Source organism: Erythrolamprus reginae, chromosome 3 (assembly GCF_031021105.1).
Source record: "Erythrolamprus reginae isolate rEryReg1 chromosome 3, rEryReg1.hap1, whole genome shotgun sequence".
NCBI classification, from domain to species: Eukaryota; Metazoa; Chordata; class Lepidosauria; order Squamata; family Dipsadidae; genus Erythrolamprus; species Erythrolamprus reginae.
Window position 1 is genome coordinate 48584038 of NC_091952.1, and position 226410 is coordinate 48810447.

Genomic DNA, 226410 nt, shown 5'->3' on the forward strand with positions numbered 1-226410 from the left:
GGCAAGTCTACATAAAGATCAAATATTAATGCAAACCAATGCATTATATGTGACTTGCTAACTTCCAAAAAGTGCCATTAGAGATTGACTGAATAAACTACACTTAGCTTATTTACACTTTTAAAAAGAAGCAACCAAATGTGCAATTTCCTAATTCACTAATAAACTGAATTTTAGGCTATGTTAAACCAATCATTGTCAAAAATATGCATTGTTTTCTCAGATTCCTACTATTATTTGTTTTGTAACGAAGTACAAATTTTTATTGAAATACTATTAATGTATTTTCTTTAGGTGTTAAAAGACTATGGAAATCTGAAAGAAATAGAGCTGGAGATATTATGGAGATAAACACAGAGTGGATATGTACAAATATGTAAGTATTTTATTTGCAACACTGAACCATTAATCATGTAAAAACAAGAAGAAAAGGTATTTGTAAAACACACTTTATTCAAACAATGTATCATAAGTTTTCATGTCCTTGACTTTGAGAGATATAAAATGAGACCAAGAGTTAAATTACCATCAATATAAATGAGTTGGTCCTAAATTTTATATTTTATAAATGATATTTTATATCATTACATACTAAACAAATGGTGGAATGAACTCCCTATTTCTACTTGGAACATTCTAATCTTACTTCAAGAGGCATGTGCAACCTGCACTAGGTTAACAGATATTTATGATGACTTGTAAAATACTACACGTTGCCTGATTACTTCTGGGCATTTAAAATGTTATGTTTATTTATTCATGTGATTTGCTACATTCCAAATGAAACATAAGTGGAAGACAAAATTATGCTATCCACAACACTTATCACACCTTGATGACATTTACCCATTACAAATACTGTAGTTCAGGAACCTCTTGATTATTTAGCGTTAATAAAAAGGCTAATGGTGAATCCTGAAGGTAATTTTAGTAGAGGTTACTTTGCAAGTAGCTGGCAAGTATGTCTTCGCGCACAGCAGTTTTGGGTTGGTTTCTTTTGAAGAGTCTACATGTAACAATTTTGTGATTTCAGTCTAGCCAGATGGAAAAACTTTCAAAAGCTTTACATCATCCACGGGACGGTCTTGCGCGTTCGTTTCCACCATGCCCACTCTGTTGATTAACCCAATGCCCTGGCAAACACGACCAAAGATAGTGTGCTTGCCATCAAGCCACTGGGTTGGTGCTAGTGTAATAAAGAACTGGCTTCCATTTGTATCTGGGCCTGCGTTTGCCATAGCAAGGATTCCTGCACCTTAAGGAGGCAAAAAATATGACTGGTTTATAATTTCTAAGTTACCTGTATCAAATGAGCAAAGAAAAACAAATGGTGGCACTCTGCTGGATCTTTATGGCACATCACTCCACTGGTATCAAAAGTCATAGTCAAATCAATAGAATTTTTGTACTGAGATTCTAGGACTGCTTATGCATTTCAGATGGTTTTTACACATATCAATTATTAAGATACGGATTTAAGCTCAGGAGATGTTAAGGAGACATTAGTAGTTAAATGGATATCTTTCTGTGAGTTACTACAGGTGACCAGGAAAAGGCACAACTTCATTAAGATGCCACTGAAAGGTACAACACACCCACTATTCTGCATCTAAAGTACATTTCCCACTTTTTACTCAGATACCTGAGCATCTCCATTGACTAATAACTGCCATCCACAAGCCTTTGTAATACTAGATGTCTTTCGCAGCACTTTCTGGAATGTCCTATGTGTCATTCTCACCACTTTTAGGGTATTTCTGTAACTAAAATGTTCAGGTCTCACCCCATTAAACCTAGGTTTAAAAGATGAAAAGATTTTTATCATTCAGTGCATGAAACATTGGGATTGCGTTTTTCACAAAACTGAATGATGCAACTTCTTCCCTTGCTTGCAATGATGAAGAGGTAGGAGGAGGGCACCGAATATCTACAGTGGCAGGGGAAGGTTGAACAGGTCATTACCATAGCAAATGACAACTGTTCAAGCTTGGTCAGACTTAACAGGACCAAATTAGTATTTAGATGAGTTGGACCTGATTACATTAGCATTTTGATGAAAACTCTTGGCTGTGACCTAGATTAGGAAATTGAAAAAAAATTGATAAGCTACCTTTGTAATTTACAAAAAATATATACAGTATATCCATATAGTCACTAGGGGTTGAATACATGTCAAAAGAGTTTTTACGTTTTCATCCCTTCCAGACAGATAATTATTTTGGAGCACTGCATTTCCCTTCCAAGTTCAGAGAGCATTCTAGATAATTATTCATTCCTTTCTAACCTCATGGTTCAATTACTGCAATGAGGTCTACACAGGTTGAAGACCATTTAGGAATTTCAACTGAAATTCTTAAATGGAATGTAAATAATGATGGGCTTGCCTTGGCATGCCCATATGACCTCCCTCCTACACACACTAAACTAGTGGCCAGGTGTGATTCAAAGTGCTAATAAAGCTACATGGCATATGGGCAGGTTATCTGAAGGACCACTTATTTACAAAAGTTTCTACCCAGCCTGTACAATCTAACAGTGTCATCAATCAAGATTCCAGAATATGTAACTTCTCTAAATGGTCCCTATGCTTTGGAATGAGATAGAAACATAGAAACATCGAAGACTGATGGCAGAAAAAGACCTCATGGTCCATCTAGTCTGCCCTTATACTATTTTCTGTATTTTATCTTAGGATGGATATATGTTTATCCCAGGCATGTTTAAATTCAGTTACTGTGGATTTACCAACCACATCTGCTGGAAGTTTGTTCCAAGGATCTACTACTCTTTCAGTAAAATAATATTTTCTCATGTTGCTTTTGATCTTTCCCCCAACTAACTTCAGATTGTGTCCCCTTGTTCTTGCGTTCACTTTCCTATTAAAAACACTTCCCTCCTGAACCTTATTTAACCCTTTGACATATTTAAATGTTTTGATCATGTCCCCCCTTTTCCTTCTGTCCTCCAGACTATACAGATTGAGCTCATTAAGTCTTTCCTGATACGTTTTATGCTTAAGACCTTTCACCATTCTTGTAGCCCGTCTTTGGTCCTGTTCAATTTTGTCAATATGTTTTTGTAGGTGAGGTCTCCAGAACTGAACACAGTATTTCAAATGTGGTCTCACCAGCGCTCTATATAGCGGGATCACAATCTCCCTCTTCCTGCTTGTTATACCTTTAGCTATGCAGCCAAGCATCCTACTTGCTGTTCCTACTGCCCGACCACACTGCTCACCCATTTTGAGACTGTCAGAAATCACTACCCCTTCTCTTCTGAAGTTTTTGCTAACACAGAACTGCCAATACAATACTCAGATTGAGGATTCCTTTTCCCCAAGTGCATTATTTTACATTTGGAAACATTAAACTGCAGTTTCCATTGCTTTGACCATTTATCTAGTAAAGCTAAATCATTTAACATATTACAGACGCCTCCAGGAATATTAACCCTATTGCACACTTTAGAGTCATCGGCAAATAGGCAAACCTTCCCTACCAAACCTTCCCCTACGTCACTCACAAAGAAGACTAACAGCAGAAAAAGACCTCATGGTCCATCTAGTCTGCCCTTACACTAAAAGGCTTTTGAAAATCTGGCAATTTTCCCAGGTGTTGGGCTAGGTTGGCTGGATTTGTGCATTATTTGGATTGCCATCTGTAACTATTTTGCTGTAGTTTAACATTTATTTTTTTACTGTATTGTTATTTTTTTATTTTGTGAGCCATCCAGAGTTAGTTCAAGTCAAACAAAATAAAAATATCCTTAAAAATAAACAAATAATGTTAACAGAAATTATAACAAAAACCTATTGATTCAATTTGAGTACAATCACTATAAATTTATTTTTGTAAGCCATCTGAGTCTGCAGAGACATAGAAATCCAACCAAATAAATAAAAATTAAATACGTTTGGCCATCCAAACTAATTGAGGGAATAATAATGTCAGATGTACTTTAAAGTACAATCTTACCCAACTGATTTGACTTCAGATGTGAAGCATTTATCTAGAGCATATAAATCCTTTAAAAAGATTACCTACCTGTAAACTTCAGTTCTGGGTGCAGTTCATCTTCAAACTGCTTGCCATAGATAGATGCTCCTCCTCTTCCTATCACAATAATAAGACTAAATTAATTTGAAAAGCCAACACAGAAAATGTCTCCGCAAATTTGTGTTTCTAGGATACCTAGATTTAATAGGACTGGAGAAATTTGGGGAAAAACTGAAAAGGACAAGCTGTGCAATATCTCATTGTAATATCTCATTTATATTATATATTAGATTTTATCAGCATTTATTAACACAATATGTAATAAATGTATTTTGAATGTGTTCTTACCAGTTCCTGTTGGATCACCTCCTTGGATCATGAAATCTTTGATTATCCTGTGAAACTTGGTGCCATTGTAATAGCCTCGTCTGGAAAGCTCAGCAAAATTTTTGCAAGTTTTAGGCGCATGCTTCCAGTATAGCTCCAAAATCAAGAGCCCCATGCTGCAAAACAGAATTCTTATACTATTTAATAAAATGAAAAAGAAACAACATGATATAATACAGCACCTTCATATTTCACATTTGAAGCAGCAGAATAGAAAAGCTTCTGATGCTTTTGAGGCAAAATCCAGAGCCAGAGTCCTGGAAGCAGTTCCTGACTGTGTACAGCCACGTTCTGACTCCTGTGACATTCCACTGGATTATTTCAGAGACCTGGAGAGGGGGCACCTGCTGCTTGGGTAACAGTGTATCCTCCATACTAACCTATCCAGGCCTCCTGCTCTGGAGAAGTTACACCAGCTTTGCATATGGCATTTTAGGAACTCTTTCCAGAGCATAATACTATAGTGTTTCAAGACTGAAGGATGCCAATGATGAATGATGCTGCTGCTTTTGAACTTCAGTATTGGAGAAGAGTCCTGAGAATCCCATGGAGAGCCAAGAAAACAAACAAATGCATGACCCAGAGTTCTCACTCAGGGTACTCATTATCCTATTCAGACATATTATATAGAGCTTCGGTGGTGCAGTGGTTAGAGTGCAGTACTGCAAGCTACTTCTGCTGATCACCGGCTGCCAGCAGTTTGGCAGATCGAATCTCAGTAGGCTCAAAATTGACATCCTTCCAAGGTCGGTAAAATGAGGACCCAGATTGTTGGGGTCAATATGCTTACTCTCTGTAAACTGCTTAAAGAGGGTTGTAAAGCACTGTGAAGCTGTATATAAGTCTAAATGCTATTGCTATAATGCTACATTATACAAAGACCCAACTCACTGGTTGTAATAATAGGAAAGATAGCAAATAAACAGTAATATAACCAGGAGTAAGGAGGATGGACTCAATTACACTGGTGATGAGTGCACCATTGGGGACAGATTGTCGCGGGCAAAATTTATCTTTTAAGATACAGTATGTGGACTTCAATTCCCAGAATTCCTCACTCAAAAATCCTGGGCTATCAGCACCTCTAAACTCTTTTGCAAAAACAGCTTTTAAGGAAACCTAACCGGAATCGATCTATCAAGACTGCAATGGTTCCCCCCGCAGAAGTTTCCCCCGAGTTTTTCTTTAGCCGGTGCTAAGACCAAACCTTGCACCTTCCCTTTATCCCGCGGCCACGCAAGCCTTTCTCACACCTACGTGGTTTCCATCGAAACAGTCGGCGGCTGCCAAGTGTCCGGAGGCACCACAGCCATGCTGCCTTCGTCTGCCGCTGGGGGACTCAAATCCCCGCGGCACACTTCCGGTACCACCGACTTAAGTCGTCCCTTCGCCAGAGGAAAGGCGAAAAGGAGGGCGTGGCTGACGGGACTCCGCCCATCTTGGGCCAATCGCTATAAAGGAACGCCGAACTCTATTGTGACGAAATGAAAAGGGGGATATTCGAATTTGCTTTCGCCTCTCTTGTTTTTTGTGGGGGGTCTTGGCGCAACGGAAGAGCTTTGCGGTGAGAGCCTGCGGGGAGATGGTAACGCTGGAGGCGGGGATGGGTTGCATGTTTGTTGCATGGAGGGACGGATAGATTTTTCTACGCACGAAAGGGGCCCAAACGAAGCCGCACTTCGTAGGAGTTCGCCGAGGTTAAGAACGAAACGGGAACGCGTAAAATCATTGCGCAGAGACTCCATTTGTACCTTGCTCTTGTTTGCAAATTTAAACGCCCGCCTTGAGCTCCTTTACTCAGGACTTAAAACTTGCAATGTTAAGGTATCAGGGAATCCATCCCTCCTCCTCCTCCTCTCTGAGCAGAGGGAGATTTTCCTCCAAGCAAAGTAAAACTCTTGCCTGCCTCCCCGTTAGGGTTGCCCTCGATTTTTGTAAGCTGTTTTCTTTTCTTTTTTTTAATAATAGTAATAATAATAATAATAATAATTATTATTATTATTATTATTATTATTTAGATTTGTATGCCGCCCCTCTCCGTAGACTAGGTTTAATGGTTAAAACAAAGGAGAACTTGGTTTCTTTGCATATAATATAATAATATCTTTGCATATACTATAATAAATATAATTAGATAATATATAATATAATTTATTTGCATATAATATAATTAATATAATGTAAATATGCATATTGCTCAAAATGGCTGCAATTTAGTTACTATAGTCAGAGGATAGTTAGACTCAAAAGAACTTCCCTCCCAATCTTGGGATACACAAAAGAGAGTCAAACGCACATTGGATACAGATGGCTTCATTCTTGCCTGAAATAAACTGTGGCCAGGGCTATGCTGTTTGGAAGCTCGCCGATTCTACTGATTTCAACCCTGGCGATATACAAAAGCTGCTCCGAGGTGGCATTTATGCTCCACGTCGTTATTGTGAGTGTCCTTTTGAATAATCAGAGTAGAGAACTGTTGAGTTCTATCCCTAAATTGAGAAGAAAAAGCTGCAGTCCTTTGGATTGCCTGAGAAATTGCAACCCAGCATTCCGAAGTCTTTTGTTTCGAGTTCTTCCCTCCCACTTTTCTGCCTGCATTTGTCAGATGCTGGGTTAATAATGTAATGAAACTACCCTACAATTTGTAACAATTTTAAGAGCAAGAGGTTTCTAATATTTAATGTAACCACATTAAATGTAACCACTTTCAAAGCACAGAATAAGGAGTAAGCAAAAAAGGGCAAGAAAAAAAGTAAAAGATACTGTAACTAAATAAGTTGATATCAGCACCATTTTGTTCTCCACACTTTTCTACCCCGCAAAGTGTTCTTGCCTATTCTTAAATTTCTCCCCTCTTTTTGAAGATTTCATCTATTCCGTCCAATCTCTTGGTCTTCTCTTCCATTTAACCCACTTCCTTTTCCTTTACTGCATGTGTTTTCTCTGTAGCTCAGTCTTCATTATATCACAAAATTACTCCCCCATATTTCATACAATTCATTTAATATTTGCTGAAAATCATGGGTATTTTCAGTCAATAACAAACAGGAGCTACATGCAAAAATACACAGCTATTTCTATTCATAATCAATCTGCCTTTAATATTGCCACAAGTATTATTTATACATATATTCAAGTACATTAAAAGGAAATTATTCCCCACTTATTAGGAAAGAGTTTGCTAAGCACTCTGTTCATTCTTATGCACATTTTATTTCCAAATGTCACTCTTAACACATTCAGCAACTATCTTTCAGTTCCATTTCCACAAAAATTGGAAATTTTTGTTCTAGGCAATTGGCTTCCTTGTCTACTTACACATATTAACAACTCTACAATAAATCATCTTTCTCACACTCATACATTTCTCAGTGAACTGCTGAAAAGTAAGATCTAATCTGTGCAACAACCCCTGCCTTGTGTAAAGCTGCCCTGCACTTCTTAGATTCTTCTCAGATAATAACATTCAAGGAGAATTCTGCCAAACACTTTCCCAGGCATCCTTAATAAACTAAACTCCTTGTAGTTATGCATTCACTCTTCCTACCTTTCACTTTTCATTCTTTCAAAGGTAGGCACAGATGCATGTCTTTTGCATACAAATGAACAAGTAGCACAGTCACTTCATAAGCAAATCACATCCATAGTTTAACTTCCCTACATTTTTCAATCTTCTCATTGTGTTTATTTTTGTCTATTTTTTCTGGACTGCTAACATTTACAGCATTTGTTTCATGTGTCTCTTTCATGTCCACACAGATCTCTAAAATATACCTTTCAAAACTTCAGTATCATCCCAGAGCATTTTATACCCAATTCCAAAACTCTTTCGTTCAAATATTTCTGTATTTGCTAATCTGCACTGGTTCTTGCTCTCTCTGATTACATTCCTAGTCATTGTGTTTTTATATACAAATTATAGAGTATTTTGAATTCTAATTTTTGAAGCACTCTTGTATTTTTTTTCCTCATCTACAATTGTTTACACTGTATTTCACTAAGCAGGCTTTTTCAATCTGCCATTAGTGAGATTTCTGTAACCTCTGTACCATTTGTTGAGTAGGCTTTTTCCAAATCCCAATTTTGCAGAATATAATGTTATCGATAACGACTCTTATACAATTAACACACATACATTATTTTATGGATTTCATATTTTTAAAATAAAAATAGTGGATGTCAGTTTTAAAGTTGCTATTAAATTATTAAACAATGGTTTTGTGTGATCGAACCAGGATTAAACTTTCAAATAAAAACTGTTTGCCTGAAAACCTGGAATATCAAAGCCAATAATCTGAAGATAACAGCTTTCTGTGTTCTCATTGAGTTGTTATTTTTTTAATATGTAAAACTAGCAGAATACATCTCCCTTAACATTCAAGATGTATTTAACTGTTATCTTTCCACTTCGATTATATAGTAGTATCCTGAGATAATTGCTAGAAAGAATGGAATCATCAAAGGGTGAGTACAGAAAGTCAGTGTCTATGCATTTAAATATATGCATGAAATTGTTCCACACCATTTGGTCATTTGGACCAGAAACATTACAACTTGTTGCTAAAATTTTATAATATCAGTCTTCTTTGTAAAAGTCCCCTTTCAGGATGATGTAGAAACTTTTTTAACACTGTGTAATACTTGGTGTGAAGCTTTCTGTACATATAAAGAATTGTAAGTTTATTCTGGTAGATTTCATTTGGTATAAATATGCCTAACTACTCATAATTGTCTAGGTCAGGTTCCCCATGACATGTATAATTCTCAGAAGATATTAAAGTCATTAGTAGCAGAATGATTAATAGACAGATGACTTTATTTTTCTGTTTTGCCACTAATTTTCCATGTGATTCAAACCACAAGAATTAACATATTTTGTTTCTATGCAGTTTATAAGGGCTTTAAGAAGCTTTTTCTTGAGAATATACTTCACTACAAAGTACAACGAATAGAGCGCTCTCCCTCCCTCTCCCCCCCTCTGTCTTTGTCTCTCTCTCTTTTTCCTTCCTAGGTAATATTTGTAGTGATGGAAAAGGTTAAATATTTAGGTTACATCTTCTAATCAGGGGTGGGTTCCAAAATTTTTATTACCACTCTGTGGATGTTGCTTGATTTTGTGGCAGTGGCTTGACAGTCATGTGACATGGTGAGAGTGGCTAGGCAGTCATGTGACTGGGTGGGAGTGGCTTCATGGCCATGTGACTGGATTGGCAGGGCCAACTCAATGTCACTCATGTCAAGAGGTGCTTCGCCTAGCTCCTCCCCTCCCAGCCATCCCTTGTCACACCCAAGGTTTTTATAGATCTGTAAAAATTTTGTTCACTTTATTATCTATATGTATAGATGTACTTTCATGGACCATTGAAAGGAGTAAATGGCTCACATGCTTTGCCCAAGAGTATGATAGACCAGGGGTCTCCAACCTTTTGGACCTCAGGGACCACTAAATTCATAATTTTAAATCCTGCAGACCACTGGTGGTGGGGAGCTTAGCCACTTTTCAGGCCTACTTGTCTGCTTCTGCAAGGCCTTGGGTAGGAGGTCCAAGAGAAAGTGCCTGTTCCTGGAAACCTGTATTCCTTCTCTCAAGAAGCTTGATCAATCTGAGTGAAGGAAAACAAAGATGGGCAGACTGATGGTGGCTTGCTGATGTTGGTGAGAAAGTCAGTCCCATATTCCAGAGCTGTAGCTCCTCCCTTCCGTTCCCGTCTTTCCTTTCCCTCTCCCCTTTCCTTTCCTTCTTTTATGTCCTTCCTTCCTTCCTTTTTCTTTTTCTCTTCTCGGCAGAGGGAAGAGGAAGAAAGTGCTCTGGGAGGGCTGTGCTACCCTGGAGTGTGGTTGCCGCCACAGCTGCTCCTCTCGCCTTCCTGGCTTCGGCTCCGAGACCAGCAAAGAAATGTGGTTGAGCAGGGCTGGGGCGTTAGTGGGGGAGCAGCGAGCTCAGGGCAGCAGTAGTTCATCTTCATGCGGGGAGGGGAGGGGAAGGGGTCCCCCTGCTGTTCCTCCTTTGCGTAACCTGCTGCTGCCAAGTGCTCCCCTCACGCTGCCCACTTCACGCATGGAGCAGATGGGCTGGAACTTCTGTGCTTCTTTGCTGATGTGGTGGAGCGGGGCCAGAACCATTCCCCCCCAATTCGCCCTGTCCAAACATATAGCTGCCGTGCCCGCCTCTCACCTGTTGTGGCTCCAATAGTGGCAGCTTTGGGAGACACGGACTCATCTGGAGCTGCTCCCCTGCTGTTTGTCCCTGCTGTCCCCAGGTGCGAGGAAGAGGGGTGGGTGAAAGGCAGTGGTATGTTTAGGCATAGTGGGGGGGGGGAATAGCTCACCTGGAGCACCTAGTTATAGTTACAGAGTTGGCCTTCTCCGGGTCCCGTCGACTAAACAATGTCGTTTGGCGGGCCCCAGGGGAAGAGCCTTCTCTGTGGCGGCCCCGGCCCTCTGGAATCAACTCCCCATAGAGATTAGAACTGACCCCACCCTCCTTGTCTTTTGCAAATTACTTAAGACCCACCTGTATCGCCAGGCACGGGGGAACTGAGACATCTCCCCCAGGCTTTTAAAAAAAATATTTTATGTATGGTATGTGTGTGTTGCATGGTTTTAAATGATGGGGTTTTTAGATGTTTTTAATATTAGATTTGTTTTATTGTAATATTGCTATCATTTATTGTTTTTTATTTTTATTTTTATTGATTTATTTTGTCCAATACACAATGAAGGTTATAGAGGATATAGTAGAGAAGAAATACGAGATATAGGAGAGACTATAGGACAGGGGATGGAAGGCACTCTAGTGCGCTTATGTACGCCCCTTACTGACCTCTTAGGAATCTGGAGAGGTCAACCGTGGACAGTCTAAGGGTAAAATGTTGGGGGTTAGGGGATGATACTACGGAGTCCGGTAATGAGTTCCATGCTTCAACAACCCGATTACTAAAGTAATATTTTTTACAGTCAAGTTTGGAGCGGTTAATGTTAAGCTTGAATCTGTTGTGTGCTCTTGTGTTGTTATTATGTTATTATTGTTGTGAGCCGCCCTGAGTCTTCGGAGAGGGGGGGCATACAAATCTAATAAATTATTATTGTTGTTGTTGTTATTGTTATTATTGTTGTTATTGTTATCGTTGTTATTGTTATAGTTATAGTTTATTAGATTTGTATGCCATCCCTCTCCAAAGACTCGGGGCGGCTGGCAACATAACAGTAATACAATACATTACAAATCCAATAGTAGAAAAATGAAATCAGTTTAAAAAACATTAATAACATAGTAAAATCCCTAACTATACAATCATACACATTCAACCTAATCCATCATACAGTAAAAACCAGTGATGGCGAACCTATGGCAGGGGTGCCACAGGTGCCATGTGGAGCCATATCTGCTGGCACACGAGCTGTTACCCTAGCTCAGCTCCAATGTGTATTTGCAAACCGGCCAACTGATTTTCGACTCACCCGGAGATTCTGGGAGAGCATTTTTGGCTTCCGTAGAGTCTCTGGGGGAATGGGGAACGGCATTTTTGCCTCTGGAGCCTGGTGAAGGCAAAAAACTAGACTATTGGACCCATCAGAATTTGGAAATGGGCTGTTTCAGGCCTCCAGAAGGCCTCCAGGGGGACATTTTTGCCATCCCCAGGTATTGAATTATGGGTGTGGGCACTCACACATGCGCGATAGCACAAGCAGCTACGGAGGCCACAGTGGGCAGTGGAAAAAAAGGTTCGCCATCACTGACCTAAACTATGTTTAAGCAAGGTTGTACTTGGCTGTACCTGAATCCAGCTATAAAGAACCTGGCCCAAAGGCATGGAGCAAGAACTCCAGCTCCCCCTCCCCTCTTTCCTACCAATCCCATTGGTAGGATTCAGAAGAACGGCAGCAAACCACAGAGAAAAATTGACATTAAAAAAACCCTTGACTAATAACCATATGGGTAGAGTTAGTACGTGGGGCAGCAAAAATGACCCCAGGGTTGGACTAAACGGTGGGCTAGGGGGTCAGCGGTTGCAGCAGCGCTCGTCCTCATCTAAAGGCGTTCACATTCTGAGTCCTTTTTGCCCCACCGTGGCCTCCGTAGCTGCTTGTTACCCTGGCGACAGGCTTTTGCCACTACCAGCCGAGGCAAAGCGGCTCCTGTCTTTTCGACCTCCGCACTGTAGTCTTTCCCTTCACCTCAGCCCATTGGTGAACACAGGGGTCTCCAACCTTGGTGGCTTTAAGACTTGTAGACTTCAACTCCCAGAATTCTGGGAGTTGAAGCCCACAAGTCTTAAAGCCGCTAAGGTTGGAAACCCCTGGGTGAACAGATTGGCTCGCAAGGTCCTCCTAGCTCCCGCCCATTGTCCCCTTGCCTTCTCGGCTAGGAGGGTGAGCCATCTTGGGAGCGAAGAGGAATACAACCTAGTATCCACACAGACAGACACACACATACAGTGGGGGGGAAAGGATTTAGTCAGACACCAGTTGTGCAAGATGAGAGAGGCCTGTAATTGACATCATAAGTAGACCTCAACCATGAGAGACAACATGAGAAACCACATCCAGAAAATCACATTGTCTGATTTTTAACGAATTTATTTGCAAATTATGGTGGAAAATAAGTATTTGGTCACCTATGAACAAGCAATATTTCTGGCTCTCACAGACCTGTAACTTCTTCTTTAAGAGGTTCCTCTGTCCTCCACTCATTACCTGTAGTAATGGCACCTCCTTAAATTTGTTATCAGTATAAGACACCTGTCCAGAATCTCAAACAGTCACACTCCAAACTCCACTATGGTGAAGACCAAAGAGCTGTCGAAGGACACCAACAACAAAATTGTATCCCTGCACCAGGCTGGGAAGACTAAATCTGCAATAGGCAAGCAGCTGAGTTGCATCCAAAGAACACCATACCTACTGTGAAGCATGGAGGTGGCAATATCATGTTTTGGGGCTGTTTCTCTGCAAAGGGACCAGGACGACTGATCCATGTACATGAAAGAATAAATGGGGCCATATATTGTGAGATTTTGAGTGCAAACCTCCTTCTATCAGCAAGGGCACTGAAGATGAAATGTGGCTGGATCTTTCAGTATGACAATAATCCCAAGCACAGCGCCAGGTGAACGAAGGAGTGGCTTCGTAAGAAGCATTTTAAGGTCCTGGAGTGGCCTAGCCAGTCTCCAGATCTCAAACTTACAAAAAAATTTTGGAGGGAGTTGAAAGTCTGTGTTGCCCAGCGACAGCCCCCAAACATCACTGCTCTAGAGGAGATCTGCATGGAGGAATGGGCCAACATACCAGTAACTGTGTGTGGCAACCTTGTGAAGACTTTTCAACTTACAAACCTCATCCCGGAACCAATTATGTTTGTAAGATGGGGTATCACTACTTATTTTCCACCATAATTTGCAAATAAATCCGTTAAAAATCAGACAATGTGATCTTCTGGATGTGTTTTCTCATGTTGTCTCTCATGGTTGGGGTCTACCTATGATGTCAATTTATTTATTTATTTATTTATTTATTTATTTATTTATTTATTTATTTATTTATTCATTCATTCATTTGTCCAATACATAAATACATAGGAAGCCTCTTAGGAACCTGGAGAGGTCAATCGTGGATAGTCTAAGGGAGAAATGTTGGGGATTAGGAGTTGAGACGATTGAGTCCGGTAATGAGTTCCACGCTTTGATAACTCGATTGTTGAAATCATATTTTTTACAGTCAAGTTTGGAGCGGTTCGTATTAAGTTTGAATCTGTTGCTTGCTCTTGTGTTGTTGCTGTTGAAGCTGAAATAGTCATTGACCAGTAGGACGTTGCAGCATATGATCTTGTGGGCAATACTCAAGTCGTGTTTTAGGCGCCGCAGTTCTAGGCTATCTAGGCCCAGGATTGTTAGTCTATTTTCGTAGGATATTCTGTTTTGAGTGGAGGAGTGAAGGACTCTTCTGGTGAAATATCTTTGGACATTTTCAAGGGTGTTGATGTCTTACAGGCCTCTCATCTTTTTAAGTGGGAGAACTTGCACAACTGGTGTCTGACTAAATACTCCCCCCCCCACCGTATGTAGGGAGCATAAACTACTGCAGAGAAATTTCTAGAACAGAAGTCTCCAATCATGGCAACTTTAAGACTTGTGGACTTCAACTCCCAGAATTCCCCAGCCCAGGGGTAGATACAGTTGGCTCTTCTATGACTTGTGGACTTCAATTCCCAGAATTCCTGAGCCAATCAGGCTAGCTCAGGAGTTTTGGTAGTTAAAGCCAACATGTCCCACTTTGCCTACCCCTGCCCCAGCCAGCATAGCTAAATAAATTAACTTTGTGCCTCTGCCTGCCCACCCTGGCTATGCTGAGAAATAAACATTACGCGAATGCACCGTAAAGAAAAATGCAGGGGAGGGGGGAAACTAAGCAGAATAAAAGATGGCGATCGCATGCACAGTGCTGGAACTAGGCTTCTGCACGTGCTCAGAAGGAATATATATGAACATACATATGAATTGTAATATGTAATACATATTACACGGGGCAAAACCCGAACTTAGAACAATCTACATACATATGAATATATATATAAATATATATTTATATTATAAATATAAATATATATTTATAAATATAAATATATATTTATAAATATAAATATAAATATATATTTATATTATAAATATAAATATATATTTAAGTTGTTGCCCACAGACCGGCCCCGACCTATCTGATTTGGTGATGTTATTGTGACATCACCAACGGGTCACTACTTATTCCGGCAAACTGGGAGGAACCCATCCCTGCTTCTAATGGTTATGATTTCTTATTTTCAGATATAAAATTTATTGCTGATGAGACTCTGGATTTTGAACTGTTTTCTCCATTGGATGGGTAAGGCTAATAAAATCATTACCGACAATTCATAGAAGCTATCACATGAGTAAATAGCAAATGTCCGAAGTTGATAAGCAAATACCTTCACAACCACTAACAGTGTTCTGTTTTGTTTTTATTAAACCTGGAATTAGTTACTTTAAGGGCCTTGAACTCAGGTCCAGTCCTTCCTTGTTATTTTGAGGATCAAACTGATGGTCCTTCTAAGAATATTCCAATAATTTCCTTGATGCTGCTCATTCAATTTTTCCATTAACTTTCCATTCTTTTATTTCAATCAATCTTGCTATGCACAATAATTTTTTCTAGTTCATCATTCTTTTACATTACATGTTCAAAGTTTATCTATAAAATGTATGAGTTTTTACTCGGTGATCAGAATTTTAAAGGAGTCTTTACTTTGTCCAGGACCAACTGACAGGCTTTTTTTGTTTTGTTTTTTAAGTAGGTGGCACTACTCTATCAAATCCTTTCTCTTGATCTATTACAATATCTAGCTTCCATATTCTTATGTTATCAATTGGGGAGGGGATTGCTTTAACTCTTGTCATAGAAAATATCCTTAATCTTCACATCTGTCTAAATTCCTCATTGTTTTCATTGCTAGGATTACATGGTTCTCATAACAGGTCTACAATAATAAAAATATGAAACTTTATTTTGACTTACATGGCTGTTTCCTTGAATGTGTAAATGTGTTTCATATTCTCTCTCTTTCTCTCCACTGTTTGCTGCTATAGACAAGAAGAGGGAGAGTCCGTAACTTGTCCTGTTGAACTCAGTGACAAGAGTGTGGCACAAACAGTTGATCTGAACCCCTTGTTGGAGCAGTATGATGGAAGGGCCAAAAAGTCAACTCCCCAGTGGAGTCCCCTGACTCCAATGAAGCTGGAGGAGGTCATGAAAGAAGCTAACCAGCTGGCTATGCAGCTTGAGAAATGTCAGCTTCTGGAAAAGAAGAAGAGTTCTGAAACAAAGCTTGGGACAGTTCTAGAACATGAGTGTTTATCCCCAGTCAGGTTCTTGTGCACGAAGACTAAGAGCACCCGGAGAAGAACTTTCAATGTGAAGGACAGTCCTCTGCAAGCTCTGCTCCCAACAGTGGACCCAATTACCTGCTTGGCCCAAGGTTCCCCCAAAACTCTGGTTTCCAAAGATGAAAGTTCTTCTTCCCGCCTGGTGGACTTGCCTAGTCCCAGAAGATGCCAAAATACATCTTACATTTGCAGCCCTGATGTTCCCCAAGCTAAGATCTCTGAACCCAAGGCTCTGAAGACAATGACATCTGGCAATAAACAGGTATGGTGGCAGGACAGAAGCTCATCAATAAGGCATGCAGATCGCGAAGGTTGTGCTTAGGAAACTATTGGTTTTGATCCTGATTTCTTCCTAGGCTTATGCTTTATTATCCTTAGTCAGCCTTTCCCAACAGCCTTTCAACTCTGTTAAAGAGTTACAGCTCTCAAAAAAAGATTGCAATGTCAGGTTCGCTAACTGAAAACGTTTGTAGACATTTTGTCTACATATATTGCACATATGATGGCTTTTTAAATCTACTATATAATCCCCCACTCCCAAATTTCTGGACTGCTAGACCCAAAGAACTAAGGGATTTGTTTCTTTTTAATATTCTAAACTGAGATGGCACAGTTGCAAAATCTTTTCCCCCATATTGCAGTAGTTACACAAAGATCTTTAAGTAGCTCTGCATGGTGCTTATTGGCATTACCTTCCTATTACCATATAACAAAGAGGATGGAATAGTTCATTATATGGATTGTGACAATATATAGCATTTCTCTACCAATTTCTCCAAGTACATTTTTGTGGTAATCTATTCACTAGCCCTGTAAAAGATCGCTTAGCTTTAATCGTTTCCATTTTGCAAAATGGAAACTGCAAATTCAGTATTGTGAAAGAAAATTCCCATCCTGATATCTTCTTTCTCTACCCAGCACCTTCTTATTTGAATAACACAATTTTGCAAACACGCTCTACATGGGGCTAGCCCTGAAGAGCATTCGGAGAGTACAGCTGGTCCAGAACGCAGCTGCACGAGCTGTTGTGGGCGTACCTAGGTGCACCAACTCTCCGTGAGCTGCACTGGCTCCCAATTGGCCACCCATGTGACCATGTGGGAGTGGCTTGATGATCATGTGACCAGGGGGTGGCTTAAAGGTCATGTGACTGGCTTAAAGGTGGCCAACTTGACGTCACTCACGTCAAGGGTTTGGATTAGGGTTAGGGTTCTCCTCGCCTCGAAGAGATACAATTTCCCCATCTATTTACTATTACTGAGCATCCAAAATATACTATTTCATTCTATATACAGTATATGTGCCATACGTGTACATACATATTACAGACGGACACACAAAAATATACATTATCTATTTCGTAAACTACTCAAGACTCACTTATACCTCCAGGCTCTTTTATACTTTGTTTTATGTTTGGTATGAATGTGTTGTTTGGGGTTTTTTGTTTTGTTTTTAAAAAAATAATGATAGGGTTTTATATGTTTTTTAATATTAGATTTGTTCTACTATAATATTGTTTTTATTATTGTTGTGAGCCGCCCTGAGTCTTCGGAGAGGGGTGGCATACAAATCTAATAAATAATAATAATAATAATAATAATAATAATTATTATTATTATTATTATTATTATCTACTATATAAACTGTATGTGTATGTACACATGCATACACAGCTCTTCTAAAATTTTACACATTCAATGTCATTTAGAGCAATAGGAAAAACATGCCCAGAAGGGGGAAAAAGAAAAAAAAATTGAAATTTTTTATACCGGTTCTGCATACCTGACCGTATCCGTATGAGCCCATCACTGCTCCCCCCACCAATAGAAAATTTGTGTAAAATGTTTTGGTGAATTTTCTACAGAATAGTAGTTCTGTTCAAAAGCTGCAGCTGTTTTATTTCTGCCTTAAGCTTCAGGCAACCATCAGGGACAACAGAACAGAGAAAGTACTTGTCCTCCCCACTACCACAAAAGGCCCACAGCCATTGGCGCATTTGAAAACCCTCCCTCAAACCACCACAAGGAAAATGCAAAGAACAAAAGATGCGTCTGCTAAAAAGTCTCCTGATCGAGGCCTAAAGGTATTGCTGAAGGGCTGTGGGGAAGGGAGGAGAGAGAAAGGGGCAGATCGTTAAGAATGTACATCAGATAAAAGTTGTGGCTAACTTTTGCATGGTTCTCCAGGCTGAAAGGGTGCTTAGCCTATCTTTGTATCGATGCAAGCTAAGGCTATAAACCCCTCAAAAAGCACCCGTGTAAATTGCACAATTATCGTATTTTTTGGAGTATAATATGCATACTCCATATTTTCCCTCCCTAAAAGAGGCTGGAAATTCAGGTGCCCTAAATTTTTCCCAGCCCTAACTAGATGCTAACAATTTTCCCAGGTCTTTACCTTGCAAGTTCTTTCATTGTTACTCTTTGCGAAGAATGTTTTCCAAGCCCTAAGTCTTTGCAGGTTTTTAAAAATTGCTCTAACTTGCTCCAAATGTTTCTTTCCAGCCCTAACCAGGTGCTAATGATTTCCCCAGCTCTTAACGGCTTGCAAACTCTTTCATTGTTACTCTCTGAATAAGATTTTTTAAAGCCCTAACCAGGGGATAAAATAATGTGCTGAAGCTGACCATACTAAGGATGCTAGCCAGATGAATATCTTGTAAGGAGAGTATTTTCCTCTCCAAAAACTAAGTTACATCTTATGCTCTGAAAAATACGGTAGCCTTCATATACAGTGATACCTTGTCTTACAAACCCCTCGTCATACAAACTTTTTGAGATACAAACCCGGGATTTAAGATTTTTTTGCCTCTTCTTACAAACTATTTTCACCTTACAAACTCACCGCCGCTGCTGGGATGCCCCACCTCCGGACTTCCGTTGCCAGCGAAGCACCCATTTTTGCACTGCTGGGAATCCCCTGAGGCTCCCCTCCATGGGAAACCTCACCTCCGGACTTCTGTGTTTTTGTGATGCTGTAGGGGAATCCCAACAGGGGAATCCCAGCAGTGCAAAAAAGGGCACTTCGCTGGCAACGGATGTCTGGAGATGGGGTTTCCCAGCGAGGGGAGCCTCAGTGAAATCGCAGCATCGCAAAAACACAGAGGTCCGGAGATGGGGTTTCGAGGACTTTGATGTTTTTGCGAGGCTGCGATTTCACTGATGCTCCCTTTGCTGGGAAACCCCACCTCTGGACTTCCGTTGCCAGTGAAGTGCTCGTTTTTGCGCTGCTGGGATTCCCCTGCAGCATCGCAAAAACACGGAAGTCCGGAGGTGGGGTTTCCCATGGAAGGGAGCCTCAGGGGAATCCCAGCAGCGCAAAAATGGGCGCTTCGGCTGGCAAAAGGGGTGAATTTTGGGCTTGCCCACATTAATCACTTTTCCACTGATTCCTATGGGAAACATTGTTTCATCTTACAAACGTTTCACCTTAAGAACCTCGTCCTGGAACCAATTAAGTTTGTAAGACAAGGTATCACTGTATATTCATCCATGGGAGGGTGTGCATGTGCATGTAGGACCATATGTTTATTTTTCATGCACAGCAGAAAAGTTCTGAATTTATGGAGCACGAGCCATCTTTATGTTAGGATGAGACAATTATAAAACAGTGGTCTCCAACTTCGGCCACTTTAAGACTTGTAGACCTCCACTCTACAAGTTGAGAGTTGACGTCCACAAGTCTTAAAGTGGCCAGGTTTGGAGACCTTTGTTATAAAATGTAATTTCCTCTGGAATCTTGCTGTGTATGTATGTGCAGGTTTCCTCTAACCAAAGGACAGTGCTCACTGCAGAAGTGAAAAGAAAGCCAAATCCTCAGATGCGTCCACGCCGAACCAGCCCTGTGAAAAAAAATCCAGTTGCTCCAGAAAAGACGGCACCTCTCCAAAAGACAGATGCCAGTAAGTGAAAATAAATTGCTTGTAATTTGCTTTATTTCCTTGATCAGGTTTCAAGGAAATCTTGGCAAGATTTCACAACTGGTTTGTCATTGTCTGCTTCCTAGCACTGAGGAACTGGCCCGAGGCCACTCAGCTGACTTCATGCTTAAAGTGGACTAGAATCCACAACCTGCTATGTGGCAACAAAAGATAACCTAGTTTATAAACAGTTTTTTAAGCTGTTCAGTCTGGGTCTTCCCTAGATTGAAATTTAAGTGTTATCTACATACCACATATTATTGACCCATCATTAATGCCCGATTCTCTAGCTCAGGGGTGGGCAATTAATTTTGCCATAGGACCGCATGAGAAATTGGGATGGTTTTAGAGGACTAATATAATTAACTCAGTTCTACCCAATACTGTATATAGTATACATATGCTATCTTTTCATAAACAAACAGTATGTTAAACAATGCAAAGATTTACAATACAATGAAAACATGGAGGACCTAATTACATCATTATTTAATGATGAGATGATGAACTGCAACCAGCAGGAGATACAAAAAAATAAAAAAAGAAAAGTGTTTGGTTCAAAGTTCTGCTCAGATTAAAGAAATTGGAGTTTGGGAAGGGTTGATTCTCAGATAGCGGGCGGGCCCGTCACAGACAGTGGGCGGGCCGCATGCGGCCTGTGGGCCGCCCCTTGCTCAGGTCTGCTCTAGCTGATAGGCCAACTGTTATCAACATTAATTCCAATGTTTAAAGCTCACCCATTTTCCCCTTTCACTATGAGTTGCCTTTGTTTCATACTTCATTCCGGTGGTGGGTTGCTAACAGTTCTCCCCCAGATCAGGCGAACTGGTAGCAGAGGTGGGGGGAAGCTCCACCCACCTGCCTGGATGTCATCAAAACTGCTCTGTGCATGCGCAGAAGGCTCTGCACCCCACACGCTCCCATTCAAGGTAAGTGAAAGTCACCACTGCTCCATTCCTTGCTGTGTGACTGCTGAATGGCAGGAGGGGGACTTCTAAGTACTCTTGAAAATTCATATATACAATGTGCCTATTTATTGGAGTACAGTGGTAGCTCAACCTACTAGCACCTCGACTTACGAACTTTTCTAGATAGGAACCGGGTGTTCAAGATTCTTTTGCCTCTTCTCAAGAACCATTTTCCACTTACAAACCTGAGCCTCCGAAACTGTAACCGGAAAAGGCAGGGAGAAGCCTCCGTGGGGCCTCTCTAGGAATCTCCTGGGAGGAAACAAGGTTGGAAAAGGAGGGGAGAAGCCTCTGTGGGGTATCTCTAGGAATCTCTTGGGAGGAAACAGGGGCAGAAAAGGTGGGGAGAAGCCTCCATGGGGCCTCTCTAGGAATCTCCTGGGAGGAAACAGGGCCTCCACACTCCCTGTGATTTCCCCAATCGCATGCATTATTTGCCTTTACATTGATTCCTATGGGAAAAATTGCTTATTCTTAGAAACTTTTCTACTTAAAAACCTGGTCACGGAACAAATTAAGTTCGTAAGCAGAGTTATCACTGTATAAGACACGCCTTTTTCTTCCCTAAAAGAGGCTGCTAATTTGGGTGCGTCTTATACTCTGAATGTAGCTTGTTTTTTTCCAGCCCTAACTAGCTGCTAACAATGTTCCCAGCTCTTACCTGCTTGCAAGCTCTTTCATTGTTACTCTCTGCAAAGAATGTTTTCCAAACCGTCTTTGTAGGTTTTTTTTTTATTGCTTTACTTGCTCTGAATGTTTCTTTCCAACCCTAACCAGGTACTAAAAATATTCCCAGCTCGTACCGGCTTTCAAGCTCTTTCATTGTTACTCTCTGCAAAGAATGTTTTCCAAGTCCTAAATCTTTGCACGGTTTTTTCCATTGCTCTACTTGTTCTGAATGTTTTTTTCTAATGATGTTCCCAGCTCTTTCATTGTTACTCTTTCCGAATAAAGTTTTTTTAAAAGCCCTAACTAGGAATAAAATGATGTGCTGAAAACTGACCAAACTAAGAACGCTAGCCAGATGAATTTTTTTCCCTATTTGCCTCCCTAAAAACTAAGGTGTGTCTTATACTCTGAAAAATACGGTATCTTGGCCCCTATAACCTACACATCTTTTTACATTTAAAGAATTAGGTAGAATCCAGTCGCTATGTCTAGAAACATTTTGCTGATTTTCCCTTAAATATTTTTTTCCCCATCCCAGGTAAGGTGAAAATTATGGGAGGCAAGGGCCCCAAAAGACAACCCACCTCCAAGCCTCATGGTGGTTCTGGTCAGATTCAAGCAAGACTAACTGCCACACTGGCAAGCCAACTCCCAATGCCAAAGCCAACCAATCGTACTGCTGTTTCAGGCAGATGCACAGTTCCTGGGAAATCTAGCCAGTTTAAACCAGCGAGTTCAGAAATATCTGGTGGGCAGAGATCCACTAAGCCAACTGCTGGGATTGGGAAGAAAGGTGAGTGAATGTACAGAGACACGCTAAAGCAGTGATGGGACACCTTTTTTTCCTCAGGCGCCAAAAGAGGAGTGGGTACGCACTATCATACATGCACGAGTGCCCACACTTATAATTCAATGTCTGGGGAGGGCGAAAACAGCTCCCTCTATCCCCCTGGAGGCCCTCTGTAGACTGGAAACAGCCTGTTTCCAAACTTCTGGTGGGCCCAGTAGGCTCGTTTTTTGCCCTCCCCAAGCTCTAAAAGTTTCCCTGGAGCTGTGGGAGAGTAAAAACAACCTCTCCCATTCCTCCAGAGGATCTCTGAAAGCCAAAAACGCCCTCCCAGAGCCTCTGTGGAAGCCAAAAATCAGTTGGCCGGCACATACATGCACATTGGAGCTGACCTAGGGCAATGGCTTGCGTGCCAGCAGATATGGCTCTGTGTGCCACCTGTGGCACCCATGCCATAGGTTCGCCATCACTGCGCTAAAGAGTTTTGCAATTCTGTTGAAATGCATTGTTAGTAAAACTATACACAGGGATAAGATTGTCCTCACAGGCCATTTCTTCTATTAAAATGGTAGGCATGTGTGTCCTCAGATTGCATTCGTGAGAAGCAAGTTCTTAATCTACAGATAACATGAAATAAACCCACCTGGGTCTTGTTTAGATAGTTCAGGTAGTCCTCAATTTAAAACCATTCACTTAATGATAGAAGTTACAACGCACTGAAATCACACTAACGTCCATTACAGCAGCCTCTTTCATGTGATCAAAATTTGGATGCTTGACAAACTAGCATGTATTTATTATAATTGCACTGTTCCAGGATGTAATCAGCATCCGTAACCTTCCCTGAAAGTAATTAGGGTTCCGTTAGGGTCATAAGTTGTAAAACCAAAATACCGTTACATCATTCCTCATTACCACAATTCTTTATCATCTTGAAATGCCATGAAGTAGGACATTTGTATTCATGCCGGATAATGGGCTGCAAAACCTGGTTTATAGGTTATTTGCTTGGTGTTTCCATTAGCAGCACATGCACTAAACTAGGAACGATAGAGAGAAAATTAACATGACCTATGTACAAGGAAGATATAGAATTTCTATATTCTGGATGCCAGGACAATCACAGGGCACACAGAAAAAAGCGTTTGCAATTCCAACCTAGAAGATCCTTGAATTTGGGAGAAGATAATTTATAGCATGCCGCATACCTGCCTTTGTTTTGACTGGTGGATGAAATGGGCTTGATCATAAATCTTGAATGTAACCCGTTCACAAGCAGAGCACTGACTCTGTAAGAGAAGTCCTCTGGTGAAACAGGATGACCTGCTTCTTGCACTTTTACAGTTAACATATTTTCGTACTGTGTAGTGCTTTCCTTCCCAAATCTGCATATGTTGTCTGATGTGTGGACTTCAGCTCCCAGAATTCTCAGCAACGGTCACCACTGGTAGCACTCGGGTTAATCTAAGTGGGCTGCCAGAGTTTTGCTCGCAATACTGCTTGATATGTAGAGAGGGAGGTTAATGCTACTTCAAACAATGGGATTTCCCATATGAGAATAACACAGGATTAGAGTTCTGGTTGATTCGGTTTTCTCCACTCAAGTTCTAGTCAAGAATTGTCTGACCTTTTGGGAAACATAAGTTTCCTCCTTCGGAATCCCAGCAACCGATAAGGTCCCACAGAGTTGGCCTTCTCTGGGTCCCGTCGACTAAACAGTGTCGTCGGGCGGGTCCCAGGCGAAGAGCCTTCTCTGTGGGGGGCCCGGCCCTCTGGAATCAAACCCCCCCCAGAGATCAGAACTGCCCCCACCCTCCTTGCCTTTCATAAGCTATTGAAGACCCATCTATGTCGTCAGGCATGGGGAAATTAAAATACCCCTGTGCTTATATTGTTTATGTATGGTGTGATTGTGTTGCATGGTTTTAATAATGGGTTTTTAGATGTCTTTTAATATATTGGATTTGTCACATTGTTGTTTTTGTTGTGAGCCACTCCGAGTCTCCGGAGAGGGGCGGCATACAAATTTAATAAATAAAAATAAATAAATAATTGTTGTGAATGGTCCATGTCTGCCTCAGCTGGTCATGGGTTTTGAAAACCATAAGATGGGAGTACTGGCATCACAGGCCAGTGTTCTTGCCGAGTCTGAGAGTGAGAATGAGGAAGGGTTAGGGACTGAGGAACCACCGGAGACTGTAGAACCCCCAGTTAGGGTACTGTCTGAGTCAGACAACGATGGGGACTTTAATGATCAGGACCCGTTAGATGCAAGAATAAGGAGGATGAGATCCAGAAATGAATATCTCTCTAGAAGGGGTTGTTAGAGTTGATTATATCTATGGGACATTTAACCACTCCTTGGGAGTATATAAAGACAGCTGCTGGGAAAGGGGGTTGGGCAAACAACATTCCCCAACATGGAAGACAGTGCCTGGGATCTGAGAGACTTCTCCTCCTCCCATGGGCTTTGTTTTTGGCTTTTTGTATGAGCTGCTGCAGCCTGATCTGTGAGCGTGGTTAAACTATCAGAGGCACCTCAGTGGAGATTTATGACTTTAGCTGGCGTGCGTCCCGGACTGTCTTGCTAATTAGATAACTGTGGCCATCATGAAATCCCTTGCGTTCATCATTGTATAAAACTGCTTTACCAATAGACCTTGCTTATTGAGACTTTGGAAACAGCGTGTGTGGGTCTTTATTCCTGATAACTGATCTGGCCAGACAGAACACATGATAGAATTATAAAATAAATAATGAATTAAACACATTTACTTCTCTTCTCTCTCTCTCCACCTCCTGCTACAGCTGCATGTCAGAAGCTAAACCCACCGGGCACGTTTCAGAACAGCCGACTAAGACTGCCAAAGACTTACAGCAATTTAAAATGAGGGGATGGATCCCTGGGATTTGAAGCCATGTAAGTGTCCTACCTCACCAGTGTCAATGGAAAAACATGTGTGGATCCGATGATTAGCAGCTGAAAATCTATCCACATTGTTTACAAAAACAAAATCCCAATCTTCAGGTTTAAAAAAAGTACAATCCCACCCACGGGATTGGCAGCATATAAATCAAATACATTTGATTTATATGCCACACTTGGAATACTGCATTCAGTTTTGGTCGCCATGATGGAAAAAGGATATTGAGACTCTAGAAAAAGTGCAGAGAAGAGCAGCAAAGATGGTAAGATGACTGGAGGCTAAAACATATGAAGAACAGTTGCAGGAACTGGACATGGCTAGTTTAATGAAAAGAAGGATCAGGAGGGACATGATAGCAGTGTTCCAATATCTCAGGGGTTGCCACAAAGAAGAATGAGTCAACCTATTCTCCAAAGCACCTGAGGGTAGGACAAGAAGCAAGGAAACTAAACAAGGAGAGAAGTAACTTAGAACTAAGGAAAAATTTCCTGACTGCCAGAATGGTGGATCAATGGAACAGCTTGCCTCCAGAAGTTGTGAATGCCTCAACACTGGAAGTTTTTAAGCAGGTGTTGGATAACCATTTGTCTGAAGTAGTGTAGGTTTTCCTGCCTAAGCAGGGGGTTGGACTAGAAGACCTTCAATGTCCCTTCCTGTTCTGATTTCTGGTAGAACTTTAACTATTACAAATAACTCTTACTAAATGCAGTATTTCATAAACAAAGAAACTCCATCTTTATTCCTCTTCCCTTCCGTATTCAAAATACAGTTCATACTAGCACATTCCTCTCAGCCCGTTATCTTTCTTAATTGCATTCCTCATACATTCCTCCCAGCCTTCTCCGTTTAACAAGATTTATGTACTCACAGCATGATTCAAAAACAGCAGAAATGGCTGTAAAATAACACAGAATGCATTTGCTTGCTTGGGAGCTGAACGGAAACCTTTCATTTTTCACCCTACAACATTGAAACTCCACCCTTCTTCCCCACTGACCCCCTGACGTACCAAATACATCACTCCAATATTTAACCCATTCCTCCACTTAATATCTAATTCCAAACACCTGTTCTTTACGTTTTTGGGCCCTTCTGAATTTAGGATTGTCCCAGCGAACGTCTGATTCTTCCTCGCTAGATTCTGGACTCATAGCCACATCCTGTGGCTGGCCTCCCACCTGTTCTACTACCTGTAACCCCAGGCCCACCACTAATTCATAAACACTATCTGTATCAGAGTCCTCAATTTCTTCATCATCCTCCAACTGACCAGGAGTATGTACAACACTTCCAACTCTGTTATTATTATTATTAAATTAAATTATTGATTGGCCTAAATCAGGGATGGGTACCTTCCCCATCATGTCAGAAGTGCATCACATCTTGCAAATGACCCTCTGCACATGAGCAGAAGCCTCCTGTGTGTGGGGGTAGGGTTCTTTCCAAGCTGCTTCCAGGAAGCGGTGAATGGAGGACCAGTCTGGGGGTGTGGCCAGCCGGGGCTAAATTCCTACCACCGGTACAGGCAAAGTGGCCTGCAGAAACACATCACTGGTGTAAATAATGAAACAGAGTTAAGGTGTATGTGAAAAGTACAATGTAGGTAGCCCTTGACTTACAATTATTCCTTTAATAAACATTCAAAGTTACGACGACCCTGAAAAAAATTGAATTATGACCATTTTTCACACTTACGACTGTTGCAGCATTTCCTCTCCCCGTGGTCACATGATCCCCTGTTGTGATCATCTGACAAATCAAGTGAATGGGGAAAGCTGGATTCACTTAACGACCATGTCACTAACTTCAGTGATTTCACTTAACAACCGTGGCAAGAAAAGTCGTAACACGGGGCAAAATTCACTTACCGAATGTCTGGGCAACAGACAGGTTGGGGTCAATCGTGGTCACAAGTCGAGGACTGCCTGTAAAAATTAATATTACGTGCATACTGATTTCAAGTGTTTGTAGACCTTGTCCTAACTACTTACTCCATCTGTCCTTTAAGATAACGCCACCAGCCTTTGCTATAATCTTGGGGACAAGCCAGAAAAAGCTGATCATCTCGGATGGTGCCTTCCTTTTGAAGATAAACCTGTTTTGGTCTCGTGGAAATCACTCCTTTCAAGGGAACTTTCAAAGCTTGCACTGCGCATTCCCTCTAATGTGATCACAGTTTGTGGTTTGATGATCCTGGAATAAGGAAGCAAGGACCACTAGTCCTGTCCTGTCATTATATTCCTTAGACTTATAAATGAAATTTGTGTGGGCTAGAAGAAGCTGAGTTGCGGCCTATGAAAGGATCATACAGCTCAGAAGCAGAAGATTCCCCTGACTTTTTGATGGTTGGTTTATCCCCAAACTTGGCAGAGTTTAAGAGTTGTGGACTTCAATTCCCAGAATTCAGGGAGTTGAAGTCTACAAGTCTTAAAAGTTGCCGGGTTCGAAGACCTCTGGTAGCTTAAAACTTTATTAGATTAAGGACAGCCTTACTGGAGCCCAGTGGAATATTTAGTCTCTTATAAGATACCCCAACCACTATGCAGCCTTGAGCTGTAAAGAAGCATTTATGTAATACTGAGTAATGTATGCACTGTTGATAATTTTGATATTACTTTAAAAGTAAACACTAACATACACTTTCAGTTCTTATATGTGAAGTACTTTTTTCTTTTGGCTAAACTAATTCAAAAGTAAAAAAGCTTTTGATTCTTATCAAAAGAAAGCTTAAGAAAGCTTTTGATCCTGTGTTCAATTCTGGAGACCTCATGTACAAAAAGATATTGATCAAATTGAACAGGTCCAAAGACGGGCTACAAAAATGATGGAAGGCCTTAAGCATAAAACGTATCAGGAAAGACTTAATGAACACAATCTGTATAGTCTGGAGGACAGAAGGAAAAGGGGGGACATGATCGAAACATTTAAATATATTAAAGGGTTAAATAAGGTTCAGGAGGGAAGTGTTTTTAATAGAAAAGGGAACACAAGAACAAGGGGGCACAATCTGAGGTTAGTTGGGGGAAAGATCAGAAGCATTATGAGAAAATATTATTTTACTGAAAGTAGTAGATACTTGGAACAATCTTCCAGGAGATGAGGTTTGTAAATCCAGTCACTGAATTTAAACATGCCTGAGATAAACATAGATCCATCCTAAGATAAAATACAGGAAATAGTATAAGGGCAGACTAGATGGACCATGAGGTCTTTTTCTTATAATCTTCTATGTTTATTGTGTGAAAGACTACACAACTCCCATTTCAAACCTTTTTATCTTTTCATTATTTCTCCATTCCGCCTCTTTATATTAAACTGAGGATGGTCAGTGTTAATGTTGTTAATCCACAGATTTCCTGTGCTATTAAGAGTTGCGTAAGAGACAGAAACCTAAACAAGTGAAAAAAACCTTAATTTACTGTTAATGATTTACCCCTAAACACAAATCACACTCATAAAATAGTATTTTAATACTATTCTTGATTATTTGTAGAGCATTAGTGGCTTAGGTAATGGAAAAGCAGTACACAGTACTGAAAATACTTGTGCTTGTGAGCCAGTTTCATACTATTTAGACCTATATAAAGATGAAATAATACTTCTAAGCTGGTGCAGTGGAATTCTTAGAATCTCAGTTTTGGACAGCTCAATCTGCCTGCCTTCATCATCCATCTACTTAAGCAACAATCTAACCCAGAGAAAAATGCCTTGATCAAAAAATAAACAAATCTTCAATTCCTTATTCTAAATTAAACGGTGCTTCCCTGTTGTATAATAAAGTTTTAAGTGAACGTAGTTAAATCTATTTAACCAATCTCTGCAGAAATGGTTTAATAACGTGTTAAGCACTGCAACACTCAAGACTATAGCCACAGGCTCTGGAGTGATTCCTGGATATATAGACATTCTTTCTCCAGCAGATCCTAATGGATGGAAGATGAATTATTTGGATCTTAAGGAGTTGCAATAGTGAATCCTTATGTCTTGCACAAGTTTGAAGGAACAAATGCTGGGACAAAAATGCAGTATCAATTCTGCCATTATATTCATGTATGCCGTATTGAGATTTTTCTAATTTCTGAAAATATATATGCCTTTCTAATAAAAACACACATCTATATAATGAATTGTAGGAAAACCAATTCCTGGAGTAACTCTATTATTACCTCTTGATGATTACCTCATTCAGGGATAAGAGAACCAATACTGCAATTCCATTACAGTAACAGAAGCTTGGGTTTTGTCTCCTTTTGACAGAGTGAATGTAATGTCTCCAGATAAATAGATAAACCATGTACATACAGTATGTTCAGCACAGCAGGTAAAAACTGAATGAATTACAAAACCTTCAGTTCTTCATGTTTCTGCAAAGACTAAGGGTTTCTCATAATTGATAAATCATTATCAGAACAACTGGGGACATTTCTCCTTATAATTGGAAGCGAAGAAATCTAGATGCCCCTTCAGAATGCTTCTGCCCAGTAGCTTCAACTCTTTCTATTGGATTCAGGTACTTGGTCTTCCCTTTCCCTGCTCAATTTTCTAGTAATGGTAGACAAAGCACTGAAATGGAGCCACCTGCACGGAACTATGGTTTTATTATTTAGGAAAAGGGGTGAGCTCTGTTATATCTACATTAAGAATCCTTCCCTGTGCACTTCAGATATCTAAATCAAAGGGAAAGCCTATAACCCACCCAGTATTAAGAAAATAGTTTGTTCTTCCCCCAAAATTAAACCGTCGGATCTCTTCCTGTGCTTTCCTCTTTCATCAAATTGGGCTTTTTAAGGAAAAATAAGGTTTGTTTCCTTGGCAATATTCCACCAACTTCAAGCAGAAATCCAAAGACTACCATTTCCAATTCAGTAGATGAGGCTGTGACACAAAAGCATTTATTTCTTGAATTTCTGCATGCATCACAGCTGCTCAAGACTATGGAAACAACTGTACATGGCTGTAGCTGAGTTCTGCTGGAAATGACTTCACTAGCTAGTGAAGTGGAAAAGAATGGATGGGTTCAATGGGAATTCGTACCAGAAGACAAGAACCTTGAACCTACAATGGCATATGTTTAGATCTGGACAATGGCGGTGGCGATTTATTGCCTAGGAAATGAAAGGTGTGCTCAGTTGTAAATATGCATATACTGTACATCTTTAAAAAATAATAAATTAAAAAGCAGACATGTCAAATACATCCTTTCCACAGTTAAAACAGCTAATTAGCTCTTTATAGACAGCAGAGGGACACAAAAAAAAGTAATTGGCTGCAGTGATGAAGCAGAAGCTGAACTCTTCACATCAAGCTCCCCGTACAAGACAGTTTCTCAGTCTTTTAATACAATTAAGGTTTAACACTTCCTTGGTCACGAATGGAGTGGCACAACATTCCCCTCCAATTCTGTCCCACCTGGCACAGGAATAGGTGGATCAGCTTCTTTCCCTGGAAGTCACTGCTGTTGTAGAGAGCTTAGTTTGAATCCTTTACTACCACTGCTTTCAAGTTTGTTTCAATTAATGGATTTGCCATATAAGGAAGATTTTGCATAGGAAGTTATTGTAGGCTAGTTTGTGCATTTGACGTACAGTCTTAAAAACTCAGCATTTAGAGGTACTTGGGACTGGGATGATGGAGCAGGTAACCAGTGCTTTTGTCTGGTAGAAATCTAATACTTTGAATGGTTTCAGAGAAGCCAAAATGCAGGTAAGTGAAGATGTTCCCAATAAGGAAAAATTCCCAAGGCTTCATTTGTTTGATAGCTGCCTTAATGGAGCCCTGACATAAAATGTAATGCAATGTTGCTTGGAGGAGAATGTAATTGAAGCTTTATGGAAGACACCGTAGAGTAGCCATTGATCTTTCCTTCCAACCTTTGTTCAGCATACCAAAACAAAATAAAGATATTCAGGAATAAACTAGCCTCTACCTTAATAGGTGGCAATTTGAAAGGGAGCCTTTTTGGTTTGCCTCTCCTTGTCCAGGAGTAAGACATGTGTAGACCTCCAAATACAGCTAATAATTCCCAGCTTTTATCATCTGGGCTGGGGGTGCCTGGAACTATAACTTAGTTACGTCTGAAAGGCCTCCTGTCCTAGTGACTTTCTCTTCTGATCTTCTTACTCTTAAAACCTTTGGCCTTTCCCAAGTAGATGCCTTTCAGATACATTGGACTACATTCAACAAATCCTAACTTGCATGACTAATGGACCATACTGGTTCTGGGTAACGGGACTTGTAGTTCAGGCACATCTAAACAGCAGAGGGCTGAGGAAAGCCATTATAGATTTGAGATAGCCAAAAATGTGTCCGATGGTCTGCATTTGGAAGCATCACTTACCATTTTGCATTCACCTATGAGTCAAATGAGGGAAAATGCTTCCAGGGCAACATGGGAAACCCTCCAAGTTTAAATACTCCTCCTTGCTGCAATAACTGCAACAAGCCATATATTAGGATGCCAAAGTGGTCCCTGCCTGCCTGGATTTCATCTCCATAATGAATCTCCAGTTTGTTTCAGTATGAGAAGCAGGAATTGACCAAAACGGCATTGAACACAACAACAATACAGGGTCCAGGAGGAGTTTGGACAAATGGCTCCTCTTTTGTACAGACTTTTTGGATTGGGGGGGAGATCAAATGGTTCAGAAGGAACACTCAATGGAAATAACACAGTAGTAGTAGATCACACACGCTGGTCTTCATCCCCTGCGATCTATTGGAAGGGGACAACTCACCCACAGCCAACTTGCCATGGCCAACTCGCTGCAGGACAGTTCAACAATTCAATTGAATTCTTTAAAATAATTTTTTTTAAAAAAATTAATTTTTGTCATTCGTATTTCATTTGGTCCCTCCTGTGGCATCCTTTCTTTAATGGTTCTATTCCACTATTTCTTCAATATTAGTGTAACTCCTAGTCTTGCAGTGAATTGTCTCTTGACACGTTGGCCATGGCTGCCCCTGGTGATTTGGTCATGGCGAGTTGGCTGTGGTGTGTTGGACATGACAAGTTGCTGTAGATCTACTCAACATTGTAGAGGCCACTGCCACGCCAAGTTGACCTTATACAGATTTCAGAGAATCACATTCTATGTGTCAGAACATTCCAGGAAAGGTTTTGGAATTGGCAAGTACAGAGGCCACAAAAGGCTAAAACAGTAATGGACAATATTACTGGTGGTGTTGGAAAGAAAAGCCTCGTTTTCAGAAAACCCCTTTCTTTGACAAGCCAGGCCAGGACAACAGTCAAGTCCCAATTAACCCCTTATTGTGCAAACCATGGCTATGTCAATATAAAGCGCATCGGGTTCTGCACCCAGCTAACAAGATTTAACATATAGCGTGAACCCTCCCACTAGGGATTTTCAGCTATTTAAATTAGAACATCCTTCAGCAATGGTCAAATGAAAAACAAAAATTAAAAACAAGTCAAAGTAACAGTGCCTTCACCCTCCCCAAGCTGTCCCCCTTTTCCCACTCTCCCTTAGCAGAAAAGTCTCTTTCCCGGTGAACGTCGTTATAAAAAAAGTACTTTCCAAAAGGACCGACATGAAAAATCCCCCGTTGTGAGCAGGCATCAGGACTTGGCTGAGTGTAGAAAAAAATGAAGGCTTCTGAGGCAGAAAGGCAGCAGCCTGTTGGCGTGAGAGCCAGGCGCTTTCGGGAGACATCAAGGCAGCGTTCCTGCTCCAGCCACAGTAGAAATGGGGGGGCGGGGGGACGGGACACACGTGCTGACTGGCTGGGAGGAGCGGGAGGCGGGACTTTTTTCTTTTTGTCATTTTCTACGAAAATAATTGCAGCATGGACTGATGGCTCAGCAGGCCACGCCCCCGTGGTGCTCAGCACCTTCAGGGCTGCCTCTTGGGAGCGTTCCGGTGGGGCCAAGTTACTGGAATGGTGAGCTGAGCTTGGAGAAGTGTCTGTCAAAGAAAACAGTTCGAAAGTAACTGTGATCCAAGGAGGAACATTTCCATCGATGCCAGTGGATAGGCTGGTCCTGTGACCCTGGTCTCTCACCGCAATCTGAAGCACCGAGGCTGGAGTAAGCAACTGGCCAGACACGAACAAGATCCACAGCTGACACCAAACTGTACAGCCCATGAATGTAGGCAGCGGGATGGCAATGGACACCCTGGGGAAATGGCTAGTAGGTCTGGAACAAGCCTACTCTTTCAACACTTTTTTTTTTTTTAAACCTGTCCTTAAGCCAGAAAAGTGCAAGTTGGAACTCGTGCTGCCCTGCAGAACAGCAATGTACTTCTACAGCATTCTGGAAAAGCTTAGTTGGATGATGGATTTCTTTCCTATTCTATTAATTGCTTAGTATGGCAAAACCAAGATGTCAGGCTCCCAATTTCTGTGCTTGCCAGAGAGCCCGAGATTGAAGGGCACCCTGGATTGAATATGTTCAATTGCACCTTGGAAGGTGTGTTTGGATGCACACCGCTGGACCAGAGAAAAAGCACGACCGTGGCTGGTGGTCACACATATACTGCAGAGGGAGGCTCTGGGTGGTGCCCTCCAGATTCCACGGCAAAGCCAGCTGTGGTTCTTAAGAAACGTCGCGCATAAAGTAAGTCTTATGTGCGTCTTCTGCACAGCCAGGTCTGCTATACCTTCCAGCTTCCACTTCAAAGGTGCTATTTCCCTCCGTCCAAGGAGAAGCCCAGGATGGTGTCCTCCAAGAGTTGGGCCAATCCTGGTTTGTCACTCAAGTCAAAACGTACAGTTCTTGGTGGCTCCTAGTTGCAGCCCTCTTCAAGCACACCGGTCCCCCCTAGCTCCACCCCATTGTCAAATATTCAATGAAAACATCTGCACAATAATACATGTCCACATGGCGGCTGCTGAGGCTCCCCCAGACCAACTTTGATAAAGAAAATATATATATGTATATATATATTCCAGACACGCAGCACTTCCAGACTGGGCAACAAAGCATGAAAATCCCTGAAGACGTGGAGGTGGGTTAAGTTTTATGTTCTTTCAGTCCATTTTAGAATGATCCAAAGTGCATCTGTTCGACAAGGTCCGCCTCCTGGAACCTGCTGTGTCCCCCTCCCGGGGGTTGGTGGGGAGGGGGGGGCAGGTCACTTTTCATTTGGCACTACATACAGTGGGTCCAGCTCCCTGGGCCAGGCCGGGCTGACGGAGACGACATTCCTCGCTGTGGTTTGAGAGCCATCCCGGCTCCCAGGCTGGCCAACGCGTGCGAGAGGACAGAGAGAGTCTGGTGCGTGCGACATCAGATTGAGGTTTCATCGCTCCTGCTCAGTGATCAAACACAAAGCGAGACAGGACAGGGGGAACACAAACGCATGAGTGTGGTCATGAGCAGGTTTGAGCAAAGCACCCCCCCTGGGGCTCGCGTGTTAATGGAGGAAATTAAAAAACAGAAATCTGGGCGATTGATAAGCGAGAGGTGAGAGAACGAGAAACAGAGGAGAGGAGGAGGAGGAGAAGAAGGGGGTTAGTGCAAGAGAGCTCAGGAAGAAGTTAGAACAGGGTAGCATCTCCCCACCCCCACCCCTCCCAAAATTCCCCCCATCACATTGCAGTATTGCCCCACAGTATGCCCCACAGTATCTTGCAGGAGCAGCTCAGTACTTCTCAGGGGCTTTAATTCTGACATGCTCCTCTGCCCCTTGGGCAAGCTACAGGGCAACCCTGGGCTTTAAAAAACCAAAACAACCCTTTCCCACCTAAAAAGGTGATGGCTGCATCCTGCCATCTGAGCTCCATCCAGATGGAGCGAAGGGGTTGTAGTCTTGAACCCAAAGCCAGGGGAATATATTCTCCAAGAATGGGAACCCTACCACCACCACCACCACCCCGTCCAAAGGCCAGTGAAATATTAAAGGATTTTTATAGCACAACCATTGAGAAGAATCTAGGGCAGTGATGGCGAACCGAAAGCACCTGTGTCTGTCCTACCGTGTTTCCCCGAAAATAAGACACCGTGTTATATTAATTTTTGCTCCAAAAGTTGTGCTACGTCTTATTTTCGGGGGGTGCCTTATATTTCTCAAATTAGACAACTTCACAAGCAGAAAAACTGACATCCCCAAAGAAAGTGTACCGTACGGTATACTGATTACGGTACGGTACCTGTCAGTATGGCACACACACACACAAACGACGGCACTTATATGGTGCAACAGTATACTCCCGCTATTGCAGCTTCCGACCACCAGAGGAACTACAGTCTACGCACTGTAGTGGAGATTGTAATGGCGGTGAGACAGCAGCAGACTGTGTCTGCTGTACTGGACGGTACAAAGCAATGGAAGGGGCCAGCAGGGGACGCTACATTATTACGGTACCGCTATGAACAGCTTTGAATGGTACCGTATGTTTTTCCACCGTACCGTATGCAAACTTGACTACGCCTTATTTTAGGGGGGTGCCTTAGATTAGCAAATTCTGCAAAACCTCTGACATGCCTTACTTTCGGGGTACGTCTTATTTTCGGGGAAACAGGATATCACACAGGCGCGAGTGCCCACATCCATAATTCAATGACTGGGAAACGGTGAAAATGGCTCATCCTGCCCTCCCTGGAGGCCCCCTGGAGATCTGAAACATCCCATTTCCCAAGCTCTGGTGGGCATGTTAGGCTCATTTTTCATCCTCTCCAGGCTCCAGAGGCAAAAATGTCCTCCCCCAACCCCTCGGAGACTCTCCGGAAGCCGAAAATGCCCTCCCAGAGCCTCCAGGCGAGTCAAAAATCAGCTGGCTGGCACACACATGCACACTGGAGCTGAGCTAGGGTAACGGCTTGTGTGCCAGCAGATATGGCTCCATGTGCCATCTGTGGCATCGTGCCATAGATTCGCCATCACTGATCTAGGGAATTGTAAGCGGATAAGACACTGTTCTTAAAAGGCACAGCCTGGGAATAAAGGTGGGGGCAACTATGAACTATAACAAGATATCAGCCTGAAAGATCGGAAGCAACAGATCTGACGTGTGGACAAGAGGCTTCGCGGAGGCAGCGAACTGTCCCATGCAAACCAAGGACAGGCGAGCAAGCAGACAGCTCAGCCATACTCACTCGGAGCCTGAAGAGTCCTCGTCCACTGTGCCAGTCTTTATGCTCATGGTGATAGGTGTAAGGCCATTGAGCTGCTCCTGTAGGGTTTGTCGAGGTCGGGGTACCCCACCCCCACGGCTGCCATCGCTCCCCGAAGAACCATGCAAGGACACCATCCCTGAGCGGCAGCTGGAGAGCTTGTTATGGATGCGTTGGATGCTGCTCTTCTCACTGATGGGTGGCAGGTATTTTTTCTTTAAGATGCCTGAGGGCAGAAGAATTCAGAGTCAAAGGAAAAAAAACACACCATTCCTTGCAACGGTCAGGAAACCAAGGCCAAAGGGTATGACTACTTGTCATTATACTTTACTCTTGGATCAGTGTTTCCTAACCTTGGCTACTTGAAGATATCTGAACTTCAACTCCCAGAATTCCCCAGCCAGCATTCGCTGGCTGGGGAATTCTGGGAGTTGAAGTCCAAATATCTTCAAGTGGCCAAGGTTGGGAAACACTGCCTTAGATTATCCACTGTTGACCTCTCCCGATTCCTAAGAGGAGCGTGCACCAGAGTAGGAGATATAGGAGAGCAATAGGACAGGGGACGGAAGGCAGTCTAGTGCATTTGTACTCGCCCCTTACTGACCTCTTAGGAATTTGGATAGGTCAACCGTAAATAATCTAAGGGTAAAGTGTTGGGGATTTTGGGATGACACTATGGAGTCCGGTAATGAGTTCCATGCTTCGACAACTCGGTTACTGAAGTCATATTTTTTACAGTCAAGTTTGGAGCGGTTAATATTAAGTTTAAATCTGTTGTGTGCTCTTGTGTTGTTGTGGTTGAAGCTAAAGTAGTCGCCGACAGGCAGGACATTGCAGCATATGATCTTGTGGGCAATACTTAGATCTTGTTTAAGGCGTCTTAGTTCTAAACTTTCTAGGCCCAGGATTGAAAGTCTAGTCTCGTAGGGTATTCTATTTTGAGTGGAGGAGTGAAGGGCTCTTCTGGTGAAGTATCTTTGGACATTTTCAAGGGTGTTAATGTCTGAGATGCGATATGGGTTCCAAACGGATGAGCTGTATTCGAGGATGGGTCTGGCAAAAATTTTGTAAGCTCTTGTAAGCAGCGTGAGATTGCCAGAGCAGAAGCTACGTAGGATTAGGTATATCATGTACTGTATATAAATATTATCTCTTTGTATACCACCAATACGTACTTGACAAAACAAACAAATAAATAAATAGAGGTGAGGGCTCCATGATGTTCGACTTCAAAGGTGTCAAACTTGATTCCACAGAGGGCCGCATCAGGATTGTGTCTGACCACAGGGGGCCGGGATGGGTGTGGAAGAATGGCTGTGACCTGCTCATGTCGTGGGCACCTGTGGAGGCCCAAAGACTCTGCCAGTGAAAAAAGGCTCCTCAGCTCCGTTTCCAGCTGTGCCCTCTGCCAGTGAAAAAGGGGCTTGGGAGGGCCACGAGCTCCATTTTCGCTGGCAGGAGGCCACTGCAGCCAGAAACACAACCTTGGGATCCCATTTTCACTGGCAGAGGCACCATGGGCCAGTCTCTCACAGGGTGGCCCAACAGGCCAGGTTTAAGCACCCCGTTCTACTTGTAAAAAACAAAAAGCAGAGTTGTGTCCCATTTTAATCTCCAAACCTTAAAGGCACCAGGATCCAATCATCTCGGTAAATTAAAACGATCCTGAAATTAATGACTAAAGGCTATCTGGTTTTATGTATTTTCTTTATCATATTACTACATCCCATGGTCTTGGCCCATCTAGTAGCAAGATCTTAAAAGAAATCAGATTTTTTTTTGGTGTGTGTGTGTGTCTCATTTCTAAGCTGGTAATTTGGAGAATGTTCATTCCAGTGCAGTCTTTAACTTTACAAGAATTGCCATTGCCAGCTTACTTATCTAATGTATACAAACACTTATAAATTAGTATTGTGGAGCTTTCCCACCCAAGGCGGCAATGACACATTATTTCTGCTCAAATAGAGCTAGTTGTATTAACAGGAAAAATTAATCATAACCAATATATCACCCCCTTAATATGTATCAATAGGCACTGCAGTTTAGGCTCTATAAATGAATTAGTGTGATGCTTAAATTTAATATATTTATATTAAAATATATTGGTAATTGAGCTCTTTTCTTTTATTATTAACTGTTTATGCTATCTGAACAGGATTCCAAGAGGCATTTAAAGGATGGAGGAACAGCCTGTTCCCAGTGCTGTCTATAGGTCCAATATTATTTTAGCTCATCCAGGATGAACACCAAAGAATGACACACATTAAATTCGTTGATTAAAAGGTCATGGCCTATAAAGCTAAATTCTGTACTACTGTAGCACACCAGAGAAAACGCTTATTTGCAAAACAGTTTTATACTTTTTTAGTTGCTTATTCCAGTCATACAGAGAGGCAAGAAATTATTTCCAGGAATTCCCACAATTCACATTGCATTGGCATCCTTCAGCCTCGAAAGACTCCCCACATTCACATACACTTGGTCTATATTTATCTGGTCTGAGCGACATAAGATGCTGAATTCACTCCTGAATAATAAGAGCAATTGCATAACGCAACTTGGTATTTTAGTGCAATTCAAGAGAAAATTGCTAGGGTAATTAAACAGACCAGCTGGTGTTACAGTTCCCAGAATCTAACTTTTTACCTTTCTGGGGCTGAGCAGTGGGGTGAGGCAGTGAGCCCAAGATGCCCTCTCCATTCTCTCTGGCCAACTCCTCTGTCAGTCCCAGCCGGTCATTCTTACCCATTGGTTCTACCCGCAGCGACTCTGAGCCAGGATGGCCATCGCTCTCACTGGCAGTGGTTACAAAGTCACCAGGCCAATAAGGTTTTCCAGGTCCAGAGATGTTATCTACTGAGAAAGCAGAAGGACATTGTGGGTTTCAATGTTTGTCCCTACATCTGCTCTCCTGACGTTTTAACAGCCACACCAAAGAGCACTGCCCAGGCAATATAAAAATGCCCAGGCAATATAAAAATGCATAACCAGACCCAGAGAATAATTATACTGAAGGAGTCTTGTCCTGTCTTCACTACTCTGGAAAGCAATCTTAGTGAGCAAGCTCTGCAGGGTATTTTATCTCCCTTTGTCACATCATTAATGACAATCATTAAGTGTTGTACCTCATGATTCTTGACAAATCTATATTTTCTTTTATGTACACTGAGAGCATATGCACCAAGACAAATTCCTTGTGTGTCCAATCACACTTGGCCAATAAAGAATTCTATTCTATTCTATTCTATTCTTTATTTTTTTATTCAACTTCTATGCCGACCAATCTACTTACAACAATAATAAACTGCTTACAACAATAATAAAAATTCAATATACCTTTTTATCACACAGTGATAAAAAGAAGTCGAACATTATCTAAAACTAAAACATTATCTGAAACTTAAAACCCCATTAAAAAGTTGTTTAAAAAGTTTAAAAATGCAATAATGAATGGGATCGGTACGAATGGGATCAGCGATCCAATAGGACTTTTTAGTGGGTTCCGGAAGCCGGTGCAGGCGTATGCCTCCCCTTGCCAGCCCCAGGATCCCTGTGCCAGTAGGAAAAGGTAAGTGGAGTCCTTCACTGATTACATGTATATATCAGCTCTCTTTAGCAGCTCTTGAAAACATGCAAGGAGAAGAGACACCAGGGCCACTGTTGAGGGTTATGGTAAGTCACAGGTTTCACTGATAGGGAAGAACTAACAATAAAGTGGTTTGCATAAAGAAATAAATTTGCTCTGTACGTAACTGAGATTATATCTGTTTTATCTCAATTGACAATTTTGCATAGTTTTAAAGCATCTGTAACTTACAGGAGCTGACCTTAATTATAACCTTACTCAAGCATTATAGTTAACTGAGGTCACTATAGCAATGGTCTATCTACACCACAATCACAGACATTTTAGAATTATGAAGTTGAGTTGAACCAGGGGTGAAATTCAAAAATTTTCCCTACCGGTTCTGTGGGTGTAGCTTGGTGGATGTGGCAGGGGAAGGATACTGCAAAATCTCCATTCCCCCCCCCCCTTGTTATGTCGGGCTATTAGCAATTATTTATCATGAACTCATTAGCATAATTACCCCTTGAACAGGTGTGCTCTCTTATCTTCTGAGACGCTTGCGCAACTGTTCCCTTCGTGCCACAAGCCTGTGCAATGGGCAACCACAAGTGGGTCCTCCTCCAATTCTGATGACCCCCTAATTGGAGCACTGACTGGTGGGCTGGCTGCACCCATCTCCCTTTCTGTCTCCTCTCCCCCACTGTGAGCCAGCTTCATTGTCCGATTCCGCTGGCAACAAAACAGGTCTCTGATAAACCGAGGATTCCCATAAATCAACATCAAAATTCCCAGCTGCAGAAGCTGGCCCAGAGCCAACCACAATACCCACTCTGGGGCCAACCAGAGGGGGCATTTGGCAGTTCTCCAAACTGCTCAAAATTTCTGCTACCAGTTCTCCAGGTTTTGTCAGAACCTGCTGAGTTTCACCCCTGGTTGAAACTTCTTTGTAATCTGTATAAAGTCTGATCTGGTGTTGGCTCCATCCCTTCCTCCAGTTTTAGTGAGATATTCATGGAGTTGCCCATGTCTAGCATTACCCTTTGGAGTGCTGAGTGCTGGCAGCTTCTCATTGTTAGGACACAGTAAGTTCTCCCAGCAAGGCTCCTTGGGAAATTCTTCATCCTCTTCACTGTCAGAGGAATGGGTAGAAGCAAAGGAACCACTTTGGTCATCTTCCATGGAAAGGTCACTGTCTGAGTCAGTATCACGTTCTGTGCCCAAAAAGTGCAGGGAGAGAGACAAATGGTAGTCAGACTGCATTGATAGTGCATCCTCTTTTATGGCATTGGCAGATATAATATGTATGTAACATAAAATATACTAAGCTGCACCTTTATGGATCTACTACAACCTCAGTCCTAGCACTTATTTAACTTTGACTACACTCTGCAAAACATAACAAGGAAGAATTGTGAATTTTTTTTGTTCACATGTAATCACCATAGGTGTCCAAAATATAGTGATGGAAAACCTATGGCATGGGTGCCAAAGATGGCACACAGAGCCATATCTGCTGGCATGCAAGCTCAGCTCTAACTTGCATGTGTGCAGGCCAGCTGATTTTTTGCTCACCCAGAGGCTCTGGGAGGACATTTTTGGCTTCCAGGGAGCCTCCAGGGGGATGGGGGAGGGCATTTTACCCTCCCCCAGCTCCAGGGAAGCCTTTGGAGCCTGGGGAGGGCCAAACACGAGCCTACTGGCCCCACCAAAAGTCGGGAAACAGGCCATTTCCGGCCTCCAGGGGACCTCCGGGGGCGGGGGAAGCTGTTTTTACCCTCCCCAGGTATTGAATTATGGGTGTGGGCACTCATGCATGCGTGATAGCACACACCCATGCTTTTACGGCACCTGAGGAAAAAAAGGGTCACCATCCCTGTCATAGAGCATTTAAAGATCAGAAAATAGAGAGGGGGGAAAACAAGAAAAGCACTACATGGAAATGAGAAGCACTATATTGTAGCTTTAAGAAGCAAATTATAAGGCATGCTATCAATTGACAGCAATTCATAAGCCCAGAGAGGTAGACAATTCTGTCCAGAACTTGTCCAATTCCCTCCCTCTCACCATTGTTCTGATCCTTGTCTTCCAAGTACAAAGAACTGGGATCTGCAGGCCCAATGTGTACCTGGCTATTGTTCAGGCCAGACTCCTCCCTGTGAACAGAAAACAGAGAATTTGGTAGCTGCCAAGGTTCCACAATACAGAGAGCAATACAACGGGGCAAGGAAAGAGTTACACATTCTTTACATTAGTATTACCTGAGCACAAAAGGGATGTAGCTGTGCTGACTCTTGCCTGACCGGACGGTGCTATGCAAGGAACCAGTGGAGTCCCCAAATGGCGTATGATACAGTTGTCCATCCACATAGGTATTGTTGCAAATATAAGCCTGATGACATCAGAAAAAAAATAATATTTATATATTTATTTAATTAATTTATTTATTTATTACAATATAATACAATATAATCATCTAAATCCAATTAATTTAAAAAACTAAGTATACTCATCTATAAAACCCAGTATTCGTATAAAACCATTCATACCCACTCACACAACAACCATATGTAACATTCATCAGCCAGGGGGCTAGAGTCTAATTGCCCCAAGCCTGGTGGCATAGATGCATCTTAAGTCTCTTGTGGAAGGCGAGGAGAGTGGGAGCAGTGCGAATCTCTGGGGGGAGCTGAATCCAGAGGGCCAGGGCCACCACAGAGAAGGCTCTTCCCCTAGGCCCTGCCAAGTGACATTGTCTAGTTGATGGGATCTGAAGAAGGCCGACTCTGTGAGATCTAACCAGTCACTGGGATTTATGTGGCAGAAGGCAGTCCCGCAGGTAATCTGGCCCAATGCCATGTAGGGCTTTATAGTTCATTAGCAACTCTTTGAATTGCGTCTGGAAACCAATTGGCAACCAATGCAGTCCGCGGAGTGTTGGGAGAAACATGGGCATGTCTAGGAAGGCATTTTGTACAATTTGTAGTTTCCAAACACTCTTCACAGGTAGCCCCATGTAGAGAGCATTGCAGTAGTAAAAACTCAATGTGATAAGGGATTTTATAATATTGGAGAGAGTGAGCAATTAATAGCAGCAGAGAGTCAAGGGGTTACTTGATGAGTCCCTTCAATTTTATTTTTTTTGTGTTTTTCACTTAGACTAGAGATCTGAGTGTTTTCGTTAGTACACCTCTCAGTTCTGGACTTCATATCTTCCATTGTGCCAACATTGCTCATCTACTTGACCATTCGTCTTTTTTATATTAGGAGTCTCTTGTCTCAATGCTAGCAGTGTGTTTCTTCTCACAGGCATTCGTTCACTAGTTGTTCCTTGGAATCTGTTGAGAAAGCTCATCTTTGCTATGAGGAACCAGACCATCTTTTTCCTGTTATATTCTGGATATAAAAATTCAGAAGATGACCTGAAAGCAGGATATAGAACATTGTGCATGCAATCTGATCTAAGAAACACAAAAATCAGAGATGAATCTCAGTTTTCATGAAATTGCTGTGTTTTAAGTGAGACAGTTGGTTGTGAAAAGATGTGAGCGTTCAGGCGGTCAAACCTGGGGATTGTATATAATTTGGCTTTCATAATACTATTAAAAGGAGAATCAATTAGGCAAAACACGAAAATGTATGCATGTCTGCTTCATTGCCAGTAGTTTCATTGTCATCTCTATGTAGAATATGACTTTAAAATGTCAGTTCCAGGTCAAAGTTTTGTTTATTTTGCCTTTTAAGATCAGTGTCAAATTCTGCAAAAAATACCCATAGTTTTCTACTCAAAGGTATTATTGGCCCTCATTGAGCCTTAAGAAAGCATGTGCCTTGAAATACTCACTGCTGTCAAGGTAGATTTGGTAGTGAGTGTAGGATCCGTGCTGTGCTTCTTTCCGCAAATAGATCGGAGAGCCTTCCTCACTTCTTTACATAAGATGACACAGAGGAGAAAGATTAAGGGTCCCTGTGGAACAATGAGAGAATACGCAATGAATGACAACCTCATGGTTTCCAAGCTTCACAATGCTTATTTTTTATTACCTCATGATTCTTGACAAATGTGTATTTTCTTTTATGTACACTGAGAGAACATAGGCACCAAAGACAAATTCCTTGAGTGTCCAATCATATGTGGCCAATAAAGAATTCTGTTTTGTTCTATTCTATTCTATTGTTTCTTAGACGTACCGTATTTTTGGAGTATAAGACGCACCTTTTTACCTCAAAAAAGAAGGTGAAAACATGCTGGGTTTCCAAAGCATTATAGTAAGGGAAAGCCAGTAGCCTAACTTACAGACTTGTTTTCTATTTTCAATCCCACATGGTCTTTATTATTTTTGGTTCATATCTTTCTTCCCACTCAGAAGCAGTAATTTTTTTCTTCTTAAAAAATTGCAAAAGGTTGTATTAAACTCTTTAAGATTTGACTGGGATTCATCAATTTATATATCAGGAATAATTGCTGCTTTTATTAATAAGACTTGCTCTGGTAGGTGTTACCTTGGGAAAATAACAGTAGTTGTAAAAAAGAAAAATGTTCCTTTGGAATGTTTCTATTGTGACTTAGAAAGCAATAGCTTGGGTAAAAATCCCATTTTAAACCATTTCCTAATTATTTAGTGAAAAAGATCTCTTGACATAGCAGTAGAGTATGGACCTATATAAAATCTATACACATCCAAGTACAGTGGTACCTCTACTTACGAACTTAATTCGTTCCGTGACCAGGTTCTTAAGTAGAAAAGTTTATAAGAAGAAGCATTTTTTCCCATAGGAATCAATGTAAAAGTAAATAATGTGTGCAATTGGGGAAACCACAGGGAGGGTGGAGGCCCTGTTTCCTCCCAGGAGATTCCTAGAGAGGTCCCACGGAGGCTTCTCCCTGTCTTTTCTGGCTTTGTTTCCTCCCAGGAGATTCCTAGAGAGGTCCCACAGAGGCTTCTCCCTGTCTTTTCTGGCTTTGTTTCCTCCTAGGAGATTCCTAGAGAGGTCCCACGGAGGCTTCTCCCTGCCTTTTCCAGTTACAGTTTCGGAGGCTTGGGTTTGTAAGTGGAAAATGGTTCTTGAGAAGAGGCAAAAAAATCTTGAACACACGGTTCTTATCTAGAAAAGTCTGTAAGTAGAGGCGTTCATAGGTAGAGGTACCACTGTATTTAGAACAACAGAGAGAAGTAGAAAAATAACAACAATTAAAATACTGTTGTTCCCTAGGACTCAATCATTTTGAGAGCCAAAAGGGCTGAAGAATATAAGGACTGATTTATTTCAAAGGTCTAAAACATGTGGTCCAAATGCTGTGTAAATTCTATTTAAGTTTCCCAGTGCACCTTCAGAAACTCTTCCATCTTTTAAAAGATTCAAACCCACTAAAACAACTAGCTCTTCTTCCCTTGCCAATTGGAAAGCACTTGATGTGCCTGATGCAGCTTCATGATCAATAAAATCTGCATGCTCCTTGCTCCAATTGCCAAGCAGAGATCCATCGCACTCAAAAAGCCACATGAAATACTAAAAAAAAAAAAATCCGCCTGTTCTTCAATTTCTATTACTGTATAAAGTTGAGATAAAAGAGTTCTTTGAGAAAAGGGGGAATGGTGAAAACAAAATTGAATTGGGGAGACTTGATAACAGCTCAGTATTATTCAGCAAATGTTGACTCTGTCCTGGGGAGATTCCACACCAATGTGTGCTATTGTGCTATGTCCTGTTACCCAAATTACCTGGAAGCAGTTGAAGCCCACGAAGAGATAGTGGAAGAGGATGGCATCACTGTTGATGGACAGCAGAGCCAGCAACCAAGTGACACTCATGATCAGCAGAGAGATGAAGCCCGACCGTAGACCAGAGCTATAGAAGACAAAGAACACAGTCAGTGTAAAAAAGAAAACACAACAACAACAACCCCAAAGTCTCGTGGGTAGAATATGAATAAGTTCCTGGTTCTCTTGGCCTGACTCTGGAGCGTGGCCTCCATTGACTTATTACCTAGTTTTGCACCTGTATAGGACTGACCCCACAATTCCAACCAAAATATTGGGATACATCAATGCTAAGTCAGAAAATGGAAAGCAGGAGACAGAACGACTTAGTAGGATGAGATACAGTGGAGGCAATAACAAGGGTGATAACTCAGAGGAAAGGCACATAAGACCAAAAAAGAAGAAATCACAATGCAATGGAAGAATAGTTAAATGCTCATAATCGGTGAAAAAGAGTAGTTGTGCATGAACAATACCAGACTCACACTGTCCCCTTCTTCTCAAAACCTTGCTGTTGAGCTGCACAAGTGGCCTTGGTGGCTAGGACATAGAGGAAGACACTCATCTATAGAATGAAAGAGAGAGAAGTTTAATACTAAATTCCTCTCTGGCTAATAGTGCATCCTCCAAACCTGAAATATTTTAAATACTGTGTAAGTCCCTTTTCCTTGGCAGTGCCCTTTCCTGGTTCTTGCAAAGATCAGTTTTATAAGAGTCATATAACTAGCACTAGCACTGATGATGATACCTCATTAGGGTAATGAAACAGCTGCAGGAAAACAAGCAATATCAGAGCACACCAAGGACCCCTTTGAAGGATATAATGGAACTGGAAAAGGTGCAAAAAGGGGCAACAGGAATGATCAAGGGAATGGAGCACCTTCCTTATGAAACCAGGTTGCAACACCTTGGTGTCTTCAGCTTTGAAAGATGGCGTTTAAGGGGTGACTTGATCGAAGTGTATAAAATCATGCATGGGATAGAAAAAGTGGATAGAGAAAAATTCTATCACACAATACTAGGACGAGGGGGCACTCCCTAAAGCTCATAGGTAAGAAAGTGAGGACAAATCAAGGGAAATATTTCTTCACCCAGAGGGTCTTGGTTTATGGAATTCACTTCCAGAAGAGGTCGTGACAGCTGTCAACCTGGATAGCTTCAAGGCAGGATTACACAGATTCGTGGATGCCAAGTGTATCGGTGGTTATTGAAACGGATGTCCATGTGCTGCCTCTATGTTGGCTGAGGCAGGTAGGATTCCCTTGAGTACCATTTGTTGGGGGTCAGGGGAAAGGGAGGGTTTTGCCTTCTCTTTCTGCTCAAGATCCCCATGGACAATTGGTGGGCCACTGTATGACACAGAACGCTGGACTCGATGGGCTTTGGCCTGATTCAGCATGGCTCTTCTTAGGTTCTTATGTTCCCTCAATTTTATTACAAGGGATTGGGGTTGAACGATTGGGAAACTCAAGTAACCCATCATCTTGGTCAATTGACTGAAGAGGGAATGGAAGGCTGAGAAGACTCCTGTTGCAGCAAGGGAAGATCTGCAATTCTGGGCAATGCTTCTCAGCCTTCCATTCCATCTTCAATCAGTTGACCAAGAAGATTGTTTTCCAAGTTATTCAGAGTGTTTCAGATGGAAAAATAAAATGGCAGCACTAGGCAGTCCTTGACATGCAGGATAAGAAAAATTAAACCCTTACGTGAAAAGTAATAGTTGCCATGTCCATCCTAATTAAAAAAAACACACACTTCTCTTTTTCATCATGCATTTATAATTTACATCTCATGTAAACCAAGAGTAGTCATATGGAACCAGACAGCTATCCCGATAATGTGAAATGTGGGTCTTTTGCCTTTCCTCCCCATATTCCTTTGCTTCTCTACTCACTGCAACAGCAAAAGCAATGGGACCAGCAAAGCTCCAAATCAGGGTATCATAGATGGAGAGCCAGCAAAAATCTGGGTTCCCATATCCTTCGGGATCCAGGCCCACAGCAAGTCCTAAGGAAAATAGCATGCAAAACAATCAATAAAGAGATAACTTAAGTCCTTAATCACTTCATCTACCCTATAGCTAGAAGACTGTCACCTAGACAGCAAGGAATTGAACGAATTGTGACAGAACAGTAGTAAGGTTTTGGTTGTCCTCTTTAAAGCTATGCATGGCATGGGTCCAGTCTACTTGAGGAAGTGTCTACCCAGATGAGACTGGCCTGCTCCACTTTTGCCAACAGAGGAGGCATACTGTGGATCCCCTCAGGCCTCAACCCAGTTATTTCAACTGGTGGGATCCAGAAGAGTCTTCTCCGCGGTGGTTCCTGCTGTCTGGGACATCTTCCTCCCTGAGATGAGATTGGCTTCCAACCTCCTGACTTTTTTGTAACAGTCTTAAGAGGTGATCCTGCCAGATGGCTCTTCCAATGGGAGACGTTCACACTGGAGGTGATGGACCAATTAAAGCCTAATCCTACTTCCCCCTCCCCCGTGTATCTGGTTCCCACCTCTGCCATCTTGTGTTTATGATTTTATCTGATTTGTTATTTTATAACTGAATGTTTTTATGTTTTTATGTTGTAAGCTACCCAGAGTCCTTGGGCATGAAATGTGCAGCAGATAAATTTATAAATAAGTAAGTAAATATAAATATAAATAATATAAATATAAATATATATAAATAAAGCTCAATACACTCCAGCCCTATCTTTAGGTTTGGCCAGTTATGTCATCCAGAAATTGATTCAGTTACCTGTTAGCAGGCTAGCAGAGGAAGGAACCATTTTATTTTAATAAATTAAGCTATTTTCTTTTTAATAAAATAAGGCTCACAAATATAATGGTATCATAATGGCCATGATTATATGAGTCACTACTCACAGTCACTCATGCTCTCATCACCTCGAGGCTCGACTACTGTAACGCTCTCTACATGGGGCTACCTTTGAAAAGTATTCGGAAACTTCAGATCGTGCAGAATGCAGCTGCGAGAGCAATTATGGGCTTCTCTAAGTATGCCCATATTACTCCAACCGCAGTCTGCATTGGTTGCCGATCAGTTTCCGGTCACAATTCAAAGTGTTGGTTATGACCTATAAAGCCCTTCATGGCACCGGACCGGAATATCTTCGGGACCGCCTTCTGCCGCACGAATTCCAGCGACCGGTTAGGTCCCACAGAGTCAGCCTTCTTCAGGTCCCGTCGACTAAACAATGTCGTCTGGTGGGACCCAGGGGAAGAGCCTTCTCTGTGGTGGCTCCGACCCTCTGGAACCAGCTCCCTCCTGAGATTAGGATTGCCCCCACCCTCCCTGCCTTTTGTAAACTCCTTAAAACCCACCTCTGCCGTCAGGCATGGGGGAACTAAAACATCTCCCCCTTGACCATGTTGTTTTGCCGTTTGATTGATTGTGTGCTTGTTTTTTATTTATATTGGGATTGTTTTATGAACTTCTTAACTTAAAATTGTAATTGGATTGGTGGGCATTGGATTTGTCACTATGGCTTTTTACTATTGTTGTGAGCCGCCCCGAGTCTGCGGAGAGGGGCGGCATATAAATCCAATAAATCTAATCTAATCTAATCTAATCTTTAGTGCAGGCCTCACCTGTGATGAATGCTGGCACACCCCATCCGACCATATAATAGAAGCGCATGGGGCCATAGTTGATGTCTCGCACTTCACTCAGCATGCGGTAAATGTGCAATGCTTCTAGCAATGCCCAGGCAAAGGCGCACATGTACAGAAAGTGCAACAGGATAGCAATGACGGTACAGGCAAACTATCATGGAAAGGGACAAAAAGAGCAGGATTAGAAACTTGTTCCAAATGTACACAAAATCCAAAATGTAATGAACCATTTTACTGTATATTCAGAATTCAGATAGGATATTTTCTTATCTTTGATTCGCATTTCCAGGAGCTCCTGTTATTAATTTAAGGCAGTTTTCTTGGCTCTTAAAGGCACCCAAACAAAGAAGGATGAGCGAATGTCAGGAGAAATGGGGTGTCTGATTATTCATTAGCAATAGATAGCAATTATTGCATTGATACTTAGTAGATGTGATCATGACTATGAACGTAAATCTTTTTAGCAGAGTTTTTTTCTTTCCCACCCATACAGATGCTTACTGGCAGATCAGCCTGGTTGATGCCCAGCAGGAAGACGAGTTCAGAAAAAAATAGCGCAATCACTAAGTTCTTGCGGATGCTTTGTTGATTGGACCGCAGAGTTCGCAATCCAGCCAGGAAGAGGAAAGTAAGGAGGAGACTGCCCAGGGTCACAGCAATGGAGATATATGTGATGGTCTTCAGGGGTAGAATCTCACCATTCTGGGAAGAACAGATAATGTATTAATGGATACCCATGCATAGAAACATAGAAGTCTGACGGCAGAAAAAGACCTCATGGTCCATCTAGTCTGCCCTTATACTATTTTCTGTATTTTATCTTAGGATGGATATATGTTTATCCCCTACCATGTCTGCTGGAAGTTTGTTCCAAGGATCTACTACTCTTTCAGTAAAATAATATTTTCTCATATTGCTTTGGATCTTTCCCCCAACTAACCTCAGATTGTGTCCCCTTGTTCTTGTGTTCACTTTCCTATTAAAAACACTTCCCTCCTGGACCTTATTTAACCCTTTAACATATTTAAATGTTTCAATCATGTCCCCCCTTTTCCTTCTGTCCTCCAGACTATACAGATTGAGTTCATTAAGTCTTTCCTGATACGTTTGCTTCTTATTATTTGGTCTGCCTAAATGCAAAAGCAATTTTACAGTGGAATCAAATATTTCCCTTTACTAAATGTGTTCAAACAGAGGCTAGATAGCTATTTGTTGTGAGTTCCAGCAGTGAGTAGGAGCCAGGCGGTGCTTCCTACCTTTCGCCACTACCGGAATGGCCTGGAGACCAGTGGGGATGTGCACATGCCTGGCGTGCGGGCGTGCAGGCACGTTGGCACAAGATTTGACTTCTATGCATGTGTTGGAAGCCAAATCTCGCGGGAGAATGAGATTTCAGTGATTTTCCCTGATATTTTTGCTTCTGCGCATGCGTGGAAGAAAAAGATCAGCAAAAATCGCCGAAATCTCACTCATGCGCACGTCCTCACATGAGATTTGGCCTGTGGTGCAGGCGCAGAAGCTGAATCTCACATCAATATGCATGCCTGCCAATCAGCTGGTGCTGTATGTGCAGGTCCATTTTCACCACCGGAATGGCGATCCCCCCCCCCCCCCCCAATTCTGGCTGCAACCCATTACTGGTTGGAAGTGTACTTGATGGCCCAAATAGCTGTTCTATCAGTCTATCATCCTTAAGGAGCCAAAACCTAACTTCTGCTACTATGTTATGCTCCCTTCAGGATTCTGCCTTGCCTGATTCTCCTATCCTCAAAGCAGAGTCCTTATTTTTCTCACCTCTCTGCGGGAAATGTCCATCAGCACAGCAAAGCTTGTCATATGATTACACTGGCAGCTGACATGGGTTTCATTCCTGAAGACAACTTCACAGCCTTTAGCTGACCAGCCACCAGTCCCACTGACCCTGAAAAACAGCAGAGTCAAGATGGAGCTGTCAGCCTGAGGAACCTCGCCCCCACTCCCAACCCAATATCGATTGTTCCCTCTCTGTTCATTATACGGCGGTCGCAGCCGTTTTGCCTGGGAAATAGAGCTCACAGGATGGAGTGGTTCCAGAAGACACAAATAGGCTTGGTCCGCTCCTCAGTTTCCAACATCCGAAATTGCACCGTGATGGGTTTCTCAAGGGCGCGTTGCATCAATGCGTCATTGTCATGGATGCTGATGCTCACCACCGGGGTGTTGATGATAGGACGCTTGGGGACTCTGTGGTGACAACAGGGCATTTATTTAGTCATATATTAATCTATTCATTTATTCCATTTCTATAGCTGCTCAACTCAGCCAATGACTCTAAGCGGCTTATAATTCTAAAATTCTAAAATAATTCAAAAGCATCAAAACAATAAAAGCATCCACAAAGTAATTACAAACATCAGCCATGATGATTAATCAACTTGCAGTAAAGCCAAATGGCAGGATCCTAAACATACAAATCAATGCAATATATTTACTCAAATCACAGTTTTCCTTCTGTAAAGTTGAATTCTGCTTACTATCACCCTCCTCCCCATTTAATGTCTTCAGACATTTGTTAGATCTTAAAAAAAAATAAAATAAATAAACTCTCTTTCAAATCAAGCTTGGTTCTTGGAGATTTCATGATTACATTGATATCCTTTTTTTTTTAAGCAACACTACTGATAGAGCTTTGCAATTGCTTCAGGGGATATTTTTTCAGCTTCCCAGTCTTGGGGTTCTTTAGTGGTCCCTCATCCAAGTAACTACTAGCCAGAATATGCCCTGATTAGTTTCTAAATTGAGACAAAGTCAGCCAGGTAAATAACAAAAACCATTTTGTGGATCAGACAATCATGAAGCTACTGAACTTTCAACAACCCTTTCAATAAACAACTTTGGGGAAAACCCCAAAGAAGAATTTATTTATTTATTTATTTTATTTTTATTTATTACATTTGTATGCTGCCCCTCTCCGAAGACTCGGGGCGGCTCACAACAGTAATAAAAACAATATAGTAGTGGAACAAATCTAATATTTAAAAACATATAAAACCCTATCATTATTTTAAAAAAACCAAACAGCACATTCATACCAAACATAAAACAAAATATAAAAAAGCCTGGGGGACAGGTGTCTCAACTCCCCCATGCCTGGCGGTATAAGTGAGTCTTGAGTAGTTTACGAAAGACAGGGAGGATGGAGGCAGTTCTAATCTCCGGGGAGAGTTGGTTCCAGAGGGCCGGGGCCGCCACAGAGAAGGATCTTCCCCTGGGGCCCGCCAAACGACATTGTTTAGTCGACGGGACCCGGAGAAGGCCAACTCTGTGGGACCTTATCGGTCGCTGGGATTCGTGTGGTAGCAGGCAGTTCCGGAGGTACTCTGGTCCAATGCCATGTAGGGCTTTAAAGGTCATGACCAACATTTTGAATTGTGACCGGAAACTGATCAGCAGCCAATGCAAGCCATGGAGTGTTGAAGAAACGTGGGCGAATCTTGGAAGCCCCACGATGGCTCTTGCGGCTGCGTTCTGCATGATCTGAAGTTTCCAAACACTTTTCAAAAGTAGCCCCATGTAGAGAACGTTGCAGTAATTGAACTTCGAGGTGATGAGGGCATGAGCGACTGTGAGCAATGACTCCCTGTCCAAATAGGGCTGCAACCCAGGCGAACCTAGGCAAACACCTTCCTTGCCACAGCCGAAAGATGATGTTCCAATGTCAGCTGTGGATCGAGGAGGACGCCCAAGTTGCGAACCCTCTCTGAGGGGGTCAGTAGTTCCCCCCCCCCAGGGTAATGGACGGACAGATGGAATTGTCCTTGGGAGGCAAAACCCACAGCCACTCCGTCTTGTCTGGGTTGAGTTTGAGTTTGTTGACACCCATCCAGGCCCCAACAGCCTCCAGGCACCGGCACATCACTTCCACTGCTTCGTTGGACTACAACACAAGCATTGAGTATCCAAACATTTCTACACCTTCTACTAATACATCTGTACATTGAGGTGAGATGCAGACATTACCTTAGACTCCTTTTATCTGTGTCATACTGCTCTGGAAGCAGATTTGCCAGGTTGCGGTAGATGATCACACTGGCAATGGCCTGGCCCTCACTTAGATCTGGATGTCTCTTCTGTCTTGTCATAAGGGCATGTTCCTCTTCTTCATTGGTCCCTGGCAAATGTTTGGCACTGGCCAGAGAAGATTCTGAAAAGGGAACATGAAACATGGAGCCACATTTTATGTTGCTAGAGCAACACGATAAACAAGAATTCACTAATATTTATTTCCAATATTTGTAGTCAGCTTGTTTGGGGAAACAAGAAAGAAGTCGACATTTTTCAGGCGATGTGGAAATTTTTCATGAAAAGACTGGAGAACAATTTGTTCAAGGTGGTTATAAGGCAGTGATGGCGAACCTTTTTTCCCTTGGGTAACAAAAGAGCATGTGCGTGCGCTATCGCACATGCCGAGTGCCCATACTCCATAATTCAACGCCTGGGGAGGACAAAAACAGCTTCCCCCACCCCACGGAGGCCAGAAACAGCCTGTTTCCCAAATTCTGGTGGGCCCAGTAGGCTCAGCAGGCTCCAAAGGTTTCCCTAGAGCCGGGGGTGGGTAAAAATGTCCTCCCCCATCCCCCCGGAGGCGCTCTGGAAACCAAAAACGCCCTCCCAGAGCCTCTGTGCAAGCCAAAAATCAGCTGACCAGCACACACATGCACGCTGGAGCTGAGCTAGGGCAACGGTTCACATGCCAGCAGATATGGCTCCGTGTGCCATCTGTGGCACACATGCTATATGTTCGCCATCACTGGTATAAGGTCTCCTGCCTTCAAGATGGTGTAAGGTTTCCTGGAAGACCTCTAAGGTCCTTTCAAGCTCTATTACTTTATGTCTATGTTTTATGAACTTATTTCAGTAAATAATTAGATCACCATTAAACCATCATGATATGGTCCCTATTTCTATATGACCACCACTTCCCTTCTAACAAGTGATTAGATTGCACTAAGCCATAATGTAATTTATTTTAGTGCAATGCCAGTTTTGCTTTATTCAGTGAAATTTGGTAAATATTCTACAGCTTAGCTTGGTGGATAAAACCCAATCATTTAAGAATTTGGGAAGTGTCATACAATAAGACTTTGGGAAAAGGCCAATTGGTTAAAGGAAAGACCTAATGAGCCCAACCTTGTGCATTCTGATATAGTCAGGGTATTATAGATTATATGTATACGTGATAATATGTCTTCTACTGCTCAAGAGCCTCAGCAGTAAAAAAAAAAACCCAACTCTTTATTGTATTGACCAAGATTCCTCTTCCTCGTCTTGTTTATAATATCAGGAAATTTCAGCCCTATGCCCAAAACTCACGTTTGCCTTCTGGAGCCTTGAATACACTTTCAGGCAGGATGACAATAGTTTCTATATCAGCTGGTTTCTCACCACGGAGAGCTTCATAGTGGGGCAGTTTGGCACCCGCAAAGTTCATTTTCTCTAGCCTCACCACCGAAATAACTGCCAATGTAAGACACAGATAGATAGAGACCCGCATATTCACACGCGAGGCATGAGAGATCAATGAAATCGAGTTTGACACCTCTGTTCTAGACAGTAATTAACTAAATAAAGTTAAGAAAACTCATTTCAGCTCCCTATTTTTCGGAGTACAAGACGCACTCCCTAAAAGAGACTGAAAATTTGGATGAGTCTTATACTCTGAATGTAGCTTTTTCAAAGCTTCCCACCTGCCCAGCCCTAACGAGGTATTAACGATCTTCCCGGCTTACAGCATTTTTGTATTCCTACTCCCTCCGGAGTAGTTTTTTCCAGCTCTAAGTCTTGGCAGACTTGTTTTCATTCATACTCCCTCTGAAAAGGGTTTTTTCAGCCCTAACCAGGGGATAAAATAATGTGCTGAAGCTGAACAGATAAGGACACTAGCCAGATGAACCTGGTAGATAGCTTTCCCCCACCCACCCAATTTTCCTCCCCCCAAACTAAAGTGCGTCTTATACTCCAAAAATACAGTAATTTGCAGATAATATTCTAGGCGTATCTTGCATTAATTGGACATTTATTGGACTATTATAGAAAAAGAGCTATAATGTCTGTTTTAAAAAGCATTTATAGTTCAATATCATGTTAGATATTTAGTTAAATAATTAATTTAAATCCTTTTGATAAAATAAATTTGTATTTCTACCACCATTTCTTAATCAAGGTAGCATTTAGAGCAAATTATTGTTGATTATTCAAATATTAGGACTTATAGAAACTAGTAGCAAGCATCACTTTTTAAAAAATAGCCTTTTACTCCCAAATTTACAAGAAAATACCTTTTCCAAGATGATGTCTGCTATAAAACACACATGGGTGCTTCAACTGTATATAACTACAAAATACCACTTTCATTGAATTGAGTGAAATCCATCTTGGAAAAGAACCGTTGTACCTACCTGAACGGTCTTCTCAGTGCACTGGAAGGAGAGTCCAATATGGGTTATTCTCAATCCTATTGGTCGAGACTGAGTTTAAAATTAACATAATATTAGGCACCGCCCCTTGCCTGCCCCCAGTGGGCTCAGTTTTAAAAACGAAAGGTAATATATCCAACACAATTTTATTGAACCAATATATATATATATATAACATTAACCAAAACCAACCGAACCCAGCTTCCCTGAAACAATCCAATGCCGGGTGGGTTTGGCCTCTCCTTCCAGTGCACTGAGAAGACCGTTCAGGTAGGTACAACGGTTCTTCTCCATTGCATCTGGAAGGAGAGTCCAATATGGGATATACCCAAGTTCCAAGTTAAATGGGAGGGAGATTGTTAAGTCAGGGCAGCTAGAGAGGAACAAACCCTCTGTAATACCCTTCTCCCAAAAGATGCCTCAGCTGAAGCATAGGCATCCAGTCTATAATGTCTAGTGAATGTAGAAGGTGCTGTCCAAGTCGCAGCCCGGCATATGTCCTCGATAGAGGCTTGAGTCCTCCAAGCTGCTGACGTGGCTGCACTGCACGTAGAGTGCGCCGTGACCTCTTGAGGGGGATTCTGAGCTCTAGCCTTATACGCCTCCCCAATGCAGTCCCGGATCCATCGACTGATTGAACTGGGAGAAACGCCCAGGCCCATTTTCGGCTCTGCAAATGAGACAAACAACGACTCAGACTTCCTAAAGGACTCGGTTCTTCTAATGTAGATTTTGACCGCTCGCCTAACATCTAGTTTGTGCCACCTAAGTTCTGTAGGGTGGCTCCCGTGCGAGCAAAAGTCCGGCAAGATCAGCTCCTGCTTCCTGTGGAACAACGAGTTGACCTTAGGAAGAAATGTCGGGTCCAAACGTAGGACCACCCGGTCCGGATAAAAGATGCAAAGGTCAGGTCTGGTGGATAACGCCGACAAATCCGATACACGTCTGGCCGATGTGATGGCCACTAGAAAGGCCGTCTTGATGGAAAGGAATTTGAGCTGGATGGATCTCAAAGGCTCAAAGGGTGGACCAGTCAGAGCCTTCAACACTAGGGATAAGTCCCACGTTGGGAATCTATGCAGTGGTGAAGGGTGCTTATTCATAGCACCCCTGAGAAAGTCCCGTATCCAAGGGTGAGTAGCCAAAGAGCGGTATTCTGGTAACCGAATGACGGTTGCCAACGCCGCCACCTGCCTCCTCAGGGTGTTTGGAGTGAGTCCTTTTTCGAGGCCCAATTGTAAAAATTCTAGTACAGTAATTATTTGAGCCCTTTCCGGTTCCATATCCTTTCCGTTGCAGAACTTACAAAAGGCCGACCACGTTGCCTGATAAATCCTGGATGTGGATGGCCGGCGGGCAGCCTGCATTGTGGTAATGATACTGTCTGGTAAAGATTGCTCCCTCAGCTTGTTCCTTTCAAATGCCAAACGGCTAATTGAAACCATTGCGGGTCTGGTTGATAGACTGACCCTTGGCTGAGTGTGATTATCTTGTCCGGAATCCTCCAAGGTGGGGAGATCGACAGAGCTATTAAGTCCGAGAACCACGGGCGGCGTGGCCAATGTGGTGCGACAGGCAACACTTCCGCCTCCTCCAGTAGAATTTTGTCTATTACTCTTTGAATCAAATTCGTTGGAGGGAAGGCGTATAAGAGGCCGCGTGGCCAGCTCGACCTCAGGGCGTTGACTTTCTCCGCCGTGGGTGAATGGAACCGAGAATAGAACCTGGGGAGCTGTGCATTGGTGTGAGAGGCGAACAAGTCCACCAGCGGAGTCCCGAAACGAAGAGTGATCTTGTGGAACAACTGTGGATCCAGTCTCCACTCCGTGGGGTCCAAGGTGGTTCGGCTCAGCCAATCGGCCTGGACATTGTTGACTCCTGCTATGTGCTCCGCAGATAGAGAAGCCAAGTTGTATTCGGCCCAATTGAAAAGAGCCATGGCCTCCCTCATGAGGCGTGGTGATCTCGTGCCTCCCTGGTGGTTGAGGTAGGCCTTTGTTGCCACATTGTCTGTTAAGACTAGCACGTGTTTCCCCTGAACCAAAGGTGTAAAGCGTTGGAGTGCTAAGAACACAGCCCGGAGCTCTAGAAGGTTGATGTTTACCGGGCTGAGGTCCTCCTTGGTTCAAAGTCCTTGTGCCACTTGGAGGTCTATATGCGCGCCCCAACCCGACAAGCTGGCGTCTGTAGTCATGACGACCTGATCGTGGGTCTGGAACGAACACCCCTGAAACAGGGGTGACGAAGTCCACCAGGCCAAAGACTTCCTGACCCCCTGTGGGAGTCTGATTTGCTTGCATGACTGGCCCAGTTTTGCTCTCTGGGCCGGAAGCAGAAACCCTTGCAACGGGCGGATGTGATGTCTGGCCCAAGGCACGATTCCTATACACGAGACCATGGTCCCCAGCAGCCTGGACAATGAGGCTAGGGAGACCTTCCGTTGTCTCTGGATGGAGGTTATCAAGGCTATGATGTTGTCCTGCCTGTCCGGTGAAAGTGACACTATGCTCGTAGTTGTGTCTATTATCGAGCCCAGATGTAGGAGCCTTGTAGATGGTTCCAGTTGGCTCTTGGGGATATTGATTGTAAAGCCGTGTTCTTCCAGAATCTTCCTCATAAGGTGGAGGTCTCGGTGCACCCCTGCCTGGGACTTGGACAAAACGATTATATCGTCCAAGTATGCCATCAGGCGGACGGACTGCGCGCGCAGATGTGCGGTAAGCACATCCAGCAACTTCGTGAAGGTGCGAGCGGCCGATGACAGGCCGAATGGCATGGCCCTGTACTGATAATGTGTCCCCTCTACACAGAATCGTAGAAACTTGCGATGTGGTGGGAAGATCGGCACGTGCAGATAAGCCTCCTTCAGGTCTAAGGAGGTAAGGAAGTCCCGAGGGCGCACTGCCGCTAGGATGGTATGCAGAGTGTGCATCCTGAATCTCCGGTAAAGAATGTATAGATTCAACTGTTTCAGATTCAGAATTAAGCGACACCCCCCCGATGTCTTGGGGACTGTGAACACCATAGAATAAAATCCCGTGCCCTCTGTGTGTTTGGGCACAGGCTCTATGGCCTGGATCTCCAGGAGGTGGCTTATTTCTTGGTCTAGTTCCTTCCTTTTGATGGGGTTCCGTGGTCTTGGGCAGTGCAGGAATCGGTTGGGTGGGGGCTGAATGAACTCCAACCGCAGTCCCTGTGTCACTGTAGATAGTGCCCATTTGTCTGAGGATGTGGCACGCCAGGAGGTACTGTAAAGGTGGAGTTTCCCTCCTACTGGCTGTGTCATGGGAAAGTCATTTGGGGCGTTTAAAACCCCTCTGGTTGGAACCACGAAATGGGCGCCTAGTAGGTTGATATCCTCTTGTCCTGTCCTGAAAGGGCGCTCGGTCATTCCTGTAGGCATTTTGGTTGAAATTGCCTTGAGAGAAGGGCCTAAACGTCTGGCTTGACCGTGAGGTGTCCCAGCGAAAGGACTGGCGCCGATTGTAAGGATTCTGGCGGCGATCTTGTCCCCTCTTGGACCTGGGAAGTATCTTCTGTTTGTCCTTGTCCTCTATGAGGACTTTTTCCAATATGTCTCCAAATAGTTGAGACCCCTGGAAAGGCGATGAGGCCAGACGCCATTTTGATTTAGTGTCTGCTTGCCAGCTGCGCAGCCACAGTAGTCGACGCGATGCAAGGGTGGCGGGCATCCCTCTGCCCGCGAATTTGGCAGCATGTAAGGTGGCATCGGCTGAAAATTCCGCCGCTGCCAACAACTTACTAAGATCCTGGCGCATTCTCCCTTCCTCTGGCCCCAGGCGAGACAGCATATCCTCAATCCATACTATGGAGGCTCTGTTAAAAAAAGATGCAGCCGCTGCTGCGCGGAACCCCCATCCGGCCATCATATGTGTCTTCCTCAGAAGCACCTCGGCTTTCTTGTCCTCTGGCTTCAAATTGTCTCCCATCTCAGCAGGAACCAGAGCATTGGAAACCAGAGTTACAACCGGCTGGTCTATAGGGGGGAACTGAAGCAGGGCCTCCACTTCATCGTCAAACGTGTAGAATTTTCTTTCTACCACTGATGGTCCCTGGGCCGCCGCCGGATACTGCCACGGTCTTTTAATGCTTTGTACAAAGATCTCTGATGCCGGGACATGGTCTGTTTCAGGCTTAGGTTCCTTCAACAGAGTAGAGGATCTGGATGGTATGGCTTGTGAAGGTTGAGCCGGATCTTTTAACTCCATTGTCTGCTTTGCCTTATATAATAGTGTCCTGAAAGAGGATTGTTTAAACAGACCCGCTACCAGCGGCTGTTCTGGAGGTGTTTCATCCTCTGACATATCATAGTCCTTGTCACTATCCTCCATTAACACTGGCTCTTCAGTCACAGATCCTAAACCTGAAAGGGGCGGTGCAGACCAGAGATCCCGGCTTGTGGCTTGCCTTGGTTGTTGAGGCCCTTGTTGTGCTCCAATTGCTATGCCCTGTGAGTAGGCATTAGTAATTAACTCCTGAATGGCCGGTGACATATCTTGCCACGTATTAGGCTGAGCCCTGAGTCCCACAGCTGTAGGGGTGAACGTAGCCGCTGGAACCATTTTGGCCTGAGGGGAAAACCCCCACACTGGTCTCTCCTGACCCACTGATCCCGGCCTGCTTCTAGGAATGGGAAGCTGAGGCAGTGCTTGGTGATCAGGAGACCAATCCCTATCGACTCTAACCTCCCCAGGAGCTCTTGGGGTTGGTGGGCCAGTCACCAGATCAAGACCCAGCGATGGTCCAGACTTGGCCAAAGGAGCAGCATTGAGGGCCGCCTCCAGCTTTTGTTCAAGGGCCTGAATTCGCCTCTCGGCTTCCTTGATAGCTGAGGAAGATGATTGAGATGATTTCACTCTTATCTTCCTCTTATCTTTGGGCTTGGGCACCGGGGTAGAAGCTGCAGATCCCAATGGGAGAGCTTGATCTGCATTGCCACTTGCCTCCATAGTACTCACAGTGAAGCAGAAACGGCAGCGAAAAGGCAAAGAAAGGGCACGGAGCTCTTTTATTACTGTTTTTTTCTCGACTACCAATCTCCTTCAAAATGGCCCCCCGTGCCTCCTGTGGAGTGCGCCTGCGCCTCCCAGCCCTCTCAACCGTTCTTCGCGCCTTGTTCTGGTCGCTGAAGGACAAAACAGGCGGGGGAGGGGTTTTCCCGCCAACCGCCAAAATGGCGGGCGTGGAGCGTTTGTCTGATTAATAAGGGAAACGAGAGGGCTGCTGCCTTACAGTCCCCACCGCCAGCCTCAATTTGCAGGGGGATCATGCCTCCGCATTCCCCGCGGTCCGGGTGGCCGCTAACCATATGTGAGGAAGACACCCTTCGCTGCAGCGCTTGACAGGTCAGCCCGGCTAGGCTCTCCTCTTCCCCTGGCTCACCCGGCGTTTTTTTAAGGCTCGCGCTTGGCCGCCGAACATATGGGCGGCGGTAATTGCCTCTTTGAAGTCTGCCGCGTTGTTCCTAAACAGCGGCTGCGGCGCTGTGCCTTGGCGGCTTCAGAATGGCCCATAAATCTATTTTATTTCCCTCGGATCTGCTTAAGCCCACTGGCTGCTGAGGGAAATTAGATTGTCTTCGGGGGACTCCGTGTCCCCGAGCCTCCCAGTGGGGGGGGAGGCGGACCCCCCCACCTTCGGCTCCCAGCCGAGTTTGGCCACGGAGGCCAGTGACCCCAGGCTGATCCCCTTTGTGGGACGGTACCCTCTATGAGGGAAGAGGTCTCCTGGGGAGATGTCGATGGGGGAAGCTGCCCACGGAGGGCAGAAACCCCTCCTGTCTTCTGCAGCATCTGCAAAACAGAAATAACAAGAAGAGAAACAGTTAAACAAGTTAAAACAAAATAAAAACCATTTAAAATAAACCATTTCTTTATTACAACTAAACTCATACGTCTCGTTACATGGACTGAGTTTTTAAAACTGAGCCCACTGGGGGCAGGCAAGGGGCGGTGCCTAATATTATGTTAATTTTAAACTCAGTCTCGACCAATAGGATTGAGAATAACCCATATTGGACTCTCCTTCCAGATGCAATGGAGAACAGCCATTCACTTAACATCTTTTCAGTTTAACCCCGAGACTTCCTGAGGAGAGGAACGTACTTACTAGTGGCTTGACCATTAGTGATCCTTCTACCAAAGCAATTGGTTGTGATTCTGAAAGACGTACCTCTGCCCTGTATCAGTGGGGATGGAAAGATTCCCCTTGTTGGGATTGAGGTGCTGATGTGCAAAGTGATCGGCATATTGTGCAAGATTGTCTATGATATGCATTATTTTGTTTCTTAGAAGAGCTACATGAAACAACACCAGGATAGCTACACTGGACTAATGTCATACCCCCATATAAGTGTTATTATAATTACGGGGCTGTATGTATGTATGTATTCTTCTGTTATGTTTTCATCATATGCTAAATAATAATAATCAACTCTTTCATTTATCATTGTTGTTATTCACATGCAAATTAATCTGCTGTAAGTGGAGTAGTACCTTGGTATTCATCCTTAATTGATTCTGGGAGGAGTGATGACTGAGTACTAAAATCAATGAGTACCAAGCAACTTTTTCCCATAATAAATAACATAATGAGCCACAAGGCAGCCAAGACCAACAAGTTCTAGCTTGTGTGTTGAGTACTAAACAAATGATGAGTACCGGGGGAAAAATTCATGTCAAAATGTGTTGAGTATCAAATTTGATGAGTTTCAAAGTAGTTGAGTACCAAGTACCAAAGTACTTAACTGCTTTGAAACTCATCAAATTTGCTACTCAACATATTTTGATTTGAATTTTGAGAACCAAGGAACTCAACTGTATAATTATCTAAAATTATCTAGAATTGAGCAACTACTATTTTGTTAATTATTATTATTATTCTCTCACCAATGTTTGGTGTGATGATGGTAAATGGACTCAAGTACGTCTTGCGCATGTTCTGGGCCAGAGTGCTTGCATAGTCCTCGAAGTGTCTGAGCAGCTGTGCTGTGCCACCTTCTGTCTGTTGGATCAGTTCCCAATGATGCTTGTTGCTGTTGTCCAGTAAAGCACTGCCTACCTTAAGCAAATTCTATTGGACACAAAAAAGAATATGAGACAGCTAGGAGTAGCTTCTGATAACAAATAAAGTAATAGCTTGCTTCAAGGAGCAAGACTGGTATCCAGGAAGGCCAAAAAAGTTACAGGAATCTAAGGCAAAAAATATTCATTGCTGGTATTTCTTGCAGGAAACATTTGTTTACAATATGTTTGTGTCTTTTAACAAACCACATTTATTAAGAAAATAATCTTCACTGAAGAACTAACTTGGGCATTGGATTTATATAAGTTATGCTTTAGCATTTATTTTTATTGATCTCATTTCTATTTAAAATACCTGTAGATAAAATTGTGATCATTTAGGATGAAGCCTAATTTATCAGTTGCTATTCCTTCCACAATGTTCATCTGTGCTAAACAGATCTGTTCCTCCATTAAGCTATCAGTGAAAGCACCAAATAATTTGCTTCTCATCAAACAGGGGTGTCATACTTGTAGCCCCTTGGCCAGATGTGTCACACGCTGACCACATCCATCCCTGGTTAAGCGAAGAGGAAAAAAGTTATGATATATCATGTGATGATGAGGTGACAACGCAAGTTTGACAGCTCTTTCTTAAGAGATGCAACAAAATATGTGCCAGTTCTCTTCCACTGAGCTATGTAGTGCTCTATAAATTCCCATACTCTAAAGCAGGGTGCCAAAAGAGCGTGCACATGGACTATTGCACATGCACGAGTGCCCACACTCATAATTCAATGCCTGGGGAGGGCGAAAACAACTTTTTCTGCCCCCCTCCCCCGCAGGTCCTCTGGAGGTTGGAAACGGACTGTTTCCCAACTTCTGGTGGGCCCAGTAGGCCCATGTTTCACTCTCCCCAGGCTCCAAAGGCTTCCCTGGAGCCAGGGGAGGGTAAAAATGTCCTCCCCCATCCCCTTGGAGGCTCTCTGGAAGCCAAAAACGTCCTTCCAGAGCCTCTGCGTGAGCCAAAAATCAACTGTCCAGCATACACATGCAAGTTAGAGCTGAGCTAGGGTGACGGCTTGCATGTCAGCAGATATGGTTCCATGTGCCACCTGTGGCACCCATGCCATAGGTTTGCCATCACTGCTCTAAAGAGTAGACCAACCTAGTATCATCAGATCAAATTAACGTTTGGTCTCATCAAAGAAACCCTGGTTTTCTTTGGTGACACCAGACGTTTTCAAACTTGCTTTGCTTGCTTTAAAAAGTGTGTGCTGCTCACAAGTTTTTATTTCATCTAAACCTAAGCCGATGGACTTACCTCAGTGAAGTGAACATCCTGGGTAGCAGCCAAGCCAAAGCCTTCTTGGTTGCTTTCATGCTTCAGAAGTTGAGCTAGGAGATGAAAAGCCACTTTGACATCACTGCCAAAGAAGCTCTCGGTGTTTTGTGTAGCGTTGCGAAGCTGGAGAGCTACCCGCTGAGACTGCTCTGTATCCAAAAACGATTCATTCCGCAGCAATTTTTCTGCCTGTTCCACAGGAGAGATTAAGATATTTGGCAAATGCGCTTCAACAAAACAATATAAGTTAACCAAACGTAGATTCTACTGGACATTTTTCCCCAGAAGTTTTGCTTTCTGAATTTTTTGGGATGATGATAGACCCCTTCAAATGGAACATGAATATAATTTCAGAATGTAGCACGTAGGAATCTTGAGAAATATTTTTAATTTCTCTTTTAATTATTATGTTTTTTAATTGCATAATGTTTCTGGCATGTTGTATGAGTTCAACAGGGCTAAAAAAAAATTGCTGCTGATTTTCATTTGTAGTCAATGTCTGATGCAACTTGTGGCAATGTCCAACAGTTGTCAGTCAGCATTGATTGATTCCAGTTGCCCTGATACCATTTTTCCATTGGGGCAAATGTCTTGTGAAACCTTTTGCTACGTTCATCATTGACAGACTTTCAGGATAGAAGCACAAATGTGAATGCAGAAAATGATTATTCAGTGACATGTCGCACTTCATAATCTTACATGTTCTAAGAATTTTTTCAAGCAACTGAATGTAGTTTGATGCTCTACAGTTGCCAAGAAAATTCTCATCTATATCCTTGAATGCTTTCCAGGTGATTTTCTCTGACTCTATTAACAGATCTCTTAACTGCTTGTCATTGGTGGTGTATCTGATCTGTAGACCAACAAAACAGCCTTCCTTAATCTTGGCATCAGAAAAGTCTTGAAAACATCTTTTGAAATAACGAAAACTCTCAGCTTCGTTGTTCATTGCTTTCATATATGTTTTCATTAGTCTACGTCTATGCTCCAGTACTGAATTTAATACTCATCCCAGAATTTAATACTCTGAAAATCTCTTCCTTCAAGTTTTAGTCCCAGGGCTAAAAAAAATAACCTGAAAATGTGACGATTATACCAGCTGAAAGAGCCAGAAATGAAAATGATGGAAGTCTTATCAGCTATAGGCAGCAACTGACAGCACTTAAAGAAAAACAACTCATGAGGAGACAGCTTGTTTAAGCATTCTCTCCACTCTGTGAGGAGGAAAGAAAGTGGCCAGGCACAGGGCAAGGTATACTAACTGATTATAATGGTAAACATGTGACTGACTCATCACCTCGAGGCTCGACTACTGTAATGCTGTCTACATGGGGCTACCTTTGAAAAGTGTTCGGAAACTTCAGATCGTGCAGAATGCAGCTGCAAGAGCAATCATGGGCTTTCCCAAAAATGCCCATGTAACACCAACACTCCGCAGTCTGCATTGGTTGCCGATCAATTTCCGGTCACAATTCAAAGTGTTGGTCATCACCTATAAAGCCCTTCATGGCACCGGACCAGGGTATCTACGAGACCACCTTCTGCTGCACGAATCCCAGCGACCGGTTAGGTCCCACAGAGTGGGCCTTCTCCAGGTCCTGTCAACAAAACAATGTTGTTTGGCGGGCCCCAGGGGAAGAGCCTTCTCTGTGGCGGCCCCGGCCCTCTGGAACCAACTCCCCCCGGAGATTAGAATTGCCCCCACCCTCCTCGCCTTTCGTAAGCTCCTTAAAACCCACCTCTGCCATCAGGCATGGGGGAACTGAGATATTCTTTCCCCCTAGGGCTTTACAATTTATGCATGGTATGTTTGTTTGTATGTATGTTTGGTTTTACAAATAAGGGTTTTTTAATTGTTTTAGTATTAGTTTTAGTATTGGATTTACATGATGTTTTATATTATTGTTGTTAGCTGCCCCGAGTCTACGGAGAGGGGCGGCATACAAATCCAATAAATAAATAAATGAACTCTAGAAACACTAAAAGTTGTAAAAGTGCATCTGCCACAAAGTCGGTTTTTTTTAGCACCAGTGTAACTTTAAATTTTGTAAGAGTCTCTTGGTAGAGAGACGAGTGGCATACAGATTTAAGGAATAAAAAATGGTTAATGCATGAGGCAGTTGGTAAACTATGTCTCCTTGTACTTATTCATATTGCTGTCCCATTTATCAATCCAGACAATAAGAGGAAATGCTCCTGAGAAAGCTGCTGTCTTTCTATTTTTACAACAATACAGGCCTAGTCTCCACAGGTTTGTTGTGAAATATCTTACAGAGAGTCAACATCTTCTCCCTGGCTTATAGTCAAGAGATGGTAATTGGCAGGACTGGGGAGTCTATGAATGAAACCAACTAGAGCGAGGACAAAGAGCTTGTATCAAACAGCCATTGCTTTTTAGAATTTTGGTGAAATAAAAATCAACTATTTGCATTCATTTATACATATAGAAAATAGTAAATCCATAAATTCCTGGTTTTGCTTTGGAGCAGGAAAATGAAAGAAAAATACTTACAAAATCCTTGAGCACAGCAAAAGTCAGTGAGGTACAGTTGAAAAGATTGGGTGCCAGCCAGCCCTTGTGTTCATCACAGTGCCGTACAGCAGTTCCTGTGGAGTAAAAAAAGAGGAGGGGATAATTTGTGTGACATTGTGAAATTAGCTCACAAAACCAAATGCCACAAAATATTAACTTGCTCAGCCTTTTTTCTTTTCTTTTCTTTCTTCACTTCCTTCCTTCCTTTCCTTTTTCTTCCTTTCTTCCTTCCTTCTTTTTCTTTCTTCCTTTCTTCTTCCTTTCCTTCTTTTGTTTCATTTTGTTTTCTTTCCTTTCCCTTCCATTTTCTTTCTTTTTTTCTTTCTTTCTTTTCTTTCCTTTTTCTTCCTTCCTTCTTTCCTTTCCTTTCCTTTCTTCCTTCTTTCTTTCCCTTCCTTTCTTCCTTTCTTCTTCCTTTCCTTCTTTTGTTTCATTTTGTTTTCTTTCCTTTCCCTTTCCCTTCCCCTTCCTTCCTTCCTTCCTTCCTTCCTTCCTGATTGAAACGTTTGTCTTTTAAACACATCTCACAAAGAGAAGAATGGGATTGGGCTTGTTTTTTTCCTTTTTATAATGTGGAATATTCTTTTCTGGACACAAATCAGATTGTCATGATGCTAAGAGGAGATAATGGCTGACACAAAATGTGGTCCAAACAGAGAGAAATACTCTGCAAGGTACGTTGTGATGTTAACTCCATATCAGAGGGGTTTTTTTTTAATGATGAAGATTAGAAAACCCTAGGATGTCTATTTGAGGAAGACTACTTTCTTTGGCCACCTATGACAAGTCATAAACAAAGTAGGACAAAGAACAAAGAAGCCTTTATCTGGAAGCATCCAAAGACCATTTAATAATCCAATTGATTATTATATGTACACAACTGCATTCTTAAAGATATTTCATTACCTACAGATCCCCGAGGACAAGGTGCAGCTGCAGGTAAACCAAAGCGGGTACGTGGCCACCAAATATCAGCTTCAATGGCACGTGGGCAACTATCGTAATTCACTGCAAGGCAAGGAAAAAACGTTAAAGAGTCTGTGAATAGTAATTTGCTCTATGCAAACTCAGTGTGCTCCTTTCAGTAGCATGTTTAAAAGGGAAGGTAACCAAGGTTTAATACTTTTACAAATAATTGCTTTGGAAATAAACTGCATACAGAAAACAAATCAGGGTGTCCAGGGAGAAAGCATTTTGAAATTCCCTGATATTTCCTTGACATTTCCCTGTAACTTGCAATCTAGTTAAGGCACGGTCGTAGTTGACATTATACCAAACAGCTAAGCCATTGAGAAATATCAGTAGCGGAGGAACAAGTTGTTGCCACAGTTGTGCTCATTTTTGCTTGACTCTGCCAGGCAGCGCGATTCTTTCTTTTTTACATGATTTTCCCTGACTTTTAAACATATTTATTTTTTTATTCATTTATTCATTTGTTTATTTGTTTAATTCGACTTCTATGCCGCTCAATCCCGAAGGACTCATTTTAATACAGTTTGATTTTTTCTTCTTATTTATTCCGGTTTTTTTCACGAATTCCTTGATAATTCCCTGATATTTCCCGAACTGCCAATTTGCCTGATAATTCCCTGATTTCCCTATTTTCCATGTTTGTTTGACACCCTGAAGAATGCACTCTGGTCATATAGAAAACAACACTCCACCCCCTCCAAGTAATCTGATGTGTATGAATCACATGAATCAATGCGATAGTTATATTGCATTATTCCCTTTCATTGCTGGGAGCTGTTTACTTCAGAAAATTGGTGAGCAAAAGTAAGACTTTCCTTTGAATCAAACTTAACTTTGATTCGAGTCTTCAAGTCTGCAGAGAGGGGCAGCATACAAATCTAATAAATAATAATAATAATAATAATAATAATAATAATTATTATTATTATTATTATTATTATTATTATTATTATTAACTTTGTCTTCTGTTTACTTCATAGGCATATCCATGTAGACTAGAGGTGCAAAACTCGATTTCACTGAGGGTTGCATCAGGGTTGTGTTTGACCTCAGGGGGCAGGGGTGGGTGTGGCCAGAGTGGGTGTGGCCTGCTCAATGTCACTCATGTCAGGGATGCCTGTGGTGGCCTGAGTGCTCTGCCAGCAAAAACTCTGCACACACGGCCCTCCCAAGCTCCATTTTCATGGCAGAGGGTTTTAGGCAAGGGTGGGCTACTGCCCGGATTGTGGGGGGGGGACGCAGTAGGGTAGTGAAAATGGAGCTCCATCCCAGATTACCCAATTTGCACTGGAAGCCGTTGAAAGGAAATGCAGGGGGTCCTGCATAAGCCACACCCACTGTGTGGTAGTAAAAATTTTGGTAGCCATTCACTGGTTGTAGGAGGCCATCACAGCCGGAAAGAGAGCTCAGGAACCCATTTTTGGTGGCAGAAGCACCGCAGGCCGGTTCCTCACTGTTCCAGGGTGGCCCCACAGACCACATCTAAGCACCTCACAGGTCAGATGCAGCCCACAGGCCTTGACTTTGACACCCTTGATGAAATATTTTTTCAGAACTAGCACAAAGGTTGTCTGCAATTGTGTTCTTCCAAGATTTCTTTTACACACATACACACACACACACCAAGTCTTGCCTATTGCTAGGGTTACATGGTGGCCTACCATTCAAATCTCATTCCCATCTCATTAACCCTACTCCATTCTTTGGGATCCGCTAAGGTTGCAGTCGCAGTAGACAAATTTGACCCAATCCAAAGCGATTCGCCTGTGCTTTCTGCCCACGGAATATTTCTAACCTTCACAGCCGTTGATGGTAACTTCTGCAAAAGGATTGTCACAGCGGTCACAGCGGCGTCCGATGACACCTGGCTTGCAGGAGCACTGCCCAGTCTCAGCTTCACAGGTGCGAGATAAGGAGCCAGTATGGTAGCAGTCACAGAGGAAACACGTGGCACTATCTGCTGGACGATAGTGATTGTCCTATAGAATAACAGAGAGAGTTCTGTCCATTTTATTTGTTATATATATATATACTCTGTGTGTGTGTGTGTGTGTGTGTGTGTGTGTGTGTGTGTGTGTGTGTATACTGCTCCCAAAAATAAAGGGAACACTCAAATAACACATCCTGGATCTGAATGAATGAAATATTCTCATTGAATACAGTGGTACCTCTACTTACAAACACCTCTACTTACGAACTTTTCTAGATAAGAACCGAGTGTTCAAGATTTTTTTGCCTCTTCTCAAGAACCATTTTCTACTTACAAACCTGAGCCTCCGAAACTGTAACCGGAAAAGGCAGGGAGAAGCCTCCATGGGGCCTCTCTAGGAATCTCCTGGGAGGAAACAGGGCTGGAAAAGGCAGGGAGAAGCCTCTGTGGGGCCTCTCTGGGAATCTCCTGGGAAGAAACAGGGCTGGAAAAGGCAGGGAGAAGCCCCAATGAGGCCTCTCTAGGAATCTCCTGGGAAGAAACAGGGGCCCCACCATCCCTATGGTTTCCCCAATTGCACACATTATTTGCTTTTACATTGATTCCTATGGGAAAAATTGCTTCTTCTTACAAACATTTCTACTTAAGGACCTGATCATGGAACGAATTAAGTTCGTAAGTAGAGATACCACTGTACTTTGTTCTGTACAAAGTTGAATGTGCACAACAGCATGTGAAATTGATTGTCAATCAGTGTTGCTTCCTAAGTGGACAGTTTGATTTCACAGAAGTTTGATTTACTTGGAGTTATATTGTGTTGTTTAATTGTTCCCTTTATTTTTTTGAGCAGTATACAGTGATCCCCCGGGTATTGCGACCCCGATCACTGCGAAATGGCTATATGGCGATTTTTAAACCCGGAAGTAAAAACACCATCTGCGCATGCGCGCCCTGTTTTCTATGGGCCCGCATGCGTAGATGGCGCCGGGCAGATCAGCTGCTGGGCGGCTTTCCTGGGTCTTCCCCCTCTTGCTGGCGGGAGGGCGAGCGGCGGGCATTAGCGAGGAGTTTCCCCACCGCCCACGCAAACTCCTCGCTGCCGCTCGCCCGCCCTTCGCCCGCCCACGCCGTTCGCTCGCGCTGCTTCCCAGCTGGGAAGCGGCGCTGGGGGTGTTACCGGCCACTTGTCCGCCGCCTGCCTGCCCACGCGCCCGCCCTTCGCCCGCCCACGCCGTTCACTCGCGCCGCTTCCCAGCTGGGGGTGTTACCGGCCGCTTGTCCGCCGCCTGCCTGCCCGGTAAGACACATGCGCAGATGGTGTTTTTACTTCCGCAGCGCTACTTCGTGAAAAACCGGTCATTGCGAGGGGTCCTGGAACGGAACCCTCGCACTGATCGGGGGATCACTGTATATGTATATAAATATATACAGTACACATACGGATACCAAACAACAATACACACACACATACACTCACACATATACACCTCTTGACCAATCCAAGACCTAGTGATTGTCTTATACAACAGCATTAAGACTTCTGTCCAGTTTATTTGTCATAATAATCACACACACATACACACATACACAACACTTGGCCAGTCTAAGACCTTTACCAGATATGTTGTTTCCTATTAAATTTTCAACAGTTCACTTGCACACTCAAAGAGGACAGACTTGCCAAGATACTATGATGATTTCTGTCAAATATGTCAAATTCAATTCCATATTAATTTGAGTGATCATATGCACATGTCAAAGCAAGTAACGGTTAAGCATGATGTTTATGAGAAGCAGCAAGCACCAGCACACTCTCAGCTTTTACCCCCCTCTGCATTTCTGGAAGCAAGTCAGAAGTGTTTGATTTCCACTAAAAGCAGCATCTGGAGGGAAAAATCTATGGTTTATGTTACGGCTAGATTCAAATAATAGAAACATAGAAGACTGACGGCAGAAAAAGACCTCACGATCCATCTAGTCTGCCCTTATACTATTTCCTGTATTTTATCTTACAATGGATATATGTTTATCCCAGGCATGTTTAAATTCAGTTACTGTGGATTTATCTACCACGTCTGCTGGAAGTTTGTTCCAAGGATCTACTACTCTTTCAGTGAAATAATATTTTCTCATGTTGCTTTTGATCTTTCCCCCAACTAACTTCAGATTGTGTCCCCTTGTTCTTGCGTTCAGTTTCCTATTAAAAACACTTCCCTCCTGAACCTTATTTAACCCTTTAACATATTTAAATGTTCGGACATTTTAAAAAAATATTGTTAAAACCAATTTTAACTAAGGATGTTGCCATTATTTATTTAATTTTTACTTCATCAAACTCCTCAGCCTGAAGATGACTCAAATAAAATCACAAAATGCATAAAAACAAACATATAAACTAACCAGTATAATAAAAACCATAATTATTGGTCTGGAAAACAGCAAATTACTGGTTGGGAAAAAAAGCAAAATACTTTGTATACACAAAGATACCCACACTTTTTTTGTCTGGTGTGTCATAACTTTCCTTAGTAGGCAAATTCATTTGTTAATGTTTTGATGTTAACATTAACTAATGAATTTGCCTACTAAGGAAAGTTATGACACACCAGACAAAAAAAGATACAGTGTTCCCTCGATTTTCGTGGGTTCGAACTTCGTGAAAAGTCTATACCACGGTTTTTCAAAAATATTAATTAAAAAATACTTCGCGGTTTTCCCCCCTATACCACGATTTTCCCCACCCGATGACGTCATATGTCATCGCCAAACTTTCGTCTGCTTTTAATATTTTTTTAAATAAACTTTAATAAATAAACATGGTGAGTAATAATCTAAATGGTTGCTAAGGGAATGGAAAATTGCAATTTAGGGGTTTAAAGTGTTAAGTGAAGGTTTGTGATACTGTTCATAGCCAAAAATAGTGTATTTACTTCCGCATTTCTACTTCGCGGAAATTCGACTTTCGCGGGCGGTCTTGGAACGCATCCCCCGCAAAAAGTGAGGGAACACTGTACAGCAAGACGATACATATAACTGTATAAGATGATTAAGTTATGAGAGAAATGGGATATTTCTTTTTAACATGTAGAGGTCTCAACATGGGGTGGGGTAAGATTTTACAGTTACAAATATAGATATACATGTCGGCATATCTTTTTTCTTTTGTTTTTCTTTGTTTTTCTCTTTTCCTTTTCTTTCTTTCTTGTTATAGCTGTATGGCTTTGTTTGTTTCTATAATGCCGTGTTTCCCAACCTTGGCAACTTGAAGATATCTGGACTTCAATTCCCAGAATTCCCCAGCCAGCGAATGCTGGCTGGGGGATTCTGGGAGTTGAAGTCCAGATATCTTCAAGGTGCCAAGGTTGGGAAACACTGCTATAATGTACTATTTTTGTTTCTAAATTTCTTAATTTAAAAATAAATCATTTGTTAAAACCATTGAAGGCAAAATGTTTAATAGCCCAGCTATTAAAACAACGAGTAGCAATAAAATATCAATGCAGAAGCAGAAACTGTTTGATCAATCATTCCGCATCCTCTTTGATGATTCTTTAACTCCAGATTGTAGGTGTCTACCCTTAACTAGATAAACAAGCCAAAGCTCACCTTGCAGTGGCACTCTCCATTAGTTTTGTTGCAGTCGGGGTCAAATCCTTTATCAACATCACAGTTGCAGGGGCCACAAATAGGATGCCCCCACCATCCCCGTGGACAGGGCTGGGCTAACCTAACAATGAAAACATGAGGCCTGTTTAAGCATCTTTCAATTATAGAAGAGTATAGTAACTTCTTCATTTAAAAATATGGTATTATTACTGCTACTACTGCTACTGCTTCTACTACTACTACAAATACTACTACTACTACTACTACTACTACTAATAATAATAATAATAATAATAATAATAATAATATAAAATAAAGATAATGATGATGATGATGATGATGATGATGATGATAATAATAATAATAATAATAATAATAATAATAATAATAATAATAATAATAATATTTATATGCCACCCCTCTCCAAAGATTTGGGGCGGCTCAAAACGTATTAAAAAATATAGCATACATCAAGATATAGTTAATTTGAATGAAAAGTTACATTTTAAAAAGTTACATTTAAAAACCAAAGGGAAAAAACTATTAAAACACACACATATCCATTCATACAAACTCATTATACATTCATTGGCAAGGTGGGGAAGAATCTAATAACCCCAAGCTTTGGTGGCATAGGTGAGTCTTTAGACTCTTTCCAAAGGCGAGGAGGGTAGGGGCAATACGAATCTCCGGGGAAAAATGATTCCAGAGGGCCTGGGACTCCACAGAGAAGGCCCTTCCCCAGGTCCCGCCAAGTGACATTGTCTAGTTGACAGGATCTGTAAAAGGCTGACTCTGTGGAACCTAACCGGTCGCTGGGATTCGTATTGTCTTTTCTAATATCTTCCATTCCTTTACACATGAACGGTGTCATAATTTACAAGCTTTCAACAAAGAGAAAATATCTAAAGAAATGTCAGGACGTTTTATTTCGGATTTCCACAAATTTGTTATATTGATGTGCATGGTAAATCACATTATTAGAAGTAATCTCCTTGGTTGGCATACACATATACTGGTACATCAATCATGGTATGTTAATTATGTACTGCATGTACACTGTATATGCAAGCCAATATCACTGCATTCATGCCTCTCCCATACATGAACCAATGTTACACACTGTTAGGATGACATTTTATTTGCACATATATACCCAGATGTAAATGCCTGAGATGTCTATTAATATCTGCAATATGGATCCAGCACTTCCACATTTCAGTTCTACAAATACTGTACTGGAAAGTACCAATACACACTGGCACATAGAAACATAGAAGACTGACGGCAGAAAAAGACCTCATGGTCCATCTAGTCTGCCCTTATACTATTTCCTGTATTTTATCTTACAATGGATATATGTTTATCCCAGGCACGTTTAAATTCAGTTACAGTGGATTTACCAACCACGTCTGCTGGAAGTTTGTTCCAAGGATCTACTACCCTTTCAGTAACAATATAACATCAGTAACATCACAATAAACGTAAGGGAACTTTCTCAGACTCACTTGTTCTCGCAGTATGGCCCGAAGTAGCTATCAGGACACTCACAGGTGTAGCCATGGGAGGAGCTGGGCTTGCGGACACAAATGGCTTGATGCTCACAGGGGTTGAAGGAACAGACATTGGCACAGCTGTCTCCATAATAACCTGGGCATCACAGGAAGAATTCTGGCAATGATCTCCAACCTGAGACTAAATCATAGCCCAGCCAAGCACGAGATTCTGGAATAATCATTCTCTAATCACAACTGAGCTAAAGGCTGCATGTGGGAGGGGTGGCTTGAAAGATAGAAATGACTATGGTGCCTATCTCGTCTGGTATAAGTGAAGTGCTGCTCTGTTATAGAGAACTTTGTCCTTGTATTTTAACTTTTTAATAAAATAATGAAAACCAGAAACAGGCTAATATTATAGGAAAGGGTATATATATACATGTACATGTACATATATGTATGTACATCTACCACACACACACACATACGTGTTGTTGTTAGCTCTGCCCCAAGGACTGAGGAGGTGGATGCAGGGGAAACATCAACATGTTATAGGCCTGTTTTGCTGCCGACAGAGTCAGATGGTGAATTGTCCTCTGCAGAAGGAAGTGACGGTGAGATGGAGGAGGGGGGCTTGGAAGATAGCCCAGGAAGAAGTCAATCACCCTTATCTTCCTTAGATTCGGATGAGGAAATAATGATAGACCCACGCATGCGTAGAACTATGCATAGGAGTGAACAGCTTTAAAAGTATCATAGGAGATTAATTGAGTCCACCTGTGGTTGGGTGGGGTTCAAGTAATTAGGGCTGCTGTTAAATTGGCAGCATGTTGGCCTCGCAATGTGGAGATTATCTGATCGTACTGGTTTGGGACGTGACTTGCTGTTTCAGGACTCTGTTGATTTTTCAAGACGTTGAAACCAAGGCAGAGCAAAGCGTGTGGAAGAAGGAGGGCTGTGACGTTTCTTCACAGCTGCTAGCTAAGTACTTAAGGACTGTTTAAGGGGTTTTTACAGCCTACAAGGTTGTTTTGGGAAGAGAGCTCTTTGCAATACAAAAAGGGTGCTTTGTTTCTTTTGAATTTTGTGATAAAAAACATTGTTTTTGAATTTTCACGTGTGTGTGTGTCTGAATTTTTTACCCTTGAATTTTCGGGAGGCTCATACCATAGAGCTCAGCTGAGCACACACGTATATGTATGTGTATACATGTAAGTATGTATGTATGTACAGTATGTATGTATGGAGGATAGACTGTACCAAGGATGCCAATGCAATGTATGTATGTATGTATGTATGTATGTATGTATGTATGTATGTATGTATACGTTTATATGTATGCAGTGGTGGGCTACGAGCCGGAACACGAAATTGTGCTCGCTGCCGTGGCTAGTAAGTTCTTGTGGGACCAGCGTGATTTTGCTGCTGGACCTGTGAAGGTAGCAAAATTGTGCACGGAGCCACAGGTAAAACCTCGCTGAAACACAGGTGCAATTTTGCTACCTCCACAGGTGCAGCAGCAAAATCGCGCTGGTCCCGCAAGAACTTACGAGCCCCCGCGGCAACTGCAATTTAGCGTTCCGGCTCATATATATACTGTATATGTAACATATTTTTGCTGAATTGAAAATGAAGGGAGACTAGTATAGATCTATTTTCAGGTTGTTTCCTCTCATCAGCTAGCCATGCCCTCCCTGGGATTTGAACCTGTAGCCTCTGCCTTGTAAGGATTGTGTCAAGAATTCGACAGAAAAAAACATATGCATATATGCATATATACACAATCCCTAGTAAGAATATTGGCTTCTGGCCCAACCTCAGTCTTAACTATTAAATAATGAAATAACAATTGTTTATTTATGGTAGTTGTTACATTTTGTATAGTATCCTGATTAGGTGTAATGTCTAAGTACTACTGTGAATAATGTATATATATTTCATGTTATTTCAATAATTATGCTAAGATAACAACCTTCATTTTGCTGTATAATAGCTATTTAATTAAGGAAATTATCAAAAACAAACTACAGTGGTACCTCTACCTAAGAACTCCTCTACTTACAAACTTTTCTAGATAAGAACCGGGTGTTCAAGATTTTTTTGCCTCTTCTCTAGAACCTTTTTCCACTTACAAACCTGAGCCTCCGAAACTGTAACTGGAAAAGGCAAGGAGAAGCCTTCATGGATCCTCTCTAGGAATCTCCTGGGAGGAAACAGGGCCGGAAAAGGCAGGGAGAAGCCTCCATGGGGCCTCTCTAGGAATTTCCTGAGAGGAAACAGGGCCTCCAACCCTCCCTGTGGTTCCCCCAATCGTACACATTATTTGCTTTTACATTGATTCCTATAGGAAAAATTGCTTCTTCTTACAAACTTTTCTACTTAAGAACCTAGTCATGGAACGAATTAAGTTCATAAGTAGAGGTACCACTGTATATAGGATTAAAGCAAACAGCATAGAAAGTCCATATATTGTACAAATGTATCATAAGAAAGAACAGTCAAAACACAGTAAATTTATAAAGTACCTTTCCATCAAATCAGGATGAATCAGAATGAATCAGAATAAATTCAGAGGTTTAATAATACTACTATTTCAAACTCTGACTCAGCTATTACACAACTTAGAATAATGCTTTGAGTACAATGCAGACATTATTTACAATAGTTAGGCCCATTACATATCATACATGGCAAATACTCGGTGCCCTCCAGATATGTTGGACTTTAGCCACCTAAATCTTAAGCAGTATTATAAAAATTTTAGAGGATTTTAAAAAATATATGTATACACTGAATTTATATGGCAGCCCATCTTACGGTACTCAATTCTAGGCCACCAACGAACCATAATATGGAGTCTGCTTCCCCATTACAATCACACTGTCCCTTCCACTGACCTGGATCACAACTGCATGAATAACTATCCCAATCATCGTTGCAGTAGCTATTGAGAGGACAGGGATTGGAGTCACAAGGGTCTGGGATACTGCAGCCATACTCCACATTCACTTTCTCAGCCTGGTTTACATTAAAGTTGATAGCACCGCCTGATATCTCTCCCATCCTTACACCCTGGAGGATCCAAGCAAAAACAAACAAAAAACAAAAAACCAACAATAAGGAGAAGATTAGCTCTTAAATACATAGATTATTCTTTTGCACATTTATTTCTTGCTTTTGATTCTCAGTGAACCTATGAACTCAGTGAACTATGAACCGGGAACCTTAGTGAACACAATTTGTAGCTTATTTATACCAACAGCCTTCCAATTCTAATTTTAGGGAACTAAAAAGCTAAATATAAATATCTTCACTCAAATCAGCCACCTATGAGATCTGCAGCCCCTAGATGGTGCTGCATTGCTTAAAATAAACACCATTAATACTTGACAGATCGGTACAAATGCAGTTGGTTCCAGTATTCATTGAATTCAAGATGCTATATACTCAGTCCCCATTCATAAATGGGAAATACTGAGCCAGCATGACTATTCAGTGGGAAAACTGGAAAAAAAATGCTGTTACAGAATTGTGAATTGTATTCTACAGGCAGTCCTTGATTTACAACAGTTTGTTTAATGATTTTCTCAAAACTGAAAAAGTTTTGACCTTCACATTTACAACCATTGCAGATGGTCACGTGATCAAAATTCATACACTTGGGAACTGACTCGTTTTTATGACAGTTGCAGTCTCTTGGGGGTCATGTGATAACCTTCTGTGACCTTCTAACAAAGTCTATGGGGAAACTATATTCACTTAACACCATGTTACTAACTTAACACCTGCAGTGATTCACTTAACAAATTTTGGCCAGAGAGGTCATAAGGTCATCTCTTTCTTAGCAATAGAAATACTGGGCTCAACTATGGTCGTAAGTCGAGGACTACTGTATGTGTTGTTGGTTTTATTTAAGATCCGCATAATGTAGAGATGACTTAGGACCAGTGATGGCGAATCTTTTTTAACTCAGGTACTATAATAATAATAATAATAATAATAATAATAATAATAATAATAATAATAATTATTATTATTATTATTATTATTATTTATTAGATTTGTATGCCGCCCCTCTCCAAAGACTCGGGGCGGCTCACAACAACATAAACAGTGTACAAATACAATTTTCAAATACAATTTAAAACCCTTATAATAAAATAAAATAATCACACAACCAATCAAACCATACACCAGCCTTGACAATTGGGGTGTGTGCTAGTTTCCCCATGCCTGGTGGCAAAGATGAGTTTTTAATAACTTACAAAAGGCGAGGAGGGTGGGGGCAATTCTAATCTCTGTGGGGAGTTGGTTCCAGAGGGCCGGGGCCGCCACAGAGAAGGCTCTCCCCCTGGGTCCTGCCAGACAACATTGTTTAGTCAACACGACCTGGAGAAGGCCAACTCTGTGGGACCTAATCGGCCACTGGGATTCGTGTGGCAGAAGGTGTCTCAGAGGAATTCTGGTCTCATGCCATGTAGGGCTTTGTAGATCATAACTGTTTATGAGTGCGAACCCACACCCATAATCAATGTTCCCATGTGTGCCCACACCCATAATCAATGTCTATATGTGCTCTACATGTGTGCACGACTCCGCTGGGCTGCCCCATCCCCCCATGCATGCACGCACAAACCCCCTCCCTGCTCCTCCAATAGACCCATTTTTCACCCTCCCCAGGCTCCAGAGGCTTCCCTGGAACCTAGGGAGAGTAAAAATGGCTTGAAGGCCCTCCGGAGGCTGAAAATGCCCTCCCAGAGCATCCACATGAGCCAAAATTGAGCTGGCCAGCATGCACATATGTACTGGAGCTGAGCTAGGGACATGGCTCGTGTGTTGGCATATATGGCTCTGTGTGCCGCCTGTGGCACATGTTCCATAGGTTCGCCATCACAGACTTAGGACCTAAAAGCATGCCTGCTTCATTCAATTTTCAGCAAAAGCAGGCTGCAGGATGGGACTCATCAGTACACAGCTCTGGTTCCTGGAGATTTCCAGATAGCTTCTAATTTATTTAAATATATAGTTATACTTTGTGTATAGTTAGACACAGACACATGCTCCACAACAATCTCTCCCGGTTACATAATTTCTTAAGGATGTCAGTTACGTTATGCACTTAAGAGTGATGTGATCTAATCAGTTGAGCCTACCTTTCCCGAAACGTATGTCTATATAAAAAGCACAGAAGAAAGAAAAAAGAAGTGATGGAGCCTGCACCTGAAGGGTCAATCATGGTATGGCCCATTGGCCCAATGACATCCGGAAAGGGCCATCCAGGCTTGGTCTTCACCCACTCACCTGCATACAACCCCGGAATCCATGCTGCAGGTTTCCCTTCTCCCCCAGTACAGCACCAATACTCAAATTCCGCATTTTTAGTCCACGAAGTTCACTACTAATATTGGCCATCACCTGGAGGATAGAGAAGGCAAAGCGGAAATTGTTCTTCCTTAATTTCTTGATGAGAACACAGTACTTATTTGTATAATGTCAAGATCAGATGTTACAAACCATGAGGACAGTGGTGAAAGCCAAGAAGAGGTGGGCTGGAATAAATCATTAAGATAGCTGTAGATTGATACTGAAGAATTTTAAAGAATTAATTAACTATAACTGAAAATCTACAGAAAAGGAGCTTAGGTATAAGAATAGTCAAAGAGATTAGTGATAAATTGTATTAGACTACTAGGAATCAATTTAGATCCATCCCATAGGTAGCGTTAGTTCCCCTGGATTAAATTATGCTACAAGTGTTACATCCTTGGAGAGGGGTGGCATATAAATCCAATGAATGAATGAATGAATGAATGAATGAATGAATGAATGAATGAATGAACGTATGAATGAATGAATGAATGAATGTACGTATGAATGAATGAATGTATGAATGAATGAATGAATGAATGAATGAATGAATGAATGAATGAATGAATGATTCAGCCATTAGTGGACCATTGATATTGAGTTCTAGAGCTCACTGTACCTGGTGCAAACCATAATCAAAAGCCATTATGGCTAACCACTGGGCTTCTGGATTGTCCCAGCTGCTATGCAGCTCCAACTGTAGGTGATGCCAGTCACCATCATTCACTTTCACCTGGTGTAACCTCAATGCTGAAATCTGGCTGTTGGCTCGGTACACGGTCATCAGCACTGTACCTTCATTTAACTGAGGAAAGAGATAAGAACAGAATGAGTTTAGTTTTGAGCCATGTTTTCACTGTGGAAGGCACTACCTGTAGTTTCATTTACCTTTGCTACTGGCTCGGAGATGTGCATGCCTAGATGCTTGCTTCGCTCACGCACGCACCGTTTCCGCACATGTGTGAAGCTTTTGCGCATGCACAGATAATCTGTGATGACGTAGGGCGGGTGGGTGGAGCCTCCCGCTGTGCTACTGATGCACCCGAACCAGGGAGAACTGGCAGCAACCCACCACTGGGCACCACCCATTTTTCTCCATCAAATCCCCCCACCTAGAGTCCAGAAAGTGCACAGTTCCATTTCTGCCCTTAAGAGCTACATGGAGACGATAACTCACATTGCAGTTTGCTGCCACTGCAATTGGAATGGAAGACTAGACCCTTCTCCATGTTTTAAAATCCCCCCCCCCCAACAATCCTATGATATGGTGCTCCAAAATATACACATTTTACCAATAAATGTTGGTGGGATATTTTTCAGAACGCTAGGAGGCCATGGGACGCAAGGTGCCCTGGTGTGTTGCAATGCAAATTGATTTTCTCCAGGCCACTAATCTGCAAGAGGTAAATGTAAATGCATAAAGTGTTGCCCGCTCACCCAAAGTGTTATGGTAGAATGCTGCCCCGCTGCAGCACGCAGGAGGACGCCGTTGCTCTGCCTGGTACGAAACATGAGTCCAATGTGCCATGGAAGCGTGATGATCAATGCCAAATTACTCCAAATCACCATACTGTTGCCCAAGAACCGCTGAGGACTTGCCATTTCTTCACAGAGAAAGAAAAAGGAGTTCAACAAGTGTGTAAAATATTGCAGAACTATGTGTGTGTGTGTGTGAGAGAGAGAGAGAGTGAGGTGGGTTCCTGCCGGTTCAGACTAGTTCTATAGAACCAATAGCGGGAATTTGTATACTCTGAAAAGTATGGCATATAGCAGTGATGGCGAACATATGGCATGGGTGCCACAGGTGGTAGGCAGAGCCACATCTGCTGGCATGCAAACCGTTGCCCTGGCTTAGATCCAACGTGCATGTGTGTGCTGGCCAGCTGATTTTTGGCTCACACAGAGGCTCTGGGAGGGCATTTATGGCTTCCAAAGAACCTCCAGGAAGATAGGGGAAGCCTTTGGAGCCAGGGGAGGGCGAAACATGAGCCTACTGGGCCCACCAAAAGTTGGGAAAGTAGCCTGTTCCTGGCCTTCAGAGGGCCTCCCTGAGGAGGGGGAAACTGTTTTCATCCTCCCCAGGCATTGGATTATGCGTATGGGCACTCGCACATGCACGATAGTGCACACCCACGCTCTTTCGGCACCCAAGGAAAAAAAGGTTCACCATCACTGGTATATAGAATTGGCTTGCCACTGCCTTTCATAGTATTATATACAGTGAAGGGTTGCAATAATTTTTATTTTGTAGGTGTGGTTTGCTGGCCATGTGACCAGGTGGGAGTGGCTTGACAATCATGTAACCAGGGCATGGCTTAAAGGTCATGTGACTGGCTTAAAGGTGGCCAACTTGACACCACTCACATCACGGGTTTGGGTTAGGGTAAGGGTGCCTGGCCTCTCCTTGCCTCAAAGAGATACAATTTCCCTATTTACTATTACTAAGCATCCAAAATATACTATTTAATTCTATGTATATATGCCATATGTGTACATACATATTACACACAGGTATATAAAAATATACATTATCTACTATATAAACTGTATGTGCATGTACACACATACACACACACACACAGCTCTTCTAAAATTATACACATTCAACATCATTTACTGCGATAGGAAAAACCATAGCAAGAGCTCAGAAAGGAAAAAAAGGAAAAAATTCCAAATTTTTCTACTGGTTCTGCGTACCTGACCGTACCTGTAGGAACCATCACTAGTTATATATTTGTACATATGTCACAAAAAGAGAGGGAAAACATTTTTATATTATTTTTGTAGTTTTGTTATATAAGACTCAAGAAGAGGTAAGATGGCTTGCGCCATTTCTGCAGGACTGCTAGAGCCTACTATATATGCCCACATTACACCAACACTCCGCAGTCTGCATTGGTTGCCGATCAGTTTCCGGTGACAATTCAAAGTGTTGGTTATGACCTATAAAGCCCTTCATGGCACCGGACCAGATTACCTCAGGGACCGCCTTCTGCTGCACGAATCCCAGCGACCAGTTAGGTCCCACAGAGTGGATCTTCTCCGGGTCCCATCAAATAAGCAATGTCGCCTGGCGGGACCCAGGGGAAGAGCCTTCTCTGTGGCGGCCCCGGCCCTCTGGAACCAACTCCCCCCAGAGATTAGAACTGCCCCCACCCTCCTTGCCTTTCGTAAACAACTTAAAACCCACCTCCGCCGCCAGGCATGGGGGAATTGAGATCCTCTTTCCCCCTAGGCCTTTACAATTCTATGCATGGTATGTATGTATGTATGTTTGGTTTTTTATATTAATGGATTTTTAATCATTTCTAATACCAAATTACTATTGTACACTGTTTTATTGTCATTGTTAGCCGCCCCGAGTCTCCGGAGAGGAGCAGCATACAAATCCAATAAAGAAATAAAGAAAGAAATAAAGAAAGAAAGAAATATTGGTTTCTTGATTGCTGAAAATGTGAGAACCAATAAACTCATTTTATAATTATCAACATTTCTAGTCATTAACATGTGGAAGGATGATGACAAGGAGGTGAGGACCCAGTTAAAAAAAAATCCCAGGGGAAATGGATTATGCAGATCCCTTCTAAGTCAGGATTCAGGCTCAGGCATGGAAAAGAAACGACACTTCTTCCTTAAAAGATGAGCTATTTTGGAAATCTGGATGGGTGGCGTGTACTCTTCTTGGCTCTATTAAATCTTTCAGTAGCATTCCACAATGTAAAGCATAGTACTTTTGGAAATGAAGAATGCGACAACAGAGAATGAGGTGGCTCGATGGAGTCACTGAAGCAGTCGGCGTGAGCTTAAATGGACTCCGGGGGATAGTAGAGGACAGGAAGGCCTGGAGGAACATTGTCCATGGGATCACGATGGGTCAGACAAGACTTCCCAACTAACAACGCTCTTTGGGGCTGCTTGCAAGGGCAATAGTTTCACTCCTATCTAAGCAAATGGATATTTATTTTTATTTACTTTATTTATTTATTAGATTTGTATGCCGCCCCTCTCCGCAGACTCGGGGCGGCTGGCTCACAGCAATGATAAAAACAATATACAGTAAGAAATCTAATATTAAAGTTTAAAATAACAATTTTACATTAAAAAGCCTAAAAACCTCAGTATATAAAAAAGCATGCACACAAACATAACATACATACAGCTACATAGGCAAGGGGGGATGTCTCAGTCCCCCCATGCCTGACGGCAGAGGTGGGTTTTAAGAAGCTTACGAAAGGCAAGGAGGGTGGGGGCAGTCCTGATCTCTGGGGGGAGCTGGTTCCAGAGGGTGGGGGCCACCACAGAGAAGGCTCTTCCACTGGGTCCCGCCAGACAACATTGTTTAGTTGACAGGACCTGAAGAAGGCCAACTCTGTGGGACCTAACCGGCTGCTGGGATTTGTGCGGCAGAAGGCGGTCTCGCAGATATCCTGGTCCGGGGCCATGAAGGGCTTTATAGGTCATAACCAACACTTTGAATTGTGACCGGAAACTGATCGGCAACCAATGCAGACGGCGGAGTGTTGGAGTAACATGGGCATCCCTACGAAAGCCCATGATTGCTCTCGCAGCTGCATTCTGCACGATCTGAAGTTTCCAAACACTCTTCAAAGGTAGATATAGTGGACTGTTATAGTATTCAAACTCTTGTTTGCCCTAATGTGTGGTACCCTTGAGCTTTGTGCTCTCCCTGTATTATTTAACATTTATATGAAAACTTGGGAGTGGTCGTACATTGGCTCAGGTGAGGTGTCACCCACATATTCCATGGAAGTCTTGAACCTCTGCTACTAAACCCCGGATAGAGCAAGACCTACTCAGATTAAGCCTTTTTCTGTTTTTGTTCCACTCCTTGTTATAACCAACCAGACATGTGGGAGCTACCATCCTAAATAAAGGCTTGAACCATTGCTTCTCTACCCCTGCTAATTTATATTGGAAGATATAACCACTTTAGAAGAAAGTGGTTTCTTTTGTTAACTTTTGAGTCTTTTGATAACTTAGATCCGCAGGCATTTGCAAGGATGGATCAGCACATCTTCTCTCTCTATTTTTTTGTACTGGGAAAAAAAAGAGAGCGGGAGGGGGGGAGAGAGAGAGAGAGAGAAAGAGAGAGGGGGGGGAGAGAGAAAGAGAGAGCTCCAGGAAGTCCTAGAACGTTAGCATCCCCACCTTTTCTTCTATTTCTTCTAATAATTAGAATATTGTAATTATGTATTTTCTCTTTCTGTGGAGCTAGGAAAGGTGTGACTTCCTGATATAGTTCCTGGCAATTAGCACATGTGTCATTCCTAAAAAGCACCTTCATTAGCAGCTCCCATCTTTTACCTTGTTTGCAGTCCTTGCCTCCAAAACCCAGGGGACATTCACAGGTGAAAGTGTTCCACTGGTTGACACAAGTTCCACCATTATGACAAGTGTTGCTATCACAAAAATTCATCTTGGCAGAGCAGCCTGAAAAGAGAATGGAAGAACGCACTGGGGAGGGTAGTAATAGAAGATTCTCCAGGGATTAGGAAAGAGTTTGCTGAATTTGCTACTGAGTAATGAGGAGCTAAGTCATGAATGAAAGTCATTCCTATGGATGTGTTATACTTTAGACCAGCGGTCCCCAAACTATGGCACGTGGGCCACATGCGGACCGCTGAGGCCATTTATCCGGCCTGTGGGTGAGTGACAGGAGCACATCTAATTTTCCATGAATAAAATGCGGTATTTTGTTAGTAACTAACATCAATCATCAAAAAAGTTGCAAAAGTTTTTTTTCTAATTTTGTCATCCAGTTACATTCATTTTCTTTTAATTAAATTCCCTCCTCAAAAAAGTACAACACCAATTAGATTTCTAACTTATTAACCATTATGCCAAAGTGCTTCCTTCTTTCTTTATACATTTTTCTATAAGCCAAGAAAACCTTGTACGTATAGCCAAACAGATGTTAACAAAAGAAAATTAAAAACAAAACATAAACATATATGAATTTCAGACTTCTTTCCCCACCCCCTCTAAATAGTACGTTCCCATTTTGTTTTTTACTTTAAAATAAGGTATGTGCAGTGTGCATAAGGATTTGTTCATAGTTTTTTTTATAGTCCACCCCTCCAACAGTCCGAGGGACAGTGAACTGGCCCCCTGTGTAAAAAGTTTGGGGACCCCTGCTTTAGACAATGGCTAAGGCCTGTTGAGATGTTCTCAATAGGTGGTTGTCTGTTTGCCAATTTCCACCCACAGGAACTCCCACCATTTGCGTAAACTTTCAATTTCCCCCAGAATTCATCATACCAGGCAAAGTTCCATTATTTGCAATGAAGTCAGCCAGGTCTACATCTTGATTATCAATCAGGAAGTCTCTCATGCAACCTATAAAATGCCGGTTCCGTACTGGGAAACTCTCGGGAAGATCAGGAATGCCACCCAGTAACAAGGGACCTGTCAAATCCAAGGATCTGTAAAAGTCAAATTAGAGTTACTCAAGAGAAAAACATGGTCAAGGAAAATAAATATATCTGCTTGAGAAAGTTATTCTGGCCTAAACAGATTTAAGCTGTCATCAACCACACATTATATTAAAAGAGTAGACTTGTAGACTTCAGGTCTACAGTCATAGAGTCACTATGAATCCAATTTTATAGTAGAGGTTTATAGCAGAAGTTTGAAATGTTAACAAATCATTATGTATGAAAAAATGCAGCAGTAGAAGATAGCCTAAACAGATTTAAGCTGTCATCATCACACATTATATTAAAAGAGTACACCTGTAGACTTCAGAATCACTATGAATCCAATTTTATAGTAGAGGTTTATAGCAGAAGTTTGAAATTTTAACAAATCATTATGTATGTAAAAAAGCAGCAGCAGAAGATAGCAGGGAAGGCTAAGGAATATACACTGATCAAAAAATTAAGGGAAACGCTTAAACAACACAATATAACTCCAAGCAAATCAAACTTCTGTGAAATCAAACTGTCCACTTCGGAAGCAATACTGATTGACAATCACTTTCACACAGTCTCCACACATTCAACTTCGTACAGAACAAAGTATTCAATGAGAATAGTTCATTCATTCAGATCTAGGAGGTGTTATTTGAGTGTCCCCTTTATTTTTTTGAGCAGTATATATATCATCACCATCTCAAATGTCCTGCCCTGAATGTATTCTTCACTTCTCAGAATTTTCAGCAATAACCAAATTGACTGGGGTATTTGGGAGTTAAGGACTGTTCATTCAATCCAGAAGACTCTTGGGTTAAGGGAGACTACCGTAACAGCTGAATAGTATTTAGAAAATAGAAATAATGTATTTTGGAACATACAGTAATATTAGTCCTTATGATGGTTACGGGCTTATGTACTATATAGGCATCCATGCAACATGTCAAACTACCAGCTTCCTATCTCAATGAATACCAGTACATTATAGCAGATGACCAATAAAATCTATAATACTTCACATTCTCATATAGGGTGAAGTTGAGCCAGGGAAATTAATAAAGTTAATTAGAGCCCCACGGCTTATCTTCCTCACAGCCATTTCCCCACTGAATAACTCCTGTAAAGTCAATCTGCTTTCACCCATCTCTATTCCATACTTATGATTATAAGCTCATCAGGTGAACTTAATAGTGCTTGTAAAATTCTCACTTCTTTGTGCCTGATTGGGTCCCTTGAGCTGAACAGGAATAGTTTCCGAGAATAGAGCCAAATTTCAAGGCCACTGAAGTGTCACAGTCATCCACTGTCACCACAGCTACTTTCTCATCGGAAGGCCCCTGTGGAATTCCAGACGTCCCCAGGACAGGCTGTGAAAAGAAAGCAGAAATGCTGTCATTAAACTTCAGGGCAGTTTACAGTTACGACAGAAAATATTGACCAGAATACTGACCAAAACCTACCGAACAATGCAAATGCTCTCATACAGCTGCTCCCAAATTAGAATGAATCTAGCAAAAAGGCCCATTTCGAATTTGCACTTTGCATTCTCTCTTTGCACCCCTCTACAGTTGACTCCAGATACACCCATGATAAAGTGGCTTCTTTCAAGGTGGTTTTTTTATTCCACATTTTTATTATTATTATTATTATTATTATTATTATTATTATTATTATTATTATTATTATTATTAATTGGATTTGTATGCCGCCCCTCTCCGTAGACTCGGGGCAGCTAACAACAGTGGTAAAAACAACATGCGACAATCCAATACTAAAACAGCTAAAAGCCCTTATTTTAAAACCAATCATACATACAAACATACCATGCATAAATTGTAGAAGCCTAGGGGGAAAGAATATCTCAGTCCCCCCATGCCTGACGGCAGAGGTGGGTTTTAAGGAGCTTACGAAAGGCAAGGAGGGTGGGGGCTATTCTAATCTCTGGGGGGAGTTGGTTCCAGAGGGCCGGGGCCGCCACAGAGAAGGCTCTTCTCCTGGGTCCCGCCAAACGGCATTGTTTAGTTGACGGGACCCGGAGAAGGCCCACTCTGTGGGACCTAACTGGTCGCTGGGATTCGTGCGTTCAGACCTGTTTGTCTGAACCTTTTTTAAGGGGCTTTTTAAAGTCACTTTTTTAAGGGACATGCATAAGTGCATCAGCTGCCTACCATCCCTGTCCTAATGTTACATAGAAACATAGAAACATAGAAGTCTGACGGCAGAAAAAGACCTCATGGTCCATCTAGTCTGCCCTTATACTATTTTCTGTATTTTATCTTAGGATGGATATATGTTTATCCCAGGCATGTTTAAATTCAGTTACTGTGGATTTATCTACCACGTCTGCTGGAAGTTTGTTCCAAGGATCTACTACTCTTTCAGAAAAATAATATTTTCTCAGGTTGCTTTTGATCTTTCCCCCAACTAACTTCAGATTGTGTCCCCTTGTTCTTGGGTTCACTTTCCTATTAAAAACACTTCCCTCCTGAACCTTATTTAACCCTTTAACATATCTAAATGTTTCGATCATGTCCCCCCTTTTCCTTCTGTCCTCCAGACTATACAGATTGAGTTCATTAAGTCTTTCCTGATACGTTTTATGCTTAAGACCTTCCACCATTCTTGTAGCCCGTCTTTGGACCCGTTCAATTTTGTCAATATCTTTTTGTAGGTGAGGTCTCCAGAACTGAACACAGTATTCCAAATGTGGTCTCACCAGCATTCTATATAGCGGGATCATAATCTCCCTCTTCCTGCTTGTTATACCTCTAGCTATGCAGCCAAGCACCCTACTTGCTTTCCCTACCGCCTGACTGCACTGTTCACCCATTTTGAGACTGTCAGAAATCACTACCCCTAAATCCTTTTCCTTTGAAGTATTTGCTAACACAGAACTGCCAATACAATACTCAGATTGAGGATTCCTTTTCCCCAAGTGCATTATTTTACATTTGGAAACATTAAACTGCAGTTTCCATTTCTTTGACCATTTATCTAGTAAAGCTAAATCATTTACCATATTACAGACGCCTCCAGGAATATCAACCCTATTGCACACTTTAGAGTCATTGGCAAATAGGCAAACCTTCCCTACCAAACCTTCCCCTATGTCACTCACAAACATATTAAAAAGAATAGGACCCAGAACAGACCCCTGTGGCACACCGCTTGTAACCTGACTCTGCTCAGAATACTCGCCATTAACAATAACTCTCTGATGTCTACGCTTCAGCCAGCTGCAAATCCATTGAACTATCCAGGGATTAAGTCCAATCTTCACTAATTTATCTATCAGCTCTTTATGTGGAACAGTATCAAAGGCTTTGCTGAAGTCCAGGTAGGCAATATCCACGGCACCACCTTCATCCAACACCTTTGTGACATAGTCAAAGAAATCAATGAGATTAGTCTGACATGATTTGCCTTCAGTAAAGCCATGCTGATTTGGGTCCAATAAGTTATTGTTTTTTAGGTGCTGATTTATCCTCTTTTTGAGTAGAGTCTCCATCATTTTAACTACCACTGATGTCAAGCTAACTGGCCTGTAGTTACCAGCTTCTTCTCTACTGCCCTTCTTGTGAATTGGCACAACACTGGCCATTCTCCAATCCTCAGGAACTTCTCCTGTTAACAAGGATTGGTTAAACAAATCAGTCAGGGGGGTAGTAATGACAGATCTGAGTTCTTTAAGAACTCTGGGGTGGATGCCATCTGGACCCATTGCCTTATTTATCTTTAATAGTTCAAGTTCTTCTAAGTCATCGGCTTCTAAGATCACTGGAGCTGAATCCGTACAGCTGGAAGCAATGCTATATCCCTCTATAGTATTATTTTGTAAGGTGTCTTTTGAGAAAACTGAACAGAAGTAGCTATTGAAATGGTCAGCGATCTCCTTATTCCCATTAATGCATGTACTACTCCCAGTACTAAGCTTCGTGATGCCGCAGTTTTTCTTCTTCTTATCACTAATATATCTGAAGAAGGTTTTATCCCCCTTCTTTACAGATTTGGCAATTTCTTCCTCTTTTGAGGCTTTAGCAGCATATATTATCTGTTTCGCCTCCTTCTGTCTCATTTTATACACCTCCCTATCAGCTATACTTCCAGACTCTTTATACCTCCTATAGGCAGCCTTTGTTTCATTGACTATAGCCCTTACATCATTGCTAAACCATAGCGGTTTCTTCTTCCTTTTACCTTTAGTTATTTGTCTTACATACAGTCCAGTGGCTTTTAAGATGGCCTTTTTTAATACAGTCCACTGGATGCTCGCTCCTGCCATTTTATCCCTCCCCTTTAATTCATTATCTAAATATTCCCCCATTGCATTAAAATTTGTTTTTCTGAAATCCAATACTTTGGTTGCATTATAGGATTGCTCACAATGAGTTTTTACATCAAACCACAAACATAGATGGTCACTGCAACCTAAATTCTCTCCCACCTTGACATCTGAAACCCAATTCCCATTCGTAAAAACTAAATCTAGAATATTCTCCCCTCTAGTTGGTGTCTTAACCAGCTGTGCCAGAGCTGCTCCTGTAAAGGCCTCTACTATATTCTTACTTTTGCATGTAAGGGCACTGGGGATATTCCAGTCAACATCAGGCATGTTGAAATCACCCATAACCACAATATCTCCCTTTACTGCCATTTGGGTAATTTCATCCACCATCTTGTTGTCATATTCCTCGGATTGCCCTGGAGGCCTATAGATCACCCCAATTCTAATGACAGAACCTTCTTTATTTTGCATGCAAATCCAGAGAGTCTCTAGATCTTGACACGTATTTTGAATTAGTGTTGTTTTTAGACTTTCTTTAATATAAATGGCTACTCCACCTCCCCTTCTCTCTATTCTATCCTTCCTATACAGTGTATATCCTGGTATGGATATTTCCCATTCATTAGAATCCTTAAACCATGTCTCAGTTATGGCAACCAGGTCCAAATTATCTCTAGATATTATGGCCATTAATTCACAGAGCTTGTTGCTCAAGCTTCGAGCATTTGTGCACATTACCCGAAGAACATTATTTTCGTTATTAGTTTGCCCCTTATCATCAACAACTACATCTATATTATTTGCAGCTCCCTTTTCATAAGCTTCCAAAAACTGCTTTATCCTCATTGGTCGGGGACAGAAATCACCCACATCAGTTACATCTCTGTCCCCTTTACCTAGTTTAAATGCCTGTCCAAAAAAGTTCTGAATTCCTCACCGAGCACCTGGGTACCTCTGTATGATGGATGCAAACCATCCCTCTTAAACAACTCCTTATTAGACCACCTACTGACATCATGACTTACATAGCCAAAACCTTCAGCTTTACACCACTGCCTTAACCACACATTAAACTCTCTGATACACGTTGTTTTATCCTCTTGGCCACAAACCGGTAACACCTCTGAGAAAGTCACTGAATCAGTTATTTTACCCAGCTCCACACTTAGACATTGAAAATCTCTTTTTACTACATTAACATTTCTCTGGGACAAATCATTTGTGCCAAGATGCACCACCACATCAACGTTATTACCTTTACTCACAGTCTTAACAATGTTTGTAATCCGCCTCCTGTCCCTGCTGGCAGTGGTCCCTGGGAGACACCTCAGCACCTTCACCACATCCTTGCTCTGTCCCAAATCAACACCTCTAACGGTCGAATCACCCACAAGAAAATGTGTCCTCTTTTTATTTCTACTAACTGTACTTGATGGTTTGGTGACATTTACGACAACTTCCCCTTTGAACATCCCCTCATTCTCTGCCTGAGGGACCTTGCTTCCCTCTTATTAGTACCCATATCATGTAAACCCATATAAACAGTGTTATATCTATGTATACTTGAATGAATGAATGAATGAATGAATGAATGAATGAATGAACATGGAGCAAAGTTAGCCTTTTTCCTGTGAAAAGTGAACAAGTTGGTTTTCTTCTGACTTTGCTATTCTTCAACAACACCTGTCAGCTCTTGGCCATAATTAAGTATTTTGCAGCACCCATTTCCTTAACTGTTCTGAGAAAGGAATTTAAACAGCCCTATCAGGCAACTCAATCTAAATCCTTCTGTTCCTTTCTTAGTCAATATGAGAAAATATGAGAAAAAGAAATCAACTTTCCTCTGCTTGTATAATTTCTAACGGGGTCTTAACACTTGTTTCACTATCACTGCAAAAACATTTCCTGGGTAGGTTTTCTGTTTACGTAAATAAACAACATGAATGGAACTGAAGTGAACCCTTAGTCTCTCTACCATCAAACGCATGAAAACCCACAAACATACCTGTACAAGGTGTAAACCACAAATCACAACTAGGGTTGGCTCTATTATGATAAATATCAAGTTGCAAAGATGCCACCTCGCCACCAGTAGCTATGTGTATAATGAAGAGTCTATTTTCCCAAAATAGTTGGAAGATACTCTTCCGCAAAATGCAATTACAGAAATAACACCTCTGAGTGGATTGCACCGACCCGTTCAAGACAGAGAAGAGGGAGAAATGAAAACATTTAGCAAAAAATACAACGTAACATAACAGACTATCAAATTTTAGCAGCACAGCTAGAATAGAATAGAATAGAATAGAATAGAATAGAATTTTATTGGCCAAGTGGGATTTGACACACAAGGAATTTGTCTTGGTGCACATGCTCTCAGTGTACATAAAAGATAGATTCGTTAAGAATCGTAAGATACAATACTTGATGATAGTCCAGGTACAAATAAGCAATCAAATCATATTAGGAACCAGTCAATATAAATCATAAAGATACAAGCAACAAAGTTACAATCATACAGTCATTTGTGGGAGGAGATGGGCGACAAGAATGAAGAGAAGATTAATTGTACAGACTTAATAGTTTGACAGTGTTGAGGGAATTCTCCAGGTTCCTAAGAGGCCAGTAAGGGGCGTACATAAGTGCACTGGTGTGCCTTTCGTCCCCTGTCCAATTGTCTTTCCTTTCTCTCACTTATCATATATATTTTCTTCCTTTCAGATGCCCTCTCCTCTAAGTTCACTTTTACCCTTATGTATATATTACTACATGTCTATTTTTCTTCCTATGTATTTGTGTATTGGACAAATGAATAAATAAATAAATAAATTTATTTGTTTAGCAGAGTGATGGCATTCGGGGGGAAATGTTCTTGTGTCTAGAAGGAACAGTGTCCTGACAAGAGTCTAATTTCATTCCCTCCAAAGCAGTTAAGTTTATTGCAAATGGTCAAATACTGTACACCCCAAAAAACATGTATACCCCTAAAAATATGGTATGTGGTCACAAAGAAACAACACCAACTTGATGGCACACAATCAATTCACAAGCAGCATCCTTTGCGAAATTAGATTTTTTTTTCAGCAACAGTGGGCAGATATTGATTTTGTAAAAACTACACTGTTTGCCGATAATAAGTAATCAAAGCTATGGAAAGATACATGTCTGGATGCAATGGAATATATTGCTAATGAAGACCTCAAGCAGCATGTTATTTACAAACACAAACCAAATTTCAAATAAAACTCTCAAAATGGCACAAATACCTGCTTAAAATCAAGCCTTTAATAATTACACGTTCCAGAATGAGAAGAACCAGAGCTGGGATAAGTGATTAGCAGCTGACAGCCACAGCAAAATTTATTTATACCTTTAAATTTCATATGCTGTTGTGAAATTATTCTTTATTTTGATTTCTAATTTATTTTAGTTCTTGTTATGCAATTGTCTTTTTCGTTCATGAAAATTGCAGAAAAGGGAGAAGGGGAACCAGATGATAACTTCCTTTAAGTAATCCTATCATCGTAGTTTGCATTCTTTTTTCCATTTTTTTCCTTACCGAAACCCCATTCAGAAACAAGGAACATATCCAACTGTTGTCTATTGTTAAGATAGGTTTGTGCTAGATTTCACCTTAAAAACATCTCCAGTTACATTAAGAGCCCTCAAAGCAATTTGCGCTACTGTTTTGCAAAATGCCTATTGAACTGTCAGACTATGTAGAACTTAAAGGTGTGCATTTTCTTACTAAATAAAAATAAAATCTTGTTATCTAGCATTCTCCCCACTTATACTTTTCATTCTATACACCGCTGGAGGGACAGAATATCTCACAAAGAGACTCTTGACAAGGCGCCTGTTTAGGAAAATGTGAACAGATAAGCATCTACGAAATCAGGAAAAGAGTAATCATGACTTAACCAGAGGTATCTATTTTGGAAAACTGTTGAACAGATGAATCTGTCAGATTAAAAATCTGTATTTTTTTTTCTTTTTTCCTTTCTGGAGACAGTTACTAAAGCATGTAGAAAAATTCAAATTAACTTGATTTGTAGCCGTCATTTCGAGGGTTGGAGGCCACTCTTTGTCCTTGCTATTTATTTTTTTTTACCGCTGCTTTTGATATTATTTTTCTTCTTCAGGTATAAAATGTTGATCCTGCTTATGAGGATACCATTTACATTTCAGATGGCAATTTAAGTATATATCTCTTTAAAATACAGTGGTGCCTCTACCTAAGAACGCCTCTACTTACAAACTTTTCTAGATAAGAACTGGATGTTCAAGATTTTTTTGTTTCTTCTCAAGAACCATTTTCCACTTATAAATGCAAGCCTCCGAAACTGTAACCGGAAAAGGCAGGGAGAAGCCTCCGCGGGGCCTCTCTAGGAATCTCCTAGGAGGAAACAGGGCCGGAAAAGGGGAGGAGAAGCCTCTGTGGGGCCTCTCTACGAATCTCCTGGGAGGAAACAGGGCCAGAAAAGGGGGGGGGGAGAAGACTCTGTGGGGCCTCTCTAGGAATCTCCTGGGAGGAAACAGGGCCGGAAAAGGGGGGGGAGAAGCCTCTGTGGGGCCTCTCTAGGAATCTCCTGGGAGGAAACAGGGCCAGAAAAGGGGGGGAGAAGCCTCTGTGGGGCCTCTCTAGGAATCTCCTGGGAGGAAACAGGGCCTCCACCCTCCCTGTGGTTTCCCCAATCACACACATTATTTGCTTTTAAATTGATTCCTATGCGGAAAATTGCTTCTTCTTACAAAGCTTTCTACTTAAGAACCTGGTCATGGAACGAATTAAGTTCGTAAGTAGAGGTACCACTGTATGGTACAAATTCTCAGGCTTCTTTTCAGAAATGCATTTTTTTAAAAAGAAAAACCCTCCACACGTTTGCCTTTTAACTAACACAGTGTGAACTTTTTTTCCCCCTGGACTGTCTCTCTCCCCTTTTCATCCATCGTGAGGCTGGTCTATCCCGCACATTCCTCCTCGTCCCTTGCAGGGACAACCCAAGGGTCACCAGTGGCAGTGTTGTTGTGGGAAGGCCTTGACTACAGTAGCTGGAGAACGATTCAAAGGCCTGGCTCAGGAAACAGGCCAGTTCCAGACAAAGGGAGCGAAGACAGCTATGGGGTGGGGGTGGAGGGTGCCCATAGCAGCAGGTCACAGCACAGCACCAAGGGACTGGCAGGCAGCCCAAATCTTCTCTCTCTGCCTTTGAGTCACTCCTTCTCTCCAAACATGCAAAGCAAAATGGGAAAAGTGGAGAGGGAGGAACTGAGCTTAAGGTTCAGAGCCCAGTCAACCCCCACCGTTCAGCCCCAGGCAAACCAAGCGAACTCCTCAGAGTTGGAGCAGCTAAGTCTAAATTTGCCTGAAACCAAACACAATCTGTGTGGTAGCTTTTGCAAACGGCAGGCACAGGGCAAAAACAGAGGCTTTGCTTGGGAAAAATCTACAGGAGCAGGAGTAGAAGAAGATTAGAAGGGGCGTACATAAGTGCACTGGTGTGCCTTTCGTCCCCTGTCCAATTGTCTTTCCTTTCTCTCACTTAACATATATATTTTCTTTCTTTCATATATCCTCTCCTCTAAGTTCACTTTACCCTTATATATATTATTACTACATGTCTATTTTTCTTCCTATATATTTGTGTATTGGACAAATGAATAAATAAATAAAATAAATAAAAAGACTACAGCTGCCGATCCCCCCTTTCGTGCAAAGCAATAGAGGCAACAGACGCCCCGTGCTTTCAAACTCGAGGTCCACTTTTGGATAGCTGACACTCAGAGACAAGTTCCACAATACAGAAGGCAGCATATGTTTTCCCCTCTGTTTTGCCCAGAGGCGGTTCTTGTTTGCCACCGGTTATTAAACATGAGGCTTTTTTTACTTCTGTGGGATAAAATTACAGTATTTTGGAATTACTGTAGCCTGAAAGGTTTGGGAGTCTGGTACACCAAACGTCTCCATTCTGTCATTCAAACATTTTAACTGTATAGTGAGGGGTCCTCAACTAACCCACTATGACAAGTGACAAAGGAGCTCTCTCTTTTTTCTACAAATCATTATTCCCAACCTCCTCCACATCTGGAGGTCATCAGACTGGTGAAAGCGCTTGATATCTGACTATAGAGAAAAATAATTCATGGAAAGTAAAATCAATCCGAGATTGCTTTGATTACAGAGGAAACTCAATTTTTGAAAACAAAAACAAAAACAAAACCCAACCACGAGGTATAGGTATGAACTTCAGTTCCATACAAACTTTTATTGGGTTGTAGAAATACCAGGTAAACCATGAAAAACAGGCAATGGCTGCAACATGGCCTTTTAAGGAACAGGAGCCTTTTTGCTCCTGTTGTTGAGGAACTAAGAATTTATTTATTATTTAGATTTGTATGCCGCCCCTCTCCGAAGACTCGGAGAATGGAGACTCGGGGGATTTGAGAATGCAGTTTATCAAATGATAAATGCAAATGTGGGGCATTTTAGAAAAACACAGTTATTGCCACAAGTGAGTATCTAAACCAGGGATGGGCAATTATAGCACCTTTATAATGTGGGCTTCCTGATCCAGGAATTCTGGGAGTTGAAGTCTATAAGTTGTAAAGGTGCCATACTGTAGGCAGAGGAGGAAAAAAATCTCAATATAGGATTCCTGATGGCTCTATGGGAAGAATGCTCCCATTTCAAAATAAACTTCCCTGTTCATACATATAGCAGCACCAAGACCACACAGAATAGATAAGAGTAATCGTCATTAGAATTGTAAGGGGAAATGGTGCAATTGGGAGTTCCTTTTTAACCGGCCAAAGAAACAAGCCAACCGGACACAATTCAAAGTGTAGATTATGACCTACAAATCCCTACATGGCACAGGACCAGATTATCTCCGAGACCGCCTTCTGCCGCACGAATCCCAGCGACTAGTGAGGTCCCACAGAGTTGGTCTCCTTAGGGTCCTGTCAGCCAAACAATATCAGCTGGCAGGACCCAGGGGAAGAGCCTTCTCTGTGGGGGACCCAGCCCTCTGGAATCAGCTCCCTCCGGAGATTTTCACTGCCCCCACCCTCCTCGCCTTCCGGAAGAGTTTAAAAACTCATCTTTGCCGCCAGGCCTGGGGTTCCTTAGATCTTCCCCCCTGACCAATGAATGCTTTAGTTTGATTGTTGAATGAATGATATTAATGTTTTTTTTCTTTTTAATTAGAATTTTAAAGACTATTTTTTAATGTATTAATTGGATTGAACCGCCTGTTACCACACGAATCCCAGCGACCAATAAGGTCCCACAGAGTTGGCCTTCTCCAGGTCCCATCGACTAAACAATGCCGTCTGGTGGGCCCCAGGGGAAGAGTCTTCTCTGTGGCGGCCCCGACCCTCTGGAATCAACTCCCCCCGGAGATTAGAACTGCCCCCACCCTCCTTGTATTTCGTAAACTACTCAAGACCCACCTATACCGCCAGGCATGGGGATTTGAGACATCTTTTCCCCAGGCTCTTTATATTTTATGTTTGATATGTATGTGTTGTCTGGTTTTAATATAATACATTTTTATATATTTCTTTTTAATATTAGATTTGTTTCACTATAATATTGTTTTTATCATTGTTGTGAGCCGCCCCAAGTATTCGGAGAGGGGTGGCATACAAATCTAATAAGTTATTATTATTATTATTATTATTATTATTATTATTGTTGTTGTTGTTGTTGTTGTTGTTGTTGTTGTTGTTTTTCTGTATATGCTGTGAGCCGCCCCTTGTCCTCGGAGAGGGGTGGCATACAAATCCAATTAAATAAATAAATAAAAATAAATAAATAAACTGAAAGTTACTAGAACATGTTTCTTTTTCAGGAGAGATCAAGTCTCTATGAAGTCAAAGTCTTCCCATAATATGTCCAAAGTATGATAATTTGAGCCTTGTCATCTGTGCCTTAAGTTAGAAGTCTAGATTTTGTTTAATTATTTTGTTTTATTATTGTTCATTTTCTTAGCTAGCCAGAGCATTTTCAGGAGTCTTAAAAACTGAAGTTAAAAAGCTTTTCTTTCTATTTTGTTTCTGCAAAGTCCAACTTTTGCTTCCCTGGAGCATCATAGGGAGACCACTGCCTGCGCAATTATACTATTTATAAGTATACAAACATCATGGCATTTGAAAATATTTTTAAGGCTTTGACAGCTACCCTGCCAAGTGTAGTCTGCAGCATATTTCTTCAGTATTGGGTTCCTTTATTGTCGATAGCTGAACTCCAAAGGCAGAAACTAACCAATATCTTCATTGTCAGGTTGATTACTGAACCTGCTGATTTGGTCTTCTTTATTTTTAATTTCAGTCCATTTTTTTCCAACCATGCACCTTCATTTTCATTATGAGAGCTCGCTGATTCTTTGCCACTTTACTTAGTAGCATCACCAGCAGCAGAGTATAGGGCATTAATGTTTCTTCCTCTAATTTTAAAACCTTGCTCATCTTCTTCCAATCCATTGACCTCCCCAATATACATTCCCCATATAAATTGAATAAGGGGAGAGGATACAGCCTTGTCTCAATCAGTGTGTTTTGTCATCTTCTGTAGTTTTCTGACCTGTGTTTAGATTTTAAATGAATGTAACTCTCAATTCAAGGATTCCAATTTTTCTAAATGTATTCCAGAGATAACTAAATCCTAAACCAATATACTTGGATATATTGTATCTTTCAGCTACAAGCCACAACAAAAACAACAGGGACTGGCATATGGACAGCAATATGTTTTCTGCAGATTTCCAAAACAGGGGGGAGGGGGGGAGCACTTTAACCGAGCTATAGGGAAGAACCCTTAATCTCCTTTTACTGTATCCTAATAGGGTCTTCGTTTACTGTTTTTTCATCCTTCCATAATTTAGTCTTAGTATGTCCTATCTTTGTCAGTTCATGGATATTCTACCTTTTAAGTTTAGAAGGGGGTGGTTTTGTTTTCTAACAAAGTCCCTGAATTTTTCAATTCTTTTCACTGGCCAGAGAGGACAACAAGAGTGGGTTTTTTTCTACAGCTCTGCTATTTTTTCTTTCCAAAAGGGCATATGGAAAGGGCACAGAAACACACACAATCTGTCATTAAACTAAGTTAGATGCAACAATAAGCCTCAAGGCAATGCCTAGGAGGACTTGGAGCAAACATACCAAGAACTGTTCTTTGGATCCACTTACTGACACAAGACAATGGAGAAACTGAGAACCAAGAAAGCCAAGGTTAGCCACAGGTATGCAATGGGCCATCGCACTGTTTCGTCATAGGAATAGTTGATAGCGATAGCACATTTTACCCTAATTGGAAAGCCTTCTGCTCATTACAAAGAAAGGGGGAAAAGAGCCTCACTTCCTGTGTGTCCTAGCTTCCAAAGCTAGGATAAAGAGACAAGGCACCTTCAACAATTAAGCAAGCTCTCACATGTTTGGACAGAGATTCACAGTGGTTTTTTAATAAGCTGTATTTATTGCTCTGAAAGAAACAGCAGGGCTACCTTATTACCACTTGACAGGCATGGCACTGAAATCCAGAGCTTGCTCACTTTATCAAGCACTCCAAATGCTGGAAGCTTAGCCACTCTTACAAATAGTACTTAGAAGAGCACTCCTGTCAAACCTCCCCCCAGCTTCACCTCTGCCTGCCATAGTGTGCAGGAAACCGCCCTCCCAAAACAGAAACTATCCAAAGACCCAAAAGTAAAAGCTAACACATTTATTTATTTGTTTATTTGTTTGTTTGTTTGTTTGATTGATGGATTGATTGATTTTTATGACGTCCTTCTCCTTAGACTCAGGGCAGCTTACAACGTGTTAGCAATAGTACTTTTTAACAGAGCCGGCATATTGCCCCCACAATCCGGGTCCTCATCTTGGTTTCCAGCCAGGATACGCTAAGGATAACATATTTTTGGTTTGCGGGAAGGAGGCCAGGGATAGCGTATCCCTCTATCTCCCATGCAATTTGCATGAAAGCATTTTTTTAAAAAGAAAGTAACGTTCTGACAATCCTTAGAGCAGTGATGGCAAACTTATAGCATGGGTGCTACAGGTGGCAAGTGGAGCCATATCTGCTGGCACGCAAGCAGTTGCTCTAGCTCAGCTCCAACATGCATGTATGTGCCGGCCAGCTGATTTTTGGCTCACAGAGGCTCTGGGAGGGCGATTTTGGCTTCCAGAGAGCCTCTGGTGGGGTGTTTTTACCTTCTCCCGGCTCCAGGGAAGCCTTTGGAGCCTTGGGGAGGGCGAAACCCAAGCCTACTGGGCCCACCAGAAGTTGGGAAAGAGGCCATTTCCAGCCTCACAAAGGGCCTCCTGGGGACGGAGGAAGCTGTGTTCGCCCTACCCAGGCATTGAATTATGAGTGTGGGCACTCGCGCATGCGTGACAGCACGCACCCACGCTCTTTCGGCACCTGAGAAAAAAAAAGGTTTGCCATCACTGCCTTAGAGTCATAATTCACAGGACGCCTTGAATTCTTACAATGTAAGGTAGGAGGGAGAGTCACAAAATTACTTCTACAAAAAAATGGGAGCTTATGCAGGCTTGACTTGGTGTAATGAAATACAGTGGTACCTCATGATACGAACCCCTCGTCTTACGAACAATCCGAGATATGAACCCCGGGTTCAGAAATTTTTTGCCTCTTCTTACGAACTTTTTCCTTCTTATGAACCCGCCGTGGCCGAGAAGCCCCACCGCACGGCTGTCGCTTTTTGAAACAGCCGGGGGGCTTCTCAGTGTCCTCCTGAACCCGAACTTCCGGGTTCGGCGTTCGGGAGGCCGCCGAGAAGCCCCCCGGCTGTTTCAAAAGATGACAGCTGGGCGGCGGGGCTTCTCAGCGGCCTCCTGAACGCCGAACCCGAAAGTTCGGGTTTGGCGTTCGGGTTCAGGAGGACGCTGGGAAGCCCCCCGGCTGTTTTAAAAAGTGACAGCCGGGTGGCGGGGCTTCCCAGCAGCCTCCCGAACACGAACCTTTGCCGAACATCCGGGTTCGGCGTTCAGGAAGCCGCCAAGAAGCCCCGCCGCCTGGCTGTCACCTTTTAAAACAACCGGGGGGCTTCTCGGCGGCCTCCCGAACGCCAAACCTTGAAGTTCGGGTTTGGCGTTCGGGTTCAGGAGGACGCTGAGAAGCCCCCCCCCCCCGGTTATTTCAAAAGGTGACAGCCGGGCGGCAGTGTTTTTTTTTTGTGGGGGGGGGTGTTCGTTGCACGGATTAATTGATTTTACATTGTTTCCTATGGGAAACAATGTTTCGTCTTATGAACTTTTCGTCTTACGAACCTCCCCCTGGAACCAATAAGGTTCGTAAGACGAGGTAATACTGTATTGTAATGCCTAGGGAATTCTAGGTCAACACAACACGCTGTTAAGAACTTGTCATTGACGAGCCACCTACAACAACCTATGAAACCTACACCTTTGATTCCAGTTTGATTTTTACATTGTAACTTTTTCAGGCACCTATCCTTTTAAAACAAAGGTGAACATTTGGGAGTGGGGGGAGAAAGAAACTGCTCTATGGCACTAGCTGGAGGCTCTGGTAGCAAGCACCCTCCCACATTAGGTAGCAAGAGCTGTCTGCTGGCACACAAGCACTGATCTTGGGTGAAGTACCCACAGGCAATCCAGCTCATCAGTGCTGACACCTGTACAATATTCAGAAATATTCCCAGGCATGGGAGGAACAACACCCATCCCAAATAAAGTGCTCTCAAATTAGAGCATGGAGCCAAGCCAGACTCCTCTAAAATTCGTCACATAAAATGTGGTTCTGTTTTACTGCCACTTTTGACTTCTGCATTGGATGGGGAATGAGATAAGCACCGGTCAAACAAGAACCAATGCAGCTCAAAACAACAGATGGCTAATTGTGCTGCCTAACGTGGCATTTATCTAACACAATGTCAATGCTAAATAAGTGTCAAACAGTTGTAGTGATTGTCTGATCCCTTTTTTTGTGTGTGTAGCAAAAGTTCTTGCCTAACAGGTACTGTATTGATACAATAGTGTAAACATTAAGCAAATGAGAGGAATGCCTGTTAACTAGGCTGGATCTTGGCATCAGAATTTTCATTCAAGTTCTGAAAGACTGGGGTCCTGTTATAGCATCATCATCATGAAACCATTTAGGCGTCTCAGTTCCACATAGACATGTATAGCTAAATTAGTTTCTCTGTCCAAACACCACAAAAGCATAATTATTAAAGCTGAATGTTTATGAAGTAAGTCAGTGTCATGAAAATCATTCAATAGGATGCTCCGGATTTTTTTTTTAAGATGCAACTAACATTATCTTCTCTAAATGGATTTTGCCTGTCTGACATGAACATCTAGGAAGTGCATGTTTAAAATCCCAATTTCTCGAGAGATGCAAGAGACAAGGACCTTATCCATTTTTCTCCCAACACAATGGAACAACTTGCCCTTAGAGGTATCCCTGCCCTCTAGCTCTCAGCTTAGACAACAAAAGAAAATTTATTTATTTTATTTATTCATTTGTCCAATACACAAATACATAGGAAGAAAAATAGACATGTGATAATATAAAAGAGGGTGAAAGTGAACTTAGAGGAGAGGATATATGAAAGGAAGAGAATATATAAGCTAGGTAAAAGAAAGGAAAGATAATTGGACAGGGGACGAAAGGCACTCCAGTGCACTTATTTACGCCCCTTACTGGCCCCTTAGGAACCTGGAGAGGTCAATCGTGGAGAGTCTAAGGGAGAAGTGTTGGGGGTTAGGGGTTGACACAATTGAGTCCGGTAATGAGTTCCACGCTTCGATAACTCAATTGTTGAAATCATATTTTTTACAGTCAAGTTTGGTGCGGTTCGTGTTAAGTTTGAATCTGTTGCGTGCTCTTGTATTATTGCGGTTGAAGCTGAAGTAGTCGTTGACTGGTAGGACGTTGCAGCATATGATCTTGTGGGTAATACAGTACTCAAATCGTGTTTTAGGCGCCATAGTTCTAGGCTTTCAAGGCCCAGGATTGTTAGTCTATCTTCGTAGGATATTCTGTTTCGAGTGGAGGAGTGAAGGGCTCTTCTGGTGAAATATCTTTGGACATTTTCAAGGGTGTTGATGTCTGAGATGTGATATGGGTTCCAGACAGATGAGCAGTAGTCTAGGATGGGTCTGGCAAAAGTTTTGTAGGCTCTTGTGAGTAGAGTGAGATTGCCTAAGCAGAAGCTGCGTAGGATCAGGTTAACAACCCTAGACCATTCTCTTAAGGGACTTTTAATTCTAAATTTCAATGATGAAATGGGCTGCCAGGTTTAGTATAATCTTATTCTGGTTTGGAAAGGTTTGTGGATTTTATGATATTTTATGGAATGTGATACTGAATTCAGAATTTTGGGATATGGGAGTATAAAAATAATTGCAACAAGCAAAGACACAAGGCTGCTTCAAAGCTTTTCCTGAAGTTCTTCCGGCAGTTGCCAGGATAATTGGTGAGGTGAAATGCCTGCTGCTTCTCTCCACCAGTGAACTCAGGAGAAATGTCTTCTGGACTTGTAAATGCATATTTATAATGCTTTGGGAGAGCCTTGAAGCAACCAGGATGAACCTTTGAGTATCTATGGCTCCTCTCTGGCTTCAATATGTAGTTCTACTTCAAATAATTTGCTCAGGGCTTCTCTAAACTGAACTTTCTGGATCCTTTCTCACATCAAGTGAGCTACTCTATGATCAAGGTTTTTGTATCCTTCAACTGATCTTTAGGTTTAGCTCATCTCATTCAAGCAGAGGGTCTGGGATGAATTGGATCAGCATGATGACTTTTGGAAAAGTGAATGAAAAATGTACAGAAGCAGTGGTAATTCCCTAGGTCAACAAGGAGACAGTCCATAGTAATCTGGCTCAAAAAGAGTAACTTTGAGAGGGACCTTGGAGTCCTAGTGGACGATGAGTTAAACATGAGCCGGCAGTGTGTGGCAGCAGCCAAAAAAGCTAATACAATCCTTAGACGTATAAACAGAGGCATAGAATAAAAATCACATGAAGTATTATTGAAAAACAGATGAAAAAGGAATAGTACTATCTTAGTACTATTTAATAACAGCAACAAGAATAACCTTAGCCCAATTCCGGAAAAATGAAGTTATGCCGAACAAACGCAACTTAATAAAAAAAATGTTGGACTGTGCTGAATTCAGCTCCATTGTGAGCTGAATCAAGCTCACAATGGAGCTAAAAGAACAAGATAACTCAAAATACTATCAAATATGGAATGACTTTTATACATGGTTGAATAAAAGAATAACTACTAGTAGTGCTGCGTGACAATAAACGTTACAAATAAACACAAACAACTTAAGAATTAAACTTTAATATAACTCTTTTCTATGTTTAGTTAATGGAATATAAGATTTCAAATAGTAAAACAAAAACCAAAGAATGTAATATTGCATACTATATACTATTGACCACTAGTTACAATACCTCTAAGAATTAAATTAAGGAGGCTGTCAATTAAGCCAGCCTCAGGAGGGGAGAGGAGATATATTACATACTCATCTTTTACTTTTTTGTCTGTACTGTAAGTAATGTACTGTAAGTTGTAAATGTTTATCTGTGCAATTGTTTATATGTAAATAAAAATCTTTTTTTTTTAAAAAAAGAAAAGAAAAATGTACAGAAGCAGTGGTAATTCCCTAGGTCAACAAGGAGACAGTCCATAGTAATCTGGCTCAAAAAGAGTAACTATGAGAGGGACCTTGGAGTCCTAGTGGACAATGAGTTAAACATGAGCCCGCAGTATGTGACAGCAGCCAAAAAAGCTAATACAATCCTTACACGTATAAACAGAGGCATGGAATAAAAATCACATGAAGTATTAGTACCACTTTATAAATCCTTAGTAAGATCATACCTGCATCTAGTCTTGGATACCAGATTAGAAAAAAAGGTGTTGAGACTTTGGGGAAAAGTGCAAAGAAAAGCAACTAAGAATGTTTAAAAGCCTGGAGACAAAAATATATGAAGATCGGTTACAGGATTTGGGTTTGGCTAATCTAGAGAAAAGAAATACAAGGGGTGACATGATAGCAGTATTCCAGTATTTGAGGGGCTGCCACAAAGAAGGCGGAGTCAATTTATCTTCTGAAGCACCAGAAGGCAAGACAAGAAACAATGGATGGAAACTAATCAAGAAGAGAAGCAATCTGGAATTAAGGAGACATTTCCTAACAGTGAGGACAATTAACCACTGGAGCCGCTTGCCTCCAGACATGAGTGCTTCATCATTGGAGATCTTTAAGAAAAGCTTGGACAGCCACCTATCTGAAATGGTATAGGGCCGTGATGGGGAATCTATGGCACGCGTGTTACAGGCGGCATGCGGAGCCATATCGGAGGGCATGCGAGACTTTGCCCTCTGTCAGCTCCAGAGCACATGTGCACGCTGGCCAGATGATTTTTGGCATGGGGAAAGGCAGTTTCACCCTCCAAACGCTTCAGGGAAGCTTCCCTGAAGCCCCGGAAGCAAAAAAATAATAATCAGCCAATGGACAAAACAGAAGTTTGGAAAAACGCACTTCCGGGTTGCCGTTGTGATGTTTTTTGCACTCCAGAGAGTTCAGGGAAGTTTCCTGAAGCCCCAGAGTGCAATAAAACCAACACAATGGGCAAACCGGAAGTGCATTTTTTCCTGAACTTCCGGTTTGCTGTTATTTGCACTCTGGAGCTTCATGAAGCTTCCTTGAACCTTCTGGAGTGCAACCCTCCGGTTTGCCCATTTGGGATTTTTTTTTTTCGCCTACCAGGCTTCAAAAAGGCAGGGTGCAGGGAGGGGCTGCGCACACCCACACCCATCCCTTTTGGCACACGAACCAAAAATGATTTGCCATCACTGGCATAGGGCCTCCTGCATGAGAAGGTGGTTGGACTAGAAGACCTCCAAGGTCCCTTCCAGCTCCATTCTGATTGATTCTGATTGAACCATTGAGCGCAGGAGGACTTCCCTACTGCTCCTCCCCCTCCCCTCCCCTGGATCAGTATCAGTCCCTCCATTCAGCTCCCACCCACCAGCCATCAATGCCACTCCATTCCCCTGGGCAGCCTTTCCAGGCCTGTGCTTATTAACTAAGCAGGCTGTGACAATTGCACCAGCTGTTCACCTCTTCTTGCCCCCTGTCAGCATCCTCCTATTTAGCTATTGGCTTCTTGGACTCAATCATGCTGGGACCACCACAGTTTTCTCTCCACTCCACCCCTCCCTGCAATGCTTCTGTGTTTAGAGCACTATGAATACTAATAGCTGGGGATATCTGTCAGTTTATAGAAGATGAACGTTTCGAGGCAGCCATCCTGACAATGACTCCACAACCAAAAGCTTCTTTTACTTTATTTTATTTATTTATTTATTTTGTCCAATGCACAATGAGAGTTTTAGTGGGGGTATATATATATATATAGAGAGAGAGATAGATAGATAGATAGATAGATAGATAGATAGATAGATAGATAGATAGATAGATAGATAGATAGATAGATATAAACATAGAAGACTGACGGCAGAAAAAGACCTCATGGTCCATCTAGTCTGCCCTTATACTATTTCCTGTATTTTATCTTAGGATGGATATATGTTTATCCCAGGCATGTTTAAATTCAGTTACTGTGCATTTACCAACCACGTCTGCTGGAAGTTTGTTCCAAGGATCCACTACTCTTTCAGTAAAATAATATTTTCTCACGTTGCTTTTGATCTTTTCCCCAACTAACTTCAGATTGTGTCCCCTTGTTCTTGTGTTCACTTTCCTATTAAAACACTTCCCTCCTGAACCTTATTTAACCCTTTAACATATTTAAATGTTTCGATCATGTCCCCCCCCTTTCCCTTCTGTCCTCCAGACTATACAGATTGAGTTCATGAAGTCTTTCCTGATACGTTTTATGCTTAAGACGTATCAGACATATTTTACACATAGTAAAATACATGATGAAGATTATAGAGGAGATACTCATAGTAAAATATATCTATGAAATAATAGAAAAGAAGATATAGTAATAGAACATATCAATGAAAGAACAGAAGAAGAGATATAGGAATAGAAGAAAGGTATAGGAGATATAGGAGAGCAATAGGACAGGGGACGGAAGGAATCTGGATAGGTCAACCGTAGATAATCTAAGGGTAAAGTGTTGGGGGTTTGGGGATGATACTATGGAGTCCGGTAATGAGTTCCACGCTTCGACAACTCGGTTACTGAAGTCATATTTTTTACAGTCAAGTTTGCAGCGGTTAATATTAAGTTTAAATCTGTTGTTGAATTGTTGTTGAGTTCTTGAATGTTTCATGGCCAGAGAAAATATCCGCCTCTTCCCCTATAAGCAACATCTCCAACTAAAGATAATGACATGGTCCCGGGGGGCACACCAGTGGGAAAATTGGCATAAAATGAGGAGGATACTTCAGAGGTCCCAAGACAATTGCTATGCTGGGTACTTCAACACTAGGCCTGTTGCAGTTCAGCACAAAAATAATCTTACCTTGTTATAATAGTGTAGGTGGACGGTGTGCCATTGTCCATCGCTCACGCCTCCTGGGATGAATGGGGCGACCGTGCTCGTGGTTTCTCCTGAAGGAAAGATGAAACACCACCCGGGTTTTAAAAATAAAGACTGAGGAGAAAAAAGAATAATTTCTTCATCGTTTTACAAAGATTCTGAGAACGCGGTGAGGGCACCAGAGTTATAGCATGCTGAGTGAAGAAGTTAAAGAATATTGCTAAAGGTTTAGTGTTGTGGTTATCTCTGGCCCAGCTCCTGCCCCAAGGGCTGTGGATGTGGGGGAGACATCCACATGCTGCAGGCCTGTTTTGCCCCCGGTGGAATCTGATGATGAAGGCTCCTCTGACCAAGAAGACATGAGTGACAGGGAGGAGGAGAGTGTGGCAGACAGCTCAGAAGGAGATCAATTATGTAGCTCCTCCTTGGATTCGGAACAAGAGTTCATGATACAGCCACGCATGCGGAGAGCGATGCATAGGCAGCAACAACTGAGAGATTATTATCAACGAAAATGAGGCCACCTGTGGTTGGGTGGGGCTGTGGTAATTAGTGAGGCTGCTATAAATAGCAGCCTGTGGGTTTGGCCATTGTGGAGGATTATTTGATCGTTGTGTTTCATGACTGCTTTACTGACTTTGACCTTTTGTGTGCTGATTTTTCCCTGCTTTGAAACTAAGCCAGAGCAAAGTGTGTTTCACTTTGTGAAAGAAGGACTGTGAATTGCCTCACAGCTGCAAGCTAAGTATCACAAAACTGATAAGGAACTTGTACAAATTACCTGTTTGTTTGGAGACGAATGCTCTTCGCTATAACAAAAGAGGGCTTAGTTTAAGTGAATTTTCATTATAAAGAACATTGTTTTGAATTTTCAAACGTGTGTGTGTCTGAAATTTGTACCTGTGAATTCTACCAGAGAGCCCAACAGAACAGTTCAGAAAAACAAAGATACGGAAAGTAAAAGCTAGGGTGGACTGCTTGAAAACTAAAATAAATTGACAGATATACTGGAGTACAATCATACCTGCTGAGAAAGTAAGCTGAACTTGCTCTTGAACGATTTCCAATGCAACAAAATCATGCCGTTCATTGAAACGCCCATTGTAGAGGAGAAGACCATCGCGTTCCTTAGTGGCAAACCTGCCCCAAAAGAAGAGAAAAGCAGAGCCTCATTCCAAGCATCCCAATGTCCATTGGAAGATGCTCACAAAACTAAAGTGATTTATAGGATGCAAATTATTAGGAATTTTGGTCTGGTTGGAAATCTTGCAAATAGCTTCTAATGTCTTATGAAATGCAAAGATGAAGAAAAGAGTTTGCAAAACCCACTGAAAGCAGCATAAATTGTATCCTGAACCCAAAATGCTTACAAATAATTTTCATCTGAAAACATCCAGTGTTCCCTCGATTTTCACGGGGGATGCGTTCCGAGACCACCCGCGAAAGTCGAATTTCCGCGAAGTAGAGATGCGGAAGTAAATACACTATTTTTGGCTATGAACAGTATCACAAACCTTCCCTTAACACTTTAAACCCCTAAATTGCAATTTCCCATTCCCTTAGCAACCATTTAGATTATTACTCACCATGTTTATTTATTAAAGTTTATTTTAAAAATACCGTGATACCTCGTCTTACAAACGCCTCGTCATACAAACTTTTCGAGATACAAACCCGGGGTTTAAGATTTTTTTGCCTCTTCTTACAAACTATTTTCACCTTACAAACCCACTGCCACCGCTGGGATGCCCCGCCTCCGGACTTCCGTTGTCAGCGAAGCACTCGTTTTTGTGCTGCTGGGATTCCCCTGAGGCTCCCCTCCATGGGAAACCCCACCTCTGGACTTCCGTGTTTTTGTGATGCTGTAGGGGAATCCCAGCAGGGGAATCCCAGCAGCGCAAAAACGGGCGCTTCGCTGGCAACGGATGTCCGGAGGTGCAGTTTCCCAGCAAGGGGAGCCTCAGCAAAATTGCAGCATCGCAAAAACACAGAGGTCCGGAGGTGGGGTTTCAAGGACTTCGGTGTTTTTGCGATGCTGCGATTTCACTGATGCTCCCTTCGCTGGGAAACCCCACCTCAGGACTTCTGTTGCCAGCGAAGCACCCATTTTTGCGATGCTGGGATTCCCCTGCAGCATCACAAAAACACAGAAGTCCGGAGGTGGGGTTTCCCATGGAGGGGAGCCTCATGGGAATCCCAGCAGCGCAAAAACGGGCACGTTGGCTGGCAAAAGGGGTGAATTTTGGGCTTGCACGCATTAATCACTTTTCCATTGATTCCTATGGGAAACATTGTTTCGTCTTACAAACTTTTCACCTTAAGAACCTCGTCCCGGAACCAATTAAGTTTGTAAGACAAGGTATCACTGTATTTATTAAAGGCAGACGAAAGTTTGGCGATGACATACGACATCATCGGGCAGGAAAAACCGTGGTATAGGGGAAAAAATCCGTGAAGTATTTTTTAATTAATATTTTTGAAAAACCGTGGTATAGACTTTTCGCGAAGTTCGAACCGGCGAAAATCGAGGGAACACTGCATACAACATTCACAAATACAGACAGATTGCATGTGGAATTCACAAAAGTTATTACATAGACATTTTGGAAATATCCTGCCTCAGAGGAACTATTGGTTGCTAAGTGCCATGGTGTACCTAAGGAAGCATGCTAGATCGAACAAAGACATTCCTTTGTGATTAGACATGTAGTTCCTTCATACAAAGGAGTGCCCAAAAGGCTGGCTCAGCTGTGACTCATCCTGGAACTCCCCCCTCTACCCCCCCCCTCAGCCTTCCATTCATTCATATTAGTTGCATTGTGACTGTATATAAATAATGTGTAAGAGTAAGGAAAGGAACGATAAGCATGAAATAACAATTTCTCCAATGTGGTTGGGAAGGTCTTCAAGTTCTGGAAGCGATCAGCAAGAAGTGCAGTGGGGTAGCGAAAATGGAGCTCTACCCCAGAGCACCCAATTTGCACTGAAAGATGTTGAAAGAAAATGCAGGGCGTCCTGCATAAGCCACCCGCACAGCTTCATACATCACAACTTAACTTGTAGCCTCACACATGGCTAGGGAGAGAAAATGCACTGATGGGTTACTTTGGGACAGTGTTTCCCAACCTTGGCAACTTGAAGATATTTGGACTTCAACTCCCAGAATTCCCCAGCCAGCGAATGCTGGCTGGGGAATTCTGGGAGTTGAAGTCCAAATATCTTCAAGTTGCCAAGGTTGGGAAACACTGCTTTGGTAAATACAGAGGGGTGTTCAATTAATTTACAGTATACTACTGCTTCTAAGTGATTTATAGTGGAACTTCCACTTTCTTAATGTAGCGGTCAGTTTTTCTGACATCAGCAAACACAAAATTCCAAAATTGACATTTAGATGAAAGATTCAGATACTCATTAACTTCCATGTAATTATGAAATCTACCCCTACCCCTAATCTATTTCAACTTTAAGATTGGTGGCATGCCATTTTTAGCTGCCCTCGAGTCCTAACTGGTGGTGGAAGATTGCAAAAAAAAAATTTTAATGCAAAAGATTCTCCTTTCCACATTCATGATCACTTCTGGGTCTCCAGAGCAAATTCAGCTGATCTTCAGGCACTCAAAGGTTGCTAACTATAATTTAATCTAAAGAAATGGAAATAAATCATCTCAAAACCATTATAGTTAGGATGATGTTTTCTTTAATTAAATGTACACACTGACATATTAATTGTCTTTGTAGTCAGAGCACTGGGTGCCTTTTTTTCTTTGCTTTCTACAATCTTCTGGTAGAACAAAGAACAACCATTTACTAGTTTCAATCCTTATAGCTTCCTGGCACCAGATCAAAAATGAAATCCGGTAGAAAAGGGAATTAAAAGATCCCAACAACTAAGCTTAGAGGTGTCAAATTATTCCATCTTTTCTCTTCTGATAAATATAACAAGAATTATATCATCTTCTTATCTTCTCTTACATTTCAGGGACGCCCACCTATCAACTGCAGTTGAACTGAACTAAATTCATGAAATATGGATAATTTATAAATTTAGCTGATTATTTCATACAGGCTTTTATCAGAGCGGTATTACTCATTCGTAAAATGTACCACTTCCAATTGCAAATGGGAAAATAAGACATGAGTGCTTCTCAATATAACAGCCAGAATTACATATGTACAAGATGGGCAGTTATATAAATTTGTTTAATAAAAAAATAAGTAGAAAACTTACAAAAATAAAAAGTGGTCTGCTACTTATTATTATTGAAGTTAGTATTTTCCTGATGCGCTACTATTCTAATTCTCATCTTCTATACAAATTTTGGGGTTTGGGGATGAAACCACAGAGTCGGGTAGTGTATTGCAGGCATTGACCACTCCATTGCTGAAGTCATATTTTCTGCAATCGAGTTTGGAGCGGTTTAAGTTTGTATCTATAGTGTGCTCGTGTATTGTTGTGGTTGAAGCTGAAGTAGACATTGATAGGTAGGGCATATTGTAATTGGACACAGCCAACTGCCGATTATCAACTTTTGCATGGCTGCAAATACACGCTTGTCTATTCTTTAAAAACAACATGCTTATTTCCCAACCTACATGGATAGAAACCAAGGAGCAGAAGCACATTCTGTTCTTATAGTGCAGATATACTTGGGCTCTTAAGTATCTCAGTGTAATATGTAATACGCCTGCTCAGCATAATATGTAATACACCTGCTCAACACATTCTATTTTCTTAAGGTTGCTAAAGGGTATTTTGTTCTGATCTAACATGTGAAGAATAGAGACACATTTGTAACACATATAAGGTTGGTAAAAAAAATAAGAGAGGGATAACTGATTATCCAATATTAAAACCGTGTGTGTGTGTGTGTGTGTGTGTGTGTGTGTGTGTGTGTAGATGAATTACTATACTGGTAGGTCTTGACCTATGACTACAATTAATTCCCAACTTTATGTTATTAAGTGAGAAATTTGTGAAGTGGGTTTTGCCCCATTTATGAATTTTCTTGCCACGGTTACTAAGTGAATTGCTGCAAGTTAGTAACATGGTTGTTAAGTGAATCTGGCTTCCCCGTTGCCTTTGCTTGTCAGAATGTCACCAAAGGCAGATCACATGGCTCCGTGACACTGCAACTGTCATGAAGGTTGTTGAACACCAAAATTCTGTTCCGGCCTATTGATGAATGAGTGACGGGTGAATGTTTATATTGTGGGGCTCTTAACCTTGTATCCATTTTACTGTTGTTTGCTGCCCTGAATCCGCGAGGAAAAGGGCGGCATACAAATGTGATTGAATGAATGAATGAATAAATAAATAAAATAAACAAACAAACAAATACGAGTCAGTTGCCTAGCGCCTGGATTTTGATCTTCTGATCATGGGGATGCTTCAGCAGTTGTAAGTGTGAAAAACTGTCATAAATCTTTTTTTTTTCCAGTGACACTGTAACTTTGAACAATCAAATACATGAACTGTTGAAAGTCGATGACTACCTGTATTCAAGAATAGAATGTTATGTGATATCACTTGGTTTATTTTTTCCCATTTGATTTTATTACTGTAAGGTTTTTTTGGCTGTTTTTTTTAGGGATTCCTTATTAATAGGCGTTAATTATTTTTTTTAAAAGGTTATTGACTATACATGAAAATTGACATGGAAGAGATTTGGAGTAATTCGAAATATTACAGCCTAATCATCTTGAGGTATTAAAAAATGTGAACAGCTTAAAAGGTCTTTTAGCTAATAACATACTTGTATAATGTAAGAAAATTGAGCAGCTATTTTTTATCCAGATGTCAAAAGTGAAGGAGGTAGTATTGGATTTGCATACCATAATTTGTTACATTGATCTATTGTAAAGCAATTGGATGGTGTTGGTATTTTTTTTTTACTGTATTGTGATTGCAGAGAAATTTTTTTAAAAAAATTGCCATGTAAAAAAGCGCAGGGCTACTGGAAAAAAATAGGAATTTGGATAGATGAAATTTTGAATTTGAAACTCGATAAAACCCCAGAATGCTTTCTTTTAGGCATTCTAAGATAGAACCTTTCCAAAAATCAAGTTCACCTAATTATTCATATAACTACAGCAGCTAGATGAGCTTTTGCGCAATGGTGGAAAAACGAAGATATACCCCAAGACGACTTAATAATAGGGAAAATTAAATACTGCGCAGAAATGACCAAGTTAACTATGGTAGTTAGAAAAAATACTGAGTCCTCATTCAACAATTGTTGGGATCCTTTCTACTGTTGGTTAGGAAAAAAACAACAACTTGCCGAATAATTGTCAAGAACTGTATATATTCAAACAGATACAAATCTGGTATTAAATCTTTTTTTCTTTCTCAATAGATGAATGAGACATCGATATATACTCTAAAATTGGACTGGCCTTTTAAAAACCTTTTTATTTAGATTTATTCAACGCTTTCTAGTACCTATCTATAATCTCAAACATTAGATATAATGAAATGAGCTGCTGAAAATATATCTAGTTCACAATCTCAATACAGATCTACCGTACACCCGCCCACCCTTTCCTTCTCTCTATTCTTCTCTTTCTTTCTTTTTTCTTTCTTTCTTCCTTTCTATATGTTTGTATGTTCCATCAAACTTTTTTTTTTGTCTATTTGTCTTGGTCCATTGTCAAATGTATATCGTTTAGACCAGTGATTTTCAACCTTTTTTGAGCCGCGGCACATTTTTTACATTTACAAAACCATGGGGCACATTGGGGGGGGGGGCGGCTAAAAATATATTGGACAAAAAATTATCTCTCTTCCTCCCTTTTGCTCTATTTCTCTCTCCCTCTTTCTCTCCCTTCCTTTTTTTCTCTCTCCATCCCTCTTTCTTTCTCTCTCTTGCTTTCTTTCTTTCTCTCTCTTGCTCTCTCTTGCTTGCTTGCTTTCTTGTTCTCTTTCTCTCTTTCTTTCTTGCTTTCTCTCTCTTGCTTGCTTTCTCTCGTTTTCTTTCTCTCTTGCTTGCTTTCTCTTTCTCTCTCTCTCTCTTGTTTTCTTTCTCTGAGCTTCGCGGCACACCTGACCATGTCTCGCAGCACACTAGTGTGCCATGGCACACTGGTTGAAAAACACTGGTTTAGACCATGATTATTGTTTTATGTTATTCGAAATGTTTTACTGTCAATCGCATTTAATATATTTATTGTATATTTGTAAATAAAATATTTTAAAATTTAATTTTTTTAAAAAAAATTGCCAAAGAATAGAATGTTTCTCAAATCAGGCATCAGCCATTTTTGTTTTTGTCTCGTCCCCAAACCAAAGTGTGCTCCCTGATTACCAAGGAGCTGAGTTATTGGAGCAACCTCCTCTGCAGCAGGTGGGAAATGATACCCACCTCATAGAAACAGTGAACGGTGAGCCTGTCGGGGCTGCAAAATATGGTTCCCATCTGAGCAAAGCAGATCTTCCTTTCCCTTGTGACCACACACAGAATTGCTCTCCTGGGTAGATTCGTTTTAGACTGTCAGCACTTGGCAGTTTCCCCCCATTCCTCCCCCCCCCCAAAACACGCACACACGCACACACGCACACACAAACACAATCCCAGAGGAAAAAGTCTGTGACAAGTATACAGAGCAGAGCTGGAGATCACTGACCCTTCGCCAGGGACAAAAAGGCTTTGGCTGCCTGGCTTCTTTGTGCTAGGCTAACAAAAAAGGATGGAATTGGAATAATTATGGGTGGTAAGGCCAGGAAATGGGGAAGGCTCCATAATCTCATCAGAGGAGCTCAGGCAAATAACACCCTTACGACAAATACAGTACTTATATGCCCATTTACACTGAAAGGAGAGAATGAGAAGGGAGATGCACAAATCCCCCCAAAATTTGCTACGCTTGCTTCTAGTAAAAGTTCCTTTCGAACTTAGCAGTATTGCTAAAACAGAAAGTGGAAGATTATTCAACAGGTAGCACAATGCATTTGGAAATTGAACAAAACAGATCCAAGAAATTAAGCAGTCTAATATGGTCCAGATGCCTCTTAGCCTCCATATCCATAAACCCACCCAAATCTAATACAGACAGCAACTGTTGGGAGATATACAAGCGCAACACCATCAGTGTTTACCTATACAATTTCCTGCTGTGGGTAAGAATCTGGATCAAGGTGATTCCCCTGACACATAATGTCCCTATTCAAGTCTTTTTAAATTATCCCAAATAATACCATGGGGGGGGGGGGAAACATGCTGAAGATGAAGCAGAATTTTGTATCAAAACTTTTAAGACTACAACTTCAAACATGTTTGATTTTATTTGATTTTATTTGATTTTATTAGATTTGTATGCCACCCCTCTCCGTAGACTCAGGGCGGCTAACAACAATAATAAGAAACAGCATAAAACAAATCTAATATTTAAATTACTAAAAACCCTTATTAAGAAACCAAACATACACACAAACATACTATGCATAAATTGTATAGGCCTAGGGGGAAGGAATATCTCAATTCCCCCATGCCTGGCGACAGAGGTGGGTTTTAAGGAGCTTACAAAAGGCAAGGAGGGTGGGGGCAATTCTAATCTCTGGGGGGAGTTGGTTCCAGAGGGCCGGGGCCACCACAGAGAAGGCTCTTCCCCGGTAGAAGATGATCCATCAGGACACAATGGGACATTAAAAAAAATTTTTTATAGAACTTATTTTCAATGAAAGTGAATATATCATCCAAGGAATTGTAATCCATCTAATTTGGCTTCAAAAAAGGGGAGGGAGGAATTCCCCCCCCCAAAAAACCTAATTAGCAAATATTTAATTCTGCAACATTATATTTGGAAAATTGCTTAGATATTTATACTCTTCTAATTATGTTTTATTTTAAAATATTATTTTTCTCAGGACTTCATAATCTATGTATTTTTATAAAAACGACAAAAATGATACAGATTTTTTAAAAACAGGGATAGTTACGAGGGTTACCCTGCTGGCCCATAGTACAGAATGTCAGGAAAATTTAAGGGTGGACAAAATAATGTACTGTACATATAAGTGCAAGACTACTATATATTCTCTCCCCCCCAAGCCAAGTACTTACGTGAGAACAATGGTGAAATGGAAGCGTTGACGCAGGCCCTTAAAAGTAAGGAAGGAGTGGCCTGGAAAACTACGGGTACTCATCTGACAGTACGGCTTCTCATAGTCTCCAGTAAGGCAGTCACACTTGAAACCACCCACCAGCAGGTTGACACAGGTGCCACCATTCTTGCAGACACCAGGAGTACAGCGACCCAAACGGGAATTCACTTCACAGTTCTCTCCTGTAGCAGAAGCAAAGAGTATCTATCAACAGACATATATATTCCCCACCTACCTTCTCCACAATTCTCAAAATTCGTTAACACTCAAAGCTACTCCAAACCCAATTGAGTTTCTTCCCACAAATGGATCTGGTGCAAAGCACTTGGATTCGGTGGTTATATACTATATATTTACTACTAGTAGTATTTATACCATTTATAGTATCATGGTTCCCAGTAACAGCCAAATTTAAAATAGGGGCCAAATCAAGGATTCCTCAAAGTTCCAATTTATTTCCGGAGCCATCCTGGCACCCACACTGGGGAACCCAAATCCGAGCTTCCCACCCAGTTGAAAGTTCACATGCCTTGTCCCCAGCATGGCAAGCCCTTCTTCCGCTTCGGCTCAGGTAGTAGACGTATGATGGTCTTGAACTTCCTGCAATAATACTTTGTGGCTGCATCTGTTCCCTCGTGAAATCACCCCTCCCAAGTTCCCGTAAACATCAGGCCTTCTACAGACAGTGTGGCAAGCCCTTGATTTATCACCAGCTTCTGCACCGGCTTGACATATAGGCTATATAACTCCTGGCTGTGAATGGATTACAAATTAAAAGTAAACAATGAGAAATCACGAAAGGAAATCATAAGAGGCTCTCAAAAACAACATACAGTATAACCACACACATCATCATCCCACAGGAGCTCAGCCTTCACTCAAACTCAACCCAGACAAGACGGAGTGGCTGTGGGTCTTGCCTCCCAAGGACAATTCCATCTGTCTGTCCATTACCCTGGGGGGGGGGGGAACTACTGACTCCCTCAGAGAGAGTTCGCAACTTGGGCGTCCTCCTCGATCCACAGCTGACATTGGAACATCATCTTTCGGCTGTGGCGAGGAGGGCATTTGCCCAGGTTCGCCTGGTGCACCAGTTGCGGCCCTATTTGGACAAGGAGTCATTGCTCACAGTCGCTCATGCCCTCATCACCTCGAGGTTCGATTACTGTAACGCTCTCTACATGGGGCTACCTCTGAAAAGTGTTCGGAAACTTCAGATCGTGCTGAACACAACCGAGAGAGCCGTCGGGGGGCTTCCAAGATTCGCCCACGTTTCTTCAACACTCCGTGGCTTGCATTGGCTGCCGATCAGTTTCCGGTCACAATTCAAAGTGTTGGTCATGACCTTTAAAGCCCTACATGGCATTGGACCAGATTACCTCCGGAACAGCCTGCTACCGCACGAATCCCAGCAACCGATAAGGTCCCACAGAGTTGGCCTTCTCCGGGTCCCGTCGACTAAACAATGTCGTTTGACGGGTCCCAGGGGAAGAGCCTTCTCTGTGGCGGCCCTGGCCCTCTGGGACCAACTCCCCCCAGAGATTAGAACTGCCCCCACCCTCCCTGTCTTTCGTAAACTACTCAAGACTCACTTATGCCGCCAGGCATGGGGGAGCTAAGATATTCCTTCCCCCTAGGCCATTACAAGTTATGAATGGTATGTTTGTGTGTATGTCTGGTTTATAATAAGGGTTTTTAGTTGTTTTATTAATTGGATTGTTACATGTTGGTTTTTTATCATTGTTGTTAGCCGCCCCGAGTCTACGGAGAGGGGTGGCATACAAATCCAATAAATAGATAGATAGATAGATAGATAGATAGATAGATAGATAGATAGATAGATAGATAGATAGATAGATAGATCAATCAATCCACATCCTGGAAGAATAGCTCATGTTCCTGAATGCCATCTTAGTGGGAGCCATATGGATGTCTGAATGGGTATCATTCCAAAAAGTCACCCACATTTTCTGAGTCCCACATGATGATACTGCTTAATCAATAGGACATGGAGCAGACCCACTCTCCCTGATCACTCTGGATAGGCAGGAACAACCAAAGTGGTCCCTCCAAAAGAGGGATAAGTGGTCCTTCAAAAAAAAAAAAGGCTCTATGTACTATGAAGAATTTTATAGATGATAACCAGCACTTTGAGTTGCTCCCAGAAGCCAACTAGTAGCCAGTGCAGTTTACAGAAAAGAGTGATCACACAGAAATAATGGAACATGGCCAGCATTGTCCAGGTTGTTGCATTCTAGATCTCCAAGTGCTCTTCAAGGACAGTCCCAAATGGAGCACATGACATAATCTATTTGTGAGGTGACTAGTGTGTGAGTGACTGCATGAAAGCCTTTAGGATCAGGAAAAGTTGCCAGTGGTGCATTGGGTACACCTATGAAAAGATCCACTTGGCCACAGCTACTACCTGCTCTTTGAACAGAAGCTGTTAGTTGCACACCAGTCTTGAGTGGTGAAATGCAATTCCATCCAAGATTAATAATGGAACATCCTCAGACCTAGATGATCCAAATATTTGCAGCTAGTCAATCTTGTCAAGATTGAGCCTGAATCTGTACCTCCTCATCCAGACATCCAGAGAGTCTACTCGACACCGGATCATGACTTTAACTGCATCATTTAGTGAATCTGGGGCTGAGATGTATTATTGGAAGTTGTCATTGATATGACAATATGAGACCTAAGGCACATGCTAAAGAGAAGAGGTAAGAGTTTTGACTCTTGTGGCACCCCATAAGTAGAAGGCTGTAAGCTTCATCTCTCCTCCATGTTAACATCTGGACCCAATCACTGAAATAATGGTATCTCCTGCAAAACAACTTGCAGCCAGTGCAGAAGGATTAGAATCATTAAAGACATCAAGGAGCACAAAGAAAAATGCAGTACCCTCATCCTGGTTTCACTACAGGTCATCAAAAAGAACACCCAATACTCGCTTAAAAACCAATTGAATTGGCTTCAGATAATCCACCTCCTCAAAGATCTTCTGGAGGTAAAGTCCAATCACCTTCTCCACAAGCTTTCCTAAAATGGGATGGTTGGAGACTGGATGGAAATTGGAATTTTTGGAATCATAAGTAGCATATTGAGGACACCCCACTGTTTCCTTTAAGGCTGAGGACACAACTTCCTTCCTCAAAGAAGTTAATGCCACCGTATTGACTCAATAACTATCCTCGTCCCAGTTTTCAAAACCAAGGGAAAATATTTTATTTTCCCAAGAACCCTAAAACCAATTTTATGCTACATTCAGCTGTTATTTTCTATTTCCTGTTTTGATACCCTTAGAGTTTTGATTTCTCTTATTTGTGAGACTGCAGAAATTAATTTAAGGTGCCTGACTGATCTTTCTGATTCCTCTGCATAAGACTAAAATATATATAAACACTCAAACACTCCTGTGATAGTAAGCAATGGCTCCTTTTAAAATGATGTCCAAGTTCTTAAGATCTATAATGTAACCCTGAAAATTAGCAGTGCAATATCAATTTCCACTTTGTTATCAGATATCAGTTTTAAGTAGTGGCTGGGATTTCCCAATTAAAGCAGAAAATATTTAGCACAGATAAATAGTCAAAAATCCAAGTTGTCATTTTAGCACTAAAACACAAGAGCAATCTCAGAAAATTCTCTGGTCACACTATATACTATAAACCATTTGCATGTTTGTGCAAGCTGAATTAAAGCTTGATTAGAAAGCCTAGCCCTAACAAGTCTAATTCCCCAGAGTTTACTCTTCAATTTGCTTTAGTGAAAAATCTGCCTAATCAAAAGGTTTAATGTGGCAAATGTCTTTGATATATTCTATCAATATGCATGCAGCTGCTTTTGTTAATAATGGAAACTGCTTAACAATGGGATGTCTTCAACAAAATGATGTTCCCTTCCAACGCATGTGTTATAAACAAGCAAATCTGTTCCTTGTATTATTAGCAATCTGAAGGAGTGATTTTAGGCAGGTTTGTGTGAATATTTTTTATTACTTTAACTCTATCTGTTGTTCATTTCTCAATTTGCAGAGCAAATGGGTAGCTTGTGGAGGATCTGATAATGTAGAAGGATCTGATAATGTAGAAAAGCTGCATTAACTAGGAATAGCCTTTGATGGATAGAAATAAACTAATAATAGCTGATAATTTGATACCACTTTTTCTCAAAAGTTTGTATACTGAATGCTCTTGTATCGGAAACAAAGAAGACCCAAGTTCTGATTTAAAAACTTTTGCATTCATTTGTTGAAAATGTCAAGTAACCGAAACTGAGATTCATCTAAAATCAATAGTTGAAACCCAAACATGTTTTTCTCCCCACCAGCTTTTTCTTTTACACCTTTTCTTTCAGCCTTATTTTCAGATTTCCTTGTTTATTTTTCATTACCTTTAAATACTTCTGAATTCTAAACCAGATTGCCAACATTAACTTCCCTCCTCTCTCATTTTTGTTTTAATTACTGGGTTTAGACAACAACAGTTTCATTAAGATAGATTGGAAGCTAACTAGCTTAGCCACATGACCTATTTTACACAAATATCCCTCTATTTGACTGTTCCAGAATCCAGACTTTAACTGTATTTAATAATAATGATTTAACTTTAAATCATTAATACCAACCAAGGGACCCTGGCATGTTATGGTCCTTGGGATTGCAAAGAGTCAGACACAACTTAGTGAATGAACAACAACAGTCTGCGGAGAGGGGCGGCATACAAATCCAATAAATAATAATAATAATAATAATAATAATAACAACAACAACAAATTACCAACCAATATAGTCAATAGCTGGAGCTACATCTCCTGATACATCTTGAGCATGACAGGATTTGTCCCTTCCAACTCTGTTATTCTGTATTTGCAAGCAAGCATGCAAAGGTCTGGTCTCTTAGTGCCATTTCAAGAGGAGTTCCCAAAATAATTGTGCTAAATTGTGATCCAAGAAAATCTTCATGGAAGATTTTCAAGATGCTTTGTTCTAAGTAACTGCAAGGCAAACTAAATGCATGTATCTAATTCTCTGCCAATACCCAAAAAACTAAGGTAGTAAATTTTCAACCGTTCAGATTTCAAGAGGAAAAGCAAGTCAATCCAGCCAGAATCATAATATAATATATTAGAGGAGACTTGGTCCTAATCATCTGAGAAACATTATGGATTCTAGCCCAATAATATAATTTTGATTTTTAATAAGTGTATCACTTAACAAAAAAATAATAATAATATAATTTTTATTGCAAATTGCATTTTTTTCCCATTAGGACAAATCCTAAGTAAATAAGTTTCCTCTTTTGTAACTGATCATCCTTTCTCTTCTTTCTCTTCTTAAAATCCAGCTCCACTGTTGTGGCAAAACATGTTAAAAGCCTTACAGCAGATTGACATGGATGTAAATCTCCAACAACTCAAAGAGTAAGGTTATTTTTAAAAAATCTACTTGGACAATTGAGTCATTCTTTGACAAGTGGACCAATTTTCAGAATCTTCCCCACTTGACCACCTTCAATTTCAACGAAACTTAGCACATATATTCCTTATGGTATAAAGCTGAGGTGTGCAAAATTTTAGATCCGCCCCACATCTCAATTTTAGAATTGCACACCTCAGTTTTATACCATAAGGCAGTGATTTTCAACCTTTTTTGAGCCACGGCACATTTTTTACATTTACAAAACCATGGGGCACATTGGGGGGGGGGGCTAAAAAAATATTGGACAAAAAAAATCTCTCTCTTCCTCCCTTTTGCTCTATTTCTCTCTCCCTCTTTCTCTCCCTTTTTTTCTCTCTCCATCCCTCTTTCTTTCTCTCTTCCTTCTTTCCTCTTTTTTGCTCTTTCTCTCTCCCTCCCTACCCCCTCTGTTTTTCTCTCTCCCACCTTCCCTCCCTCTTTCTCTCTCTCTTGCTTTCTTTCTTTCTCTTTCTTTCTTTCTTTCTTTCTTGTTCTCTTTCTCTCTTGCTTTCTCTATTTCTTTCTCTCTCGTGCTTGCTTTCTCTTTTTTTCTCTCTTGTTTTCTTTCTCTGAGCTTCGCGGCACACCTGACCATGTCTCGCGGCACACTAGTGTGCCACGGCACACCGGTTGAAAAACACTGCCATAAGGAATATACTATATGTGCAAAGTTTCATTGAAATTGAAGGTGGTCGAGTGGGGAAGATTCTGAAAATTGGTCCACTTGACAAAGAATGACCCAATTAAAAATGGTGTGAAGGCAGCACTAATATGAATAGCATGATTTGGTGGCAGACAGAAAAAAGGCCCAGTTTTATTACATATCAAAGATCTGAAATTCTACTTTTTGAAGAAGCTGTATACTTCAAAGTGGATGAAACAAAAACCAAATATTTTACTGCATCTGAATGTATAAAATGGTATGTTACGCTTACGCTTTTAAAAATTGACCAGTTAGGTCTCATAACATGACTATGGGTGTAGTAAGACTAGTAAGACTAGTGTAATGCTTTAGGTGTGATCTGGAACAATATATGAAACTACTAATGTAGAATACCTGCCTGATTTATTAGAGCCGTGGGAGGGAGTCTTCTATAGCCGCCATTTGGCCTTAGAAACAGTTGTGGGTGCTTTAATCATTCACAGACAGCTTGTTTACACTCTTGTACATTCTGAAACAGTCTTTCTGAACCATTCTCACATAAGTGCATAACGCTAGTAATCAGAGACCTAAAATTTGAATATCTTTTGTTACTGAATTGAATTGAATGCTTTATTTGGCCAAGTGTGATTAGATACACAAGGAATTTGTTTATGGTTCAGAAGCAGGGTACTTGCAAGGCAACAGAGAATAGTACTACTAGTAGTAGTACTAGTAGTAGTAGTAGTAGTAATAGTAATAATAATAATAATAATAATAATAATAACTACTACTACTACTACTACTACTACTACTACTACTACTACTACAATAAACCAGACATTATGCTGGCTGAAAAAAACAAGATGACTATCATCAACATCACAATACCAGAGGATAGCAAGGTCAATGAAAAGGAACATGAAAAAATTGCAAAATACCAGGACTTAAAAACCGAAATTCAACCATTATGGCACAGACCAGCAGTGATAATTCAAGTGATGATGGAACACTGGGTGCTGTCCCAAAAGCACTGGAATTACATATAAAACAGCTTAAAATCAACAAAATCACCATCCGTCAAATGCACTGCTTGGTTTCACAGATAAATTTCGAAAATATATTATGACGTCCTATGTCCCTGGGTAAGGTTCAACTAGTAATTAGCAAAACAACTGGCCACTGTGATACAATTGTAAATAACAACAACAATAATCATTTGCTCGCAAGCAAGAACCAGTGGTACCATAAAATAGAGAAAGTAATAGAAAAATCAAGAGGCTAAAGTGGTCTGGGATTTTAGAATTCAAACAGATAGGCATCTGCAACATAACACACCAGATTTAATAACTGCCAATAAGAAAGACAAAAAAAGTCTGGATAATGGACATGACCGTATCTGGAGACATCAAAATAGAAGATAAGGAATTTGAGAAGAGAACAAAATACAAATAGAGGTAGAACGACTTTGGCAAAAACAAAGCAAAGGTAGTCCCAATAGTTACAGGACCCTTGGGAACAATCCCAAAACAACTGGAGCACCACTTGGACACCATCAGCACTGTCAACTTCCCATCAGTCAATTGCAAAAGGCAGCTTTAGTCAGAATAATTTACATCCTCTAACGTCAACATCTGCCTATCCCAGGTCTCTAGGAAGGACTTGATAGATGGATAAAAATGACAAATCCAGACTGAACATCTGGCTGATTGTCCAATGGACCATAATAATAATAATACCAATAAAAGGAGAAAGTAAAGGATAAAATGAATAAATAATACTAGGCCACACTTCATAATTTTTTTTGTACATGCTCATTAGACAGAACTGCAAGAATTGGGTGTTTAGCAGAGTGATGCTCTGATTTAGAAGATATTTGCCATCACTTGGCCTGTCAAAATTCGATCATATAGAAATGTCCTTAGGCCTCCAGACAAAATTTTGAAACTTCCTTGAAATATAATTTGAACTGGAAAAAACCCTTAAAAGGCGTTTCAAGAAGCTGTTCTAAAGATCTTTGGATATGGGGAAAAACAATTAGATGGGCTGCAGACACACCATTTTGCTGCTGGACTACACATTCCTGTCTGGCTTGTGAGACAATTTAATAGAAACCTATTTCTATGTTATCCTGAAGACACTTAGGAAACTGCAGGACAGGTTCAAATTTCTCCCTAGGGAAAAATGGGGCAGCTATAAATATACATAATAACAGGAATTTATACTGAGGCCATATTACAAAGTGCAATGATTCCTCTGGCCATATTCTGTCTCTGACATATGCAGAAATGGGACAGGAAAGGGTGGGATTGGATATTTGTTATAAAATGAATTTGTAGCTAAACCAAGCCTACTTTCTTGGCCTTTCTCCTCAATATGACCTTCATATAAGTCTCTTGACCATATTAAATATGAAAAGTACTTTATCAAAAATATATAGAATGTTTCCTGCGATGTTGATCCCATTTTACACACCCAAGCTAGAAATGTTAGTAATGCATGGTGAAACACATCAGAAATTAATATAGAAAAGTTCAACGTCACATACGGCCCAACTTTGATTTAGGATCAGTTTCTGAAGCACCAACTAAAATGAATTGTTAATAAATGTATTACATTTAATAAATGTAAGATACATAACTGTGAGAAATTTCTGAGCTATTTTCTTCAGTTGCATTCAGCAAACCAAAGCAGTTATGAGGCCATGGACATAGGGTTAAATGATACCTCATTATCCGTACACATGCCATAATTATGCTCTTAAGTGAGAAGCAGGTGCTTGCTTTAATAACATAATGTTAGCTAGCAGGCTTATGCCAAAAGCATGCTTGTTACTCTGTAATAAGAGCTAAAGTAGATGAGACACATGAAATGCATTTTTGCATGTCTCGTATATAATAATGCAAATAATTTAATCTATGTGAAAACTATATTACAAAACAGAAGGTAGAGAAGAAGGAGACAGAGACAAAAGAAGTGGCAGAGAGATTCAATCTAAAGCAAAATCCCAGTGAGTAATATACAACAATAGTAAAACTACTGTACTAGAGACTACTGTAGGATCAAGGGAACCAGATTCAAATTCAGACACAGGTACGGAAGCTCATTGACTTTGGTTATTTTTAAGCCCAAATTATATCACAGGATAGTTGTGGAGGGAGAAATGGAGAAGAAGGGATATGTATGCTACCTCCAGCTCTTGAAGTAAAGGCAAGATCAAAATCTGTCCAATTAAAAAAAATCCGGTTCCAAGTCAAATTGGAGTTTTGGTCTCCATGGAATTCCCACTTACTATACATTCCTATCCCCTCTTCTCTTTCAGAATAAGCAACATTATACAGAACATTAGTATGGCACCAAAATTTCAGGGGTTGGGCCATCTTTATTTATTTATTTATTTATTTATTGGATTTGTATGCCACCCCTCTCCGTAGACTCGGGGCGGCTAACAACAGTAATAAAAACAGCATATAACAATCCAATATTAAAGCAGTTAAAAACCCTTATTATAAAACCAAACATACATACAGACATACCATGCATAAAATTGTAAAGGCCTAGGAGGAAAGAGTATCTCAGTTCCCCCATGCCTGGCGGTAGAGGTGGGTTTTAAGAAGCTTACGAAAGGCAAGGAGGGTGGGGGCAATTCTAATCTCTGGGGGGAGTTGGTTCCAGAGGGCCGGGGCCGTCACAGAGAAGGCTCTTCTCCTGGGTCCCGCCAAGCGACGTTGTTTAGTCTTTGTCCACACTCAGCCATGGAAACCAAGGCCCTCAGCAGAAACTACTTCACAGAGTTGTTGTGGTGGTAAAGAGATGATATAAACTCATAGCAAATAAAAATACTAAAAAGTACTATACTGAGAAATAATAAACTCAAGAAATTAAAGGCATGTTGAGAAAAGGAAACCGCTACAATAAGTGTACAGTATACCAATGTTGTTCACTATACTTCTCCATGCCCTTTCTAAAAATTATTCCCCTTCTCATCATGTTCATTTGCCACGTTGTATATCACCTTTTATTCTTTAAACCTTTAAACCACTCACCTCTCAATTTTTCAGGATTTCACCCATCTAACTTTATTCTTGGTCATTCCCTTCTTTTCAATCCATTCATTGTGCATTTCTATATTTGTTTCCATATTCAGTTTTCTTTCATTTGCTATATACAAGCAAAACATCGCAACATACTTTCCTCTACCAGTCATTCTTTTTGTATTCAGTCCACAAGTCTTGACCCTTTTTCGCTTTTTGTTTACCATACGCACTTCTTAAATTCCTCTTCCCTTCAGTTCTAACATAAAAGCACCCTTTCCTGTTTTCCCTGACATACCCAAAACTCATTTACATGTAATAAATTGGGCAAAGGGACTCTTTTACAATCCTTTGACAAACATTCATTACTCACAACAAACTACCCATGACCTCCGTACTGTTGCAACAACATTTACCCATCTTGAATTTTTTTCCATCCATTTCTTCCATCTTTAGTAAACACAGCACCAAGATTCAATTTGTCCACTTGCTCTAATTTTTACCATTTATGTTTAACACATACAGTAATTGTTCACTCCTTTTTCTTTCCAAACACACTGCATTGTTCTTTCATACATTAATTTTCATCACAAATCATTCAGGTTCTCAGTCAACAGAAAAGCATTATTTTGATTTTAAAAATACATATGCAGTTCCCAACCAATAATTCACTAATGTAATTATAAACATACATTGAACTTTGCATTTAGATATATATTAATTCATTTGCCACACGCATGGATTAAATGTATTAATACTTAATAATATTTAATAATTCATTATATTAATAAGTTCCCAACTAAAAAGGAACTCAAGATGGCATGCAAAATTAGAAATATTACAAGAACATAAAAGCAAAGAGTTTGGGGGGCGGGGAAATAAACAAAAAATTTCAACCACCCATCATTAATTATCATCAAAATAGATTCCATTGTATATTTCCTATAGGTATTAATCAACTCCATTCCATTAAATTCAGACAATCTTCATTCAAGTCTGTTTTCTCTTCCTGTTTCCGCACATTTTAGATACATTTGGACACACATCTATTTTTCTTTCATTTCATTTATAAACATATGCTTTTTATCATTTATTCCTCTTATAATCCAAATCTCAATATTCTACACACTGTGATCACTTCCAGATGGACCCATAGACCCATTGGCCTGTGCCATTGATCATCACTCTGGTCAAGTAACACTTTTCCATAATGTTTTAGTAAAGTAAAGAAAGTGCAATTAGGTTTATTAGTTATTAGCCCTAAGTATACCTATTTTTAAGGCATGCAACACTTCATGTTAATAGTAGGAAGAGTCATACAGGCCAGTTTTATACGTTTTGGCCAATATGCCACATGCAATTTTACTCCAAATACTGTATATTCATTTAAGCCAGAGCCTTAACTAGAGAGTATTTTATAAGCCAACATAACTGTTGCCCAAATCCAAATCATCTTAGAAGTATATTCAATATATTAACAGACTCAAATGATATGGAATCACCTTCTAAGATGTTGAATCACCTAAAAGATGTTTCTTCACACTGTGTTTCATGGGAGCCTAGCGTGCTTCATGAAACACAGTTCCATATCTAAAGAAGATAGAGGAGATATTGTTTGAAGACAGCCAATTTTCTATCATTAGAGTTCGCTTCTGAATCAGGAGCTCCAGGATTTATTTATTTATTTACTCATTGGTTTTACTCTAGATTTTTGTAACCTAGAAATGTTTGAGAGAGCCTCTGACTTAAGGGATGCTCCCAAGAAGTTTGTATGATGGTGCATGGCAGCCATGGCAATGTGGCACAATTTTCATTGATGTATATTCTGGAGATTTATTTATTCATTCATTCATTCATTCATTTATTTATTTATTTGATTTATAGGCTGCTCTCCTCACGGACTCGGGGCGGTTTACAGAAATAAAATACACTAAAACAATAAAATATTCAATTTTTATTGTTTAAATTTAAATTTATTTATGAGCAGTTAAAAAGAGTTAAGAATTTTACTGGGCGGAGCGGGAACTATCGCTCACAGCCCCGGGCCTGCTGGCATAGGTGTGTTTTTAGCGCCTTTTGAAAGGCAAAGAGAGTGTGATGGCTGTACGAATCTCCGGGGGGAGTTGCTTCAAGAGGACTGGGGCCACAACAGAGAAGGCCCTTCCCTGCGGACACACCAGCCGGCATTGTTTGCCCGACGGGACCCGGAGAAGGCCGACTCTGTCTGACCAAACTGGTTGCCGGGATATATGAGGCAGAAGACGGTCCCGTAAATCATAATCCCGTAAATAATCTGGTCCAAGGCCATGTAGGGTTTTATAGGTGAATAACCAACACCTTGAACTTTGAATATGGCTACAGAAAGTGTGGAGATTCTGCTCCTCATGGCATTTTAATAGCAATATGTCCCCTAAACCCCTGATTTTAAAAAAAATGTCTGTGTCTTCTCATTCTTTCTTCTCTTTTCCCTTTTACCTAATCAAAGGGTTTTCCTTCTCCATCCTGCTTCTCTCCATTGCTCCAGTTTATTCCTCATTCCTTTATATATATCACATACCCCTGCCATGCCTACGCACATCTGTGTATGCGCATGCGCGCACTCACACACACACACACACGCACACATTTTCATCAAGATTTTTTTTTTTAAATAGAAGATTTATTTCTAGCCTCTTTTTGATTCTTTACCCTAGTGACCAGCTTTGGTTGCCAAGGAAACAAATATTCTCCCAGAGTGCCCCTCCCCAATCTTGAGCAGACAAAGCCCCTATTCCACCTCCCCACCATGTCGTCTGCCTCCACCTTCCTCCTCTACCTGCACAGGGAGAACCGATAGTGCAGCCAAAAAAGGAAAGAGCAGAAATAGATTTTCCACAGGGCAACCAACTCTCCTTGCTCCTCTTCCCCAGCCTCCATCCTCAGCATTCACCGCAAGCATTAAACACAGAAATAGCCTTCCTCCCAGGCATTTGGCTACAGGGACTATATTTCCTGGAACATACCCTAGCAAGAGTTTCTTTTTCTAGGGAGTATGGAAAACACACAACTTTTAGGGGATGCTCCTGCTGACACAAGGCTGTATCATCTATATCAGTGATTTTCAACCTTTTTTGAGCCACGGCACATTTTTTACATATACAAAATCATGGGGCACATTGAACGGGGAGAGGGGGATAGGGGGGCTAAAAAAAGTTTGGACAAAAAAAATTCTCTCTCTCTCTTCCTCTCTTTTGCTCTATTTCTCTCCCTCTCTCTTTCTTCCTTCTTCTCTCTCTCCATCCCTCTTTCTTTCTCTCTTCCTTCCTCTCTTTTTTGCTCTTTTTCTCTCTCCCTCCTTCCCTCCCTCCCTCTCTTTCTTTCTTTCTTTCTTTCTCTCTCTCTCTTGCTTTCTTTCTCTCTCTCTTTCTCTCTCTCTCTCTTTCTTTTTTTCTCTCTCTCTCTTTCTCTCTCTTGCTGAGCTTCGCGGCACACCTGGCCATGTCTCGCGGCATACTAGTGTGTCGCGGCACACTGGTTGAAAAACACTGATCTATATAGGCTGCTACAAAACCAATTCCTCCAAAACAGAAGACATCTTAAGATAAAATGTGGACTATAGAATGTATGGATTGTTTCATCAGTGGTCACTCTAAGCAATGGGAATTATCGGTCAATATGCTGCTAACATTAACGTACTTGTAATATAATTTTGAGTATTAATTATAACGATGGTACCTGGATAGGATAAAAAAAAATTGAAGCCCCCTGTGAGTTTTGATTAATATTAGCTGTAGTGCTATGGATGCGATGGTATCTATTGTAATGGCATTTACGGTAGTAAATTGTATTAGTGAAATGAATACTAAACTAATATATAATATAATATAATATAATATAATATAATATAATATAATATAATATAATATAATATAATATAATATAATATAATATAATATAATATAATATAATATAAAGCTAATATATAATATAATATAATATAAAGCTAATATATAATATAAACTAATAAAACTCACTAATATCCACACTGATATCATGTATAGTTTTTAGACGTTTTGGATAACAAATAGCTTTCCATGCTTTCCATAGAAAAAATAATTCCACAGAGACAATAATACAATACAATAATTTTGTATTGTTATACAAAGTAATAATATAGTACCATCGCTATAATTAATATTATAGAGAAAACAATACAAAAAAGAAGCATGTTTTATTATTAATAACATCATTAAGGGACAGGGAGGAAGAATTTGAGTAGCAAAATGGCCATAGATAAATGAATTAACTAGTCCATCAAAATACCTTTGCTGCTGAATTCTACAATATCCAAAACCCAATTTTAGTTTAGTTTAGTTTTTAGTTTTTCTTTAACCCAGGGTAAAGCTATACATTACCATTTACAATATCCTAGTTCATGTTTCCAGAGAAATTAACAAAAATTGTGTCAAAGCCACATAGTTGATTAAAGGAACAATTAGAAAATTGGCAGCAAAAAATAAATACCAAGGTATCTTGGGACAGGAGATACTGATTCTCTAGTTCTCCCTTATTCAACTAAACTGAGTATCTTCTTGGTCTTCCTTTCCTCACTCTCCTATTCCAAAACAATCAATTGTTTTCTTTTATTAAGGCATTTAAAAAGGATTATACAGAGAACCTGCTACACTTTTCTAATTTGCATTTATAGACTGCCATATATTCTTTAATAAGAATGAACTTATGGAAAGTTTTAGAAGAAATGAATCACTGACACAGACTGATAAAAAATTGGTTCTAGATCATGCCACATAATTTTTTTTCACACTAAATGCTCAGCAAATCATTTTAAAAATACATGAAAAATACCTACATACCATACAGTTTTGGCATGTGTTTATTTCAGTTCATTTGTTTTTCTATGCAAGTTACTCAAATGCAGAGATTTTATCCCTAATAAATACATTTACCCCAATAAATATTTGTCTAAGCGACTTAACATAACAAGCACATTTTCTATACTAAAAGTACCTCGACTCTAACTTTTACTTTACTTTTATATAACTTTCTGGACTGTTTTCACTACAGTCAATCATACTGCAGTGGATTATATCGGGTGACATTTTGACATGTGCAGTTGACTGATCAAAGATAGTTTTGGTCCCACTAATACCTTGAGGCTGCTCATTAGAAAGCAGAATCCAACCTAATTCAGGACAAACGACACTGTGGGATTTGGTGAGGTGTCCTGCAGTTCTGGTCTGGTTCAGTTATTCAGAGTAGACAATTCTAGGAAAATTCTACTGGTTGTCAGATGGTTTGATGGGGCTTTGGTTAAGAGCTTACTTAACAAGTATAAATTAATTGCAAAAGTCATTTTGAGCAATAAAAACACCCTTGGAGAAAATGATCGTAATTATTCCAGGTAGAATGTTGGCACTGGGATTTATCAAAGAACAAAGATAACAATGATTACTAAGCGACTCCCTTTTGAGGGATCCTGCCTTGGCTGATCCCCCCCCCCCAAAAAATAAAACCGTTACTTACCAGTGTAGCCCTCTTGGCATTCACAAGTATATCCTCCTTCCCGGCTTTGGCAAAGCCCATTATTTCCACACGGATTAGAGTAGCAAAGATCAATCTCTGTTTCACAATAATCACCAGTGAAACCAAGCGGGCAACGGCAACGCAGACCATTGACAGGGTGGATAGGACGGAAAAGGATAGTGTTGGAGGAAATGAAGGGTGCTGAGCTGTCAAACTTCAACACTGAGACACAGCGCATGTAATTCTCACAAGGTTCCCGCAAACAAATGTTATCATCAAAGGGCAAGACCCTCTGCTCCGTAATCGCAGCCAAGAGTGTCCGGTTGAGGTACAATCGTTCTTGGAGGTCTTCTGAAGGAATATAATGGCTGCCATGGACTCTGTCGGGCAATTGTACCGACAGGCTAACATTCAGGATTTGGGCAGCCTGAACATCTGTGTCGTTCTGGATGTTGAAAAGGACAACGTGATCACGGGGAGCGGATAGCACAGTTGCTACTCCTTCAAGAAAGAGAGCCAGCAGTGGTGAAAGGAAGCGTTCTTGGGACAGGTTCTCCAGCCGCAAAGTGATACTGTTGGTCAGCATCTCATCGGTGATAATGGTCACCTGAAGCATGCACTGGGCAGCAACACTGTGGATCCCATCTATGGAAAACAGGAGAGAATAATTAGTTTCAATGTGCACTGAAGGGTGAAGAAGAGAATGTAGAGATCACCTTGTAATATTCATATTACTGTATTTGGGGGGGGGGCAACGATGCTTCTCTTTTATACAACAAGCACATGGGTGAATGGGACTGACATCTACTTTAGTTTTAAAAATGCGGGCCGCATAACTGTACAGTATTGTACAATAAAATGAGGTTCAATGGAAAGTATTTCACTATTTTCTTCAATTTACAGTATAATGTCTAAATCAAGACAGTATAGTTCAGTGATGGCAAACCTTTTTTCCCTCGGGTGCTGAAAGAGCATGTGCATGTGCTATCACGCATGTGTGAGTGCCCACACCCATAATTCAATGCCTGATGAGGGTGAAAACACATTTCTCAGCCCCCTGGAGGCTGGAAATGGCCTGTTACCCAACTTCTGGTGGGCCCAGTAGGTTCCTATTTTGCCCTCCCCAGGCTCCAAAGGATTCCCTGGAGCCAGGGGACGGTAAAAATGCCCTCCCCCATGCCCCCAGAGGCTCTCTGGAAGCCAAAAACATCCTCCCAGAGCCTCTGTGCAAGCCAAAAATCAGCTGGCCGGCACACACATGCATGTTGGAGCTGAGCTAGGGCAACAGCTCGCATGCCAGCAGATATGGCTCCACATGCCACCTTTGGCAACCGTGCCATAGGTTCGCCATCACTGGTATAGTTAATATATGCCACAGGGCAATATGGCTGAAGTCTATCCTCAACCACGAAAGCTTAGTTTTGAAACTTTGAGCTACTCACTCCCGCTCAGTCCAACTCACTTCGAAAGATTGTTGTTGGGATAAGGGAATGCTACCTCCTTGAGCACCAGGACAAAAGGTGGGATATAAATCTAATTAATAAATAGATTTGTATTCTATTCTATAGATCTGTATTAGGGATATAGTACTTATAGTATAGATTAAGCTCTCTGAGTTCATCAAATCCCCTGTCCTATTGCTCTCCTATATCTCCTATACCTTTCTTCTATTCCTATATCTCTTTTTCTATTCTTTCATTGAGTCTTCGGAGAGGGTGGCATACAAATCTAATAAATAATAATAATAATAATAATAATAATAATAATAATAATAATAATAATAATAATACATTGTGATCATGGAGAAAAAGAAAGTATGGATCATCGACATCGGAATCCCAGGAGACACCAGAATTGAGGAGAAGCAGCTAGAGAAATTAGTGAAATACGAAGATCTAAAAATCGAGCTGCAACGACTCTGGCATAAGCCTGTGAAAGTGGTCCCAGTAGTACTTGGCACGCTGGGCGCAGTGCCAAAGGATCTCAGCGGACATTTGAAAACCATTGGAATTGACAAAATCTCCATCTGTCAATTGCAAAAGGCCGCTTTACTGGGATCGGCAAATATAATTCGCCGCTACATCACGCAGTCCTAGGTGCTTGGGAAGCGCCCGACTGGTGATGAAATATGAAATCCAGCAAGTGATCTCGTTTGCTGTGTTGTACTGACATAATAATAATAATAATAATAATAATAATAATAATAATAATAATAATAATATGTATTTTACTATGTCCACTAAAACCTTCATTGTGTATTAGACAAAATAAATAAATAAATAAATAAGTGAGTGAGTGAGTGAGTGAGTGAGTGAGTGAGTAAGTAAGTAAGTAAATAAATAAATAAATAAATAAAAATAATTACATAGATCACAGATTAGCATTGTGTCATCCTTTATCACTGACCATGGTGACTGGAACAGATGGATGTTCAACAACTTCTGCCATCCCATATGTTGCACATGCTTGATGATAGGTGATCATTTGAAACTAAAACCAACCCAAAACAATTTTCCTGTTCCCCACTATAGGTGGGGCATACCTGACTTCTAGATGATCTATTAATCATTGTCTGGGACTGTATCATTCCCATCCTTACCCCCAAGTATTAACGTCTAGCTATAGTTGTACTGATTGACACTTTCATCCATTTGGGTGAAACTAGATGAGGTACTATCGAATAGGCTTTGCTCACATCTAGTTTGGATTAGTGTAATATACCCTGTTGCAAGCTCTCACACAGCTTAGTAGGCAGAGTCTTTATAATTCCTCCTGTGGCATTTATTTGTTATGCAGAGATTCAAGGCGTGTAGAAACAACTGCTAATTAAAAGTTTTATTGTTCTCTTTGTGAATGAAAAGCTTTATTCACTCATTCATTCATACAAGTGAGCACATACACACTTATGCATACATACCTGCCCAACTCAAATTCTAACTACGGTATTTTAGAGTTCCCTGGTCTAATGTTCTAGATCTGAACTCTGGAGTTTGTACAATGCAGAAGTAGAATTTTTCCAGAACAAATGCTTCTGCCTCTTGCACTGAGTAGATCTCTTATACATTCCATCTTTCATATACTGTATAAACATTCATACCTTCCCATAAATACTTTGTGTTGCTGCATATCAATATACGCAGTCACAACACAGTAACATTGGAAACACTTTTAATCTAGAGGATTCTTGTTCTCTACTTGTTATTCAGTTCATCATTTTATTGAATTTTAACCCTTCAATTTTCCAATTAAGCTACTGATTCAGAAACGCAGGCAAGTTGAACATTTAAAATTTTTTATTGAGTAATTAATCAAGTAATGACTAAGTAGCTTTCATCTCATCTTATCTCTTGAAGTAGGAATAGTTGTAAATGAGGATGTCTACTTAGAAATTACAATGGTGAAAATCTATAGTTTCGTGAAGAGACAGAAGAATGCAAGCTTATTGGTCAAATTAAATTGCCTTCACATTAAGGAAGATTTGAGGCATAATTCTTATGGCAGAAGCAGATTTCCTATAAAATACAGGAGTGATACAATTGATACCCCCTCCTGCTGTCTTTTGTGGGTTCGAACTTCGCAAATAGCCTATACCAAGGTTTTTCAAAAAATATTAATTAAAAAATACTTCACGGTTTTTTTCCTATACCACGGTTTTTCCCACCCGATGACGTCATGTCATCGCCAAACTAATAATTTTTGCAAATAAATAACAAAAAAAATAATTATTGTTAATAAATAATTATGTTTATAAATATCAGGATCACTAAGTGTCTTATTCAATGGTGAGTACCAGTAATAATGGTGAGTAAATGGTTAAGGGAATGGGAAATGGTAATTTAGGGGTTTAAAGTGTTAAGGGATGGCTTGTGATACTGTCCATAGCCAAAAATGGTGTACTGTATTTACTTCCGCATCTCTACTTCGCAGAAATTCAACTTTCGCGGGCGGTCTCGGAACGCATCCCCCGCGGAAATCAAGGGAACACTGTACGTGTAAAACTTATAATACATTTAAAACAAGAACAAAATCAAAGTGGCAGATCTTAAAGCAAGAAGAACCAATTATACCACTTCACTCTGAAGTGTGGGTTGCTATCTGTATGTGGTTTCTTTATTTGCATTTGCAAGCTATTTGCATATATTTTTTAAAAAATAAATCCAGACGCCTGCTCCATCCTAACCTGGTCCCTGTCAGGTGTTTATTTGACTGCTACAGCCCCAGCTACTAAAGCTGATACAGTCCTTTCACGGATTGTAATTCAATTATTTCCAGTTCAATTATCACCTCGTTCTACTGCCTGTGTACAGACAAGGCATGGGCATGATGTGCAATGAGATAGCAACACTCTTCATGTTTCTTGATTAGCTGCTAGAAATGAAAGATAAGAAAACAGGGAAGGCAATGGCAGGATGTCACACATTATGTTGATTTGATATCAAGATAGGGACTGGTATTCCTTGCAGTGTCACCTTAGGGGATGCAACTTTTGTTTTGTAACTTTTGACTGAACATCTAAAAATCTTTTTTTTTAAGTTCCAAGAAATAGAATAGAATGGAATTTTATTGGCCAAGTGTGATTGGACACACAAGGAATTTGTCTTGGTGTATATGCTCTATATCAGTTATTTTCAACCTTTTTTGAGCCTCGGCACATTTTTTACATTTACAAAACCATGGGGCACATTGAGGGGGGGGGGTGGCTAAAAAAAGTTTGGACAAAAAAATCTCTCTCTTCCTCCCTTTCGCTCTATTTCTCTCTCCCTCTTTTTTTTCTCTCTCTCCATCCCTCTTTCTTTCTCTCTTCCTTCTTTCCTCTTTTTTGCTCTTTCTCTCTCCCTCCCTACTTCCCTCTATGTCTTTCTCTCTGTCTCTCTTTCTTTCTTTCTCTCTTGTTTTCTTTCTCTCTCTCTTGCTCTTTCTTTCTCTTGTTTTCTTTCTCTCTCTGAGCTTCGCGGCACACCTGACCATGTCTCGCGGCACACTAGTGTGCCACGGCACACTGGTTGAAAAACACTGCTCTATATAAATATAAATATAGAGCATATATTTATATATATATATATAAATATAGAGCATATATTTATATATATATATATATATATATATATATATATATATATATATATATATTTATAAATATAGAACATAGAGTATATAAAAGAAAAAGATACATTTGTCAAGAATCATGTAGTACAACACTTATTGATTGTTTCTTCATTGCTTAGTTCAGTGTTTCCCAACCTTGGCAACTTGAAGATATTTGGACTTCAACTCCCAGAATTCCCCAGCTAGCATTTGCTGGCTGGGGAATTCTAGGAGTTGAAGTCCAAATATCTTCAAGTTGCCAAGGTTGGGAAACACTGAACTAAGCAATGAAGAAACAATCAATAATGCATCCAAGGACTAACTTCACCTCATGTTTTCATATAGATTTTAGTTTTCAGATGATTTTCCATATACAGTGGTACCTCGAGATACGAGTTTAATTCGTTCCGGACCTGGGCTCTTAAGTCGAGCAGCTCTTATCTCGAACGACTTTTCCCCATAGGAATTAATGTAAATAATTTTAATTGGTTCCAGCCCTCAAAAAACTCACAAAGTTAGTCTAAATTATGCAGAAAGACATGTTTTTAATGAAGAAATGTACATGTACATATAAATGAATAATGAAGTTTCTTTCACATAACTTGTAAACTTTCTTAAACTTTTAAATTTACATATGTTCAACTTCTCTGCCACCCAATCCTGTAGGACAGAGGTCCCCAACCCTTTTTGCACCAGGGACCGGCTTTAAGCGATCAAGAGAGGAATGGGTGAATGAATGGACGGAGGGTGGGAAGGAAGGAAGGAAAGAGGGAAGGGACAGGAACAGAGGAAGGAAGCAAGGAAACTTATGAAAGGGGAGAGTAAGAGAGGAATGAGTGAAGGGAGGGAGGGAGGGAAGAAGGTGGGAAGGAGAAAGAAAAGAAGAAATAGAGGAAGGGAAGGTAAAAGAGAGAAAGAAAAAGAGCAAGAAAGAAAGAAAGAAAGAAAGAAAGAAAGAAAGAAAGAAAGAAAGAAAGAAAGGGGGAAGGGACAGGAACAGAGGAAGGAAGGAAGCAAGGAAACTTATGAAAGGGGAGAGTAAGAGAGGAATGAGTGAAAGGAGGGAGGGAGGGAAGAAGGTGGGAAGGAGAAAGAAAAGAAGAAATAGAGGAAGGGAAGGTAAAAGAGAGAAAGAAAAAGAGCAAGAAAGAAAGCTGCAAGCACCCCCCCCGAGCCCCCCAGGCCGGCTGCAACCTTTTAAAACACGCGTGCCGCTTCGCAGCTGTCTCCTGAAGCCGAACGCGGAAGTTAGCGTTTGGCTTCAGGAGACAGCTCCTTGGCGCTTGTATCTCGAATTTGGGCTTGTAAGTAGAACAAAAATATCTCTCCCCTCCCAGCTCTTATCTCGAGTTGCTCTTAAGTAGAGCAGCTCTTATGTCGGGGTTCCACTGTACCACAGTGAAGAGCTATGGTGGCACAGTGGTTAAAATGCAGTACTGCAGGCTACTTCTGCTGATTGCTGACTGCCGGCAGTTCGACAGTTTGATCCTCACCGGTTCAAGGTTGACTCCGCCTTCAATCCTTCCAAGGTCGGCAAAATGAGGGCTCAGGTTGTTGGGGGCAATAGGGTGACTTTGTAAACTGCTTAGAGCAGTGGTTCTCAAGCTGGAGGTTAGGACCCCTTTGGGGGTCGAACGACCGTTTCATAGAGGTCGCCTAAGACCATGGGAAAAGACAAATTTCCCATGGTATTAGGAACTAAAGCTTCTATTCTGGCGCCTTGCAACATATTTTTACAATATGACCAGTCAGGCGGTAGGGAAAGCAAGTAGGATGCTTGGCTGCATAGCTAGAGGTATAACAAGCAGGAAGAGGGAGATTATGATCCCGCTATATAGAGTGCTGGTGAGACCACATTTGGAATACTGTGTTCAGTTCTGGAGACCTCGCCTACAAAAAGATATGGACAAAATTGAACGGGCCCAAAGACGGGCTACAAGAATGGTGGAAGGTCTTAAGCATAAAACGTATCAGGAAAGGCTTAATAAACTCAATCTGTATAGTCTGGAGGACGGAAGGAAAAGGGGGGACATGATCAAAACATTTAAATATGTTAAAGGGTTAAATAAGGTCCAGGAGGGAAGTGTTTTTAATAGGAAAGTGGACACAAGAACAGGGGGACACAATCTGAAGTTAGTTGGGTGAAAGATCAAAAGCAACATGAGAAAATATTATTTTACTGAAAGAGTGGTAGATCCTTGGAACAAACTTCCAGCAGACGTGGTAGATAAATCCACAGTAACTGAATTTAAACATGCCTGGGATAAACATATATCCATCCTAAGATAAAATACAGAAAACAGTATAAGGGCAGACTAGATGGACCATGAGGTCTTTTTCTGCCGTCAGACTTCTATGTTTCTATGTTTCTATGATCAATCAGGCGTTTACAGTGGAGATGCCACTCTGGCCTTCCTGCCAATCAGCTTAAAGCTCTGTTGGGAGAATTGGCGCTAGACCTATCGCTGGGGGTCACCACAACAAGATAAACTGTATTAAGGGGCCGTGGCATTAGAAAGGTTGAGAACCACTGGCTTAGAGAGAGATGCAAAGTGCTGTGATGTGGTATGTAAGTCTAATGCTATTGCTATATCTCAAATGTCTCAAATTGAAGGTCTGCATAAAGTTCTAAAACCCACCATGTATGTTCATGCTTTTGAGATATTGTTAACTCCTGGCAATTGCCTAGACAAGTGCCTGAATTTTTTTGGCAAGATTTCAGAAGAAGATTGCCACTCTTTCTTTGTAGGGCTTAAAGAGAGTGTAATAGTATTATGAGAGTGTAATGTTATTGTATGTGGAAATAATCTTGGGAGACAGGGAAAAGATGGAGAGCCAGGGAAATGGTTGGACAAAGGCAGCTTAGATACAGAAAGAATAGAATAGAATAGAATAGAATAGAATTTTTATTGGCCAAGTGTGATTGGACACACAAGGAATTTGTCTTGGTGCATATGCTCTCAGCGTACATAAAATAAAATATACATTTGTCAAGAATCATATACATTTGTCAAGAATGTGGGTATAGCAAATGTCACAGGAGGGACCCTCCCTAGTTTCTTGGGCTATAAAGATAATGGGAGAGAAAATGATTTCCAGACTTGCAAGATTAACCTAAACGTACAATAAAATACAGATAGCATTCCTGGGTATGCTTCTTATTTGGACTACTTTACAAAGTTGACTAAAAATGACAGGCCCAAAATCACCCAGCAGGCTCCATGTTGGAGGCAGAGCTAGAATTCATGGTCTCACTCAGTCTCTAACATGGTGCCTTAGCCACTATACAAAACTAGCTCTCAAGCCCACTATATCCATTTCTTTAAAAAAATACTTTGGGTCAGTTTTCACCATCTGCTATCACAATGAAATAGAAGTGACATTTAACATGCTTTGCTACCATTTCAGTGTCTTCTAAAGAGATGCTGTTAGGCTGATGTCCCAGTCTCACACTTTTGCATAGTGCGACTTGCTGTACAGTAAATACTCTCACGGCTGTTACTTTGGACTTTAGCGATCCATTCCTATTATCCTAGACGAGTGATGGCGAACCATTCTCTTGTCGCGTGCCGGTACCCATAATGCAATGCGTGTGGAACACCCACTGCACGCCCCTCCCTGCACATTCACGAGCAATCCTACCGTGCTCCTGCTGTGCCTGAGTGCGAGACCCCTGTGCTCCCCCCGCCGCCTCCAGAGGACATCTAGAACCTGAGGAAGGCCGTTTTCGCCCTCCCAAAGGCTTGAGGAGGACCTAGACCTAGTGCCTTGTCATTAATGGGGCTCCTTTTGCTGAAGGAACTAAAAGAGCCCACCCAATGACTATGATCAGAATTATTAACATAATCCCAGAGAATAGACCTTTCTGAGGTTTCAAAATCTAGTTTCCACCTTCATAACCAAACTTGTCTTGGCTTGTTTTGAAAATTTTATTTTTACACCAGCTTTGCACTTTGGTTTGATATACAGTGGTACCTCGATATATGAGTTTAATTCATTCCAGACCCGAGCTCGTAAGTCGATCAACTCGTATCTCGAACGAATGCCTTTAGACTTTGTTTTTCGCGCCAAGATAACCGGAAGCAAGGAGATTCTTGCGCCACCTAGCGGAAGCTCGGCTCGTATCCCGAATTTGAGCTCGGGTGTCGAACAGAAATTTCGCTTGCGTCGCGGCTCGTAACTTGGAATACTCGCATGTGGAACAGCTCGTATCTAGAGGTACCACTGTAGTTCCAAAACAGTCTTGATCACTCTATAGTGCAATCTTCTTTAGACTGTTTGTTTATCCATATGGTTCAGTAGCGGGGTCTAAAACTTTTTAGTACTGGTTTGCGTATGCGAACCATCCCAGGCGGGTGGAGCCTCCTGCCAGTTCTAAGAACCAGGCCAAACCTGGAGCAACTCATCCCTGTTATGGTTGCATTTGATAATACTAACCACTCCTCTGAGTGATGGACACTGCTTGAAAATGGTTTCAGTCCTGCCGATGAATGATCTGCCACCAGATAGATAAAAGTCTATTAGAAGTTTTGCTTTGGTTTCTTCTTAATTTATACCTTCTATTTGTTTTAAGATTTTAGGATTAAGCTAATCCAGCAGGATATGAACAAAATACATACATACAAAGGAATGCACTAAGATCTAAAGAGATAATAAAGGATAATCACTATAACCTCTCCCTCCAAATACTTTTTTTAAATGGCAAAAATTCTCTTATTGTTGTCTATTTTGGATATGATGATATAATATTTCCGACTATCATTTTGTCCCTCCCTGTTTCAACTGCTGTTTACTTATTCCATTTACTTATTCCAGATGATATTCAGGTTCATCTAGTATGTTCAAACAGAAGTGTAAAAAACGGAAAGCGCGGGGAGAGTTTATATGCTTACAAAAGTATCCAGAAATTATGACCAAATCAAATGAAAAGAGAAGCACTCAAAATGATGCTATAATAAAAAAAATTAGGTTGTTCAAAGCAGACAAAAGCAGGAAGGAAGCTGGCCCTGGTTTCTGCCAGTGGTTTGGCTCCGGTGAAAGGGGAAGAGGAGAAAGGAAACCAATGAGCTGCATGGTCAGGAAGCAGCAGAAGAAACTTGTATCATCCTGTTGTTAGTCACATGGAGAGATGGACACATAGGGAAGATAGATAGATAGAACATCAACACTAGGAATAATAGTTCCATAGACAGACACACTGGGGGGGTGGGGGGAACGGGGAGAGAGGGACAGAAAGATACTGTTCAGCCAGGTCCAAAACATTTATCTGTGCAGTGCAATCTACACATAATTTATGGCATTCACTTTTAAAATAATAAATGCTTACAATTTACAATGCCTACGAAATGCCACCACATTATAAAGAAAAAGATATTGAGACTCTAGAAAGAGTGCAGAGAAGAGCAACAAAGATGCTGAAGGCTAAAACATATGAAGAACGGGTGCAGGAACTGGGTATGTCTACTTTAATGAAAAGAAGGAGTAGGACTAACATGATAACAGAGTTCCAATATCTAAGGAGCTGCCAAAAAGAAGAGGGAGTCAACCTATTCTCCAAAACACCTGAAGGCAGGATAAGAGGTAATGGATGGAAGCTAATCAAAGGGAAAAGCAACCTAGAAATAAGAAGAGATTAATTAGTGGAAGGACTTGCCTCCAGAACTTGTAGATCAGCGGTTCTCAACCTTTGTAATGCCACGACCGCTTAATACAGTTTTTCATGTTGTAGTGACTCCCAACCATAAGTTGAGCACCAATTCTCCCAAGCGGATTGGCAGGAAGGTCAGAGGGACACTCCCACTGTAAATGCCTGATTGGTCGGATGGTAAAAATATATTCAAAAGCACCAGAATAGAAGCTTTAAGTTCCTAACACCATGGGAAATTTGTCTTTTCCCATGGTCTTAGGTGACCCCTGTGACACAGTTATTCAACCCCCCCAAAGGGGTCCTGACCCCGAGGTTGAGAACCGCTGTTGTAGATGCTCCAACACTGGAATTTTTAAAGAAGAGATTGGACAATCATTTGTTTGAAATGGCATATAGGGTCTCCTACTTGAACAGGAGTTGAACCTAGAAGACCTCCAACTTGCAACTCTGTTATTCTGTTATTCCACCATGTTCTTCCCCGCAAATACAGCCTCTATAATTTGTAAAGAAAAATAGGCTGTGTTCCTGGCAGTCACATGGGTTGGGGTTTTTTTTACTCCCAATTCACATAATCTGTGTCTTCCTCCTTCTTCAGCATCTAACTTCTTCATGGTTGGGTCTTTTCTACTTGCTTCCATGATCATACCATAACGCACATAGTAAAGTCAGTGCAATATAATTAGAACAAAAACAGATACAAAATAGAGTCAAAAAGCCTGATGGAATCATGTTAATTCTGTCTTCAAGCAAACAACCAAGCTTAGAGAGTATCAAGGATTTCACATTTCTAAACCATTCACTACCTGCATTTCTAAGAAATTATTTCCATACTCTATTAAGCCATAATTAATGCAAAGTCGTTTTGTTCTCCACTCTCACATTCACAGGCTCTTTCAACTCCAACTCATTGCTCGGTGGGGGATGTTTCCAGTCTGGTTTTGTTTTATTCATTTTGTTTTCTAGTATATGGATCACAAGAACAAAGAGCTGAACAAAGTGCCAGTTTTGTACTTATACAAAACAAGGAGAGGAGGCTATCCAAAATAGCTATTGTCTTGTCTTCCCTATGGCTGATTTTTTTTAAAAAAATGGACATTCTGCTCTAAATGTTATATTTCTTCCACCCACCCACAGTCATGAAAGAGGCTACAGCTGGTCCGTTCAGTCTTCCAGTTCAGACAAATGCCATCAATAATTAACTTTCTTAATCTGAGCAATGGTAGGAATCTACCGGTTGAGTAGTTCCCAAGAGTCAGGAGTGGTAACACTCGCTGGCACCTGCACTTGGAAATTCCCTTAGGAAAGTGCCTTAGCCCCTCCTTCATTTTCAGTCAGAGACACTTAAGGTATATTTCAGATCTAGTGCATGCATGCCCTAAGCCCAGCATAAAAAGCAGAAGCTGTATGGCAAAGGAGGATTGTAATCACAATGCATGATATGGAAGTTCCTTGCATAGACTCCTCAATTTATCTCTTTAGGGTTAGGGTAACCATATGTGTTTTCAGATCTATATGCAAAATACCCCATACTATATTTACTGAAGTACACTTATTTGTTTGTTTGTTTGTTTGTTTATTGGACTTATATGCCTTGCACTTGGCATTATAATTTTATACATGTCTACTCAGAAGTAAATGCTATTAAACTTATAAAAGCCAAGTGAAAAGCCAGTCTATTAAAAAAATAACTATCCAAAATCTACATTAAGGCAATGGGTAGGTTCACAGATCAAGCTTAAAAGGCTTACCTATTATATTATTCAGTAACTGACACATACAGTAACATTTTAAGGAACAAACAAATGAATGGTTTAGTGTGATGTGTGATGCAGGCAATACTGTATCTTTATTTAAAGATATTTAAATAAAATGTCTCAAAATGTCTTTGAATTCATTGTGGTAAACTTTCGTTTGCTTTAATAAAACTATTGGTCCATTGAGTTGAAAGACACATCTTAGTGACTGAATTAATTGTGTTTTCTATTACATTGAAGAAAGTCCACAACAGGATCTGTGTGTCAGATACTGATTGCCCATCCCAATCAGTATCTGAAGATCAAACAGACCACTAACTGCAATCTTTCCAATCACATGAAGATTAATAATATTTCTATTTAAATTATAGTGTACTTTTCAATCTGTTTACATATTTATCATTATATCCGAACAGTAAATGGACAAGAATTGCAACTGTAGTTCAGGATTAAACAATGACTCAGATTTGCATTTACTAAATATTTCATCCAAAAATGAAAGATAATGCTGCATTCATTTCAATGGGAATAGGAATCCCGAGGCCTTGTAGAACCTCAGGGGGAAAAATGGCCACAGCCCAAATCTACAATTAGAGGAGTGTGAGAATCCCCCCAAAAATATTAAAGAATCCTGCTATTCAGTGGAAGAAATACAAAAACGTATCTAGGCTCCCACCTGATAATTACATGATGCTGTCTGTGAAATCAGTGTTTGGGCTCTGACAAGGGGGTAAAAGCACATTCCACTGCCATGGGACAAACACTCCAAGCAGCATATGAATGCAGTTACAGTATAGCCACTTCGCTAAAAGCTGCTAGCAAAACTTCAAGAAGTAATGAAATTAAAGGGCAGAAGATACAGGACAAAGGCAGATTATTATGTACAAACCTGGATTTGCTACAATCATATAGAAAAAAATATATGGGATTATTATTTTTTGTTTATTTAAACAATATGGAATGCTGCAAAGCAAAATAATAACTCCCCCCACCCATTTCTTTTCATTTTATACAATACTGTACTTCTGAAATTTACCTGGGCCCTTAGAAAAGAAAAAATGCAACGTAATTGGCAACTCAGTGCTTTCGTTGGAATTGTTCCCATCTATGCAGAAAGAAGGCACATAAATGGAATGTAATAGGAGGTATCCTGAAGCTAAAAGATATGGCAAGGAACATCCTCATCAAGCTGCCTTTTAATAAAATAGAAATCTAAATTTTAGATAGATCAACTCCCATGCTCAAATACTGTAAGAATGCCATCTTGACTTAAAAGTTGAGGCACGTGCACGTCCAAGTTAAGAAGCCCACTTTAATGTGTTTGTTCATTTTGAAGGTGGCACCATATTTCACACAGTATCTTTAGCTTTAATAACAGTAGTTTTGTTTCCGTTCAAACCTGATTCAGTTTCCACTTTAATAATTACATTCCAGATGGCTGCTATATACAGTAGATGTCCGTTCCTAACCACTATTTCCTCTTGTGAAATGGATGACTGGAGGTTAAACGCAGTGGTAGGTTTGGAATTAGTTTGCCAGTTTGTGTCCAGAAGCATCCTGGGCAGCTGGGCAGAGCCTTCTGCCATCTCTGCTACTGGTTCTAGGAACAGGTCCAAACCGGGAGCAACCCACCCCTGGTTAAGCAGCTTAACTGTAGAACAAATGCAGAAACCTTTCAACTTTACTATACAATATTTCTGCCTTCTCACACAATGATTAAAAATGGACATAAATAACCCTATCATGGGCATTCCTTTGAAATAAAGTCTCCAGACCTATATTTCTCAGCAACTGTAAGATGTTGCAACTTCAATTCTCAGAATTCTAGAATTTGAACTCCACAAAAATTCTAAGATTTGAAATCAATCAATCAATCAATCAATCAATTAATTAATTAATGTGTTAAATTTATGTTCCACCAATCTTTCTATGGGACTACTTTGGACAATCTATAACAATAACATGGGGAAAATGATTTTAAAATGTAAAAATAAAAATAGTAAAGGAATGAAACAATAAACAGTGGAAGTGCAATGATAGGAAATTAAAAAGATGAGCAGAGGGGGAGCATATTTATAGGGACAGCACTCAACTAGTGCTCTCACTCAATTACTAAAAAATTTATTTGAACCACAAAAGTTTGCTTGAAGATCAGTGAGATGCTCCACGTTAGGGGGCAAAATCCTTTCATCACAAAGCTACAAAATGTCAGAAATACAATGTGGGACCTTAAACACGTAACAAATGATGGAAGGATGAATTCAGTATTTTGCCATGGTAACTCATTGTAAAGATCATTCTGAAAAAAATTGGAGGAAATTGGATGTGCTTTAGTCAAAAAATGGCATCATTCTTCCTATATATCAATGACGGTGAACCTTTTTGGGCTTGTGTGCCAAAAGAGTGCGCAAGTGCACACTAATGCACGTGTGTGAGCCCACACCCATGTCATCCCTGCGCATGCGCACAACCCCATGCTGCTCCATGCATGCACACAACCCACCCACCTCCTGTTGCCCGCCGCACATGCGCACAGGCCTCGCTAAAGCCTCTGGACTCCAGAAACCCGGGGATGATGAAAAACAGTCCAACAGGCAAATCGGAAGTCCGTTTTTCCAAATTTCCAATTTGCCCATTGAGCTGTTTTTCACACTCTAGAGGCTTCAAGGAAGCCTCCTGAAATCTGGGGAGGATGAAAACTGCCTTCCCCAAGGCCAAAAATCAGCTGAACAGCGCACGCATGCACACTGGAGTTGACATAGGGCAATGCCTCGCATGCCCTTAGATATGGCTCTACATGCCACCTGTGGAGTCAAATTATTCTCCAAAGCACCTGAGGGTAGGACAAGAAGCAATGAATGGAAACTAAACAAGAAGAGAAGCAACTTAGAACTAAGGAGAAATTTCCTGACAGAACAATTGATCAATGAAACAGCATGCCACCAGAAGTTGTGAATGTTACAACACTGGAAGTTTTTAAGGAGATGTTGGATAACCATTTGTCTGGTGTAGGTTTTCCTGCCTAAGCAGCAGATTGGACTAGAACACCTCCAAGGTCCCTTCCAACTATGTTATATTATTATTGTAATTATTATTTTATTCACAAGACACTGTAATACACAGCAAACAAGATTTATATGCTGGATTTCTGGATGATGATTGTATTATTATTATATCAACAATACAACACAGCAAAGGAGATCACTATGCTTGATTTTGTATTTCATCACCAGTTGAGTGCTTCCTCCTCCTCCGTATTATTATTATTATTGTTGTTGTTGTTGTTGTTGTTGTTATTATTATTATTATTATTATTATTATTATTATTATTATTATACATTCAGGATATTTATCGAAATTGAAATCCATCCCAATTGGTAAAAGGCGTGGTTGGTAAATCCACAGTAACTGAATTTAAACATGCTTGGGATAAACATATATCCATCCTAAGATAAAATACAAGAAATAGTATAAGGGCAGACTAGAAGGACCATGAGGTCTTTTTCTGCCATCAATCTTCTATGTTTCTATGTTTCATTTCGAATAGAAAATCAAACAACGTAAGCTTTTGCTATTACATATGCCAATTCCACTTGCTCTGTATGTAAAAGGATTCCTTTGTTTGTGGAACACACCTCTTGTTTTACAATTGTATACACATGACCAACACTGCCTTTTAATAAGCAAATGCCACCAGTGAATTCTGTGGTGTGTAAACATTTCAACAATGTAATAAATATTCTCAGCAAAGGAGAATTAATTATAATGATCACACCTCCACCAATTGTAATTAAACTCTATTGCTACCTAAAATTAGTCTTCCTGAATTATTTGATAAATATTTCTGAATAGTTTGATGAACTTTTGTTTTATGAGGTTGAAGAAATTGAAACATCTTTCCCAATACAGAACATGGCTCACGGTTTGCTTTACAGTTTTTTGTCTGTCTCGAAAAGTGAACTAGCATCCTTTCTGTTGAATGGATAATGTTCTTGGCCATACGGACCACACAAGAGGGGGATGGTCACATGGGAAAAGCAAGGAATAATTAATGTTATGGCTGGCAACTGCTAACGATACACAGAAGTATTACTGCCTAAAGCCTTTGAATAAGGCAATCGTTTTTCACATTCTCAGCTGACTCTGCATGGGGAACATCATAGACAGATCCACAGAGTTTAGTAATACGTTTTATAGTAGTATCCATTGCCAAGTATCAATTGTGTTCCATATGCATCAGACATGTTTCATATCACATTCATTTCAAAGGATGAATGTGGATGATTGCTTTGATGAATTGGAGTTTTCAGATCAGTTTTTAACTTTTGTATCTTGTATATATTTCTGTTGTAAGCCGCCTTGAGTCTGCGAAGAAGGGCGGCATCGAAATCTAATCTAATAATAATAATGATGATGATAATGATGATAATAATAATAATAACAATAATAATAATAATAACAATAACAATAATAATAATAATAATAATAATAATAATAATAATAATAATAGGCATCAGACATAAAAGTTGTTGAGCAAAAGCTGAACAAGGGTGGAAGCTGAACAAGGAGAGAAGCAACTTAGAATTAAGGAGAAATTTCCTAACAGAAGAATTAACCAATGGAACAGCCTGCCACCAGAAGTTGTGAATGCTCCAATACTGGAAGTTTTTTAGAAGATGTTGGATAACTATCTGTCTAAAGTAGTGTAGGGTTTCCTGCCTAAGCAGGGGATTGGACTTGAAGACCTCCAAGGTCCCTTCCAACTCTATTGTAGTTGTTGTTTTTGTTGTTGTTGTTGTTATTATTATTATAAAAAAATCCAGCTAATATGACCCTATCTCCGTGGCTTTCAAACTTGGCAACTTTAAGACTTGAGGACTTCACCTCCCAGGATTCTGGGAATTGAAGTCTGCAAGTCTTAAAGTAGCCAAATTTGGGACCCCCTGCCCTACCTGATTCTTTGGGTCTGCGTGCTCATTCTGCAGAGAAGCCATTAATTGCAGTCAAATAACTTCCTCACAGAAGCTTTGTTCTATTATGTTTATTCCTGAGACTATAATATCTGGCCTGATACTCAATCACTGAAACATGTGAACAGGGGCTTCTCATCCTGCAACAGACATCCTAAGAATTTATCTCATTGAAGACCCTCCTGGTGCTACAGTCAGTTTGTGTGTCAGTTTCAATCACTTTTTGGTGTTTAATGTTTCCAAATGTAAAATAATGCACTTGGGGAAAAGGAATTCTCAATCTGAGTATTGTATTGGCAGTTCTGTGTTAGCAAAAACTTCAGAAGAGAAGGATTTAGGGGTAGTGATTTCTGACAGTCTCAAAATGGGTGAACAGTGCGGTCAGGTGGTAGGGAAAGCAAGTAGAATGCTTGGCTGCATAGCTAGAGGTATAACAAGCAGGAAGAGGGAGATTGTGATCCTGCTGTATAGAGCGCTGGTGAGACCACATTTGGAATACTGTGTTCAGTTCTGGAGAACTCACCTACAAAAAGATATTGATAAAATTGAACGGGTCCAAAGACGGGCTACAAAAATGATGGAAGGTCTTAAGCATAAAACTTATCAGGAAAGGCTTAATGAACTCAATCTGTATAGTCTGGAGGACAGAAGGAAAACAGAGGACATGATCAAAACATTTAAATATGTCAAAGGTCCAGGAGGGAAGTGTTTTTAATAGGAAAGTGAACACAAGAACAAGGGGACACAATCTGAGGTTAGTTGGGGGAAAGATCAGAAGCAACGTGAGAAAATATTATTTTACTGAAAGAGTAGTAGATCCTTGGAACAAATGTCCAGCAGACATGGTTGGTAAATCCACAATAACTGATTTCAAATATGCCTGGAATAAACATATATCCATCCTAAGATAAAATACAGAAAATAGTACAAGGGCAGATGAGATGGACCAGGAGGTCTTTTTCTGCCGTCAATCTTCTATGTTTCAATGTGTGCGAAAGTTACTTGGCCGCTTAGCCCAGTGTTTCCCAACCTTGGCCACTTGAAGATATCTGGACTTCAACTCCCAGAATTCCCCAGCCAGCATTCGCTGGCTGGGGAATTCTGGGAGTTGAAGTCCAAATATCTTCAAGTGGCCAAGGTTGGGAAACACTGGCTTAGCCTATGGATCCGGTGTCCTGCTTAAAGAAAAACCCCACAAGATTGCTCTCTGCTGAACTCTCTGCAGATGGAGACCCCGCTGCTGGGGAACAAAGGTGAATCTGAATTCTTCCCCCACTTTTTTACTCCTCCTTTCAGGGAAAGATTGCTGCTTCGCTATCGCCTCAGCATCTCCATGGCAACAACTACTAACAAAGCATCTAGCAGAGCTGCCCTTTTTTTTCCCAGAGCCACAGAAAGCCCTCCCCCCTCCCTCGAAAGGAAAAAAAAAAAGGCATCATGGCAATGTTGTACTCCAACACACACATCCCATGTCCCTGACAAAGAGAAGGCGTTCAGCTCAGAAACAGCAGGAGAACGGGAGGTCATTTGTCAACTGACACGGGATCTACGTACGGGCCTGCATGTTGAAGAAAAACACAGCGTTCTCAGTCTCGGAGCGCTCTCTCGTTCTCAAAGTGGAAATCTTTGAAGAACCGTGGGGAGACTGGTCAATCCCACCCTTCATCCTTAGACAGAATAGTCAATGATTTATCAACATCTTCACCCTTTGCCCCATCAAAGAAGTAACGTGGGGATCTCAGAGAGATCCATGGCACATGAATCAGCTCAGGAGATCCATCACTATGCTTGCTGGAATTAGCTATAGCAGTAGCACTTATTTACCGCCTCATAGAAACATAGAAGACTGACAGCAGAAAAAGACCTCATGATCCATCCAGTCTGCCCTTATACAATTTTTTATATTTTATCTTAGGATGCATATATGTTTATCCCAGGCATGTTTAAATTCAGTTACTGTGGATTTACCAATCACGTCTTCTGGAAGTTTGTTCCAAGGATCTACTACTCTTTCAGTAAAATAATATTTTCTCATGTTGCTTTTGATCTTTCCCCCAACTAACTTCAGATTGTGTCCCCTTGTTCTTGTGTTCACTTTCCTATTAAAAACACTTCCCTCCTGAACCTTATTTAACCCATTGACATATTTAAATGGGTCTTAAGCAATTTACCAAAGACAGGGAGGGTGGGGGAGTTCTAATCTCTGGGGGAAGTTGATTCCAGAGGGCCGGGGCCGCCACAGAGAAGGCTCTTCCCCTGGGGCCCACCAGACGGCATTGTTTAGTCGATGGGACCCGGAGAAGGCCAACTCTGTGGGACCTTATCGGCCACTGAGATTCGTGCGGCAGAAGACGGTCCTGGAGGTATTCTGGTCCGATGCCATGTAGGCCTTTATAGGTCATTACCAACACTTTGAATTGTGACCAGAAACTGATCGGCAGCCAAGGCAAGCCACGGAGTGTTGGAGAGACGTGGGCGAACCTAGGTAACCCTACAATAGCTCTCGCTATGTAAGAGTTTGGGTTCTCTTTTACTTTGTACGAAATACAATGTTGATAGGTGTACTTTCTCCCAGTTACCAAATTTTATGAAGCCTAGGATGCTTTGGCAATGGCAAACCACACTGCAGGGATTTGCCCAGGAAGTCTCCACGAATCAGACACGATTTTCATGGAAGGGGGAATCTTTCAAAATGGGTTATCATGGAGATGATCCACACAACTAGTTTGCTCCACACAAGTTTGAGCCATTGAGTAAGAATGCACAATGCCATCTCTACTTATCTCCTGCCCTCTGTGAAGACAACTCATCATTTCCCTGCTATGCATCAAATATAGCGCTTTGCAATATAGCACTGGCTCAAGCGGTGCTTCCAGTTTGTCTCCTGCACCTCAATTCATTGTAGACAAAGAGCACATACAGCCGTCACTGTGGATAATGTGAAATCCAGGAACATTTATTTAAGCCACTTTTGTATCTCAACAGTTTTTACACAGGAGCTAGTGGCTATCATGTTGAAGAGTCATTCAAAAGTTAAAGGGCTTTCCTGAGTCAAAATGAATTTAAAAAAAACAAAAAAACCCAGATTGGATAATTACCAACCAAGGATGCTGTAGAACCAAATTTCCCACATAGATAGAGGAATCATCCTTCTGTCTTTTAGACTCTCTTAGCATTAAGGCTCAAGCAGAAACTATGCACATTTACTTAGAGCCCTCCATCTTCACGGGGATTGTTCAAATGGTTTCAATCTATCAGGTCGCTGGCGTTTCTTACTTCAACTGCACCTATGGAAATATCAAAGAAACATCCCTATGGCATCCTCTAATTTTATCAAGTTGACTGCAAGATTCCCTGATAGCAAGACATGTGCTAATTTTATTTTTTACTGTCTTCTGCTTTTTGCCTTTTGTGATTTGGGCTCAGCACTCAAATTGCAACTGTTGTGCTCCTTTTTCTGTGACAAGCAGCAAAAAGGATGTCTAAAGGCCATTTATCAAATGTTATTTCTCAGCAAGTATCCAAATGTTGGGCCAATGTGGGTCAAAGCAACCTAGCCAAATTCTATTCTACATAAGAATGGAAAATGAATGAGAATTATTGTTCATGTCTAAGTATTTCATTTCAAATCACAGGTGGTCTTCGAATTAGCAATAGCGTTTAGACTTATATACCGCTTCATAGTGCTTTTACAGCCCTCTCTAAGCAATTTACAGACTCAGCATATTGCCCCCAACAATCTGGGTCCTCATTTTATCCACCTCAAAAGAATGGAAGGCTGAGTCAACCTTGAGCCATGGTGAGATTTGAACTGCTGAACTACAGCTAGCAGTTAGCTGAAGTAGCCTGCAGTTCTAACCACTGCGCCACCCCGGCTCTTGGTATTGGTAACAATTGGAACAATTCCGTGAATCCCTGCAGTCACTTAATGACTGCAGTCATTAAGTTAGTAGCATGATAAGTCAATCTGGCTTCCCCATTGACTTTGCTTGCCAGAAGGTTGCAAAAGGAGACCACATGATCACCTTAAGGGTGCCGTGTCCATCATAAATATGAGTCAATTGCCAAGCGTCCACATTTTGATTATGTGACCATGGGGATACTGCCATGGTCATAAGTGTGAAACATGGTCATAACTTCCTTTTTTCAGTGCCATTGTAACTTTGAACAGTTACTAAATTAACCATTGTAAGTCAAGGACTACTTGCACTTTAAAAGTGCAAGTGGCATTTATGGGCATTGAAGTTCTTCAGATAAATATGATACCTTTGAAATAGGTTTTTCATACTTCCAGATCAGGGGTATCAAACTGAATTTCTTCGAGGGCCAGGTCAGCATTGTAGTTTTCTTCCATGGGTCAGAGAGAGAGTGGGGAAGACAGGACAGACGCCTCCAGAAGCACTCTGCCAGTCAAAAATGGGCTGTGCAAGGGCCTTGTTTTTGGGGCAGCAGAGGCACCACGGGGCGGTCTTTTTATTTATTTATTTATTTATTTAATTTATTTTGTCCAATACACAATGAGTGTTTTAGTGGGTGTATGTATGTATGTATGTATGTATGTATGTATGTGTGTGTGTGTGTGTGTGTGTATATATATATATACACACACACACACACACACACACAGTAAAATATGTGATGAAGATTATAGAGGAGATACTCATAGTAAAATATATCTATGAAAGAATAGAAGAAGAGATATAGGAATAGAAGAAAGGAATAGGAGGTATAGGAGAGCAATAGGACAGGGGACGGAAGGCACTCTAGTGCACTTGTACTCGCCCCTTACTGACCCCTTAGGAATCTGGATAGGTCAACCGTAGATAATCTAAGGGTAAAGTGTTGGGGGTTTGGGGATGACACTATGGAGTCCGGTAATGAGTTCCATGCTTTGACAACTCGGTTACTGAAGTCATATTTTTTACAGTCAAGTTTGGAGCAGTTAATATTAAGTTTAAATCTGTTGTGTGCTCTTGTGTTGTTGTGGTTGAAGCTGAAGTAGTCGCCGACAGGCAGGACATTGCAACATATGATCTTGTGGGCAATACTTAGATCTTGTTTAAGGCGTCTTAGTTCTAGTCTTTCTAGGCCCAGGATTGAAAGTCTAGTCTCGTATTTCTAGGCCGGCCCCACAAGCCAGATTTAAGCATCCCATGGGCTGGAACCAGCCCGCAGGCTTTCAGTTTGACACCCCTGTTCTAGACTAACCATTATTTTTCGCTAACAGTGTACATCAAGAAAACTTGCAGATGTCAGCCAAATCTTTTGCATGCAGTATTTAAGTATGCATTTAGAACAGATAACTCCCTTCCTTTAATGAAACCAGGAGCACTGGGTTCTTTTTGTATAGAAAAGCAAAACGGAAGCGACAGCAGAAACCGCTCTTTAAGCCGTGAATTATTCTCAGACTCCGGACAAGCTGGTGACTGGGCTCTCCTGAATAGAAAGGGCTATGAAAAGCTTCTTCTTTGGACTGGGATCCATCATGAGTGCAAATCTCTTCTGGGCAGCCTAATATTTCTGAGCATTTTTCAGCTCCGAGTCTTTGGCTCTCACACTGCTTCTGATTGAACTCTTTACAACTGCCAATACTTAGTCGTGATGCAGTATAACATTGCTTTCTTCATATGGATATGGATACAGATGCAGAGAGGGGTGGAGAGAGAGAGGGAGAGAGGGAGAAAGATCTTAGGTTTTATGAATCCTTTCCTTGTTCTCCATTAAGATCAGCAAACACTGTCCTCAGAAGTGCTATTCAAATAGCTAAAGGGCTCTCCAATCTGAAGATTGCATGCCTCAGATATTCCAGGTAGGCGGGGCTGATAATCTCTTCCCTCCAGGTGGGCACTTAAATGCACAGTATACCCTTGGCTTATTTGTTTGTGCCAGGTGAATAAATTACTGGGGGGGAAATAAGGATTTTGAGTGGCAGGTGATGGATGATTTAACACATGAGACATCTTGTAGTGGTGAGGATATGTGGGGAATTCAAGGCTGAAGAACGGAACAGCTGCAACGTGAATTTGTGAATTTGGGTGGCATCCACACAGAATTGTAAAGGGGCACCATCATCTGCATGCCTGAAGCCAAACCTCCAACAGAAAAATCTGCATGTGGTTTTCTAACCGTTATTCATTGTTTGGTGAAGGGCAATAGCTGCTATGGCAACGGCTGGAGCCCAGATTCCCTTATCAGGCAGTGAAGAAATAAAAATACGCTTTTAGACTGAGGTCCAGATTTGATTTGGAGGGAGATCCAGCTCCCACCACAAGCTATAAATCACATCACACTTCAAAAAGAACCAAGTTCCTCTTGGTTGCCTCTTTGGGCTTCCAATACCTCTTTTTTGCTGGTTGAATTTCCACTGACAATCTACAGAAAACTTTTATCTCCCTGAAATTTGCATGGAAATGCATGGAAGTCACTGCCAGACTCTGTACTCTCATCAGCTAACCCCCAAAATTTTATCCTTAGATTATCCACTGTTGACCTCTCCCGATTCCTAAGAGGTCAGTAAGGGACGTGCATAAGTGCACCAGAGTGTCTACCGTCCCCTGTCCTAATGTTTCTCTTTTACTAATATCATGTATATAAATATTTTATTTATTTATTTATTTATTCATTTATTCATTCATTCATTCATTCATTCGATTTTTATGCTGCCCTTCTCCTTAGACTCAGGACGGCTTACAGCGTTAGCAATAGCACTTTTTAACAGAGCCCGCATATTGCCCCCACAATCCGGGTCCTCATTTTGTCCACCTCGGAAGGATGGAAGGCTGAGTCAACCTTGAGCCAATGATGAGATTTGATCCGCTGACCTACAGATCTACCGTCAGCTTCAGTGACCTGCAGTACAGCGCTCTACCTGCTGCGCCACCCCGGCTCATGTCTTTGTATACCACCAATACGTACTTGACAAAACAAACAAACTAACTAACTAACTAATTAATTAATTAATTAATTTTTAAAAAATTATGGACAGAGGGATCCTGCAAAGTGATCACAATGGGCAGGCCTGAATAGTGAGTTAGAACATACAATAAGAAGAGCCATGCTGAATCGGGCCAAAGCCCATCGAGTCCAACATTCTGTGTCACACAGTGGCCTACCAATTGTCCATGGGGATCTTGAGCAAAAAGAGAAAGCAAATCCCTCCCTTTCCCTTGACCCTCAACAAATGGTACTCAAGGGAATCCTGCCTGCCTCAGCCATCATTGAGGCAGCACTTGGACATCCATTTCAATAACCAAGATTACCAGCAAAATTAAGACATCCTAACGTTTATAAATACTGTACTGATTATTCCTTCGTAGCATTTTTCCTGCAAGTGCAGCGTTCATTTTTTATTTATTTATTTTGATCAGCCAAGCTTTGATCCATTTGGTTGTGACAAAAATTGACTAACATGTCATCTAAGCCTGAATTCATGACTGAGAGAAAAACAACTGCCCAAGTCAGCCCAATAGTTTATCAGGACTAGAGCTCACAGTCTGCTGGTGCCTTAACTTCTAGAACAAACTGGGTGTTTGCCTGTACTCCTATCACCTTTGTATGAATATGCTGCAGGCAGCATGCATCATCTTTAATCCCAGAGTTTTAATATCTTGATGGTAAACTTAGATCTTTCAATCAAATTCTATTTCGCAGTTAGGATCTAATTTCCTAAATTGTAATTGACTTTACTGATGAAATGCATTATATCACCTAAATAATCCAATTTCCTTCTCCTTAATTCATTAAGGTAGATGTTACTCAGAAATAATAGGTCCATGTAAAGAGTTTGGCAGATTTGCTCTACAACTGGGGAATAACTGAATTTTGAAGTCTTCATTTTTTCCCTATTGTGAACCTTTAGCATTCTGGTCTTTTATAGTACCATACTACTAAGAAAATTATATATTATATAGCATTGTGCTGATAAATCAAATTGTAGGTACTGTCTTGTAGCTGTCTAAAAAGACTACAGCATGGGAATGGGGTGACAGCCATTTGGAAAAAAACATTATAAAAATAAAACATGAAGTTCAGCAAGAGAAAGAAATTAGGAAAGAAATAAGTTTAAAAGGAGTTAGCAGAATCAATTAAGGTTGGTCCACAAATGTTTGATTTGGGACTGTGCAAGTATGAATGGCAACAGCAACACTCCTATGCAAGAAAACGAATTCTCTAAGTTAACCTTCTGAGTAAAATAATAGTTATAATACCAAATCCAGTCAGGTAGGACTGGAAGCCAAACAGGGTAAGTTAAATATTAAATATTGTTGGTTAAATATTGCTGACATAAATGTCTCTGGAGATTCTCAGTCATCCAGGTCATGGTTGTCCTAAAGGTGCTTTGAAGATGTTTCATTTATTTTATTTTATTTATTTTATTTATTCATTTGTCCAATACACATATACATAGGAAGAAAAATAGACATGTAGTAATATATATAAGGGTAAAAGTGAATTTAGAGGAGAGGATATATGAAAGAAAGAAAATATATATGATAAGTGAGAGAAAGGAAAGACATTTCTCTCATCTGAGAAGGAAAATGTCTTCAAAGAAAAACCAGAAAGTTCAGTTGCCTCTTATTTACAACCTGTGCAACTTAAAAAGGTTTTGAACACTGATATCTGAATGTATGGGTTGCCACATACCTCCCAGAGACCAATTAGAGCACACAGAGTCAGCCTCCTCCAAGTCCCGTCAGCTAAACAATGTAGGGGGAGGGCCTTCTCTGTTGCTGCCCCAAATTTATGGAACCAACTCCCCCCCCCCCGAGGTCTGCATGGCCCCCACCCTGCTGGCTTTCCGTAAGGCCACGAAGACCTGGCTATGCTGGCAGGCCTGGGGGCCCTAAAATAACCACTAGCTTGTCCACGTGTTTGAATTGGTTTGAATGATTAGTATGTATGCCATTAAATTATCTTAGTTTTAATGATGATTTTATAAATTAGGTTTTTTTCCCTTGACTTCTTTTTATTATTGTTGTTAATTGTAATTTTATATTGCTGTAAGCCGCGCTGAGTCTTTCGGGATTAGGCGGCATAGAAGTCAAATTAATAAATAAAATAAAATAAAATAAAATAAAATAAAATAAAATAAAATAAAATAAATAATAAATAATAAATAAAATAAAATAAAATAAAATAAAATAAAATAATAAAATAAATAAAAATAGTTCCTCAACTTATGGTCACAATTGAACCCAAAGTTTCTGTTCCTAAATGAGACAGTTGTTAAGTGAGTTTTGGCCCATTTTAGGACTTCTCTTTTCACAGTGATTAAGTGAACCAAGGCAGTAGTAACTGGTTCTTAAGAGAATCTGGCTTCCCCATTTGACTTTGCTTGTCAAAGGTCACAAAAGGTGATCGCATGATTTTGGGACACCGCAACAGTCATAAGTATGAACCAGTTGCAAGCAGTCAAAATTTGATCACCTGACCACAGGAATGCTGCAACAGTTGTAAGTGTGAAAAACAGTTGTAGGTAACTTCTAATGGTCACTGAATGAATCATTGTATTTCAAGGACTATCTGTAATGAAGGTATTTTCACCTGCACATAAAATATTGCTCGGTTATAAAAGGAACTCCACTTTCCATTCTCCAAATTTTGATGGTTAATATTTCTTCAGCAGATCTTGCTGGCCGAGATCTGCTCCTTTTAATATTTCTTATCTGATATCTTACTACTAGAATCTATGAAATAGGAACTGGGTAATTTCTTTGCTTTGCATCCTACAATCTTCCACATCATAAATCAGTTCATTCCCGATGCCAAAATTACATCCCAGCCAGAAGATCCTTGAAAGGATAACTGATTAGCCATTCCTCCATAGTAATTTCTCCAATTTAGAGATGGTATTATAGTTATAAAAGTGGAACAGATGGTTTAAGTAAATTATCTAGGCCAACTCCCAAACATTATTCTACAGGTTGCCTTGGACTGGAGATTTCTAGCACTTTCCAAACCTGCTCTAATATTTTCACATGCTAATCTCAATCCTGACACCCTTTAATTTATAGAAAATCCTATTTCATGGTTCAAAATACCTGAACAGAGACAACTGTAAACCAATCCAATCTAAGAAAGTAGAAAGTCTTTGGGCCAAGTTTATAGGAACGGGCAAAAAAATGACATGGGAAAAAAAATCTAATAGGATAGCATATAAAGAAAGTGACTGTCCAGAATTAGTAAAAAGCAAAATGTGGGAGAAAACCCCCTATTACTGACACCCAAAGTAAACCTGTAATGAATGGTCTACATCAGTGGTTCTCAACCTTTCTAGTTCAGGAAGGTCAGAGGGACACCCCCACTGTAAACGCCTAACTGGTCGGATTGTAAAAATATGTTCCAAGGTGCCAGAGTAGAAGCTTTAGTTCCTAACACCATGAGAAATTTGTCATTCGACCCCCAAGGGATCCCAACTTCCGGTGGGCCAGGTGGGTCCATTTTTGCCCTCCCCATTCTCCAGAGGCTTCCCTGGAGTCTCGGGTGGGTGAAAATGGCCTGCCCTGTCCCATCGGAAACCCTCTGGAGACTGAAAATTTCCTTCCAGAGCCTCCATGGAAGCCAAAAATCAGCTGGCCAGCATGCACAAGATAATGGCTCGCATGCCATCAGATATGGTTCCGTGTGCCATAGGTTCACCATCACGAGGCTAGTATATATTGTCTGATCCTACAAGAATTTTTGGAAGTAGCAGTTCCCTGCATTTGAACAAGTGGCCCATATCCTTATTACAAACAGAACTGCACTTATTACCACTAGAAACAGTTGCATCTAACAAATCACAAGCTGTGGTTCATTGTGCTTGTTATCAAACCTAGCTACCTAGTTTCTTCCTCTCAGAACAAGCCAAAGGCATTGGACCAGAATACCTATGGGACTGCCTTCTGCCACACAAATCCCAGCGGCCGATTAGGTCCCAAAGAGTTGGCCTTCTCCAGGTCCCGTTGCCTAAAGAATGTCGTCTGGCGGGACCCAGGGGAAGAGCCTTCTCTGTGGTGGCCCTCTGGAATCAACTCCCTCTGGAGATTCGAACTGCCTCCACCCTCCTCGCCTTCCGCAAGACTTTGAAGATCTAGCTATGTCGCCAGGCATGGGGTAATTGATGTATCCCCTTTTGGCTAGTAAGATTTATGTGTGGCTATGATTGGGTAGTGTTGACTGTTTTTTAATTGATAGTGGGTTTTTAGCTATAGTTTTAATTATTGGATTTGTACCTCATTCTTTATTGTTGTTGTGAGCCACCCCAAGTCTTCGGAGAGGGGCGGCATACAAATCTAATAAATAAATAATAAATAAAAACCCACTATCTATTATTATTATTATTATTATTATTATTATTATTATTATTATTATTAAATAAATAAAAATAAAACATGATGGAATTGTCCAGAGTTCATTATTTACATCAGTTTGCGGGAATAATTAAACAAGCACCTTTAAGATAAGTTAGGATTGTAACACATGCAGCTTGCTGGCTACGAGATTCAAGAAGCAAGCAGCAATCCTCATAATGTAGAATGTGCTAAAATGAAGAAACCTGACATAGCAGAATGGTAAAACCAGCTACTAGCTTTATTGGCATATAACACCATAATGTTTGTTTCAGATTACAGGCTATATTGCAGCTTATTTTACCATCAGATGCAGTGGTCGGTTGCTCCCGATTCGTACCAGTTCTTAGAACCGGTAGCGCCGGCAGTGGGAGGCTCCACCCACCCACCCAGGACACTTCTGCGCCCACAAACGCATGAGCAAACTGGTAGCAAAATCATTTACAATCCACCACTGATTAGACGCCTTCTTATCAGCCAGAACCAAGCGCGGTCAGTAGCAGCAAGTTTTGAGACATAGAAGTCAAACTCTCTGAAAACCACTGAGATGCCCACAACAAGATCCAAGTACATGAAGCCACACTCATCATTTACATCTGCTTCTATTTCTTCTTCTTCTTCCTATGTTATCTCCTTTGTGTTTTCTAGCATCTTTTTTAATCTGCCCTATGTAGATCCTGCAGTTGGGCTCAACGTCATCATATAATCATTGGTGCAACAAACCATAATTAGAAAATAATACAATGGAAAACCTATTGCAGCTGGTCCTCAATTTACAACCTCAATCGAGCCCCAAACTTCTGTCACTAGGTGAGACCTATCATAAGCGAATGGTCCATTTTACAATCTTTCTTGCCACAGTTGTTAAATGAATCACAGCGCTTGTTAAGCCACACGGTTGTTAAGTGAATTTGGCTTCCCCATTGACTTTGCTGGTCGGGGAGTCGCAAAATAGCAATAGCATTTAGATTTAGCACTTACAGCCCTCTCTAAGCGGTTTACAGAATCAGCCTATTGCCCCCAACAATCTGGATCCTCAATTTTATCTACCTCGGAAGGATGGAATCACATGACCCTGGGACACTGCAACCATCATAAATATGAATGAGTTGCCAAGCATTCGAATGTACATCACATGACCCATAGGGATGCCTGCCACAGGTGTGTCATGAGTCACTTGTTTCCATGCTATTGTAACTGAAACATGGTCACTAAAAGAATTTATAAGTAGAGTACTGACTATTTGTATTTGGATGCTTCTTTAGGAATTACCAATCTATTAGGGGACTGGAGGCTAAAACATATAAAGAACCGTTGCAGGAACTGGGTATGACTAGTTTAATGAAAAGAAGGACCAGTGGAGACATGATAGCAATGTTCCAATATCTCAAGGGTTGCCACAAAGAAGAGGGAGTCAGGCTATTCTCCAAAGCACCTGAGGGTAGGACAAGAAGCAAGGGGTGGAAACTAAACAAGGAGAGAAGCAACCTTGTTTAGTTTCCTAGCCTCCTAGTTCTAAGGAGAAGCAACCTTCTCCTTAGAACTAAGGAGACATTTCCTGACAGAACAATTAATCAGTGAAACAGCTTCTCTCCAGAAATTGTGAATGCTCCAACACTGGAGGTTTTTAAGAAGATGTTGGATAACCATCTGCCTGAGGTTGTGTAGGGTTTCCTGCCTAAACAGGGGGTTGGACTAGAAGACCTCCAAGGTCCCTTCCATCATCATCATCAAGCAATATACTGTAGCTGCGTATTCTTGATTTATTAAGCCCCTCTGAGTCCGCTTTGGAATGAGTGGCATATAAATACAATAAATAAATAAATAAATTGACTGCTTTTTAATGTAATGGGATTTTAGATTATAGTTTTAACTATTAGATTTGTATATGTATTTCTGTACTGTATTTTGTGAGCCACCCCGGGTCTTCGGAGAGGGGCGGAATACAAGTCTAATAAATAATAAGTAAGTAAGTAAGTAAGTAAGTAAGTAAGTAAGTAAGTAAGTAAGTAAGTAAGTAAATGACTATGGCAGAAGAATCAAAGAAAATCCATCCTTTGCTGCCAGTGACCAGCCAGAGTGCCAGCTGCATCCATTTCTAACAATGCCAGGGGCTTCCATCCAGAGACAGCGATATCATTCAGCAAGGTTCCAAAGGCAGCGAGGAGCCATGGATATTATCAGTCCTCTAATCTAGCCACTGTGCCGTATTCCCCAGTCCCTGTTCCCCTATCCCCACCAAGCAGGTGCGATCTTTAGCTACCATGCTGAGAGTTTAATTGCTGAAACCCAGGGACAGCTGCTCTTACGCATCTCCAAATTTGTTTCCAGCAAGTAGGCCTATCATCATCTATGCTACGGACGGTGATATTAATGGGGGTTGAGGGGTGGATGTGCAATGATACTCCTGGGACAAAGAATTTCATTTCCACTCCCCACCCCAACATATATTTGAATCTCTCTCCTTTGTTCTTCTGCAACATTTAGGATAATTTAGAAAGCCTGACTGTTATTCTTACAAACGGACAGGAAGAAAAAATATATACCTTTCCTTTTAGGAAGGTATGGGCTGAAATCACTGTATCCTGCATACTCTAGCCTTGGCTATGCTTATTTGGTGTGAATACTCATTTAAGAGCCACAGATAATATTTCAATCGCGATAGCTTCACAACAATAATATAACAACATCAATGTTGCTGAAAAGAGGTTGATAATCCAACAGATCTCTAGGATATCAGGTTGACACATTTTGGTCTATATCTGAAGATGTAGTACGATGCTTACTTGAAATAGGATTTTTTTTAAAAAAAATCAATACTGGGCTTTTATATAGAAAAATATGCTGTATGCTGGAGCTAAAGAAGGAGATGCATACTGCAAAATATATTATAGACTAGCAGCAAGAAATCAAGATGCCAAATTAATAACATTTTAATTATGAAGCTTGCAGAAAATTTAGTTATGTAAGAAAAATTTGACAGACACATAAATTAAATTGAAAGCATGTAATTTCTTTTATCAAACAAAAGGAGAGCAAATGTCAATATATAGAACCTGAAGGAAAGCATATTGTCCAATGTAGGAGGAAGTTGGTGTTAATAATAATTATGCTGTAAAGGCTTTTTTTTATTAAAAAGAAATATACAATGGCTCAATAATAGCCTTCAAACGATAAGGTAAAAAAGGTCAATTGAAACTACAATTCTTGACAGATCTACAATCAATCCACACATATGAGCATATATTTCAGTGGCAAAGGCTCTCAAATGTGCCATTGGCATTTGGTTCCCTTCAAAATGAGTTTGCTCCATCTATCCATCATTATTGCTCCCTGAAGGTAGATACCAGCAGCATCATATGCAAAATTTGGACCATAAATGTGGCTCCACAATTCCTACCAGAAACCTGGTAGAACAGGTGTGACTACAACGACCCAAGAAAGAAATAGACAAGTAACGACTAGTAAAAGTTATTGCTGAAGGAAAATAATTTTGAGTGCTGGTCAGGGTAAATTCATAGTCCTAACCAGAACTGACTCAGCATGGATCATATACAGTTAAAACATCATATAATAACTCATCTGACTTTGCACAGAGGAAATTGTCACCTGGAGATGCTAGAAAAATAGAGACTGAAATGTTTTGTAGTTGTAACCTATTCACTAATAGTGTAGGCCATGAAGTTTGCTTTAGGAAAAGATGACTTATGTCTTGAGAAACAAGTGGGAGACGCTATATACGGTAAGTGAGTTGTGAGATTGAGGATAATCTTTTCAGCAGTGAAGGTGGAATGAGCAACAGACACCACTGTAGGCTTTATCCAGTCTAACCAAATGTGCCACCTCCTTGCACTTCCACCATCAATGCTAGTTCTTCAGTCATCTACTCAATCATTTGGAATGGGCACAAGTGGTACCATCTTAGCCAAGGGCTATTCTAGTATATGTTCTGTCTATTTCCAGATCTGATTTTTACAGTTTAAAGACTTGCAAGAAACTAGCTATTTCCTACAGTTCCTGAGCAAAATTCTAAGTCAGGGACAATGTAGAAAATTAAACAGAAAGAAGTTCCAATTGCCAGAGCCAGAAACACACAGACTTTACTGATGCAGGAAAAAGCTTGCCAATGATGATGGCTGTTGGGAGGATTTTGAGCAAAAAGCCTTAGCAAAATAAAGTCTTAACAAACTGTAGCACACAGAAACTAATCAGAAGGCCTGAAATGCTATATTTCTAACCATCTAAGCCAGGGGTCCTCAACCTTGGCAACTTTAAAGACTTGTGGACTTCAGCTCCCAGAATCCTCCAGCCAGCATAGCTGATCTAAGCCCTGGCCAAAACTGTCCTTCAATTAAAGAATTAATCCAACCATATTTACTCCCACCAGGTCCAACTACACGTAGAAAACATAACACTAGGAAAGCCTACTTTAGCTAAATTATTTTATAGACAATGTTATAGGACAGTGATAGCAAACTTTTTTTTTCTCAGGTGCCAAAGATGGTGCGTGCATACGCTATCGTGCATGTGCGAGTGCCCCGACCCATAATTCAATGCCTGGGGAGGGCGGAAACAGCTTCCCCCACCTCCTGGAGGCCCTCTGGAGGCCAGAAATGGCCTGTTTCCCAACTTCTGGTGGGCCCAGAAGACTCGTGCTTTGCCCTCCCCAGGCTCCAAAAGCTTCCCTGGAGCTGGGGCAGAGTAAAAACGCTCTCCCCCATCCCCCTGGAGGCTCCCTGGAAGTCAAAAATGCCCTCCCAGAGTCTCTGTGCGAGCTAAAAATCAGCTGGCCGGCACACATATGCACATTGGAGCTGAGCTAGGGCAACTGCTCACATGCCAGCAGGTAAGGCCCCACGTGCCACTTGTAGCATCCGTGCCATAGGTTCGCCATCACTGTTATAGGATTAGGAACTCCATGTCTTTGGCAGCAAAGACATATAGAAAGCTCTAAGACTTTCCTGACCTCTAATGGCTATCTGGATTTTCGTAGCCCAGATCTGGTAGCCCTCAATAAGATGACTTGATTGGCAAAACTGATCCTGAACATGCCTTTTCTCTTTTTGACAAGCTACATTTTTGCCGTGCTTAACCAAATGTCTAAACATTCCTGCCATTGAAGAATTTTGTCATTTGAACATTTACAATTTTAAGATTTTATCACTGGAACTTTTTGCATGTTCCTGACACCACCAGTAGCTTCCTTTACTTTTAGCTATATGTTACTTGTAAGTATCTATCTGTTGACGCTTGCAACCCTGCAGCCCTTGGAAAGGTCTGAATTGGGATGGTGACATTTAATTTAAGTTAATTGCTAGGCATTAGGCACCCTAATAAAGAGGCAATGTAAGAAAAGAAGAGCATGTGGCTAATTAAAGGGGTTGTATCTTCAGCTCCCCTGACACATTTCTTCCACAGTATGCCAACCTGTGGCACAAATTTAGCAGAAGAGAAGCTTATTTGTCTGCTCAAGTAAAAATAGTCTCAAGGCAGCGTAAAGACTAACAAACTTTCAATGGCATAAATTTACATTGTCGTGTTTTTTATGGGAACCCCAAGTGGCAAATACAGACAAACTATCCAAACTGCTTTATGTGATAACCAAGTCACTTTGTGACAACTACACCAAATTCTTTTCTTACCCTGCTTTCTAGCACTGACAGAAGAACATCAATTCCTACTTAGAAATACTCACAGAATTCATTTTCCTGGCATCTCTGTCCTGGCCACTAAAACCCATTTTGATGCTTTCACACCATCATTCAGTCTAGTCATATATGAGACAAGTCAATCTTATTCAGGATTAATTTTGAGTGATGAATGGTTTTAAAAGAAAAGAGAGGAGGAGGAGATATTTTTCTGGAAAATTGCAAACATGGAGAGAAGTAACTATTTTAGAATGAAGACTATGACAGTCAATTGGGCTAATGCAACAAGATTATTGCATATTCTTTAAATTCCACCAACTCTACAATATCAAAATAAAGAAAAATGGGAGACTGGCAGCTGAATTTCTAAAACAGGGGTCCCCAAACTTGGCAACTTTAAGACTTGTGGGCTTCAACTGGAGAATTCTGGGAGTTGAAGTTCACAAGTCTTAAAATTGCCAGGTTTGAATACCTCTGTTCTAAAAGGTGTCATCCATCTATTTGCGCACCACCTATAAGCTTAATCAAAGATTAGGGGTCAGCTTCAGTGATTTGTTTTTCATATGTGATTTTGTTTCCTTTCTTAATTGCTATAATAATTTTAGCTATAGCTTCTTAATTAGGTAGTGAGGAAAACTTGAAGAAGTAGAAATTGGATAAAATAACTTCATTAGTTCCTTCTGATCTCTAAAATTGTGTTCACATTGCTAAACCATAATTTTTTTTTAAAAAAACTGTATTTTGTTAGCCAAGCCACAATTAGCTGGATTAACACAAAACATAAGCTATAAACTATAAACTACTGCTGATATACCAGAATGGATATAACCATGACTTATATAAACCAAATTTTATTATAGCCTAATAATATATGTGATCCCAGTCCATCAGCTGGTACAAATTCAGACTAATATCTCTCACACACCTTACCTGTTACAGAAATTCTCATGGTTGCCTCCAAAGGTCTATTGTTATCCAGGGCCCTGCTCAAACGTAGTTCTCCAGTGCTGTGGTTCAAGAGAACAAGTTTCAATTCATTGCCTTGCTCAAAACTGTATGTAAGACTATCAGAAACATCAGGATCATAGGCTGGGATTCTGCCAATCACTCCAGTGGGAAAACTGCTGGACTTGTTGGTGATATAGTTATTGAATATGATCTCAAAGTTCTTCAAGACTGGAACATTGTCATTCTTATCCAGTAAACGGACATGCACAGTAGCCCGGCTTACCAGTGGAGCTGATGTAGCTTGGACTACTATGACATATTCAGACTTGGTCTCATAATCCAAATCCATCAGTGCTGTCAACTCTCCTGAGAAGATATCAAGTTGGAAGACCTCCGGAATATTCCCTTCCACTATCTGATACATAATTTGAGCATTGGTACCCTCATCTGGATCACTGGCAGTGATTCGGGACACCACTAAGCCTATTGGGCTATTTTCTTCCACAAAGATGTCAAACTCATCGTGCTCAAAGACAGGGGGGTTATCATTGACATCAAGGATAGTGATATAGACATCAATGGGAGTCCTCATGGCCGGTACTCCTTTATCAACTGCATATGCTCTAAGCTCATAGAGGGGGACATTTTCCCTGTCCAGTCTACGCAACGTCCTAACAATACCAGAGGTGGTTTCAATTATGAAGTCCCCATCGCCATCATCTCCACCCTGAAAGGTATAGAACACTCTCCCGTTCATCCCAGAGTCTCTATCTGTAGCGGAAACCTGTAGGACACTTGTGAAACCAGGTACATCCTCATAAACAGATCCTTGGTAATTATCCCTTAAAAACTGAGGTGCATTGTCATTTACATCATTAACTAGTATTTCTAGATAGGTGGTGTCTGATTTCTGTGGGATGCCATTGTCACGAGCTGTAATTGCCAAAGTGTAGGATACTTGGTCTTCATAATCCAATTCCATCTGAGTTGTCACAGCACCAGTATCTATATCAATTTTGAACTGGGGAATACTATCTTCCATGAAGTAAGTGATGCGCGCATTCTCCCCTGTATCTTCATCCGTAGCACTGATAATAACTACGGTGGTACCCACTGGACTGTCCTCGTTGATGTTGACAGTGTAATGGGAGCTCTGGAACACTGGCCGATGCGTATTGGCATCAGTTACATTAACAAAGACCTGAGCCGTGTCAAACCGAGTGCCGTCAGAAGCTGTGATTGTAAGAAGGTACTGCCGCTCTAGTTTATAATCCAAAGGTAGGGCCAGAGTGATGAGACCTCCACCACTCTGGCTGGTGATGGAGAAGCGATTGCGAGTATTCCCATTTGTGATCTGGTAGGTGATGACGCTGTTGACATCCCGGTCAATGGCGGAGACAATAAGAACACTGGTGCCCACCGCTGCATCTTCATTGAGACGCATGGTATATTCCCTTTGCGTGAATTCAGGATTGTTATCGTTGACATCCAGAACAGTAATACTAACGCTTGCTGAAGAAGTCATTGGAGGGTTACCGTGATCCCTGGCCTCAACCCCAAATTTATAGAAGTCCACACTTTCACGATCCAAACCAGAAGCCACTACGATCCAGCCCGTGTTGTTATTGATAGTGAAAGGGAAATCGGGACTCACGTCAACCAGAGCATATTCAAGTCGGGCATTCTCCCCAGAATCTGCATCAATGGCTTGGATGTGAATAACAGAGTAGCCCACAGGTACATTTTCCAAGACTGTGGACTGGAAAGGGGTGCTAACAAAGATAGGGGCATTGTCATTCACATCCAGTACCTGGATGGTCACCAGCCCACTGATGTTGGAAAGGGGGGGCCTTCCTCCATCTTGGGCCCTAATGCGAAGAGTGTATTCCTTATTCATCTCATAATCAAGCTGGCTGACTACATCAATATTACCTATTTGGGCATCTATGTAAAATTGTCCCCGAGTGTTGCCACTCATTATACTATAATGCACCATTGCATTGCTGCCTTTGTCCCTGTCTGTGGCATTTACCTGCAGTATGTGGGTGTTTGAAGCCACATTCTCGGGCACCTGGACGACATAACGTTTCTCGCTGAACTGTGGCGAGTTGTCGTTGTCATCCTCCACTGTAATATGAATTGTGGCCGTGCTGCTGCGCGCTCCTGGGTCTCGGCCCTGGTCATTGGCCTCCACTATCAGCTGATAGGATTCCACAGCTTCTCTGTCCACAAGGCCATTGGTGCGGATGACTCCAGATTTTGGGTCAATCTCAAAGATCCTGTTGACCCCGTTCCCGTTCAAGATGCGATACAGGATGTTGGCATTGGGGCTGGCATCGCCGTCGGTTGCTCTCACCGTCAATACCTCGTAGCCGACCTCCAGGTTCTCCCGCATGCTCTCCTTATACTCCTGCTGCTCAAACACAGGGTCGTGGTCATTGGTGTCGCTGACTGTGATGGTGAGCGTGGCCAGAGCTGTGCGCCGCGGTACGCCATGGTCCGTTGCCGTCACCCGGAACACATGGGTGCTTTTGGTCTCCCGATCCAGCTCTTCAGCAGTGGTCACGGCTCCCGTCTGTGGATTGATGGCAAAGAAGCTGTTGGAGCGGCTGTCAAAGAGGGCATCCATGGAGTAGTCCAACCGGCCCGCGTCCCCCTCGTCGGGGTCCATGGCCCTCAGCAAGATCACCGGTGTGCCCGCCGGTCTGTTCTCTGGCACCAAAACTTGGTAAGTGGGCATCTGGAACTGGGGGCCAGTGTTCACCTCTCGCTTCCTTCTGTGGCCCCCTTCGCCTTGGCAGCCGCACCCCTCCGAGGGCCACAGCGTCTCCATCTCCTGCCGAGAAGAGCCCACAGCCAGGCGCCAGCGGACCAAGATCTCCTTCTTCTCATGGCAGAGTTGGCACCACAGCCCTAACCGTAAGGGGCGTCCCGGCCGGAGACACAGGGCCCGCGGGGGCAGGATCACTTCTCCCGGGGGATGCAAGGGCCCACGCTCGCCTCCGCCTTCCACTGTGCACCTTAGCGGGCAACCTCCCCGCGACCTAGCGGGCGGCAAAGGAACGCGGGTGCCCAGTTTCAAGCACAGAGTCCGGTTTCGCCCTCTGCGGAATCCGCCGCCCGGAACCGGAGCCGGGAGAAGGCGGCTCAACAGCAACAGCTCTCCGTCCTCCACCGCCGAAGCGCCACCGTCGCACCGCGGCCCCAGCAGGTGCGCCCAGAGGCCGCGGGCCGGGCGCGAAACCCGGCAAAGCCACAGCGGCGGCGGCTCCTCGGCGCAAGCGGCCGTTCGGTTCGGGGGTGACAGCCGAGGGTCCCTGAAGGGGGTGCAGACGGGGGGCGGCTCGGGGCCGCCGGCGCGAGAACGGGGGGTCCCCAGCGCCAGCAGGAGCAGCAGCAGAGCCCGGCCGGGGGCGCCGCCGCCGCCCATCTCCCACCGCCCGCAGTCCGGTTTGCGTCGCGTCCGTCCAGCGATCAGCAATTGCGCTTCATGCCAAAGGGGAGATCCGGGCCGCCGGGTTCTCCGCCTCCCCGCTGCCGCCGCCGGGTTCTCCCGATGCAGGTCCTCCTCCGCCGCCGCCGCCGCCGCCTGCTCTCCCGCCGCAGCCAAGCTAAGGTCTAGCCGCCTGCCAAGCAAGCCGGGCTCGCCTCCGCTGCGGCAGCAGCAACTCTGCGAGGCTCATTTCCATAGACCTGCGGGCTCTTAAAGGAGCCGCGTCAAGCCTCGCCGCTGAGAGGAAAGGGGAAAAAAAAAAAAGAGCTGGCGCGCGGCGGGGCCTCCCCTTCTGCGCGGCCGGGTTCTCCTCTCGCGGGCGGCAGCAACCTCCTCAGGGCGCGAGGACTCCGCCGCCGCCGCCTCGCGCCTCGGGCGCCAATGGCTACGATCCGCCCGCAAAAAAAAAAAAAAAAAAAAGCAAAAACGCAGAGCGTGCACGGAGGAATCCGGCGCTTTCCCTATTAAGCGCCTTCGACCAATCAAGGACGGTGAAAGCGCGGTGGCGGCGGGGCCGGGGGGGGGGGAGCAGGCCTCCCGACGAGGCGCGTTTCCAAGTTGAGGAGACGAAGGCTGGAAAGCGCAGCCTTGAGGGGCTCGAGCCCTTGGAATCCCCCAAGGCAGCCGGGAACGGCCTGCCCTGGGTGAAGGTGCTTTTCCTTCACCTGTTTTTGAGGATGAAAGGGACGCTTCTCAGGCGGGCGGCTCTTTGAGTGCTGTGAACCCAAAGAGGTTGCCCAAAAAATGACCTCTGAAACGATGTGAGGGGAGACAAAAAAAAAACCATGGTGGGGGGGCGAGAAATGGAAGGCAACTGGCCCTCCCCAATGGTCCACCTTGTGTAAGTGGAGGAATTTCACAAGAAAAGCCATCTTTAAAAAAAAAAACAACCGGAGGGGAATAGGACTTCATTCTAGAAGATGGCATTTATGTTTACTCTTTTTAAAACCTATAATGGTTGATGGTTTTGTTTCTTGTCATAATTACTCATTAGTTAGCTGTTATTATTAGCAAATGTAGTCTCAGGTGGGCTCATTTTGGTCAAGAAGGTTTGTAGAACAGAAAGGGAAAGGAGAAGAAAGCAATACCACTCCAAACCAATTGATAATAACAACAACAACAACAACAATAATAATAAGTAGTAGTAGCAGTAGTAGTAGTAGTAATCAGGTGCTGTGCCAAAAGACCTCAGTCAGCATTTGAAAACAATAAACATTGACAAAATCACGGTCTGTGAGTTGCAAAAGGCCACCCTACCTGGATCTGCGACTGTGTGCATCATACAAAAATACATCACACAATCCTAGATGCTTGGGAAGCATTCAACTTGTGATATTGTGATATGAAATCCAGCATATAAAACTTGTTTGCTGTGTAATTTTTTTTGAATAAAATAATATAATAATAATTACAATAGTGGTAGCACTAACAACAATAATAACAGAGGTGGGAGGGACCTTAGAGGTCTTCTAGTCCAACCCCCTGCTTGGGCAGGAAACCCTACACTACTTCAGACTAAAGATCATAAAGATCAGTAAACAAAAAAAACGGTTCATGTTTGGATCAGCAGAAAATATCCCCAGAGTCCTGCTGAGATACGATGCTCCTGGCTGTCCACAAAAATCTTCACAAAAGGATCCCGTGTCTCACAGCAAAAAAGGCTGTGTCTGTTTCCTATAGTAACAGGGAGAACTTGATAGAAAGCCCCAGAAAAAAAAATGCTCAGGTAGTTTAACAGAGGATAAGGCAGGAAGAATTCAGCATGATCCACCCTGGCCCGACATTGGGACCAACATTGAGTGGGTCCTTCAAGGACCCATAGAAGGATCACTAACATGATATGAGAATTCATGTGTCTTTTTTATTTTTCAGCAAAGTCGGCTGGAGTTAACATGGAATTTTCATTTTCCATTAAGCCACAGATTTTTAGAACCATGAAGAAGCTACAAGGAACAGATTCATATACAATGCAAAAATAGAAATAACTTTTACAAACATGCAAATTAAGCCATAATTTCTCACTGATTTTTTATACACACACACACACACACTCCCTGCTTTCAAATTCTTGAATGAAGTGTCAAAAAAATTCAAACATTTGAAAATACTGAATGAAAGTTCTGTTTTTTTAAAAAAAATGATAGTCCGGTTCTCCATTAAGTTTTGTTAAACTTAAAAGCTTCTGAGCTCACAACATCTTTCATTAGCAAATCCAATAGTTTGCATTATGCGAGATACTTTGTTTGGTCTTTCTTCTCCTATTCTCATCTTATTTAGATGGTTTACTATTCTAAAATGGAGAAAAAGAATCTGCATTCCCATCACGATATAATACATCACTATCGATGTCCCCTTTTCCCCTTAAGCTATACTCCCCAAATTTAATGCAATGAAAGTCCCTTAATCATTGTGCTGTTTTCTACATTTTTCCAATCCCAAAATAATATGGGACATGTTAGTTGGTGCCAGAAATCAGAAAGAGCTTTATAGCATCTCATGAAAACTTATGCCATTTAATACAATTTACTAGTTGGATTCCTGAAAACTCTACACAGTATCTCAAGGCTACAACATCATAATTGTCTATGGGAGAACCACAGTACTAGCAATTTTTTAAAATTCTTTTCATCTGCATCCCCGTGTAAATTTGTAAGGATTTCATTGTAGACTATTGATTATTGTTTACATTAAAAATTACACAAAAGGGAGGTGTAATGGAGATAGGTAGGTAAGTTGATAGATAGAAAAATATATCGACAGATCGATAGATCGATAGATAGACAGACAGACAGACAGACAGACAGACAGACAGACAGACAGATAGCCATTAAGGTACATAGAAAACTGCCCTTCCAGTTCATATAGCTCAGTTTCTTACAGATGTTGTGATGACTTACAAACAGAACTCTTTCCCAGCAGATTTGGAGAAGCAGATGAACAGCTAGTCTATATTGTAAAGCATGAAGCCTTTCTTAATCTGCTGCCCTACTGATGTATTGGATTTGAATTTCTATCATTCACAGATGTATGAATTGATTGCTATGATTCCCAGAATGGAGATAGCTGGTAGACATCTGCAGACCACCAACAGCTATGAGCTGGACACTTTGGAATCTGAAGGAGGGCTCAGGAACCCACCTTGTAGTAATGCTCCTTATACTTCAATTTTGTCAGCTGCTCCTTTGAAATCGTCTACCTGCATTCTGCACACAATTTATATTTAGCACATGTAAGTTGCAGTATGCATGAAATTTATCTCAAGCCATTCAAGATGTGGCAGGGAATCCACATGCCACAAAGTTTCTTGCATGTAATGATTTGTCATTTCTCCTTCTTAGATAGGTTGGTTAATACATATCTACCTTTGCACGCCTGTTGTTTAGGCAAACTCAGTTGCCTGGCATAGTCGTGAAGGTTGAGTGAGTCCCACCTGTTTTAGAAATGAAGGCATTAAGCTTGATCCTGGGACTATGGATCACTGGGGAGGCCTTGGGGAGAGAGATGACTCCTGGGGACAGGGTGGAAATGGTACAAAATATACAGTACTGTATATGTGGTGAAGCCCTTGAACATGTTTAGAAGAAGCCAAATAATATGCAGCAAATATCACTGGACTAATGCATGAATTTGGAGGCGTGGAGGTGAAAAGGAAGTCTGGACCAAAATAAGTGAATGGGGTCTGAAAAAACATTTTCATTAAATTAATATCACATTAAATTAATTATATATAATTAGTTGGCGATTTTGCTTTTAGAAACATAGAAGATTGACGGCAGAAAAAGACCTCATGGTCCATCTAGTCTGCCCTTATACTATTTCCTGTATTTTATCTTAGGATCGATATATGTTTATCCCAGGCATGTTTAAATTTTGTTACTGTGGATTTACCAACCACGTCTGCTAGAAGTTTGTTCCAAGGATCTACTACTCTTTCAGTAAAATAATATTTTCTCATGTTGCTTTTGATCTTTCCCCCAACTAACTTCAGATTGCGTCCCCTTGTTCTTGTGTTCACTTTCCTATTAAAAACACTTCCCTTCTGAACCTTATTTAACCATTTAAGATATTTAAATGTTTCGACCATATCCCCCCTTTTCCTTCTGTCCTCCTTTTCTATCATATTAAAATATAAAACATGACATCTTTTGGAAGGGGTCTGAGGACCCCACCTGAGGATTTCAGAGGCTGTTCATGTCCTTGGGTCTCAAATTGTATATCTCTACTTTTGATGGACCAGGTGCCTGGCCTGATCCAAATCAGCATCCAATCATCCTAAAATCTAAGATTCCTCTTTCTAACCCACAAGGCTGTTGATTAGGTCAACTCTCAATCTGTTCTTGGAATCAAGGCCATTTCTCCAGAGAAGGTCTCATTCAACCCACTGTTGTATCCCAGGGCTGGCCTCAACTGAAGAAACCTGAGCTCAAGAATCTGTTTGAGTGACAAATACAGATAAGAAGAAGTAGTAAAACAATGCTGGACAGCAACCTTAGTTAGTACCCACTTGTCCCGTATTTCTGTAGGTTCCAACAGCTGACCCAGCCCCAGTGGTTGACTGTCAGAGCTAAGGACTGGATTCAGTATTTTCCTTCTGTCTCATCTTTTTTCCTTTTCACATCAACTTTTGCAGCACATCTTGCTTGTGTACATTTTTGTATCCATAAGAAACCACAAGGGTTGCTCTTAGAATAGTCTTTCTTAAAAGAGCAATGCCTCTAGCTTTCCCACAGGTAAATGTGTCCATGAAAAGTGTCAACTAGCTGGACAAATGCCATAATACCAGCACTATGTTTGTCGTTTACATAATGGCAATGTGCAAGCAATGTTCCTATTACTCACAGTTGTTAAATGTTTTTAAACCTACATTCCAATAATCTCTTTAGATGACAGGCAGACAGAGACCAATGATAGACAGGCAGACAGATAAACGATAGATATATTTTTTAGAAAACGAATGCCAAAAGCCAATTATTTCTACAGTGTAAAATGAAGACATACAGTAGTTAAATCCTCCAGAGATCAGAAACTGTAGCTTTAACATTTTCAGCATTTTTTTTCTTCTCTTGCTTTAAACATTTGCATTTATATATTTGTGCAGTGGTTATTTGCTACATTAATTATTTTCTTTCCCCCCCCCCACCACCATCGTATAAAATAAATAATTGTACCAAAATCACCCAGGGAACTTCCTCCATATATAAAACTGGACTTGAAGCTGGATTTCCTGGGTCCTAATCCAAAATTTTAACTATTATATACCATTGGGTTATGACTAATGCAATGCACTATGATGGAGGAGGAGCAGGAGGAGGAAGAGGAGAAGGAGGAAGGGGGAAGAGGAGGAAGGGGGAGGAGGAGGAAGGGGGAGAAGGAGGAATTTGAAACACCCAACTATTCATATGATACTTGTGAAAAACATTTTAAAAAGAATGTATCAGATAGTATATAAAGGTTTAATGTTCTCCAATTTGATGTCTTCCAGTTGTTGATATAAAGTCTTCCCAAGTTGAGCTTGATTCCATACATCTTCACAACTGTATGTAAGTGGTTTACCACTGTCTTCTTATGGAATGATTCTTTTTTACTTCTCAGTCTAGTAGTCTATAGTCATGAAGTTCCCAGCCAATTGCTAACCAAGCTACATCTTACTTAGTTTTTCCAAGCTTGGCAGTTTAGCCATATGGTGCCGCATTCTATGATTGCACCTCAACTCTGATAAATTCCATCCAGCACTGTCAAACACCACATTAAAAAACAAAAAGAAACATTTCATCAGGTATTGCAGCCATATGCTCTATTCCTGTGAAGCCTGAGTGGCAATGTCAATTGATTTTCTTTATCAGCAGAGGAAACCTTTGAAATTGCCTTTCTGAATGATAAATTGGTAATGTTGAATTTTGATCTTATACTGTACTCCAATAAAAGCACTGAGATTACTTAGGAATCAGTCCTAATACATTTTAGGGACAAGGAACAAAATGCATTACATAGTTAGGTTTTAACATTTTAAAGAAATAAACAATAATAGTGAGGCCACAGCAGCAATGCACACACCATTTGCCACTTGTATAGGAGTTGTACAGCATACTCCACAGGTGTTTCTTCACAACAGTAACAATATGTTGAAAATTTGAATTCCTTGGCATTTTTCCATGACAGCAAGGGAGACCGAGTACACCGTGCCCCCCCTCTTCTCCTTTTATCCTCAGAGCAGAGCAAACATTTAAAAATATTTTGTTGGGTACATAATGGATCTAGGCATGCTGGCAAGCTTGCAAAAAAGTGTCTCAAAAATGTTTGGACAAATAAAATTTAACAGATTGTCTTTTCCTCTGTGTTATTTATGGTGCAACCCCTTAAGATGTAGGTTGCTAAAATTGTAGATCTGTGCTTTTTTTTTTTGCTTCTGTATGTGTTTATGTGTCTGTATGGATGTGTCTGTATGGAGGCTTTTAAAATGTGTGAACCCATGCTTGCACACCCTTTGTTACATGTCACTTCATCAGGGCTTACTTACAGATAACCTCATTCTATTAAATTTCCACCATGCTTAGAAATCAACAATTATTGTACCAGCAACCTCGCAAACAAAAACAAAAGGAAGAATTCCAGTGAGGTAGCTGTGTTAGTCCTTTGCAACCAAATCGAACCATTTAAGGTGAACCAATTTCACAATATGGGGGGGGGGGGGATGGAGTTTTGCCAAGTTCTATCTGCTGGCTGAGGAATTTTGCTAGTTGAAGTTGACACATCATAAAATTGCCAAGTATGAAAAGATTGTGCTAAGGAGAACCACCTTGCTATAAATACCTTAGTTTGCCATGGGACATTGACATCCAACTATTATAGAATAAAACAACTTCAAAACAAAACAAAACAAAACCCTGCCACTGATTTGAGTGTCTTGGCCACATGGCTCTCTGCACTTTCACAGAGCAAAGCTGAAGGCAAATTATGGAAGGTCTCCCTTAAATACTTTAAAACTCCTGTCTCAACCATTAATGGCCAGGCCAAGTCATTTTCTTGCCAAACCCCAGTGAAAACAGGCAGGCAAGTCAGCCAGCAAGCAGAGACTATCAATGGATCCCAAGGATACAGTGAGGAATTTACCCATTCCGCCTAGTCCAAGGAGTGAAAACAAACAAGTTAGACACTGCCATTCAGAAGAAGAATGGGCATCAATTAATTATACCCTGGATTTAGGACCCATCCTGGAAGGGTGTTGAAAGAATCTAGTACCACCAGGGAGACCAAGAAAGGGGGAGGTGCCCACAGACAACTTTGTTAAATTTCTAAAGATATCTTGGGATCTGAGTTAAGGATGGGAGGGGGTTAAGATTAGAAAGGAATTCAGGAAAATGGAACTATATCAATGGAACTATATAATGGAAAACGGAACTGAAAAAGAATTCAGGGAAATGGACAGAGATACAGCAGCTCCTGCTATCAGGTTGCATCACAAGTGGAAAAAAATTTCTAGATAGAAATAAATAAATCCACCTTCTCTAAGCAGAGTCCAAGTTCCTTTAGGTCAGGAGGCCAAAGGTCTCACAGATTTTGAATGGCATGTCAGGGGTTGCATTCCCCCAAAGTAGAGAGATGTGGTTAGGGGAAAGAAACTATGTTGATTTCATTTCATTTAGTTTTAATGAAACCACTTCTAGGGTTTGGCCTAGTGGCTACTTGGGATCGCCGATTGTTCACTACTCCAGATAACTCATAATGGGAAATTCTGGAAGTCTCTAGTCTCCAACTACATCTGGCAAGAGTGTCAGATATATATTGGAAAACCCGGATTGTAGCTAAAATGTATATGCCCCCTCCCACCTGCTAGTCCCTTCATTGGTCATGTGGAACTCTACAACATAGAAACACACGTCTTCTTTTAAACAAGTATGTGATCTAATTTATCTATATCCTATTGCCATCAGGACAGGACTGTAGGACAAAACCCCACAGTTTCATAGGTTAAAATCAGAGATGGGTTCCTCCTGGTTCGGACCAGTAAGCCTGAACTGATAGCGACCTGCTGGTGATGTCACAATGATGTCATAGAAATGGTTCGGTTGGTGCTGGTCTGTGGGTGTCACCATCGGTTGTTTTTTTTTAAAAAAAAATCCCCCTTCTGAGCATGTTCAGAAGCTGAGTTTCCATCACTGTGCATGTGGTCGCCATCTTGTTTTTGACCTTTCCCCCCCAGATTTTTTGGCACTGCGAACGCATGCGCCCACGAGGCACGCCCACATGGCACAGGAGGAAGTGAACCAACAGCTTGGTAAGTTGGAACCCACCACTGGTTAGAATGATTCCCCCACTCCTAACTCTTGCAAATGCAGCAGGACTGTTCTACCCAGTGAAGGGCTGCATTTTTTTTTAGTACCACACTCTGGGCATGGCTTATTTTGTGGGTATGGCATGCTGGCCATGTGACCAGCTGGGAGTGGCTTGATGATCATGTGACCGGGGATGGCTTAAAGGCAGTGAAAGGCTACCAAAACGTTTACTACCACACTGTGGGCGTGGCTTATGCAGGACGCCCTGCATTTTCTTTTAACATCTATCAGTGCAAACTGGGTGCTCTGGGATGGAGCTCCATTTTTGCTACCCCACTGCGTTCCCCCTCTCCACATCCGGGCAGTAGCCCACCCCTGGTTTTACCACATATTAATGTCACACTCATGACTTTATAAAATGAGATAGGGTGAGCTATAAATCCATTACACTTGGAATCAAAATTTGGTGATAGTTGTCACAATAAATAACAAAATCAAATGGGTTCTAGAACTCCACAAAAAAAGTAGCAAGAATTAGGAGATTTAATCTGTTCAAAATGTACTTTAAACCATTTGTATTCCAGATGAGAAACTCCTTGGTGTATACTCACCATTGTCAAGCAGCTTTCCCGTTATGGTAAACCCTCCCTAAAACATTTAGACATGATTTATTTTAAACTATTAAAAAGTTATTTAACCTTCTTGTACTACTCCAAGAACATTCATAAAGGCAAACTTTGTTGCTATTCAAAAAACTGTTTTGTGGTATTAGATTACATGAGCCAGTAAAATTATTAGTCAGGAAAAGGGGAGGGGGTTTTCCCCTTGAAATTATAAAAGTCAATATTTTAATGTTACAATAAACCTGTCAATTATTCATGAATCCCAAAGAATTGTGTAATAATCTTTTTCAAATTTGTCACTAAATCAAGACTAGAAATTAGAAATCCACCGAATGGAGTCTGATATGATACACAAATTAGAATAAATAAACATTGCATTCAGACAGTTGTCTTCAGCATCAAAATTAAATGCCATTTACAACCTTCCCCCACAAAAATCCATCCTGTTAATTTCACTTGTAAAAAGAGATAGGGTTTTTTTTCTCTGTGTTTGCTGCTGTTATTAAACAATTGGAAATCAAGAGTCTTTTCAATCTGTCGCAAATCGTTCAGAATCTATGGAGGTTACCTCCTTACCACAGACTCCAAAGGCTTATGTCAATAGATTGGTAAAACAGAAAGTCTTTTCTCAAGAAGTTTTGCACTTAGCATTCTGATACTTTAATAGTTGATAGTTCTGGTTCCGAAGCATTATAATGACACTGGATCACCCAACATTAGGAAGTGGAAACTGTTCCATTACTGCTATTATTAGTGGGGCAGGTCATACTATTGTGTTCCGTATGTATATCTAGTGGAAAAGTTAAATTGTCTTCTGGAAGCATCAGATGATTTTAGTCCATTATGTTCGAAGAGGACCTTGACATCTAAATTGTGGGGGATGTCAAGACTTGCGCATGAATTGGAGGGAGAGATGAGGTGAGCATAATCATACTCAGTCTTTCTTCCCAGATTCCATCTTGCTCCAATAGCTGGACAAGCTTCGAGACAGTTAGAGATGGGCTGGGTGCAGTGGTTGAGCAGGGCGTCTTTTGTGTCTTGCCATGCTCTTAGCATACCACATCGCTTGCAGAGACTACCTTCAAGACCGTTGTCCTATTCTAGTAGATTTCATCTGCTCAGCCTGCCGGAACCTGTCTTCACATGCTCGGGATAGACAAGTCCAGGGGTGGTCTGCTGCCCGGATGGTAGGGGAAAATGCAGTGGGGTAGTGAAAATGGAGCTCCACCCCAGAGCATCCAATTTGTACTGAAAGATGTTGAAAGAAAATAATAATAATAATAATAATAATAATAATAATAATAATAATAATAACAATAATAATAATAATTTATAATAATAATAATTATTATTATTATTATAAATTATTATTATTATTATTATAAATTATTATTATTATTATAAATTATTATTATTATTATAAATTATTATTATTATTATAAATTATTATTATTATTATAAATTATTATTATTATTATAAATTATTATTATTATAAATTATTATTATTATTATAAATTATTATTATTATTATTATTATTATTATGATTATTATTATTATTATTATTATTATTATTTAGATTTGTATGCCGCCCCTCTCCGAAGACTTGGGGCGGCTGGAGGCAGGAACTCCTGCATAAACCACGCCCACAGTGTGGTAGTAAAAAATTTTGTAGCCCTTCACTGGACAAGTCCCTATCTGGTATGTCAGTATGTATGATTGGTTTCTTAAATTGGGGTTCTTTTTAAAATTAACTTAAATATTACATTTGTTTACATTGTATTATTACTGCTGTTAGCCACCCCGAGTCTACGGAGAGGGGCGGCATACAAATCTGATAAATAAACAAACAAACAAACAAACAAACAAACAAATAAATAAATTCCCTATCTCACTGAAGACTGATGACCCAACGGCTACTCTCAACATGATTTGACCAGCCTATCAAGGCTTTTGCCCGTGATGTGGTTGCTACACATGCTACAGCTAATAGGAGCCACAGGTGAGAGCTGAGTGACAGGTGGGGACCTAAGGTGAACGAGCTGCTCTAAAAGCTGCCCTAAAATGAGCTGCTGCAAAAGGACATGACATGCTCCTACACCAGAGGGGCTACCCCTCCCTGAACACCCCATACACCCCAGTGTCAAATAACTGCTAATGCAATCACATAGCATTGGCAATCATTTGGTGATGATGGCATTGGGGGGACACAGTACAGGAGAGGATTCCAGACTTTCAAATCACTTTGGCAGGTGATTTGGCAAGCGATAAGGCAAGAAGTGACCAACAAGAGTTTTAATAAACAGGCAAAATATGCTCAGTTAAGTGAAGTCTTTTTTCTGCTTCAAAGAAGATGCTTCTGGAGGAAAGGTTTCTTGGCAGGAAGGCTTGCAGCTTTTTACACCAAGGCAAAGACAGGAATGATTGGTACAAATAGACCAAGAAAAAAACAGACAAATTGTGGAGATGAGGCAATCTCAAGGTGACTGAGCATGGCCCTAGGAAGCTGCTAAATCATCACATGGTCAGTTCTGGTCCCTCTTATGTACTGTTGGCCTGTGTGCTGTGAAAACAAAGAACAGGAAATGTCACCCCTAGTAAGAGGACCAGCCAAAAGAGCATTACTGTAGCATCTTTTGTGATGGAAGGACAGGATGCTTTCAAACGTATTTCTTTCGGAGAAGCCAACAGGCATGGTTTTTCTCTTCCCCAGTCTTATTTCTATGCTGGATTGGCAAGGAGTGGAAGGTGGCAGAGGACAGAGAAACGTTTAAAGCACCAGGGGTAGCATCCATACACAGAGAGGGGGGGGGGGGGAGAGCAGCATAAGCTTCTCACGAATTATAATTAATCACTAGGGAAGAACTATTTCATTGTCTTAAATCTGTGACTTGTTTTCAACTAACGTTTGGCCTCTGGATCCAAAAATAACCATAGTTTTGGTCTATCACGTCAACTTTTTAAGCTACAGGATACCCTCAAAAGTCATACTAATTGTGCATATAAAGAAAAGTAATGTAAAAACTTACCAAATATACTGTTTACAAAGAATAATTTTATTCATACCAAGGCTATAATAGCTACTGAAAGTTAAATTGCATTTTTAATCAAATGGTAATTATACATATTAAGGTAAACATGGACATTCTCATGAGGTGTAGAGAAAAAAGCTTGAAGTGGTAGAAGAAAACAAACTACAGTTTTGAAACCAGCATGCCTAATTAACCATAAAAAAGCTCAAAAATCAAACTCAACAGAAATTGTGTTACAAATTGTTCCCCAGTGTTATAGGCAACTTCTGTGGGGCTCTTGCATCACGTAAGCCAGTGTTTTTCAACCAGTGTGCCGTGAGACGTGGTCAGGGGAAATTAAACATGGGTCCCCAAACTACGGCCCATGTGCCAGCCACCTCCATCCAAACATAAACATTTGCCTCACAATAATAATAATAATAATAATAATAATAATAATAATAATAATAACAACAACAATAATAATAATAATAATTTATTAGATTTGTATGCCGCCCCTCTCTGAAGACTCCGAAGAATCCTTCCAGCTATCAGTGACAGAAAGAGTGGAGGCACAGGGAACGCTCACTGACCAATCACCTTCTAGGATTCATCCCGACCAGCGATGAACCAATAGCAGGCCGCCTCTCATCCACACCCAGGAAGGTCCCCGCTCGGGCTGCCGCGCACTTGTTATTGTGTGGCCGCGGTGAGTACTTGAAGCTGCTACTCCTCCCCATGGTCCCGATTTCTAATCCTGGTCTAATATGTACTGTGTTAGAGTGTCATTTTGTGTCATTTTGGTTGGTAGTGTGCCCCAGCATTTTGTAAATGTGAAAAATGTGCCACGGCTCAAAAAAAGTTGAAAATCACTGACGTAAGCCATCGTGCAAACAATCCTCCTTTAATGACCCTTCACATTTTCGATGATGATGAAGAAAGTAATTTTACAATTAGTCCTTAAGTTCACAAACTTTGCATCCCTGTAAAGCAAAGGAAAGCTGAAGTGGGATCATAAATACAGTTGCAGTTTCACTTTGCAAGCACTTTACTTAATGACCCAATTTCCAGTTCCAGTTGTGGTTGCGTAACAAGGATTACTTGTATTTCTTTTGACCATACTTTGCTAATACAACAACATCAACAACACAACAGCTTGGTTTATGTGTCACCCTACACCATAATCCATGATTTATAAACCTTGTGGGTTAGGGCTGAGATTAGTAAACAAACTTTATAGTTGCTCTGAAGCAACTCTGAATAGCAAACAAGAATCAAAATCACAAAATAGTTAAATCAACTGAGCAAAGAAGGGAAAAAACCATAAAAACCAATACTGAAATTCCAATAAAACTTCCATTCATCCTGGGCCCATTTTCACTGATTTCTCGGATAGCCAACAAAATCAAGTCTATCCATATATGTTCCATAAAGCTGATGCTACTACATTTCCAAGGCCCCACCGGACAAGACTATTTCACTGAGGGGATTCATAGCATATGCTCCCTGTCAGTTCTAGTTGGTAAGCAGAAGCCATTAGAGATAGATATTTTCACAAGTAACCTGGCCCCATGCTATGAAGGGCTTAATGAGCACCACCCTGAAAGCCCACTGGGACCCCAAGCAGTTCATGTGGCAGTAGTATTACACAGCCGCACTGTAATACACTCACTACTGCCCTTGCCACTGGATTTATTTATTAATTGGATTTATATGCCGCCCCTCTCTGAGGACTCAGGGATTGTAGACCAGCTGCAGCCTCCAAAGGATCTTCAAGGGCAGCTCCATGTACAAGCAGGTTGCAATAGTTCAATTGGGAGGTGAGTGATGCATGAAGAAATGTGAGCAGTGCCTTTCAATTTTATTTTTTTTAAAGGTACAATTTAAAAATGCATTTGCAAAGCCAAGACTGCCACTCGTTCTTTAGATAGGAGACCAGACTCCAGAAGAACACCAAATTGTGCACCAACTCTGATTGGGAGGGAGGGGGGAGGAAGGTGTAATGTAGCCAGAGTTAAATATGGCAAACTATGAGATACCGGTGGCCCCAAACCTCACAACTACTTGGTCTTGTCAGGGTTGGTTTCTATCCAGATCTGTATTACTTCCAAGCACTGGGAAAGTATCTCAGCAGCATCACTTGAATGGTCCAGAGCAGAGATGTACAACTGAGTATTATCAGCATAATGATTCTTGACCCTGTGCAAAAATATAGCAATAGCATTTAGACTAAATATACCTCTACATAGTGCTTTTACAGCCCTTTCTAAGTGGTTTAGAGAATCAGCTTATTGCCCCCAACAATCTGGGGCCTCATTTTACCCACCTTGGAAGGTTGGAAGCCTGAGTCAATTTTGAGCCGATGGTGAGATTTGAACTGCTAAACTACAGCTAGGAGTTAGCTGAAGTACCCTGCAGGGCTGCACTCTGTGTAATCCCAGCTCTTGACTTCATCCTTCACTTCATCCAGTGGTTTCATGTAGATATTAAGTAGGAATGGAGAGAGAGAGGGGAGCTCTGTGACTCCCCACAAAGCAGAGCCTAGAGCAGTGATGTTGAACCTATGGCACGGGTGCCACAGGTGGCACGCGAAGCCATATCTGCTGGTACATGAGCTGTTGCCCTAGCTCAGCTCCAATGTGCATGTGTGTGCCAGCCAGGTGATTTTTGGCTTGTACAGAGGCTCTGAGAGGGTGGTTTTGGCTTCCAGAGAGCCTCCAGGGCAGTGATTTTCAACCTTTTTTGAGCCGTGGCACATTTTTTACATTTACAAAATCCTGGGGCACACCACCAACCAAAATGATACAAAATGACGCCCATACATATAGTTAATAATATAGTTTCTAAATGTATTTAGTGTGAAACCTGGGCCTGTTTCAATGAACACAAAAGAGATATCCTGGCAGGAATGGTAGTTTGGGGACCCATGTTTAATTTCCCCACGGCACACCTGACCATGTCTCACGGCACACTAGTGTGCCACGGCACACTGGTTGAAAAACACTGCTCCAGGGAATGGGAAAGAGCATTTTTACCCTCCCCTAGCTCCTGGGAAACCTTTGGAGCCTAGGGAGGGCGAAACAGCCTATTGGGCCCACCAGAAATTGGGAAACAGGCCATATCCAACCACCAGAGGGCTTCTGGGGGGGCAGCTGTTTTTTCCCTCCCTAGGCATTGATTTATGGCTGTGGGCACTCGTGCATGCATGACAACATGTGCCCAGGCTCTTTTGGCACCCGAGGGAAAAAAGGTTTGCCATCACTGACCTAGAGCCAGTGATCCTCAAGTGCCGAAAGTATGTTTGTGCCCACACCCATATAATGCCCACCACGCACCACACACCCTACCAGACCCATCAGAAGTCAGGAAACGTGCCATTTCCAGCATCTGGAAGGCCTTTGGGTAAGCCTCTATAGCCTGTGGAGGGCAAAAAATGCCTTTCAAAAACTGAATCATCCAGAAAGTATGATGTTGATCCATAAGCATAGAAACATAGAAGATTGACGGTAGAAAAAGACCTCATGGTCCATCTAGTCTGCCCTTATACTATTTCTTGTATTTTATCTTAGGATGGATATATGTCTATCCCATGCATGTTTAAATTCAGTTACCATGGATTTACCGACCATGTCTGCTGGAAGCTTGTTCCAAGCATCTACTAGTCTTTTAGTAAAATAATATTTTCTCACATTACTTCTAATCTTTCCCCCAACTAACCTCAGATTGTGCCCCCTTGTTCTTGTGTTCACTTTCCTATTAAAAACACTTCTCTCCTGAACGTTATTTAACCCTTTAACATATTTAAATGCTTTGATCATGTCCCCCCCCCCTTTCCCTTCTGTCCTCCAGACTATACAGATTGAGTTCATTAAGTCTTTCCTGATGAGTTTTATGCTTAAGACCTTCCACCATTCTTGTAGCCCGTCTTTGGACCCGTTCAATTTTATCAATATCCTTTTGTAGGTGAGGTCTCCAGAACTGAACACAGTATTCCAAATGTGGTCTTACCAGCGTTCTATACAGCGGGATCACAATCTCCCTCTTCCTGCTTGTTTTACTTCTAGCTATGCAGCCAAGCATTCTACTTGCTTTCCCTACCGCCTGACTGCACTGTTCACCCATTTTGAGACTTTTTGAGAAGGAACCACAGCCCATTTGTACCCGCACGGGTTTCTTTCTAGTTATTCCTAGGTGCCTAAACAAAACCTAGGACATGGAATGAACAATTACAGTCATGGCCAAGCAATGATTCTACTGATTGCAGTAATTTGGAAAGAATATCTTTGCATGCATTTGGCAAAGTGCCTACCAGGGAAAGATTGGATCTGCTAGTATGGGAGTAGAAGCAATTAGCTGAGTCGACCCCTAGGTCTATAGGATTTAGGTGGCCGCCTCCTTAGCTAGAAGCCAACAGAGATATTAAGGCAGTACTTTGTTCTTTGAACCTAATGAATAGTTTTATATTACTGATGAATGAAGCTGAACAGGTATGTTGGAGCCGAGCACAAGGTGTGGGAAGAGAAATCCAAAATGAACGCACGTATGGACTGAATGCAGTCAGTCAATCTCCTAAAAGTTTCCATGGCAAGAAAACAAAAATTGATCTAAAAACGATTCTTTAAATTCCAATTTTACAAGAGGCTCATTTATATATCTTAATAGAGTTAGCGCCACAGTGAGCCTGCCAGCTAGGCTACACAAGAGCAATTTACCCATGTGGGATCTTACACATCCATTGTCAAACCTACGTATGAAAAGTCATCCAAATGTGTGTGTATGTTGGGGAGGTCGGTGTGTGTGCTAAAATATATTTTGCTCAAAAAAAATAAAGGGAACACTCAAAGAACACATCCTAGATCTGAATGAATGAAATATTCTCATTGAATACTTTGTTCTGTACAAAGTTGAATGTGCACAACAGCATGTGAAATTGATTGTCAGTCAGTATTGCTTCCTAAGTGGACAGTTTGATTTCACAGAAGTTTGATTTACTTGGAGTTATATTGTGTTGTTTAAGTGTTCCCTTTATTTTTTTGAGCAGTGTAGTAAAATTAAATTAAAATAATAAAGTAATAAAAATAAAATAAAATAAAAATGCTGCCTTGTTTAGAAAAGAGGTAGCAGTGAGGTGGAAGAATGGATTCTGAAACAGTATGAGACAGAAACTTACCATTTCAGAACTCATCCCAATACAGTGGTACCTCTACTTAAGAACGCCTCTACTTAAGAACTTTTCTAGATAAGAACTGGATGGTTTTTTTGCCTCTTCTTAAGAACTATCTTCTACTTAAGAACCTGAGCCCAGCAAAATTTGCCAGGAAATTTTGAGAGTTTGAGAGTGGCACAAAGGCCCGGCCAGTTTCCTGCCATTCTCCCTTTAATCTTGGCCATCTCAGGCTTTTCTGGGCTACCAGAAGAGCCTTTCGGTGGCACTTAAGGAGGCTTTGGCAGCCCAGAGTGAACAAAGCGCTTTTCTTTCTCTGGGCGCTGCCTAAGAGTCCCTCTTTTTTTTTTTTTAAGCCTTAAAGTTTTGGATTTTTTTAATTCACCTCACCTCACCTTCTTCCTTCAGCAGTGACTGTCCTCCTCCTCTTCTTCCTCCTCCCACCCAAATTCCAAGTTTTTATTTCTTTCCTAATGGGTTTGCACGCATTATTTGCTTTTACATTGATTCCTATGGGAAAAATTGCTTCTACTTAAGAACGTTTCTAATTAAGAACCTGGCCACGGAACAAATTAAGGCCTTAAGTAGAGGAACTACTGTATTATGCTAATCCGGGCGGGTAGGGGGGGGAAATGAAGGCATCATGGATCTCTCACACTTCAAGACAGCTTTTAGACACATACGAATAAGTTTAACAGAAACCTGTTCCACTGCTAAAAGCTCTCAGCATAAAAATACTGTCTGTTATGTCATGGCTTGGACAATGCTGTCCATCCAAACCATCCACAGAGCAAAACCAAGCCACCATGTGGCAAGCACAATATGAATGCACACTCTCCCTGCCCCCCCCCCCAGTGTGTAAGTGTGGGGGGAGAGGAAGTTTGTATGCTTTTAGAGCATGGATCAGTTTTCATTCCCTTTGCAAGTCGTAGCTTAGGCTGCTGCTTTACAAGCAGGTTCATGTCACTGGGATAAGAACGATGAAATTGCCTTCAGGGTTGTTCTTTTAAAATTGGCAGGAAAGCAGCGCGGTTGGGGGGCAAGAGGACTGCCTAGGCCTCTGCCTTGTAAGTCACCTACCACTGAACAGACAAAGTGTGAAGCTCTTATCCTTTTTTCTTTCTTTCTTTCTTTCTTTCTTTTATTTTTATTTATTTATTTAGTCCAATACATAATACACAATGAAGAGAATAGATATATAGTAATATAAATAAAGAAAAGAATAGAAGAAAAGGTATAAAAGTATAGGTGAACATATTTCAGAGGAAGAAAAGATAAATGAGATGAGGAGAGACAATTGGACAGGGGGCGGAAGGCACAGTGGTGCACTTATGCATGCCCCTTACTGACCTCTAAGGAACCTGGAGAGGTCAATCGTGGATAGTCCAAGGGAAAAATGTTGGGGGTTAGGGGTTGACACTACTGAGTCAGGTAATGAGTTCCACGTTTCGACAATTCGGTTGCTGAAGTCATATTTTTTACAGTCAGGTTTGGAGTGGTTAATATTAAGTTTGAATCTGTTGCGTGCTCTTGTGTTGTTGTGATTGAAGCTTTCTTTTTGGAAGCAAGACAATTGCCAAACTTGGATTCAGCGGGACCCCCACAGTGGAGGAAAAAGCCAGCATTGTAGGAGTTGAAGTCCAAATATCTTCAAGTTGCCAAGGTTGGGAAACACTGGATTAACCTACTTCCACTAACCACCATGCTTAGTTCTGTTCATTCAGACCGTTTCAGAAATCAGTTCCCAATTTCGCAAAACAGGAAGCATCTGTCGATCTAGTGTTTGAGGAGAAGAGAGGAGTAAATTTGTACAATACAGCCTTCCCTTGACTTTCACAGGGGATGGTTTCCAAGACCGCTCGCGAAAGTCAAATTTCCGCGAAGTAGAGATGCGGGAGTAAATACACTATTTTTGGCTACGAACAGTATTGCAGGACATGCCCTAACACTTTAAACTCCTAAATTACAATTTTCCATTCCCTTAACAACCATTTACTCACCATTATTACTGGTACTCACCATTGATTAAGACACTTAGTGATCCTGATATTTATTAACATAATTATTTATTAACAATAATTTGGCAATGATGTATGATGTCACAGGCGGGAAAAACCGTGGTATAGACTTTTTGCGAATGTTGGACCCGCAAAAGTCAAGGGAACACTGTAATTTCCGTCCACTCTCCTTATGTTTGTGGATTCAGCCATCATTAGACTGGGTGAAATCCTGTTCACGTCCTTTTCCTCCCCCTTTGCAACAGGGTTAGAAGAACCAGGAATGTGAATTTCCAAGCCCACTTTTTGAATTACAAATGGGAGCCTCTCCAAGCTGCTCCTTTTGTTCTCCTTTCTACTTAGCATTATTCCTCAGTGTAGCTGATCAAAGAAAGCTAGGGCGAAGTGCTCTCAGTCAGAAGGATGGAAAGCCAGTGGCCAATGAACTGGCTACCCCTAGCTCTCTGGGTACCAGCTGCTCTTTCATGTGCAAAATAACTGGGCAAAACTTCTTCTTTTTTTTAAACCCAGCTACACAATTAATAAGATCAATCCCTCAAAGTGCACAAGCGTTTAATGGGCCTCACAATGTAGTCTGAAAGAAACCCTCCCTTCTCAAGCCAGCCTGCATATTCTCCTTCTCCATTAAATGTATCACAGACTGTCTACTTTCCCAGGTCGATACCGTTTACGAAGAAGGCTGGCCAGAAATATTTTCATCAAAAGAAAAATGAGAGGCAATTGATACTAATTACCATTTTCTCCTACTTTATTTTTGCTTGTGGCACAGGGGCAAAAGCAGGACTGTAATAACTCACAGGCTGGAAGCTGTGGCAAAACTTGTAATTGTGGAAAAGCGAGATCGACATTACCATAATAACTGGCATTCAAGAAAAACACTGTTCATCTCACCACAGGATGAATCACACGAGGCAACCTGTTCGAAAACATTTCCCTGCGATGAAAAAGTTCTCTTGAAGTGTGAAAGGGACTCTCCGCATGACCGGTTGTTGCTTGTGCAAAGATTGTCTGTCCGAGTGTGGGAGGCCTCCACACCGAGAAAACTGGTTTTGCGGCTGTTTTTCTTGTTTCACTTTTCCAGTTAGTCACCACATAATTGAAAAAAATAGGTTGGCATCAGGAATCCTGTGTTGGTTATTGTTCAGGAAGCCATCCCCAAAGTCTGATTCGGAAGAACAGAATTCCATGATAAAATCTCAGTGAAATAGAAAACGGTTAGTGGATTTCTGAGTCCTCCAAGTGGGACAGCATACAAATCCAATTAATAAATAAAATAAATAAATTTCACTGAGGAGAAAGATTAAGATATTAAGATTAAGAGGATTTAAGACCATAGCAATCAAGTTGTCTCTAGATTATCGTAGTAATCAAGTTGTCTCTAGAACAGGGATCTCCAACCTTGGCAACTTTAAGACTTTTAATTCCCAGAATTCCTCAGACACAAAGCTGGTTGAGGAATTCTAGGAGTTGAAGTCCACAAGTCTTAAAATTGCCAAGGTTGGAGACCTCTGCTTTAGAAGGTACAGCTGTTCACACAGGCCCAGCACAGGGTCCAGACTGACAAGCAAACATAATACTATATCTTAACGTTTTTCAATCTCAGCAACTTTAAGATCTGTGGACTTCAAGTCCCATAAGTTTTATTTATTTATTTATTTATTAGATTTGTATGCCACCCTTCTCCGAAGACTCAGGGCGGTTCACAGGATACAATATAAAACAGTGCATATAAAACAAATCTAATTAATTAAAAAAAAAACTACAAAGCTAAAAACCCAGTATATTAAAATCAATCAACCAATTCAATCACAGCCATGCATCACATTTATTGGTCAGGGGGGTCTAGATCTAGTTGTCCCAGGCCTGGCGACATAGGTCAGTCTTGAGACTGTTGCGGAAGGCGAGGAGTGTAGGGGCAGTGCGTATCTCTGGAGGAAGCTGATTCCAGAGGGCCGAGACCCCCACAGAGAAGGCTCTTCTCCTAGGCCCTGCCAAGCGATATTGTCTGGTTGACAAGACCTGGAGAAGGCCAAGTCTGTGGGACCTAATCGGCTGCTGGGATTCATATGCCAAAAGGCGGTCTAGTAAGAAATCTGGTCCAATGGCTTTATAGGTCATTACCAACACTTTGAATTATGTCCGGAAACCAATCAGCAACCAGTGCAGTCCACGGAGTGTTGGAGAGACATGGGCATATCTGGGAAGTCCCATGACTGCTTGCGAGGCTGCGTTCTGCACGATTTGAAGTTTCCGAACACTTTCCAAATGAAAGTTCTCCAGTCAGCACAATGGAGATGAAGTCAGTTCTAGGTTTCCCCCCCCAAAGACCTGGTTGTTCTTCTGTGAGCGGGAGAATGCTTGTATAGAAGTAGTTATTAATGCACCCGATGTGTTCTGATTCATGGATCTGATTCATCCATTGTATGTTATCCATATTATATTTGTATCTGTATCAGGTACATACAATGCTTATTACTGTATCTGGAGTTGCATATGCATTCAATTCCTCACACTGCTGTTTTCAGAGAGTTGAGTTATTATTTTTTGCTTTAGACCTACAGAGCTTGTCCCAGACAGAATGTAGACTTCAAGTCCTCCATAATTCAAGCTGATATCCATTGGAAATAGAACAGGGTAGACGATTCTATTCCCCTTAGCTCTATTTCAATGGGCTTTTATGTTTTTGTAGACATTGTAGGAGAATCACGTTAGGCTACAGCAATGTTTCTCAACACTGACCACTTTAACATGTATGGACCAACTCCCAGATGTGTTGATTTCAACTTCCTGCAGCATGCGGGCTAGAAATTGATGTCCACGCTTCTTCAAAGTTGCTAAGGTTGACAAACACAGTATCAGCCCAAACCACCACGCATCTAATGAAGTGCTCTAGCTCACAAACACTTACCGGTAGGCCATTTAATAAAACTGGTTAGTCTAAACAGGTGCAACGGAAATCCTTCTAGCGTTTTTAGTGGCATGTGTGGGTGTGAATGCCCTCATGTGATGTGTGTTTAGATGGAAGCTAAAATTGCTTTTAAATAGTAAAAAAATAATAATAATGCATGGATCATACTGTTCAGAAGTGACAAGCAACAACAAACATAATCCTTGAACCAGTTTAAAAGCAACTACACCAAGAAGCAAAAGATTAAAAACCAGGAAAGAAAATTGGAAGGAATGATTATAACGATGGCCAGATACTCCATCATTTTACTCTAAGGCATTATTGCGTCTCTTTAGCTTGTGTGCCAGTCATTATCTTCCTAAGCTTACGTTAAATTAAACAAGGCTGTATTTCTTTTGGTCACATACTATGCTATTTCCCTTTTTAGGCAGCACTCTCCTCCTTACACACTCAGCTTTGCATGATGTTCAAATACAACTGCTATGTAGCTAATGAAGAACCCGAGAATCTCATCCATTTTTTAAAAATAATAAAAAGCATGAGACAAAGCAGGTTGCCCTAAAGCAGGCAAACTATTGGTATTTTTCCTAATATTTAGAACTCGCATACTATATAGATCCTAAATAGCTTCTCAAGAGTAGGAAAATAAATCAGTTTTTCCTGCTTTATTGTATTTATGTTATCCCATACAACTTTTCTCTCTTCGTTGAGAGAGAGAGAGAGACAGAGTGTTAGCAAACTGAAGAAAAAATTTTCCCCATTAAAAAAACAGGAGATGCTGTGATGGAGAGAACAATATTTGGCCATCACCATAAATGGCAACAAAGGGAACTTTTTATGGTTAGCAATAAGGGTGAGGCATTAGCAGGTACATGTTTGCAGCTATTAACTGGGCAGGTGCAATTTCCTGATGTTCCAACCAATTACTTGTAAATTGTGTTGATGCTACTAATCAACCTAACACAACTGCCAGGAAGAATAATTGTTGAGATTACAAGATTGTTTTCCTTTTTGTCTCAATGTTTAGAACCTAGCAATGCTGCTACCTATTGGGCACCAAAGACAACCAAAAGGTGCTGCCAGTCACTGATCTACTTATTCTACCTCTAGATCAGGGGAATTAAACTCGTGTGTCACTTCACGTTACATATTGGGACTTTCCCCCTCTTCGCTAAACTGGGTGTGGCCAGTGTGTGATTTATCTGGCCCATGGGCTGCAGCAGCTCTGCTCTAGATAGTAAAAATGTGATGCTTAAAGAATACAGTGGTACCTCTACCTACAAATGCCTCTACTTACGAACTTTTCTAGATAAGAACCGGGCGTTCAAGATTTTTTTGCCTCTTCTTAAGAACCATTTTCCACTTACAAATCTGAGTCTCTGAAACTGTAACTGGAAAAGGCAGGGAGAAGCCTCCTTGGGGCCTCTCTAGGAATCTCTCTGTGATTTCCCCAATCACACGCATTATTTGCTTTTCCATTGATTCCTATGGGACAAATTGCTGCTTCTTACAAACTTTTCTAGTTAAGATCCTGATCACGGAAAAAATTAAGTTTGTAAGTAGAGGTACCACTGTATTCTGCTAATGGCTTGACTGTGTTTATCAGCCATTGAGACCATCAAGGACATTTGCCAGTAATATCATTCTATTGCTTGAATAAGCTCGACTCCTGACAACTACATGGAGATAGTTTGGCATTGTCTTCTCCTAATAGAGAGAATCACACAGCCGTATTTACTTGCTGGCCCGCCTCAGAGTCCTGGGATTTCCAAATTGTTGCCCATCAGAATCACTCTGTGAGTGAGATGGGCACAGGGATGGTTTTTGGATTCTGCTACTGGCAGTTTGCTAAGGGACGTGCCTTGCAGGCGTGCAGGTGTTGTAAGCTGTGCGCTTTGCACATGGACAGTACTAAAAAAAGCTTCTGTGCATGTACGGAACCAAAAAACAAGATGGCGGCGCCTATGGCACCAAGAGAACCGGCTCAGGAGCATGGCAGCCCTGGGTTGCTGCCAGTTCCAGCATCCAGGCCACCAAGTTACTAACTGTTCTATAGAACTGGTCCAAACCAGCAGGAACCCATCTCTGGAGAAGTATCCAAATTTGATATATAACTAAAATGTAACTTTGATCTCATCCTGCTTAACTTTTCTGAGATCAATCAAGATTGGTCAGATGCTGCCACCTGCTGAGAATCCTGCATGACATAATGTCACAAATAATTTTTTTGAGCTCCCAAGTGAGGTTCTATGGTGGACTGCATGTTCCTGAAGGTGCAAGAACGGCATTGCGGTGGAGATTATGGTGAGTTTTAACCGGTCCACTCTCACCATTCAGAACACTCCCTGCGAGGAATCTGCAGGAACTGAAGTTTTGCAGTCAACTGGTAAATTGAGTGGCTGGAGGAATTTCAATCAAAGTCACATCCAATATGCCGCCTATATGTACACAAGGTTGGCAAAACCTTCACTTTCTTAATCACCATTGGAAATAATCAATTTACAAGTAAAGAGGGATTTTCTGAGCAGGAGGATAAAAAAAATATACTTGGGGAATCAACTGTCTTTCTGGATTAAAGGAGAAGAAAAAGGCTTTAAGAGGTTTAAATGTTCAACAAACAGCTTAATAAGAATTAGTTCTAAGGAAGTTTCAGAGATAAAGGAGACAGTAATTTTGAAAGGTTAAATTTTTGTGCCAGTGCTTTTTAAAACATCGGAATGGAATTAAACAAATAGGTCTGACAATTACCAGAAAAGTGGCCAAAACAGGACAAGGGAGGAGGGGATCATTAGAATAAACTGCAGAAAGAATTACACTAGATTTTCCCCCCAGGAAATGTTTAGGGAATTAGTTGTATGAAGATACAGATATAAGAATCTGTTTGGGATGCAAGGACAGTGTTCGTGTATTACTTTATACAACATAACAGTGAACTCAAAAGGACAAGCTTCAAAAAATATCTATTTACAATCTGGTCTTGAAGTTACAATTGCCACCCAGAAACACATAGTGCCACACAACTGCATTTTAGGCACCTGCCAGCCAGTTTGCATTTTTGACTGGTTGGAGTGTCCATGGCCACGACTGTAATTTAAAAGTTTTTGCTCTTTTCTGCCAAAAGAGGATATGCTAGACTTGCTTAACCACCACACAACTTGCTTCACTATTGCAGTGATTCATGTTATGACCATTGTAAAAATGTAGTAAAATCAAGACCAGTCACATGGTACTTCAACTTATGACCACAACCTATGGTGGTAATTCCAGACTCTATTGTAGTTTTAAGTCAAAGACTATCTGCATGAATTTTGGAGACAATTTATTTATACATACAGTGATACCTTGTCTTACGAACTTAATTGGTCCCAGACGAGGTTCGTAAGGTGAAACGTTTGTAAGACGAAACAATGTTTCTCATAGGAATCAATGGAAAAGCGATTAATGTGTGCAAGCCCAAAATTCACCCCTTTTGTCAGCCGAAGCGCCAGTTTTCGCACTGGTGGGATTCCCCTGAGGCTCCCCTCCATGGGAAACCCCACCTCTGGACTTCTGTGTTTTTTCGATGCTGCAGGGAAATCCCAGCATCACAAAAACAGGTGCTTCAAAGGAATCGCAGCATTTTGAAACAATTTGTACCATTACCTTCCTCCATATATTATTGAAAAATAAACTTTCTCAAAAGCCGAAAGTAGTTAAATGAATTAGAACTTTAGAGAAAACGTATTGTTTATAAAATCACATCACAGGGTAAAAAAGAAAATGGGCATCTGTGATTTTATAAACAATGAGTTTTCCCTAATGTTCCCATTCCTTTAATTTCACAATTAAAAAATTAAGATCAAGTGTTGGACACTTCCCCTCTTTTACTTCTCTTACAAATTCAAGTGTAAGATCTCCCTCAGACCATCAAATATAAGTTGACCTCAGACTTTCTAAGTAAATTTACTGTAGTGCAATATAATCAATTTAGTAGTTAATTTGTTCTATATTCAACATAACTGAACTAATGAAACCTACTTTTGTGCATAATTCGTTTTTATGAAATATAAAGACAGGAAGGAGGAGAACAAGCTTTCTATCAAATCACACTATATAACGAAGGAATCCTGAAGCTTGGCAATCTGTACCAGTTAAGTATTTGATTTGAATGTTAGATGATCTTGATATTTATGCAAATTATAATCAATTAAAGATGCATGTTAAGATACATCAAACCCCCTGAAAGATGCTATAACTATTTTTGTTGTTTTAATTCTGGATTTTTAAAAAATTCTGTTTTGCTAGCCATCAAGAGCTAGTTATATATGATAGGTGGCCTATAAATTTATTAAATAAACAGAAATATAATGCATGATATAAGGAAGTACATTGCCAATAGGAAAATACTAAAAATTCTTAATCTTGTAAACTGCTGTTAAGGCCACATAAATTTCAGCAACTGTGAGAATTAAAAAGGACTCCAAGAAATATGGAAAAATAATTAACTTTAAAAAAAGTCAATTTCTTAAATCTTTGCTTTATTGACCAAGTCCCTCTAAGTCAGGAAAAATCCTATGACATTTCAAAAATCATGATGATAAAATTACACAAGTGCCTATATTTATTTCTCCTTTTGATATTTGCTTTTACCTCTTATTTCAATATGCAGATTTTTTTAAAAGCAAATGAACATTATACACAGGGTTTTGTTTCCTCTGCTTGAATTTGCAATTCTGGGCTTGGACAGAATTTTTTTCTCACATATAATTAACATAATTTAAAATGGGTTGGGGGCTGGGAAATCAACAGCTTTTGTACTGCTTTTCACTTCCACAGTGTAAAGAAAAGCACATATAATCACTATGTGAAGCTTCATCTTTCTGTATCGGAGGGTAAAAACTGAGACAGTAAAAGTAACATGTTCCTGACGTAGGAAAGAGGAGACAAAAAGCAGCAACTAATCCCAGGAACCCCGACACCCACACTCGCCTCCCTCAGCTTTAAGAACTCCACGGTGCCTCTCAGCGAGACTAGCTGAGTTATTGTCAGGGGCTGTTCACACCCATGCTTTGCATCTTCCCTTCTAGAGCACAGTCTCCACCAGCTGATTTCTTTTTGCCTCCTTCGTGCTGTTTCTTTTGCTTCTTAGAAATTTCTTGATCTATTGGTGCAGGTTTCACAAATTTTATCATTTCCTTTAGACCTAGAGAGAAGAAGAATAAATACAGATGGATGCCAAAATGGGTATTACCAAGCATCATTCTTTCAGATTAGTATTTCCCTTTCACACAACCCAAACCACTATACAGTGATACCTTGTCTTACAAACTTAATTGATTCCGGGACGAGGTTCTTAAGGTGAAATGTTTGTAAGACAAAACAATGTTTCCCATAGGAATCAATGGAAAAGCGATTAATGCGTGCAAGCCCAAAATTCACCCCTTTTGCCAGCCGAAACGCCCGTTTTTGCACTGCTGGGATTCCCCTGCTATGATTCCCCTGCAGCATCACAAAAACACGGAAGTCTGGAGGTGGGGTTTCCCATGGAGGAGAGCCTCAGGAGAATCCCAGCAGCACAAAAACAGGTGCTTCGCTGGCAACCAAAGTCTGGAGGGGGGGGGGTGCGTCCCAGCGGCGGCAGTGGGTTTGTAAGGTGAAAATAGTTTGTAAGAAGAGGCAAAAAAATCTTAAACTCCGGGTTTGTATCTCGAAAAGTTTGTATGACGAGTCGTTTGTAAGACGAGGTATCACTGTATATAAAACTATTTCAAATAGTTAATCAGAACTACTTGAAATAAGGATCAGAACTGCAGCAAAAGCAATTGCTACCAACCTGTCTTCCACTGAGGACCTGTATACTGCACGAGTCAAAAAGAGGGTTGTGAAAATATTTACAGACTTCTGACATCCTGGACACAAACTGTTTCACTCCTACCTTCAAAAGGACGCTACAGAGCATTGCACACCAAAACAACTAGACACAAGAACAGTTTTCCCCCGAGTGCCATCACTCTGCTAAACAAATAATTCCCTTAACACTGTCAAACTATATTTACTAAGTCTGCACTATCATTTATCTTCTCATCGTGGCTATCGCTCATCCTCTCTCAAAAATGACTGTATGATGTAACTTTGTTGCTTGTATCCTTACAATTTATATTGACTGGTTCCTAATATATTGCTTATTTGTACCCGGACTATCATTAAGTGTTGTACATTATGATTCTTGATGGACTTTTCTTTTATGTACATTGAGAGCATATGCACCAAGACAAATTCCTTGTCTGTCCAATCACACTTGGCCAATAAAAAATCCTATTCTATTCCAGTTACTTTACTACATAAAGTAGTAGTTGCTGAATATTATAAGCATCCAAGCTCTCCCTTCTCTCTCCAGCAAGTGTCACAAGTAGCTAAAAGGGAGGAAACTCTTAAGCGAAGTCTTCCTTCTCAGGCTTTCTTGGGCACCTCTTCTATTTTGTCACTGATTTCCTCGACTGAAAAATTAATACTAACAACTACAGTGCAACTTCTAAAATATTCTGATTCAGGAAAACTAGAATAAAAATGGATCTTCTTAGTTTAATATAGTAAAGAAACACTGTTCAAGTCAGCCTCCCATAATTTACTGGCATTCAACATACTTGGATTACTATCAAGGATCCCACCTATACAGGTTAGTTCCCGACTTATGACAATTGAGCCCTAAAATTTTGTTGCTAAGTCAGACGTTTGTTATGTGAGTTTTGCCCCATTTTACGACCGTTCGTGCCACAGTTAATAAACGAATCGCTGCAGCTGATCAGTTATTAACCTAGTTGTTATGTGACTCTGGCTTCCCCGTTGACTTTGCTTGTCAGAAAGATCACAAAAGGTGACCTTAGGATACTGCAACGCTCATAAAGTCAGTTGCCAATCATCTGTATTTTGATATGATTATGGGAATACCGCTACAGTCATAAATGTGGAACTCAGTGCCACTGTATATTTGAACGGTCATTAAATGAACTGTGGTTTAGTCCAGGACTACCTGTAGTACCCATGTAGCAGATGATCAGCCCATAGGTTTCGTGGAATATAATTCCATGCTTTAAGGTCAGAATTATGAGTTTTCAAGGGGGGGACTCTAATCTTCAAGGACAATAGGCATTCAGACACCAAAAGCAAAATTACAGAGGCAGGAAATGGAAATGAGCATTATTACCCGGTGGCATGAAATCCTTTAATTTATCTGGTATAACGATTCCTTCCTCTGTCTGGTAATTCTCCAGAATAGCACATATAGTCCGTGTTGTAGCACACATGGTGGCATTGAGCATATGTACAAATTCCACCTATCAAAATAAAACATTGCTATGTGTCATGCATTTCCCGAAAAGCAAACATATATTTCCAGAAACCTTACTAAGTCCCCAGCATTTAGTTAAAAGTAATTACTATGATTTATATAACTGCCCAGTTTTTAAAATAAATTTACAACTTATTTTTTCACATTAAATCCACATTTAAAATATAAAATATATTATTATTTTAAAATATAAAACGTATTAATACAGAGAAAACACTGCCACTACGTATATCTGGCTAGCTAACCATTCTGCAAATAATTTTATTTACAAATGCCAAAGCTCTTTGTACACAGGTATGTGCTCATTCGTTCATTCTAAACTTTATAAAACCCATGATAATCCAATGGTTCTTTTAATCTATAAATCTCAGTTTCTATAATCTTTAGAATATTTCTTTTCCAAGTTATCAATCCTATGGCTTATATATAGCTTATATAATGGTATGTATACTACCTATTTTATACTAAATGGAATATATACTATTTTATACTAAAATACCATTATTTTAGTAAGTTAGATTACATAACTGGCATGTTGCCAATATTCAAATTGGATATGCATCTATACATTTATCTCAGTCTTTCTCTATCATTTCTACCACAACAATTCCAAATTATTATATTTTGAGCAACTGCCCCAAATGCTGAATGAGAAAAAATCACGCTATGACAAAATTGCAGATTTTCTAAAATAATAATAATAATAATAATAATAATAATAATAATAATATGTAAGCTGCTCAAAGATAATCCTTTTGACTATAACACTAAAAAAGTTATTCACAACTGTATAAATGCTTCCAGAGTGCTTGAATGATAACACAACATACTTTATCCATCATCTTTTTGGTTTGGCCATAGCGTATCCGTAACCGACGTGCTTGGTAATCAGTACAGTTTGAACAAGAAACAAGTTCACGGAAAGCACCAGAACCAGGGAACCATGCTTCCAGATCCAGTTTCTTACTGGCAGCATGATTTAAGGAACCTGTAATAGCAGGAGACAGCATTTAGTGTAGTATTAGGAGAAGTAATATTAAGAAATAATCTCTCGATCCTCTAAAAACGAAAATGTTAGGATGGCCTACGACTTTGACAAATTAATACTGGTACACAACTACGTATTTGAGAAGGCATAGAGGTTCTATTTTTATTAGATGTTAGTGGTAAAATACTGTGCATATATACTAGGGAATCACCCCCCACAACTAGAAATTGTTCTGAGAGAGAAGTACCTGAGACAATATTCACAATGTGATAAGGGATGCCTAGTGACTGGTAGAACTGTTCAGCAGTGGAAATCATCTCATCAAACATTTCCCAAGATTTATTATCATGCGGTGATGCATAGACAAACTGCTCAATCTAAAAAAAGAAAAGGGGGGGGAAGAGAATTAGAAATCAAACTAAAAAATATAAGAAAGAGACTCAGATTTTGAGAGAACAGCTGTGAAACTAGTGTTGTATTAAGAATATCAGAACTTAAGAAAGTTAATTCATTTCAATATTATGGAATCTGACACTGCTCTTAGTGTTAATGAATTGAGATATAATGACTTTATATATAAGCAATCTAAACCAGCAATTTGTGTAACAAGAAATATGCTGCCCAATATTGAAAATCTACCTTAGTAAACCACTCTAAATTTGTTACCATTGAGCATGCCATTTAACTGAAATAAAATACCTTGCAAATGTTATATTTAACAAACTCATACACAGAATCTTAAACACAAATATACATTGTTTCATTCTTATTAAAACTGTTTTATTCTATTAAAAAGCTTTGGGTTACATGTTCATTCCTCATACATTTTCCAAAGAAAAGGTTCCTACCTACCACTCATTTAAAGAAACATTTTTGTTAGTACTATGTACAAGATGGTTGTGTTTACAATAATGAATGCTTGTACGTATTGAAGTACAATAGCTTTAATAGGTAGTGTTGCAAATTGCCATAAGAGGGAGCCAGAAAGCATGGTTCTGCTCTCTCTACTCTTTCTGATTCACTGTGATTGATGTAGTAAACTCTGTGATTCGTAAGCTGTAATGCATGTCTGATATGTAAGACAAAGACAGGCTTGTAATATTATTATTATATTGAGAGAATTTCACTGATTTGAATATGTATGACCAGACTGCTTAATTTGACTTTGCTACTTCTAAAGTAAACACTATTTTATACACATTAATGTATCTATGTAATTATATCTCCTGGATATCTGCTGGAATCCCACATTTCCTCTGTGCATTTCCTTAATAACTCAAGGCTCACACAGACTCCTTAACAATTTTCATTTCTTATTATGACACTGAATCCTGTGCAGACTGAAGAAGGAAGCTGTACAAAGACAGAAAACTTTAAGCATAGTTACAATTAAGAGGAGCTGTTGGAATTTTAAAATTATACTTCTGCTCCACTCTGTAAGTATAGGTCTCTAGACAAGATTGTCAAGTTAACTATGAAAAATTCTGACAATACAGATAATAAAATCCCAAAAGGTGTTACATGGGCATACTGAGCATATCCTTTACTGCCCATTCCGCTGCATTCTAGATCTTTTGAAAAATCTGATTGGTCTTTAAGGGTAGCTCTGTGTAGACCACATTGCAGTAGTTAAACTATAAGGTAACCAAAGCATGATTGACAGTCTGAAGGCATCCCAATCTAGAAAAGAGTGCAACTGTAGCACCAGATTAAGTTGGCCCAAAGCTTTCTGGCCATAGTTGTCACCTACTTATTGAGCAACTATGAGTTTCAAATTGTGCACCATTCTTGAATGGGGAAGAGTAATCCCATCCAAGGTCAAGTTGGTGCTGGTGAGACCACATTTGGAATACTGTGTTCAGTTCTGGAGACCTCACCTACAAAAAGATATTGACAAAATTGAACAGGTCCAAAGACAAGCTACAAGAATGGGGAAGGTCTTAAGCATAAAACCTATCAGGAAAGACTTAATGAACTCAATCTGTATAGTCTGGAGGACAGAAGGAAAAGGGGGGACATGATCGAAACATTTAAATATGTTAAATTAGGTTCAGGAGGGGAGTGTTTTTAATAGGAAAGTACAAGGGGACACAATCTGAGGTTAGTTGGGGGAAAGATCAGAAGCAACATGAGAAAATATTATTTTACTGAAAGAGTAGTAGATCCTTGGAACAAACTTCCAGCAGACGTGGCTGATAAATCCACAGTAACTGAATTTAGACATGCCTGGGATAAACATATATCCATCCTAAGATAAAATACAGGAAATAGTATAAGGGCAGACTAGATGGACCATGAGGTCTTTTTCTGCCGTCAATCTTCTATGTTTCTCAGTTCCCAGATCTGAGTGGTCCAAACAAAAACATATAGAAAATAATTTGCAAATAGATTAAGAAATATAACTGAATCAAGACTTTTACTGTAAGCACATGATATACTTGGACAACAGGATGGCATAATAGGGAACTAAGAATTCTGAGCTGAGGAAATAGGCCCAAGGGTGGGTTCTGGATCCTTTTGCTGCAGGTTTGCTTAGGGTCGCACAGTTTGCTCGTGTGCCCGCAACAATTAAAAAATAGCTTCTGTACACGTGCAGAAACAAAAAATAGCTTCTGTGCATGCACAGAAGCAAAATCTGGAGACCTCACCTACAAAAAGATATTGACAAAATTGAACGGGTCCAAAGACGGGCTACAAGAATGGTGGAAGGTCTTAAGCATAAAACGTATCAGGAAAGACTTAATGAACTCAATCTGTATAGTCTGGAGGACAGGAGGAAAAGGGGGGACATGATCGAAACATTTAAATATGTTAAAGGGTTAAATAAGGTTCAGGAGGGAAGTGTTTTTAATAGGAAAGTGAACACAAGAACAAGGGGACACAATCTGAAGTTAGTTGGGGGAAAGATCAAAAGCAACGTGAGAAAATATTATTTCACTGAAAGAGTAGTAGATCCTTGGAACAAACTTCCAGCAGACGTGGTAGATAAATCCACAGTAACTGAATTTAAACATGCCTGGGATAAACATATATCCATCCTAAGATAAAACACAGGAAATAGTATAAGGGCAGACTAGATGGACCATGAGGTCTTTTTCTGCCGTCAGTCTTCTATGTTTCTATGTTTCTAAATCCAAGATGGTGGTGCCCGTGGAGACACTGACAGAACCGGCTCTGTGACATCATCATCAAGTTACTAATGGTTCTAAAGAACCGGTTAGAACCGGTAGGAACCCACGTCTGACTAGGACATCTTGTTAAGTAAACATACGAAAGTCAAAAGAAATATGGAAGGGTATCTCTTAAGTGGTCCCTCAGAACTCAACATGCAATCATTTTCTACTATTAGTCTTAAATAAAGGAGAACAGAAACAAGTTTCTGGTCTGTTCCATAAAGTCCAAACTCTGATGATAATGAGCATAGCTTGGAAAAACACAGAATTGGGGTGGTGGTTAAATGACTGTTTTTAGGTTAGGTGAAGATCAATAGCATAATCCATCTTCACATTTAAGGCTGAACTGAATTCTAAATGTACAGAAATATTCAGATGTGTTACTTGTATCCAATGATTGGGAATGACTCTTTTACCAAATCTTTCTTTTCAAAATACAGTGATGCCTCGTCTTACAAACGCCTCGTCATACAAACTTTTCGAGATACAAACCTGGGGTTTAAGATTTTTTTGCCTCTTCTTACAAACTATTTTCACCTTACAAACCCACTACCGCCGCTGGGATGCCCCGTCTCCAGACCTCCGTTGCCAGCGAAGCACCCGTTTTTGCACTGCTGGAAATTCCCCTGAGGCTCCCCTCCATGGGAAACCCCACCTCTGGACTTCCGTGTTTTGTGATGCTGCATGGGAATCCCAGCAGGGGATCCCAGCAGTGCAAAAACTGGCGCTTCGCTGGCAACGGAAGTCTGGAGGTGGGGTTTCCCAGCGAGGGGAGCCTCAGTGAAATCGCAGCATCGCAAAAACACAGAGGTCCGGAGATGGGGTTTTGAGGACTTCGGTGTTTTTGCGATGCTGCGATTTCACTGATGCTCCCTTCACTGGGAAACCCCACCTCTGGACTTCCATTGCCAGCGAAGCGCTCATTTTTGCGATGGTGGGATTCTCCTGCTGGGATTCCCCTGCTGCATTGCAAAAACACAGAAGTCCGGAGATGGGGTTTCCCATGGAGGGGAGCCTCAGGGGAATCCCAGCAGTGCAAAAGCAGGCGTTTGGCTGGCCAAAGGGGTGAATTTGGGGCTTGCACGCATTAATCGTTTTTCCATTGATTCCTATGGGAAACATTGTTTCATCTTACAAACTTTTCACCTTAAGAACCTCGTCCCGGAACCAATTAAGTTTGTAAGACAAGGTATCACTGTATGTTCTTAAAATACAATTTTGACTTTGCCTTGTTGGACTTGGAAACAGTACTGAATGCATGAAGGGTGATCTGTGCATTCTGTGCTTTCAAATTTTATTTTTTATACACTGAAGGTAGGTGCAAAAAAACCTGAAAAACATTCCCCCCCCCCCCCCAAAAAAAAAACTAGATAGCATTACCTTTTCAAACTGATGTACTCGGAAAATGCCTCTGGTATCACGACCGTGCGATCCTACTTCTTGGCGGAAGCAAGTAGACAGCCCAGCATATTTGATGGGTAAATCTTCCGGTTTCAGCCATTCATCCCTGTGCAATGCTGCAATTGGCTGCTCAGATGTAGCAATCAGATATTTTTCATCAACGGTATTATCATCGCTCTTCTCACTGCCTTTTCCCAGGACCTGGGAAGAAGTTTGGAAATCAGACAACTGCAGCAGCACACTGTTTTATATCCCCAAACTTTCTACTTCAGATGAATGCAAGTTTAAATTAACTTAAGTATAAACATTACAAATATATGTACACATTTAAAATATCATTATAAAACTACTAGTATCTAGACATGGGCTATCTCTTTTTGGTTACCTTTAAACATACTTCAATTTATAGTAGGAATATTTCTTTTCCAACAGAAGGGTAAACATTTGAAATAAAATATACAGGTAATTGCCCTATTTAAAGATTTATCAAAATATGTGAAAAATTTCTATGACTCCATGGATAATCTGGCCGCATGAATCCCAGTGACCAGTTAGGTCCCACAGAGTGGGCCTTCTCCGAGTCCTGTCAACTAAACAATGTCGTTTGGCAGGACCCAGGGGAAGAGCCTTCTCTGTGGCGGCCCCGGCCCTCTGGAACCAACTCCCTCCAGAAATTAGAATAGCCCCCACCCTCCTTGCTTTTCGTAAGCTCCTTAAAACCCACCTCTGCCGTCAGGCATGGGGGAACTGAGATATTCCTTCCCCCTAGGCCTCTACAATTTATGCATGGTATGTTTGTATGTATGTTTGGTTTAATAATAAGGGTTTTTTAGTTGTTTTAGTATTGGATTGTTACACGCTGTTTTTATCATTGTTGTTAGCTGCCCCGAGTCCATGGAGAGGGGCTGCATACAAATCCAATGAATGAATGAATGAATGAATGAATGAATGAATGAATGAATAAACAAACAAACAAACAAACAAATAAATCTAATTACCCACTGAGATAGCAACAAAAATAGTCTTGCACGAAGATTTAATAGAAAAAAATAACAATGTGTATGGAAATGGATAAACTAACAATGGAATTTTAAAATAAGGATGATTCAGAATATTGGGATAGGTTCTGAATGTTGGGATAGGTTCTATTGTTGGCTGGAAAAAAGGAAAATGTAAAGATATATAGTCAAAAAAGAACAGAAAATTGGGGACTAAAAAAAGAGGATTGGTGAGAAGGGGGAAAAAAAGGAGAGACACCAAAGTAAGATCAATGTACAAGATGTATAATAATAGATATGTAATAGAGATTGAGCAAAATAAGAATTCTAAAGCAGGTATGTCACACAATGTCCAATGCTTTTAAATGTTTTGTGTTTGTATATCTATGTATAAATAAAGAATAAATAAATATTTTTAATTTTTAAAAAAGTCTAGCAGCTCACAGCCAACGCTATTGAAATGATACTGTTCTTCTCACATCTTACCTTGTAGAGCTCTTCATCAAACTGACTTAGCTGGGCCACTTCCTGCATCACTTCTTTTCTCATGAAGAAAGGTGTATAAACTGGGGTGTATCCCTGGCTATGTAGTGTCTGCAGAGCATACTGAATGAGGGCTTGCTCTAGAAAAACCAAAGGTCCCTACAACGAAAGAGAAACAGATTAACACCCATGCTTTTAAAAAGGTCTGGGGACTCTATATTCAGATTGTCTTCTACAATTAAGTAAAAGACCTATTTACAGAAGCTTCATTCATCCAATTTTACTTTAAATGCATGTGGGGATCATATTCCTCCCCTCCCCACATACTGTAACTGAAATACTTCAGTTATACAACTCCTGAAAGTCACAGCCAGGTGAGAGCTTCTGTGAGGTATATTTAGCAAAAGCTGGAAGGAATTAGGTCTCCCACCTTTTCACGAAAATGATAATCATTACCTTAAGGAAGTATCCTCTGCTTCCAGCTACAACAGCTCCTTTTTCTCCCTCGTAGCCATCCACCATGACAACCAGATCCACGTGAGAGTACTTCTTCCTCTCGGTGCAGTCTCCCCATACTCTCTCTTCTTTATTATCTACATCCTACCAATTTCAACAACAAAAAAGAGAGGATACTTTGTGTGTCTCAAAAAGCATTACCTGTCCAAAGAAGAATCTACTGCACATTTTGTTTGGTTGTAACATAACATAATTAACTTCCATTTAATTACACACTAGCATTTAATAAACTGGCCAAAACAGTGTCATGCAGAAGCCTTTTTGCATTATACTGTTCTCTGCCTCAGTGTATTATGATAAATACTTCAAGAACTACCAAGAGATGACAGATCAGAATTTGTTCTAATATGAAAAGACAATGGTGCTCTGGGAAATAGAGATTACATTCAGTGATTTCCCTGTACTGGAGAATTCCTTATAAAGGAATTCCTTATTGCAAAGCTCGCCTCGTAAAATGTGCTATTCTGCAATCAAACTCAAACTCAACCCAGACAAGACGGAGTGGCTGTGGGTTTTGCCTCCCAAGGACAATTCTATCTGTCCGTCCATTACCCTGGGGGGGGGGGGGAATTATTGACCCCCTCAGAGAGGGTCCGCAACTTGGGCGTCCTCCTCGATCCACAGCTCACATTAGAAAAACACCTTTCAGCTGTGGCGAGGGGGGCGTTTGCCCAGGTTCGCCTGGTGCGCCAGTTGCGGCCCTATTTGGACCGGGAGTCATTGCTCAAAGTCACTCATGCCCTCATCACCTCGAGGCTCGACTACTGTAACGCTCTCTACATGGGGCTACCTTTGAAAAGTGTTCGGAAACTTCAGATCGTGCAGAATGCAGCTGCGAGAGCAATTATGGGCTTCTCCAAGTATGCCCATATCACTCCAACACTCCGCAGTCTGCATTGGTTGCCGATCAGTTTCCGGTCACAATTCAAAGTGTTGGTTATGACCTATAAAGCCCTTCATGGCATCGGACCAGAATATCTTCGGGACCGCCTCCTGCCGCACGAATCCCAGCGACTGGTTAGGTCCCACAGAGTTGGCCTTCTCCGGGTCCTGTCGACTAAACAATGTCGTCTGGCGGGACCCAGGGGAAGAGCCTTCTCTGTGGGGGGGCCGACCCTCTGGAACCAGCTCCCCCCTGAGATTAGGATTGCCCCCACCCTCCCTGCCTTTCGTAAACTCCTTAAGACCCACCTCTGCCGTCAGGCATGGGGGAACTAAAACACCTCCCCCTTGCCCATGTTGTTTTGTTGATTGATTGACTGTGTGCCTGTTTTTTATATATACTGTTTTTATGAGATTACTAATTTTAAATTGTAATTAGATTGGTGGGCATTGGATTTAGTATTATGTACTGTGCTGTTTTTTATTATTGTTGTGAGCCGCCCCGAGTTCGCGGAGAGGGGCGGCATATAAATCCAATAAATCTAATCTAATCTAATCTAATTACTTACAATCTGACAATAACTACTAAAAATTCTAAAAATAACTGAACCAATAGTAGTAATTATCTTAAAACTTGTCTTGCTGGGCACTGGTTCTTCTGGCTACTTCTGCTCATCCTTAAATTTACTTACCAGCTGTTATTGGGCTACAGAGCACAGGAAGGAAAAGAAGGACCAGTCTATCAACTCTTTTGGCTGCTAATAAGAATTCTATCACTTTCAACAATAGATGTCACTGTGAACTTCATTCCATCTTTCTTATTCTTTCTGGATCACAGGTTTTAGATTGTGAGGTCAGTGGACAGCACTACCTTACCCTTACTTGACCTGTGAGCTGCCCCGGGTGCTTGTTTTTGCCTGAAGAGCAGAGTAAAATGCTCTAAATAAACAAAATGGAGTTGATGTTACACAGTTCGCACTTACACTGTGTTGATCCATATGGTTTGTTTCTCATTTATATTTTAAACAATAATGTGATTTAGCACAGGGTTGGTTCTTTTATATTGGTAGCTTCTTTCTTTGAAGGATAATTGCATTATAACGCAAACCATATTAAATCCTCATCTTCCTCACCAGGGATTTACCCATACCCACACTACAGCTGTGCAAAAGAGCACCTGAAATTAGATTGTCACTATTGTTTCAAACAGACCATAACCAATCACAATGTACAATTACATGCGGGGCATGGAAATTGTTCCTACTTCATCATTGCTGATTGGCACAGAGGGATGAAGAAGATTTCCAATTTCTCGGAGATTTTCAAAGCGCTCTGCTTCCAGTTTCAAGCGTTCTTCGTCACATTTCAGGATTGCTTCATCAATCAGGAGACGGATTTTCTTGATTTGGTTAACTTGAAGGCTCTGAAGCACAAGAGAATGGCTGGGTGTGTCAGCATGTCATAATGAGAGAAGATTTGAAAACACTCCATGTAAAAAGTGGATTTTAAGGGGGCAGGACTGTAACTTTAGGCTCATCATATTTTAGCTGAAAGTTATCATACCAAACAAGTGGTCAAGAAAGATGTTTGATTTACCTGACTAATATATCACTACAAGCTAATTTTGACAGACTTTGGTTGAATAAATGTGACCATTACAAAAGCTAGTTGGTAAAATTACTAATCCAAGAATGAAAAGGATCAGTAGTAAGATGCAGCAGCATGGATGTGTTCAGGATTATAGGCTTTGTCCAGAAGTTCCTCATTTTATTTTCCGCCTTCCCTGACTTGATATATCTTATGAATAGGACCATTTTGTTGTATGAGCCATGATAGATGATTTGGCATATCATTCAAAACACAGCAAATTATTTATTTACTGTCAAAAGTAAGCCAAAGGTTAGCAACATAGAAGCATAGAAGACTGACGGCAGAAAAAGACCTCATGGTCCATCTAGTCGGCCCTTATACTATTTTCTGTATTTTATCTTAGGATAGATATATGTTTATCCCAGGCATGTTTAAATTCAGTTACTGTGGATTTACCAACCAAGTCTGCTGGAAGTTTGTTCCAAGGATCTACTACTCTTTCAGTAAAATAATATTTTCTCATGTTGCTTTTGATCTTTCCCCCAACTAACTTCAGATTGTGTCCCCTTGTTCTTGTGTTCACTTTCCTATTAAAGTGAACCTCCTGGCCCTTATTTAACCCTTTAACATATTTAAATGTTTCGATCATGTCCCCCCTTTTCCTTCTGTCTTCCAGACTATACAGATTGAGTTCATTAAGTCTTTCCTGATACATTTTATGCTTAAGACCTTCCACCATTCTTGCTAACACAGAACTGCCAATACAATACTCAGATTGAGGATTCCTTTTCCCCAAGTGCATTATTTTACATTTGGAAACATTAAACTGCAGTTTCTATTGCTTTGACCATTTATCTAGTAAAGCTAAATCATTTACCATATTACAGATGCCTCCAGGAATATCAACCCTATTGCACACTTCATCGGCAAATAGGCAAACCTTTCCTACCAAACCTTCCTCTATGTCACTCACAAACATATTAAAACGAATAGGACCCAGAACAGACCCTTGTGGCACAGCGGTTGTAACCTGTCTCTGCTCAGAATATTCACCATTAACAATAACTCTCTGATGTCTACGCTTCAGCCAGCTGCAAATCCATTGAACTATCCAGGGATTAAATCCAATCTTCACTAATTTATCTATCAGCTCTTTATGTGGAACCGTATCAAAGGCTTTGCTGAAGTCCAGATAGGCAATAATGTGAATTAAAATAGTGTTCTTGCACTATCTTCAGCTCACAGTGCAAGAGAATTTGAAGTATATCCCTAAAACCCCCACTGAACTATACCTTAAAGACAAGCAAATAGCACAATAATGGAAATACATTCAAGAACACACAAAGAACAGAAATCTGTACAAACATCCCTCTCCCAAATTTAAATCATAATGTATATCACTTTCTCAAATATAATACAGGCATCGAAAGTCAGTGAATAGCAAAATAAGAAATGAACTTACTGTTAAGGTGTCCACTGAGAGTTCGTCAAGATTTTGTGCCTGATCTGGTATATCATCACTGTTACCCACAGGTTCTTTCTTCTATAAAAAGAAATATTAATAAAAAGGAAAACACGTCAGCAAAGAAAAAACAATAGGAAATATTAAATTGCTTTTGAATTCCATTTCTAGATTTTCAGAACAAAATAGTTACCAAGACAAAATACTAGTGACCTGAACAAGGCATTATATTTGATGAGGAAAAAGCAGTATGTCTTTTGTCTAAATATATAAAACCTTAAGGAAAGAAAAATCCGAACAAGAAAGCCCACCTCCCTCCCATTTTTCCACATTGGTTTCATTTTTTTTTGTCAGGAAAATATAGATGGGGTTTATTTCAAATTTTTCATACTGTAGTGAAAGCATATCATCTAGCATTATTTGTTGTAAACACAATGGCTCTCGTCTCTTTATTTATCAATAAAGGAAGAAGGGAAGATGACCCATTCTTTTAAAAAGGGCATTTCATTAAAAATTTGTCAGTGCTACGCATTGTTTCCAATCATCTTTCTTTGTAAAATTGACTTCAAATGGTACTCAAATTGTTCACACAAGACAAAATGAAGCAGCTCATCCAGTGTTTTCTTTTTAGTTAGGGGAGAGAGGGAATCATTGTCTTTACTATTCCGAAAATCAAAATGAATTTGGGATGCTCTGGGATGTTCATGTTCAAATGTTGAGTACATGTCATGATCACAATTCAAGTGTGCCCTTTTTCTCCATGTTAGTTCAAATACCACCTGCTCAGCTAAAATGTCTCTGGTGTTGTTTTTAACACTGCTAATCATATAGTAAGGAATCTTTATTGGAGCACCTAAGATTCTGCCCTGAGGGTGTATAATATCAGCGCAAAGAGTCAGAGTCTTCTCACCACACAAACACTGTTCTTTTCAGGCCTCTGTCTCTATGCATCAAGAGAGAAGGGACAACTGTTCCAGATTACTCTTTCCTATTAGGATATGGAGAAGGGGATGGCATTGGACCAGATTACCTCCGGAACCGCCTGCTACCGCACGAATCCCAGCGACCGATAAAGTCCCACAGAGTTGGCCTTCTCCGGGTCCCGTCGACTAAACAATGCCACTTGGCGGGACCCAGGGGAAGAGCCTTCTCTGTGGCGGCCCCGGCCCTCTGGAACCAACTCCCCCCAGAGATTAGACCCTCCCTGTCTTTCGTAAACTACTCAAGACTCATTTATACCGCCAGGCATGGGGGAGTTGAGATATTCCTTCCCCCTAGGCCATTACAAGTTATGCATGGTATATTTGTGTGTATGTTTGGTTTTATAATAGGGGTTTTTAGTTGTTTTATTATTGGATTGTCACATGCTATTTTTATCATTGTTGTTAGCCGCCCCGAGTCTACAAAGAGGGGCAGCATACAAATCCAATAAATAATAATAATAATAATAATAATAATAATAATAATAATAATAATCATAATCTATTCAGGAGAGGATGCCTAGTCACCAGCAGGTAAAATGGAAAGCTTCACAGACTGCATTCATCTGAGGGGGGTTTCTAATTCATCCCTTAGCAATTTAATCACATAATAAATCTTCTTATATACAGAATTTTTTATAAAAAATGAATCTTTTTCTGCTGTCAATCTTCTATCTTTCTAGGTTTATTATGTGATTAAATTGCTAAGGAATTGTAAAAGATGAATTGTAAAGGCTGTATGTATGTGTGTATGTTCCAGCACAACATACATACTTATGCATATTACGCTGAATAACATACGTATGTATGTATGTGTGTGTGTGTATATGTATGTATGTTCCAGCATTGAAATTGCCTGGAGCAATTTCAACAAAACTTGGTACACATGACTTACTATCTGGTGGCAAATACTGTGGGGGGTAAGACACCCCTAGCACCCCTAGGAGTAGCGTTTTGGAATAACGGTCGTCTTCTGTACACTGAGCTAGCTTCGCGTTAGGCCATGGTGTGCTCAAAGGCCTCTGTACTGGCCTAATCTTGGCTCCCTTCACTTGAGGGAGGCCTAGGCCTGAGTTGGGGCGAAGGATGATCCTGGGAACACAGGCCGAAGCAGCTCCTTGTGAGATCATACAGGGAACGAGGTCAGCACAGAGGCCTTTCATTGAGCACGCCACGGCCTAAGCCAGGGCTCGGGAACGTTGGCTCTCCTATGACATGTGGACTTTAACTCCCAGAATTCCTGAGCCAATTATGCTAGCTCAGGAATTTTGAGAGTTGAAGTCCACAAGTCATAGAAGAGACGACATTCCCTACCACTGGCCTAAGCAGATAGTTCGCCTCATCTCACAGCTTTGGTCCGTCCTTCATCTCATCTCATAGTGAGGAGGACAGGACCAACCCAACTGAGGTGAAACAAGTATGGAGGCCAGAGAGGAGACCCAGCCTATTTCCGCAGGGGTGGAGAAGGCATAGCATGGGCCAGCTCAGGGATTTATATTCCAGACACAGGGCCAGTTTGAGGAAATGCTAAAACGGCTGGTGGCAGAGGCAGGAGGGGTGATACTTCTAAATCCCCCAGCTGTCTACAGGTTACGTAGTTGGGATTTGAATAAGGTCCTTATATTTTATTTATTTATTTATTGGATTTGTATGCCGCCCCTCTCCGAAGACTCGGGGCGGCTAACAGCAATAATAAAACAATGTACAATAATAATCCAATAAATACTAAAAATGATTAAAAACCCATTAATATAACAAACCAAACATACATACAGACATACCACACATGAAATTGTAAAGGCCTAGGGGGAAAGAGCATCTCAATTCCCCCATGCCTGGCGGCAGAGGTGGGTTTTAAGTAGCTTACGAAAGGCAAGGAGGGTGGGGGCAATTCTAATCTCTGGGGGGAGTTGGTTTCAGAGGGCTGGGGCCGCCACAGAGAAGGCTCTTTCCCTGGGTCCCGCCAAGCGGCATTGTTTAGTTGACATTTTAAAACCCTGTAAATAAAATTATTTTCATTTGACACTATAGATATAACTCATTCCTTTTCCTGACTAATACAAGAATGGGATAAATAAATACAGAGTAATTAGCTAGCAATGTATAAAAGTTTGGATAAAGTAATCAAAACAGAGCACGTAACTTCAGTTTACTATGATTCTGTTCAATGAAGTAATAACATTTTTGCTTTTAACAAAATGTACTGCACCTTCATTTTTTCTCCTATGGTTTTGCTGCACAAGTTCTTCAGTTTGTTCAGGTTGTCTGCCCGGAATCTGCCTAGAAGAAATGCACCGAAAAATTTACAAAACCTGATGTTTAAAGAACAAACTTTCCAAGCAATGTTAAGTCTACCTTTTGCATTACTATTACTGGCAATTAAGTACATTCATCAAACAGATGGAGCAAAGTACTGAAGAAATATTAGAAAATTATATTTTTTTTGATAGAAGGGGAAAACTCCTTCTACACATAAACAATACAGATAGTCCTCGAACTTACAACAGTTCATTTAATGACCATTCAATGTCACGGCACTGAAAAAATTGACTGACTTGTGACCATTTTTCAAACTTATGACGGTTGCAGCATCCCATAGCCACATGATTGACATTTGGATGTTCGACAACTGTTTCATATTTATGATGGTTGCAGTGTCCCAGGGTCATGTGGGCATCTTTTCCGACCTTTTGACAGGCAAGGTCAATGGGGAAGCCAGATTCACTTAACAACCGTGTTACTAATTTAACAACTGAAATGATTCACGTAACAAATGTGACGAGAAAAATGGTAAAACGAAGCAAAACTCAATTAATAAATTTCTCACATAGCAACATAAATTCTGGGCTCAACTGTAGTCATAGGTCGAGGACTACCTGTATTAATAACTGGAAAAACTGAAAGGTGTATAAATGTATCGTGCCGAAAGTGGCCACGAGAGCCACCGTGGGGCTTCCCAGATTCGCCCACGTTTCTACAACACTCCGTGGCCTGCATTGGCTGCCGATCAGTTTCCGGTCACAATTCAAAGTGTTGGTTATGACCTTTAAAGCCCTACATGGCATTGGACCAGAGTACCTCCGGAACCGCCTGCTACCGCACGAATCCCAGCGACCGATAAGGTCCCACAGAGTTGGCCTTCTCCGAGTCCCATCGACTAAACAATGTCCTTTGGCGGGCCCCAGGGGAAGAGCCTTCTCTGTGGCGGCCCTGGCCCTCTGGAATCAACTCACCCCCGGAGATTAGAACTGCCCCCACTCTCGTCTTTTGTAAACTACTGAAGACCCATCTATACCGCCAGGCACGGGGGAGTTGAGACACCTTTCCCCCGGGCTCTTTATATTTCATGTTTGGTATGTATGTGTTGTTTGGTTTTTAAATATGATAGGGTTTTATATGCTTCTTTTTTAATATTAGATTCGTTTCGCTATAATATTGCTTTTTTATTATTGTTGTGAGCCGCCCCGAGTCTACGGAGAGGGGTGGCATACAAATCTAATAAATAAATAAATAAATAAATAAATAAATAAATTCTACACTGATTCAACAGATCCAAATGTAATTCTGTCCTATTCCTTAGAATATCTCACATTAGAGCCTTTTACTTATCTTTTAAAATATTTATTAAAACATTTCTACATTATGCATTCATGAGATAGCTTAGAGATGGAAACAAAATGATTAATTTTCAAAGGACATACAGGTCTTCTCTTTCTCTCTAAAAAAAATTAAGCAGCACTGCCAAAAAGAAAATGAAACTGCAACATGTGCATTTGCAGCATCCAGAAGTTATCTTCCAGGGTGATGACAAACACAGCAGGATTGCATCAGACTCAGATGCACCAGTACTTGAACTGTGTACTCTACTGACAAGAGCACCGCAATGCTGAAAAATAAGGCAAAATCTAGGGAGGGGATTAACTGCACTATACATTTGCCATGACAAAACAGAAAAAAAATTGCCTACAAGTGTATTTGTGGGATGTTTTTTCCCCTTAGGATGGCATAGAAAATAGGGAATTCCAAGGAAAAACTGAACTCCCCTTCTCAAACTTTCTGGATGTACTGTACAGTACTTTTTTGTTCACAACAGATTTCACTTTAAATCTGTTTTCCCAATTAGACCTTCAACGTTTACAACAATATGGGGACACATTCTATTGCATGATATTAGCTAAGGCAGGGATCTCCAATCTTGGCCACTTTAAGACTTGTGGACTTCAACTCCCAGAATTCCTCAGCCAACCTTGGCCTTAAGCTCTGGGAGTTGAAGTCCACAAATCTTAAAGTGGCCTAGATTGGAGACCCCTGAGCTAAGAGACGCCTGCCCTAATAAGGCATCCTAGGGAAGGAAGGAGATACTTTTACTGGGGCGCATTCACCTGTAAACAATGAAAGGGTTAAGGGCATCCCATGTGGCTAAGATCAAAGGCTCCTAAACAGATGTCGGATGGAGGGGGCATGTCAGGGACACGTGAACCCCTCCACTTCCAACGCGATCCAGTCACTGACATGACCATTAACAAAACAACATCCTCCGGAAAGTCAGTTGGCATCCTTGATTTTTGTGAACAGATGTTGCCTTTCCAACATGCTCTGGAAATCTCACACTACTTACCGGAACTCACAAAACGTTTGCCAGACCCATCCTAGAATACAGTGATCCCCCGGTTATTGCGTCCCCAACCATTGCAAACAGGGTAATTTGCGATTTTTGAACCCGGAAGTCAAAACACCATCTACGCATGCGTGCCCTTTTTTTCTATGGGCACGCATGCGTAGATGGGGCCCGGCAGATCAGCTGCTGGGCGGCTTCCCTGGGTCTTCCCCCTCTTGCTGGCGGGAGGGCGAGCAGCGGGCATCAGCAAGGAGTTTCCCCACCGCCCACGCAAACTCCTCGCTGCCGCCCGCCCTTCGCCCGCCCACGCCGTTCATTCTCGCCGCTTTCGAGCTGAGTCCTGAAGCGAATTCGCTCCAGGACTCAGCTCGAAAGCGCCGAGAGCCAGCGGGGACAAGCCGTTCGCTGGCGCTGGCTCTGGGCGCTTTTGAGCTGAGTCCTAAAGCGAATTCGCTCCAGGACTCAGCTCGAAAGCGCCGAGAGCCAGCGGGGACAAGCCGTTCGCTGGCGCTGGCTCTCGGCGCTTTTGAGCTGAGTCCTGAAGCGAATTCGCTCCAGGACTCAGCTCAAAAGCGCCGAGAGCCAGCGCCAGCGAACGGCTTGTCCGCCGCCTGCCTGCCCGCTAGCGAGGAGCCGAAGATTGGGGGCGGCGCGGCTGTTTTAAAATGTCGCCGCCGGCATGGGGGGCTTGCCAGCACCCCCCGGACCTCCAACCCGGGTTTGGGGGGCTGCTAGGAAGCCCCCCATGCCGGCGGCAACATTTTAAAACAGCCGCGCCGCCCCCAATCTTCGGCTCCTCGCTAGCGCTGCGGCAGATGGTGTTTTTACTTCCGCAGCGCTACTTCGCGAAAACCCGCTCGTTGCGGGGGGTCCTGGAACGGAACCCTCGCAACGAGCGGGGGATCACTGTACAGCTCATCTGTTTGGAACCCATACTGCATCTCGGACATTAACACCCTCGAAAATGTTCAAAGATACTTCACCAGAAGAGCCCTTCACTCCTCCACCCAAAAAAGAATACCCTACGAAACTAGTCTCTCACTATCCTGGGTCTAGAAAGCTTACAACTACGATGCCTTAAACATGATCTAAGTATTGCCCACAAGATCATATGCTGCAACGTCCTGCCTGTGAACGACTACTTCAGCTTCAACCACAACAACACAAGAGCACACAACAGATTAAAGCTTAATATTAACCGCTCCAAACTTGTCTGTAAAAAATACGACTTTCGTAATCAAGTCGTCGAAGCGTGGAACTCATTGCCGGACTCTGTAGTATCTTTTCCTAACCCCCAACATTTTACCCTTAGACTACCCACAGTCGACCTCTCCAGATTCCTAAGAGGTCAGTAAGCGGCGTGCCTAAGTGCACTAGCGTGCCTCCCGTCCCGTCCTATTGTCTCTCCTATATCGTATCTATTATTCTATTCTATTGTTCTTATACTACTCTCATAATATCCTTCTATTCTGTTAATGATATATTCTCCTAAATTTTCACTTCTATTCTTTCTCTAATATATTTTACTCAAGTATAACCTCTATAACAGAGGTCTTCAAACTTGGCAAGTTTAAGACTTGTGGACTTCAACTCCCAGAATTCTCCAGCCAGCTGTGCTGGCTGGAGAATTCTGGGAGTTAAAGTCCACACGTCTTAAACTTGCCAAGTTTGAAGACCTCTGCTCTATAGCCTTCATTGTGTATTATTGTGCATTGGACAAAATAAATAAATAATAATTAAAAAAAAGCCAGATGGGTGTCAAGCCGCTCAAAGGCGGAAGGGAAGAGCAGAGGCGCCTCTGAATGGGAGGCTCAAGCAAGACCAGGAGGAAAGAGCCAGGCGAGACCCAAAGGGAAGCCCGGCGGGCGGCGGCTCTTCCACGCGCTTTCCGTCCAGCCCCGCCGCGGAAACGGGTCTCGGCGGACCCCGCGCCTCCGGCTCACTCACATCTCCTCCAGGCCCCGTCGGCGGCCACCAGCGCGTCCACGAGAGCCGGGTCCTTGAAGCGCTTCAGCTGCGTCTCTCGCACCAGCTCCGGGTCGCCGCCTTTGTCGGCGCGGAAGAGGTCCAAGTCCAGCACCATGGCGGCGAAGGCGGAAAGGAACGGGGGAAAAGAGAGGAGCCCGGCTTTCGCCCCCTCGCCACGGGCAAGCGAACGGCGACGAGGCAAGGACGGGAGAGCCCAAGGGCGCCTGCGCAGTAGAGACGCAGAGGGAAGGAACTGCGCGCGCGCACCTGGGCGTGGATGAGAGGGAAGTTGGTGCTTCTCTGCCTGCGTATAAATACAACGAGAGCCGCTTTTGTACAAGGCGACTTCACGCCTTTCTGCAGCGTAAGGCTTAGGTAAAGTTTGAGGACTGACAAGCTTAGGAATGGTTCTTTGTAAAGTTACGAATTCTCCCCGATTTCAATGCTCGCACTATCCGCGTTGAATTGCCTCTAATGCCGATTAATAATCGGGTAAGCCGAGTGGAGTGGCACACCGGGAATTTTAAAGACTTTTTTTTCTTGGGAGGATCTATCTATATCGGTCTGTCTGTCTGTCTGTCTATCTATCTCTATCTATCCATCTATCTATCTACCTCTATTCATATCTGTCTGTCTGTCATCTATTTCTTTCTATCCATCCATCCAGCCAGCATAGGATAGTAGTTTATATAAACATAACATAGAAAGTAGTGATAAAAGAAGACAGGACAGGGACGGTAGGCACAATGGTGCACTTATGTACAGTACACCCCTTAATGTTTCATTGAGTATAAAGGAACGCAATTAGCAATAGAACTTAGATTTATATACTGCTTCACACTGCTTTACAGACCTCTCTAAGCGGTTTACAGAGAGTCATCATATTGACCCCAAAAATCTGGGTCCTCCTATTACCGACCTTGGAAGGATGGATGGCTGAGTCAACCTTGAGCCTACTGAGATTCAATCTGCCAAACTGCTGGCAGTTGGTGATCAGCAGAAGTAGCTTGCAGTACTGCACTCTAACCACTGCACCACCGAGGTTCTGTAGTTGAGAAACCTTGGGCTTTTATACGATTAAAGCTTAATTGTAAGCCTCTTATAAAGTCTCTGTCACTATACAAGTGGGTAAACTGTCCAATATAAATGCTATGCATTAAATGTGAAAACAATCTGGGTTACAAGTCTTTTTAATCGTGCATCATCTAAAAGTCACAGAAAGGACTTAGGAAGGGCAATCTGCAGCCCTTGGGTCCAATACAGCTGAACTATAACTCCCAGCTCTTATCTTGTGTGCTGGCCAGGATTGCTGCAAGTAGTAGTTGCGTTTAGGCAGCTGCAGGATGACTATCCCTGCCAGCCATCAGTTTGGTCTAACCTGCCTTTGGTTGGTTTCATTGCACTTGAAAACCAAATAAGATTGTTGTAGGTTTGGATGGAACCTTTTGTGAAGGTGATTTATCAATGTTTCATCGCAGGTACTGCCTCTATGAAAATTAATAATGGTATACTCATTCCACTATCATTTACCAGGCAACTGATCCAAAGATATATTAGAAAATAGGTTTCTAGCATATGTATAATGTTAAATATTATATATAAAGGATTATTACTAATGTATTCCATAGAATGGAGATTCAGTGCTATTTCTCAGCTTTCCATAGGGTAGCAGTCTCCCTGCCAGATAGAGATGACAGTGCAAAGCATCATTGGAGAAACATCTATGGAGATTTTCAATTATCGTGACCACGTTTCTATCTAAGAAAGTCCAGTTGGCCTTTTTTTTTTTGCAAAAAGCACCTTTGGGTCAACAAATTGGAGAATGGTGAAGTCAAGATATATCTTCTGCTTGGGTTTTGTCTTTTTGCTCTTAGATGTTCTCAAGTTATGTTCAAGTTGGGTTGATCAGAACTGTGTAATAACAGATGCACTTTGCAAATAAAACATAACAGATGCACTTTGCAAATAAAACGTCCTAGCCATGGCATCTTCATTGCATAGGCCCAGAGAAACCTGAGATCTTACAGCATTGTTTGGTAGGATATTAGATGCAGGGCAGTTCCTGTTTTATTTTCTATAGCTTGAATATTTTTAAAAAATTATTATAAAAATTGATTAGAGATCAGAAGGTTTTCTTGTTCTCTCTTTTTTCTGTTCATCTAAAATGAACAAAAGGGTCACATCAAAAGTCATAAACAGTACATTAGTCCTTAATCAAAAATCCACGTGCAATGTTGTCTCCATTAATTATAAAATTGTATTTACCTTATAAATAGAACCCATCCCATTATGCACATAGAACAAAATAAGCTGCAGTTTATCATCACAAGGCGGAAAAGCTCCCCCACAGATTTATAAGTATAATTAAATCAATTTTATACAGCATTGCAAAAATTCATTGTCATATTTTAAAGAAATGTTATCATATTGTAGTCCCTGAATAGCATTTTTATGATTCATCCATGTTCTGAAAAGTCCTTGAAGATTACTACTAGAATAATAAAATATCTGGCATATTATTACTTATATATTAAAAAGATTACACTTTTTTCAAAACCCCCAAACATGTACAAAAAAGTTGCAGAAGCAAAATCCCCCAGCATAATAAATCACAACAATACAAAACAGTAATGCTGTTATCCTATTAAATAGACAAAAGTATTTTTCCGGTCTTACATGAATTAAATTTACAAACGTGAATTACAGTTGGCCACATTTTCATAGATGACATACCAGAAAATTTAGATGCTATACAATAGTGCGTTCCCCAGCCTCTACATTAGGTAACATTAAGTAAGAATAAATATACTTAACCAATGAGCAGCATTAATATCTTTTGAGAAAACATTAGAAAAATCTAAGAAAAGGGCATTTCTGCATCTTAAGAAATATGGCTGCTGTTCAAGGCCCATTTCCATACTTCCGAAAAAGAATATTCCTATTGCTCACTGCTCTACTATGGAATAATTCAATGGCTTGTTTTACACATAGTAGAAAAGCCATAATATGTTTATTATTATTATTTGCTTATATGATGTGTGGTTGCATCCAATATGGCTTAGCATTTAATATACACCAGACAATTACGGCTTGTTCAACAAGCCACAATTAATGTTTACAAATTCTGATTTGGTATTATATTTATTATATAAGAGCCATTCATATATTGATACCATTAAATGAACTGATACCATTAAATGAACCGAGTCTTTTTTCCCTCCTTATGTTAAAACACATATTCAGCAACATACTGTCACTGAATGTGATCAATTATGTTAAGTTGCATACACAAATCCAAAGGAAAGCTTCAAGTATACTATTTTATTTGGACTGCTGCTATCACTAAGCTTCCTACAAGGTTAGTATTTGGTTTTTTAAAAAAAATTACTTTCACACACATATACTTTTCCAAACTGATAAGAAAATGACACATCATTTAGAAATGTAATAAATATATAATTTTTAGGAATAGCTTTGCAGCCCTTTCCCCATTATTAGTGGTTCAGCCTCTTTTCCCTTTTGATATTTTATAGTTAAATTACTGAAACATCATGTTTTGATGTTAATAATATGTTAAATTCAAGATTCTGAAATTATTTAGAAGTGATGCTCTGAAATGTGCAGGTATACAGATCCACCACCTCTCTCTGATTCATTAATGCAGTTACCCAAAAGCTGCTCTGGTAGCCAAACAATGTAAAAAATCCTGTTTTAAGGAGTGCTAAATTAGTGCTGTGTCTATGTTCCCTTATCTTCTAGACTAGACTAAAGCCTCTTTTTCGAATTGATTAGGAACAATGCACAATTCTGTTACTGTATGTTTTAATACAAGTGATGGTCTTGCTGCTTTGAATATGATTAGAATTTAAGTGGTCTCTTTTTAAAAAAAGAAACAGGTTAAAACTTTAGGCCTTTTCAAGTTTGGATAGGAACAGCTTCATTGGGGCATATAGGCCCACCTAGATCTTTTTTTATTACAAACTATACTGAATTCTATCTAATCTAATACCAGCCCTACCTTTCTTTATGCCTATGAGCTTCATTTGCAACTAAAAAAGAAATCTTCCTGTCCTGAGCAATAAGAAACTCTCCTAAATTATCTTCATGACTTGATAAATTTGTCCCATAATATCTTACTGTATTATACGAGTATAACCTCAGGCAAGAACTTTTGTACCGAAAAGATCAGAGATTTTCAGAGGAAAAGACTGCTGCTTTTCTCAGCACTAGTTTGATATATACTGTACACACACACAAATGCACACTTGTTTTTGTAGATTTTCACGGGTATAGGTATGTAGGTCTTGACATATTCAGGTCTTTTCCCATAAAAAGGTTGATGGAATCCTGGTGATGTTTTGACGAGGTCCCACTTGTCATCTTCAGGTTGGTGCTTTTGGCTTTGTTCGTGCGAGCAACAGCCTGAAGATGACGAGTGGGACCTCGTCAAAACGTCATCAGCATTCCATCAACCTTACATGGGAAAAGACCCGAATATGCCAAGGCCTACACACACACATATACACACACACACACGAAGATCTTGGCATATTCGGGTTTCTTCCCGTGTAAGTTTCAGAGACTCCTGGCGACGTTTCTACGAAAACATACATACATACACACACACATACACTAGTCCATTCCAGAATACTTTGATGTTATACAATGCTAGAGCAGCAGTTTAATTTCTGCAAATGACAATACCAAAGGGCGATTTTTCTTTAGTGTCCCTTAAAGTCCCAATTTCTCATCCTTCCAATATTAGGTTACCCCGGCTTCCTACCTATGTACATTTTCAGCAAAATAAGTTGGAACATCCTCTGACATAGACAGTTAGAACTGCCAAATTGATTTGGTAATCCTAGACAAGACTTTTATCTAATGTTTAAATAACTAAAGTTCAGTTGGGGAAAACCAGTCCAGGTATTACGGCAACCTTCCATTATAAGACATGTTCTAGTCCAGAGGTGTCAAACTTGTGGCCCATGGGCTGGATGCGTCATGTGCTGTCCAGTTTAGCAAAGTCCTGATATGCCAAATGACACCGCCGTGACGATGCGAGTTTGACACCCCTATTCTAGTCAATGTTATGCCAACAATCACTCTGGTTTGTAACTACCCAATAAAATGAATTTGCCTTGCCATATACAGTGGCACCTTGGTTTTGGAACGATTTACAATTCGAATAAATCGGTATTCGACCAAGAAATGTGAGAAAATTTTGCCCTGAAATCCGAACAAACATTTGGAACTCGAACACCCGAGACCTGAGGACAGAAGCTGGCAAGCTAGAGAGAGAGAGAGCCGGGGATAGAAGCGGGTGAGTGAGAAAGATAGCTGAGGGCAGAAGCCAGCAAGCGAGAGAAAGAGAGAGAGAGAGAGAGAGAGAGAGAGAGAGAGAGAGAGAGAGAGAGAGAGAGACGGACAGGAACAGAAGTGGGCAAGCTAGAAGGAGAGACAGCTGAGGAGGGGAATTTATCTTATGGGATAAATTGTTTCGGTTCTTGATCAAATTGGTTCTCGACTACACTTCCAGAACGAATTGTGGTTGAGAACCGATGTACCACTGTATGTCCCTTGGGTGTTCCAAAATATGGCTGTTACTATAGACACTAAAATAACTGCCCAGCCATAATTGAAGCTATATATAACATTACATATTGTGAATTGTATCGAATGTCTCAAATTATTGCAACTAGCAACAACCGATTCATTCCAATTTGGTTGTGCAGTTTTCTACTGGGTAAGTAAGCACAATTGATAAGCACTCTCTCAGAGCAATTTCTGTCTCTTCATCTCTGTATCATTTTTAAGAGGCTGCACAGTCTCAAT

The 226410-nt window shown here is 41.1% G+C and overlaps 4 protein-coding genes and 1 pseudogene across 15 annotated transcripts; 2 read left to right on the forward strand and 3 right to left on the reverse strand.

Moving 5' to 3' along the window:
- Positions 1-433: 433 nt before the first annotated feature.
- On the reverse strand, positions 434-5775 carry PPIL1 (peptidylprolyl isomerase like 1). The gene is made up of 4 exons (XM_070745179.1): positions 5640-5775; positions 4344-4498; positions 4044-4112; positions 434-1255 (listed from the first exon to the last, which is right to left on the reverse strand). Exons 1-4 carry the CDS (start codon positions 5693-5695, stop codon positions 1035-1037), a joined length of 501 nt encoding a protein of 166 aa, XP_070601280.1. The 5' UTR covers positions 5696-5775; the 3' UTR covers positions 434-1034.
- A 10-nt stretch (positions 5776-5785) lies between these two features.
- Positions 5786-28215, forward strand: PSRC1 (proline and serine rich coiled-coil 1). Of its 8 annotated transcripts, none has more exons than XM_070745171.1 (9): positions 5786-5946; positions 8803-8846; positions 15200-15257; positions 16001-16559; positions 18213-18383; positions 20060-20201; positions 22395-22649; positions 25452-25563; positions 27579-28215. In XM_070745171.1, exons 2-8 carry the CDS (start codon positions 8831-8833, stop codon positions 25532-25534), a joined length of 1284 nt encoding a protein of 427 aa, XP_070601272.1. In that variant the 5' UTR covers positions 5786-5946; positions 8803-8830; the 3' UTR covers positions 25535-25563; positions 27579-28215. The 8 variants fall into 8 exon arrangements, with proteins under 8 accessions (XP_070601272.1, XP_070601278.1, XP_070601273.1 ...); XM_070745172.1 differs by having other exon boundaries at positions 5787-5946; positions 8806-8846; XM_070745173.1 differs by having other exon boundaries at positions 5864-5967.
- LOC139166085 (U6 spliceosomal RNA) lies at positions 23655-23750 on the forward strand (annotated as a pseudogene).
- A 2216-nt stretch (positions 28216-30431) lies between the features above and the next one.
- On the reverse strand, positions 30432-172288 carry CELSR2 (cadherin EGF LAG seven-pass G-type receptor 2). Of its 5 annotated transcripts, none has more exons than XM_070745165.1 (35): positions 168686-172288; positions 133322-133966; positions 117623-117845; positions 109588-109703; positions 108546-108634; positions 87968-88125; positions 86607-86770; positions 85653-85778; positions 81765-81931; positions 80947-81132; positions 80262-80375; positions 77858-78032; positions 74973-75114; positions 73465-73585; positions 69724-69907; positions 67863-67964; positions 66936-67030; positions 64403-64612; positions 62965-63148; positions 54954-55097; positions 53601-53784; positions 51657-51824; positions 51396-51522; positions 50103-50303; positions 49578-49752; positions 47866-47978; positions 46457-46536; positions 45933-46059; positions 44054-44176; positions 42471-42601; positions 42277-42365; positions 41250-41423; positions 39291-39500; positions 36627-36870; positions 30432-34839 (listed from the first exon to the last, which is right to left on the reverse strand). In XM_070745165.1, the coding sequence occupies exons 1-35, from the start codon at positions 172131-172133 to the stop codon at positions 34818-34820; spliced, it is 8961 nt and encodes a 2986-aa protein (XP_070601266.1). In that variant the 5' UTR covers positions 172134-172288; the 3' UTR covers positions 30432-34817. The 5 variants fall into 5 exon arrangements, with proteins under 5 accessions (XP_070601266.1, XP_070601269.1, XP_070601267.1 ...); XM_070745168.1 differs by having other exon boundaries at positions 39390-39497; positions 168686-171610; XM_070745166.1 differs by having other exon boundaries at positions 39291-39497; positions 168686-171610.
- A 26404-nt stretch (positions 172289-198692) lies between these two features.
- Positions 198693-220857, reverse strand: SARS1 (seryl-tRNA synthetase 1). Its single transcript, XM_070745136.1, has 11 exons — positions 220558-220857; positions 216202-216272; positions 213013-213093; positions 211225-211383; positions 209019-209162; positions 208566-208721; positions 207061-207282; positions 202755-202884; positions 202350-202507; positions 201376-201505; positions 198693-199374 (listed from the first exon to the last, which is right to left on the reverse strand). Exons 1-11 carry the CDS (start codon positions 220691-220693, stop codon positions 199217-199219), a joined length of 1545 nt encoding a protein of 514 aa, XP_070601237.1. The 5' UTR covers positions 220694-220857; the 3' UTR covers positions 198693-199216.
- Between the last annotated feature and the right edge of the window lie 5553 nt (positions 220858-226410).

Excerpts from the sequence above, each read along its gene's own strand:
- PPIL1 (XM_070745179.1), bottom strand. The coding sequence starts at position 5,695 with ATGGCTGTGGTGCCTCCGGACACTTGGCAGCCGCCGACTGTTTCGATG. Across the intron at positions 4,499-5,639 it reads ACTGTTTCGATGGAAACCAC|CATGGGGCTCTTGATTTTGG; the intron begins GTAGGTGTGAGA and ends TCTGTTTTGCAG. Across the intron at positions 1,256-4,043 it reads CCCAGAACTGAAGTTTACAG|GTGCAGGAATCCTTGCTATG; the intron begins GTAGGTAATCTT and ends TGCCTCCTTAAG.
- PSRC1 (XM_070745170.1), top strand. The coding sequence starts at position 5,867 with ATGAAAAGGGGGATATTCGAATTTGCTTTCGCCTCTCTTGTTTTTTGT. Across the intron at positions 18,384-20,059 it reads CTCCTGATCGAGGCCTAAAG|GTTTCCTCTAACCAAAGGAC; the intron begins GTATTGCTGAAG and ends ATGTATGTGCAG. Across the intron at positions 22,650-25,451 it reads TGCTGGGATTGGGAAGAAAG|CTGCATGTCAGAAGCTAAAC; the intron begins GTGAGTGAATGT and ends CTCCTGCTACAG.
- CELSR2 (XM_070745165.1), bottom strand. The coding sequence starts at position 172,133 with ATGGGCGGCGGCGGCGCCCCCGGCCGGGCTCTGCTGCTGCTCCTGCTG. Across the intron at positions 81,932-85,652 it reads AGGCAAGGACTGCAAACAAG|AAATGGCAAGTCCTCAGCGG; the intron begins GTAAAAGATGGG and ends TTCTCTGTGAAG. Across the intron at positions 36,871-39,290 it reads CACTGCTCAGCCCCAGAAAG|GCATCTTAAAGAAAAAATAC; the intron begins GTAAAAAGTTAG and ends TTCTGCCCTCAG.
- SARS1 (XM_070745136.1), bottom strand. The coding sequence starts at position 220,693 with ATGGTGCTGGACTTGGACCTCTTCCGCGCCGACAAAGGCGGCGACCCG. Across the intron at positions 213,094-216,201 it reads CCATAGGAGAAAAAATGAAG|AAGAAAGAACCTGTGGGTAA; the intron begins GTGCAGTACATT and ends TTCTTTTTATAG. Across the intron at positions 208,722-209,018 it reads GCAGAGGATACTTCCTTAAG|GGACCTTTGGTTTTTCTAGA; the intron begins GTAATGATTATC and ends CTTTCGTTGTAG.